At 50.1% G+C, this 284935-nt stretch overlaps 4 protein-coding genes and 1 non-coding gene across 9 annotated transcripts; 2 read left to right on the top strand and 3 right to left on the bottom strand.

Annotated features, from left to right (window-relative positions):
- Positions 1 to 65803: 65803 nt before the first annotated feature.
- Positions 65804 to 81913, bottom strand: TMEM130 (transmembrane protein 130). Of its 2 annotated transcripts, none has more exons than XM_027961578.3 (8): positions 81681 to 81913; positions 74913 to 75218; positions 72938 to 73097; positions 71764 to 71930; positions 70973 to 71057; positions 69723 to 69925; positions 67661 to 67773; positions 65804 to 67189 (listed from the first exon to the last, which is right to left on the bottom strand). In XM_027961578.3, exons 1-8 carry the CDS (start codon positions 81763 to 81765, stop codon positions 67001 to 67003), a joined length of 1308 nt encoding a protein of 435 aa, XP_027817379.1. In that variant the 5' UTR covers positions 81766 to 81913; the 3' UTR covers positions 65804 to 67000. The 2 variants fall into 2 exon arrangements, with proteins under 2 accessions (XP_027817379.1, XP_027817380.1); XM_027961579.3 differs by having other exon boundaries at positions 65804 to 67153.
- A 6484-nt stretch (positions 81914 to 88397) lies between these two features.
- Positions 88398 to 89641, bottom strand: LOC106991895 (collagen alpha-2(I) chain-like). Its single transcript, XM_027961546.2, has 2 exons — positions 89407 to 89641; positions 88398 to 89227 (listed from the first exon to the last, which is right to left on the bottom strand). The coding sequence occupies exons 1-2, from the start codon at positions 89639 to 89641 to the stop codon at positions 88398 to 88400; spliced, it is 1065 nt and encodes a 354-aa protein (XP_027817347.2).
- TRRAP (transformation/transcription domain associated protein) lies at positions 88429 to 178175 on the top strand. The gene is given in 74 exon segments (XM_060405713.1): positions 88429 to 88530; positions 90688 to 90848; positions 91254 to 91303; positions 95747 to 95857; positions 96897 to 97001; positions 97921 to 98004; positions 98755 to 98811; positions 100409 to 100534; positions 102070 to 102147; positions 102345 to 102433; positions 103255 to 103351; positions 104133 to 104271; positions 105516 to 105594; positions 106168 to 106402; positions 106990 to 107163; positions 107165 to 107357; positions 107444 to 107541; positions 107956 to 108150; positions 109000 to 109191; positions 111132 to 111297; positions 113278 to 113534; positions 115534 to 115734; positions 118110 to 118261; positions 118720 to 118919; positions 120153 to 120370; positions 120473 to 120670; positions 121474 to 121734; positions 122215 to 122376; positions 123840 to 123936; positions 125234 to 125355; positions 125674 to 125844; positions 127235 to 127303; positions 129644 to 129697; positions 129829 to 129849; positions 131449 to 131568; positions 131805 to 131924; positions 132277 to 132441; positions 132538 to 132719; positions 132873 to 133071; positions 133505 to 133633; positions 136228 to 136494; positions 137642 to 137848; positions 139060 to 139218; positions 139316 to 139450; positions 139710 to 139820; positions 140772 to 140918; positions 142260 to 142473; positions 143038 to 143163; positions 143828 to 143974; positions 144544 to 144743; positions 145257 to 145378; positions 145551 to 145764; positions 146893 to 147072; positions 149402 to 149548; positions 150663 to 150782; positions 151003 to 151290; positions 151428 to 151565; positions 152164 to 152276; positions 152669 to 152804; positions 155624 to 155815; positions 158244 to 158439; positions 159082 to 159347; positions 159899 to 159999; positions 162953 to 163154; positions 164316 to 164487; positions 165824 to 165907; positions 167403 to 167602; positions 168321 to 168582; positions 170500 to 170725; positions 171490 to 171707; positions 172570 to 172754; positions 175441 to 175644; positions 175735 to 175929; positions 177185 to 178175. Coding segments are annotated over 73 exon segments (11625 nt in total). The 5' UTR covers positions 88429 to 88530; positions 90688 to 90748; the 3' UTR covers positions 177470 to 178175.
- Positions 90977 to 91170, top strand: LOC132658613 (small nucleolar RNA ZL1). Its single transcript, XR_009598471.1, has one exon. It is a non-coding gene; the product is annotated as a small nucleolar RNA ZL1 (small nucleolar RNA).
- A 3704-nt stretch (positions 178176 to 181879) lies between the features above and the next one.
- SMURF1 (SMAD specific E3 ubiquitin protein ligase 1) lies at positions 181880 to 273934 on the bottom strand. Of its 4 annotated transcripts, none has more exons than XM_027961798.3 (18): positions 273619 to 273934; positions 207188 to 207226; positions 205952 to 206060; positions 204323 to 204456; positions 204102 to 204167; positions 202620 to 202695; positions 200939 to 201186; positions 200151 to 200235; positions 198372 to 198518; positions 197091 to 197289; positions 195594 to 195697; positions 191601 to 191715; positions 190278 to 190456; positions 189139 to 189276; positions 188360 to 188480; positions 187345 to 187546; positions 186016 to 186100; positions 181880 to 184765 (listed from the first exon to the last, which is right to left on the bottom strand). In XM_027961798.3, exons 1-18 carry the CDS (start codon positions 273671 to 273673, stop codon positions 184666 to 184668), a joined length of 2202 nt encoding a protein of 733 aa, XP_027817599.1. In that variant the 5' UTR covers positions 273674 to 273934; the 3' UTR covers positions 181880 to 184665. The 4 variants fall into 4 exon arrangements, with proteins under 4 accessions (XP_027817599.1, XP_027817601.1, XP_027817600.1 ...); XM_027961800.3 differs by having other exon boundaries at positions 186016 to 186091; XM_027961799.3 differs by having other exon boundaries at positions 200945 to 201186.
- Between the last annotated feature and the right edge of the window lie 11001 nt (positions 273935 to 284935).

The following is a 284935-nucleotide window of genomic DNA, read 5'->3' as shown; positions in this document are numbered from 1 at the left end:
GCAGCAGGCGGGGGCTACTCTCTAGTTGCAGCAGCGGGCTGCTCACTGCGGTGGCTTTTCTCGCTGTGGAGCAGAAGCTCTAGAACTCAGCAGTTGTGGCTCTTGGGCTTAGTTGCTCCGAGGCACATGCGATCTCCCTAGACCAGGGATCGAACCTGTGTCCCCTGCGTTGGTAGGCAGATTCTTAACAACTGGGCCACCAGGGAAATCCAGTGCGAGTTTTGGGACACAGCTTCAACTTGCCCGGTAATTCCTCACTGTGGTGTTTCTTTTCCTTCTAACCCTGCCCGGACAAGCACGTCTCTGTATTTATTCATCAAAACCAGAAGCCTCCCACCCCAAGAACTAATCATCTAAAATCACAATGATGACCTCCCCCCCAAAAAAGAGAAGAGACTAAAAGCAAGAAAAATACGCATTTTGGTTTCTCTTCACCCTTTCCCTTTTTTATTAAAATACTTGTCCATCACGATTATGAATCTTGAACTCTAATGAGCCACCGGTATTACCATTGTTTATTACTTTTATGTGAGATCTTTTTTTATTATTTGTTTGGGCTGAAGCCCAGTCATAGATGTACTGCTTTCCTCATGACTGGTCTTAAAATATTTGATTTCAGCTGTCAGAATGCAAATAACTCCAGATATCCTCATTAAATGGAGACGCTGAGGAGGGTTTTATTGTTGGGAGGAAAATGGTGAATAAAAAATGATGCTGATAACATTAAAATGGTCTCAGTATTAACAAAAGAAAAGAGAAGAAGAAAAGGAAGAGGCTGGAAAAGGAGGAGCAGCGAGGGGGAAGTGGTTGTAGCTAAAAGCCTGATCCATTTCATCTTAAAATCTAGAGAGCCTCCTCCGTTTAGCCCCCTTTTCATCTGTCCTTGAAGTTTAATTCCTACCTTTCTGGTCTGTCTCTAAAATGTCTTCCCCACAATAATTTTACTTGGAGAGGGAGGACCCACCTGACCCCACAGTGCATTCAATCAACAGACTCTCTGACAATTTCCAGTGATTCTCGATGCCCAGCAGCCATGGCTCTGGCTGCCCCTTCACTCATCCCGCCCCCCCCCCCAGCCCCCGCCCACAGCCTGGAAGGATTTCATAGGCTGTAGTTGCTACACAAAGGTTTGCCAAGTAACAAGTCAGTGACAGATGTGTTCTATGCAGTTCATCAGCATGTCACCAACACAACCACATTGGAGTCCTGCAAGGGAGATCTTACGCCCATTTCACAGATGAGGTTATTGAGGTTCCCTAAATCTCCCAGCATCACAGGGCTGGTCATTAAGGATCAAAAGCCAGGTGTTCTTGCTCCAAGTCCCAGCACTTTCTCCTGTATCACAACAAAACCGGAAAAGGGAGGATGGAGTTGAAAATAAGGTGCGTTTGACATTGAGAAAGTCACAGAGAGGAAGAGAAGCAGGCACAGTCCACCCTGTGACTGGTTGGTACAGCCTGGAATCTATGGACATCCTGCAGAAACGCTCCCGACGGCAGCATAACGTATCTTCCAGAAGCCTGCCTGCTGTGACGTCAGGGTACGCTGCTGGCTTCCTCTGATGGCAGCATCTTCGATGCTGACTGCTGGGGAGGCAGGGAGGAGGCAGCAGAGCCCTCTTCCAAAGGGTCAGCCCAGTCGCCCACTGCTTCCTACCTGGACGTCTTCCCCGCTCAGCACCCCTAGCAGAGTTGCTCCCAACCTGGAAGCACGCTGGGCTTACCTGGGCAGCTTTAACCGAATACTGATCCCCAGGCCCTGCCCCAGAGAGTCTGGGATTCAAACACACAGCAGGAGCGAGAAGGTCTGCCCCAGGGAGAGGTGGCCACCCCTAGGAAGAACGTTCCAGCTTCATGACCCCTGGGAATCCTCATCTCCTGTGTGTCCTGCACTGGCAGGCGGATCCTTTACCACCGAGCCACCTCTGAGTTTTACCATATTTCAGTAATTTTCACATTCTCACATTAGTCAGGATAGGAAAGGCTTTGCACATTAAAAAACTAACCCTCACGTCTCTGACTGAATTAAGACTGAATTAAGATTTTGCTCAGTCGTGTCCAACTCTCTACAACTCCATGGACTATACAGTCCATGGAATTCTCCAGGCCAGAATACTGGAGTGGGTAGCCTTTCCCTTCTCCAGGGGATCTTCCGAACCCAGAGACTGAACCCAGGTCTCCCGCATTGCAGGCAGATTCTTTACCAGCTGAGCCACAAGGGAAGCCCAAGAATACTGGAGTGGGTAGCCTATCCCTTCTCCAGCGGATCTTCCCAACCCAGGAATCGAACCGGGGGTCTACTGCGTTGCAAGGGGATTCTTTACCAACTGAGCTACTAGGGAAGCCCAGGCAGGCAGGGCCAGAGGAGGGGCCGGATGTGCTTTGCTCCACGCAGTCGCGCAGGGAGCCTGGCTGATGGAGGCCTCCCAGTTACTGAGATGGGGAAGAAGGCAGACTGGAGAGTCCCCCCATCTTTTCAGGGCCTCACCTTGGAAGTGACACTTGCCACTTCCATCATTGGTCAGATCTGATCCTACAGCCCGGACTCACTGCCAGAGTGCAACTTCCGAGAGCTGGGATGAAAAGAGCAGAAGACTGGTGACCCCGCATGACGTCCGCCCCACTTCCTCACCCCCTTTTCCTTTCGAGCTAGAACATGGACCCAGCCAGTGCACCTCACTCAAAGCACCTGCTGCAGCCAGGTGGGCCAGGTTGGCAGAGATCCAATTTGAACCTTTCTGCTCCTCATTTCTTCCAGGGGGAACTGACTTTTGCCTGAATGAACTATTTCTGTAGCTTATTATAGTGTTGCTGGCAACAAATGTTACAGATTTCTGTGGACTTTGCCACACTCTTTATGCTCGGATTTTATGTCCAGACTCATGTTCATTTTAAGGTTCTTTATTTAACCAACTTTATGGCTACACCTACAAGTTTGAATGGGGATGGGGGCTGGAGAGGGGGCAATAAGCTGATCTGATGACAGTATCTTTGTTTGATAGTATACTGGCGCTTATACCATCAGTTGAGCTGATTTAACAGAATTTATAATGTATTCAGCAGTTGATGGCTTGAGCCTAATTGAACACAAATTTATAATGCCATCCACTGTTGTAATTAAAATGTAAAATTAGCTCATCAGATACTGTGTACACACACTCTCTCACAAGGCCATCAGCGGCCTTCATTTTGTCTATGGTCAATTACATTTTCAAAGTGGAATCCTCAGAAGACTCCACCAAATGAATGAATGGACAGGAAAAGAGATCAACCAAGGACTTGAGCTGGCTCTAAACTGACCGGAAAACACTCAGAAAATTGTTTTCAAACAAGGAAAGACATTAATTTTCTGAGATGCTGATTGTGGAGTGTGATTAATCTTCCATGTTATTTGGGTTATCACAGAATTATGGGAGCTGGCCACAAGGGGTGGGGCAGGGGTGGGGGGGGGGGATTGAATGCATTAAAATAGAATTGTCCTTGTATCTCTGTCCAGAGTCCAGGTCATGCATGAAAGAGAAAATAGGACCTTCCCCACTCCACCCCTCAAAGAAAACAAGTCCTTAATGATGGTCTGCAGACATAGATAATCGTTAATTCCAATTGGTCTTCTTGCTGCATGGTGACTTACCTGTGTGAGGGCATCTTCAGGCTTAAAATTACATTTTGAGCTTAGAAACACTCCTTCTGCAAATATTGTTAAAGAATAATTGGAGATAGAAGGGATCGATGCTGGTAATGGGGAAACCGTTCTCACCACGGGGCTCGTGTTTGCCTTCTGCCATGGTAGAATAGAGGAGCCCTTTCTTCAACTCGGGAAACACACAGGAAGGGATAAACTAGCTGTGGGACTTCTTGAATGTTTCCTTTTATTTGGGGGCGTGAACACCTGTCTGTTTCGGGAAGGGGCTCTTCCACACCAGCCCGTCCCCTCCTCTCTCCCCACTGCCCCTGGTGGTATTGGGTTGTACCTGGAATTAGCCCGGCTTAAGGATAAGACTCCCAACTTCAAGTTCAGGGCATTCCCTCAAATCTCTCCCAGGTTCTATGATTCACTAGAACAAGTCACAAGCCGCGGGAAAGCACTGTACTCACAATTACAGCCTTATTGGAGCAGAAGAATGCGCTTGAGAACCAGCCAAACGAAGGGTTTGGCTTTGGCCAGGTCTGGGAGGTGTCCAACTGTGAAGCTTCCGCCATCCTCTCCCCAGAGTCCCGACACTGTTAACCCTCCCAGCCATGCTATTTGACACACTCTAAGTATACTGCCAACCAGGGACGCTCATCCAAACTTCCATGTCCAGAGTTCTTACTGGGGCTTCATTGCGTAGGCATGATTGAATCCCTGGCCACGTGATTGAATTTCCAGCCCCCTCCTCCATCCTCCGAGGTCAAGCCGATTTTCATGGTTCAGAGCTCCAAGCTTCTAATCACGTGGTTGGTCTTTCCATTTGGCCAGCCCCCACTCAGAGTCATCTCCATATAACTTAAACTATCCTAGGGTCCCCCACACTTCACCTCATTAGTATAAACGATTGTCAGGTGTGGTCTGAGGTCCCCAGCTTGAATCCCAAAGACCCTTCTCTCACTTGGGAAGCTCCAGATGCTAAGACATTACCTCCCGGAAGTCAGGACAAAAGCGGATTTCTCTTTAGGGGAGACAGAATTTCTTACTACACAAAGTGGCATCCCACACAGAAGGAAGAATCAGTTCAGTTCAGTTCAGTTCAGTCACTCAGTCGTGTCTGATTCTTTGCAGCCCCATGAATCGCAGCATGCCAGGCCTCCCTGTCCATCACCAACTCCCAGAGTCTACTCAAACTCATGTCCATCAAGTCGGTGATGCCATCCAGCCATCTCATCCTCTGTTGTCCCCCTTCTCCTCCTGCCCCCAATCCCTCCCAGCACCAGGGTCTTTTCCAATGAGTCAACTTTTTGCATGAGGTGGCCAAAGTATTGGAGTTCCAGCTTTAGCATCAGTCCTTCCAATGAATACCTGGGACTGATCTCCTTTAGATTAAAAGACTCCTTACTTCTTGGCAGGAAAGTTACGACCAACCTAGACAGCATATTAAAAAGCAGAGACATTACTTTGCCAACAAAGGTCCATCTAGTCAAGGCTATGGTTTTTCCTGTGGTCATGTATGGATGTGAGAGTTGGACTGTGAAGAAAGCTGAGCGACGAATTGATGCTTTTGAACTGTGGTGTTGGAGAAGACTCTCGAGAGTCCCTTGGACTGCCAGGAGATCCAACCAGTCCATTCTGAAGAAGGAAGAATAGCTGTGTCTTATCTGGGGTCACCTTTGAGCAGGCCCAGTCAGAGCTGCCCAGAGAGCCCAAGCCCGTCTCCCCAGGACCCGGATTGGTCCACATACTTACCGGCGAGGACCTGCTCCATGACAGGTGACAAAGAGGAGCCCCCAACTCTTCACTCGGGGGCTCCTGAGCTGCCCGTGCTTCCACTGAGAGCATCTACTCCCTGGAAGGGTTGGGCTGGATGGGAATGGGGTCTCCAGTCTGCAGTGGGGGCTTTCTATTGGGGAGCCAGGCAGGGCATCGGGGTTAGTGCCCAAGCCGGAAGCCCCGTTACGCTTCAGTGGGCATCAGCGTGGTGTGGGGTATCACTTGTCACTTTTGCAGTTGATACAGGTTTCAAGCCTCCATAGTGAGGGTAACTGTTCCAACAGGAACCTCACCAGGGGTGTTCACGGTAAAGGGGCAGCCCAGGTGGGCTGGGGGCTCCCTCCAGGTGGCACAGGCTTGGAGAGGGGACACCCCATCCAGGCTGGCTCACACAGAACCTGAGGAAAGCCAGACCTCAACAAGGAGAACAGCTCCACGTACCTGGGGAGACTGGTTCTTGGTTCTCTTCACCATTCTCTCAGCTTTTCATAGCTTTTATTTCACACAAGCACATCAACTCCCCGGCGTGCGCGCCAGGAGAGGCGAGGGCCCCTGTCAAACAGACCTCATCCCCGAGGCTGACGTCACAGTCCACTAGGACTCACATCCCCTCACCAACGCCCCACCAGGCCCCCGGCAAGCCTTCGTCTCTTACAGATCCATACCAAGGTCGCGCAGACTCCAGCTGCTTAAACAACAGGAACTCACTGTCTTAACGCTGTAGAGGTCTAGGTGTCAGCAGGGTTGGGTCTTAGGGCCGTGAGGGAAGGGTCTGTTCCAGGCCTCTCTCCTAGCCTCTGGCAGTGCCAGCTTATGGTGATGTAACGCTACAGTTCCCACGCTGTTCTGTGTGAGTGTGAGTGTGTGTTGGGGTGTGTTGCGTACGCCTGTGTCTCCATTTCCCCCTTTTGATGAGGCTTCCCATCACACTGGATTAGAGCCTACCCTAATGACCCTTATTTTAACTCTGTGAAGGCCCTAACGATCTCGAAGGTCACATTCTGAGGCGGGGGCCTTAAGAACAGCAACATATGGGTGGAGGAGGGGAGCCTAAATTGAATCCATAGCACAGTGGCCCCCAGCCTACATCGCAGCCTCCCCTGGTGGTGACCAGAGCCCTTCTTCTGTGGAATTGCCTCTCCTATGAGGCTCCTACGCGCCTTCAGACAGTTCCGACCTGCCCCGTGGAGAGGCGGGCGACATCAGACATCAGAGCTTTTATCCAGGCCATTGTTACAGATGGCGTGTCTGATAGCTGCGTTTTAATACCTTCTAAGCAACATCTCCCCCACACTCCCCACATCTCTCTGACCAGAAGCTTTGTGTAATCAGGGGCCCCACCAGCTGCCAACCGTGAGGGAAGGCGGGTATCTATGATCAGCTGAGCTGCTGGGAATGGGTGGTATTAATGGAGGAGGGCATACTGGCAGAGCAGGGGAAGGCACCAGGTGGCCAGCCAGTCTGCATCCAGCCTCAGAAGTGCCTGCAGACACGGCAGCAGTTTCGATTTAACCAGAAATCAGGTCCCTACTCTCGATTCTTAAGAGCCCCCTGGACTGCAAGGAGATCAATCCAGTCAATCCTAAAGAAAATCAACCCTGAATATTCATTGGAAGGACTGGTGCTGAAGCTGAAGCTGAAGCTCCAATCCTTTGGCCACCTGATGCAAAGAGCAACTCCCTGGAAAATACCCTAATGCTGGGAAAGATTGAGGGCAGGAGGAGAAGAGGGTGATAGAGGATGAGGTGCTTGGTTGGTATCACCAACTCAATGGACATGAGTTTGAGTAAACTCTGGGAGACAGTGAAGGACAGGGAGGCCTGGCGTGCTACAATCTATGGGGTGGCAAGGTGTCGGACATGACTTAGCGAGTGAACAACAACAAAAAAGCCCTCGACAACACAGTTATTCTCTTTCCTGGCCTTTTTCACAGGTGATGGAGAAGGTTCCCATGGATGCATCCTGTGGGCACATCAAATGAGTGTGTCCCGCCCTGATTCCTTCTTGGTTTGCAAACACACACACAGCTAACCCTAGCTTCTGTGGACCACAGCTTGGAAGGGCCAGGAACTGTACATTTGTTCCCAGTACTCACTTCAAGAGTATGTAACTGTGTTCTTTCAATGCCCATGTTCATTTCTCGCTCCTCAAATCGTGGGCTGAGGATAAACTAGACGACTCATATTTTCCAGCAAACACGAGTACCTCGTGCCTTTGAGCCCAGCTCCTTGGTGCCTCTGAAGGGCTCTGAAGGTCGTGGGCCCTGAGGACTTGCTGTGACGTGGCAGCCAGTCGTATAGCATGTCCCCAAATCTGGCTGGGATAAAGCCACCCCCCCAAGGTATGAGGATCAGCTGAAAGACAATGTTTCCTGGCTGCTGCCGGCGCTGGGTCAAGGGTAGCCCTGGGCGCGAGGAGCCCCAGCCCAGCAGCTGTCCAGCACGTGGGTTGGGGTGGACGGAGCAGGGGACGGACGGTGTGAGTACAACGGCAGCTGTAGGAATATCACCGCCGTGCCTCACGGAGGGTCTGGACCAGGCTGAGCTCTCCATCCTCATCACCTCCTTCACTTTGCACAAAATCCCTGTGACGTCTGTGTCATCAGCACCACCTTATAGATGAGGAAGCTGGCTGGGAGAAGTGAAGTAACCAGCTTAAGGGCAAGGTCAAAGCTGCCATTCACACTTGGTCCCGCCTGTTCCCAGCCTGGACTCCATCCCCCATTGTGCTCACAGCCTCCCGCTGGGAGTCTAGGAAGAGCTGAGCCTGTGACCAGCTTCCTAATTACTTTTCTCCCACCCCCCGCCCCCATGCGCTGTAGCACCATGCACGAGACCCCATCTGCGGCGATGTCTCTCAGCTCCCAGCACGCCCTGCACCACATGCCTTCATTAAGCAAGCTAATTACTTGCCAACTTGAGAGCCCGATCAGGCCTACTGTGGGAGATGCCTCTGGTATGCTCTGACCCCAGAAGCCCCAGGGCACCCCTGGCTCCCATGTGGGGCCCAGCCTGTGGCTGTCTGAACAACCCATAACCCCCCGTTCCTCATCTGGCTGCAGACCAGCAGGCAGAAGGAGCCTTAGTCTGGGCAGGGATGTCCATAGAGCCCAAGGGATGTCCAAGAGGGAAGGAGTGAACATGTCTGAAAACGCTTTCAACAATAGACATGCCTCCTTTGCCATGGAAATAGCTCTTCTCGTTTGCTTTGTACCTACTGTGTGCAGGCCGGGGTTGGAGGCAGGGGTCTCTGAAGTACCCACATAAGAGCACTTGGGTTTGGCTCTAGACCCCAGACAATGCCTTTGTCCATTCCTTGTAATTCCACCTCCCACCCCGGCAGGCTCAACCCTGCTTCACTTGTCCAGACCCCCAAAGTGCCTTCTGTAATAAGGATGTATGTGATGTCTGCCCACAACAGTCACTCAACACTTCACAATTTACAAACTCTTTTATATCCTAACTTACAAGAATCCTCTCGGAACAAGCTTGTACCCACTTTACAGATGAATACACTCAAGTGGAGAAGGAGGAAATACATTAGAACTATTCTGGTAGCAAGTAACAAAGAAACTGCTAGATCAATTAGATTCAGAGGAAGTGTTAGGGTAAGATGGCTTCAGGTACAGTTAGATCCAGGTGCTTAAATGAGTCATCAGTAATCTCTCTGCCCTCAGTTCTTGACTCTAGGCCCCTCTGGGCTGGCTTTAGTCTCAGACAGGCTCTGTCCTGACAGTGCAGAAGGACCAGTGGCCACTCCTGGCTTCTGTCCCATCAGTGCGTCACCACACCGAGCAGCTCAGAGTGAGGCAGAGACTGGCCCCTGCTTTCCTGCCTTCAACACCTTGTTTGAGGACTCACAGAGACCACCCCACCCCTACTGCTGACCTGGCCTGGCCGAGCTTGCTGGCCCAGGCTCCCTTAGACCACCCTGCCCGACGGGGCAAGACCTGAGACTCTCTAGTCCCCTAGGATCCCTCCCTCCCACCGCCCACTCTGTCCATACCACTGACACTTTTGTTCCATGCCCAGCCACTGTGCTCTGCTCTGAGTCCTGCAAAGAAGCTCCACATGGAACCCTCCCTCACTGCGGCCGAGGCCTGCTTCCTTTCCAGCGATGTCACAACAAGCACCACACAGCTTGCCGCCCTCTGTGCATGAGTCTGTGCTCCCCACCAGGGCCCAAGAACTCTGTAGAACATGCCTGTTTTCAGCTCAGCTCCTGCACCCCCTCAAAGGCACTGGCACACAGCCTTCTGAATGAAAGGGCTCGTGGTTGATAAGCGTGCCGATGGAGGCAGCCTTGTGCACACGCTGGAGGCCATGGGCACCGGACTTCAGTGGGTGCCAGCCAGCTGGGGCTCTGCATGGCTCCATCTCAGTGGGGGTGGGGGGTGGGGACCTTCCAGCTCACATGTGTGCTCAAGAGGCACCTCCATTCTCAATGGCTCCCCAAACCCTCCAGCCAGGAGCCCAGGAGTGCATGGTGAGTCCTAGTCTACAGGTGGTCTCCTAGCACGGAGCTCCATGCAGAACGGAGGGTAACCAGCAGCCTCGGCAACCCGGCACAGGAGCCACGCGTAGGCTGAGGGCCGCACTCAAGGGAGTGGGGACCCCCCCCCCAAGAAGGCTGTGAGCTGCCCAACCACCCCTCACCCCCAACCCCCTCCCCAACCCCCAGCCCCCTCCACAGGCGGACCCTCCCTGAGGCTGGAAGGTCTGGCAGACAGCAGCTAACACAACAGTTTCTGAACTCATTTGAATTTAACTGTCCCTCACCTGACCCTCCGGCCAATGCAGGAGACATAGGGGAAGCAGGTGGGTGGGGAAGATCCCCTGGAGGAGGGCATGTCAACCCACTCCAGTATTCCTGCCTGGAGAATCCCGTGATCAGAGGAACCTGACCGGTTATAACCCATGGGGTCTCAAAGAGTTGGACACGACTGAACCCACCCAGCACACATGCACACACACACACCTGACCCAGAAGGTGGAAGAACTTGGGGACCCAACTGGGCTCCCAGCAGAAACCCGACAGATGTTCGTGGAAGCCAAGGGCCCTCGATGTATCGGCCTTGGCCCCCTCTGTAACACCCACTTCTTCCCCTCCCTTGCGGTTTCCCCGGCACCGTCACGAGGCCAGCGGCCGCAGAACAGGCGGGCGTGGCTGCCATGGCGTGGGAAGCAGGCAGGCTTTCCCACTGGCTGCCCCGCTGAGATTCGATGGTGGAGACAGAAGTGGACATTAGGAAATAGTACCGCCGCGACCTAGGGCACCGGGGTGCGCGCAGAGGAGGTGGGATTCTGGACGTGCTCTGAAGGGGGCGCCCTTGAGACTTGCGGAGGAATTCAGGGACGTCAGTTGCCCTGAACTCCACCACGCGGGCCTTTGGGAGGGCTTGAGGCCGCGGAGGAGGTATTGGAAATTCAGTCGAGAGGCTGAAATCTAAGCAGGCATCCAGGGGAAGGAGCCAAAAAGGCAGTAGTACCCGACAGCTTGCAGTTTCAGGGGAGGTGTGGTCCGGCCTGTGACAGTCGCTCAGTCGTGTCTGACTCTGCGACCTCTTGGACTGTAGCCCGCCAGGCTCCTCTGTCCGAGAATTCTCCAGACAAAGACGACTGGGATGGGTTGCCCTGCCCTCCTGCAGGGGATCCTCCCAACCCAGGGATCAAACCCGGGTCTCCTGCTTTGCAGGTAGATTCTTTACCGTCTGAGCCACCAGCGAAGCCCCAGCGGGGGTGGGGGTGGGGCGGGCGGAATACACTTAGAGGTCGTGGATGAATTTATGGCTTTGAGACTCGCTGTGGTCGGAGATCCTATCCCTGGGGCTCAGTTAGGGGGTCGGTGGGTGAGGAGGGAGGTGGGGTCAAGAGAGAAACCAACCTGCATGGTGTGCTTAGCCTCTCAGTCGTGTCTGACTCTTTGCAACCCCATGGACTGTAGCCCACCAGGCTCCTCTGTCCGAGAATTCTCCAGGCAAGAGTACTGGAGTGGGTTGTCATTTCCTTCTCCAGCGGATTTTCCTGACCCAGGGATCGAACCGGGATCTGCTGCATGGCAGGCAGGTTCTTTACCAACTGAGCTCCGAGGGAAGCCCCAACCTGCCTGGTGGGAGGCACGCCGAAGAATGTTTTCCCAGGAGGCAGAAGTAAGTGACTGTGCGGCTTCAGAGTGGAAGTTGGGGGTGGGGGGAAGGCAGGAGTTGGGGTGGGGAGGGCGGATGGGGATGAACACATTGCATTTAGCAGCGGGGAGGTCCCGGGGCTTCGGGGAGCTGCTCCCGAGGGTCAGCGTGGGCCAAACCTACCTGGAATGGGCTTACGAGACGGGAGGGGCGGGGGTTGGTGGGGAGAACACGCGCCTGGGGGAATTTTGTTGCAAAGCGAAGCCGGAAGAAGGGCCGGAGCTGGAGCAGGAAGCGGGCCGGGAGGAGAGGCTTTTCACACGGCAGGAATCCCGCGCCCCCTACTCCCCTGCGCATCCACAGCGCGGAGTGCGAAGTCGTGCTTTTACCAGACTCAGAAGGACTCCAGGCGGCCCACGAGCCGCACCAACGGCCACCCCCGAACAGATGCCGCCGCTGGCCCGCCCGCCCGTGACTCCCTGGCGCCGATGCAGGGCCTCCTGGCAAACCCGCTTGGGCCCCCGCCTCCCCCGCCCTACCTAACTGAATAATTTAGGCGCTATTCTGAGTTAAAACCAAAGAAAGCAATTTGGAGTGACTAACTCCTCGAGAAATTTATGTTCCTCCAAATGTCTTGCTGGTAACAATGCTGGAAACCATTTATCCCCTTAATTTCAGAGGCGCTGCTTCTGGAAGGAGCTCTGGGGCTGAGATGGTCTCTTTTTTTTTTCTCCAGGCAGGCCCCCCTGGGGGGTTGGGGGGGGGGTCAGGGTGGGCTACATGACTCCTGGAGGGATGGTGAGACCAGTCTCGGGGACGGGCTGGTTCGTGAGAGAGGGCAGCATCACCCACAAAGCCATTCACAAGGTTGCCTCAGAGCTTCACAGTTGGAAAGGCTGGAGGGAGGGTGCTGAGCTCAGCTGGACTGAAGCAGTATGATATATGAGCAGGTCCCCATGGACCAGGGGCTTCAGAAAGGTGACAAGAAACTGCAGGGACTCGAGGTGAGCATGAAGGATGGTCTGGAAGAACGTTAAGTGTGGCAGGGAGAAGAGATGGAGGGGTCAAAGGTTGAGAAAGCTCCCCCAAGCCCCATCTCTGCAACGGCAAACCTGCCCCAGCTCCCCAGAGAGAGCCCTCACCCACTCTGGGCCCCCAGCCCCTCATCCTCCCTGACCCCAGCCCTGTCCCAACTGGACTGGGAGCATCTGGGTCTAGATTGGCCTTTCCCTGGCCTGGACACTCTTGCCAAGTGGGAGTCTGGGGGGAGAGGTATCCAGCAGAGGAACAACCGGTACAAAGGCCCCGAGGCCCCACATTCCTCCGTGTGTTCCGACAGCGAGGAGACCAGCAGAAGTGGCAGGACCTGGGTCTGATCCTTGTCGTGCTCAGCACTGGCCTGGCACACAGTAGGAGCCTTAAGGATGGCAGGTAAGTGAATGGGGAGGGGGTAGATAAAGAGGTGCATACGTGTGGGGAGATGGCCCCTGCCCATCACAGTGGCGCTACGATGCTCTGGACCTGAAATGTGCCCCCTGCCCTGCTCTGAGCACCGGGCAGGCATGGAGTCTGGCCTTCATCCTGCTGACTCCCTCCAGGACTGTCGGGAGATGGGCGTCAGGACCCTGATGATGAACCCAGGCTGGTGGCCCCTGCCTGCCTGGCACACAGGCACCACTCCCACCCAACACGGGGCCCTCAGTCTCCTCCTTTTAAGATGGGGAAGCAGGGGGCATTCCAAAGTGGAGACTGAGGTGAGGAGAGGGTAGGTCTCAGAGAATCTGGCTCTTGTGATAGCCCTGTGGAGCAGGGCATGTTTCCTTCCAGAAGAGACTGGGGGTGGCAGGGACCTCCCTGGGGACTTCAGGACATCTTGGGGTCACCCTAGGGAAGGCACTAGAGACAGAGACAGGAGCCTGGGAACCCCACAGTCCCCAGCCGCAGGCTCTGAGCTGGGGCAGGAGGCAGAAGATGGACCCGCCTCCATCCTGTGGGAGAAGCAACAGCTGCAGAGATGGACCGTGAAGGCTTCCACTCAGCTGATGTATGGGGCTGCTTCATTCTCTCCAAGAACGACATCCTCATCAGCCAGGGGCCCATCAGGGAGGGAGGCTTTGATTCCTCAGCAAACCAACCATCTCACTGTACGGAGCATCGTTGCATGCTGGGCACACCCCCACAAGCCTCTTCATTAACTCCCACAATCCTGAGGTAGGCAATCTGTCTCTATCTTTAAAAAGTGGGAAATAAGCTCAGAGAGGTAGTGAGACTACCCAAAGGCCACACAGCACGGGAATGACTGAGTTGATATTCAAACGCAGCTTTCTCTGGCTCTTAGTGGATTCTACCAACCCACTGTTTGATATCTGCTCCTGAATCCTGATCTCAAGAAATAAAAAGTTTTGAGGTTGGAGAAAATATTCAATTTTCACCTTGAAAGGATGAGTCTCCCATCCCCAGAGTTCAAAAGGGCTTCAGTTACTCTTTCTACTTGTCGTATTTCCCAGGAGGAATCAAAGGTGCTAAATTTATGGTGTCTGAAGTGAAATTTATGGTGTTTAAAGCGACTTCTCGAGCGTCCCAATAAAGGCTCTGATTTATAACTAACGCATTGTTTTAAACGCATTACAAATGATAAAAATCGGGCCTGCCAATGCACCTCATGAGAAGTCATATTAAGGGAGGAAAAGGAACGGTGAGATTAGATGTTGCATTAAAAGATAGAGTGATGGATTAAGGCCCAGAGTGTGAATTTAGTGTGACTCGCCAGAAAAAGTTGGGAGGCAGTAAATTTAAAGTGACAGTCTGTGTACAGTGGACCAGTATTTGTCACTTTTATTATAGTTTGTTCAGAATTGGTGATGGGTCATTATTTAGATTCACACACACACCAACAATGCTCACTAAAGCTCAGAAGTGGAAGCTTCTTCTGGTAAGGATATAGGCTAACGGACTTCCCTGGCAGTCCAGAGGTTAAAACTCCATGCTTCCACTGCAGGGGGCACAGGTTCAACCCCTGATCAGGAAACTAAGATCCCACATGCCCTGCAGTACAGCTCCGCCCCGCGGCCCTGCAAAAAAGGGGAAGGGGATACAGGGTAAAACCTCAACTCCGAACCACCATGTCAGCTCAGAGGCCATTGCATAATAGAAGATTCTCCCTGTCGTATTCAGAAAACATTTCAAACCCAGAAAATGTGGGAAAGGCTCTCAGAGGGTCCCCAGCCGTTCTCAGGAAGCGAGGGGAGGGTGACACCCACATCTTCCGAGTGGCGGAGCCCCACCCCCGCCCATGTCAGCATCCTCATCAATAGCAATAGCAGTGACGATGATCGGAGGGCCTGACATTTCTCCTGGTCACTTGTTCAAAGAGCTTCTGAGAGCAAAGGTGGCTGGAACCCAGGGCATGCTGGCTCTTCTTCACCTTGGGAGGTCACAAGTCCCTGTCTCGATCAGAAATGCTGGGCTAGATCGGATTGTTGTTCTCAACTCTTTCCTCTCTGTACCTGGATAACAGAGTCATGCTCTCTGCTCTGTGACTTGCAGTATTTCTCACTGTGGGAGGGATACACGTCCCTGCCAGAAAGAGCACCGCCTCAGTCCCAGCCCCAGCCCCAGCCCCTAATCATATATGTCATGTAGGTAGCACCCCACTCTACTTTCTATTTTAAGGTAACTCCAATCACCTCCTAATCCACCCCAGGCCTGGACCTCCCAAGAGGCTCACAGGAAACCTCCTTCCCCCAGGGATGTCACTTTGATTGACTATATTTCTGTTCCCCCAGATTCAAGCTTTTGTCAGCTCTGTCAAGCAAGTTTCTTTGTCATAGTACTTTTAAAGAACCCTAGAATTTCTCTACCAAGGTTCCCCATGGAGCCCCAGACCCAGACCTTCTGATGAGATGTTTTTAGAACCCACAGAGACCCGTGGAAGCGGGCCCGGGGAGGGGAGACAGAACTGGACACCTAGCCAAGACGCTATTCCTTCCCTTCATTCCATCCACTCTAGACTGGCATGTGGCTAATGAGAAGACTATTCCATGGGGGCTCCTTGTGGACCCTGCCCCCAGCATGCTCGTTTTTTTGTGTGGCCGCTTCTCTTGGTCATGTGACCAAGCAGAGTCTTGCAGATCAGGGCTTGCCCTCTTGGAAGATTCCCTCTTGAAACCCTAACCTACCCTGCAGGCAAGAGAGAACTGCCCGGCCAGCCCTCAGCTGTTCCAGACATCCCAACCGAAGTGCCAAGCATGCGGGTAAAGCCGCCTGGAAATCTTCAAGCCCAGCCAAGCAGCTGCATGAGGAATCCCAGATGAGATCAGCGGAAGAACCATGCAGCTGAGCCCAACCCAGATAACAGAATAAATAAATGATGGTGTGGGGTGGCGTGTCACACAGTGTGACGGATTGAAGGAGACCTGTGAATTTTTTGACATCCCCTTGTCCCACTCATCCTTGGGCTTAGCAGAGGGTCCTCACAGGTCCTCTTGAGGGTCCCTTCTTACAGGAGACCCATGGTCTCCTTTCCATCCCTGTCCTCTTAGGGGGGACAACGGATAGGGTGGTTTGCAGGGAGGATGTTTCTCCAGATATTCCTCTAGTCAACAGGATCTCTTGGGAACTAGAGGGCTCTTTGATCCCACCTTTCCTGGAGCACCCCCCTACCCTGCCTACTCATAAGCAGACAAGATCTCACAGACAAATGCATGTACACCCATTTTCTTTTCATCCCCCGCTTTGAAGGATTTATTCCCCTACTGGCAGAGGGATGTCCATCAGGGCATCACAGAAATGGGCTCGGTGTTGACCCATCTCCCACCCCCCGCCCCAATCAGCCACTTTCATCTGTTGCCAACTGGAAGGTTTTCATACAAACCTTCCAGGGAAGGCATTTTGATCACAGTTCACAAAACTTCAGTCATTTTCCCTGAACCCAGTCATCCCACTTCCAGGAACCAACCCTGAAGATACACCTCAAACCGTATGACAGAGAAATTCTGGGAATTGTAGCAGTATCTGTAGAAACACTCATGGAACAGAGAGCTGTTGAGAAACCTATGGTCTGTTCACATACTGGACGCTATGTAGTTGTCAAAAAGAAAATTAAGATCTCTATGTCTCGATGTGGAGAGAGTCCCAGAATGCATTGTTAAGTTAAAAAAAAAAAAAGATAAGAAAACAGTATTTACTGTGGAGTTATTTTTTGTGTAAGAAAGAAAAGGAAAAGAAATACATGTACACACGTATCTGCTCATTTTTGCAAATGGAAACACTGGAGGATATCCTCAAAACTAATGAAATTGGTTACCAACAGGGGGTGGGTGTAGATCGGGTACTTCTCTGACTGAAGCTTTTAAATAGTTTTCACTTTTGCGTCAAAAGTTAACAAGGTCGGGGGGATGGGAAATGCCTAAAAATAACTAGGAACATAAATGAACCACACTGTATATCAAACTGAAAACATAACTGTACAGTAGAGATTTTTTGAAAAAAAATTGAATAGTTAATAGTTACTCTATGTTTTAAAAAATTCCTCAGCAGCTTCTTTAATGGACCAGGCAAGCCTTGTCCATCACGGGCATCCAGTAAAAGCTTTCCGGAGTAAATGAATGAATGAACAGCTCAAGGACAAAGACAGGAAGCTGAGAGTCCTGCTCTCCCCAGAGCTGTCTCTGCTCTTCACAATTTATAGAGCACGGCTTCCCAGGCGGCACAAGCGATAAAGAACCCGCCTGTCAATACAGGAGACTCGGGTTCGATCCCTGGATCAGGAAGATCCCCTGGAGGAGGGCGCCACAACCCACTCCGGTATTGTAGCCTTGAGCATCCCATGGACAGAGGAGCCTGGGAGCTACAGTCTGTAGGGTCACAGAATCTGACGCGATTTCGCATGCACCCAAGGTCTGTTGAAAGCAATTTCACATCGCAAAAACGAGCCGCAGGTGGTATCTGTGGCCCACACTCCTGCTCACCCTGCCCCCAGCAAGATTTTAACCACCCCCCACCCTCCGCTGACTTCTTCCTGTTCTCTGTTCTGGTTCCCCTCCTGCCTCACCCGCCTCCCGTGGAAGACTTTCCTTAATAAAACACTTGCCGTTTTATGTGTTTGCTGGGGCTGCGGTTACAAAGCACCACAGGCTGGCAGCTTCCACAACAGAAATGTAAGTCGGCTGTGGAGGCTGAAAGTGTGAGGTCAAGGTGTTGGGGGGGGGGGGTCCTTCTGCAGCCGCTCTCCTTGGCTTGTCGTTGGCCATCCTCTCCCCGGGTCCACGTGTGGTCTTTCCTCTGCGGGCCTCTGTGCCCAGATGTCCCCTTTTTGGAAGGACACCAGTCGTCCTGGACGAGGGCCCACGATTATGCCTGCATCTCAATCATCTGCAAAGACCCTATTTCCAAATTCACAGGGACTGGGGGTCAGAACCTCGACATCTTTCGGGGACACAATTCAACCCCTAACACTTGCATATGACCCTGACTTAGACCAGTGCATTGCTGGTTGCTGGCAGGACTGTTGCAAGGATTAATTATCAATACACATCAAGCATGAACCACAATGTTGGGGACAAAGCAAGTAAGTATATGATTGTTTTTATTACGATGATTGTTATATATTGAGGCATGGTTTCCACTCTCATGAACACCCTACTGCTGTATGGCTGAGCCCCCTTCACTGTTCACCTGAAACTTCCGCGACATTGTTAACCGTCTATGCCCCAATACAAAAAAAAAAAAAAATACCCTACTGCTGGCCACTGAGTTGGTGCCATCCCACCTACCAGTCAGTTTTCATCCTGTCCTCCATTGTGAGTGCTTACCAGGCTCACCAGTCCCATAAAACAAAGTGAAGGTCTAGTTCTGTGTCTCGGAGCTTGGAAGAGGCAAAAATCACTTAGGAAGAGATTAAAGCCAAGGAAGAGAACGACCCACGCCACAAGGACAAAGGTTACCTCGTCCTCAGCATGCCAGCAGCCTCACTGCTCTGTCATAGATGCGATCATAAAAAGTTAGGACCCTCCAGAGCCTCCTCGTCTATTTACAACTGTGCGTGGGATCGAGCACCGAGGAATGCCGAGGGAGGAGGCGCACGCACTGAGTTAGCAGGTATCAGGGTCTTAAGGGATGGAAGCGGCGAGCTGGCGTTTTCTACGCTGCTCTGAAGTCAGCAGGGTGGGGGGAAGGGGGTGCAGCTTAGGAGGAGGGATGGGGGCAGGGAGGACTCCTCTTTGAGCGCAGGCAACACAGGGACTCGCGGCCACTTTTGCAGGACGCCCAGGCGAGTGTCCACACGGGTCCACCCAGCAGGCACGCGTCCTGGCCCCAGCATTCAGTCGCGGTTTGAGCACCGTGGTGGAGACCGCTCCACTTTCCCCCTTGTCAAATATTATTTTAAAGCGGCTGGAGAGGCGGCGGGGCGGGCGGGCGGAGGGGCGGGGGGGGGGGGAGTTGGGGAGGGGTAGGGTGGGGGTGTGGGGGGCAGCTCTGAGCGTGCGGTAGGCGGGGCCGCAGCTCTCGGCTTAGTTCAAGGTGCAGAGGTCCCCCGCGCCCGACGCCAAAACGAAATAATGCATTTGTGCATGAAAAGAGAATCTCGGAACAAAAGACCGAGAGCGCTGCGTGTCCCACTCTTGGCCTTGGTGATGCTTGACATTTCTGGGAAATGAATTTAGCGCAACAACCAACAATTCAAAACGTTGCGCTAAACAACCGATGCGAATAGAAGCGGTGGGAGAAGAAACAACGGTGAAGACGAAGCGCGTCCTAAAATAGTCCGCGTTGGCTGCTGTGTCCACGCGAGCGGGGGGAGGCAAGTTGTCAAGGGAGCTTTATTAAAGCAGAGACAGAGGCAGGCGCGAGGGCTGGCTATTGAGAGAAGCGTATGCGTGCGGGGGCGGTGGGGGAGGAGGATTCGTTCTGATTAATTCAGATTTATCATGCGTAAACTCCCGGAGAACGGTCCAGATTCCACTTCCGATCCCCCAGGGCCTGGACGCTGGCCAAGCCGTGACCACCGTGTCCCATGGCCGGTCCCACGGGCCCCACCTGCTCAACCTGTCCAAAATGGAAGCAATTCCCCAGCACAGCCGATCTCACTGCCTTCACCATTCCCCACCTCCCCTTTTCCCACCTCCATCCAGCCTGTTTCCACCTAGAGGCAGCCTTGGGCCGGGAGGATGGGTACAGGCTTGGAAGCACCTCTACCAGGGGTCTGGGTTCACATCCTGACTCTGACACTTACTGGGCTTCCAGGTGGCCCTAGTGGTAAAGAACCCGCCTGCCAATGGGGGAGACGTAAGGGACACAGGTTCCATCCCTCGGGGCGGGAAGATCCCCTGGAGGAGGGCATGACAATCCACTCCGTTATTATTGCCTGGAGAATCCCATGGACAGAGGAGCCTGGCGGGTTAAGTTCTAGTCACATCTCCTTGAGCAGGTTCTTTTCTCTGAGCCTCAATATCCCCTTCTGTAAAATGGGTGTAAGAGCCGCACCTTCTTCCAGTGGCTTCAAACTTGTCACAGTGGAGAGCTGCACCTGCTCAACACAAACTGCTCAAAAATCGTTATGCAAAGATGGGCTCGATAAAGGACAGAAATGGTCTGGACCTAACAGAAGCAGAAGATATTAAGAAGAGGTGGCAAGAATACATGGAAGAACTGTACAAAAAAGATCTTCACGACCCAGATAATCACGATGGTGTGATCACTCACCTAGAGCCAGACATCCCGGAATGTGAAGTCAAGTGGGCCTTAGAAAGCATCACCACGAACAAAGCTAGTGGAGGTGATGGAATTCCAGTTGAGCTATTTCAAATCCTGAAAGATGATGCTGTGAAAGTGCTGCACTCAATATGCCAACAAATTTGGAAAACTCAGCAGTAGCCACAGGACTGGAAAAGGTCAGTTTTCATTCCAATCCCAAAGAAAGGCAATGCAAAAGGATGCTCAAACTACCACACAATTGCACTCATCTCACATGCTAATAAAGTAATGCTCAAAATTCTCCAAGCCAGGCTTCAGCAATACGTGAACCGTGAACTCCCTGACGTTCAAGCTGGTTTTAGAAAAGGCAGAGGAACCAGAGATCAAATTGCCAACCTCTGCTGGATCATGGAAAAAGCAAGAGAGTTCCAGAAAAACATCTGTTTCTGCTTTATTGACTATGCCAAAGCCTTTGACTGTGTGGATCACAATAAACTGTGGAAAATTCTGAAAGAGATGGGAATACCAGACCATCTGACCTGCCTCTTGAGAAACCTGTATGCAGGTCAGGAAGCAACAGTTAGAACTGGACATGGAACAACAGACTGGTTCCAAATAGGAAAAGGAGTACGTCAAGGCTGTATATTGTCACCCTGCTTATTTAACTTATGTGCAGAGTACATCATGAGAAACGCTGGACTGGAAGAAGTGCAGGCTGGAATCAAGATTGCTGGGAGAAATATCAATAACCTCAGATATGCAGATGACACCACCCTTATGGCAGAAAGTGAAGAGGAACTAAAGAGCCTCTTGATGAAAGTGAAAGAGGAGAGTGAAAAAGTTGGCTTAAAGCTCAACGTTCAGAAAACGAAGATCATGGCATCCGGTCCCATCACTTCATAGGAAATAGATGGGAAACAGTGGAAACAGTGTCAGACTTTATTTTGGGGGGCTCCAAAATCACTGCAGATGCTGATTGCAGCCATGAAATTAAAAGACGCTTACTCCTTGGAAGGAAAGTTATGAGCAACCTAGATAGCATATTCAAAAGCAGAGACATTACTTTGCCGACTAAGGTCCGTCTCGTCAAGGCTACGGTTTTTCCAGTAGTCATGTATGGATGTGAGAGTTGGACTGTGAAGAAGGCTGAGTGCCCAAGAATTGATGCTTTTGAACTGTGGTGTTGGAGAAGACTCTTGAGAGTCCCTTGGACTGCAAGGAGATCCAACCAATCCATTCTGAAGGAGATCAGCCCTGGGATTTCTTTGGAGGGAATGATGCTAAAGCTGAAACTCCAGTACTTTGGCCACCTCATGTGAAGAGTTGACTCATTGGAAAAGACTCTGATGCTGGGAGGGATTGGGGGCAGGAGGAGGAGGGGACGACAGAGGATGAAATGGCTGGATGGCATCACTGACTCAATGGACGTGAGTCTGAGTGAACTCCGGGAGTTGGTGATGGACAGGGAGGCCTGGCGTGCTGCAATTCATGGGGTCGCAAAGAGTCGAACACGACTGAGCGACTGGACTGAACTGACTGACTGTTATTATTAGTACCTCATTGCTCTCAAATAAGCCCTGTTTCTCTGTCCCTGCTGTGCCTTCCTGCAGAACTGCTTAGACCACCTCCGTTCATTCATGCATCCCTCCCCTCCCCTCCCAGCAGCCAGGGAAGAGGCCAGCAGGTGGGGTCCAATCCTAGCCAGGGCCATCCCTACCCCCCATCTCAGAGGGCTGAGGGACGGCCCATGCCCTCCTCTTGAGACCTTTCCAATCCTTCCCAGTCCCTACATACTCTCACCTAGGAGGCTGTAGTTTATTGAATGTGTCCCTCCAAAATTCATGTTTACCCCAAACCTCAGACTGCGACCTTACTCAAAAATAGGGTTTTGCCAGACATCATCAAGTTAAATTCAGCTCACACTGGATTCGTGCTCAGTTGCTCAGTCGTGTCCAACTCTTTTGCAACCCCATGGACTGCAGCCTGCCAGGCTCCTCTGTCCATGGGATTTCCCAGGCAAGAGTACTGGAGTAGATTACCATTCCCTTCTCCAGAGGATCTTCCCAACTCAGGAATTGAACTCTCATCTCGTGCACTGGCAGCAGATACTTTACCACTGAGCCACCTGGGAAGCCCATTAGGATGGGTCCTAAATCCAAGGACAGGCATCCTTATAAGATGAGGAGAGGACACAGAGAGATACAGTCAGAGAAGCAGCCGTGCATGGACACAAAGGCGGGAGTGATGCCGCCACCGGAAGCTGGAAGGGGCTAGGAAGCGTCCTCCCCTAGAGCTTTTGGAGGGAGTGCCGCCCACCCACGCCTTGACTTCAGACCCTGGGCCTCCAGAACCCTGAGAGAATGAATGCCTGTTATTTGAGGCCAATTGGTTTGTGCTTGTTTGTTCAGCAGCCCCAGGAAACTAAGACAAGGCCATCGCACTTCGTGAGCACCTGTGTCCCTCATTAAATACCGTTTACAGCCAATAACATAGAAGTGAAGCCACGTTCCTGCCGACCAGCAGCCCTCTGTGACGTTTTGTAGATGTTTCATTAAATTTGTATTGATTATGATTTTGCAATTTCTTTTCCGTATTTCACAGCCAATGATGGCTTTCGCCAGGTTTCAAATGTTTTCTCAGCCTTTGAAAAGCCTACCGCCTGAGGGCCCTGTGCCCCTGAGGCCTGGTCGATGGATCACCCCACCCACCTCACTGCCCTCCCTCCAGCGGGTGCCCTGAGGACCACACTCAGGTTCCCCGGGGCCTGGCCAAAGGACCCCTGCAGAGCCCTGTAGAAGTTTGGCTGAGGGGCATGGGCTGCAGGTTAGCAGAGACCCTCTCTAGCACCACCCCCCGCTCCCCCCCCCCCCCCGCCCCGGCCTCCTCCAAGCCTCTGGAGTATGGTGGAGATGGAGACCCTGGGAGAACAAAGGTCAATGCCTGACCCTGGGGGCAGCCCCCAGTCTGTCCTGCCTTCCCTGTGTTGATTTCCCTCCCCAACTCTTGGCTCAACAGCCCCCTCTTTGCAGCTCTCCCATGCCCCCCGCGTTGCTGCCCAGTCACCACGTGGAGGGCCCCTCCAACCCATCACCCCGCTCGACACTGACTATGTTCACGAGATCCTCGGGGAATCTCCAGCCACATCCCTGCAGGCCAGGGTGGAGGTGCACGGTCTGGCCGCACAGGGTGCTTCCTTCCCCGCTGGCAGCCGGGAGCCCGGATCCACTCTGCAAGAATGGGCTCAGTGTGGTGCACATCCCACTTCCTGCTGCAGTGGAAGGACCCCAACCTCTCCCCTGTGAGGTCAGGAAACAAAGCTGGGGGTACTCCTGGGGCCATGAACACACCTGCTGAGGCAGAACAAAGGTGCACCTTCGCTTCCGAACCAAGGCAAGCGACGGCAGCACGGGCGATGAGCCCAGCGCGGCTCCATGGGCTCCCTGTCTCTTCATAATGAAGTGTTCTGGCCAGTCCTGCTTCATAGGTGGCTGAGCAGGGATCAAATAGCACCTGGAGTTACTATTATTTGGCTCCCAAGCATTCTCCCCTTTCTCCCTCCTGCGGCCATAACTCTCCTAAGCATTATCTCACAGTCTGTGTATCCTGGGTGTGCTCCACACACCCAAGCAGTGATAGAGTCAGGGTGTCCTGGTAAAGCGGAAGCTGCGGGTGAAAGGCGAGCCAGCTGGGTTTGCCTGGCCCTGCTCTTCTTATCCTTGCATCCTGGGCAGCTTTCATCTCCCTTCATCCTCCATCCTTCCTTGGGCATCTCATCTGCCTTCTCCATGGACCCTGGAAACTTCCCCAGCACCCCCAACACATCTCCCAAGGGACACCTGTCTGCCCATCAGCGAGCCAGGGCCTGGCATGTGGCTGGATGGGGCAGGTGCCCTTAGATACCTGCAGAGGGCATGAATGAGGAGGGTCCCCACCCCTAGGAGGAGGCCCAAGCTACACCCAGCAAGTGAGCCAGTTTGCTTTCTTCATTGCTGACTTGGAGCCATCACTGGTGACCTGCGACCTCCCAGGGGGAGACCCAGAACCCCAGATCGCATCGACCTCGGGACTTAACCATCCAGTCTTTCAGGGCATCCACCTGTGTGAGGGCACCTGCATCACCCTTGCAGCCCTGCACTGCGGCCATGGCACAAGAGTTACTCCTCTCACCTGGGGTGCCACCCCCTCCACCCCCTACCCGGGCCATTTTGACAGATTCCACTTGTAAGCATGGAGACAAACAGCACCTAGATATCCAATCTCTACAGCTCTTTCCGTTGTAAAGCCCCAAGACCTCAATATCTATGCTAACTTTTAACTTTCTTTTAACCAAGAATTAGCTCAGAGGTAATTTCTTCCATCACATTGATGCAAATCAAGGCAGAGTAAATGAAATGTAAAGCAAAATTAGCCCCAAAACCTCTTCCTTGTCGCCTTTGAATAATAGGATGACAAAGCAACTATTTGATCTCTCGGGCTTAGAGTTTTTATTGCTGGACGTCCCGAAAGGAGATGTGATTATAGGGCCTATTTATCAAAAAGATTAAGGAAATCGAGGGATGGGAATTGGTTTGCAAGAGTTCTGGAAATTCTATCAACGTGACCCTCTAGGTCTGCATTTTTCATGCTGTGTCCAGCAAGTTTCTCGCATCCTGCTGTTTTCCCTCCTCCCTCCCAGCTCCCCAGATCAATGCTCATGAATAAGGTTAATCCAGAGGGACTGTAAGAGCAAGAGGCCACAGAGAACCCCTGCCTCCCATCCCAGGACGGAAGGATGGAAGCCTGGCCGACCCGACGCAAGGCTGGCTGGAGGGAGAAAGACTTGTTTTCCTCAAACTGTGTTACCAAGGATACGGCATCCAGTCCTCCGAATCTGAATGAAAGAGCCTGGTTTCCGGTTTTTTTTGTGTGTGCATTTCATAATTTAGAATATGTTTGGTTTTCATTTGCAACCCGGCCTGCCGGCCCATCCTCCCCACAGCTCTGCAAACTCACCCATAATGAACACGAATAAATCAAACCTTCTCAGCTCCAGCCGCCATACCGGGAGGAGTTTGGGGGTGTTGGGATGATCAAAGTGTTCTCCTGGTTGCGGGCTCTCAAGACTTACCTGGGGACTGTTACTCCAGGGACTTTTACAAAATGCACATGCTTGGTCCCCACTCCCAGGGTAAGGCCCAGTAGGTCTTGTGGAAGTTCCCTGGATGGTTCCGGGGCACACCTCGCTTGAGAACCAATTCTAGTACTCTCACTTCCGGTGAGGCAATGGAGGCCCTATGGGGCTGGGGAGGGGGACGGGGAAGTGTCCAGGAACAGATGGCCATTAACAGCCGCTCCTGGCAGTGCAGGGGAGATGGGAGCAGAGGTGCTGTTCCTGGCTCTGCCTCTTGCCAGCTGTGTGACCTTGGGCAAGTTGCTTGATGTCTCTGTGGTCAACTTCCTTAGCTGAAAAAAATGGGGGCAGCACAGCCTGTCTTTTTGCTGGGCTGGGGAGAGGCTTATGGGAGATCACACCAGTGTATATAGGATCTCCCCGCAGCCCCGCCACCAGTATCCAGTATAACTACGTCCAGCACGTGTCTCTGTTGAGCCTGCACCATAATGAAGTGGGGCCTTGGAGGTGTTGCACCCCAAGTTCCCAGGGCTTCTGCCTTAGCTGGCCACTCTAGACATCTCCAGGGATGGCTGTCTCTGGCCCCATCTGCCCTCCAGGGGGCAGTGAGCCATCCAGGATGCCGGGAGTGCCCTGGCTGCCCAGGCCCCCCTGCTTGATTCTTTTTGAGCCTGGAGACGCACACACAGTTTCCCCACCTTGGCTGCTAGAAGTGACATCTTTGCACCCACAGCCCCTCTGTCAAAGGCTCTGCAAACCCCACGAGTGCCTTTCTGGAAAAGAGCTCCCCACCTTGAAGGCTGAGTTAGTTTCCTAGGCTGTCATGACAAATAGCCACAAACCAGGTGGCTTAAGACAACAGACATTCGTCTTTTCACGGTTCTGGAGGCCGAAAGGCGTCAGCAGGGCTGGTTCTTTCTGGAGCCTCTGAGGAAGAGTCTAGTCCAGGCCTCTCCTCTCTTCTGGGGGCTGCCATTGGTCTTTGGTGTCCCTTCCCCGGCTTGTAGAAGCATCACCCCAGTTCCTGCCTCTCTTGTCACGTGGCTTTCTTCCCCTGTGCGTCTGTCTCCTGTCTCTTATCAGGACACTTGCCATTGGATTTAGGGTCCACCCAGTGAATACAGATGATCGCATCTTGGGATCCTTCACTTAATTATATCTGCAAAGACCCATTTTCCAAACACCCTCACATTCACAAGCACTGGAGTTTAGGACTGAATATAGCTTTGGGGGATCACAATTCAACCCACTTCAGGGGGGATTTCAGGCTTCCCCAGCGGCTCAGTTGTAAAGAAACTGTCTGTCATGCAGGAAATGCGGGTTTGATCCCTGAGTGGGGAAGATCCCCTGGAGGAGGGCATGGCAACCCCCTCTGGTATCTTGCCTGGAGAATCCCATACACAGGAACGTGGAGGCTACAGCCCATGGGGCCGCAAAGAGTCTCACACGACTGGAGAGACTGAGCGTGCATGCACAGGAGATTTTTAATTCCTGTATTTTCTCAATTCTTAGAGCTTTCTTTCCTTCCAAATTTTAATGTTTACATCCACATGTATCTTACAAACAATGCAGTATTCCTGCCTCCCCCCGAGCTGCTGTTAAATCAGTGGTGTTGTGTCTTCTCGCCTATCATGAGCTGACATAGTGCTGGTCAAAGGAAGCTCTTGGGCCTCCAGGTTGGGGACCCCTTTTGCTGGAGGCTGGAGATGGGAGGGCCTGAGACCAGCCAGGCCTCTCATCCTCTGCCTTGGCATGGCCACTTGCCAGCCAAGGTGGGCCACCCCAGACTGAGACTCCGAGGGCTCTGGACCAGGTCTCCCCTCAGGGTGGGGGCAGCTTTGCTCTCTCACCACCACTCCTGTTGGCGGTTGGTTCTGGGGCCAGCGACCCACAGCCTACAGCCCTCCAGGGAGGTGGGGGAAGCAGGGGAGGGCCCTGCAGCAAACCCCGCAGCGATTATTTTCCATTAATTCTCTCATCTGTTCCCATCGCCCTTCTCACCCCAAGGGGCTCACTCATGACCCTTTGAACCCCAGTGGTTAGAAATGTCATGACCTCAGAGAGAACCCCACCGTCCCAAGCCACGTCCCTCCCTTCTCATCCCATCATGTACACACACAGCTAGTCCTTCTTGACCCTGACAATTGTAATCATTTTGCTAATTTTTTGTTATTGTATTTTTGTGGTTCTTGCCAATCAGGCTCTAGCTTCATGAGTGCAGTGGGCCCAATCCACTCACTCATCTCAATTTCAAGCATAACCTTGACTCTAGAAAGCACCCGGCAAATGACTGAATGAACGAAGGAGCAAACGGATAAGTGACTTCAATCCACAAGACAGCCCCAGAAGAGATTTCACAGCCCAGGACGCTGAGCTCAGGAAGGTATACCAGATGGGGAGACCACACAGGTCTTGAATGGGACTCCAAAGTCTGCCTAGCAACAACCACACAAGCTCATTAGACACGGCCGACCATGCTGTCAGAGCTGATCCACAGAGGGTCCCCATCAGGAGAGCAGGCTCAGTGTGGTGACACAGCCCCGCTCCTCAGGGTCCAGCCTGGGGGTCCTGGACAGGAGACCCCAGTGTGACAGTCTCCTTGCAGATTCCCCACACACATACCCCCACAAGAAAGACCAACCCAGCACCCCCACACCAATGTTCTGGGACTCCTGCTCCCGGCTGGTGACTGAGGGTGACAGGGTGGGAGATGGGGGCTCCAGGCCCGCCCACAACAACCTCACAAGCCTCCCTTTAAACCTGCATGGAGTCTAGGACAGCTCCACCCAACTTGCTCTCCTGCCCTCCCACCTGCCCTCAGAGTCCACCTTACACTGTGGGCTTACTGCCCTCCAGTCCTTCCTGACACCCTTCCCAATTTTTTCCCCTGGGCATTTTTCCAATAAAATTCTATCAGGGTATCCACTTTTCAAGGGATCTGGTGTGTATGTGGGGGGATGTCCCATCTGTTTCTGAGGGGATCTCTAGGGCCAGGGCTCCAACTGTCATTCTCTGGGGGAGCTGGGGCTGGAGACAGGAAGCCCTGGCTGAGCCCCTCGAAGCTGGCAATGTGCTGGCAACTGGGCCTGCTGGTTGTGGATGCTGAGAAGGGAGAAGCTTGCAGAATTAGAGGCTTTCAAATTGCAAGTGCTAGCATTGGATTCAAACGGCCTGCAGCATTATAAAAAATGAAAGGTTCATGTATTAAAACTGAAACTGGAAAACCCAGGGAGGTTACACTCCTCTTCCGGCTGATGCAGGACTCGAGCCTGCACCGGTGCCTGGTGCAGGGCCGAGCATCCACAGGGAGGCGCTACCTTCCAGCAGCAAAGATTGCCGCTTCCAGCTCAACCACTTGGGAGAAAAGCCCATGTGACACTGCTATGCTTCTGATTGGCCTGACCTGGGTCACATGCCCACCGCTGACCAATCACTGGGGTTAGGGGGAATGAAGTGATGTGATTGGCCAGGCCAGGATCACGTGTCCATCATTGTGCCCGCCAGGCGGAGTTTACCTGCTGCAGTCCACGTGGAACACGAGTGGAGTGCAACTACCTATGGGGAAAGTCAGGATGCTGGTGCCACAAGAGGACTTGAAAGGTGGCAGTACTGTTAGCCCCGCTGGGGGAGCCCCAGGCCCCACAGGCACCCATTACATAGAGTCAGGGCTCAGGAGCAAGGACCTGACACGTCCTGGTATGTTCCAGAACTTTCCGGAGCCTCACCTACTTCCCAGATCAGTGGAAAACTGGGATCGTGAGGAGAATTGGGGTAGGAGAGGCTGTGGCAGAGACGGGATTGGTCCTGAGGATACAGAACAGATATGCAGAGTCAGCATTAAGAAGGAAGAGAGAGGGCTTGGAGAGGAAGGGAATCCGAGTGGGACCCAGCGAAGAATCCCCAGAGTGGATAGTGTATACACATCTGTTAAGACTCTGTGAAGCAAATAAATAAAGAGGACCCCTAGTCTAGCCAGCCATGTTAATCTTGATAAATGAGTCTACACCCCGGGGCCCCTCATCTGCTCAGAATCCACAGCCACCTGATATTAATGTCCCTTTGATGCCTTTCACAGCTGGGCCCTGATATTTCCTGGTTTGGGACAACGGGGCATTTGGATTTTTTTTTTTTTAATGGCAGAATCTAGCAGCTAATTAGGCCATTACTCTTCAAAGATTTAATTTGCTTTGATGGGCCAATCTATAATTATATTTCCAAACAGCTTCTATTTAATTACTGCACAAAATGAATGAGGTCCTTGAGCAATTTGCGTCTGATAAACTTACCTCCTGTTTTAGTTCCTGAGACAAAGAAAGACAGAGGGTGGGGGGCTGGGGGGGAGAAGACAGATGGATGGGGTTGGGGATGGGGGCTGACACCTCTGGAGGCAAGTATCCCCCCCCCCCCCCCAGGAAAAGTGTTGCTGGGATCATGTGGCTGAAACCACAGAAAGGACCGTAGTGGGAAAGATGAGGCCCTACCTCCCTCTGGAGGGAATCAACAGATGGTCGGGGTGTTAGGGAGGGCGGTTGTCACTAGAATGGAAGCCCCGGAGGGCAGAGATTTTTATCTGTCTTTACGTCTGTGGTCCAGGTGCCTTGAGCAGAGCTCAGGCAACACCTGTTTAGCAGGTGCCTTGTGTAGACCTGATGGAAGTCAAGGTTCTGTTGCGGAGGTGACTTGTTAATTTACACCCTGGCCCTCTGACAGCTCATCACCTAGTGAATCTCACAGCCCCCAGGGAAACTATGGTCAAACAGTTCAGCATCTATTCCCCCCTTTTCTGGGGATGTCTCTCTCGTTTCATCTTGAGGGGCCACCTTGCCTCCTGAACTCTGTCTTGGTGGGTGTCATGAGTTGAATGATGTCTCCCTTCCCCAGGGTCACGTGTTGACATTGTAACCCCGAGTTCTTCTGTGTGTGACCTTACTGGGAAGGAGGGTCATTGCAGCCGTCATTAATGAAGATGAGGTCACGCTGGACGAGGGTGGGTGGGCTGCAATCCAGTATGACCAGCGTCCCTGTAAAAAGGGGAAAATTTGATCAAGGACACAGACACAGAGAGAATGCAGAATGAAGACTAGAATGGTGCTGCCACAAGCCAAGAAGCTATCTGAAGCTGGGAGAGAAGCCTGGAACGGGTCCTCTGCTAATGCCCACAGGGAGGAGCACAGCGCTGCCGACCACCTTGATCTTGGACGTCCAACCTCCAGAACTGAGGAACGGTGCATTTCTGGTGGTTAAGCCTCCCAGTTTGCAGTGTTTTTTAAATTTACTTTTTATTAGACTATACTTGCTTTACAGTGTTCATTTCTGCTGCACAACAGCGCGAATCAGCGATACACATACAAATATCCCCTTTATCCTGAGCCTCTCTCCCGCGCCCTGTCCTACCCCTCCAGGTCATCGCAGAGCATGAGCTGAGCTCCCTGAGTTTGCGGGACTTTTCATGGCAGGCCTAGCAAACTCTTACAGTAGGAGCATCGACCCCAACACCCTCACCTGCTGTAGCCAAGATGCTGGTCAGGTGACCCCCCCACACTCCCCGAAAGGTGACCCCCGTGACCATCAGTGAGCCCTGGCATTCTCCACCAGCTGTCAGTCTTCTGTGGGGAATTTCTTTCCAACCTCCCCTTCAACTCTCTGGCTTATCTCCCCAGAACCTCCTGAGAACTTTGAGGGGCTTTCTGAACGCAGAATGTTTTTTTATCTTGCTGTCAGTCAGATGTGCCTGACTGACGTCAGAACCAAGAGCTGTCCCTGGAAGCCGGGTCTCTAGGCAGGGAGGGGGCGAAATCTCCCTGCCTCCCTGCGCAGCGGGCTTGCTCACGATGGAGTCATCGGCTCCCTCCTGCTCCAACCACACGTGTTATTGTGCTCATACAGATCATGTGACTGGACCAGGGGATGCTGCAGTGAATAAGGCAGCAGGAAGGGAGATGATTAAGTGAGCAATTTCAGTACAGCGGGGTGGGCGTTGTGACGAGAAGAGAGGGCGTGGGCACACAGATGAGGGCACCTCACTCAGGGTGGGTGGATCGGGTGGTCAGAAACGCCAAGAGAGCAAGGCTGCCAAAGTCAGGAGAGGACGGAGCTGGGGGGACCCACTGTCCTGTTTGCCTGGGACTGTCCTGGTGGTAACGTTGAAAGTCCCGGGTGCTGGGAAGACCCCGGCAATGAGGGGAGTCGGTGCTGGGACAGCGCAACCAGGAAATACTTTGTGACTGGAGTGGAGAGAAGGGGTTAGGCCCTGAGTGGCCAGGGAGGGGGTTCAAGCAGTGATTCTGAGCCTTTCTGGGGTTGGGAGTGACAGACCTGCTCCGAGACCCTGATGAGTACCACGGACGCGCGCCTCCGACAGATGTACACGGCTGCTTGCTCGCGGCACTTTTCTCAGGCACACGGATGCTGTTGCTAGCAGCTTCACGGTTTTTGCAGATCCTGAGGTCCAGTGCTCCTCGCCTCCTGTCTATCAACAGCCCAGCTCCTCAGGCCACCTGTCCCTCCAAGAAACCCGCCCCTGTGCTCAAGGTAATTCCCAGGTCAGCTGCATTCAAGTCAGTTTATACCTATGGCAAGTAGGTAGTGGACCCAGGGCTCAAGCTTGGGGAGATCTGATGCCCAGAACTTTGCATTCTCTACTGTCTCGATGCCTGATGTGTGTGTGTGAGAAAGAGAGTAAGAGAAAGGTATTCATCACACCTCTTTTTATTTGAAGACAATATTAATAGATGAAGGAACAGCCTGCATTTGCTTGAAATACGAACGTGTAAGCAACTGTGTTTTATTCCAAAAGCTCCACCGAGGAAGTGGAGCCTGATGTGCTGTGATGGATTCTCAGGGCAGCTGGACAGCTGTGCTCTCTCTTCTCTAAGGGGAGGGAGGTTACCAGTCTCTGGCTTTACCAGCAGCATCCAGAGCCCAGGAAAGAAGCTGCGTTATTAATCGTGTCCATCATGACACTGGGGCTTCCCAGGTGGCTCAGTGATAAAGAATCCACCTGCCAATGCAGGAACCCCCAGAAGATTCCCCTGGGTCAGGAAGAGCCCTTGGAGAAGGAAATAGCAACCCACTCCAGGATTCTTGCCTGGGTAATCCCGTGGACAGAGGAGCCTGGAGGGCTGCAGTGGGGTTGCAAAGAGTCCGACACGACTTAGCAACTAAACAACAACAAGAACAAATCATGACACTGAATCCAGGAAGCAGACAGGTTGGAACAACTAGGAAAACACACAGTAAATAACAACCCAAGAAGGGAGGGACTTTCCTGCTCTGTCTTCAGTGTGACTGGGGCAGGGAGTGGCGGGGGGTGGGGGGGTGGCGCATTGATTATTGATGGAGTTTCAAGGTCTCTGGAAAAAGAGACAGAAACATCTGGGGCTCCCGGGGAGGTGGATGTCACAGGCTGAAGATGCTGGAGGCTGGTCTGGAGTGATTTCTGGAGGTCCTAAAACTGATGTGACCTATAAATTACACCAATAGAAAACCCCTAAGGTCGGGCTTTAAAGCACTCGGAGTTTTCGCAGCCAGCAGCCAGAGGCCTGGCATTCATCAGCGGGGGCTTGGCCTGGACAGCAGATGGGCCCTCTCTGTGCCAAAATAGTGTCACTGCCTGCAGTGCAAACCCACATGCTGGGATGAGACAGAGCTGGTCTGGCCCCGGCCCCCAGCCTTCGAGCCAAGCCTCTGGCTGCCATCCTGTGTCCCGGACTCTCCAGGGACCCCCCCTGGCTGGTGCTTCCCTGCCCCGAGCAGGGCCGCTTGGCTCGGACACCAGCCTGGCTGCCCAGCCATCATTCTCACTGCCTGCGATGGATGAACTGGGAGGCGAAGGCATCGATCCAGCCCAAATGGTAACCAGGACCACAGGCGGTGCTTTCAGGGGGTGACCGGAAAAGAAACTTTAGCCACAGGTCAAAGTGGAGGGAGACCCAAGCAGACTCAGCTGCAGCCTCGCCAGCCTGGAACAAGCCTGGGAAAGGAATGGACCCCGCTGGAGGCCACAGGGAGGAGGCAGCAGACGCTGGCTCCCGCTGGTGCTGCCAGACCATCTTGGGCAAGAGCCTGGCCTCGTCCTCCCCATTCTGAACGTCACCCACCTCCCTGGGCTGTTCGAGGGACTAAATGACGGACAATGGATTATTTTGCTTGGCCCACCATAACACACTAATGCAGACCGAGTGGCTTACACAGCAAAACTCTATGTTTTCCCGGGCTGGACGTCTGAGATCAAGGTGTCAGCAGGGTCAGTCTCCCCTGAGGCCTCTGTCCTTGGCTTGTGGACGTCTGTCTTCTGTGTCCTCATGTGGTCCTCCCTCTGTGAGTCTGTGTCCTCATCTGTTCTTCTAAGGACACCAGTCATCTGGATTAGAGCCCACTCCAGTGACCTCATTTTAACTTAATCTCCTCCTGTCTCCAGATACAGTCACATCCTGAGATACTAGAGAGATGGGACCTCACTGTGCAAATTTTTAAGAGGACATAATTCAGCCCGTAACAAATGAGATGCTGCATAGAGATGCCAGACGCAGTGAAGGGGGTTAATAAACTGAGGCGAATGTGATTCGGGGTGACTGAGAAGGCAAGAGGAATTCAGAGGGTAGAAAACTCTGCCAAGGTCCAGCAACTTAAGCCCTTCTCTCCACAGGGAAGCCATCCTGGTTTTCTGCCATCAGTCCTTCCAAAATCATAGGCAGGTTGGTGACAATTCTCTGCAGTGAAAACACCACCAAGGCTTTTGGGGTAATGTTTCAAAGCTGGATTTCAGTCGATGTGCCCCCCACCCCCACCCCAGGGGCCCGGGTGAAGGAGAGCAGGCGTTTTTGAGTCCAGACAGTTTGATGCATTTTACTGGGTGCTGCTCGTGTGTCCTGCTGTAAGCGATGTTGTCACCAGCATTTGTCCACTGTGCACAGAACAGGGCTCTTGCCCCGACTAAGCCACACTGTTGAATAATGGAATTACTTCTCCCCTGTCCTGCCTGGAGGCTCTCAGTAGCTGCAGGATCTGGATTCTTCAGAATGGAGCAGAGGCTCCCCGCTCCAGCTCTTTGCCTCTCCAGGCATGAGATTTCTCCCGAGGAGCCTTCGGGTCACGTTGCTACTCATCAGCGCTCCTTTTTTCTTTCCCTTGGAAATCTGATGAGATCAAAGGGTCAGCTTTCGCCAGCAATGCCTGAAGACAGTGAGAAGGCAGACAGGCCTCAGCCAGCTCCACGCCCCCGCGCCACACTGCTGCTGATTCCTCCCGGAGGAAAGGCTGAGCTTCTCCTGTGTGGGAGACGCTCCGGCCCCCGTGCAGGTTCATAAGTGGCAGTCCAGGTAAGAGGTGGATGAATGCCTCCAAAATGAACGCAGAACTGCCGTACGACCCAATACTTCTGCTTCTGGAGCTATAGCCCGAGTAACTGAACAGTTAATTGCACACACGTGTTCACAGCAGCATCGTTCACTGTAGCCAAAAGATGGAGGCAACACACGTGTCCGTGGACAGATGATTCAAGTGTGATCTGTCCACACAAGGGAGGATCACTCAGCCTTAAACAGGAAGGGAATTCTGTCGCAAGATAGATGCACCCTGAGGACCTTATACTCAGTGAAATAAGCCCGTCACAGAAAGGTAAATACGGTAGGATTCCACTTGCGTGAGCTCCTTGAAGAAGTCAGTTTCATAGAGACAGCAAGTAGCAGGTGGATCCCAGAAGCCAGGGAGGGGAGATGGAGGGTTCGTGTTTAAAGGGGACAGAGGGTCACTTTCACAAGATGAAAAAGCTCCGGAAATGGATGGTGGTGGGGGCCGTACAACAGGGTCAGTGTTCTTAGTGCCGCTGAGCTGCTTACCTAAAAATGGCCCAAACAGTACATATTCTGTGTATTTCACTAATGGTACAAATGAAGTGGCTTGGAAGTGGTCAAGAGGCGTTACTCTCCCTGGAGCAGGTAGGATGGCCCAGTGGGCACCCTCTCTGTGTCTGGGCAACCCCAGAGTGGGATCCCAGGTGTCCTGGTGCTGAGCCGCCCACGCTGGAATCTAGAAGAAGACCCCACCCCCACCCCATCTCAATAAACCCCCAGGCCCAGAGCGCTCTGGGCCCCTGTAACAGTGAGATTAAATTCAGAGATCGGGGCCCCAGGGAGGTATCGAGGCTAGTGCCCACAGGGAGGCCCGGCTGCTGTGTCTGGTCTTTGTGTCCAGCTGTGATGGAGGCCAGTGGAGGGTGTGAGCGGTCCAGACTAGCCGCTGCATGTGGGGACCGAGGCGGGCAGGGCAGAGGACGCGGGGTCTGGGTGGAGGCTCCGAGGACTGGATGTGGCCGTGGGGAAGGTCAAAGCAGCTCTGCGTCCGTGGGGTCCTTTTAAGGCCGTGAGTTGCGGCTCAGAGAGACCTCAGGCCTGTCCCTCCCCGTCCCCGGGTTTCATCCTCTGTCACACGAGGGCAGGTGGTCGCTAAGGACTGTCCTGCGAAGACGAACGTTTGCGGGTCTGTGTGGAAACCGAGTGTGTCCTGAAGGTGTGGAACCTCAGAGCCGGAGCAGGGTGGGAGACGCCTGGGTGGCCACCTGGCCAGCGCTGCCCAGTGACCTGGAGAGCTTGTCACAGGGACTGTGGGCCCCGCTGCCCTCGAGTTGGCTCTGGGGGCTTTGTGGGGGCCCTGCTCCCAGCTTGAATGTCCCTCGTGACACTGCTGAGCCTGGCGTCTCCCCACCTCTCATTTCCCAGGTGATGCCCAGTTAAGATGAGGGGCCCTCAGGAAAGGTTTCCTGAAAATGAGTCCACTGGAGGCGGCAGGTCCTGTTCCTTTCATTTCCTGGGATCCGAGCCTGGGCAGGAGGTTGGGAGGGGCACACGGCAGGTCTGGGAGTCATCTGTCTTCTGTAGCATCTTCATCGCCATGACAACACTAGCCACCAGCTCAGGAGGTGCTCCAGGCACCACTGCTTTACATGTGACTTCTGATCCTCCGGGCTTCTCTGGTGGCTCTGGTAAAGAATCTGCCTGCAACGTGGGAGACCTGGGTTCGATCCCTGGGTGGGGAAGATCCCCTGGAGAAGGAAACAGCAACCCACTCCAGTATTCTGGCCTGGAGAATCCCATGAACAGAGGGGCCTGGCGGGCTACAGTCCGTGAGGCTACAGTCCGTGCGGTTGTAAAGAGGCAGACATGACTGAGCGACAAAGCCCGTAAGACAGGCTTTCAAGGAAATTGCTACTATCTCCATTTTATGGATGAGAACATCGAGGCTCAGAGGTGACCCAGCAGGGATGAGATGGGGCCGGGAGGTGAGCCTGGGTTAAGGCCACACATTGCGTAGCCCTGCAGTCCGGAAGTGAGCATGGTGCGTGGATGCAGGGAGCCCTGGATCATGGTGGAGGGTCAGCCACCGGGCTCAGCAAACACTGCAGGGTGAGAAGCCCAGGAGCCGCCCATGCCCCCAAAGTGGGGAACATGGCCACCAGCACCTGGATCCAGCAGCCAGCAAGGGTGCCATCTCCAAGGCTGGCACTTTCCCTCATGGTGAGCCGCAGGGGGCCACTCCAAGGGGCTGCACACTGGTACATTCCCTCAGCCACCCCCGTCCGTCCCTGCTCCCCATTGCTCTAGGCTGGGGGTCTGTTCTTACCCCCAACACACACCCCTGCCCCCGGAGCTGCTCAGTTCTGCCCACAGGGCTCGGCCCAGTTTCCAGACCTCCCAGGGAAGCACAGAAGGCTCTCAGCGGGCCCAGGCTGGGTCTGAATTAGGTTGCTGTTGATGTTATTATTTGGGGAGAAATGTTCATTTCCAGCCCCCACACCATGCCCACAGACCAGGCTCCCTCCTATCCAGAGCCCATGTGACTGATTCCAAGGGGAGGGGGTGGAAACTCGATTTGATTCCTGTTCCAGTAGGGAGGGGTTGGGCTCCAGCCTGGCTGGCGGGCTCCAGGGGCTCTGGCATGTTGGGTGGGCTGCTGGGAGCTGGGGAGGAGAGAGTTGGAGGGGAGATGACAGACGGGCTTGCCCAGGGTGGAGATTTGGAAACCACAGCAGGGGGTCTGGGGGGCCCACCCCTCACGTGTGCCTCCCCCGAGCCCTGGGCCCAGTGTCAGAGTCCCAGCCCTGGAACAGGTGGTGGGTGTGGAAAGTGGGCCTGACCTGAGCCCCAGCCACAGGCGTGGGAGGCCAAGGACCTCGGGCCCCTTGCCTAAGAAAGCAGGCAAGGTCTTTTGGTTCCTCCTTCAAGGATAGCTTCTCCCCTCCAGCTCCCCTCCAGGAGAGACCCTGGGTCTGTGCAGGTCTGTGCCCTGGATGCAGAAATCCCCACCCTTCAGCGGTGTCTGTGGTTGGGGGTCCTGGCGCCTGCCTCCCAGACACACAGCTGAACCGCACGGCCCCCGCAGGCAGGTTCATGGGCTGGGTGGGCAGCGAAATACACACCCCCTGGCAGGCCTGGCCCATCACACCCTCCTCCACGCTGCCTCCTTCCCTGGCTTCCGGGGCTCTAGGCGAAGATGTGACATCCGATGGGAAGGAGCCTGGGCCCCTGCATGACCACGTGGAGCGGAGCATCCACAAAGCCTACTTCTGGCTGAGCCAAGAGTGAGAAGGAAGCCTTTCCTGTGGGGAGTCACTGAAGATGGGGGCTGGCCTGGGAGCTCCTTGGTGCCTCTTGAGGGGCCTGGAGGAGGCAGCCGAACGGAGGCCTTCCCATAGCTCCACGAGCAGCAGAGGCTTCAGATGAAGGAGAAGCAGGAGAAGGTCTTACGGGGGGCACCCGAGGACCCCAGACCTACTGGGGGGCTGACCAGGGGTGAGGTCCCCCAGGACAAGTGAGGCCGGTGCCTGCAAATGGGAGGCCATCGCGGGGACCAGAGTGGGCCTGGGACACTTTGGCCTCCAGCAGAGGGGAGGGGCCTTGGGAAAAGAAGATGGGAGGGGCCCCCGATCCTGCAAAGGTTTGTGGGTCCAGAGCCTTCCCCAGGTGTGGTGGGTGGGCTGGAACACCTGGAGACCCCCGCCCTCAGTCCCTGCTGTTCTAAACATGGGCGGAGGACAGAGGAGGGGTCCTGCCAGTTACAGGTAGCAGGGCCAAGCCCACAGCTGGTCCAGAAATGCTCTTCTCTTCAAGAGCACACATGGGGACTTCCCTAGTGGTCCAGTGGCTGTTCGTGCTCCCAATGCAGGGGGCCCGGGTTCGATCCCTGGTCAGGGAACTAGATTCCACATGCCAAAACTAAGAGTTTGCCTGCCGCAGCGAAAGCTCCCACGTGCCGCAACTAAGACCTGGTCCCGCCAAATTAATTTATTATTTTTTAAAAATAGAGCACATGTGGGCCTGTCCTCTCCGGGGCTTCCTCTTCTGAATCAGGGTCCCTGCCCCACCTTGGGTTAGAAGGGAGGGTCTTCTTATGCTGCCAGGGAACTGAGCTCCTTGGCTCTTCCACCCCACAGCCAACCTGCCTCACCCAGCATCAGCCTTCACTGCTCTCTGCCCAGTCCTGACTGAGCGTGGAGAAGCTGGGTGCACTGGGGGTGTGGGGTGTGGAGTGGGGATGGTACCCAGGTTGGAGGAACAGAGAGCCCTTCCAGATAAACTGGGTGCCAGAAAATTAATGTGCCCTCCTGGGAAAGCCATGGTTACAGCAAGACAGCCCATCACAGAACGAGATGTTTGAAAGTTTGAAAGGCGGTCTGCTTCCTAGATCTGTCACTCAATCATCTCTCCAAGCCCAGGGTAACACAAACCTTGAAACTTACTGCTTACATGCTCCTAGTGCTGAAGAACTCACTACCTCAAAAGGAAGATGTTTTAGTCGAAGAGACAAGACCAAGTGTTTGTCCTTTCTGAAGGCAAATGCTTCTTGCCAAGCAGAGCAGGGGAAGTCTCTCTTGGTTCTGGTGAAGAATAAAGGCTTGGACTGAGACCAGACAAGTCCCAGCTCCACTTCTCATCAGCTACGAGTTGTTGGACAAGCGCTTGGTGTCTCTGGACCTGTTTTGTCATCTCCTCTTTTTCAATGGATGTAATAATCGTACCTTCTTCACAAGGCTATTGAGAGGATAAAATCAAATAACCCATCTAAAATACGAGGCACAGTTTCTGCCACTTGACAGGTGCTTGATAAATGTTAGAGTTTATCACCTGACTCTATGAAATATAAATTCCTTAAGCCTGAAAATAGGGATCTAAATCAAATTGGAACTTGGCCTCGTGGATTCTACAGACAAGAGTTTCTGCATTTACTCAGGTAATGAAGGATTCTTGGGATTCCCCCAGAGGAGGTTTCCTGGAAAGGTATGGGGTGAAGCTTTTCAAGTCTTTATTTTGAGTCACAAGAGCGACCATTACTGAGCGTTCATCTCCTGCAGGTCAGTGCTCAGCAAGCATTTTCAGAATCCTATTCCATCCTCCATGGGCTGCGTGAGGCTCCAAGGCTATCCTAGCCCAGGTTTGCTAGATAACAGAACCTGAGGCAAGACTTCAGTGCTAACAGGTTACTGGAAGGTGCAGTCCCAGGGTGATGAGAGTGAGGTTGGGCAGAGGAGAGACGATGCAGGAGACATCACATAATGATAGACTTCTGGGCCAGCCACTGCTTCACCTATTGCAAGAAGGGCCCCAGGGAGGTCTCCCAGCAGGTTTACAGCAAGAAAGCCAAGCCTCAGAATGACATCTCCAAAGGAGGAAAGAAGAATCTATCCCCCAGCTTCATCCCATCTTTCATCTCCTTTAGCCTAAGTTGGCCCTAGCAGGACTGAAGTTCCCCCCAACCAAGTGCATCACCAGGTACCTTTAGGTGACTGTAGAGGGAAGCCTGGGCCATGCTCTCCCCTGCACGGGGTCAGGACTGGTGCTGGAAGAGGTTACAAGGGCTGCAGCAAGGTTACAAGATTACAGCAGCTGCAGCCGCAACCTGGGCTCCCTGTAAACAAACAGCGCAGTCCCAGGAGAGCAAGAGGCAGTGGAGACCCCAAGCTGCATGCCCGGTGTCCTTCCCAGTGCCTGCTCCACCCCTGCCCCCAATTTTGCCCTTCCTTTCTTCAAAAGTGCTGCTTCCCGGTGGTCCAGTGGTTGCGACTTTGCCTTCCAGCGTGTATTCCTTCCTTGGTCGGGGAGCTAAGATCTCACATGCCTCCTGGCCAAAAAAACAAAACACACAGAAAAACAGAAGCAATATTGCAACAAATTCAATAAAGACTTTAAAAGTGGCCCACGGTGGGGGGCGGGGAATCATTTTTTAAAAAGCTGCCAATTATATTCCAATAAAGAAATGTTAAAAAGAAGGGGAAAAAAAGCTGCAGAGAACAGCTGCCTCAGGGTCCTTTGAAATTCGCTGTGAAGAAGATGCGGCAGCCTCCTGGGTTGGGAGGCTGAGCAGTCTGGATGGGAATACCCGCTGCACAAGGAACTCACTCTAGACACCTCACCCTTAACTTCTGCCTTCACATGGTCTTACTTGTGTGTGTGTGTGCATGAGCAGGCATGCATGTGCACATATGCACACACCCATGTGCATCTGGTCTGTTCCTCTCCCACAAGGACACCAGTGGCTGAGTCAGGAGTGAAGTCACGCAACCATCTGCACCCCGCTCTCTCATCCGCAGTCTGGGTGCTGGGCAGTCTCCTGAGATGGCCGGGATGAACCACACCCCCGCCTCCCCCAGTGTTTACTCCCTCCAGCGGGTCCTTCCCGAGGTGGGATGGCAGCAGTGTGCCGATTCCAGGTCTGGCCTGCCCCCCTTTCCGCTTCTTCCCTCTTGGATCCTGCGCTTTGGGGAGCTCTGGGCCACCACCCGAAAGTCCAGGCCCCTCTCCCCAGGAGGACGACGTGGAGAGAGGCCAGACTGTTCTACCACATGGAGCAGAGAGGCGCCTAGCCTGGGTCCGGTCTCACCTGCGGATGACTCTAGCCCAGCCACGACCTGGTGACACCATGGGAGACTTGAAGTGAGATCAGAAGAGGCACTGCCCTGCGGAGCCCAGCCGGCCCATGGCCCCGGGAGAGAGAACAGGAGGGCAGCTTGGGGTGGCTCCTCCTGAGGCAGCAGCCAAGGACACAGCGGGTGTGCACTCTGCCTCTGCCGGCCTGAAATCGGCAAAAAAAAGCTCCCGTGAAATGTCAATGGGAGGTCAGTTCAAGAAGCATGTGTTTGAGGGTCCACAGCAAGGCACGGGGTGGGGGACGAGGGGTTTGAGGGGGGCTTGGTTGCTCTCATTTCCCGCTCAGATCCGCTGTCCCCTCTGCGATACTCAGAGCTAAGGACTGTGGGCTTGTTGGAAGCAGCAGGATCCAAAGAGATTGCAAACTTGAGGGCACCTGTGCGACCCCAAAGGTGGCACTTATGAGCGCCTGTAGGGACACAGGGCTGGGCCGGAAAAATAAAGAAGGACAGCCCCCGCCCACTGGGTCCAGCAGTGTCAAAGACAGGCCACTCAGTCCAGCCACCCGGGCCCTGGGCCTGGCAGGGCCACAGGGAGCGGCCACAGCCCACACACGGCCCTGGAGGTCACGGATCCAGCCCAGCTCTCTGCATAGCCAGGGCCCAGAGAGGACACAGTCCTGCCCAAGCTTGCGCAGAGAGACAGTGGCAAGCATCTGGCCTGCTCCTAGGTCCTGGTCCCCATCCGGGGCTCCTCCTGCACCCTGACTTCCCGGCTGAGGTTGTCCAGGCAAGAGGAGTGGCCGCCAGGCTGGACCCAGGCAGCGAGAGAGAGGCAGGAGGGCCGCCCTCACTCAGCATCCCGTCCCCTCGGGCTGTGAGCGCAGCTGGACGCGGTCTGACTTGCTGTCGTGGTTGTCATCTGCCCTGGCAACAAGCCAAGGCTGTTACATGAGTGCCGTTGCCATGGAAACCATGAATCAGGGCCACACTTTGCACAGCCAGACATGTGAGGGGCTCTCGAGGGCTTCTCTGCCAACGGGAAAGGCGATGCCTCTCATTACTGGGGTGGAGGGAGAGGGAGGGTAGAGGGAAGGGGAGGGGCCTGGGGTGGAGGGGCGGGGCCGAGTGAGGGGCGGGGCCTGGGAGGGCCAGGGAGGGCCACGGTGGGGAGGAAAGGGGATCGTCTTGGGGGCTTCCACACTCAGACCACGGTGCAGAGGGGTGTCTCCCACCATGCACCAAATCTGCCACTTACTGTACCCAAGAAGTCAAACTCCCACAGACCAGAATCCGCGGTTGCACCCACAGATGCAGCCTTTTAGCAACAGTGGGGAATTGGGATTGGGGGGCTCTGGATTGTGGGGTTCCACCTGAGAGGCCAGCCAGCACATCTGTTTTTCCCCCAAGGTGCACAGAGGTTTGGGGAACCTGCCCAGGGTCACGTGGTGGGGCTGCATGGAGCCAGGCAGCCTCTCCCAGGCCCTCACCATTGTCCGGCAGGCAGGCGGGTGCAGGCCTGCCAGCTCTGGAGGAGCCCGGGTCCATACAGGGTCCCCCCACGTGGCCTGGGCCCAGCAGAGAGCAACCCAACCCCCACATCTGCCCAGGGCACCCGCCCTGTGTTGGTGAGTGCACAGCCAGGGCCCCAGGTAAGCCCATGCTGACCTTGCCACCATGCCCTGTGGTGTGCCCCCTGGCCCGGAACCTCACCCTTCCTGGAAACAGGGCAGACCCCACCCCAGGGAGGACCCGCCGCCTGCAGACACCCTATTTCCCAGGTGAGCTGGAGGTGAGCGCGGTGGTCCCTGCTCCTCCTGGGCCACCATTCTCTGGGGTCTTTACCAAGGCCTCCTGCCAAAGGCCACAGAGCTCACAGAAGGGACAACTGGGCTTTGATTGCTTGGTGATGACAGTTGTCACAGCGGTGAGCCACCGAGCCACTGAGCACAGGCCCGGTGGCTGACCACCCGAGGGAAGCGTGACACCCGTCCTCCCACGTCCAGTGCTGGAAGGCTGCTGCAGACTGCTTGGCTGCCCCTGGGACAGGCCTGTGGGCTCCCCTCGAGGACTGGAGAGATGCAGGATGCCCAAGGGTCGGGGGTTGGCCACCAGCCCCTTCTCTGACCACGCAGCTCCTCGGCTCCAGAGGTGGGAGGGGGTAGGGGGTAGGGGGGTAGGTGTCCCTGCTTTGGGCTGCAGCCACTTAGCCGGAGGGAGGTGCTCCGGGTCTTTCTGCTGGTTTGCTGAGTGAGCAACCAGGAGTTAGATGAAAGCTTCAGGCTGCCAGGAAAGAAAGCTGAGCGTCGCAGGCTGGCTTCCTGGGACCAGTCGTTATCGCTGGTCTTCTAGCCTCAGGGACGAGAAGAACCTGCCCGCCCTGGTGGCCTGGGGCTGAGACCTTCCATCGAGGGATGAATAAAGCCAGCGCGTGTCCATCGGGTACGGGTAGCCCGTCAGCCCCGGAGCTGGGCGGGCTTGGAGCTGAGGGACCTACCCCCTTCTAGTGCCGGAGGCCTGGGATTGGCAAGCCCCTTCCTTGTCTCAGTAACCGACAACCCACCTGGTCCAGCCCTCGCTGTTCTCCAAAGTCAGGTAAGTACCACCGGTGCTTCGGGATGGACAGAGATGGTGAACTGGTACCACGCACCCTGCCATCAAGCCCAGGGTTTCTCAACGTATTTTCCTTTATCACCTTCGTAAAGGAGACCTTTTAGACCCCTTTTTATCTAGTCGTCTCCTTCCCTGTGAAACTAAATATTAAGAAATATGATTTTGTCAGATAGCAGGTAGCACTGAGCTTTGGATGGACACAAATCATTATAATAGCTAAGATTGTCATATTTTGTCATATTGTAATATTAATATTGTAATATTTTTGCACCCTCCTCCCAGAACTGATTTTAGCCCTGTGGGGTGCTGACACCCCACTGAGTACAAATGGTCTTGGCAATGTGTCCGTGTTGCCCACTGGGGGGTGGCGCCCTTTGTCCATTTGACGCTCCATGATGGGCCCCTGGACTGGGCACCATGGCCAGAATGTCTTCCAGCTAGTCTGTGCCCTGAGGTGCTCATTCCAGGGGGGGACAACAGACAGAGGAGGGGGTACTTAGAAGATGGGGTGCTGGGGAGATTTGAGCCTGGGAGGGAGTAGAGGAGTACTTTCAGGAAGCAGGTGGACTGGTCCCCACAGTGTGGCCCAGGTACTGGGAACCGTCAGGGTGCACAGGGGGCCCATCTCTCAGAAGCACGCTCATGGGAGGGGATGGAGAAATCGTTTCCAGATAGTTTGCTGATGTGGTCGTATTGCTCATGGCCACTGCCCAGGACCGCTTCCCAGTGTGGGCTCTGGGCAGGGCGCAGTGGGAGCTGGCATCGGAAGGGGAGAAGTGAGCTGTCCTGGCCCGTGTGCTGGGCCAGAGGCCCAGCGGAGGAGAGTGGGTGGTGCCCAAGCCACAGACGGGGCAGGATGGCGCTGGGCTCGTGCCTCCAGCTTGTGTCTCTTTGCGTGTGCGCATGCTCAGTCGTGTTCAACCCTTTGCAACCCCGTGAACTGTAGCCCGCCAGGCTCCTCTGTCCACGGGATTCTCCAGGCAAGAATACTGGAGTGGGCTGCCATTTCCGCTTTTGGGAATCTTCCTGATCTAGGGATCGAACCTGTGTCTCCTGCGTTGGCAAGAGGATTCTTTTCCATAGCACCACCTGCGAAGCCCATGTCTTTCTGAGGTTTCAGCTTTCTGGCCACACACCTGTACTTCCTGGAGAATTCCATGGACAGAGGAGACTGGTGGGCGACGTCCATGGGGTCGCCAAAGAGTCAGACACGACTGAGCGACTAACGCTTTCACTATTTTTTTGTTTTTAAGAAGAGAAGGAATGGTACTCATCAGGAAGGCCACAGCCGTTCCACGTGCTTTTTAATTACGTGAAAGATGAGGATCTGACTGCCTTAAAGAGGAGCCCCTCCCTGCTTCTTCCCCCAAATGTCGCATCCTCAGGGGTGTGGATGGCAAGGGTGGGGGAGGGGACACACTGAGAGTTGGTTGGGGGGTACACCTGCAGCCTCAGTGGCTGGGGCTGGAGCTGATCCATTCCCCCCAACCTCCTGTCAATGAGCCTAAAGCTCAGATGGGAAGTTTTGACATATTCCTTAATTAGGATCCGACTTTGTTCTCAGCTGCCCACCCGTGCGGGCCCCAACAAGACCAGGCAACATTGTTGTCTGTATGCTTATGAGACGGATCCACTGGAAGGGCGCATTCCAAATGAGATTACATCTCATACATGTTTAATGTACTGTTCTCGCCATTTAGAATGCGGGTCTATTAAAATAGTGGGGAGGGAAAATTGACTCTCAGAGCTGGGTGCGGGGAGGATAGATCACTGGTGAAATGAATAATATATTAACAGAATAATGATGTTGCTCCTCATATTAATCGTATAAATCACAGGATTCTCGGGCTGTTGGCAGAATTTTTTTTTTTTTTTAAAAAGCCGATTTCTAGTTTTCTAGAAGACGGAGGCCCGTGGGGGTGTGTGTGGGAGCTGGCTGCCTTGTGGCCACATCGGATATGAAATTGAGGTTTTCTGGACGCTCTGACAAAGCTGCCAAGGACCTGGGACTTCCCCCTGAAGGAGTGGGAAGGATGTAACTCAGTTCCAGTCTGCATCCCTTAGCAATGCCAAGGGTGCACAGAAACATGAATGAGACGTGGTCCCCTGCCCACTGGGGCCAGAGGGACAGGAATGTACACAGAGGGCTCAGAAGTGGGCCAAACCCACCCACCACTGACTCACGTGCTTCCGTGCGTAGTCGCTCAGTCACGTCCGACTCTTTGCGACCCCGTGAACCAGATTCCTCTGTCCAAGGGATTCTCCAGGCGAGACTACTAGAGTGGGTTGCCACGTCCTCCTCCAGGGGATCTTCCCCACCCAGGGGTTGAACCCGGGTCTCCTGCATTGGCAGGTGGATTCTTTACCATCTGAGCCACCAGGGAAGCCCCACCGTTGACCCACATAGCTGTTCTAACAACTGCCAGGACCACATCTCACCTGGGCAGTCAGCAGCCGGGTTCGGTGCTGGGTCACTGAATGTGCTCGGGGCAGTGACCCCCAGGTGCCCATGGCGGGTGCTGGCCAGTGTCTGTGGCTGCAGCCTTGCCCCGCTCCTGCCCCCGCTGTGTTCCTGGCAGGGACCATGTCTGAGTGTGGAACTCTGCCCAGCACAGCAAGCCCCATCCTGGGAAGATGCAAGGGGCAGGACTCAGGCATCAGTGGCCGGTGAGGCAAAAAGGTCTCCATGGCAACCAAACCCTGCCCCCAGAGTGGGGGTCACTGGCTTTGGTTTTCCAGGCCCTGGGAGGGCAGCTGGAACCCACAAGCTGGAGAAACTGGGGTGCAGACCAAAGGCTCACTGCCCTGGATCACAGGCTCCCCAGGCCCCACCCGGGAAGCTGTGGAAAGGAGGTCAGAGCCTGGGAGCCCATCTCCGCCTTCCTGGGGCGCTAGGATGGCTCTTAAAGCCTGGAGCCCTGATGAGGTCTCAGCCCTGTGTCCGGAGGGCAGTGAGCTGTGGCGTGGCGGAGGGGCGAGACTCAGGCAGTGGGAGCAGGATGCAGGCTAGGAATCCTGAGAGGTGTGTCCCCAGGTGGAGGAAAGAGGACAGAAACCCTGAGCTCCTGTAGTTCTCCCCCGGGGAGGCTTCGAATGCCCATCCCTGCTAGCCGGGGGGTGCCTGACTGTCAGCATCCCCAGAGATGTAGAACAGATCCCAGTGCGTGAAGTTCTGTCTCCATGTGGGGAAAATTAGGGGAACAGGGGCTCAGAACGGACACCAGCTGTCCCCCGGTGAGGCCAGGGCAGAGCAGGAGGCAGAACACAGCTGTCCTGGTTTCCAGACCAGCCTCGTTCTGCTTCACCAATCATCCTGGGAGATTTAAAAACTACCAACGCCCAGGCTCTTCCCCGGGCCAGTGAAGTCAGGGTCTCCTAAGTTTCCCCGGTGGCTCAGCAGTAAAGAATCTTCCTGCCAATGCGGGAGACATGGGTTCGATCCCTGGGCCAGGAAGATCTCCCAGAGGAGGAAATGGCAACCCGCTCCAGTATTCTTGCCTGGAGAATCCCTTGGACGAAGGAGCCTGGCAGACCCCAGCCTATGGGGTTGCAAAGAGGCAGACGTGACAACACAGACGCGCAGGCAGCGGCGCTGGGCTTCCGTCAGCGTCACATCACCGGCCAGCAGGGGGCTCTGCTGCTCGGTCACCAGCCTGCCCCCTCCTGGCCTGATCCCTGGGCTGCAGAGTTCTCAACAGCATTTGAAAACGCTGCCTCAGACGGAGCAGCTTATGAGCCCTCTCCTTGCAGTTTTGTCTACACCAGTCACCTGCATGGCAGACTGCCTCTCCACTGATGGCTCCAAGGTCACATCTAAATAATCGGAAGTTCTCAACTAGTGGAGAAACATTCAACTTCCGCTTTTTCTGGGAAGAGTTACCCCTCCCCTAACACACGTTCCCCTCATCCCCCTCGTGGGGGGGGGGGGGTTAGTCTCTCTCCTCCCCTCTTCCCCAGGGTCCCTCCTGGCTGCCCTTCATCCAGGGCACTGGGCCCCTGCGTCCACATCACCTCCTCCTCCCACCCCCGGCCATGAACTCCACTCCTAACTCCTTCTCCCACCCCCCGACCCAGAAGTTCCTGACCAAATGATGCCCATCAGTTGAACTTGAGAAAGAAAGATGAAATGCTGAGACTTCTCCACTGAGGGCTTTGGTGGCCTCTGACCTGCCCACCTTGATGTCATTGTCAAAGACGGAGCTTTGAAATCTTCCTCTTTGGGGAGCTGAAGCCCTGTGAACGTCTGTGTTCTGAGAAGTTGCACGTAGCTACCTTTGGGTCATTTTAAGAAATGTCTCGGGGACTTCCCTGGTGGTCCAGCGTTGAGACTCCACACCTCCAGTGCAGGAGGTTCCATCCCTGGTCCTGCCACGTGCCACACACACAAAAAGAAAAGACTCCGATTTCCTTCATCCTAATTTACACAAAGTGCTTTAGGGGTGCTGGGGACTTAATGTTTGTGTCTCCCTACCAAATTCATATGTTGAAATCCTAACCCTCAAGAGGACGGTGTTTGAAGGTGGGGCTTTGGGAGGTGTTTAGGTCATGGGGGTGGAGCCCTCATGAATGGACTAGTGCTCTTTTAAAAGAGACCCCAGGGAGACTTCCCTGGCGGTCCATTGGTTAAGATTCCGAGATTCCACTGCAGGGGGCGTGGGTTCAATCCCTGGTCAGGGAACTGAGATCCCGCATGCTTTGTGGCACAGGCAAAAAGAAAATATTAATCAAAAATAAATAAAAGACACCCCGGAAGCTCCCTGACCCCTGCACCCACATGAGACAGCAGGCTGTGACCCAGGAAGCAGTTCCTCACCAGACACCAAATCTGCCAACCTGCCTTGATCTTGGACTGCCCGGCTTCGGAACTGTGAGAAAGGAACTCACATTGTGTCTAAGCCTCCAGTCTCTGGGAGTTTGTTAGAGCCGCCTGAGTGGACCACAGTGGTGGGTCTACAAAAGACAGCAAGCAGCCGCGATGCCCTGCCAGACCGCAGACGCTTGTGTAAAGTCCTCATCGGAAATGTCAACTGGCCGAGGCTTTGAATGGTCGTCGGAAACTTACTACCGGGCGAGCAGTGACGCCGAGGGGCAAGGAGAGCTGAAAGGCAAGGTCGTTTTTTTAATCCAGTTCTTATTGCATCTATTTATTTTTGGCTGAGCTGGGTCTTCATGCTGCCCGCGGGCTTTCTCGAGTTGTGGCGAGCGGGGCTGCTCTTCGTCGCGTTGCGCGGTTTCTCATTTCAGTGGCTTCTCTTGCTGCAGAGCACGGCCTCCAGGCTCCGGGCTTCCGTAGCTGCCCCTCACGGGCTCTGGAGCGCGAGTTCAGTGGGCGTGGCTCGCAGGCTTAGTCGCTCCACGGCATGTGGGGGGTCTTAGCTGCCCAGTCGGAGACCTAACCAGTGCCCCTTGAATTGGCAGGTGGATTCTTAACCACGGGACCGCCAGGGAAGTCCAAGGGTGAGGTTTTGATTCTGGTTGTGCAGCTTCCCGGCTCCACAGACCTGGGCTCTGCATCTGCCTCGGCACTCACACACCTTCCTCCAGAGGCTGCCCGGGATGCCTGGGAGTCGGGGGGCATGGGGTGGGCGGGGATGGTCTGCGTGTGCGATGACTCCACAGGCTGTAGGGGGCTCTACCAGCCAGGATATTTGCAAACACTATGCACAGGCCGGCCGGCTTTCTGGGGAAGAATGAGAAGTGGAGAAGGAAGAGGAGGGTGGCCTTGGGGGCCTGGGCTGTATATGGAGAGCCCAGCTGGGATCCAGGTGGCATCTGAAAGTGTTTTGAAGGTAGACAGCAATGGCAACCCACTCCAGTATTCTTGCCTGGGAAATCCCACGGACAGAGGAGCCTGGGGCCGGGGCGGCGCCGGGGCTGGAGGTTTGGGGAGTTACAGTCCATAGGGTCGCAAAGAGTGGAACACGGCTAAAGTGACTTAGCATGCACACATGCAATGGAACATTCTGGGTCTGTCTGAACACTTCCTGCAGGCTGGAATTGAAGGAATGAAGAAGGAGGGGCATGCTGTCCCCGTCTCATAAAAAAGCAGCGCGAGCCATCCTCAACTACTCCTGGACCCATGAAAGGCCTAATTTCCATCCACCTATAACTTTATTAGGCTCCTCCGAGCTATTCATCAGACAAGCCTGTCTTGAAAAACGGTGTGTAGTGGCTTTTATTAAAATCTCTTCCCCGTGGCTCACACATTAGGTTTTATGGTCCCGCACACAGATCAGATCAGCCTTCACAATGGTAAAGAGCCAGCTTCCTTGCGCTGGGACCCACAGAGGTTACAGCGAGACCCTGGGAGACCAGATGTCCGGTTGCACTGTTTCCCGGAACATGAGCTTCAGCATCTGGAGTGGGTCCTTGCTGAAACTCTAGGAGTTTGGGTAAAATTTTCCATCGAAGCACGGCCAGCTGACTCTTATGCAGCACCAACCCCAGCCCTCAACTCCCAGCTGCCCTGCCCTTCAGACACATGCTGGAGCCAGTGTGTATTTTTGGAAACTGGTCCCTGGGTGGAGCCTGGAGAGTCTGGATAAGGGGTGGCCAGGCTGCTAAAAGGCTGTGATGGGCAGCCCTGTGAGAGCACAGGGCTTGGCCAGCTGTGAAAAATCTGGAGGGGGAGGGACTAGACCGATTGAGAGGTCAGCGGTGGAGCGCGGGGGCGCCTAGCACCAACCCCCTGCGTTGGAGGACCAAGGGGCCTTTGGACATGTATGGAGGTCTCTGTCTCCAAAAAAAAAAAAAAAAGTCCTGAGGGAGCGGGTGGGAATTGGCCAGCTCCAAGGCTTTGCCACTGATGGAGCAAATGACTGAGGCTCTCCGTCTCAGTCTCTTTACCTGCAAAATGGGGCTCTCCATCCCACCCACCCCTCACCCCCGCCCCAGCCATGCTGCTGGGTCATTGGCAGGGTTAAAGCAGACAGATCTCAAAAAGCATTTAGTGACAGGCTTGGCACATCAGAAGCCTGGGGCTCAACTGGAATGTGTTGACAAATGGATATGGTGTGTTTGAAAGAGAGAGAGAGGTTGGTCTGGGGTCACCTGAAGGATTGGCCTGAGACCCCAGGATGACGGAGCAGCCATCAGCTGAGACAGGAAAGAGGGGGAGGAGCAAGTCGCAGGGGACTGAAGCTGAAAGGAGGCCCCGGGCTTGCCCTGAGTCTGTTGGGAGCCCATCTCCTGTTGGGAGACAGGAAGGGGGTGGAGGGCAGGCAAGTGGGAGATCCAAGGACCACCCCCATGCCCACTGCCACCACCCATCTGCCTTCCAAGCACTTGTCTTCAGGGAAGGGTGCCCAGTGGAAGCCTCTCCTCAGAAAGCCAGGAACTCCCACTACTGCCCAGGCCCGTGCTTGTCAGCGCATGTCCCAGGAGAGAGGTAACACCTTCAGAGAGGGGATCGCCATGACCCCCTCTCATGACGGGCAGATACCACAGCCTGAGCCTCTCACACAGCCAAGAACCCGCTAAGAGGCAGTTGCCTCTTGGTCCTGCCTGGTCCTGCCGCCCACCTTCTCCTCGATGGGGCTCCCCGTCTCCTGACTCAGCCCGGAGCCTGCTTGGTCATTCTGCAACAAAGGCCCAGCTCTCCCAGTAAAGAACCGAACTCCTCTCGCTCCAGAAATAAACTGTATACGTCTGCCTGCCTGTGGCCTCACATCTCTTTCTCTCCCTTCTCAGCACGAGGCTCGGGCTCTTTATAATTCATCAAAAAGGCCACACGTAATGAGCTCCACTCTTAACTGCAGCCAGGGCTGACGGCTTACTTTTTAAGAACCCTTACATCTGTGCCATCCAGAGTCAGGTATGGGGGTGAGTTGGCACCACCCTCTTCCTGAGGACCAGTCATGTATAAGGGGCTCGGCTGGGGGCTTCCCTAGAAGCAGTCTCACAGAATCCTCTTGACAACACTGGAAGGAAGGTGCCTGCCTGCCCGTTCTGCAGGTGTGAAAACTGAGGCACCATGAGGTTTAGTGTCTCATCTGAGGGCTCTTGGCAGATGTCCAGTAAAGAGTCAGCCTCATCCGAAGAGATGTCTGGACTTTGCTCTCAGCTCCTAGAAGGTGATCTCTAAACCCTTGGAATGTCCTGCCCAATAATAAGTTTGTCTTTCTGGGGGGTCTTAGACCGTGTCAGAAAGTCCAACAGCAAGATTTAGGGTGGGGGCTTTGAGCCTTCAATATCAGTTTGACCTCCAGAGGGGCTGGCAACCATGCCCAGCCATGTCAGAAGTCAGCCACATCTAAGTGATGGAGCCCCAGTAGAGACTGGACACCAAGCCAGGGAGCATCTCTGATGGCGTGTCTCTGTGTGTTGTCATGTCACTGCCTGGAGATGTTAGTGTGTCCCCAGCCTTCCTGGGATGGGGCAGCCGCCTGCCCTCCTGGACTCTGCCCCAGGTGTCTCTGCCCTTGGCTGAGCTTAATCTGAACCTCTTGCTGTAATAAACCCTAACCACCAGCACAAGCACCTGGGGCTTCCCAGGTGGCGCTAGTGGTGAAGAACTCGCCTTCCAATGCAAGAGACTGTAAGAGACGTGGGTTCGATCCCTGGGTTGGGAAGATTCCCTGGAAGAGGGCATGACAACCCACTCCAGTATTCTTGCCTGGAGAATCCCACGGACAGAGGAGCCTGGCGGGCTACAGTCCACGGGGTCACAAAGAGTCAGACACGACAGAGTGACTTAGCGCACACGCTGTGTTCAGGATGCTTTTATCTTGAGGACCTTAACTAATGATGTCTGCACAGGCTCTGTTTCCAAGTAAGGTCATGCTCTGAGGTCTGAGTGGACATGAATTTTTTCTTTTTTTTTGGCAGGAGGACACTATTCAACCCACTACCCTGGCATCTCCCCTAATAAGATGCGATCTTGACATCTGATTGCCGGTGGACCTGCACTCACACATGCTCTGTGGGCTGGGCATCATGCTAGATGCTAGAACTACAAAGGTGGCCCCTGGCCTCACGGGACAGAAGATTTAGGAAGCGGGCAGGTGGGGAGGAAGTGTGTCAGGGGCACTGGGACCCCTCCCTCCATCCCACTTCCTTGCTCCCGGGGCGAGGGGTACGGGGGGATCTAGCCCAGAGGAAGAAAGACCCGGTTCAGCAGCACCCAGTTCGGCAACCTTGGCTTCCAGGGTGCACGTGTCCAGGAGGCGGTCTCGTGCATGAAAACGCCAGGGAGCCTCTTCCTCTCTCTGCCTCTCCGGCGCCCGAAATAAATGAAAAAAGAGACATTCCTGGCAGGGTCTGCGGAGGAACTCCACGGCAGGAATGAGAATTGGCTGCAGCCTCCGAGAAATCCTCGCCTGGGAAGGGATTTCTAGGACAGCACACCTCGAGGAACGGAAAATGCCGGCAGTGAGGCTGGGGTGGGGGTGAGGCTGCCGCCCAGCCTGTCTGCATGTGGCTGCTCCCTGCCCACCGCGTGCACACCTTCGCAGGTGCGTGCGCACCTGTGGCTGGGCGTGAGCGTGCAGGCGAGCATGGGGGGCCAGCCCAGAGCACAGCACATTCGCTGCTATCTGCCCGCCGGCCAGCCTCTCCCATCACCCCCAGGCCCGGCGGCCAGCTGAGGTCACCTTGTCCTGCTATGTTCCCATGAAACTGGCCCTGGCCCCCGTCCAGGACCTGGGAGGACCGCCAGCCTCGCGCTGCTCCCCGGGGATTCTCCTCAGGCTGACATGGCTGCGGGCCCGCCTGGCACCGAGTCCCGGCTCTCTCTCCATCCTCCATCTGCCCTGTGCCAGCCGTCCTCCTCTAGGTGCCGCGTTCGCACAGGTTCAGGGGCTCACCACCACAGGGGGCTTTTTTCCAGGTTCCATCACAGCCTCAGTTACTTAACATTTTAAAGCAGATCTATAATTCAGTCCCTGGAAGACTTTTCATTGTATTTGGAAGGACTCGGGGATGTGAATCTACTTTCCCAGTTCTTCAGTCTCTAAGTCGTGTCCGACTCTTTGCGACCCCATGGACTGCTGCACGCCAGGCTTCCCTGTCCTCACCATCTCCTGGAGCTTGCTCAAACTCATGTCCACTAGGGCAGTGATGCTATCTAACCATCTCGTCCTCTGTCGTCCCCTTCTCCTCCTGCCCTTGCGCTTTCCCAGCATCGGCCTCTTTTCCAATGAGTCGGCTACACTTTGTGAAATCTAAGGTCAAGGCGGTAGATGCTGTTAGAGGAAGGTACACACACCAATTAGTGAAAACATAGGACAAAACCAAGAAGGTAAACCAGCTCCCTAACAGACGGTATGAATTACATGCTGGGATGATAATCCTGTGGGAACAGCGTGTTAAAGAAAGCAGATGAGTGAAATCATCCTGCCTGCTTATTTTCACTTTTTTAGTGTGGACATTGGAACATTTACAGTTACACAACCCTGGCTTCTCTGGTGGCTCAGTGGATGAGTCCGCCTGCCAGTGCAAGAGGCATGGGTTCGATTCCTGGTCCAGGAAGATCCCACGTGCTGTGGAGCTGCTGATTCCATGCGCCGCAACCGCGGAGCCTGCCTTCTAGAGCCCAGGAGCCACAGCTACTGAGTTCACACATACAGCCTGTGCTCCGCAATGAGAGAAGCCTCCAGGGTCTTTTCCAATGAGTCGGCTACACTTGATGAAATCTAAGGTCAAGGAAAAACACTCCAACTGCAACTAGAGAATAGCCCCCGCTCTCCACAACTAGCAGAGCACTGAAGACCCAGCACAGGTTAAATAAATAATTGTAAAAAAAAAGAAACAAAATAAAATGACACAGGACCCCCCAGATGGTTCACTGGTTTGGACTCCACGCTTCCACTGCAGGGGATGGAGTGGAGTCTTTGATTCCTAGTCAGGGAACGAAGATCCCACATGCCACTCAGTGTGGCCAGAAAATAGGAAAAAAGAAAAGCCAAAATAAAATCAGTATGTGCCTTGAGTGTATTTCTAGGGCTTGGACGGATAGATAGTGAGCCAAAGGGTCGGCACTGGGTATGGAGATCTTGTTGGCTCAATACTGAAATTTTTTTTAAAAAAAATTACTTTTAAGGCAAAACAAGAAAATTTTAAACATGAAATTCTCTCTCTGCCCCTTTGAGCCCCTGCCCTCTCCCCTTTAGTGAGCATCGTGCACCTGCATTACATATTAACTAGGTCTCCTTAGAAGACATGGGAATGCCTACTGACCAAAAAAAAAAAAAAAAGAAAGAAAAGAAAAAGAAGAAAAGCAATTTCCTCCTAACACCAGCAAGATAACTCCTTAGGAGATAACAATCCTTTCTCAATTCTGTAAGGGGTCACAGCAACCCACGACTCACCTTGTTGGACTATATAAGCTGTCAATATGTTACTTTGATGCATAACCCTTTGTCTCAAACACTTAGATAACTGTGCCTTGACCTCTAACCATCCTAGGAGCGTTCTGAAAGACTGGCCCCCCAGGTTATAATCCTCAGGTTAGCTCAAATAAAATTTTCCACTTCTTTCTTAGATTGACTATTGATTAATTTTCGTGGATGACACAGTTGGAACATCTACCTGGGTAGTGGGGAGCCACAGCAGGTGTTGGAGCAGAGTAGAGACATCGGGGCCCAGGAAGATCCCTCTGACCGTCACTTTGGGGGAAGTCATTGTCACCGAGGTCAGCAGACATGACCGTGGCTTGCATTAGGATGGTGGCTACAGAGATGGAGAAACACTGCTTGTCTCCCATGTAAGGGGACTTTGCAGACATTTCATGAAAAACTTCTGCCCTTTATTTTTTTGCATATTTCCTAAAGATATTTATAACCATCCAAAGGTATTTTCAACAGGAAATGGCAAGATTTCTAATTTCCCCTGGTGGCTCAGTGGTAAAGAATTGGCCTACAGTCTAGGAAACACCAGAGACATGGGTTCGGTCCCTGGCTTGAGAAGATCTTTTGGAGAAGAGCATGGCAACCCACTCCCGTATTCCTGCCTGGAGAATTCCCATGGACAGAGGAGCCTGGTGGGCTACAGTCTATGGGCTCACAGAATCAGACATGACTGAGCGACTTAGCAGAGCACACAATTTCCCCAAGACCCGCATTTTCAATGTCTCCCAGGGAACTCATCTATCATGGAGCCCTCTGGAGACTCAGTCTCTACAAAGTGTGAGCTAACTCACTAGGACTCCAGTTCCCCTCTGCCAGTTCCTGGGCTGACCTGCAAATTCCATCTCACTGTTTCCGTTAGGTCTCTGGTTTCTTTTTGCCAAAACATCTGCTTTTATCTCATCAGCCATCCCCCAGAATGTACAGAGGACTGGAAAAGTTGCTTGGGTGGGTTCGTGTCTGTTCCAAACAAAACTGGGGCCCTCGTCCTAAGGAAAATGGGAAGAATGGTAGGTGGGCAGACAACTGGTCACCTCCACTGAGAAAGTCCAGGGAACAGAGGGAGAGAAGGGACCACCAGCGGGGTAGGAGGGGACCAAGGAGAGCTTAGGGCTTGTAGGTTTCAGGGAGGACCGGCCGCTGCCCAGGACCCAACGCTGCTGAGCGCCAAGCGGGATGAGGGCAGAGCACTGGGGGCATAACGCCTGGGTCTCAAAGATGCTCTATAAGTGTCTGGTGAATAACGTGGGTTTAGCCATGTGGACGTTACTGATAACCTTGGGAAGACCAGTTTCAGAGGGGAGGGGAGTGGGAATTCTTGCCGGAAGTTTGGCTAGGAGGGTGGGGCGGGGGCAAAGCCAGAGAGAGAAAGGTGGAGAGAAAGAGCACGTTGTGTTTGGCTCTGAATCCCTGCACCTGGCATCACTATAATCACACCAGCATGCGCATGAGAAGGCTAAGGCTCGGAACTGAGGCTAAGACCAAGATGGGGGCATTCCAGGTTTCCAGGAGGGACCGAGATTTCACCCCGAGTGGCCACCGCCCAGTGGGCCTCCCACCCCCAAACTCTCTCCCTCTCCCACTCCTTCCCTGCACCCTCTTTTTCTTTAAGGAGCAGGCACTTTGATAATCTGGCCTTTTAGGAGCTAAACAAACCAAAGCTGCAGACTTTTATTTTGTTTTGTTTTTAACAAAAGAACTCATTGAATAAGCAATGGGCTTTTCTGCAGCTATTTTTAAAGATGGAGCTGCAGGCAAGGCTGTGAGGAAGATCACAGAGGGAGACCTTCTGAAGGTCACCCAGCACTGCGTGGGGTTGGGGGTGGGGGTGGGGAAGCCAGAGCTGGCGGGGCACCTCCCGGACCCCACAGGTTGGAGCCCATCAGAAGGCGGAGGTCCTGGGTGCCGCTCCTAGAACGCACCTCCACACCGCGTGGCCACCCCCCCGCCGCCCCGTCCTTGGCAGTGTCAGCCTGCTCCTTTGGCCGAGGGACTTTGTGATCTTTGACATCGCTGACCTAGCAACGACCAGCACCCTGGGCTGCACGAGATCCCGAAGGAGGGGCTGTAACTGCCCCACTCCCTCCACTGTCTCCACACCTTCCTTCCTCCTCCGGGCTCCCACCTCTGACCCCATGGATGACTCTTTTTTTGTTGTTGTTATCAATTTGCCCCTCACCTGTGTCCTCCCCCCTATGGACATTGCTGCAAGTCCTGGTACCTGGTCACCGCACGCACACACATCGGATGCCCTGTCCCACCCTGGGAACCAAGACCTCTGACCTGGTCCCTCCCCTCCTGCAGTTCCAAGGTCAGGGTCAACGTTCCTGGGAACAAAGCACTCTCACACACATCCCCGCAACTAATTCCCGGCCACTTCCAAGGAAGGCATCATCTCCGGGGAAACTGAGGCTCAGAGAGGTCGGCGGCTGCACGTGCCCTGGTGGGACGCACACTAGAGCTCTTTCCATCTCCGTGGTTCCTTACAAAATGCACGGTGCGCCTTCTCCCTCCATAGAGCTCTGGTCCAGGGGACTTGGAAGGTTCTGGAACTCCTTGTGAGCTTATGTCTGGGAGGTGCTGCCAATGGTGTATTTAATCACATCCAGGTGGGGAAGCATCACTCCAGCTTTTGTGTGCCCATGACCCTGGGCCTCAGTTTCCTCGGCTGTAGATTGGGTTGATAATATGCTAGTAGTAGCAGCAATTACTATATATTTTTTAAAGTTTATTTTACACTGGAGCATGGGTTTCCCAGATGGCACTGGTGGTGAAGAATCTGCCTGTCGATGCAAGAGAGGCAAGAGACTCGGGCTCAATCCCTAAGTTGAGAAGATTCCCTGGAGTAGGAAATGGCAACCTGCTCCAATATTCTTGCCTGGAGAATGCCATGGACGGAGGAGCCTGCTGGGCTACAGCCATGGGGTCACAAAGAGTCGGACACGACTGAGCGACTGAGCACAGCACACAGTTGATTTAGAATGTGCTTTAATTTCAGGAGAACAGCAAAACGACTCAGTTATGTTGAATAAGTATTTGTTGCTGTTTACTTGCTAAGCCATGTCTGATTATTTGTGACCCATGGGACTGTAGCCCGCCAGGCTCCTCTGTCCATGGGATTTTCCAGGCAAGATTACTGGAGTGAGTTGCTATTTCCTTCTCCAGGGGATTGAATACGTGTCGCAGTTACTTTTCCTGGGTCCTAACCATGGGGCACAGGGCACGGGGCACAGAGTCCCCTAGGTTGGCACCATTATTTCCCCCAAAGGAGACAGGGAAACCAAGACTCAGAAGAGCAAAATGACAAAACCAAGGTCACACATTTGCAAAGATTTGAACCCAGGCAGCCCTACTTGGATGGTCTTGCAGGGCTGTTGGGAGAATGTAAGAACCTGGTACCGGGACCTTGAACCCTCTTGTTCTGCTCTCGACCCAACTGCAGGGCCTTCCCCTCCCCCTCTTTGGAGCCCTGGCGCCCCCTGGTGGTCAGAGAAGCCATTGCGGCCCCCCTCCGTCACGGCCATACCTGGGACAGGTGGGTCCCTCTGAAAGCCAGAGGACCAGCCGCTGGGGAGCCCACCAGGACAGGTGGCAGCCAGCGAGTCAGGAAGTCAAATCCTAGCCCTGCTGCCTCACCCTGGCTCTCTGCTACCTTGGGCAGAGATATCACTCAGGCGGGAGATGCCGCTGACATTTACCCGTCCTTTTTGTTGAATTTCCCCCTGCCTGGTTCCCAGAAAGGAGCAGGCCTCCGAGTTCCTCTGCCTCCAGGCCTTTGCATCAGCTAATCCTGCCTTCTGGCTTGTACGGTGAATGTTGACCTAGAGGCTATCACTCAGGGCCAACCATTGGGGCAGCCGGGGTGGGAGAGGGTGGATACTGTCCAGCGGCGCCGTGTTCCCAAGAATCCAGCCTGTCTGAACACAGAAGCACTTTTCCCAACAACGTAAGCTCCCGTTTAGAACCGAAGGTGGGCGGGCAGGCTTCTGACATCACCTGCTCAAGACCTCCTGAAACCTTCATTGAGTCATCAGCAACCATCTCCCAAGAGTGTTAAATAAAGATAAATCCGGACTCAGGAAGACAGACTCTATTCAAAACCATCAGCCAGTGGAGAGGAGCAGTTCAGGTCATCATTACGAGGCAAAGAAAAGGATTTTGAGCATCTGTATCTGGCCTTGGGTTGTCATGGGCAAAAATGAGGGGAGGGCGAAGAAGGGTAACCCTTTGCAATAAGCCATCTTCCTGAGTGCAAAGGAGGTGGTGGGTGGGAGGTGGGGGGCCTCCCATTAACCTCTGTTGTTTCTTGGGCGCTCAAGCCTCAGGTTAAAAAATCCAACGTTGTCAAGAGTGAGGGCACTGTTGTCATTTGTGGGTTGAACCTGAAGGTAGGAAGAATGTTAATTGTGTCCAAGGTGAAATACAAGAATAAATGGATCACAGGCAAGAACCTTTTTTCCTAACACATGTTAAAAGCTGGCAGAAGCATGTAGGTCACCCTGGGTAGAAGGTGGTGATGCTATCAAAAGGCACTCCAGGCTGTTTGTGGCTCCCCTCTGCCTCTCCCGCCTTGAGCTCAGAATCCCAGAGCATCTCCCAGGGAAGCCTGGTGGTGATCTTCTGCCAGAAGAGCCACACGTGGCCAGGACCCTCACGGCTGTGGCCTGGGATGCTGAGCACCGGCCAGGTCTCAGGCATGTTCCCCAGGCAGAACGTGAAGAAGAGGCACCAGCTCCTGACAGCCCGTGGCTCTCTCTGTGTTTCCCTGGGGGCCCTTCAGCGTTTTAGAACTGATCCCAACCTGTTTGGGGCCAGAAGGCTGTGGTTTCTGTTTGAGAGAAGACGCATCACTTGCTCCACCCTCCTGGGGGTGGGGGTGTGTGGCTAGGAGTGGCCTGGCTCCCATCAAACGCTCGTTGGGAGTCTTGGGGTCTGGGGGTATTGGAGGTCAGTTGGAAACGACAGCCGACAGCCGGAGCTGGAGCCGCAGAGCCTTCGGGAGGCCCGGGCGTCCATCCCCTGCTCTGCAGCTAGCTTATAGCACCCCCTGCTGCCGGTTCCTGGAAGCACACTGGACTTTGGGGAAGAAAATGAAAAGACCGCAAAGATGGCATCCAACCCATCGGCCTGCAAGGGAGGCAGGGAGGCTGCTTGCTGCCCGGGGCCTCCACAATCCTAACTCACTACTAACTCGGACTCTGATATGTGCCCAACCTGCTAGGAAAAAAGGACACGTGTTTCCTGGTTCTTCTGGGCCCCAATGCTTGTCAATGCTGCCCGAACAGTCTCTGAATGACTGCTTGGAAAATGCACCCACTTGCTTTTATTTTGTTGGGGGGAAAAATGCATGAAATCCACATAACATTCAATGGGTCCCTTTAAAGTGAACCATTCAGTAGCATTCAATGCATTCGGAATGTTGTACAACCACCTTTCTGTGGTTTCAAAACTTTGTTCACCATCCCCAACAATGCCCACTACCCATTAAACCAGGGATTCCCCAACCTCCAAATTCTAATGTTTGATGATCTGAGGTGGAACTGATGTAATAATAATAGAAATAAAGTGCACAAAAATGTAATGTGCTTGAATTAGCCCAAAACCATCCACCTCCCCCCGCACCAACCCTGGTCCCTGGAAAAATTGTCTTCCTCAAAACCAGTATTGTGCCAAAAAGGTGTGGACAGTTGGATTAAATAATCCCAGCCAAAAAAAAAAAAAAGAGTTTACCCCAGTATTTGTCCCAGAATGTGGTGTCTCACCTAATGGAGCTCCCAGCAGAAGCCCCTGTGATATTCATGTATTAAATCATGTTTTACCATTAAGTCAGAAACATGTCCCCTAACCCTAACTAAACAGTCCTCTAACCCTGTTGCCAGTTGTATGTGTACAGTATAAATATAATAAATGTTATTCCCCATATTTTGAAAAAAAAATCCCTTCCCATTCCTCCTCCTTCCTCCAACAGCCACCAATCTGCTTTCTTTCTCTATGAATTTGCCTGTTCTGGACACAATACAAATGGAATCATGACGCATGTGTAGCCTTTCACGGCAGACTTCTTTCACTGAGCATATTTTTGCGGTTTATTCTTATTGTAGCAGCATTTCATTAGTTTTTAAGGTCGAATAATATTCCACTGAGGGCCTCCCAGATGGCGCAGTGGAAAAGAATCTGCCTACCAATGCAGGAGACTCAGGAGATACAGGTTCAGTCCCTGGATCAGGTCGAGAAGATCCCCTGGAGCAGGAAATGGCAACCCACTCCAGTACCCTTGCCTGGAAAATTCCACGGCCAGAGGAGCCTGGCGGGCTATAAGGAGGTTGCACGGGGTTGCAAAGAGTTGGACATGACTGAGTGAGCACACACGCAGTATTCCATATTCCACGCAGTGTGTGCCGTCGTTAGCTTGTTCATTCTTCTGTTGATACATATGTGAGCTCCTTCCACCTTCGGGCTCCTGTGAATAGCGCTGCTGTGAACGTTCATGAACAAGTATTGGGGTCTCTGTTTTCAGTTCTTTTAGGCATATATCTAGGGGTTCAGTCCCTGGGTCAGGAAGATCCCCTGGAGGAGGGTATGGCAATCCACTCTAGTATTCTTGCCTGGAGAATCCCATGGACAGAGGAGCCTGTCGGGCCACAGTCCATGGGGTCGCAAAGGGTCAGATACAACTGAGCACATGTGCATATGTGGTAATTCTACTGAACTTAGAATTAAGTGGTTCTAATTGAACCTTTTGAGGAACTGCAAAAACTGTCTAGCAGTTTACATTCTCACCAGCAACGTACGAGGGTTCCTGTGCGTCCCCATCCTTGCCAATACTTACCGTTTCCTGTTTCGGTTTGATTGTGTTTCGTTTTCTCTGTTAGAGCCATCCCAGTGGGCATGAAGTGGTTTCTCAGTGAGGTTTCGTGTCTCCCCAGTGACTAACGGTACTGAGCGTCTTTTCATGTGTCTATTAGCCATTTGTATGTCTTCTTTAGAGAACTGTCTATTCAAGTCCTTGGCTCGTTTTCATTTGCATGATTTGCCTTATAGACATTGAGCTGTAAGAGTTCAGACTTTATACAAATTGTGCAACACAAAGAAACTAGAGCTTGGACAGGTTAAGTCGCTTGCCCAAGGTCGGGGAGCCAGGCCAGGACTCCAGGCTACACTTCACCCCACTTCCCGTGTGCTAAGTCGCTCAGTCGTGTCTGACTTTTTGCGACCCTATGGACTGCAGCCTGCCAGGCTCCTCTGTCCATGGGATTCGCCAGGCAAGAATACTAGAGTGGGTTGCCATTTCCTTCTCCAGGGGATCTTCTCGACCCAGGGATCAAACCCACATTTCATTCTATCTTCTGCCTTGGCAGGCAGGTTCTTCACCACTAGGGCCACGGGAAGCCCACCTCAGCTGCAATTAGATTATTTCTGTGGCCGGAGCTATTGGCTTGTGCTGACCTGCGGACACCTCAGAAAAGCTATTAGGGAAGGAAGAGATGAGAAATAACAACGCAGGTTCCTCTCCTGCAAGGACTTCCCAAGGGCAAGGGTCCTGGGGATGCCTTCAGTCCTGGAAGGGATAGGATGTTCTGGAACCTGATTCCCAAGTAGGCTCCTTCAGATGTCAGTGTGAACGTGCATATGCATGCGGCGTGTGCCTGTGTATTCACGCGTGTGCACAGGTGCGTGCATCTGTGAGCGCCACAGCTGCCAGGACCCACGCCCTCTGCGGCCCTTGTATTTCTCTGGCGCCCACAGGCTGCCCTGGAAGGAGGAAACTGCAGAGCAGGCTGAGAAGGGCTGCCACCTGCTGGTCACTCTGGGCACTGCAGGCAGGTGGCCCGTGGGGACCTGACACCTGGTCTCCTGGGTCAGACGCCCAGGGTAGGATTCTTCTCTCTGGGACAAAGAAAGCAGAGTCACCCCTGTGCCCCCCAAGGACCGCCCCAGGGTACAGCTACAGGGGTCTGATAGCCTTCTTGACACTCTGAGCTTCTCTGCAGTCAGCCCCAGTCATCAGAATAAATCAGAATGTTTTGAAAGCATGATAGTAAATAATAGGAATCCAAAGGCAACCAGTTATCAAAATGGCAATTGTAATATATGTGCTCAGTGAAATAAGATCCAGCAGCAAGTCTAATAACAACTGTGATTCTGAAGGCATGATCAGCATAAATGTCGTTTTGAGAGATTCACAATTGGAATGTGATGTGAACGCATTTGTGATTGTTACTGATGGCAAAGCCATAGAAACTGCTGACAACAGTTTCGGGCCTAAATTTATGACCTCAATTTGATTAAAGGTTTCTAACAGCAGAGATGTCATTTCTCCCATCCAAGCTGGTGAATTCTCTCCATAGGTCCCTTGGGAGTCAGGCATCCTCACGTTAAAAGCCCCACACCCAGATCCTGCCTGGTGGTCCCAGCTCCTCCTCAGCCCCTTAGCCAGGCTCCAGCCCAGCTGTGGCCCCTGCCGTACCTTCCAGAGCCTGGCTGCCTCCCTCCCACACTCTGATCCCCAACCCCTGATCCCCACCCCCAACACAGAACAAGGCATCATCCTCAGAAGACAGCCATGGCTTTCCCACTCTGATGATGAACAAGACCTCGTCTTAACTTGATCACATCTGTAGAGACTGTTTCCACAGAAGGGCCCATTCACCAATCCAGAGTGGATATGAATTTAAGGAGAGTCACTATCCAATACTTTGGCCACTTGATGCCAAGAGCCGACTCACTGGAAAACACCCTGATGCTGGGGAAGATTGAGGGCAGGAGGAGAAGGGGGCGACAGAGGATGAGATGGTTGGGTGGCATCACCGAGGCAATGGACATGAGTTTGAGCAAGGTCTGGGAGATGGTGAAGGATAGGGAAGCCCGGCATGCTACAATCCATGAGGTTGCGAAGAGTCAGATACAACTTAGCAACGGAACAACAATAACAACAGCTATTCAACCCAGAATAGATGAATTCATCTACCTTGCCTTGGAAGCCTGCTTTAATCCTATCATGCTTAAACTCTCCAAAATCTTCCGAGACACCCGGGCATGTCTGGGGTGATGGGCTTCTTCAAGGAAAACGTGGCTCTTAACAGGTACCGGCAAAAATACATTCAGTTGCTTCTGCTCGTGACATCCTGTGGTCATTAGAACCCGCAGCCTCTCGTTAGCCAAGGTGAAGTGCCTCCTAGAACTGCAGGCTGCTGGGAATGGCTGCCTAGCCCTTTTGCCATCTGGGGCTGGGATGCAGGTGTAGGGTGAACTAATACAGAATCCTGACAGTTCTCAGACAGAGGAGAAATATCATAAGACATCCCTTATATGTAGAATCTAAAAAGAAGCAATACAAAAGAACTTAAAAAACAGACTCACAGACCTAGAGAACCAACTTACGGTTGCCAGGGGAAAGGGATGGTTAGGGAGTTTGGGATGGACGCGTACACACTGCTATGTTTAAAATGGATAACCAACAAGGCCCCACTGTATAGCGCATGGAACCCTGCTCAAAGTCATGTGACAGCCTGGCTGGGAGAAGAATTTGGGGGAGAGCGGATGCATGTATATATATATGGCTAAGTCCCTACGCTAGTCACCTAAAACTATCACAACACTGTTAATTGGCTATGCTGCTGCTGCTGCTAAGTCACTTCAGTCATCTCTGACTCTGTGCGACCCCATAGATGGCAGCCTACTAAGCTCCTCTGTTCCTGGGATTCTCCAGGCAAGAACGCTGGAGTGGGTTGCCATTTCCTTCTCCAGTTGGCTACATCCAGGTGCTTATTCGCTCATTTGTGTCCGACTCTTTGAAACCCTAAGGACTGCAGCCCACTAAGCTCCTCTGTCCATGGGATTTTTCAGGCAGGAATACTGGAGTGGGTTGCCATTTCCTCCTCCAGGGGATCTTCCCAACCCAGGGACCTAACCCGCATCTCCTGTGTTCCCTGCATTGCAAGGAGACTCTTTATCCGCTGAGCCATCAGGGAAGCCAGGTGGTACTAGTGATAAAGAACTCGCCCGCCAGTGCAGGAGACATAAGAGACACGGGTTCAATCCCTGGGTGGGGAAGAGCCCCTGGCATGTATGGCAACTCATTCCAGTGTTCTTGCCTGGAGAATCCCATGCACAGAGGAGCCTGGTGGGCTACAGTTCAAAGGGTTGCAAAGAGTCGGACACGACTGAACGACTAAGCATGCAAACGGAATCTCTTTTCTCAAACCTACCCCTAAGTCCTAGTGTTTGAACAAAGTTCAAGAGGGCCTGCTGGAGACAGGAAGCTCTCACGCTTGAGGCTGCACTGGGGCTGCCCTGCCCCCAGGAGCTGTTTCAGGTGTGGCATGGGGCCCAGGGATCAGCATTTCCAAGTTCCTAGGTGTGGCCTATGTCCTACCCTGACCAAGAGTCACCCCCAGAGTCTCAGACTTAAGAGTCACCTGGGGGCGCCTGGAGCCACCCCTGGGGGACCCTCAGGAGCCCAACCATCTGTGAGGCAGCCTAAGCGGCAGTTTGAGAACCACTGGTCCAAACCGAGACTGGAGCCCGGGACAGCGGCCCCATCCCGTGCACCTGCCCGAGAACGTGATGGGCGTCCTGCTACATCCAAGAACCTCTCCTGCTGCTTGCAAGGCGCAAACGTCCAGGCACAGAAAAGAAAGAGACTTGGCCACCCTCTCTAGACTTGGCTGTCATCGGAGCACACAAGCTTTATTCAGCAATAACGGCAGTATTTATGAGTATGAGCTGTACAACAGTGGGGACGCTGTCTTCAGCACAAAGTCTGAGAGCAAAAAATTACGGCGACAGAGCTTGGCCTCCGTGGCCCTGCCCCCTCTCCAGACAGGCCCAGGTTGCTCCCCACTTCTGCACGGTTGGATGGGGTCCCAACCGTGGGCTCCCTCTGTTCCCACACTCTCTGCACCTGACCTGCCTCCCCCAGGCCACTGGGCCAAAGGGAGAGGGGTGGACTGGTCCCCCACCCTGGGCTCCATCCAGTCCTCTTCCCTCTCAAGGCCACCCTGGGAGCAGATAAGGGGGCGAGAACTCTGTCCCCCACACAGGGTACCCAAGTTTCCCCCCAGCCTGTCTCTTTCTTTTGCCACACAGCCTCTTCCTCAATGCAAGTTGAAACGGACTCAGTAAAAGAAAGTGCTGTCTACAAAGCACTTGACGCTCACCAAGCATTAGCCCTGCCCCCAACCTGACCCCCAGCAAGCAGACAGGGAACAGGGTGTCCTTAGAAGGGGATCCAGAAGCCCCTGGGACAGCACGCAGAGGCAGGAACCAGGCCCCGGAGCTGTCAGGCCACGTGGGAAAGGTCAGGTTTCCTTTTAGCTCTGATCGAGGGGACATCTCAGCAACCAGCTGAGAGAGAGGAAGTCATCTGAAACGTCTGGGTGATGTCGTGCACGCTTGTCCCTGTATGTAAGACCTTTCATGATGTAGCCTTGAATTAACCATTTGTGAGCTTCCTCCTAGTTCACTGACCTGGGCAGGGCCGCTTGGAGGAAGGAAGTGTGAACCCCAGGTGGACGGCAAATGTGCCAAATAGGGGAGGAATCGGTGAGAAGCAACGGGCACACCTGGTAGAGAACAGGGACCACGTCCAGTGTCGGAGTCCTGCTTGGGGGCCTCCTCAAAGGCAAGGGGTGGAGCGGGGCTGACCGAGAGGGGCTTCCGGCCGTATAGATGGATGGATGGCTGGGAGGTGGGACTGAGCGGGGCTTGTGGAGGTGGCTAGACTGTACAGATGGATGACTGGTCAGGGCAGATGGCCCCACACTCATGGTGTGCACCAGCCTTCCCCCGACACTGCCCAAAATTCCCGGTCAGCAGTCAGTTAACACTGAAACTGGGTTGGGGGTGGGCGGCACTCAGACAGTGTAAGTTTTGACAGACTTGTAGAGGGGAGGCAGCAGCCTGTGGTTCTCGCGGACGACCTCCAGGTACTCAGACGGCGTCTCCAGTAAGAAGGGCCCACAGCACATCTGGCAGCAGCACCTGACCCCCGTGGGCGGCTCCGGGTTCTTGTCAGACATGGGGGAAAAGTCAAAATCAGCCACCTATGGTGAACAAAATCCCATGGGTCAATCACCCTCCCGCCCACCGGGAGCCCTGTGAGGTGGCCTTACGAGCTCAGCAACCTGGCTGGGCAGCTTCTTACAAGCGCAGCTGTCTGGTTGCTGCACGCACAGAAACACCTTTCGGACACTACACGGGGCTTCCCTGTGCCCTTGGCTTTTCTGCTTTCTGGGTTTCCCCTGCTTTTGGGTGCCCTCTCCTTTACCAGTTCATGGGCACGGCGGGCAGGCCAAGGGCAAGTGGAGTAGGAGGTAAGTGGCATGAGAAGCAACCAAGTTGATCAATGGGGCCCCAGTTATGGATGCTTCATGGGTATGTCAGCCCCAGCCCCGGGGTCTTGCTCTGACATCCAGAGCACCTCCTAGAGCCCCTGGTCTGGCCCCTTCCTCGCCCTCTCCATAGATCTTCTCCTGTCAAGGCCAGGGGTCCATCTCTCCCCACTGAGCACCCACCTCCACCATGTCCTTCTGGTGAGTAGCATTCCTCAGGGTCATGTACATGATGAAGGCCAGCATCATGGTGATGAGCGTGGCACACGGGAAAGCAAAGACAGCCGGCTGGATGCCTGGGAGGAAGAGAGGGTGAAGCCATGAGCCTGGGCGGTCAGTGCTGAATACCAGCTCTCAGGGTGCAGCACAGGGGAGAGAACAGAGCCAACCAGAGCCTCTTCCCTCTTTGTGTGCGTGGATCCCAATCAGGCAACTCCGATGGGCAAATCCAGGATTTCACAAAACCCAAGGTAGGGTCTGTTGGGGTTTTAAAGTGATACTTGATAGTAACTTCCAGAGGGTGCAACTAAATTTCCCACCAGAGTGTGGGCTGGACTCATAGCAACTTGCTTCTAAACAGCGGCAGAGGACAGAGGGATGATGTACAACTTCCAAGCCTAGACCATGAAAGACCCAGCAGCTCCCTTCTTTCTCTCTCGGGTGACTTGCGTTGGGAAAGGAGACCAGCGTGTGAGGACACCCAAGCATCCCTGTGACCTCCAGCAGCTCTGGGCTTGCTCGCTTAGATCCTGTTGTGGAGAAGCCACAGGGCAGAGCAAGAAGAGCCGGGAGGGTCCTGGGGGCAAATCCTGGCTCTGCCCAGGTGACCCGACAGTCATGCTGACCCACAAGGCAGCTGTGGAGATGCAACCAGGTGAGGCAGGTGCAAGGCAGGTGATCGGCAAGTGTGGGTTCCTTCTCACCCTTCCCTTGCTCTCCTCCTGGTAGAGACACCACCATACACCAAAAGGATCTGTCTCCGAGGAAAGGCAGCATGGATTACCTGCAGTGCCACCTTCTCCACAGGATTCAGGGGACCCCAGGTGCTCAGTGCCCAGGAGGTGCTGGGGGAGTCAGGGCCCAAGGCCGCCAGGGATGCCTGCAGGTCAGAGAGTCTGCCTGGCACAGAGGGTCAGCCAGGGCCCAGGGCAGAGCATGGAGTCGTCTCAAGGAGGAAGGGCTGGGAGACTAAACGGGGCAGTGGGCACATCTGGTGCATCGATGGGGCCAACCTTGGGGCAAGTGCAGCTGGCAGGGGGTCCCCTTTAATTCCGCACAGGGTGGGACCTGGCTGGGCATCTGAAAGACCATCCCTAGGGTCTGGGATCCTTTCTACTCCACAGAAAAAAGCCCCCTTATGGGGGAGGACATCCAGAGGACTGCCTGGAAGTGAAGGGGAGAACCCGATGCTGTCATCAGCCAATCCCACGGCTGTAAGCCAGCAGCTGGGCCTTGTCACTGTTTGGAGAAGAGTATGCCGGGGGGACGGCTGGGCACCCATGTGAATGGGGGAGACTGCACTGCACACTTTCCGAGCTGCCTGCACTCCCTGGGAGACTGAAAGCCCAGTGAGGCCAGCACAGTCGCCATGGAGATGCTTGTTTTGCTGGAAGCAAAAACACTGAGACGCAGGTGATGGGGCGGGTGTGACGGCAGTGAAGGATGGAGGGCTCGTGCTGGGGGCACGGGAGGCAGAGGTCACATGTGGGAGGGGCGTTGCCCACCGGCAGCAGTGGTGGCAACGCAAGAGCTGAAGTTGGGATGATCCCGGGGCAGCACGGTGTGGATGGCGCTGGCCCAAATGGTGGGCGCCGGGGCTGGGAGCAGGGGCATCGACAGCGGTGCTGATGGTGGCCAGGGCGGTTGCTGCGGCAACGCTGACTCTGGCTCGTGAAGATGCTGGAAGAACGGCCAGGAGTGTGTGGTGGTGGTGGCTGTGGTTTTGGACAAGTCACCGGGCAACGGCTGAGTTTGCTGTTGTTACAGCTAGTGGTGCTGGTGTTGAGGGTGGTGTTGGTGGGACTAAAGGGCTGGTATCGGGGGGCTGGAGCAGTGGCCGATGGCACAAGAGGTTAGTGGTGGCGCTATGGGTGGTCAGCACTGGTGTTGACTGGGGCCGGCAGGGCTACCGAGGATTCCAGTAACTGGGATAGGCTGCTGATGGCCACCGGGGGACCAAGGGTGACTGGTGGAGGTGGCAGGGTCGGCCGGTTTCTGCCGGGAGCAGAGGCAAAGAGTCACTTACTGGAGGGCCACACCTGGACCTTGTGGTACTGGTGCGCCCTGCTGATGGCGTTCTCAGCCTGGACGCTGAAGCAGTAGTCCCCGGGGTCCCGGAAGATGTGCGTCAGGTTGTAAGCCGTGCTGTCCACGGACACCGGGTGGCATTCCCCTTCCTCCAGCGGGAGGCACTCGGGCTTAAGACGCCAGCACACGTTCAGAGGGGGGCTGCAGGGAAATGGGGGGGGGGGTGATTTTCAGCAATGGCTTGCCAAGGGGTGTGAGCACAGAGCAAGTCCAAGAAAGGTCAGGCAGTCATGAACTTCAGCGTTCTTTGCAGGAAAGAACACCCCGGTGCCCAGGCCTCCAGGGAACATGACAGTACATAAGAGATGGCCCGAGATTCCAAGGGGAGGCCAGGGCAGTGACACATACAGGGACACGCACAGACTGCTGGGCGAGGCAGAATGCATGCTCCAGTGATGCCCTCAGTGTGTCACAGGGACGGAGAAGCACGCTCTCAATGAGGAAGTCAGGGAAGGCTTCCTGGAGGAAGTGACATTTGAGTAGGATCTGAAAGGATAAGTGGGCTTTCTATAGATTTGAAGGGGTGAGGGCATTCCCACGTTGCAGACAGCCCCACAAGGCCAGTGCTCCCTCCCCTGGACCCTGAGAATGGAGTCATGCTGTGGCTCTCCCACGGCCCACTGAAGGGTGGGCTCATCACCCCATGTGTTCCCTAACTTGGGTCCCCACAGGGATGAAATCCAGTGGTCATGTATGGAAGTGACAGTTGGACCATAAAGAAAGTTGAGCGCTGAAGAACTGATGCTTTTGAACTGCGGTGCTCGAGAAGAGTCTTGAGAGTCCCTTGGATTGCAAGGAGGATCCAACCAGTCCCTCCTAAAGCAAATCAGTCCTGAACATTCATTGGAAGGACTGATGCTGAAGCTGAAACTCAATATTTTGGCCACCCGATGCAAAGAACTGACTCATTTGAAGAGACCCTAATGCTGGGAAAGATTGAGGGCAGGAGGAGAAAGGGACAACAGAGGATGAGATGGTTGGATGGCATCACCGACTCGATGGACATGAGTTTGAGCAAGCTCTGGGAGTTGGTGATGGACAGGGAAGCCTGGCGCGCTGCAGTCCATGGGGTCGCAGAGTCAGACACGACTGAACGACTGAACTGAACTGAAACAAAGTCAGGAGCCTCTCAGTGGGAGTGTGGACAGGACCACAGCTCAAGCACAGTGTGCTCCAGGCTTCACTCACCTCCCCATGAAGTTCAAGGTCACTACCATCTTTTGGAAGGTCTGAATTAGGGTTGGCCCCAAGACTTGGATGCCTCGAAGGGTTTCTGAAAGGCAAAGAGGAAGACCTCATTATGTCTGGTGGCTGACGACAGCTGTCTCGGGGCTCCCGGGGCTCCCAGGCTGTGCGACCACCACCCTGTCCACTTGACCCCCCAGAAGGGAGGGTCACAGGTCACATCCAGAGTCCTGTTTCTGCATCAGGAGCAGATGCTGGAGCCGCTTAGACTGAGACCGCTGGGGGAAGCCAGCGGGACTATGGTAAGCAGGACCTGGGGCTGGCTTGGGATAACCACCTCCCTCCCCACCATCTGTGCTGTGTGGGGGGCAGGGGAGCAGCGCCCTGTTCGCATGACTGAGAAATCGGCTGCAGCTGCCCCAGTGCCCCGTCTTGACAGAGCCAGGAGCAGCGGGTCTGGAGGCTCCCTCCCGGTGCAGCCGACTGGGGCCATCGCTTCCCCGACAGGACGCTCCTTAACTGGGGGCAGATGTAGCCAGAAACAGAGAGTGACCGGGATGCGTCCTATCACGGCACAGGGTCTGGGCTCGGCCACTCAGTGCCCCCTGACCTCCTCCGGGGCCTTCAGTGCCCTCTTAGAAGTGGGGAATGACAGCCTCACAGGGCTGCCAAGGGAGCTGAAGAGAGGCTGTGCAAGCCGCTCTGATCTGTATGTGATCCAGCCCTGGAAGGAGTGGTACCCAGGGCTCCTCGACGAGCCAACGCTCAACGCACACCAGCCCCCCGAGACTCACCCTGCAGCTTCAGTGAGGCGGAGAAGTCACCCGTCTTCTGCAGAATGCCCTTCCCGGCGTCCGGCATGACCTGCTCCCACCCTGCCACCACCTTGACCTTCACGGTGAAGGATCCGATGATGGAATAGTTATAATAGACGGTACCATCTCTGGTCACCATCTGGGTGCTGTAAGGTGTTGGGGAGGGGAGAGATGACAGGAGTGATCCACGTGACTTTTTAGGGTCAGCGGTTGGGTGTCCAGTGACACATTCAGACCAATGTCATTTTGCGAGCCAAAATGTCACCTCAGCAGCAGTCCCCAGGGCCAGCCAGGCCGTGAGGTCAGCTGACCTGCATGGGTGGAGTGGCTGCTGGTCATCCTTGGACTTGTAAGTTACAGTTAGAAGAACTCTTAGCAACAGGTGCCTGTCGCCTGCCAGGAAGAGCTCTGCAACCCCATCCAGACCAAGGAAGGACCATGTGTTAGATAGACGTGATCTGGGAAGGGGAGAAATACGAACTTTGGAGTTAAGACGAATCTGGCTTTGAATCTCAGCTCCAAATTTCCTATCTACATAACTCTCAGCCTTATTTTTCTCATCTGTAAAACAGGAAGAACCATACCTCCATCTTAGGTTATGACTTTTTCCTCTACAATTACCTGAATCACTTCAAAAGGAACTTGAGTAACAATAAAGAAAATATTTTTGTTGATTTGTTGATGCTCTTTATATATGAAGTTTATCAAACCTTTACCTATTATTTATCTTCCAAATATTTTCTTCCAGTTTAACCATTATCTTTTGGCTCAACTTGCTTCTTTCATTTCAAATTCTAAATCTGATGATGCCAAACGTAGCATTTTTTTTTTCCTTTACAGTTTCTACCTTTTATTTGTATTCTTAGAAATGCCTTCCCCACTGCCAAACTATTCAATTGCAGGGGATCATCGCCTACATTCCAATCTAGTCTGGGTTTATTATGTTTACTGTTTACTATTTTAAATCTGTAAATTTGGAACAGGTTTTGTTAGGGATTAGACTGGCTCACACTGGTCCCCAGGGACCCCGAGTTTGGCACAGAGCGGGTGTGCAAGGCATGTTCGGAGTGAGAGAGAGCAGGCGAAGATAGCAGAGTACAGAGCGCTCCGCACAGGCCAGGCCTCAGGGGCATCAAAGGGGGTCAGAACATACCCGTCTCCGAAGTCCCAGCTGTAGAGGAACGAGGCGTTCTTGAAGAAGTTGCTGGGGTCGTGGAGGAGGAAGGAGACTTTAAGGATTGTCTTGGTGAGGTAGGAGCTGGGCCAGGGCAAGGAGGTGTTCTGGGTGACCACAAGGTTCCCCACAAGGAACTCTGGGAGGGAGAAACCAGGGAGGGTGAGTCCCCCGCCCCCAGGGTGGAGGAGGGCGGAGACATGTGCCAGCTGGCAGAGCCGCCTCTCCCCGACCCGAACTCCTGACTGTCACCATCATGGTAGCAAGAGGGGACCCTGCAGGTCTCCGAACACAGAGGTATATGGCCCCCTCCTAGGCACTGCCCTGGGCCAGCGGATGCTGGTGAAGACTCACTGCCTGTCTTACATGTACGGTTCGCTCCTGTACCCCTTTCAGCAGGACCCTGAACTTTCTGGCACAAAAGATGCCCAGGACCAGAAGGAAATGCGCAGGCTTTTAAATAGACTCTTGGGAAATATTTTGAAGTATTAGATGAGCCTAGAAAAAACAAGATCTCTACTGACCACGTTTGCTGTTGTTTAGTCATTAAGTCGTGTCTGACTCTTTTGCAACCGCGTGGACTGTAGCCCAAGGCTCCTCTGTCTGCGGGATTCTCCAGGCAAGAATACTGGAGTGGGTTGCCATTTCCTTCTCCTGGGGATCTTCCCAACCCAGGGATGCAACCACATCTCACGCACTGCAGGTGGATTCTTTATCACTGAGCCACGTGAGAAGCCCATTGCCAAGTATACGTATGTACGTATTTAACGTATACATACATTAAACACAGTTGCTCAAATTGGTCATAGAATTTCATTTTGATCTTTAAAAATTTACAAGCATGAGTACTCTCTCAGGCTAAAACACACTCATTGTAAAGATCATTATTATTATAAATTATATCAGTATTCTTATGGTTGCATACTTAGCTTGTTGCTATTTTCCTGTTATTATAGAAACTGTAATGAACGCTTTTGTGCATAAACCATTACCCAAATGGAGGTTTATTACCTGAAGATAAGTTCTTTAATAGATTGTAGGGATTTCTCTGAGGCTTCTTCCCTGGTAGCTCAGCTGGTAAAGAATCTGCCTGCAATGCAGGAGATGCCGGTTTGATTCCTGGGTCAGGAAGATCCCCTGGAGAAGGGATAGGAAACCCACTGCCATATTCTTGGGCTTCCCTGATGGCTCAGAGGGTAAAGAATCCGCCTGGAGTGCGAGAGACCTGGGTTCGATCCTTGGGTTGGGAAGATCCCCTGGAGGAGGGCATGGCAACCAACTCCAGTATTCTTGCCTGGAGAATCCCCATGGACAGAAGAGCCTAGCGGGCTACAGTCCACGGGATGCAAAGCAGTGATTCAACACAGCATAGCACAGGGACTTCCCTGGTGGTCCAGTGGCTAAGACTCCACACTTCCAAGGCAGGGGGCCTGGGAGCTAGACTCCACATGCTACCATTAAGAGCTCCCATGCCAGAACTAAGGATCCTGCCTGAGATAAGACCCAGCGCAGCCAAAGAAATGAGAAAAAAATTGATTGTAAACTCCAAGAAAGCAGGGAGTTCTTGGAAATAGAGAGAAGGGAGGGAGGGTGTGAGGGAGGAAGAAGGGGAAAGAGAGGGGGTGGGGGGATAGGGAAAGAGAAAGAGAAAGAAGGAGCGGAAGACTGAAATAACTTACAGCCATTGATACATATGGATCAGCTCCTCTCCCAAAGCAGTGTATCAGTTCACACCCCAGTAGCAAATACCCACTTTGTGTCCCTTTCAGCACAGCCCTGCCAGCAATGGGCATTACCATTTTCTGATCCTTTGTTAACTGACAGCAACTGAGAACCACGGGTCTGATCTACCTGTGTGTGATGGGTGTGATGCCTGTGATGCAGGTTTGATGCCTGGTTGTTTTCTCTGCCCCAAGAGCCCGAAGGCAAATCAGCTAGGAGGGAAGGTCCTCACCGGTGATGGGCAGGACGAGGAGGCTCCTGGCCACAGGCTGGCACATCCCACAGTCGGCGGCGGTGACCCAGACGGAGACCGGGAAGTCCCCGGGCACGCTCCCCACGACGCGGATGGTGGAACTGAAAGCCTCGTCTGCCTTCCCCGTGAGCAGCAGCGGGGTGTGGATCCAGTGGAAGTGGTAGAGGTGGGTGCTGGCGGGCAGGGCCAGGCTGCCGTTGTCGTCGGCCACCAGGCTGGCCATGATGGTCACCTCTGACCCCGTGGTGGCAGGGCCATCGGTGGTGAGCTGAAGCTCATACAAGCCTAGGAACCCAGAAACGAAGGCTGTGTTTCAGGAGAGGGCATGGCCAGGAGTGCCACTGCCCCAGGCTGCGTGGGCGTCTCTTCATCTTATGGGTGGAGAAACTGAGTCAGGTCAAGGGACAAGCCCAAGGATCACATAATTAGCACACTGCCAGGCCCGGCTGACTCCAAACCCACACTCTTTCCAGTGTCTCAACGTATTTTCTTTTTTCATGCCAGCCATGCAGGGCCTTATAGAGCCTGCATCTGCTGACCTGGCCAGGCTTCTCAGCTACAAAAATGACCATCAGCTCATGTCACAGGAGGGCCCACTGCAGCTGCTTCCCAGAAAGGGCCCCCCATCACCCACCCTTCAGGCCCAAGCTTTACATGTGAAACAAAATTCCAAGTTGAAACACAGAGCTGAATTTGGACCCCCTTAGAGGCCTCACGCCTTGACATGGCAGAACAAGCCTTGGGAGGAAGGGTCACTGTGATCCAAGACTAGGCCCCTTCTCTTTGGTCTCAGACTGCAAATCCATAAACTGAGAGCTTCTAGATCTGAGCCACCCGATACGGTTGGTTCCACTAGCCATGTGGGGCTCCCGAAGCTTCAGTCAAACGGAAACAAACTTCAAACCCACTTTCTCGGTCCCACTGGCCACGTTCCAAGGGCTCGACAGCCGCATGTGGCCAAGGGTCACGAGAGTGGACACTGTGGATACAGATCTTCGTTATCACAGAAAGCTCCACAGGACCACACGTTCTCAGGGACCCCCAGGGTCTCGGCTGGGGTCAGCACTGGAGCGCTCTGATTCCAGCTGGGTCTGCTCCTTGAGGAACTTGAACTGACATATTGGGGATACAGCTCTTACAGGGAACCTGGGAATTTAGACTTGCAGGTTGCAAGCAGAGAACAGGGCCTCGGGACTTCCTTGGTGGTCCAATGGCTAAGACTCTGCACTCCCAACGCAGGGGGCCTGGGTTCAATCCCTAGTCAGGGAGCTAGAGCCCTCATGTCATAACTGAAAAAAAAAAAAAGATTCCTCATGCTGCAACTGAAAAAAAGATCCTGCATGCTGCAACAAACAAGAAAGATCCCACATGCCTCACTGAAGACATGGCATGGCCAAATAATATAAATAAATAATTTTTTTTTAATAAACAAATATTTTTTTCAAAAGAGAGAGAGAACAGGGCCTGGTGGACATGGAATGGAGACCATGTAAGAGACCTTTTAAATGATACTCCCCACCCGACCAAGATCATTCAGTCTTACGCTGAATGTAAGACTAATTATCATCTGAAAATACAGAAAGGTATAAAATTTTTTTAAAAAGAAAACTTTTAAAATAATCAGCAACAATCCCTCTTACTATATTTGGACATTTCCTACTATTTTTAACAAATGATGCTTACTCTGAGATTATTCCACTGTTGTTGCTGGTTTTGCATATCAAGCATCTTCCTAAGTTATTATGCTTCACCTGCTTTAGATAGCTGCAAACTTTTATCATAGTCACGGGTAAGATTTTAAAAATCAGGTTTGTTTCCATCATAAAAGTTAAGTCAGGGTCTTCAGTGGTTCAGATTCCACGCTCCCAATGCAGGGGGCACGGGTTAGATCTCTGGCTGGGGAACTAAAATCTCGCATGCCACACAGCACAGCACAGCCACACACAAGATAATACATGCGCATAAAGAGTATTAGAAGCGTCCTGTTACCCTACACCTCCCCCCCAAAAAAACAGCTGCTAACAGATTAAGGTCCCCTGGCTCTTTTTCATGCACCAAAGCTTCAATTTCGTCAGAATCACCCTCTGCACACAACTCTGCATGATTTTATTTCCACACAACAACACATCAGAAGGATGTCCGCGGGGGCCCTAACATGAACTTCAGTGGTTGCAAGATAATCCCTCAAGCAGGTGTATCTGAATTCCCAGAACCCTTCCCTCTCGTCAATAGCACTACTGCGTGTTTCAGTAACTCTTTTCCTGCAATTTGGGTTTTCCTCTTCAGGTGCGATGTCTGAAGGGCTGGCGAGGTTAGACTGTCCAGCCTGTGGCAGGGCACACCTGGGCAGATGAGGTGACACAGAAGGAAGGGAGGAGGGGCCGCAACACCCACCCCCATCATTTCAGCCCCTCCCACCTCTCCCTTTCCGGGCATAGGCACCCCCTCCCTTGGCTTCTGGTACCTCCTAAGTGCTGATGGAACCCAGGAACAGTGACTTCAATTCTACTAAGCAGTAATGTAGTAGTAGCTACTAACCACATGCCATTACGTTTAATCACTTAAATGTAATTAATACTGAAAAATTCAGTTCCTCCATTGCACCAGAGCCACATTTCAAGTGCTCAAGAGCCATAGCTCTCCCGGACAGCACAGATGGAAAATATATCCCTCATCATCCAAAATTCTGAAGGCCAGGAGTGCAGCAGCAGTCCCCAGCCTTTTCGGCACCTGGGGCTGGTTTCGTGGAAGACAATTTTCCCACTGAGTTGGGTAGGGAGTGGGGTAGGGATGGTTTCAGGATGGTTCAAATGCATCACATTTATCGCGCACTTCATTTCTATCATTACTACATCAGCTCCACTTCAGATCACCAGGCATTAATCCCAGAGGTTGGGGTCCCCTGCTCTAGGCCCCCTAGCTCTCTCCCCTCCCAAACCTATCATTCTCATTACCTGTCATTCCCTGCCTGGTTAAACGGTCCAGCTGTTCCAAGACCCAGTCCCTGGGCCTCTGCCACTCTTGCTGCTCCTCACCATCACTACGAACACCACTTGTGTGTGTGTGTGTGTGTGCATGTGTGTGTGTGTGTGTGTGTGTGTGTGTGTGGGCTCAGTCACTCAGTAGTGTCTGACTCTTTGCGACCCCATGGACTGTAGCCCACCAGGCTCCCCTGTCCATGGGATTCTCCAGGCAAGAATACTGAAGTTGGTTGCCATGCCCTCCTCCAGGGGATCTTCCCATCCCAGGGATCGAACCCACGTCTCTTGTGTCTCCTGCACTTCCAGGCAGATTCTTTACCACTAGCGCCACCTGGGAAGCCCCCATCCAGTAGACGACTGCTCCATCCTACCCGCTGACCCTTGGCCTCCAGTCCTGCCCTACTCTCAGCCACCCCAGCAAGCAGCTTCCTGCACAGTTCATCTGATCACAGGCCAGCCTCTGGGTAGAAGGAATCCACACTCTTGTCTTGGCACATCCATGCTGTAGCTTTAACACTGGCTCTGTCCTTCATAGCCTCAAGGCCTTTGCACATGCTGTCACCACTGCTCTTCACCTAGCTGTCTGTGGAGATAACTTCTTCCAGGAAGCCCTCCCTGACTCCCACCCCCCCCCGGGCCCCCGCCCCCACCTCTTCAGCAGTCTCCCAACAGCTTGGCACACAGCTCACCCTGGGTTGGGATAGACATTTCCTCACCTCCCCTAACTGCACTGCAAGCTCCCTGAGGGCAGGACAGGGGTCATCCCCATCTCCTCCGAGCCTAGTCAAGCACTCGGCACCAAGTAGGTGTTGGACACTGCGCTGTGGAGTGGCACCTGGAGAGAAGGGTGTGGCAGAGGGACCAGGCCACCTGGCGCTGCCCTAGGAAACTCTTCATCCAGGTTCTGCAGACTGCGCCCCTTCCTTGGGCCCCACCCCACAGCTCTGAGGGGATCCAGAAGTACAGGACATGCCCCTGCCCTTGTGGGGTTCACGAGAGACCTGTTCATTTAGCCAAACTGGGAGGTGGGCGAGTGGGTCCTCAGCTGGATCCCATTCACCCCGCGACACCACGTTGCCTGCCCCCACTGGGGACTCTGTCTCCAGCCTTCTGGTCACTCACGTTACACATCGTTTCCAAATCCCTTTCCTTGATGCCATATTTTGAATTATAAAGTCATCTGGGCCCGCACTGCAAAAGGGACCGGCAGTGTCTTAACCTCAAGGAGAGAATTCCAGACATAGAAGTCTCTCCAAGAAAACACAGTGTATGGCTGAGTCCCTTTGCTGTCCACCTGAAATTACCACCATATTATTAATCTGCTGCTACTGCTGCTGCTAAGTCACTTCAGTCGAGTCCAACTCTGTGTGACCCCATAGACGGCAGCCCACCAGGCTCCCCCGTCCCTGGGATTCTCCAGGCAAGAGTACTGGAGTGGGGTGCCATTGCCTTCTCCAATTAATCTGCTATACTCCAACATAAAATAAAAGCTAAAAAAAATAAACTTTCAAAGATTCTTTAAATTGAAAAAAAAAAAAAAACCAGTATAGATTTTACACTGGGGAACCTGAGTCCCCAAGGGCTCCCAGGGGATAACGCTACTGCCTGGCGTCAGAGTAAATCTGCATTGCCCCAGGCCAAGCCTCTGGCAGGGGAAGGGGGCCCAGCCTTTCGCCAGGCTGCAGCAAAAGGAGGCGCTGAGATGAGAGGCCATTTCCACCCTTCCCCCTCTTGCTCTTGCCCACCGTCTCCGCCCCGCCCCCGACAAGGAGAGGCTCGTGGGCCAGAGCGAGGCTGGCAGGTGGCAGGGACATTCGGCTGCATGCTAATGGCCAGCTAGAATCTGCAGCAAGATGGGGCGCATGTCAGCACGATGGTGAGTACGAGACGACGCAGATCGGTTGCCAGGGGAATGGAATATGGGGGGCAGCCGGCTCAGCTGGGAGGAGGGACGGGGTGGGGGAGGGCAGGGGATGTGGCTACAGCAGACAAGCGGCCCAGCTCCTGGGAGCCATCCCCTCCACCACCTATCCAGACGCTGAGACTCCAAGGGCACTTTTCTCAGGCTTGTGTTTTTGTTTTTTAAAGCAGGTATTTCACAGCCCCTGGGTGATGCTGCCCCTCGTCTTCAGGGTCTCAGAATTGTCCAGAATCTGGAATAGACCATGAAGGCTTTGCCACCTGTGGCTGAAGGGACCAAGCCCCGGTCAGGTAACCTACCCGTGGAAATCCATGTTTCCGGTTCGGGAGCCCAGGTTGCCCTGGCCTTGGAGTACAGAGCAGCCCACGCCAGGGTTGAGGGACCCCACAGGCACCCCAGTGGCCCAGAGCTGAGAGGGCCACAGTAAGACGTGAAGTGGTAAGAGCCGTGAAGCTTGACCCGTGGAAGAACGCCCACCAGCAGGCTCCCTTGGATTCCACCTGGAGCATGTACATACTCCCTGACCACACAGCCTGCAGGGGCCCTAGAACCTTCTAGAAAAGGGCTACATCGGCCTTTGCACCTTGCACATGTTGTCAGCCCAAAACACTTCCCAAAGTATCTCTGAAGTGTGAACAACACAACCTGGAATTAATAAATGGTCCAGGACACTGACTTCTGACTTCAACCCTTGGTACAGGAAGCATGCCTGAGTCTGACCCAGACCTGGGGAGGCTGCAAAAGGGCTTCTGAATCTTTCTCTCCTGTGGGTTTTCCCCAACCGCATCTCAGCTGTTTTGACTGTATCATGGGTGCAGTAGGCCAGGCTGGGAACCACATATGATTTCCAAAGAATTAATCCCCTCCTCCTTTTTTTCCCAGCAATTTAGGCCACATTGATCATTTCTGGACACCTGCAAACCTAACAGACAAGAGGCCTCGTTTCTCCGTGAATATCCAGGGAGAAGCGTTATCCTGATGAGCACAAAATTCTCTTAACATTCACTCCTAAGATGCAGGGTTTTTACTTTCCCTTGTGGCTTTCATTTCACAAGTTAGGATTCGATCTCTTCTTCTCTCTACCATTCTTTGAAGGGTGGACAGGGCATGATGAACATATTGGATAATATTGAATAGCTGCGTTCAATAATACTGAACGCACTCAATAGCTGCCAACAGTCTCCTCCAAACTCTCCAACCTGGGTCCCCTTTATTTTCTCGCCAAAATGGGCCAGAAAAATGGGGTGCTGGCCTTCGGGCGGTGAGGAGGTGGGGATGCTAGAAGCACAGCCCCGGGGGACACGGAGTGGTACCCAGCGGATCCAGCTCGGGGTCCATTTTGGAAACCATTCCCAGAGAGGAAATGGCAGGCTGGCTTCCCGGGCTCTGAAAATCGCATCCCCCCGCCCCCAACCACCACCCCGAAGGCGACACGAGCTGGGTGGCACGCCTCTCCCAATAAGGCAACATTTGGAGGCAATCTGGCCGCGCTCCCTGGGGTCTGTGGCGTGACGACCGACCCCAGCATCCCCGGTCCCCCCGCAGCATCCTCCCCCACCTCCAGCGGCTTCGAGGTTCCCAGGCTCCGGGATGGAGGCCCCGGCCACCGCGCTGTTCCTAGGGCAGGGCCGATCAGGAGGGGGCTGCAGAAGCGAGGCGCGCGGGGAGCCCCCCAAGTGCCGGCGACTTCAGGGGACAGGGGTGAAGGGACAGGCCGTGCTCCCCTCCACAGTGCGCGGCCTCGGGAGAGGAGGGAGGTGAGCGCAGGGCGCCACCTCCGCAGCCCCGGCTCCCGGCGCGCAGCCGACCGGGGAGGGCGACCGGCCGATCCGCGCGGCGCCTTACCTGCGGCCACCCTAGCCGGGGCCAAGGGCAGGAGGCAGGCTAGCCAGAGGATGCGGCCGAGGCGCGGCCAGAGCGCCCGGGCCATGGCGGCGCCGGGAGCCGCTGGAACGCCGAGGGGACGCGGCTGGACGCGACTGCGGCGGCGGCCGCCGGGGGGGCGCGCGGCGAGGGCGGCGCGGGGAGGTGCGGGCGCGGCGCCGGCTCGTCCTCGCCTCGGGTCGCCGAGTCTCTGCGCGTCGCCGCCGCCCACGGCCCGCCGCGCCGACCCCGGCCCACGTCAGCCGCGTCGCGCCCGCTCCCCGGCCCCCGCTGCTCCCGCCTGTCTCCGCGATCCTCCCGGCTCCCCGCGGGCCCCAGCGCCCCCAGTCTGCGCGCCCTCCTCCCTCGCGTCGCCGCGCCCCTCCTCTCCCCTCGATCCCTCCCCTCCCCGGTGCCCGCTCCTCCAGTCGGCGCCCCCTCCCCTCCCCGCGTCCGTGCCCGCGCCCGGCGACTCTGACTCAGCGTCCCCAGAGGCGCGCGCGACGCTGCGACGCCTCGAGAAGGGCCCTTTGGGCTCTTTCTGCAGGTGCCTTCGCTCATGACGCACACGGCTTGGAGATGCTGCCCTCCGTTCAAGAAACGCTGAGGAGCCACCGTGTGCCCGGCGCTGGGCGGTGGACCGGGAACTCCTGTGTCCCTCCAGAGAGAGGGACCCCGAGCGTAGGCGTTGGCACCGAGGCCCTTCCTCTGGTTACTGTCTCTGCTCCTGCTGCGAAATGAGGCTTGTGTCCCTGGCCCACAGCGCTGTCAGAGGCCTTGCGACACTCAAGACAACCGCGACGAGAAGACACCAGGTCGCTCCTTGGACACTCCTTGGCCCAAGCAGGCGCTTCCATCTGCCTTAACAGGAACAGAGCGTGCCTTTTCTGCTAGAAGGCAGCCAGTCTGGCTGACCTCAAAGGCTGGGCACCCGCAGCCTGAATCCTGGTCCCAGTTGGGCCTCTCCCTCATCCGTGGCAAAAGAGCCCACCCAGAGAGAGGGAGTTGGGTGGGACCAGGGGAGTAGCTGTGGGGTCCCCAGGGGGTGGGGGGACAGATTTGAGTGAGTCCCCTTAGGAAAGTTAAAAGTGCTAGACAGATGCCACTCACTGATGGCACCAGCCACCATCGTGGGGACCAATACCAGCAGACTTTGCGTTCTCCCTGAGAGCTCTGTGACCTTGAGAAAGTCACATAACTGTCATGGTGCCTCAGTTCAGTTTTCTTTAAAATAAGAAAAATGACACCCCATGAGACTGCAGTAAGGGTAAAATGAGTGAACACATAGAACAGTGCTTGGACTTGTTGTTCAGTCGCCAAGTCACACGTGACTCTTTGCAGCCCCACGGACTATAGCCCACCTGGCTCCTCTGTCCATGGGATTCCCCAGGCAAAAATACTGGAGTGGGTTGCGGTTTCCCAGGCAAAAATACTGGACCGGGTTGCCATTTCCTTCTCCAGACGATCGTCCCGTCCCAGAGATCTAACCTTCCTCTCCTGCGCTGGCAGGTGGATTCTTTACCACTGAGCCACAGAGGAAGTCTGTACTTGGACACAGTTAAGTGTTCAGTCAGTGCTGGCTGTCATCATGAGAACTGCTTAAGGAATTGGGAGAATTTTGCTTGTCCATCAGGAATTGAGAAGAACATTGTGCTTGAGAAGAAAATATGTTAAAGTTATAAATTGTTTCAAATATTTAACTATTTCACTGGCTGTTCAGTCAGTTCAGTTCAGTCGCTCAGTCGCGTCTGACTCTTTGCGACCCAGTGAATTGCAGCATGCCAGGCCTCCCTGTCCATCACGAACTCCCAGAGTTCACTCAGACTCACGTCCATCAAGTCCGTGATGCCATCCAGCCATCTCATCCTCTGTTGTCCCTTTCTCCTCCTGCCCCCAATCCCTCCCAGCATCAGAGTCTTTTCCAATGAGTCAACCCCCGGAGCACTCTCTGTGGCTCCCCCCAGAGCACTCTCTGTGGCTCCCCCCGGAGTAATTTTGGTTACTCCCCCAGTGTTGAGTTTTCGGGACGGATAGGACCCCACTTAGGGTGCTGCAGACCCCCCTGTAGGATAGACAGGGTGAGTAGGAGTGGGAAGTGTTGAAGGTTTAAGAGAAACCTGGTTTTGTAGAGGTTGAAAGAAACCTGCTTTCTTCGGGTTGAAAAGAAAACCCCGCTTGCAAAGGTAAAACCTTTGTTGAGGCAGACTTTTCTATAAATCTTAATTTTCTGACATGGGTAACAGTGAGTCAAAAGAAAGACAGCTTTTTATGAGTAATTTTGCAGTCATTAAGTAAGAGAGAAATTAAAATTAAGAAATCCAATATTCAGTCATTTTTTCATTTGTATAAGATCAGTGTCCTTGGTTTCCGGACAAGGACACTGTGAACTTAGATACTTGGGTGAAGCTAAGGAAACAGCTAAAAACTTATTATACTTTACATGGGCCTGTAAATGCTTTTGCTCTGTGGAATATGCTTAGAAATGTTCTGGATCCCCGTCATGAGGCTGTTAGATAGACTATGAAGAGGCTATAGCGGTGGATGGCAGTGGGTCTCCACCTTCTACGCAGATCATATTTTCTGCCATTGGCGATCAAAAGGAGGGACACTATACCTCCCGAGGAAGGAGAGGACTTACAGGACGCTGCGGCCGGGCGCCCTGGTGAGCCCCCGGCAAGTCGACTCTTCGGATGAGGAGGCCAAAGTACTGGAGTTTCAGCTTTAGCATCATTCCTTCCAAAGAACACCCAGGGCTGATCTTTAGAATGGACTGGCTGGATCTCCTTGCAGTCCAAGGGACTCTCAAGAGTCTGGCTGTTAGTGCCTTTTAAAAGGTACTAACTGTAGAACTTCCTTGGTGGTCCAATGGCTAAAACTCCAAGCTCCAGAGGCCTGGGTTTGACCGCTGGTCAGGGAACTAGATTCCACATGCCTCAACTAAGGGTTTGCATGCTGCAACTAAAGAACCCACATGCCGTGGTGTAGCCAAATAAATGTTGTTTTTTTTTTAATTAAAAAAATTAAACTGACAAATATGTTCTTTAAAAAAATAAAATTTACCAACTATATAAAAAGAATAATAACATTTATTACTTTAAAAAATGTGTAACGTTACACTGGGTAACTTCAGAGCAGCCAGAGTCGCAGAAGGCACCTGGGAAAGCCACCCTGAAGCTGATGTTGATCTGAGTCTTCTTTGTCTAATTTCTCACACGTATCACCTCTGCCGGAAAGCTTCCTTCTTCTGGGCTCTCAGAGCACCTGTCTTTTTTGAAGTGTTAGTTTGATACTTATTTCTTTATTTTTGGCTGTGCTGGGGCTTCTCTGCTGCGCGGCCTTCTCTCCAGGTGTGGCGAGCGGGAGCGTGCGGTGCACAGGCTTGCCACTGCAGCGCGTCTCTTGCTGCATAGCATGCGCTCTAGGTGCACAGGCTTCCGTGGTGACAGCAGGCAGGCTCAGAAGTTGTGGCGCGTGGGCTTAGTCGCCCCAGGCATGTGGGATCTTCCTGGACCAGGGATGGAACCCACGTCCCCTGCATTGCAAGGCAGATTCTTAACCATTGGACCACCAGCGACGCCCCCCCGCACCTGTCTTGAGGCACATTCTTGTTGCTGAAAATTCTTCGAAAGCAGGTGTTTTGGTCTGTGGGCCCTAGCAAAATAGTATAGTTAGACTTCCCTTTGGTAACAGAAGGACAGCAGCCATAGAGTTCAACTTCCTGCCGCAAATCCTCATTGTCCTTCATTGGAAATGTAACTGTGGGAAGTGGGGGCCCCTGATCTGATAACAGTCACCCCAGATCGGCTCTGGAGAGGCTTTTGGGGTTAAATCCTATGGTAGTGTGGAGGGGGCAAAAGAGAGTTCAGGGTGATCTCTTTGTTGAATTCACCATGATTCCAGGCCTAGACCTCCACTCTGCCAGATTTTCTGTTGGAATTTTTTGACCTCAGGACACCCAGTCACCCTGTTGAAACTCACATGAGACCTAGGGAGGATTTATTGATTCATCAGGGGGAAAGATTATTCATAGGGGTGGGACCCTTAGGGCCAGCCCAACAGGTGAGGCAAAGGTAATCAGGGAGGGAGAGAGAGGAAGAGTGGGTTCTTGATGACTCTCAAAAAGTCAGGCTGAGGCCCTGACCCACTCCATGCAGGGACCACTGCTGCAGACTGCTCGCGCCCACCTGACTGAATATTTTGGGGCTCCCTGTATTCTTGGTAGTGTCCCAGCTGATCCTGCCCTAGGGGTTCATACAGGGTACAAATTTATACATTTTATTATGCACTGAATTGTATCTCTTGAGAAATTCATGTGTCAAGGCATAACCCCCAAAGTGACTGTATTTGGAGACAGCACCTCTAAAGAAGCAATTAAGGCTAAATGCGCTCATAAGGGTGGGGGCCTAATCCAATACGATTAGTATCCGTATAAGAAGGGGAACAAACACCAGAGATTGATCTCTTGAGAGAGCACACAGTGAGATGATACCACCACAAGCCAAGAGAAGAGGCCTCAGAATGAAATCTACCTTGGTGGCACCTTGATCTTGAACTTCCCAGTTGCCAGAACTATGAGAAATAAAGTTCTGTTGGGTAAGCCACCCAGTCTGTGATAGTTTGTAGTGGCAGCTTAAGGAGACTAAGACAACATCCAATGCGCAACAGGAATACGTTGGTAAAGAAAGACAGGAAGGGAGCTTTCCGTTTAGGAGGGGAAAACAGGTGATAAACGAGTAGATAAGAAATTTCAGATTCTAAGGAAAATTCCAATATAATGAGAGACTGGGGGGTGGTGGTGATGGTTTTCTTATTGGCCCTTAAAAAAGGCCTCTCTGAGGAGATGACATTTGAGCTCATCAAGGATGACAAGCAGCCTGCTTTATGTCTTTGAGGGAAGAATATTCCAGGCAGAAGAATCAGCTACCAAGGTCCTAGGTGGGCAGGATGCACAGCAAGGCCATTGTGGCTGGAACATGAATAAGGTTGGAAGGCGCACAGGGCCAGGGGCTGAGGATAAGCTGAAACGGTTATCCTTTGGAGGGTTTTAAGCAGAGGAGGGCTATGAGATATAATTTATGATGAAGTTGACACTGTCCCCAACTGCTAATTCAGGAGACAGACAAGAAAACAGGCAAAAATCATAGCAGCATGATGGGTACTTTTAAAGGAGAAGCTAAGGCCATGGGAAAGTGTAGGAATCTTGCCAGCTTCCCTGGTGGCTCAGAGGTTAAAGCGTCTGCCTCCAATGCGGCAGACCTGGCTTCTCTTGCTGGGTCAGGAAGATCCCCTGGAGAGGGACATGGTAACCCACTCCAGTATTCTTGCCTGGAGAATCCCATGGACAAAGGAGCCTGGTAGGCTATAGTCCATGCGCTCGCAAAGAGTCGGACACCACTGAGCGACTTCACTATCACTGACCTAACTCTAGGTCTTTATCACATGCAATTAAACCGAAACTTATCAAAGGATTTGTCTGCAGCTGCTTCTTTCTTGATTTACCCCACCCCCACCCCCTGCAAACAATATTAAATGACCTTGGTTAGCACACTGGTTCTAGCCCTTAGATTTTTTGACTTTCCTCAACTTTAGACCTCCTACCTTTTGGGGGTGGTAGTAGTAGGAGCAGAGAGGATTTTGCTTGCAAGTGGGCAACTTCTTTCATGGGGGAAGGAGTGTTCTAACTCACTTTATATCTCCTGGGGCAGAAATAATTGGCACTAAGTACCAATGCATCTATTTACAATCCCAGGCGCTTCAGCTGAGGCTTTTTCTTGAGAGGCAACATTAAACAAAAGCAAGAAGCATGCCTCTGAACAGGATATCTTGCAGGAATTGCATGCTGTTTATTACCAGGTGTGAAATGAGAAGGGAACACAAAGATTTTGGTGAGTTAATGATGATGGGGGGTTTGGGGGTCACGGGGAAGTACTGTCAAAAAAAGGAGGTGGAGCCAGGTCATGGAGCAGGTGGAGGTCGGTCAGGTCATCACTTGGCGCTCTGTCCATCTAACACGCTAACCACACGTTTCCAGGAATAGCTCATCATTCAACCACTCTCAAAGATGGGAGTCTATAGGTGAGATCCGATGGTACCTTTCTCTTCCAGGACCTTTAGGTCCAGCCCACGCCAGGACGGCCAGGGCCTTCACCCCCTGTGATCATTGCTCTGGTCCAAGGCCTCCGCCTCGTCTGAGGTCTAGCCTCAGGGTGATGGAGCTGCAGCAACCGACCAGGCCAGCCACCTCCAGGCAGAACACCTGGGCTGCCCTATGCTTCCAGGGTTTCCGTCCGTCTGCAACCTTCGTCCTTCCCAAAGACCCTCCTTACCTCCTCCCCCTCCCCGGACTCAGAAGGACCCCCAGGACGCCGGCGAAGGAGAAAACCCCGCCCATCCTGCCACGTTGGGGGTGGCCTCTTCCCGGGCCCGTCCGCCGCCTGCTAAGGGTGCCCCCACCGCCCCCGCTGCAGCGCCCCCCGAAGCGTCCCTCCTCCCCAGCTGCCTGGCTCCGGAGAAGGCATTCAGGGCAGAAAGAGGCCAGAGACGCCGGTCACCTGCCTGCCCCTCCCTCCCGGGCCGGCAACCCTCACCCCAGCGGACAGAGGCTTAAAAGCGCGGGGCCGAGCCCACCCGGGCGTGACGCCCCTCCCCGCTCCCGCCGCCCGCCCAGGCCGCACCCACTGGAGGGCGGTGCGCCCGGGCCTAGTCCTCGGGCGGCCGGCGCGGCGGCTTTAAGCGGGGGCGGGACTGCGCGCCGCGCGGCGCGACGGAGACGGGGACTCGGCCGGGGGCCTCTGCGGGCCGGGGCTGCGGGCGGCCGGCCGCCGAGGTCGGGGTAAGTGCGGGGACCAGGGCGAGGCTGCGCCAGAGGGCGGCGGAACTGCCCCGGGAGGCGCGCGCGCGGCGGCGGCGGCGGCGCCGGCGGGGCCCGGGCGTGAGGAGGCCTCTGCGGGCGCGGCGGCCCGCGGAGCGACGGAGACAGGCTCCGAGCGCCCTTGGAGCGCCCCCGCAGCCCCTACCCCCCACGCCGGGGCTCCGGCCGGGCGGCGCGGCCGGCGGGGGAGCAGGCCGGGCAGAGCGCGGGACGGCGGAGGGCGAGCGGCGCGGGGATTGGCCCTCGGCGCCCGCCGTAGCCCGGCGCTGGGAGGCGGGCACCGGGCGTCCGGGGACGGCGACCCACGGAGCGGAGCCGCGGGCCGTTTGAGGCCGGGGCGATAGGAGGGCTGGCTTGGGGGGGTCCCCGTGTCCCCCCTGCACCCCCGGGCCGGCCGGGCCGCCCTCGGCCTGCGCGCAGGCGCCTGGCTCGCCCCGGCCGGGCGCACGGAGCGAAGGTAGCGGCGTCCACAGCGCCCCTTCTGGCCCGGCGGGGCGGGGCCGTTTGTCGCGAGCCGGCGCGGCGGCGGCGGCGGCTCGGGGGGGCTGCCCCCCACACCCCGAAACGCCCCCACTCCGACCCGCAGCCCCGAACGTGGGCCGGGACGCGGCGGCGGGACCCAAGCCAGGCTCGGACCCTCGGCCTCCGGCTCTTGGAGCTGCTCTCCGACCCTCAAGGCGGGGATGGGAGGTTTTCCCCTCAGGGGCGCCCCCCAACTCCGGGCCCGGGCAGAGAGCGAGCCTGGCCCCTCAGGGTCCCGGGAAGTGGCAGAGTTTGATGCCTTCGGTGAAGAGGGTGGGGGGGGATTCGAGCCTTTTAAAAAGTTTGGGCACGCACCCCCCCTCCGCTCCCCGAAGTTTCTTGGGCAAGGGGAGGCCGTGACCCCGAGTCTCGGGTCCCCCTGGGGTGGGGTTCGGGGTGGGGAGGTGAGGAGGGAGCCCGAAGTCGGGTCTCGGCTAGCGCGGCGGCGGGATCCCCTCCAGCTGGTTCCGTTTGGTGCCTTCTCCTGCCTGGAGCCGCGGGCCGGAAGGGGCTCTCTCTTGGTCTCTGGGGGCGGGGGGATGGTCCCCATCGCTTGTGGGGCGCAGAAGTGGGAGCTGCAGGGGAGCGTAAGCCGGGAGGCAGGGCGGTGGAAGGGCCTGCAGAGGAGTTCGTGGTGTGTTTGTTGAAGGAAGAAAGAAAACCGAGTCCTGAAAGTGCGCCTTCGTGCAGAGGGAAACGAGCCGGGTGTTCAGGCAGGGAGGATGGATAAAAGCAGGTGGACCAGGTTCTCTCGCTAGGGCTCTTAGTACAGGAACCAGGTCTCCTGTTTTTCCACCTGGAGTTGCAGTGCTCCAAGTGTGGTCATCCACGCCTGTTTCCAACTCACTGAGATGCTTTTTGGAAGCACCTGTGCATTCATCCCAGGAGTGTTTCCTGAGTGCCTGACATGTGCCCGGGTGGGAACAAAATTGACAGCTTCCCAGGGCTCCTCTCTGCCTGGTGCTTGCTAGACCACCTTTGGTACCTGCTGATATTACTGCACAGTGAAGTTGGGGTCACCCAATGCAGAGAGGGTCCAACCACAGTCAGCCGACCACATCCAGCCTAGTGGCTACTTTTATACAGCACAGAAACTGAAAATGGTTTTTACAGTTTTTTTTTTTTTTTTTTTAATAGTTGGAGGGGCATCAAAAGAGGAATAATGTTTCATGGTCCAATTTTCAAGTGAAATTCAAGTTTCAATGTCCAGAAGTCAAAGGTTTATGAATTACATGCTCATTTATTTGCAAGTTGTTTATGGCTGTTTTGTGGCTATAGCAGAGCTCAGGAGTTGTGACAGACCACAGAATCCAAAATATTTACTATCTGGCTCTTTACAGAGAATTTGCTGACCCCTCGCCTAGGAAAAGATGGACATACTCTAGGAAACAAAAGCATCTGTGTATAAAAGTCATGTTTAGAAATGAATAGAATGGACTTAGTAACTTTTACTTTCCAAAAAAAGCAGAGGGAGTCATGTTGTTTTCTGAATTAATGGCAAAGTATTTAGATTAACACAGGCATTTAGATAAGATTTTCCTAGAGACTGAATCTATGCTCTCAATAAGTTAGCTAATCATGTGCTTCTTTTCCTAGGCTGGGTGAGCTCATGGACATGATACTTTTCTCTTGAGAAACAAACTAACTCAAAAGAAAAATGGCATTTGTTGCAACACAAGGGGCCACGGTGGTTGACCAAACCACTCTGATGAAAAAATATCTTCAGTTTGTGGCAGCTCTCACGGATGTCAACACACGTGAGTTGATCCTTTTTGTCATTAAGAAATGTGTTGATGTGACCCCGTCATCTCTGTTTAGATGGTGTCCACACTGAGATAAGTAGTAACGTCAACATTTATCCTAACTTCCCCATTCTCTGCCTTGTAAAGAAGCAAAGTGATGAGCATTACTGGCTGGAGCTCCAAAGAGGCGCGTGTGTGTGTGTGTGTGTTTGTGTATCCTTGTCTGTGCATGCACACGTGTGTCTGGGAGTACGAATGCGTGCGACTGGTTGTAGGGAACTAGTTATCTGCCTGCTTTTGGACCATGACAGTCAAACTGATAAGATCTGATTGCTTCTCTCATATTATTAAACCCAGTATCTTTTAGGAACACCCTTAACATAATTTCCATTACCTGACCATTTGTTTTGTTATTTACAGCTGATGAAACAAAGTTAAAAATGATGCAGGAAGTTAGTGAAAATTTCGAGGTATGAGCTTTATATTTTTATACCTTTTCATTTTGAGATAAATACATGTGCTTTGCTACAGTTGCCTTGTTAGTCTCTTCACTAGTCACCTAAGAGTTCTACTCTTTGTTCATGTAATGTGTTGTATTTCAAGATTGAAATTTGAAAATCTGTACAGCATTGTCCACTGTCTTCACACTAGTGATAGTGAGCCCCGAAGAGTGTTGAGGATTGTTATTTTGTTTAGCTATTTGGCCTTTCTTTCACTTTTCAAATACCGTGTACCTCTCCTAGGCGTGTGCTTTCAGAATACACTCAGGCCTCTGTTGTAGATTCGCCGCGTTAGGTACGTTGCTGTGTGGGATGAGTGCTGGTTCTCGGTTTTGACTCTGCTGCCTATAACTCCTCTGAGACTCGGTTTCCCTCTTCTGGGTCTTATATCCTGCAGTTTTATATCTTATACTGGTCGCCCAGATTCTATTCATTTTTCTTCCGTCTTTTCCCTCTTTGTTCTCTGATCTGTCCTCAGATTCAACGGCTGTGTTTCTGTCATCTCCAATCTCTGTGATGCTATTTTAAAATTTCAGTTTATTTGTATTTTTTAATTTTAAAATTTTAGTCACTGTACTTTCTGTAATTTCCATTTGGTTCTTCTTTAGATGTCACTTCTCTGCAGAGATTCCTCATTTTCATTTATTGAGACCATATTTTCCTTTTATACTTTGAACGTATTTATTATAGTAACTGCTTTGAAGTCTCTGCTAAATATAAAATTTGGGCTGTATCAAGATTGATTTCTGTTGACTCTGGGTCACGTTACCTTGCTTCCTTGCATGTCTGGTAGGTTTGATTGTAAACCAGACGTTGTGTGTGAAATGTAGGGGCCCTTGGTTCTCTCACCTCCCTTGGAAGAGTTGATATTTGTCCTGTAGTCAGCAGTGCAGGTGCTGGCCGATCTCAGTGAACTTGTGGAGGTGTGGTTTTACACTGTGCTCGAGAGGGTCTGTGGAAAGCCCAAGGGGTTTCCCAAGTCCCTCTGACTTGGTAGGCTTCAACCTCTGAACCCCATCTCGGCGTGGCTCTCGCTGGAGATTGATTTTAGACTCTGTGGGTTGGGGCTAAACTAGGCCTTCCTCGGGGGCGTGGTCCTTCATCAGCTGAGTGTCTGAAGTGTCTCCAGGTGTTAAGGTCTTTGCACTGTGTCGAGGCTGGACCCCCAGTACCCTCTAACATTGCTAGACCTCTGACGTTTCTTTATTTCTCAGTTCTCAAGCCTCTACTCCCTGGCAAGCCTCAGGCAGTCTTACCTTCCCTCACCAGAAGTACAGCCCAATACTCGTTCTGTGGTTCCTTCTCTGGGGCTTTGCCCTGCAGATTCCAGCCACTTTGGCTGCTGCAAACTCAGTGTGTGCTCCTGAACTCAGCAGGACCACGGTGCTTACCCTGAGCTCCAGCCTCCTGAGCCCACTCAGGAAATGGGACCCAGGCAGAGAGTCGAGGTGGGGTGCAGCGGGTGAGTTCCCCCTCTTCTGGAGATCACGGCCTTGCTCCGCCTCTGGTCCAGCGCCCAAAACTGTTACCTATATTTTGTCCAGCTTGACGGCTAGTCTGGTGCCAGTCAGTCTCATAGGCCAAAGAGAAAGTCACTTTCTTGGTTTTAATGTGGGGATGGTAAAACCTTTCTCACAGAGCTAATATGATTATTAAGAACAAAATGTTTCCTAGCCTCTGTCATTTGAATCACTAAACATGAGATGAATGTTAGTGGGATTGACTCCGATACCTTACTATCTATAGTAATGGATGGTATTTTTGTTTGGTTAGGGGAATTGTTTGGTTTTGTTCTGTGTTAAATAGATGTTTTTAAGAACGTGTTGCCTTGTACTGAGGTGGAAAAAAGAAAAAATCCTGAGATATTTAGAGATTGAATGAAAGGGCTTTCTCTTCCATTATTAGTGCAAATTGTTAAAAAAACAACACCACCACTGAAAAAAGAGGTGGGAGCAGAACAGGAAAGGCCTGCATTCTGCATCCTATGGACAGAACCACAGCCCTCAGAGGTTTACCTGAGAGGCTGAGATCATGCCGCTGCCTGCGATGCTGCAGGAGTGGCAGGTGGGCCGGGCCTCATGGGCGCAGGGGGCTCTTCCAGTGAAGTGTCTTATCCCTTCCTCTCCTGTTGGCAAGAGTCTGGCAGTTAGCAAGTCAGTTCCCGCTTTGGGGTCTCAGATGCATCAATTAAATTAGCAGAATGAACAGCACTTGGGGCTTTTCCAAATAATACCTTTTGAAATCTATCTGATAGACATTTAGCTTAAATGAAATTCAGATGACCGAGTCCTTCAAAGAATGAAACACTTGGAATGACCCTCAGAAAGTAATTCTAAATTACCACCACTCCTATCCCAGAACTAAATACTTAAATGAAATGAGTGAAATGAAGACTTCGCAAGAGTTTGAGGAATCTTAGAAATTCATTTCATTAACCACTTAGGGATAAGATTCCAAGCAAAGGAAGTATCATAGGGGCTGTCTCTCCTAACAGAGAATAGAGGAACGTTCAAGTTAGAAATCGTGGAGGACATTCCTGTGGATTGGAAAGCTGTGGGCTGAGTTGAAATCCTGGCATAACTGAGCAACCTGTTGCATCTGTCCTGTGGGAGAAATTTGACTCTCAAGATGCTTTGAAGGCTGTGGAATCTGAATGCTGTGGGCTGACGAGTAGATGACCTGGCTTTCTTGATAACCTCGATACTGTTCCAACTTGACTCTCACCCTCTTTTCCTTGCATCCTTGAATGGGTGTGTTTCATAAAAGTTGGATGTTGGGGGTGGAAAGTGACAAGCACAGTTCCTGTCCCCCATTCCAGCCATTCGCAGACTGCTGGCGGAGGGGCTGCCAGCTCCTGGGGGTGCCCCCCTGCCCAGCGTGCTGCAGGCTCAGAGCCCCTGGAGTTGCACTTGGTCCTGGGAGACCAGTGCTCGGGTGTGTATTCCAGGAACGGTGGCTCTGTCCTGGTTCCTATGGCGAAACACAGTTTTCTGTGTTTTGCCTGTATTTCCTCCTTCATAGATTCCTCAGGCAGCAGACAACCCTGGACCTGTGTCCTCTCCCATATCAGTGTCTGCAGCGCCAGACACATTTAGTTGCAACCCGTGGGCTTCTCACTCACGATAGTAAAAGTTCAGTGCCTCCCTCTTGTATGGCCATCCCTGCCACGTGGAAGCTTCAAAAAGTTCTCATCAATTCGTGCCTTTGCGTGTGTTTTCCTTAGAACCTTTCCCACTTTGTCCCGTGGTTGACCCCTGCTGACCTCTTAGGGTTTCATAGCCACATCCCTTCTTTGGGGGTGTTCTCTGCCGTTGGTTCCATCCAGTTAGTTAGGCCTCACTGGTTAGGTTCCCTTAGTTGCCAGCCCAGCGCTTCCCCCATCATAATTCCGTGTTATCAGATCGTTTCTTGATTACCTGTCCTCTCCACCACACTGCTGCCTCCCCCGACTCCAAGGACGTGAACTCTACCTACCTTCTTCCTCATTTTATCCCCGTTGAGCACGTGATAGGAGCGTGTGTTGAATGTGCAGGTGAGGCCTTCAAGGGGAAGAGAGATGAGCACTTGGGTGTTAGATACTCGTAAGTGGAATCCACTTTCCAAAGCTTTGTGACTCTGACAGTCAGCAACGTCTGAGCTTCGTTTTTTTTTTTTAATTGGTGAAATGGACAAAATACTTGGAGAGTCATGGTGAGGACTGAGTGAGAAAGAGTAAAAGGCACAGGGCGCAGTGTTTGTGAAGCACAGGGGAGCTGTAAATAATAACGAAGGGACATTGAGCATTTACCGTAAGCAGCGTGGGAAGCTTCACTTGTACCAGCTCGTGCACTCTTCACGTGGTTTCGTAAGGCAGGAGATGGTAGCCTCTTCGCAGGTGGGGACCCTGAGGCCCAGGAGGTCAGGTGCTTGTCCCAGGTTTATACTTGCTGAGTGGGGCCGGACCCTGCCCTGGTCGCCATCTTACTTCTCTGTCTCCAGACCGCAGTTTCATTTCCTAGTTTGCTTTTAACACCCGTGATGTTCATCTAACTCATATCAACCTACCTGATCAGCTAGAGTTTTAGATTTTAGTGTGGTCAGGCCCCTCATTCTCCAGATGAAGAGACTCAGATCAAACAAGTCTCCGCAGAGGGTGGCAAAGCCAGCCCCGGCAGGCTCCGAAGTGAGCCTTCTGCACAGCGTCCGCTTTTCTAGGCTGAGCAGTAAACGCTGGCATTTAGTTCTCTTGAAGTGGATTTCAGAAGCAGCAGTCAACTTATTTCAAATGATATTATCATTAAAGCATCTGAAAGTTTTAAAAATTGCTAGCAGCTCTCCCAGCATGTTTCTCGAGATGATGGTGACATGTGAATTTGCAACGGAACTATACGTACACAGACCTTAACGGGGGTTTTCTTTTCTTTCTGTGATTAGAATGTGACCTCCTCTCCTCAGTACTCCACCTTCCTGGAACATATCATCCCTCGGTTCCTTACGTTTCTTCAGGATGGAGAAGTTCAGTTTCTTCAGGAGAAACCAGCCCAGGTAAGCTGTTCCGGAGAAGAATGTCCTGCTGCAGGAGCCCCAGCCCTTGTGAATGAAAACAACTCGGACACCTACGGCTGCCCTTAGAAGTGACAGCGGTGCTGTCAGATAAGGGTCCCTTTGCCCAAGGCCATCGCCGCCTCAGGTAGATGTCTTGGTTTTATTTCCTCGAGGCCATCTGCCTGTTTACCCTCTCCACACTTGCTGGCCCGCGCGCATGCGTGGGCTGCGTGTTGTAGCCGGGTTCACCCATATATGCAAGTGGGGGGAGAATTTCACGACCCCCCGCACGCCTGGTGCCCAGCTCTAGCCTCACACTATCTTCAGTTCCTGTGACTCTGCCCGGTTTTATCTGTACCCCCGCCTCCTCTTTGCACCTCCCCCGCACACTTTGACCTTGATCATTTTAAAACAGCGGCGTCATCTTTTCTTTTTTCTTTTTTTCTATAAATGTTTCAGCTTGTATCTCTTAAAAAAAAAAAATTTAAAAATTACCGCAGCACCAGTGAAGGTGAATTGCGGAGTGAAACATTCTTGTGTGGTGACAGCTCGAGATGTCCCTCTGAGCTGCGTTCAGGTTCTTAGCTCTGTAGACAAAATCACGAAAGCTTGGCACAGCCTGCGATGCGATTAGCGGTTGGGTCCGAGGTAACTGGACAGCTCGTCCCAGGAGCTGAACCGAGATCATGCAGGGAGATGGCCAGTGAAGTTTCGTTGGTGTTCTGCTCTTTTTGTCTTAAATTCACACCCGCTGCGCTCACTCGTGTCCTTCTGCTGGCAGTGGTGACGAGGTATGAAAGAAACTTTGGCTTACTTGGCTTGGTACACAGCTGCAGAAATACAGAAAATGCCAGTTTGTAGTGCGTGCTTTGGATTACATGTAAATGGTTTGCCGGACTGTTTGTAGGATGGGTTCCATCTCGTAGCTTGGCGGCCCCCAGTGCTGGGTGCAGGCGCGTGGGACGCTTGTGGGATGCAAAACATGATCGTGGAACTCTTGGAAGGGTTTCGTATTTACACCTTTGTTTCTCTTCAACAGCAACTGCGGAAGCTTGTTCTTGAAATAATTCATAGAATACCAACCAACGAGCATCTTCGACCTCACACAAAAAACGTTTTGTCTGTGATGTTTCGCTTTTTAGAGGTAACATTTGAGAGTTCTTTTTATTTAGCCACTTTGAAAGCTTTTTTCTTACAGTAAAATCCTGTCTGTAAACAACGGTTTCTCTTTCAGTAAAATTCTGTTTCACAAATAGAAATTTTCTTAACTGCCTGTGTTCTCCCACTTTGCCAGCCAGATTACTAAGAAGGATTATTAAGTGAAGATCTTCCTTGGAGTCACTGGGGGCTTGACTCGACACAGTGGGTGGTAGCTGGCAGACTCTGAGCTCTGGGGCCACTGGCCTTGTGCCTCTGTGTGTGTGTGTCAGGCACGGTCGTCATGAAGAGTTGCTCAGATTCTTGGGTTAATCCACGTGGTACCTGCTCAGCCAGCTTCTGGAACCGTTTTCTTGCTGTCCTCAGTCTTGACGTGTTTAGCATTCTGTCGCGCTTCTGGGCCCCTTGGGAAGCTGAGCTCGGGAGGGCGTAGCGTTGGTCTCAGGTCTTGGCTCTGCCACGTCAGCCTCATTCCTCTTGCCCTGAGCCTTAGCTGCCTCTGTTACGATGTGGATGACACCCCAACTCTCATGATGCGTGTTGTGTTAGCACAGGGTCCAGTGCACGTGGGGTGCTCAGCTGTTATTCTTCTGGCAATCCTTGCAAGCAGGGAGACATGTCTGTTGTTAAGACCTTGGTTTGTAGTGTGACTTGCTGGTTACTCATCTGCTGACTCTGGCAGAACCTGCCGGTCAGGTACCTTCAGGTGGTCACCAGAGGCCATGGACAAGTCCTGTGTCTGGGTCAGCTGTGTTCTGTGGGTTTATCAGCTTTCTGCAAATCACATCTAAGTGGGGTTGATGAAGGGTGTATATGCAAAAAATGCTGAGGAAATACTCTTTAATCTTCTTAGTAAGTTAAGTTTTCAGTAATATAACTCTTCTAAATGCTTTTTTTTTTTTAAGACGGAAAATGAAGAAAACGTTCTTATTTGTCTAAGAATAATTATTGAACTACACAAACAGTTCAGGCCACCCATCACCCAGGAGGTAAGTGGTTATCCTGATGGCATTTATGAAGTGTGCTGGCAGATTCCTTCTGCTGTGAGAATTTTTCACTCTGAATTTCCTTTCTTCTTTTTCCCACCTTACGTGTCTGTCTGTTTTGTAATTCTACTGTGGATAACATAGCACATCCTGATTGTTTCCCTTCGCTTTATATGTATGTGTTTTCCCAATCATAAAGAATGTTTTGTAAAGTTAATTTATAATGGGTATTTAATAATCTTTTACAGTTTTCGATATTTAGGGCATTTCAAAATTTTTATTTCATAACCGTAACCTAGTATTTGTGTACAGATTAAATTACTTTGTAGACTGAGTTTGCAGCAGTAGGACCCCCAGGTCACAGGTGTCACGTCCTGATGCCTCTGAGCTGGGTTGCCCCACTGGTGTCCAGAGGGCTTCAGCAGCCTGTGAACCTCGGTGCAAGGGAGTCTCCCCGGCTCACTCCCTCCAGCTCGTGCTGTTACTAGTTTTTGAAAGACAGGAGGTGGCATTTATTATCATTTTCATTCCTTTGCTCTCCCTGAATTAGAAAGCTTGTTTTCTGTTTATCAGTCTTTGCTTCTTTTTCTTTTTTTGGTCTGTGTGTTCACATTCATTGCCTATTTGTGTCTTGAGTCTGGTATTTTTCTTGCCTGTTTCATGAGATCTTATATATGGAGACTATTGATATTTTTCTTACTGTAAGCATTTTCTGTTTACAAATATCTTTATATTGTCCTTTTTTTTTTTTAGATTCATCATTTTTTGGATTTTGTGAAACAGATTTACAAGGAGCTTCCAAAAGTAGTGGTATGCTGTTTTTTATATTATTTTGAATTTATCATTTATATTTATGCCTGCCTTATTCCAAAGGGTTGAAAGAATAATTGGAGGGGTGCTAATTTTACAATGAGAAACGTTTTGTTTAGTCAAAATCTAGGATGATAAATTGTTGCTGTTCAGTTGCTAAGTTGTGTCCAATGCTTGTGGCCCCATGGATTGCAGCATGCCTGGCTCCCCCGTCCTTCACCATCTCCCAGATAGCTGTTGATAAATTAGCCACTTCAAAAAAAGAGTCCTTTTGGTTTCATTGTTTAAATACTGCATTTTTACATAAAGCAGTGTATTCTCCTAGAAGTTTTGTATCACAAAAAGGAAAACAAATTTTCCATAATTATCCTTTTACTTGTAAGCAACCATCGACATTGCTGTTTGGAGTTTCACTTTGTGCTTTGTAGAGATGGTTTGCACTCAGCCTTGAAGCTTTTGAGGGAGGGGTGCATACTTGCAGCGTTTTTCTGTGTCATTAAAATTTTTCCGTATCTTGAAAGAACTGTTTCTGAGCAGGGCCACCCGTGTTCAAGTGTGTGGAGTGGAAGAGGAGCACCCCTCGCTCCCCGTCCCCCCCCACTCCCCACTGCAAGGACTCGCTGTCACAGTGGGGTGCGTCCTCCAGGGCTCTCCCTTCGGCAGTCAGTCGTCGTTCTGAGCGACCGATAATTCTGCCGTATTGGTGTACTCTGACCTTCTCCCTGGTTCCCCCCATTTTTCAATTCCTTGCTGCCACCAGTAATGCTGTAGTATAAGATCATTGTGCACAAATGTGTTTGTTTCAGAGTTTCTACTGTAAAGGGTTTTTTAAGCTTGAATTTTTAAAAAATTAACAGATGGTAAAATTGTTTTTTGTTTTCTAAGGATTTTAATCTGCTGCTGCTGCTGCAGTTCAGTTGCTAAGTCATGTCTGACTCTTTGACCCCATGAACTGTAGCCCACGAGGCTCCTCTGTCCTCTGTCTCTTGGAGTTTGCTCAAATTCATGTCCATTGAGTCGGTGACGCTAGTAGTGTATAAAACTTACATTGCCTTCTAAGTTATCGAGTTATCATTGTGTCAGCTACTGTTTTGATCAAAGAGCTATTTTTCATACGAAGCTGTCTTTTTTTAACATGAAGCCCAAATTCCACTGAGGACTAAGGATGCAAGTGAGGTCCTTCCTGGCTTTTTAAAATGTCTCCTGGACTTTGCTTCTGTTGCATATCTGACCTTATTTAGGAGACTGGGAAGTTAATTCAGTAGGGACCAGCTCCTGGTTTCTTATCACTAGAGAGCTGGGTTGCATCCTGCTTCACTGAGGTAACAGTGTAACGTGGCACGCCTTTCCTCTTCCATCAGCCAGGAAACACTAGTAGAGGGTGCTGTGGGCAAGTCTGTTCTCTGTTGTCGGAGATGGAGAATGTGTTGTGTATCTTCATGGCCTTGAAGGAAGGGGCCTCCTAGGACTGTGGGGTTGGTGTTGCATACGTGGGCAGGACATTGGGCATCCCTCGCGCCCCACGTCAGGCGTGTTTTATTAAGAGGAATGTTTGTGTTTGACTTTAGAAAAAATGACTTCTCTTCTTTTTCTGTAGAACCGTTACTTTGAGAACCCTCAGGTGATCCCTGAGAACACCGTCCCTCCCCCAGAGATGGTCGGAATGATCACGACGATCGCTGTGAAGGTGAACCCTGAGCGTGAGGACAGCGAGACAAGAACAGTACGTGTCTCGGTTGTTTTGCTCCTAGCTTTGCTTTTATCCACATCTTCTCCCCCGGTGGAGGAAGCCTGAGGTCTTGACTTTTTAGACCCCTAAGCTTTTTAAATTTTTTTTCGTAAAAATTAAACACGTGGAGGCGTTTAAAGTAAGCAAATAAATGTGTGTGCACACAGAAGAGCCTCCCTGATTCTGCTCTGTAGGTGTGCACGGGAATTGTCGCTCACCATTGATGCAGAGACACTCAAAATCATGGTGGAGTCAGAGCAGCTGACCCTGCAGGGGGCCCTGGTCTGCCCTTAGCTTCCACAGAAGTGAAGTCCCTTTAAACTACAGATAAACCTGTAGTTCAGTGCCTGCCCGTGTGGGCTCTGGGGACAGAAGTTCTAGAATGTAACAGCTCCACCACTTGCATTTTCCCATTGTAGGAAAGTTCATGAACCATGAGTTTTGTGATGGTAACACTGTTGTTTTCTGCAGCCCGTGTGTGAAATCTGTAGCACTGGCCACACAGGGAACATGGGTTGAGTGTGTGCTACAATTGTGTTTTATGATGAAGTCAAGAGAATCATCTGTGTGTGTTCCACTGCAGTGTTTTGCAGACTGTTTCAATGTGAGCTGGGATAAATAGGAGACTGCATTTTAGTTTACAAGGAACAAAGCTTTCATTTCTTTGCTCGTCCTGAATTAGAGGCCTCCGTTTGTCAGTCTTTGTGTTTCTTTTCCCACATCCGTTTTCCTATCCATTCATTGTCCATTTGTGTTTTTGAGTCTGATATTTTCCTCACCTATTTGAGATTTCATGTATTAAAAGACTGTTTTTTTCTTATATTTATTATAGTTTTCCTGTTTATAAGTACCTTTGAATAAAACTAGGCACGCACGTACTTCTTACTGTTTTTCTTTTGAAAGTGAGGTGAAAGTGAAAGTCACTCAGTCATGTCCCACTCTTTGCGACCCCATGGCCTATACAGTCCATGGGATTCTTCAGGCCAGAATACTGGAGTGGGTAGCCTTTCCATTCTCCAGGGGATCTTCCCAACCCAGGGATCGAACCCAGGTCTCCCGCATTGCGGACAGGTTCTTTACCAGCTGAGCCACAGGGGAAGCCCAAGAATCCTGGCATGGGTAGCCTATCCCTTCTCCAGCAGATCTTCCCGACCCAGTAATTGAACTGGGGTTGCCTGCATTGCAGGCGGATTCTTAACTGAACTATCAGGGAAGCCCATAACAGATTAAAAAAAAAATTTTTTTTTTTTTTTTAAATTTCTCCAGTGAGTTGAATCTCTGACACATTTTCTTGAGGATTTTACTACACGTGATGACATTGTAAAATATAAAACCCTTTACATCGAATTATAATTCTTGTGCTTTGTTTTCAAAATAGTTTGCTTCTTTCACCATAGATAATTACAGAGACGAGTCACTGTTTTCCCTTCCCTTTATTTCAACCCGGTGGTGCTCAGCCGTGGGACACATGGGGGCTATATTAGGTGCCAAGGTGGTGACCACAGTCCTCTGTATTCCTCTCTTCCCAGCATTCCATCATTCCCAGAGGATCGCTGTCTTTGAAAGTGTTGGCAGAATTGCCCATCATTGTTGTGTTAATGTATCAGGTATGTGTATTTTCAGTAGCTTCCCGGGTTTAAGGCTTCTCATTTTACGACACTTTACACACCTGCTTTTCTGTGGCGAATAGATGTGTGTGTTACACGTGTGCCGAGCAATGAATCTCACAGTGTCTTTGCTATGCCAAATTAGTTAGCTATAAGCGGAGTGAAAAAGCATGAGAATCTGATGTGTTTGCTTTTAGCTCTACAAACTGAACATCCACAATGTCGTTGCGGAATTTGTGCCCCTGATCATGAATACCATTGCAATTCAGGTATCTGCACAAGCCAGGTGAGATTTCTTGGCCAGTGACGTAGCCGACCACCATAGCTCTTTAACCCAAGTGGCACTGTGCTTGCTGTCGTCATCTGTGAAACAGGAAACTTAGATAAAAGTTTGGTTTAGCTTGTATGCGTTTGTGGCTTTCTGAACTTACATTTTGATGCTGATAGTAATGGTTTTCTTATCCCTTGTTTCGGAAAGGTGATGTGCCCCCTCTGTCCTTGGTGTCCTGTAAATTTGAAACAATCGTTAGGGCTTCCTGTCCTGATTTCAGCTCTGAGATGCTCCAGGCTGCCTCACCGTCAAGCCTGTTTTCTTGCTGCTCCTCTTAGCATGAGGGCTAGGAGGCCCTCTTACCCCATTACCCTTAATCGCTGACTGGGCCAGACCCCACGAAGCCTCTCAGCAAGGCGTGTTCTCCGACTTCGCAGCGTTCCTTCTCAGACCCTTGCCACTTGTCTCTTGACCTGCGGCCTGTCTGGCTCTGAGTCACTCGAGGGCAGGATCTAAGGGTGGACCCGCTCTGAGAACCCCTGTGGCAGAGGTCTTTCACTGCTCAAATAGGCGCCCGCCTTGGGGAGCAGGCAGGTCGGGCTCCCGTTGACTGTTGGGGTTCAGGTTGTGGCTGCTGCCCAAGGGCCTGGCAGAAACGCCTGCTTTATGTCTTTAAGGCCTCTTTATGTTACTCAGAACTGCATAAAAGTGTGGGCACGTTGACTGTTGCTGCTGTGTAGAAAGCAACCTTTTGGGCTTGGTAATTACTGTAGGTGATACAATATCACCTAAAGAACTGACAGCTAATGTTGTTAATTTTATCACTTCTCACTTAGGCAACATAAACTTTACAACAAGGAGCTGTATGCTGATTTCATTGCTGCTCAAATTAAAACGTTGTCATTTTTAGCTTACATCATCAGAATTTACCAGGTAAGTTCACTGACCTCTGTTTTAAATCAGGTTTACATAATTTACAAGGGGACATAATTTACAAGGAGTAAAAGTCACCTTTTGTGGGTGTAAAGTTCGCTGAATCAACAGATGCATACCTAACCACCAACCAGAAGATCAAAATACAGAACATTTCCATCTTCCGAAAAATTCCTCTTACACATAGTCAGTCTCGTCCTCCTGTCCCCTGTCCCTGGCAAACACTGGTTTGTCTTCTGTCCCCATAGTTTTTTGACTTTTCCAGAATGTCAAAGAGATGACATTTTTATAGTAGTAAAAAAATCTGAATTAGATGCCCTTTGATATTTTGGTCAGCTTGAGTTATCGTGAATACCTTCCTGAGACGCCTCAGAAAGCAGATGTGACTTGAACTCATTCTGAGCTGATTAAAGGTGTCATTTGTGACTCACGTCGATGGGATGACTGAGTGAAGAATTTTGTTTAACTTCGATGTTTATTTCTCCCTCCTTCCCTGTAACAGGGACCTTGTTGAAAGTTGGAAAGACGCAGAAAATAAAAAGGGCCTCCATGATCCCATTGAACTCCTCCTGTGTCGCCGCCTCTCCCAGCAGGGTGGCAGCGCACAGACTGACCCGACAAGGCAAATGCTTGTTTGTTAGGCCTGTTACTTTCTGAGGGTCCTCTGAGCCAAATTTAGTCCTAACTGAAATTTTTTTTTGTTTAAAAATTTATAAAACTTGGATTTTTCTCAGCAGCTGCCCACCAGTGTAACTGCGTTGCTTTCCTCTCCCTGGTGCAGGAGTTGGTGACTAAGTACTCTCAGCAAATGGTCAAAGGAATGTTACAGCTGCTTTCAAATTGTCCGGCGGAGACCGCGCACCTCCGGAAGGAGCTGCTGATCGCCGCCAAGCACATCCTCACCACGGAGCTGAGAAACCGTACGTCCCCCCGGCCCCTGCGAGCGAGCGAGCGAGCGAGGGCTGGGCCGTCCCCCCGGGGTTTCTGGCTCCGTGGGCCTTTCCCTGGTTTATTGCTGCTCTGGCTGTGTTTTCTCTCCTGGGCCTGTGTCTGCCTTCTTCCCTCCCCTCTTTCTGTCTCCCCCTCGTTCCTCTCTCTGACTGCCTCCCTGTTTCACCTGCCGCCAGGGTTCTTGTTTTAGCTCGTCAACAATTTCATAATTAATGTGACAATCTCTTTAGCCCAGTTTACCGTCTGAGTAGCTCTCAGTATGTCTCTGCCTTCTGACTGCCTATCTTTTGACACTGCAGATAGCCATTTGCTTTTTCTGACTCAGAGCCAGCGAGCTTTAAAAGATGAGAGGAAGACTTTTCTTTCTCCATGCTGTGAAATGATGAACAGTTTTACATGGAATGTCTTAAAAATCTGTTTGCTGAAGTGACTGAGTCGCGTCTGGAGTGACTAGCTTTCGGTTTTCCTGCCAGCTGAGTAATAGTGACTTTGGAGGTGTGGTGGGGAGCCGCTCAGCGGGAGGCTTGTCCTTGCTGAAGTGCTGACGGATTAGAAATCTTTCTCATCTGTGTTCGGTCACCTCCGATCCAGCAGGCAGGGTAGATCTTTCCCAGGCACTCTTCTAGGGCCGGGAAGCTTGGTTTCAGTCTTGTTAACTCTACAAAGAACAACAGGTTTCTAAGACACTACTCTCCGAAGTTAGGTTAAATGTTAGACTGGTTGAATTCAGCTTTTAGAGGCTGCTGTGTTTTTTCCTTCCAAACAAGATTTCTGATACTTATTTTGAAGCCCATTGTTAATTTACATAGAGAAGCATCCTTATTTCTCCATGATGACCAACCTTAAGATCTTTAAGAAGGACAACTTAAGGGCAGTGGATAAAGGGACATTTAGAGACTACCACCCCCTTGGGAGGTTGGTGCCAGCTTTTAAGGACCCTGGACTGACCTGAGCGAAGCACTGGGGCAGGTTCCACGCCAGGGACGTGAGGCGCATGGTTCATCTCTGACGCTGATGTGTGTGAGGTGCGTGGCTGGCGTGACCCAGCAAAACCAACATCTCAGGCTAAAGCATTGTGGGTGCCTCCTCCTCCCCACTTTGCCAAATCTGGGTGGCTCGCTGGTGCAGAGCAGCGCCTGTGAAAGTACTGTTAAGGGACTTGCTGGCCACCTGGCTTGTTTGGTGATGGAGGCAATGGATGTTTGTGTTCCAGAGTTCATTCCTTGCATGGACAAGCTGTTTGACGAATCCATTCTGATTGGCTCAGGATACACGGCTCGGGAGACTCTCAGGTATGATGGTAAAGCCGGCGCTGGGGCTGGAGATCTGGCACTGTGTCAGGAGCGTCTCCACGAGTGTGGGCTATGGGCCTTTCCCCTCCCGTTTGATTGAGAGTTGCAGGAAGTTTCGGAAACGCCTTGGTTTGCTTTATGTGCCTTGGCTGAATCCGAGTCGCTGTCTTGATTTGCACTGTAGGTAGAACTGTGTGACTAGTGTTAAGTGTTTTGTTTTGCACGTAGGAAATGTGACGCATGGCCTGTGAGTCACCAATTGACAGGCTGTGTTTGAGCAGCAGAGCGCATTCAGGGCAGGGCCCAGCTGTGGGTGGTTCTGCTCAGGCTAACCAGGCGTGGCGGTGTAAACATGGAGGTGCGCTTAGGTGCATGACAGCAACCATCTGTTTCAACTTAGGAAGTTAAGATTTAAGCAGTTAAGACTGGAGCCTCTCAATCCTATAGCTGGGAGGAGGTAACGGGGAACCCGAGACCATGTGCAGTGTGCCCAGGCCAGCCGTTCTGCCGCCGGGGTCCCTGGGGGCGGTGCAGGTGGCCGGGAGACACGCTAGCGGAGGTCTCTGCCCGCAGGCCCCTCGCCTACAGCACGCTGGCCGACCTCGTGCACCACGTCCGCCAGCACCTGCCCCTCAGCGACCTCTCCCTCGCTGTCCAGCTGTTCGCCAAGAACATTGACGACGAGTCCCTGCCCAGTAGCATCCAGACCATGTCCTGCAAGCTCCTGCTGAACCTGGTGGACTGCATCCGCTCCAAGAGCGAGCAGGAGAGCGGCAACGGGCGGGACGTGCTGATGCGGATGCTGGAGGTGCGGCGCCCGGCACCCCCGCACGACGTGCGCCTTCACCCCGCCTGGCGCTGTGTGCTCGCCTGAGCGCTCTGCCAGCGGTTCAGGGGCCGCCTGGTCACCAAGCTGGGGCCCAGGTGTTTAGACTCCCTGGGTGCAAGGCCCCGCTCCCTCATCAACTAGGCCAGGGTCCTGGGGCGGGATGTTGGACCTTCTCTGCTGGCCTGCTCGTCCCCTGCCCCGGACAGCTGCGGGCCGCCTCCTAGGACTGTCAGGGCTGAGGGAGGCAACCACAGGCGCGCTCAGCACTCTGCTGGCGGGCAGTCTGGAGCGGTGTTTCCTGTGATGCTGTGTAGCCCCGCGCTCCCTTGTCCGTGAACATCTCTAGGGAGGTGTCTGGTGCCGGGTCAGGGGTGGATCATGGAGCGGTCCCAGGGCATCCGGCCGATCACCCCTTGCTTCTCCCCCGGGGAAGTTCATCTAGTAACTCTGGAGGGGAAACAGCGACTCCAGCAGGTGGCTTGAGAGTGTGTTCTGTCCTCTGGACAGGTGCTGGGCCTGGTGAAGAGAGTGACTTGCGCCTGCTTTGCACTTTCCCTTCCTGACAGGTGTTTGTTCTCAAGTTCCACACCATCGCGCGGTACCAGCTCTCTGCCATCTTTAAGAAGTGCAAGCCTCAGTCTGAGCTCGGGGCCGTGGAGGCGGCCCTGCCCGGGGTGCCCGCGGCCCCTGCAGCCCCAGGCCCGGCCCCATCCCCAGCCCCTGTCCCCGCCCCTGCCCCGCCCCCCACCCCCGCCGCCCACCCCCGCCACCCCCGTGACCCCGGCCCCCGTGCCGCCCTTTGAGAAGCAAGGCGAGAAGGACAAGGAGGACAAGCAGACGTTCCAGGTCACGGACTGCCGGAGTCTGGTCAAAACCCTGGTCTGCGGCGTCAAGACCATCACGTGGGGCATCACGTCGTGTAAAGCTCCTGGTGGTAATCCCGCTCCTGAGTCGCTTAGACCATGTTCTTCCCAGAGTCGGTGTTGCTCCCAGTAACTTACCGTGCCCTCTCTCTTCCAGAAGCTCAGTTCATTCCCAACAAGCAGTTACAGCCCAAAGAGAGCCAGATTTACATCAAGCTTGTCAAGTACGCAATGCAGGCTTTAGACATTTATCAGGTAGGCAGCGCCCTCAGGCCAGGCTCCTCTTAGGATTAAGACGCTAGTGCCGGAAGGGGCCTCTCAGTCTGTTGCCGTTTGGGTGGTCTGGAGTATTGACAGCCCGGATTGCGTTTGTTCTCCAGCACAGGGTTGCGTCGATGGTGAGAATTCTCATGTCAGTGTATTCTGTAGAAATAAGATTTAATTTTACTGGATTTGTTACTGGTAACAAAGGTTTTGGGGTTTGTGTTTTTTTTTTGTTTTTTTTTTTTTTTTCAAATTTTAGGTGAGAATAGAGAATTTAGAAGATGGGGGTGGGCGGTAGACATTTGATTTCTGATTCTCTTACGTGCACCCCACTCATCTGGTGGTGTAATGGAATACGTTCAGAGACTCAATTTTGATTCCCGTGGTGGTGTTCCCCTGTGCAAGGTTCAGATAGCAGGAAATGGACAGACATATATCCGAGTAGCAAACTGCCAAACCGTGAGGATGAAGGAAGAGAAGGAGGTGCTGGAGCACTTTGCCGGTGTCTTCACAATGATGAACCCGCTGACATTTAAAGAAATCTTTCAAACTACAGTCCCTTATATGGTGGAAAGAATCTCAAAAAACTACGCTCTTCAGGTATGACACTCCTTTCTTACGTTCTTTCAACATGTGTCGAATACTCGGTGTTTCTTTTATTTCTAAGTAACGTGCCTAAGGATAGTGCTCGTAGAGCAAAATTTATAGAGAACTGTTCATTTCAGTTGCTCAGTTGTGTCCGATTCTTTGAGATTCCATGGACTGCAGCATACGAAGCTTCCCTGCCCCTCACCAGCTCCCTGAGCTTGTGCAAACTCATGTCCATTGAATCAGTGATGCCATCCCATCAACTCATCCTCTGTCACCCCTTTCCCTCCTGCCTTCAGCCTTTTCCAGCATCAGGGTCTTTTCCAGTGAGTTGGCTCTTGGCATCAGGTGGCCAAAGTATTGGAGCTTCAGCGTCAGTCCTTCAGTGAATATTCAGGACTGATTTTCTTTAGGATTGACTGGTTTGATCTTGCAGTCCAAGGAACCCTCAAGAGTCTTCTCCAACACAGTTCAAATGCATCAGTTCTTTGGCACTCATCTTTATGGTCCATAAAGAGAACTGTTAGGCCATAGTGAGAAAAAAAAAATTGTTTTCAAAAGCTCAGGGTATTTTGGACCAGTTCCCTTCATAGTAGAAATTAAGTATGTATTAGACATAGGCTCTTGGTACTTGAGAGTGGGGAGGAAATGACAGATTTGAGTTCTTAAAGTGAACTGTTTGTTCCAGGCAACACTCAATAAATCGATTTTGATGGCTTTTTTTTTCTTTTGGTGGATAATTCAGGTCTGGGAGTGTCTGATACAGATTTGATTTTGTGATTCTGAAATGTCGATTGCTTTTTCTTGGAGCCGCTTCGTGGGCGGGGCGCTGTTTGTCACGTGCGTCTCTCGTTCTGACAGATTGTCGCCAATTCCTTCCTGGCAAACCCTACTACCTCTGCTCTGTTTGCTACGATCCTGGTGGAGTACCTCCTGGACCGCCTGCCGGAGATGGGCTCGAACGTCGAGCTCTCCAACCTGTATCTCAAGCTGTTCAAGTTGGTCTTCGGCTCTGTCTCCCTCTTCGCAGCTGAGAATGAACAGATGCTGAAGGTAGAGTCAGACCCAGCCCGCACGTTGTGTTTGGGGTTGTTTTTTTGTCGTCATTGTTTCTCAATACTTTTCATCTTGAGCAGAAACCGGAGTGGCTGTTTATGTTTTCAAACGCAATAATATTAAATTAATAAATGCTTACAACCAGTTGGAGCCAAGTGTGGAAAATCCTGCAGGTGTTTTAAAGCAGAGCTGCTCCTGGTCACCTGCCGACCCAGGATGAACACGTGAGAACTCTCAACTTGCAGGGCTTGTCAGTAGTCTCGGCACCACTGAATTTTCATTTTTGAAGTCATTTCTTACACGAACCACACAAGTAGGGTAGGAGCACATCGTGTTCTTTTTAGAAAGAAAAAAATCAGGTGACACGAAAAAATAGAAGAGGGAGGAACATCTGGCCTCCCAGACCCGACGAGGAGCGGCTGGCTGTTGAGCAGCTCCCGGCGCACCCGCTTCCTGCCCGGCGTGTCGTGTCTGTGTTTGTACCTTCTTGCGTTCGGCGCACAGACGCCCCGTCTCAGGCCTGTTTGCTCATTTCCCTCTGAATCAAGGACTGCAGCCAGCTTGTGTCCCCATGTTAAGGCCGTCCGGGAGGGGTGTGTTTCCTGACGCACCCCGCTGCGCGACTGATCCTGTGCGTGCTGGGATGTCTCACCAGCTAGTTGATTCCAGCAAACGGCAGAAGCCAGCACGTGCTTATGGCAGCCACCGAAGGCAGCACGTGGAGCAAAAACCTTCTCAAAATTCTCTTGCCCGACAGCAGGGTATTTTAGCTTCTGCAGAAGGCTGAGTATTGCAGCTCCGTCTGAAGAGAGATGTTTTCCTTTGGGGGGAAGTTTGAGAATGTAAAGGAGGTCCATTTTCTTCTGAAGTAAATGCGACATAAAGCACCAGTAATTTGTGCTTGTGTGAGACAGTTTCCTCCACTTTTTCAGTTACGTAGTGTTCAGTTACCAACAACCTTGACATTACTTTTGAGTTAGTATAAAAAGACAAACTTTCAGAAAGATGTAAAATATTTGTGTTCTTTGTCCACATAATTTAATATCTTCAAATAATACAATTTTTGCCAACCTCGGGGACAACTATATAAACCAGCAACCAACAAAAAAGAGAATAAAACTTAACAGACAAGTCTAATGATGAGGTGTCTGAATATTGTTGGAGAGGTGTTCAAAGAATAATTTGATAGAATGCTTTGTCTTGAGACTAATAGGGATGACTTCTCTGTAAAAGAAATTATGCCATATGCAGTTATGAATGGCTGTGCTGATGGTTTGCAGTTTCCAGTTCACTTTAAATGCGCCTGCAGAAAAACTCACGTCAAACTTAGCCTGTCGCGTGTCAAAACTGGGATTTGAAGTACAAGATAAAAAGCTAACTTGTTTTAAGCTATTCACTAAACTTTAAGCTAATAAAGTGCTTTTTTGAAGAAAATACTCATGAACAGATTTTCTGATCAAGTCTTCTAAAACGTTCCGATCTCGAACGTCTTTTGAGGCTCTTCCCAACTTGGCGTGTGTAGTATGTGATTGGTAGTGAAGTTTCGGTGCCTTTGGGTTGCTTTTTGTATTTCGATAGTTATTAGGAGACCAGCTTCTTTCGTCTCGTTTGATTATTTAGTCTTGGGGAGGGACTGTTCCCAAGAACTGCAGAGCCAGCAGGCCCTCCAGGTCCTGCTGCAAAGTGTCTGTGCAGCATCGCTTACCTACATATTAGTGGTGAGATAGGAACCTAGTAAATGCTTTTTTCACAGCCAAACTGGGTGGAAAGCTACCTGTATTTTAAGAGAAATTAATTTGAGTCAAATAAAAGTTAGAATGGTTCTGTTTGGTTTTTCTTTTTGGAAAATTCATCAAAATGACCTTCTCTTCCTCCCTTTGTGCAGTGAACCCTCCTCCCTTTGGAGCCTGTTAACCTGGTTTTCCTCCATCCCGCAGCCTCACCTGCACAAGATTGTCAACAGCTCCATGGAGCTCGCCCAGACAGCCAAAGAGCCCTACAACTACTTCCTGCTGCTGCGGGCCTTGTTCCGCTCCATTGGGGGCGGGAGCCACGACCTCCTGTATCAGGAATTCCTGCCTCTCCTGCCCAACCTCCTGCAAGGTCAGAACAGTGATCCCGGCCGCCGTTGAGTCTTGTGTGCACGCGTGGGTTCTGGCTGACCGTGTTTGCTTGGGTTCCTCCCCTGCACCCGGTCATGGTGAGGGGACGTGTGTGCGTGTGTGTGTGTGTGTCTGTCCCTGTGTCTTGAGCTTTAAAGGGGTGGGTACGTCTCCCTGCTCAGAATTGGTTGCGAGTGGGAAGGTCTTCGTTGACCCGAGTTAGGATGTTTTTGTAGCATTTGCGAAGCAGTTTTAGAGAGGAGAGTAGTGAGGTCAGAGATCTCTAGACTGAAAGAGAACAAAAAGGCAAAAAAACAAGTTATAAAGCTAATATAAGCCCTATATACAATACATAGAAATACAGTAAAATATGTGCTTTTATTTAGTTGCTACGATGCACAGACAGGATTCTTTCATTCCTGTGCATTAGGAATGCTTTCAAGGCTTACAGCCAAAGGGCAGCTCGAGTCCAATGAATATTCACAGATATGAACTGAGTGGACACACTGTCCTAGGAATGTCTTTTTTTGTTTATTTTTTTGGTAATGGTGAGCTCTTGGCAAGGGATTGAATCTTCTTCTGTATTTTCTTTATAAATTCTTCTGAGAGAAGCCATTTATAGCATAATGTGCCCAGAAGGTACCTGGGAAAGCCTCAAGCATGTTGAAGGCAGTGTTAGTTGCTCAGTCGTGTCTGACTGTGTGACCCCACGGGATGTCGCCCACCAGGCTCCTCTGTCCTTGGGATTCTCCAGGCGAGAATACTGGAGTGGGTTGCCATGCCCTTCTCCATGTTGAAGGTAACGTGGCCCTAAGTCCCCCGGCAGGTGCTTAAGGAGGCCCGTAGGCGGGCTGTGTTGTCTGTATTTGACCCTGACTCCAGGCCTCTCCTGGACTGCAGGGGCTTGCTTTGTAGCTCAGTCGGTAAAGAATCTGCCTACAATGGAGGAGACCCGGCTTCGATCCCTGGGTTGGGAAGATCCGCTGGAGAAGGAAATGGCAACCCACTCCAGTATCTTTGCCTGGAAAACCTCATGGACAGAGGAAGCTGGTGGATTGCAGTCCATGGGTGGCAAAGAGTCGGGCACGACTGAGCGACTAACACACACACACACCAGGCCTCCCCAGCCTGCGCCCTCTGCTCTGATTGGTCTCACAGCCCCGCCTGCAGTCTTCCCAGCCTCCCTTCTCTGCCCACCTGTTTTGTTCAAGCACATCCCCTCCTGGGAGCTGGGCCTGGGCCCTCTCCTTGTCTCCCTTCTCCTTTGGGTTCTGAGTCTGGTGTGACTGCTGTGTATTGCCTCGCCTCGCAGTCCCTCTTTCTTTAGCCTCAGCTGGCTGGGATGCACCTTGTTTGGGGGGCGCTGTTCCCTGCTTTTCTCTTCCCAGCTGTCTCTCAGGTTCTGTGGGCAGGTCCACATCTGACGTTTTTTAGGAGTGGGGCTCGGTAAATACTCGGTTACCCTCCTTAAGAGTGTATGGGGCCGTGAGTTTATAAGAAGGAAGCTCCTCTCATTTACAAAATCAAATGGATTTTTTTTTTTAAGTTTATTTTAAAGCATAAACATCAACTGTGGTTTACTGGAAACCTGAAATGACATGCAAGCTTGTAAGCCTCAGACTTGAGGTGAACACGTCACGATGGAGTCTGTTTCTTTCTAGATTGTGCTTATTCACTGGAGAACATGATGTTAAATACCTTGTGTAGCATTAATTAGTCCTTAACGTTAGTTCAGTCCACGTTTAATAACTCATCACAAACTAACCTGATTGCACGCAGCCTGCTGTTGCCGCGTGGTAGACGGACGAGGCCTCGGGTGCAGGTACAGGACAGGTGCAGCAGACGTGACTCCGAGGCGTGATTCTGTCTTGAGGCGGGTGTTCACAGAAAGAGTGGCCGGTTATTCTCTGCGTTACCGGGGTGCACCGGGGCGGCACCGTCCCCCGCGCGCAGGGCTCAGCGTGCTGATGTCCCCACGCAGGGCTCAACATGCTGCAGAGCGGCCTGCACAAGCAGCACATGAAGGACCTGTTCGTGGAGCTGTGCCTGACGGTCCCGGTGCGGCTGAGCTCGCTCCTGCCCTACCTGCCCATGCTCATGGACCCCCTGGTGTCGGCGCTCAACGGCTCTCAGACGCTGGTCAGCCAAGGCCTGCGGACGCTGGAGCTGTGTGTGGACAACCTGCAGCCCGACTTCCTGTACGACCACATCCAGCCAGTGCGCGCTGAGCTCATGCAGGTGAGCGCGCGTCCCCGTGCTGCCGACAGAGGGCACCGCGGCCCCGGGACCCGCCTCCTTCCCGGGAGCTCGCCTCGCCGTGCGCTGGCTGGCACCCTGCTGCGCTGCCGATGGGGCCTTCGCCTGGCCGCGTGAGGCTGCTGGCCTACCAAGTGATGTGGAGAAACACCACGTGCGTCGAGCGGATACTTGTTTCGCAGCGTCGCTCCCCTCTGGGAGGGCTCCCGCAGTGTCGCGTTCTCGTGAGGTTGAGCTTGGGAAGGCAGCGCTACCTGGCTACTGCTGTTTCCAGGGAGACGCGCTCTCTCTCTGGGGGTTCCCGAGTTACACAGTGCAGAGGTGCATGCTTGTTGCAGAGAGAGAGAGCCGTCTGGCCGCCCCTGGAGGAAACAGAAAGAAAGGCGGCTTGGAACCCGTGTTGTGTCTCGTGGTTGTTCAAGCTCTGTGTCAGGTGTGGGGTTGTCCCCTCGTGTTTTGCTGACGGTGACGGTTTGTACTGTGGTTGGTGAATGTTAAAGGTCAGGGCTGACTGTTGCTTGCTCACCCACCCCTTTAGCAGAGAGTATTTGGCCCCAGGTCGGGGTCCGAGTGCCAGCTTCTGTGATGGGCATGCAGTCACTCCTGAGATGCAGGATCTCTGGACAGTGGACACAAGATAGTGACCTGCACGCGCACCTCAGGCTCCATTTAGAAAGGAGAAGATGGCCGAGAGCCTGGGTGGGAGCTGCCAAGGCCAGTCATGTGGAGGCCTGGCCAGCGATCAGGACTGTTGGTTCTGGAAGGCCGACCATGGGCCCAACCTGAGCCTGGGTGAGCACCGAGTGGGGAGAGGAGGCAGGACTGGGCTCGGGGCCTCCTGCCCTTCTGTGAGCAGAACAGGCCGAGGGAGAGACCACTCAGGGCCCCTGCTTGCTTCCCACCTGGCAGAGGCCCGTCAGCCTGCTGAGTCCCTGTGCAAGGGTGGGAAACTGGACCCCCATTCCCAGGCTGCCTCCTCCCAGGGAGATGAGCAGACGTCCCTCTACTGCGGTGCTCAGGCTTTGGGTAGGCCAACAGGAACAGAAGAGAAACTGGAATTTTGCTTACAGAAGAGTTCAAAGATTTTATATTGATGATCACTAGACGCTAATACCTGGCCTTGTTACAGAGGATGTGTCAGAAAATAGATTTAAATAGTGAGCTGTGGCCGTTTTCAGGATTTATGATGATGTCAGTGAAAAAGTTGGGGAAATCGCAGAGTTTTTTGAAACCGTCGAGGGCCTCTCTGTTCTTTATACTGACTGTGAGTACGAGGTACCCAGTAACTCGTTTTTCCTGTAATGCCGGTCCCTTCACAATCCCAGTGTTCCCTCTTCACCATCTTTTCTCATATCAGGATTGAAATGTAGAAGAAATTTGTGTATCGTGTTTATAAGTTATAAAGCCTAGTAGCAGTAAAAACCTGAGGACACCCCATCTAATCCAGGGTTAAGGACTTTACGGCAAATGTGTTTCCTGTCTGCTCCCCCAGCCCGTTGTGAGTATCCATCCAAGCGGTGTGTTCGGTCTCTTGCCTTTGAGCTCTATGCTGTTGACGACTCGCTACCGTTTGTGTTCCAAGAACACGGAAGAACATTTACGTGTGTGTTTTCTGTAAAGGCGTTCAGTTTCTCGGAAGGACACACACAAGACTTAACACCGGTCCCCCGGGCAGAGCGCTGTGTGTAGGGGGCCGAGGGGAGGGGTGTCCTCGCCGCATCGTCCCCCGGAACTTTTGGGGAGGGGCATCTTTGCCGCGTCTTCCTCCAGAGCTTTTCAGGAGGGGCGTCTTCCTCCAGAGCTTTTCAGGAGGGGCGTCTTCCTCCAGAGCTTTTGGGGAGGGGCGTTCTCGCCACGTGGTCCCCCAGGGCTTTTGGGGTGGGGTGTCTTCGCCGCATCGTCCCCCAGAGCTTGTGAGTGGGGCTGGGGGGCCGTGGGCGCACGTTGGCTCGGAGGCTGACAGGCGCGCACTGGCTTGCAGGCCCTGTGGCGTACCCTGCGTAACCCCGCGGACAGCATCTCGCACGTGGCCTACCGCGTCCTTGGGAAGTTCGGCGGCAGCAACAGGAAGATGCTCAAGGAGTCCCAGAAGTTGCTCTATGTTGTGACCGAAGTTCAGGGCCCCAGCGTCACCGTGGAGTTTTCTGACTGTAAAGCGTCCCTTCAGCTCCCGATGGAGAAGGTAACTGCGCGCCTCTCTGGGAGCGTCTTAAAAAAGAGGCTGCAGGTTCCACTTTAAGACGTTTAATTTCTGTTCAGAAACATGCAAATAGAACCAGTCCCTTTGGGCGGGAGTTTCTTAACCCAAAGCGCAGCAAGGCTTGCTAGGGCTCAGCTCGGCTGGCGAGGGGCTCCGTGACGCCAGGAGGCCAGTGGTGGGGGGCGCTGCCCCGTGCCGTCCTTCCTGATGGCAGGGAGTGCCGCCCCGCCCGCCTCAGCCTTGCCCTTCGTCCGCTCTGATGCCCAGTGGGTGTCTCATCAAGGGTGATGTAGGACCAGGCTGATCATGTCCCTGTCTCACCCCTCGCCCCTCCCGGGCTCCCGCTTTCCTCCTGGGCTCCCTCCAGGGGCGGCTCTGTCAAAACCAGCAGACGGTGCCCAGCGTGTTGCAGTCACTCAGCTGCTTCTGCCTGACCCTTACTGAGATCTGGCCTCCTCACCTCACTGACCCCCCTCACCTCACTGACCCCTCTGGGCCTCCCACACTCAAGGTCGTACTTGTTATGGTCCGTGTGGTCGCATCCGACTTTCCCCTTTTTATTATAGAATCCGCCCTCGCTGCCTGCATTGCCGCTTTTGATACCTCATCGTTTCAGGGTACTTATCCAGCCGTTACCGTAGCGAGCATTTTCGGGAAGGGTTTTACTGCACCCTTCGGCGTGTGTCCGAGTGACGGCTGCTTCAGTGAACCGCACGCCAGCCGGACGCTGAGCTCCATGCAGGCCTGGGCCTGGCCGTGCCCTGTGGCCGGGACCACTCAGCCCTGCCTGAGCGCGGGCTCGCCTCGCCCTGTCCTATGTATTAGAACTCCGCTGTCCATGTGGGAAGTGGACACAGCAGGAGTGTCTGTGATTTGTTTTTTTTTGAGCCAGACATTGCTGACCATTTTTGAGGATGGGTGCCCTCTGGGTAGCGTCTCTCTGGAGCCGTTTCTGGGGTCCTCTCTCCGTCCACCTGTCCCCCACCTTCTCAAGCACACCCATTATCGCTCCCCTCCCCCAGCCCTGCCCCACAGACGTGTTGCCCTTTTTAGTCTCAGCTCCTCATTTCAACCTTTATCGAAGCACTTGCCAAATAAACACTAGTTTCCTTGTAAGAAAATGCAGCTACAGTTCTTTCGTTACCTTGAAAATGACCGTAGCGAGCGCTCTGTGAACCTGGCCAGTCCACACGTCTTAGGGTCATTCCCTTCAGCTGGGGTTCTGTCTGCTTGGCCCTGTCAGTGCAGGGTCGGCATTAGAATGCAAGCAGTGACTTTCACTTGATCTCTGCATAGACTGAGCAGAGCAAGAAGATCCCTTTAGGAGTTTTTCCCCCCAAGCAGCTAAAGCAGGGAAGAAACCGGATAGTGAAGACATGCCTCCCTGGTCCTTCCAGGGATTCTGTACTGCTCCTGGGACCCCTCCCAGCGGGTGGCACATGGGGGCACGTGCAGAAGCGGCAGGGAAGGGCCAGGCCCAGCGCTGCAGGTTTACATGACAGCAGTTGCTTTTGGCATAAGACAGTCCGTCCCTCAGTGGGGAGGGGACGGTGATTGGCTTGGAGGTTATGCTGCTCCTCTGAGTTCCCTCTCCAGTTTCTGCAGAGAGGGGTGAGGTAGGGAGAGGCCTGCGTCTGGAGGGCAGGCCCCATCCCGTCGGTCCCTCCCTGGCTCCTCACACTGGAGGAGACTTCAGTACAGATTAGGCCTTTGATTTCTAAGGACATGGCAACCCACTCCAGTGTTCTTGCCTGGAGAATCCCAGGGACGGGGGAGCCTGGTGGGCTGCCATCTATGGGGTTGCAGAGAGTCAGACATGACTTAGCAGTAGCAGCAAGCGGTAGCAGCAGTAAGTACCTTTAACATTAGCACCTGAGCCGTTAAAGACTTGGAGTGTTTTTGTGTGTGATCCTGCCTTCCCTGCCTTCTGGTCCACCTGCAGGCTAGGATAAGACATGTATGAAGCTGGGTAGGTTTTCTGAAAAAATGAAGTAAACCCTTTTGGAAGAAATTAGTCAAACCTTAACTGAGACGACTCAGGTTCTAGTTTAATCCAGCAAATTTGCCACAGGAGTCCTGAGCTCACTTAATTTCTGTAATTTCCCATCGGCCTTTGAAGCACAAAATCGGTAAACCCCGCTTCACATTTCAGTTTGAGCCGCATCCGTTGCCTCCTCCAGAGGCATTTGGTGAAATGTTTCATTTGGTGAAACCTGCTCGCCTCTCTGCAGACCCACTGCTGTCTTTAAGGGTAGACGTGCATCGAGCTGCTTCTGGGTGCTGCTCGTGCCTCCAGCAAAGGCTTTTCAGAATCACGATTTCAGCACAAACCCAGTTGCTGTGCTGCTTCGCCACAGGCCATTGAAACGGCTCTAGACTGCCTGAAGAGCGCCAACACCGAGCCCTACTACCGCAGGCAGGCGTGGGAAGTGATCAAGTGCTTCCTGGTGGCGATGATGAGTCTGGAGGACAACAAGCACGCGCTCTACCAGCTCCTGGCCCACCCCAAGTATGCTCTTCGCGGGGACGGGCCGTGGGCCTTGTTTCAGAGCTTTAGGGGTGGGGGTGCCTCCCAGATCTCCCAGTGTCGGAGGTGTGTTCCGTCAGGTCAGGTCAGGAAAAGGACACGCTGTCTGCCCAGCCCTGCTTCTCTTTTAGAGAAAATGGGAAGATCTTGGGTGCTTGAGGGTTGGTCTCTCTCAGCTGCTGAATGTGCTGCCATTCATTCTGTGATGTCCCTCTGAGTCGTTGACCCGTGCTCACATTAGGGGACAGCACATTTGGTGTCTCTTGACCCGTTGGCTGGAGACGTGCATCGTGAAACTTGTCACGTTAGATTCCACGTGTTGCTGAAATTAAAGCAGAGAAGTCACTCAGGCCCGTGCAGCTGCACATAAGTCCCTTGTGATAGGATCGTCAGCTCTGGACTCGAGTGTGGTGACGGTGAATTTAATTGTTGTCGCACAGCTTTACAGAAAAGACCATCCCCAACGTCATCATATCACATCGCTACAAAGCGCAGGACACCCCAGCCCGGAAGACGTTTGAGCAAGCCCTGACCGGGGCGTTCATGTCCGCGGTCATTAAAGATCTGCGGCCCAGCGCCCTGCCCTTCGTGGCCAGCTTGATCCGCCACTACACGATGGTGGCGGTCGCCCAGCAGTGCGGTGAGTGACCCCAGACCAGCCGGGTTGAGGTCTTCAGGGACATCGTGTTTCACAGAAGCTGAGTTTGGCTGGTTGGTTTTGGACTGTTGTTTGCTGGTCGTCCACTCATTCCGTTGACACACAGAGTTGGTGTTCCAGCAGTAGGTGCTGTATTCGCTTGAAAATTGTCACCTGGTTTTACGTATAAAATATTAACACGGTAGGTTTAACGTTGTGGCCCTTTGTTTTTTGTTTCGGGGGCTGAGTACTTTTGGACCCTCTGCGTGTAGAGGGGTGACTGTGTGTGGTCCTGCCCCCTGCTGGCCCCCTGTCCCCGGTGGGGTTTGCCAGGCCCAGCCTCCATCACCGCTCGCCTGGGTCCCCCAGCCCCTCAGTCTGCTCCTGGACCCTCATCTGTGCCTTTCCCCTGCCTGGCCGCTCCCTACCTCTGCTCCAGGTGTTCCCGGGCTCTGGGTGCCAAAGGACCTATTCTGTTAGTGGTTCCAGTCCATTGCAGACTGGTGGTTTTGTAGAAGGCAGTGGAGATGTCACGGCACCCCCCGCTGCTGTTCCTGAACACTCAGCCTCAGTTTTGCAGCTGCTCCCAGACCGGCGCCGGTCGTGGGCATGACCTCTTGAGTAGCACTTTGTGTCCTCGAAACCTCTCACCCTGGTGGACAAGCAGTTTTCTCCCAACACTGCAGGACGCAGGACTCCCCCCCTTTTAAAATTCTTCCTGTCCAAACAGTCAACGCCGTACAGTTGGACACTTAGCTTGTCTCCCAGTGTTTCCCGTCTCAGTCACTCCCACCTCGCCTCGGGCCGGTGCCTGCCAGGTGTGAGTTGTTAGTGGTTGCCAGACTCTCCTGTGCGGATTGGATGCTCTTGCTTTTTCCTCTTGTGTGTCAGGAATGTCCAAAGCATAACCCACAGTCACTCCCACGTTGTGCCTCTTGTCCTGGGTAATGAGTTTTTTCAACGAAGAGACGTGATTACGGTCCTCACTTAAAACAAGTCTGTCTCTGAGCTGTGATTGAGAAACTCTGAAAGTTAACACAGTGTGATGGAGTCGGTTACATTATGCCTACTTAGTTTATAAATAATTGCGGTTTAACAGAAGTTGGTCAGGTACCAGGGTTGGCTTTTATTAAATTCCTAATCTCCAGGGCAGTGGGTAGTTTTGCAGTTGGAGGGCCGAGTGTGTCTGTGGCACTAAGTCCAGCTTTCCCGCCTGCTGCCCGCCTCTCCTCCCAGGCCCCTTCCTGCTCCCTTGCTACCAGGTGGGCAGCCAGCCCAGCACCGCCATGTTCCACAGTGAGGAGAACGGCTCCAAAGGGATGGACCCCCTGGTCCTCATCGACGCCATCGCCATCTGCATGGCATACGAGGAGAAGGAGCTCTGCAAGATTGGGGAGGTGGCCCTCGCCGTGATCTTCGACGTGGCGAGCATCATCCTGGGCTCGAAGGAGCGGGTGAGCAGTGCGGTCTGGCTGGGGCTGTCTGTGCCCGCGGGTGGCCGCGCTCCGCCGAGTCCTGGGACCTGGGAGCACACCGAGCGTGCGCGTCTCTTCCAGGCATGCCAGCTGCCCCTCTTCTCCTACATCGTGGAGCGCCTGTGCGCCTGCTGCTACGAGCAGGCCTGGTACGCGAAGCTGGGCGGCGTGGTGTCCATCAAGTTCCTCATGGAGCGCCTGCCCCTCACGTGGGTGCTGCAGAACCAGCAGACCTTCCTCAAAGCGCTGCTCTTCGTCATGATGGACCTGACGGGCGAGGTAGGCGGGGAGGGCGCGGCGGGGCGGGGGGTGGCCCCGGACCCCACCACGGGCACAGGACGGTCGTCCGCCTGGGCAGCGGTGAGTTTCAGGCGGTTCTGCAAGCGTGCTCTCCGGGAAGCTTAGATTTCGCTGCTGCTGTTGTTCCGTCACTAAGTCGTGTCTGACTCTTTGTGACCCCCATGGACTGCAGCAGGCCAGGCCTCCCTGTCCTCGACTGTCTCGTGGAGTTTGCTCAGATTCACGTCCATTGAGTTGGTGTTGCTAGCTAACCATCTCATCCTCTGATCTTGCTACAGCATCGTAAATGAAAGGACAGATCACAGCCCTCAGGTTCTCTTTCTCTGAGACTCTAAATATGGGTCAGTCTTGATAACAGTCACTTGGCAAAAGACTTTACCCAGTGGTCCGTGAAGGGAGAACTACTTCTCAGTCCTGCCACAGATTAAACAGTTCACGTGCTGCAGAAGTTCCTGTAGGAGCCGTGTTCTTCATGAACCTTTGTATGCGTGTAGCACAGACAAGTAGAAGATGGTGGGCGTCGCCTGCTTAAATCTGTTTGGTAAACACAAGGACCAAGTCTAGATCCATATTTTCTTCCTGAATGACAAACGATGTCTAAGCAGCAGGGCTAGCTACCAGAGTACCTTGAGGACAACACGAAGCAGTCTTAACGCCTTAGCTGGTGTGTGAGGGGCGTGGGCCCCCAGCGACAGCGTTTGGGGAGGGCAGGCAGGCATGCAGACGTGGGTGCTGTGGGCATCAGCGCCCGTCATTGGTGCTGAGGAGTCCCTGGCCTGCAGGTTTCCAACGGGGCGGTCGCCATGGCCAAGACCACCCTGGAGCAGCTTCTGATGAGGTGCGCGACGCCCCTCAAGGACGAGGAGAGGGTGGAGGAGATCGTGGCGGCCCAGGAGAAGTCCTTCCACCACGTGACCCACGACCTGGTTCGGGAGGTCACGTCCCCGAACTCCACCGTGAGGAAGCAGGCCATGCACTCGCTGCAGGTGCTGGCCCAGGTCACCGGGAAGAGCGTGACCGTGATCATGGAGCCGCACAAGGAGGTGAGGCCTCGGCCACCGGGCGGAACCTCCGCAGACTCTTTCTTCCTTCAGGTTTGAGTGTTGATGGTACGGAATCTGGCGTTTTGTGTCCAGTGAGCTAAGTGCTGTTACCCGTGCTCGTTCTGACCTCAGGCTTGCAGACGGCAACGTGCTTATGTTAATATCTGTTTCAGTGACCGTCAAGGGTAGGGGCTAGTTTTTGGGCCTGATGAGCACAACCTGGTCTCATCTTTGTTTTGGTTTTTGCTGTTGTAAGAGCGGCTGCTCTGGACCCCAAGGAGTGGAATGTGTCTGAGTGCATCTCTCCACGATCCAGCATTGGCATTTGAAGCAGCTCCTCCCTTTCCTAACTGAGGGCTGTCTGGGATAGCTTGATCTCAGTTACGGTTTTCAGGTTGCTAACTGGCTTAGGATCTTGCGCTGAGGTGTTTGCCTTTTAAGGGGCGGCAATCAGGGGTGCCTCCTCCGTGTCTCCCCCAGGTCCTCCAGGACATGGTCCCCCCGAAGAAGCACCTGCTGCGACACCAGCCCGCCAACGCCCAGATCGGGCTGATGGAGGGGAACACGTTCTGCACCACGCTGCAGCCCCGGCTCTTCACCATGGACCTCAACGTGGTGGAGCACAAAGTGTTCTACACCGAGGTAGGGACGCGGCGTGGCTGGGGTCACCCGCGGAGCCTGCAGGGAGCCTGGGGCGGGGGAGGAGGCAGGCGTGTGTCTGAGATGGCCAGTGAGGTGGGGGGTTGCTGAGTCCTTGGAGCTCCGTTAGCCTTCTCGGGGAGCCTTGCTCTTCAGGATCGTGAAGTGCATTTCAGAGCCGAGACTGCACCTCCTCCTCTATCACTCATGTCAGCGGGCTCCCCGTTTATGAGGTTTATCAGACTTGAGTGTGCCCTGCCCTGTTAAGACCTCACTTCACGTGAGCGCCCTTACCTGGTTCCAGCAGTACCACATGAAGTACAGAGCCTGCGCACTCTCTTTCTGAAGGTGCCGGACCTGAGCTTTAGGGTTGGTTAAGCACCCGGAGCCCCAGAGCAGGCTAGCTGGAGAGCCTAGGCTGGAGCCGCCGCGGTTGTATTAGAACCTGGCCTCTCATCACTGCACTGCCTTGCTGGGCTCTCATTTTGTTTGGTGGACTTGACTTGCCCCTTGACCCCAAGATAACAGGCGGTGGAAGATGGCCCCTTCCGCGTGCTTGTCACCATCAGTATTACAGTGTGGCATGGTACTAGACAGTGCAAAATAGGAACGCAACTATAGATGCAGTCAAATCAGAGACAGCAGCTTAGACTCAATAATGGGCTGTGGATTAGCCCAATCTGAAGTGGTTTCAAGATGTGACTTATTCTGGAGGCATTGTCAGACTAAACTGAGCTAGAAGTCATAAGGAAGCGAGTTCTTCCTTGTCCACACCAAGTCTGCATTTCCAGCTATGAAAAACTTGCCTCTAGATTCTTTAAGTCCCTTGTTTTTACTTGGACATGAGGTCATTGATTGTGTGCTCTAGCTTTTAGTTATTTTTTAATACCTTGGCTATGGCCCTTAGGTAAGTTGTCCAGGATGTCAGTAGAAGGGGAGAGTAGTAATAGAGCGCCATATGCAGTATTTTAGGCGGCAGGTATATAAACATGTCCTGGTTTGGTGAAATGTCTGCAAGGCTAGCTGCTGGAGTGTCTGCATTATATAGTGTTTCCAACAAAATACTTCCTTCTTAGGCTTCTGTGTGCTTGAAAAGAAAGAAAAAGTATTACTGCTCAAACGCTTGAATTACAGCGTGTTTATTTCTTGGGCCTTGGCCCACGGCATTGGGAAACAGCTCTGAACAAGGCATTGTCCCCCAATTGTGGAATTTGCGTTTAGAGAGAGTGATCCTCTGCGTAAAGAAAAAGCATGATGGTATCAGAGCCGATGAGAGTGCCAAAGAACTTATTTCACAGAGGTTGACTGAGTTTTGCTTTAGAATAAGGAAGCCCAGTGACGTTGTGATACTTAAGTGCTTCAGGATTTGGGTTTGGTTTGTTAATTGTGTTGTATGGTCACGTCCTCTTACTTGCAAGGTCTTCACAGTGCGAGCAGGCCGAATTATGTCATTCTGTCTCTTGCAGCTCCTGAACTTGTGTGAGGCTGAAGATTCGGCTTTAACAAAGCTACCCTGTTACAAAAGCCTTCCGTCACTTGTCCCTTTACGGATTGCAGCCTTAAGTAAGTTCACGTAAATCTGAAACAGGTCACTGGGCGCAGAAGTGGAGGGGGACCGATGGCCCTTTTTTGGTTGTCTGATTTTTCTGACTCTCTGTGGCCTCTAAGGGGGAATAAAAAAAAAATGTTGGTGTATTTATCAGGCTGCATAATGAGATGTCATTGGACTGTGTAGATTTCTAGGATTTAAGTAATTATTCTACTCTCTAATAAACTGGATTTTACTGTGTTGTAAACTCTTTGTAGCTCTCTTATGGGAACTGAACATTTCTCTAAGGTGTGTCTCTAATTTCCTGGTTTAAGAGTGTTGCCACACCATTCACATCTTGCCTTTTCATCTGAATCAAAGTGTTTAGGTCTTTTTAGACTTTTTAATGATTTAGGAGCATTTGAGACTCCTGCTGTCTCTGGGCTTTCGTTAAGAATGTCAGTCTTCGTTGTTTAGCACAAGAATTGTACATAATTTAGGAAAATACACTACTTGCCTTCATACTTAGAAACAGTCATTTCCTTCTTTTTGATAAATACCTAGTGGTTATCTTTGTCTCTTGTTGACTTTTACACACTTAATGACTTGATGAAATATTGCCAGAATCCTCCTTGAATTAGAGGTAGAGGAGCAGAGAGGCAGAACTTGAGGATGGAGCCCAAGACATGGCAGGCCAGAGTCGGGGGGGATGCAGGGGGCCTTCTCGCCCCTCCTGTTGGGGCTCCTTTCCTTGGGGCACCCCTCACGCCTTTCACACGAGCTAGAACATTACTGCTTAACTAACCTGTAACATACAGGCTCAAGTTACGTCCTCTGTCCTGAGAATGTTTGCATTTCAAAGCCTTTGACCCCCCTGCAGGTTGGGGCGTAGATAATGGGGAGACACTGAGCTGCGTGTCTGTCTCCTCGGTCGCCAGAGCCTGCGGCTCCGCCCTCAGTGTTAGCGCAGTGCACGTGCCCACGGGTCTGCCGTGCCCTTGCCTGCGACGACATCTTGGGGGCAGGGTGTCGCTGGGGACCCCTTCACCCTTGTTTTCACATTGTTTTTCTTTGCACCCCTCCATTTATCTGGACAATAAGGTTGATCGTGGGCTTTCTGGCAGGCTGTTACCTTCTTAGATGATAGCCACCCATAGATAATAGCGGCCCTGTGAGTAGAAGGCCACGCGTTCTTTTGTCTTGCATGAAGCTGGGTCATTAGGAGAGTTTGGTGACCCACGTGTCTGTTGGTTGGTAAAGCCTTTAGATGAGGATGTTGCTGTACGCTTTTCAGGTGAATGATGAAAATCATGTTGATTTCTCTCCTTAAAGATGCGCTTGCAGCCTGCAATTATCTTCCTCAGTCCAGAGAGAAGATCATTGCTGCGCTCTTCAAAGCCCTGAATTCAACCAATAGCGAGCTCCAGGAGGCCGGAGAAGCCTGCATGAGAAAGGTGAGTGGGGCTGGGTGGATGGGAGGTCCACACTGAGCTCGTCTTGCTGACCTCGTCTGTATCTCGGGAGTCTGCCTGTGGGTCATCCCTCCCCGGAGTGTAATAGCATCTCTTCCTATTCCAGAGCCAATCTGAACCCTTGAAAAATTAAACAGGAATGCCCAGCCCTCCTCATTTCCTCATAAACTTGTGGGATATGTTTGGTTAATACTGTGTTTTCCCAAGCAAAGCAGAGACTTGCTGCTAGATTCAACTGTGAGTTCTGGTCAGTATGAGCTGTACTCCGGCATCTTCCCCCCGGCCTTTCTCTGTTAACAGTTTCTGGAAGGCGCCACCATAGAAGTTGACCAGATCCACACCCACATGCGCCCGCTGTTGATGATGCTGGGCGACTATCGGAGCCTGACACTCAACGTCGTCAATCGTCTAACCTCGGTGACCAGGCTCTTCCCAAACTCCTTCAATGACAAATTCTGTGATCAGATGATGGTAAGCCCGACATGTATGATGAAACTGAAAGGTTAAACTTGTTTAAAAAGTGAATTACACACTTAAATGACTTACAGCTCCGAAGGTGTGGAGGGTGTACTATGAACAGCCTCCCTCCCATCCCCACCCTCCAGCCTCCCAGCTCCTCTTCCGGGAGACAGCCAGCGGGAACAGTCTCCCGTGCGTCCTTCTAGAGGCGGTTCCCGTTTGTCATGGGACATACGTCTCTTCAGTTACTTCCCACAAAGGGAAGTGGGATCCATCCGTCCTTTCTTTTTATATTTACCGTCCCGTCATTCAGATGGGTATGTGAAGCGCCTCTTCACCCTTGTCTTACGGCCGCATAGTGTTTCGTGGCGGGGACGTGCCAGACTCTCCCGCGTCTTTCCCTGCTGGTGACCGTCTGGGTTGTTCCCAGTGTTTGGCCTTTGTCGACAGTGATGCAGTGAAGAACCTGTAAGGGCTTTAGAAACCCTTTTGAGTTTTTACAGTTAGCAAGGAAATAGCTATGCAAATAAAAGATCTGTTTGAAGAGTGTGTAAACCCGAGGAGTAAACAGATGAAGGAGTTTCAGCTATTAACTTCATTTTGCATTCTGTAAATAAACATTTATATATAATTTGTTAACTTTACGATTTTGCAGTACGTTACTGCAAACATGCATGTTTTTTATGCAGCTTCCAAGCTTCACATGCTGGTTTCTTTGTGTCTGTAGATACCAAAGAAATGAACCATGGCCCAAATACCTAACTGGGAATTGATTGGTCCTAAAATTTTTAAGTGATGCCCTAATAGTAGAGTGTAATGTAAGTGAATTCTCCAAATTGCAAGGCCCCTTCCCTTTAAGCTTCCATATATGATACAGATATGTACCTACCGGTCTACACGCATACGACCTGGAATGCTCTTCCCTCTGCCTCCGGCCTGGCCGCCTCTGCGGGGCCCTCCTGTAGCTGCTCTTGGCGCCTGGCAGATGCCTGAGTTTTACCTCGTTTCCCCTGCTGTACACCGGAGCTCCACAGGCTAGGGGTGCCGTGTGCTTGCTCGCGTCTCTGCCCCGACGCCGAGCCTGGCTGCTGGCTCCGGGTAGACTCGGGGGACCGCCACGGCACAGAGTAACAGGAATACAGGTCCTCTTGTTGGAATGCCCGGTTGCAAGACATCTCCTGTGGTATCAGGGCAAATTCAGCCTTCGTGTTTATAGAACATGAGCAAACATCAGTTACTCTCATCACTCATTTGGCTGCTCTATGTCAATAATTAGAAACACTGCCGTTCTCATGTTGAGTAGGTTGGGAATTGATCACATATAGGTTTTCTCCTGTTTTGGAATTGAGATGCTCCCGTTGTCAAGAAGAAAATGCCTAAGGTTGTATTTTTTTTTCAACAGCAACATCTGCGAAAGTGGATGGAAGTGGTGGTCCTCACCCACAAAGGGGGCCAGAGGAGTGACGGAAATGTGAGTGACTCGTTTGTTTCCGGGGGCAGCCCCGCCGCCGGGCACTGCCGTTAGTGATGCGAATGCCGGAGCCATGCTCTTAATTAAATCCCGGTCAGAAGTTTAGTTGTGTGTGACTCTAGTCCATGTAACCTGTTACACATATTTTGTTAGCATTACATTTTCGCTTTTATTTCTCTTACATTGAACGTTCCTTTTTGTGTTCCTTTAAAAAAATCTCCCTTTTGTGCACTTTAACACGATGTTTTTGTTGACGAGAATCCTGGGAAGCTTGACGTGTTAGTCTTTCACTTTTACTAGCTTTTCTTTAAAGTGAATAGAGCGTGCTTTCTGGACGGTTCTTGGCAGCTGTCGTTTGCACGGGGTGTAGTGCTCAGCTGTTTCCACTGCTTTCTGCCCTCATTGCCTGACAAGCTGAGCAGAGGTCTTAGGCCTTCACACAGCACCGAGGAGAACGTGATGAAGCGTCACGTGAATCCTGGCACGGGTGTTCTTGAGGTCTGAATCCCCCACCCCCGTTGTTTGCCCAAAGGCCAGATGGCCCGTACTTCAAGACGTAATTTTTTTACAGTTTTGAGGGCAAACCACTCTAGTTAAATCTTTTAAAGGATCCGATGTGGGTCGCTAAAGACTTACTTTGTTACAAATGAATGCTTCTTGCTGTTTTTGACTCTAATCTTATTCACAGATGTTAATACTCTTTTAAAATATCTTTTAAAAGTTGATGGCCGTCCTCTCAGTGGGCTGTGTTTCCACAAGCTCCTGTTCCGCCCCGTGGAACTGCAGCAGTACCCTGATGAGGGGTTCCCGAGCTCTGCAGAGGCATCATTAGCGTGGTGTTCCGTGCTCCTGTGCTGCCCGTTGGATGCCGTGTTTCATCTCAGCTTGCGTTTTGTTTATTTTGGCTTTATTATGCTTTGTGTTAACCATTCTACGTCAAGGTGTTCTTTTTACGTGAGTCTTGTTTCTTGCTGCTTCTAAACAGCCAACAAGCAAAACTGAACCCGGATTGTAAACTTTCTTTAGGAGTGTTAAACCATCCATAACCTCTTTTGAAGGTTTGTTATTTGTGTATATAGGGGGAAAAGCCCCAGGAAATCCTCATGGGGGAGTCGCGGAGTGTGTTTGAAAACCTTAAGCTCTTGGGAGTAGGCATGAGTGCCTCTATACTTCTCTTCCCCAGCTCTCATCTGTTAGGTGTTTTTGCTCTAAATTTTATATTTGCTTTTACAGTTAGCTGTTAATACTCTGAAACTTACAGCCAATGTTACAATAAACGTTAAAGCCCTAGCAGGTAGATGAACGACTTCCGTTAGACCAAAAAGATCCCAGAAACTTTCCCTGAAGCTTACATGCGATGGGGGCCAGTTGCACAAGGGCTGGGGCCATGGGTCCTGGGAGTTGGTTAAGCTCCTGCTGAAGCCTGTCGCTCAGCAGTGAGCGTGTCCCCGAGAGCATCTCACTGCTGAGGGAGTCACGGCTCTGCACTCAGGGGCCACGGTGTTTGGGGTCCAAAGCAGAGAGGCTGTGGTTTCTGGCGTCAGCCCAGAGCGAAGCTTCCTTTCTGCTCTTGAACCCTGATGGTTTTCAGTGGGTGCTCCACAGATTGAGGAGCAGTTTATTTGGTTGGATTCCCAAATATCATTGCCCAGCTGAGAAACTGTAACTGACGATGTGCTAAAAGTTGAATAAAAATAATCATTCCCCATGATATCTTTACCCCTGATGATCCGAGCTTTGCATCATCACCACATTAGGAAGGTTTGCCTGTTTCGCATTGAACTTACAGGGGAGAACTCGTGACCACCTGTTACACACACATGCGCAGGCACACAGACAGCTTCACTTCACAGGATAACCCAGATGTCCATCCAGTGGGTGGTGTCAGGGCCTGTGGCTTCTTCTGAGTGTGCAGGCCTGAAACATGCCTAATTGATGGGGATTAAGCCCCAGCTTGAGCGGGGAAAGAAGTTTTTTTTTAAATGTCTTGGCCCTCACATAAAATCTTGATTGATGCTAAACAGAACAGTTTTTTAAAATGTATTTGCATACAGCAAAGTCTTACAGTTTCTCCCCCGGAACAGGAATTCCAAAACTCTTTGTTTGTTAAATTTAGGGAAGAGCACACTCCCCGTGACACCGCCGGAGGGGCTGTTTTGGCCTCTGAAGGGCGGAGGTGTACGTTTTGCTGTTGCGCGTCTGTTACCTGTTGTGTGCTTTCTTGACAATTGTCTTCCCTGTCTTGTTTCCCCCAATAACCCCGACTGTGTTTTGAGTGTGCGGAAAGTTCTGTGTAAATAACATGAATAGAAAAAAGATGATTTTCCTCCCCATCCTCAGGAGAGCATTTCAGAGTGCGGGAGATGCTCCTTGTCTCCATTCTGTCAGTTTGAGGTGAGAGCAACCTATTAACAGTCAGTTTATGACTTGCACTGTGAAGAACAGTGTATATATTTCCTTTTCTGTTCTGTTCTGTTTACCTTTGCGTTGCCTTTTTTCATGCTGTAATTTTTGTTTTGGTTCAGCCTGCCGTGGAAGGGGTAGAGGTGAGAACCAGTGGAGGTGCAGGAGGGGTTGTCGTCGTCCTTGGTTTTGCCGTGGCTTGTGGTTCTGTGGTGGACGGAGTGTGTCGTGCCTGAGTGCAGTGAGCGTGCTTGTCTGTCTGTGGCGGGCCTGTGTCGGTCCCACCGTTGCCGTGAACTGTCCGGGGGCCACGCATGCTTCCCGTTAGGACCTTTCTGAGCCGGTTTCTAAGTTCTTCTGTTGCCTACACGCTAGAATTGCCACATCTCAATTTTTCTGATTCGCTCGGGTTTTTGCTCTCATTACCGTTTGTATGAACTCACACATCTAACAACCTCTTGAGAGGAGATACGGACCGCAAAGAGTGCAGGAGGCCTGCTAGAAGCTGGGAGGCATTCTCATTCCTTCTTGCACACGTCTGACTGAGCAGCTGCCTCACACGGCCCTGCCCGCGCCCCGTCCCCCACGTGTGTCTGCCGCACACAGCGCCCTCGGGTGGGCCCAGCGCTGTGGCCTGGGACGGGGGGTGCAGCCCCGCGCTGGCCTCTCCTGTAAAGTGGGGGTGGTGACGCCTGTCGTTCCCGCCACCCCTCCCGGTGGTAACGTGAAGGCCAGCAGTGGTTCTGTGACAGGGCTTTGAAAACCAACTCCTTGGAGAGGAAAGTGCCATTATTAGAAGGTTATTCGACCTTGAGGATCGAACTAACTTATTCTGCCCCCAAACTCAGAAACACTGGAGATGGGCACTCCAGGGGAGGCCGGGGGCGACACTGAGCTGACGCTTCTCATTTCTGACCCGTCTCATGTTTGGCCTCTCGGCTTAAAGAGGCGTTCTGAGCGCGCTCTCCACTGCTGCCGGGACCCGGTGCCCCTGACTGGCGCTTACCATCCCCATTTTACTGCAGTGGGGTCTGGGTGCCTGGCGCCCCCCACCCGCGAGGGACATCAGGGCATCTTCTGCCCCCGTGGCCCAAATGGCGGACCCCAAACCGTGGGAACTGACGCCGAGAACACAAAGTCGGGGTGACGGGGATTGGTCACCGAGCAGTCTCCTTTTCACGTGATTCTGGGGAGCAGTTTGTCAGCTTTGTTTTCAGGCCTGCTTGACAAATTCTTAGTGCCACAGTCAGTCATTAATTTCCGCTGATAGTTTATTTCCGGGGTAAAGACTTCCCGTATGTTTTGAGGACTTTGTGGCTGAGTTTTAAGGGCAGAAGAAGTCTGTGCCCTGGAACCTGCTGCACCGGGGAGACCCCGTGAGGTCACGGCCACGTGGGGGACTCTACTGCTCAGGCCACGGGCACGACCCCCTGCCCCCGAGGGGGCTCACCTCGGCGGCCCGAGAGGCCGCGCCCAACGCTGGTCAGTGTACGTGCAAGGGGACGAGGCACTATCGCCAGGTGTGCGGTCCCCTCCCTCCGCTGGCAGAGCCCAGGGCGGGTCGTTTCCTCTGGCCACAGCTGGAAGCTGAGGTTGGTGAGTTGTGGCTTTTTACATGTTAACTCTGCTTCTGTTGGCGAGCCTTGCGAGCGTAGTAGAGCCTAGCAGGGTCTGTATGAGGTTGACACCTCTGGCTGGCACGATTAATTGGCCTGTTTCTAATTTCTGGCTTTCTCCATTAGGAGATGAAAATCTGCTCTGCCATCATAAACCTTTTTCATCTGATCCCAGCTGCGCCCCAGACTCTGGTCAAGCCTTTGCTAGAGGTCGTGATGAAAACCGAACGGGCCATGTTGATCGAGGTAAAGGCCAAGCTCGGGCTCGCCTCGTTCTTGCTGCATCTTTGACGGGGAGTGTTTTCAGTGTCATGCTTCAGCTGGGTTAATCTAGCAGAGGAAGGTGTGGAGTGTTCCTATTGGCTTGTGGTGCGTGCAGTCCACTCACGAGGGGAGAAGGCGCACACGGAGCCACCGGTGGTCGCTGGACCAGAGAGACCTCAGAGCCCCTGACGATGCAGGCTTCACCGCATGTCTTCCAGGCTGGCAGTCCCTTCAGAGAACCTCTGATCAAGTTCCTGACGCGCCACCCCTCGCAGACAGTGGAGCTGTTCATGATGGAGGCGACGTTGAACGACCCGCAGTGGAGCCGGATGTTCATGGTGGGAGCCGGGCTGGGACTGGGTGCTGCACGACAGTCTGAAATTTGTAGTTGACTGTTGAGGTTTTATTTTTCTCTGATATAATTTGAGCATTAGAAACATTGTCGTGTCCTGCTGAGAAAAGCTCAGGTCCTGGAATCCTTTGCAGGACTTCGATCGTAATGGATAATGAGCTGCTCTAATTATGAAAACCAAGTGTCTAAAAAGCACTTTCTAAAGAGAGTGCTTTTGTAGTCTTTTTTTTTTTTTTTTAATTCTACCTCGAGATTTAGGAAGAACCTTAGGGTTCATATCATCTAAAATAGTTTGTGGGATTTGATTAGCTTAAAACAGCTGTTTGTTTTGTTTCCAGAGTTTCTTAAAACACAAAGATGCTAAACCTCTTCGAGACGTGCTGGCGGCCAACCCCAACCGGTTCATCACGCTGCTGCTGCCCGGCGGCACCCAGACCGCAGTGCGCCCCGGCTCGCCGAGCACTAGCACGCTGCGGCTGGACCTGCAGTTCCAGGCCGTCAAGGTAGTGCGGCTGCCCGCCACACGGCTGGTGCCCTGAATGTGCCGTCGGGACACGGGGAGAGCCCCGCTGACGTCCTCACCGTCTCCTCTTTGGCAGATCATCAGTATCATCGTTAAAAATGAGGATTCCTGGCTGGCCAGCCAGCACTCCCTGGTGAGCCAGCTGAGGCGCGTGTGGGTCAGTGAGACCTTCCAAGAAAGACACCGGAAGGAGAACATGGCGGCCACCAACTGGAAGGAGCCCAAGCTGCTGGCCTACTGTCTGCTGAATTACTGCAAGTGGGTGCATCCGGGGTCTGGTGCCCCGTGGGCTCTTCCTGAGCTGTGGGTCGCGGGGGTCCCTATGTGTGTAGGCATGGCCTGTGGCTCTGAGCAGCGGGAGGGCAGGTCAGATGTCCCCGGCAGTTACGGCCCTCTCATTCGAACACGCAGGAAGAATTACGGAGACATCGAGCTGCTGTTCCAGCTGCTCCGGGCCTTCACCGGTCGCTTTCTCTGCAACATGACCTTCCTAAAGGAGTACATGGAGGAGGAGATTCCCCAAAACTACAACATCGCCCAGAAACGGGCCCTGTTCTTTCGCTTTGTGGACTTCAATGACCCCAACTTCGGAGATGAGCTGAAAGCCAAGGTGGGTCCTTCCGTTGCTGCAGGAGAATCCGCGATGCTTGAGCTCGTTTTCCCGGGAGCCAGGGCACTCTGCCCATGGTCTGCTGTGTCTTTCCTGGCATTGGAAGAGCAGTCTGGGCTGTTTAGGAAGGAGGTTTCATTGTTGAGAAACGTGAGGCAGGCCCAGCTGTGAACCAGCGCTGACGAGTGGTGTGTTAGCTCCCTTGTCTCTATAAAGCAGCTTGTCTGAGGTGAGAAGAGCGAGCGAGTCTGCTCTTTGCCTCAGGTTGTTCACCTGCCTCTGCAGGTGCCACCGGCAGGAAAGGCAAGATTGCTAGCTGCGGCTGACTGAGCTCTGCCCGCGCGCTGCCGCGTGCCCGAGCGGGCTCTGCCTAGTGAGAGAGCGCGTGCCTGGCTTTGTTTTCCTTCTCCTTCATTTTAAAATTTTTTTGTAGGTTCTGCAGCATATCTTGAATCCTGCTTTCTTATACAGCTTTGAGAAGGGGGAAGGAGAGCAGCTCCTAGGACCTCCCAATCCAGAAGGCGATAACCCCGAGAGCGTCACCAGTGTGTTCATTACCAAGGTGACGTCACGAAGCACGCACAGCGTGGGAGGGGTGTGTGTGTGTGTGTGAGATGGGTTCATTGCAATAAAGTGATGTCACGGATCACACCAGTGTGGGAGATGTGTGTGTGTGATGTGTTGTTGAAATAAGGTGATGTCATGAACCACACACAGCGTTGGGGGGGGGGTGTGTGTGTGTGTGATGGATTCATCGAAATAAGGTTATTTCCCTGCAGCTTTTATTTTTCATGATTGCATTCATTCTTACTAGTGAACTTAAGGCAGCTTCACTGTGGAATCACTTTGCGACATTAATAGGTTTCAGTGGGAAGCAGAATATATCCCATTGAAAATTCATATGTCGTGGTTGTTTGCAGAAATTCCTGTTGCTGGTCAGCAGTGTTTTCATGATCTATGTACGAAAGAATACTAAGAGCCAGTGAGAATGTGAGACTGGACCCAGGTGCCACCGTGGCCCTTTGCTGCCAAGTTCATGAAACGCTGCGGCAGTGGAACGTCTGGAATTAACTTGGGTCTTGGCTCGTGCACAGTGGTGTTTGCAGGTTGCACGAGTGAGGCTTTGGGAATCAAGTGTTCACTTGAGAATTTCCCGTGGTGCTCTTCACCAGCGGATGCGCAGTTTGCGTTGAGGTGGTTGGGCCGAGTGTCCATCCACGGCTGGCGGTTGAATGCTGAGACCGTGGGCCTTCACTCATCATGGGCCTTCACTTCATTCCTTGTGCGGCCCATGAATTACTGCCCTTGGGAAGAAGATAGTAGGTTCCACACCCCCTGGCCTGGGGTCCAGGTAGAGGGGAGGCTGTTCACAGGATACGTGGCCAGGCTTTCCGTAGTCTTTGCTGCTTAAGACAGGCATCCTGCTGCAGTTTTGACCCTAGCTCCATCCTCCTGGGGGAGTGAGAGCTGAGTCCAAGCAATTGTTTTGGCCCACATACTGATACATGCCCTGTGCTGGGCAGCTGTGGGGAGATGGAGACCCAGACTCGGGCCCTGCCATGGGCTGCCACCAGTGAGGGGTCGGGAGTTCAAGTGTCGATGAGGATCAATGGTGCGGGGCAAGCTGGCACCCCCGGGGAAGGGCCTCTGTGAAGCCGTAGATCCAAGGGAGGGAGTTGGGGCTAAAGGGCCCCCGATGACAATACAGCTGTTGTGGAAGGCTTCCGGCGCAGGTCTTCCGAGAGGCAGAGGGTTGTGAGGGTTTTTACTGGACCCTGTAGTCGGTCTGTGTGACTCCATTGAGGCAGGTAGCATTTTCCTCCGTGTACGTTTTTCTTATACCCGTGAAACACATGTAGGAATTTGTCAGACCCTTGATTGTATGGAAAAGTGTAACTTTTTTAAGAACAGAGAATTGGGGAGTAGGTAATATTTTCTAATAATACTAAAAAACAAGTTAATAATTAAGGATTGACTAGGAAAAAAAATAACTCAGTTACTTGGAAATTGAGAAACGTGATCGTGAATCCCCCTGTGTGGGAATGCTTGGACCCCTCTGTCCCCTGTGTTCCAGGGTCCCTGCTCCCTCTTCAACACTGAAATAAATTCAGCAAGTTTGTAATACGTACATAATAAAGGAAAATTGATGTGATGTCATTGAGTCCATGCCCATAAAGCTTAATGCTATGTGTGTAGAGGGTACACGTGTTATGAGTGAGTGTGTGTGCGTGTGTGCTGAGGCGTAGACTGCCAGCTGCCCCTTGAGGAGGTACAGAGGTAGCAGAATGTTATGTATATAAAGGGTATGTGGGTGTGAGTATGTGCGTGAAGGCATAGACTTGTTGAGTGACCTTTGGAGGTTTATGTATAGTTTGCGTGTGTGTGTGTGAATGTGTAGACTTGTCGAGTGACCCTGGGATGTACAGAGTGATATGTGTATAGAGGGTATGTGCATGTGAGTGTGAGTGCGTGTGTAAAAGCGTAGACTTGTCAAGTGACCCCTGGGAGGTTTTTGTATGGAGTATGTGTATGGGTATGCGTGCATGTGTGAAGGCGTAGGCTTGTGGAGTGCTCCTGGGAGGTACAGAGGTAGCAGAATGTTACATGTATACAGAGTGTGTGTGCATGTATGAGTGTGTTTGTATGTGTGTGAAGGCGTAGACTTGTGGCGTGCCCCTGGGAGGTATGTGTCCAGAGTGTGTGTGTGTGCCTGTGTGAAGGCATAGACTTGTGAGTGCCCCTGGGAGGTGTGTGTCTAGAGTGTGTGTGCCTGTGTGAAGGCGCAGACTCGTGTGCCTTTGGGAGGTGTGTGTGCACGTGCGTGCGTGCGTGCGTGAAGACGCAGACTCGTGAGTGCCCTGCGAGGTATGTGTACAGTGTGTGTGTTGCGTGCATGTGTGAAGGCTTGTGAGTGCCCCTGGGAGGTGTGTGTCTAGAGTGTATGTGTGTGTGTGTATGCGTGTGTGAAGGTGGAGTCGTGAGTGTCCCTGGGAGGTGTGTGTGCGTGTGTGTGAGTGTGTGAAGGTGCAGACTCGTGCGGGCCCCTGGGAGGTGTGTGTCTAGAGCGTGTGTGCATGTGTGAAGGTGCAGACTCGAGCGAGCCCTGCGCGGCAGGCGTGGCAGAACCAGCAGCGGCCCCTGTGCCCGTGCCCTCAGGTCTTGGAGCCCGAGAAGCAGGCAGACATGCTGGACTCTCTGCGCATCTACCTGCTGCAGTTCGCCACGCTGCTGGTGGAGCACGCGCCCCACCACATCCACGACAACAACAAGAACCGCAACAGCAAGCTGCGCCGCCTCATGACCTTCGCGTGGCCCTGCCTGCTGTCCAAGGCCTGCGTGGACCCCGCCTGCAAGTACAGCGGGCACCTGCTGCTGGCCCACATCATCGCCAAGTTCGCCATCCACAAGAAGATCGTCCTGCAGGTACTGGCAGGGCCCCCGTCCCCCTCAGCACGCACAGCCTCCTCCTGGTTCATCGTCTTCCCCGGTGCGTGTACAGATGCTTCTCTTGCCATCGTCTTGGGACAGTGGATCCTCCCCCATGATTTGTTCTCGCCCTTCCTCCCACTCCTGCTCTGTCTGCTCCTTCCTCTCAGCCTTGCTTTTGAAGCAATACGGTGTCTGCTTCATCCACCTCCTGCTCCTCTGCCTGTTGCTGAAAGTGTGTCTGTCCAGGGCCCCAGCCCACTCGTTAGCTATGGCCAGATAGCGGGCACTCATCTCCTGACCCTGTCCGGCTGGACCATCTCGAGCACGTTCCTGGTGTTGCTCAGTGGGTTTGGGCCTTGATGTCACGCAGCCTGGGTTTCTCCTGCTTATGAGTTCCGTGACTCTGACCAAGCTCGTCCCTGTCTCTGTGTCAGAGTTCACTGTGATCCTGCGTGTGAGCACCTGTCTGTCCCACTGAGCCACTGGTCAGGGGTGGCTCTCATCCTATCCTGTGAGTCACCCTTGGTTGTTTCCTCTGACCACGTCCTCCTGGGAACTTCCGTGGGCCAGAGACCTGCCAGGGGCGTCTGTGACACCCTGTCGTTCTCCCAGGCACCCGGGTTCAGCAGGTCCTACTGTTCCCAGCTTGTCCATCATCTGTGTCCCTCGACCAACTCCGTGCTGGTCACACTGGGAAAGCTGGGGCTTGCTTTGTGTGCATGTGTGTGCTTCAGGCATGTCCAACTCCCTGCAACCCCATGAACTGTAACCCGCCAGGCTCCTGTCCACGGGGGTTTCCCAAGCAAGAATACTGGAGTGGGTTGTCAGTCCCTTCTCCAGGGGATTTTCCTGACCCGGGGATCGAACCCAGGTCTCCCACATTGCAGGCAGATTCTTTACCATCTGAGCCTAGTCCAGCACAGGCACACACTAGGTGCTCAGGAAACATTAGAGCAGACATCTTCACAGGTCAAAACTTAATGAAAGACACAGTCACTACTACGTGCTTTCCCAGTAAGAGAGCCTCAAGCAATTGTCTAAAGACTGTTTTTGCAGAAATAATGCCTTGTTTCTGAGTGACCATTTTCATCTCGCTTGTTAAAGCCTCCGTCCTTACGTGAGAATTTCCGTCCTGTCCCAGGTGTTCCACAGTCTTCTCAAGGCGCACGCAATGGAAGCGCGCGCCATTGTCAGGCAGGCGATGGCCATTCTGACCCCGGCGGTGCCGGCCCGGATGGAGGACGGGCACCAGATGCTGACCCACTGGACGAGGAAGATCATCGTGGAGGAGGGCCACACGGTCCCGCAGCTGGTCCACATCCTGCACCTGATCGTGCAGCACTTCAAGGTGGGGACGTGCTGTGGCTGGGCGTGGAGGCCTCAGAGCAGATGCTGATACGTTCTCAGGCATTTGCTTTGAAGTTTCCCTCATCTTTCATTTTTCTGCGAAAATGAGGCTGTCATCTTTCCCTGGGCTTCCCTGGTGGCTCAGAGGGTAAAGCATCTGCCTGCAATGCAGGAGACCTGGGTTCGATCCCTGGGGTGGGAAGATCCCCTGGAGAAGGAAATGGCAACCCACTCCAGTATTCTTACCTGGAGAATCCCATGGACAGAGGAGCCTGCCAGGGCTACAGTCCACGGGGTCGCATAAGAGTTGGACACGACTGAGCGAGACACTCCCCACTCCTCATCTTTCAGAGAAGATATTTCTCTTCTGTAGATTAGCATGAGTATGCGTGTGCCCTCACAACATGGAAAGTGCTGTAGTTTACTGGATGTATCCTAGGTATATGCTTCTTTCTGTCCAAGACAACACTTTTCTTGTAAGTACACTTGATCTTTGAACAACAAGGGTTTTTGGTGTGTGGATCCACTCACATGCAGACGTTTTTCAGTAAATACGTACTGTAATAATATTATATGATCTGTGGTTAGTTGAATCCGTGGAGGTGGAACCATGGATACGAGGACTGACTAAACTCTGTAGTCGCGTTCTTGACTTCATGGAGGGTGGGCACCCCGACCCCTGTGTTGTTCAAGGATCAGCTGTACTCAGTTGCCTGCGAATACAGGCGAGTTGTTACTTTAAGGTGGGAAGTGGTGTCATTAATTCTTGAAGAGCTCACTGGTGTCTCCTTTTCTATAATCAAATCATCTCCTTCTTGTATTTATTTGTATGTAGATTATTTTTTATAGGTTTTTGGGTGGAGGAGAAAGGATTGAAAATTTGTTCTTTCATAGTCAGCTCTTTAGAATTAGGAATTTGCCTCTTGGCGTGGTTAACTTTTATGACAACAGCTGAAGTTTAATACGTGTGACGAGACTTGCCTACCTAACAAAACTTCATTATTCCAGCATTTTTAAAAACACGGTCCTTAAAAGCTAAAACACGCTTTTATATTGGAACTCAGTGGATGAGGGGGAGTGATACTTGTAAACCGTGTTGAGGCATTTCCTAGCGTCAGTTAGGGCTCAGAGCTGTCGGGCAGGAGGCCGGGCCGCGCGCGGGGGCCGAGGCGGGCCGCGCATGCGCCCTGGCGTGACCGGCCGCGTCCGCAGGTGTACTACCCGGTGCGCCACCACCTCGTGCAGCACATGGTGAGCGCCATGCAGCGCCTGGGCTTCACGCCCAGCGTCACCATCGAGCAGCGGCGGCTGGCCGTGGACCTGTCCGAGGTCGTCGTCAAGTGGGAGCTGCAGCGGGTCAAGGACCAGCAGGTAGGGCCGCAGCCCCTCCCGCCGGCCCCGGCCGCGCTCCCCACACCTCTCCCTGGAGAGCGGTCGGCAACGTCACGCGTCGGTGCGTCTCTTTAAGCCCGATTCAGACATGGACCCGAACTCGAGTGGAGAAGGGGTCACCTCCGTCTCGTCTTCCATCAAGAGAGGCCTGTCGGTGGACTCCGCGCAGGAGGTGAAGCGCTTCAGGACGGCCACGGGCGCCATCAGCACGGTGAGAGCGCAGGCCTGGGCCGCCGGCGGTTCGTTCATCCAGGAACTCGGACTGTGGGCCGGGCGCCGCGCCACACCCCACGAGGCCCACACCCCGCTTCCTGGACCTGGTTCCCTTTCGGGGGTGGCCCAGGCCCCGCCCTTCGCTGTGGAGGCTGTGTTTGGGGGCCTGCCGGGGGTGCCCTGGTGCCCAGCACGGGCAGCCCCGGGGCGGGCCGAGGCCAGGCCGCGCTCCTGAGCACGCTCTGCTGCCCCTCCAGGTGTTTGGGCGGAGCCAGTCTCTGCCGGGCGCCGACTCCCTGCTCGCCAAGCCCATTGACAAGCAGCACACGGACACCGTGGTGAACTTCCTCATCCGCGTGGCCTGCCAGGTGCGCTCCCCGCGCGCCCCGGGTTAGGCGTCCTGAACGAAGGCCGCCCGTAGGCTCGGCGAGCTCCGCCGTCTGTTCGGTCAGAAGAGAAAGTCCTTTTGAACGAAGGCTGCCCGTAGGCTCGGCGAGCTCCGCCGTCTGTTCGGTCAGAAGAGAAAGTCCTTCTGAACGAAGGCTGCCCGTAGACTCGGCGAGCTCCGCCGTCTGTTCAGTCAGAAGAGAAATAGACAAACCAGGTCTGAGAGCTTGTCGTTAGGAGCATGTCCCTTTCTTACCAGATTTCATTTGTTTAGTGACGTGCTGATGTTCCTGAAACCTGACAGTGTTTTATAATAGGATTTTTTATAACTTCTTTTTCATTAGTGATGAAATAGTAGCATATCTTAACAATTAACAGCATGTTGGTGGTGTTCAGTGACCCTGGGTTGGACTACTTGACTTTCAGGTGCCCTGTGTCATGAGGGTGTTGGAATGATCCATCCCACACGAGTAGTGGGCAGCGTTCAGTGGTTCAGATGCCTTGTAACTTGCATTCGTTTACCACTCACATCAGTAACATTTTCACACCATCGCTGGCAATCAGTTTCTGAAACTTTGTCTTTATATTTCAAAGAAACCCTTGTAAATGAGATTTCCCTCACAAAGGAGTTTTATAGCTATTAAGAAGTAGTGTATATATACTACTTCGCAACACTATCAAGGATCTCTAAGTGCTAGAAACAAGCTACCCGACTGTCAGCCGATCCTTCCTGAGTGCCGCAGCGTGCTGGGCATAGCTGGGGAGGCCCCGATGCCGCCCCTTCAGTTGCACAAAAGAGTGCAGGTCACCACTGACTGACCCACTGTGAGGGGCCAGGGTCCCGGTGGAGGCCAGGAGGGGTGGGCCGGGGCAGGCAAGCGGGTGGGCCCTATGTGCAGGGTAACTCGGGCCTGAGCTGCGTGAACTTCCAGGTCAATGACAACACCAGTGCGGCGGGCTCTCCTGGGGAGGTGCTGTCCCGCCGGTGTGTGACCCTCCTGAAGACAGCCTTGCGCCCGGACATGTGGGCCAAGTCAGAGCTCAAGCTGCAGTGGTTCGACAAGCTGCTGATGAGTGTGGTAGGTGCGGGGGCCCTCGGGACGGTGGGCCCTGAGCCGCCCCCCTCCGCCAGTCGGGGCTTCTCCCACTGCTGTTCTGGCCACCGGCAGAGGAGGAGAGAGCGCCGTGCTTCCCCCTCTATCCCAGGCAGAACCAGGAGTCTTGGAAGCAGAGTAGTGCCCTTGCCTTTCATGGACTCATTGCTTAAACCGACCTACTGGCTAGCCCGGAATAAGCATATTTAATTGACTTAGTCAACAGTCTTTAAAATGAAGTTGAGATTTTGAATCCAGATGGAATAATAAACATGGCACCGAATAGTCAGGTATTAAGAGAGAGCCCCAAGTGCCCATCTTTTGATGGCTTTTTGGATGTTCTTGGTCCTGTGATTGCCCGGAGGTTGCAGAAGCTGCTCTCTTTCCTTATCCGTCTCGTTACCAGGACGCAGTTGTTTGTCTAGGTCTCTGGTGAAACCCAAAAGCTTTCAGTTCGAAGATTTTAAAACCTGCGGTAAATGTCTGTTACTTTGTGCTGCAAAGATGAGTGTTGCTGCTCAAGTGTATTGAATGGTCCAACAGGTTACCTGTGTCACAGAAGCTCTAGAGCGGTCGGCCCGCTGGGTCTGCAGTGCATGCTCTGATTCTAGCCTTAGGCTTCACTGCTAGATATCTGCAGATTTCTTTCCTCTATTTCTCTTGGAAAGGGAATTATTTTCCTATCAGAATTAGTCACCGTTGACTCAAGCTCAGCCCCTTCACAGGTTTACATTTTCCAAGAGCAGTGGGTGTGCTCACACTGACTTCTGACTTTTCCCCAGAGTCCACCTCAGTGTAGCATCCAGGTAGGGCACGCGTGCGAGCCACAGATACAGTGTCCTGAAGCCAAACTTTAATCCTTACTACGGACCTTGGTGCTCTGTTTTCTACTTTATTCTTTCTTTTTTTTTTTTTTTTAGTGCTGACAGTTTGTGAAGTTGATTTTACAATACACAGTTTCAAGGATATTTCCTTTTGGAAGGATGTATGTAGTTGAACTAAAAACATGAAAGGTGAAAAGCAAAATTCATTGCAGCAGTTGCCTTCTTAAGCCAAATGCTAATGTTCTTCGTGAACTTTTTAAAGGAAGTTTGGCTAAATACTTAAGGCGAATTTATTGAAACGAAGATTGTGAAATCTTACTGTAGTCCCAGAATATGGCGGCCTTTTATACACCTGATGTGTTCACCCCTTGGTGGTTCTGGGTTTTTTTGGTTTCACCTCCCAAGTGCTCAGTGGCACAGGGCTCGGGTTTCGCTTGCCCGCTCCCGTCGCCAGCGTTCACATGCTGTCTCATCCGCGCCTGGCCCGTGTCCCCCGTCGCAGGAGCAGCCGAACCAGGTGAACTACGGGAACATCTGCACCGGCCTGGAAGTGCTGAGCTTCCTGCTCACCGTCCTGCAGCCGCCGGCCATCCTGAGCAGCTTCAAGCCCCTGCAGCGTGGTGTGGCTGCATGCATGACGTGCGGCAACACCAAGGTGCTGCGGGCCGTGCATAGCCTGCTGTCCCGCCTCATGAGCCTCTTCCCCACCGAGCCCAGTACGTAGCCAGTACTCCCCTCTCTCTCTTTTCTTTCCGCCTGGCTGGGTGGGCCCAGAGCTTATTATTGAGAGTGCTCCTCCCTCCTCTGCTTGCCATATAAGCAAGCCATTTTATCATCCAAGCTTTTTTTTTCTTACCATGAGACTTTCTTTTTTTTGAAAAAAAAAAAAAAAAAAAAAGGTTGACATAATTTTACAGTCAAGTCTTGCGTTACATTTTTTGGTCCACTTGGGAAATACACTTTTTCTCCATCAGCTAAACATTACCGTTTCTGTAAGGTTGAAAGAAAGTTCAGTTAAAACATTTTGGTCAAGCGATGAACAGCTGGCAAGATAAGATTTTGGCATGTTTTCCTTGTGTTTAGGGGGTTGAGTCGAGGCTCGAGGACATGAAAGGTGGTCTCTGAGCTCCATTAACTGGGAGCCACGCGTCGTGGGGTGAGGGTCACCATGGGTCCCAGATGATGAAGCTCAGAGCTGGCCTGGGGAGAGTCAGTGTCTCTCAGAGCCGGGCAGGGCCCGCCAACCCGACCGCGGCCCCACAGTCCCACTCCTGTTTCAGGCACTTCCAGCGTGGCCTCCAAGTACGAGGAGCTGGAGTGCCTGTACGCGGCCGTGGGCAAGGTCATCTACGAGGGGCTCACCAACTACGAGAAGGCTGCCAGCGCCAGCCCCTCCCAGCTCTTCGGTGAGTGTGCACCCCTCCTGCACACGTCTCTCTGCTCACTTGGACGGGCTTCCCTTCTGGGAAGGGCCCGGCTTGTCCGGAGGAGCTCTGAGCCAATGTATTATTGAGAGTGTCTGCGAGTGGCTGGGCGCACACAAGGCCACTGTCCTGTGGGGTCTTAAAGATGAAAGACGCCCCGCCCAGCCTCAGAGCTTCTTCCTGCCTCAGACACACGTGCTCCTCCCCACCCCCATCTCCAGGGTTGTTAAAGGTCCGTGATGTAAGCTTTTATGGGACGTTTACAGCTGATTCTTAAACAGTCTGGGGCCTGGGCCGCCAACCCCATGCAGGTGAAAGTCTTCTTGTGAGTGTAGTCGGCCTCAGCGTCTGTACAGGGTCTTCGCTGCGTCCACCATGTCTCGTCTGCAGATCGAGCTGACTGAGGACCGTGTGGCGCTGTCGTGTATACTGCTGGAAAAAAGCCACACACGAGTGGACTTGAGCAGTTCAGACTTGTCTCAGGCTCAACAGCAATGTCAGCATTTCAGATCAATCTGTACTTTTGTCAAAGACGGCCTGTTTTTGTCTAGCGCATTGTTTAAATATTTTTAGGGGTAATTGACATTTTTGTGACTTACTCAGTTTTTAGAGACTCAGAAACCCCCTGGCTCTCCCCCCACTGCAGGGACCCTGATGATCCTCAAATCCGCCTGCAGCAACAACCCGAGCTACATCGACAGGCTGATCTCGGTCTTCATGCGCTCGCTGCAGAAGATGGTGCGCGAGCACCTGAGCCCGCAGGCCGCCTCGGGCAGCACGGAGGCCGCCTCAGGTGACGCGCTGGGCCGGCCGCGCCTCGGGCCACGACGTCATCATCATTTGCTCTTAACAGAGCGATTCCAAACGTTTCATTGACCACCAGAGTCGAGCACTCTTTTAAAGTGAAATGCTTTTTAAGTTTGTGATTGTGAGAAAGAAGAGACTTTGGGGAACCTCTGCCACTAGATGAGAGTTATCTGACAGCTTTGCTGTAAGGAGAGATGGCTAAATCAGAGCCACTGTTTCTAAAGAATGGAGTCTCAGGGTCCAGACCCGAGCTGTGAGCTCCGGAACGCGGGTGACGTGTTGTGGGGAGGGGAGCTGTGGGGGTCGCACCTCTCAGCCCGCCGGGGCCGTGCGCGTGACTCCAGGGCTTAGCCGAGGCCCCGGTCCCGTCAGCTCTGGCATTCCCTGCCCTGTGAGGAGGCTCTTGTTGGGCCGCCCTGGCACAGCGGTGCGGTCAGAGCCAGGAGGCACTTCCCACGCCAGAGCTCTCGTTGCGGGGTGAAAGCGTTGGGGAGGGTGTGGGCGGGATCCAGCCGCTCGGGTGCTGGGGATAGCCGGCGTGTCTCGCGTGCACAGGGACCAGTGAGCTGGTGATGCTGAGTCTGGAGCTGGTGAAGACGCGCCTGGCCGTGATGAGCATGGAGATGAGGAAGAACTTCATTCAGGCCATCCTGACCTCCCTCATCGAGAAGTCCCCCGATGCCAAAATCCTCCGGTCCGTGGTGAAAATCGTGGAAGAGTGGGTTAAGAACAACTCCCCAATGGCAGCCAATCAGGTGAGCTGGGCAGGGGCTGTGCCCTGGCCTGTGGGTCCCGAGAGAGGTTCAGCTGTCGCTTTCTAAGTGCTTCTGCAAGTTCTCAAGCAGAGTATTTTTTCTCTCCAGTAGTTGCCCTCGTGGGATTCTTTTTATAAGTTGGATTTTTCTCACCGTGCTTCACAAATTTTGAACAGAAACTTGAAGTAACTGGTCGCGTAATGTGGTTTTACTTCTGTTAAAATGTTAAATGAGCCAGAAATAACAACGATGAGGGACTATTACTTGGTAACTAAGATGCTTGCAAACTTCCAATTTGTTTTCTAGTTTAGTTGCTTTCTCTCCCAAGTGAGTTGTAGCCCCCCAGGAAAATGATGTTGGCACCTGTCTTGATCTTAAGCATCCAAAGAACCATTTAGAAACAACCTTATTTTACTTGACAAGACTGTAGGAGGTTGAAAATCAGTTGAGCAAGTGGCTGAAATACTTTTGAACATGTCCTTTCTCAAGTAATTGACTCTTAAATTTGTGCAGACACCTACACTCCGGGAGAAGTCCATTTTGCTTGTGAAAATGATGACATACATAGAAAAGCGTTTTCCAGAAGACCTTGAACTAAATGCCCAGTTTTTAGACCTTGTTAACTACGTCTACAGGTAATCACCGCAGCCGAGCACGTCGCGTGTCATCCGTGCTATGCTCTCTGACCCACTGGTGGTGTGACTTTTTAATCTTTTCATATATAATAAGTTTTAAATGTTCACTCACATTGTAAGACACACAGTGTAGGTCGGCGTCATCAGTGAGCCTTTTGTTCAAATGTTCCAGGGATGAGACGCTGTCGGGCAGCGAGCTGACTGCAAAGCTTGAGCCGGCCTTTCTCTCGGGGCTGCGCTGTGCCCAGCCGCTCATCAGGGCCAAGTTTTTCGAGGTTTTCGACAACTCGATGAAGCGTCGCGTCTACGAGCGCCTGCTCTACGTGACCTGCTCCCAGAACTGGGAGGCCATGGGGAACCACTTCTGGATCAAGCAGTGCATTGAGGTAAGCCGGTGTCAACACCGACGCAGAGAGGCAGATGTCTCCACTGCAGAACCGCTGTCCTCTCTGGGAGGAAGGAACTGACCAACAGCCAGGAGGTGGAGCGGCCAGGCCAAGCTGGCCTCATAGCACGTGGGCTCTGACCACTTGGCTCACGGGGCCAGGGAGCTGGAGGTGAGGCCCCTGCAAACAGTCAGGCTGTCTCAGTGGATGGCGAGTCAGATGGCCTCCGTTTCTAACTAGCTTGTGGTCAGGCATCTGTATTCCTCATTATTTGGCTTTATTATCAGCGTGCCACACCAGGCAACCCAGGTCTCCCGTAGAGAACGGGAGGTTACACGTGCCATGCACATAGGCTGCTGACTACATCTGCAGGGAGTCACCGCTAGCTGACGTGCCAGGCTGTGAGACTCTCCTTGAGGGAAAGGAGGGACTCGTGGCCGGGCTTCAGGGAGAGCGTGTGGGAGCGTTCCCACCAGGGCTGAGCGTCCGTTCTTGGCACTGTGAGCAGCAGGGGGTGGGACTCTGTGACGGCGGCACAGTGGGCAGAGGTCCCCGACTTGCTCCTCATTCAGGAGGCTGTCGGTTATATCAGGTGCCAGGCTCTGGGTCAGGAGGTCAGAGAGACCTTGGAGGAGGGGCTGGCCGTTCCTCCTCTGCCCTGTGGTCTGGCCTGTCTCCAGGCGGCACCAGTGTACGGCCCCATGCTCCTCTGCCTTCCCTCTCGTTCCTCACGACGGGGCTGGGAGTGTCTTGCCAGGGCTCGTCCATCCCGTGCTGCCCAGCACAGGCTGCCTCTTCCTGCCAGCCGTGCTCATGACCTTTCTCATGGCAAAGCAGATCGCGTCGCTGCTTGCCTTCGTGCCCAGCACACGGTCTAGCCTCCGGGGCCTGGTCTAGCTGGCCCCTCTGTCCAGCCCGCTGAGACATGGAGTCAGGAGCACCTGAGTGGGGACAGTGGAAGGGAGGTGCAGGCTCCTGTCCAGGTGGGGGCAGCAGGATAGAGTGAGCCAGGCGCTGGGGGGGTCAGTGCACGTGTGTGCCAGTTGAGGTGACTCGGAGGTCACCAGGGTCCCCGTGCCTGAGTGCTAGGCGCAGGTCCCAGGCCTCTCCTCCCCTGCACGCCCCCAGCTCCTCCTGGCCGTGTGTGAGAAGAGCACACCCATCGGGACCAGCTGCCAGGGCGCCATGCTGCCCTCTATCACCAACGTCATCAACCTGGCCGACAGCCACGACCGCGCGGCCTTCGCCATGGTGACACACGTCAAGCAGGAGCCCCGGGAGCGCGAGAACAGCGAGTCCAAGGAGGAGGTAAGGCCCCGCGCCCGCGCTGCCTCTGCAGCCAGCCTCCCGGCTCGCTGGAACGATGCTGTATCAGCCGTGGGGGTTTTAGGGCGAGAGGAACAGATCAGAACCTGTCTCTGCGGAAAGGTCTGAGTGTGGTGCCTGTTCAGTTACTTGCTGTTTCCTGTTTTGTGTTAAGGTATAGTTGACATACATCCTGTTAGTCTCAGCTGTACATGTAACAGTTTGGTATTTGTATGTGTTGTGAAATGATCACAGTAAGTATCACTTCATTTCGGTCGCTCAGTCATGTCCGACTCTTTGCGACCCCATGAATCGCAGCATGCCAGGCCTCCCTGTCCATCACCATCTCCCGGAGTTCACTCAAACTCAGGTCCATCGAGTCGGTGATGCCATCCAGCCATCTCATCCTCTGTCATCCCCTTCTCCTCCTGCCCCCAATCCCTCCCAGCATCACAGTCTTTTCCAATGAGTCAACTCTTCTCATGAGGTGGCCAAAGTACTGGAGTTTCAGCTTTAGCATCAGTCCTCCAAAGAACACCCAGGATTGATCTCCTTCAGAATGGACTGGTTGGATCTCCTTGCAGTCCAAGGGACTCTCAAGAGTCTTCTCCAACACCACAGTTCAAAGCATAATTATAGTTAACATCTATCACCACACATAGTTAAGGATTTTTTTCTTGTGACGAGGGCTTCTAAGATTCACTCTTAGCAACTTTCAGATACACAGTGCAGCATTATTAACTGTGGTCCCCATGCTGTGCATGACACCCCCGTGATGAGTTTATCACCAGAAGTTTGTGCCTTTTGGGTATCTTTGCCCGTATCACCTCCCACCTCCTGCCTTTGGCAGCTGCCTGTCTGTTCTCTGTGTTTATGAGCTTGTGTGGGTCTTTGTCTGGTCTGGCATATTTCGCTGAGCACAGTGCCCTCAGGGTCTGTCCATGGCGCAGATGGCAAGATTTCAGGGTAGAACTGATGAGCAGCTGGCGTTGCCATTCAGTTTTGAGAGCAGTCACTTATCACAAGTTGGTGCTGCTGAGGACAGAGTCTTTAACTGTCTGCTGATGGTCCTCTCCAAGTCAGGAGTTGCCCACGTTGTATCCTAAAGCACCACTCTGGAGAGTGACGCTGTCTTGAAGGAGCCGTGTCTCTAGCTGGTTCCGCAGGCCGCCTACTCTGACCCTCCTAGGTCTTTACCCAGTCTGGCTGGGGTAGCCCAGGAGCCTGTAACTAACCATCAGGGCTGAGCCTCGGTCCCGATGGTTGTCAGGACTCCGTGTGGGAGTGGGGACGCCCCTCAGGGCTGTCGGCCCGTGGAAGCTCAAGCTGGCTGGAGTGTTGGGTGTCCGAACACAGCCAGTTGGTACTGGCGGAGGAAGGCACTCTCTTTGCTCTGAAAGGGGTGGTTTGTACCCCTTCTTGTATGTGAGATCTCTTACTTATTTCATTAACAAATAAGAATTTTAAACTTTTTTCATTTCGCACTTGCTAAGCAGGAGATCATTTGGTGACGGGACCTTCTTTCCTTTCCGTGTCCTCTGTGGAATGAATGTCAGCTTTGACATGACTCAAAGGCAGCTTTGGGCTTCCCTTGTGGCTCAGCTGGTAAAGAATCTGCCTGCCGTGCGGGAGGCCTGGGTTCAGTCCCTGGGTTGGGAAGATCCCCTGGAGAAGGGAAAGGCTACCCGCTCCAGTGTTCTGGCCTGGAGAATCCCATGGACTGCATAGGCCTCGGAGTCGCAAAGAGTCGGACACGACTTCACTTTTACTTTCACTGTTTTGATGTGACTTGTTTTCATTCTCAATGGCGCACACCAAATGTTCTGTAACTGGACTTTGAGCCCAGTCTGGTGATGGGATGTTGACTGTTACTTCCCAGAAGCTTCAGACAGAAATCGGATTCCTTGCTCTTTGGGGACGAGTTGTGTAAAGCCCTGTGCCCACAAGGTGCTGTGCTTTGGCCCCGATGGTAGCCTTGATCCAAGTGAGCAAGTCTGTGCTGCATTCTCAGGAATGGCAGGCGATGATTCCTAGTAGTCTTTATACTGCTTAAGTAGTGCTTTCTTTTTTATTTTCCTTTCTATAATCCAGATATGACAGCAAAGTGCTGACATTTTTATAGCATCATGTAAGAAAGCGCTAGATCTGGTCTAGTTTTATCTGCTTGTCTTTTATTTTAGAACTCAGGATTATTTAAATAATCATAGACTTCCAGGAAACTGAAGTTTTACTTGGCAAAAATGTAACAAAAAGTTTATGAAAGTCATGTGTGTTGATTTTCTTCAACTATTTGACCTTTTGGTTTTGCACTTTTTTTTTTTGTATTCTTTAGGATGTAGAGATAGATATTGAACTGGCTCCTGGAGATCAGACCAGCACACCCAAAACCAAAGAGCTGTCTGAGAAGGACATTGGAAACCAGCTGCACATGTTGACCAACAGACACGACAAATTCCTTGATACGCTCCGGGAAGTGAAGGTCTGTGCGTGATGGTGGCTCTCCCATCTCCCCCCCGCCCCGATATTTTGAACAGTCCGTGAGCCCACGGGCTCCCCCATTCATAGCTCGAGGCGAGCATTTCTGGGGGCAGGTCCGTGGCCACTGAGAGCTTTGGCCTCTGCTATGTTAACGTGGAGCCAGGAGCCGCCTGCCTGGTGGGCGGGGAGCGGCCGTGTGGGGGCAGCTAGGCTGGTTTCATCGCGGCCTTCCCCGCAGGCGGCCTGCGTAGCAGACGGGAGCATTCTTCACTTGACTGTTTTCTCCCCCTTTCTGTGGAATGTTTGTATCCTGGGCTTCTGCGTTTTTGATGGGGACGTGGTCTGGGGTTAGCTCCCTTCCTGGTCTGCTCTTGGGTGAAAGCGACAACATGATCTTGACACACGTGTCTCTGTCTCAGCCGCAGGGCCCACCGTGGGCTGGCAGGCGTGTGCCCAAGCCCCTCTGCGCTGGCTGTATGTTGCTGTGTGGGGAGGTGGGCTTCAAGCTGCCCGAAACCTGACATTCACACCTTAGAGACAGCGGAGCTGTGGGCGGGGGCAGCCACGTTTGTGGATGTGATGTGCCCACTGGGTCCCCGGCTGTGGGGTGTTCTGGTCCCGTTCTGTCCATTCTCCATCTGCCCACTGTTCATTGCAGAGACTCCGACCTCTCATGGTTCCTGATTTCTTCTTCATTATGACACTTGTTGGCAAATAACATAGATCCTATGCGTATATTCCTCTTTCCCCTTGGTATCTGCAGCAGCCTCTCTTTGATGCATCTGTATATCTCTTGCTTGCACTTTCCGGGTCAACGTGGTGTTCGTACCTCTCGGATATGGTGAAATCAGTAATGTTAGGAGGTGCCCTGGGAAATTAGACATGCAGGCATGTCACTGAGCGCCTTTCCCGTGTCTCTGCTAGCTGCTCAGCACAGCAGGAGGGGTCTGTGGTGCCCAGAACTCGGGCTTCACTTCGGCACAGCATCTGTTCAGGCTCTGAACGTCGGGCGGTGAAGCCGCGTCGGGGAGAGTGGGTGGCCCTGTTTCCTGGGCAGGGAGCTCGGGCGGCCCCCGCAGGGCGGGGGCCGGTGCCAGACGGTCTCTGCCCCGCAGACGGGAGCCCTGCTCGGCGCCTTCGTGCAGCTCTGCCACGTCTCCACCGCGCTGGCTGAGAAGGCGTGGGTCCAGCTCTTCCCCAGGCTGTGGAAGATCCTGTCTGACAGGCAGCAGCACGTGAGTCTGTGTTCTTTAAATCCTCTTGCAAAATGCAGTTTTAGCTTTTGAGGAGTGTTCGTGAAAGAAACTCTTGACGAAGTTTCAAAGGCTGAGGAAACTAGCGTTATCCCAGCGTGAGTTATCTATCCCATGCATGCCAGATGCCAGGGGGCAGCACGAAGGCGGGCTGGTTCTCGCACGAGGCCCCGGCCAACCCTAACGCGTGCTTGGGTTTCAGGCTCTGGCGGGCGAGATCAGCCCATTCCTGTGCAGCGGCAGCCACCAGGTGCAGCGGGACTGCCAGCCCAGTGCCCTCAACTGCTTTGTGGAGGCCATGTCCCAGTGCGTCCCGCCCATCCCCATCCGGCCCTGTGTCCTCAAGTACCTGGGCAAGACCCACAACCTCTGGTTCCGCTCCACCTTGATGCTGGAGCACCAGGCCTTCGAGAAGGGGCTGAGCCTGCAGATCAAGCCCAAGCAGACAGCCGAGTTCTACGAGCAGGAGAGCATCACTCCACCCCAGCAGGTGAGGCCTCACCTCCCCCTGTTCACGCGTCCTGAGGAGCCTCTTCCCGGTGGTGGCAGATTAGGGGCCGTGCAGTCACCCTGTTGGGGAAACACGGTGTTCCTCCCCGAGCACTCAGAGACCGCGTTCTGTTCCAGGAGATCTTGGACTCCCTTGCGGAGCTCTACTCTCTGCTGCAAGAGGAGGACATGTGGGCGGGCTTGTGGCAGAAGCGCTGCAAGTACTCGGAGACGGCCACGGCCATCGCCTACGAGCAGCACGGCTTCTTCGAGCAGGTAGCGCCGCCCGGCCTCGTGGGCGGTGGAGGGCGCTCACAGAGGCTCCGGTGTTGTGGCCTCAAGGCAGTTCCTGTCTAAATAAGAAGTCTCCTGATGTCTTGGAAGCATGTATTTATCCAGTACAGACTATGAGGTTGAAGTCTCAGTTTTAGAGACGTGAATGCTGATGCTCAGTCGTAAGTTCTTTACTGTCAGCATAGCTGGTGTGGATGCTTCCTGTCTGCGGTCCTCGGTCCCGTTGGGATTGGTGGAGCGTGAGCGTTTAGTCCCCCTGCCCGTCCTTGCTTGGCAGTGGGGTGGCTGAGCATGGCCGCAGCCCCGGGTAGGATGCCGAGCCACAGAAATTCCAGAAGCAGAGGCACTTCAGTGGCCTAGCTGCCATCACTGATGGGTGGCGACCTGCGCGAAGTCCCGCTGCTTCTGCTCCGGGGCGGGGACTCAGCCGCCAGTTCGTCCACTCTGGTTCTCTGGGTGGAGACGCTGAGATCCCGAAGCGGCCCTGGGTCTGCGATCCGGCTTGCCCTAAGTAATTGAGCTGTGGTTGTGCAGCAGTTGCTAGTTAAGCAGCAGTGTGAAAGCACTGTTAACTTTACAGGCGCAGGAGTCGTACGAAAAGGCGATGGATAAAGCCAAGAAGGAGCACGAGAGGAGCAGCGCTTCCCCTGCCGTTTTCCCAGAGTACCAGCTTTGGGAGGACCACTGGATCCGGTGAGCTGAGCGGGGACGCAGCCAGGGCTCACCAAAGGGAGCCAGCGGAGAGCCTGAAATTTTCCCTGACAAGTATTTTTAGAAAGGGACTTTCCTGCTCTCTTTATGGCCCCACGAAGAAAAGTACGAACAAAAATGGAGAAACAGCTGTTAAAGGCTCGGGTGCTTGAGTGTGTGTTGGAGGAAGTGACTGAGTCCTGCCCTCGCTGGCCCGGAGCTCTGCTCTGCTGTGGGGGTGCTGTTCTTGCTGCTCCAGGGGGCCCCTGCTTCAGTGCCCCGGGTGCTGTGGCACCGCACAGAAGCCCACCCTTCTCTTCTGGGGGAAATTTTTTCCTTTCTGTGTAATGAAGTGTCTTAAAATCACTGAGTTTGGGCCGATCCTTGGTCTCCAGGTGTTCCAAGGAGCTGAACCAGTGGGAAGCCTTGACGGAGTACGGCCAGTCCAAAGGTCACATCAACCCTTACCTGGTCCTGGAGTGTGCTTGGCGGGTGTCCAACTGGACCGCTGTGAAGGAGGCACTGGTGCAGGTGAGGACTGCCCCCCCCCCCGCAGCATGACCTGCCCACACTCAGGGTGCAGTCTCTGCAGGCGTGGGGGACCCTTTCTCCAAAGCCCCGAGTCTCTGGGGGTCTCCCTTCACTTGCATCACGCGGGGCACCTTGGCACATGCAGGACAGCTCCTGGGAAGTAAGAGTTACTTTTGGTTTTCACGAAAATCTTTGCTGAGTCTGAGTTAAATGAAGACTTAGTTTCAGTTCATCCCCCAGTTACAGTAAGCATCAGGTGTGGAAACTGGACTCTGTGAGAAACGGGGAAGGACAGAGGCCGCTTTGCTGGCGGGTTTGGTTGGCAGAGGAGCTGCAGGTGTGTGTGTGGTGCAAGCGCAGGGCCGGGCTGTCAGTGAGATCGCGGCACGAGAAGCAGCATCACGTTCAGCGTATCTTGTATTACGGAAGTGGTAACCGTGTCGTGTAGGTGACATCGAGCCCTTAACTTGGTTGAGCTGCACGTTTTTCAGAAGTTAAACTCCATCCAGAGGAGTTCGGTGTGAGACAGGAGAGTGGGCACCAAGGTGCTGGTCTCTCTCGCCCTGGGAGCCTCTGCGGGGCGTGGGCAGCCGGGGTTGACGGCCCAGCTCTGCCACCCGAGCCCCCGTCCCTGCCAGCGCCTCAGCCTCTGCCGACGCAGCCGAGCCTGTGGCTCGCTCTTTTTCCTCCTGTGTCTCTCTCCCCTGGTGCCCCTTTCCTGCTCAGGTTTTAACCTTTGCCCTGTGGTGTCCGTGTCGCGGGGCTTAGGGGTTTGTACTGCAGTCCTGCTCTCACCTTGCCCCTTTGCCTGGTGAGGGCATGTTTACAGTCACACCAGTGATTTCCCTTAATGTGTAGGCTCAAAGTGCATGGAGGTTACAGGCCACTGTGTTTGAAAGGATTAACTTAAAACTTTACCCGTGTTGTGGCTCCCGTGCTTATTTCGCCGCTGCTGCTGCTGTTGAACAAAATGCGAAAAGTGCAAGAACTGAAATAGTCACAAACCATTAACCACAGGGAGGTTATAGAGCCCGGGGTCTGGACTTTCAGTTGGGATCGGGGAAATGGCTCCTCTGATGCAGAGAGTTCCTCTGAGAAGTAAACCAGTCACTATGTAAGTAAACAAAAATAGTTTACTGACAGGTTGCATTTATCATTGGTGGTTCTCTTTTTTTTTTTTAATGTCCTTTCTTTATTCTGATAATTATTCTGCTTTATTTTATATCAATATAAAAATATTTATAGCTCACTCTAATGTTTCTTTTTCTCCTTTCCGAGGTCTCACTCAGCAGGATGTGTGCAGTATCATACTGACCATAGGTCTGACAGATGAGTTTCTTCTTTTACAAGTTCTTGGTTATTTTCCCCCAGTTTTAAGGCACTTACTGGTTGGGAAAAGCTCAGAGTATATTAATGAGCACTATGGGTAATCTGCAAGAAATTAATTTCAAATGTTTTTGATAGTACTGAATTTTTTACTCATTTACCAGTACTTCAAAAAAAGTCTTTCTCTTATGTCTTACAATTATGGGGCTGCTTGCCCCATAATTTCTTGGTTCGATTTAATAAATGAGGTAATATTTTCCAGCAGAGGAAGAATGAGATGCTGTTGTTCTTAATGTTCCAGAGAGTAGGTGTGATTGAACAAGTCCTGTCTTAACTAGCGTTTAAGTCCGGAAGACGTGAGACGGTAGGTTGTGCTCGTAAAGGACCTTGTAGGAAGCAGTTGTGTTCGCAAGTTTGTCTCCCTGAGTTTCTTCACGATTGGGTTGCTGAGAAGCAGGAGGGGCCGCGGAGGTGACTGTGCTCCAGGGTCAGACGTCAGCAGACAGGGCTGGTGTCAGGACAGCGCGTCACCATCACCATCGCTGCTCTCGCCCCCTCCGGACTGAGAGCCGCGCGGCTCTGATGTGTCGTTTCCGTTGTGACTTCCAGGGGTGCTTCCGAATGAACGTCTTACTGATGTTGTTACAGCAAGTCCTGTAAAATTCTTTCAAGAATATTTCTGTGTCCTTTCATCTTCTTATATACAAAGAGGTTATTTTTGAAAAGACTTTTTTTTTATTTACAGTTTTTAAAATGCTGATAAGACTTTTAAAATGCTGATAAGTCAAAGGCTGATAAGATGCGATGAGTTCTGCTGGGCAAACACGGGGGCTTTCCAGGGCACACCTGGAGCCTCCGCCTGGGCTTAGGGGGCAAATGTGATGCTCTGGGCTCTGTCTGCTTCATCAGTAGAACTGATGACCAAGGATGCGAGAGAGATCTGGGGAACATTTTGCAGTGGGTAATAAATGTGGACTTAAATGACAGTAAGGTTTGTGAATGTTCACTCAGATTCTTAGACGCCTGAATCACTGCCTTCTGCTTCCGTGTATGATGTGCAGCAAGGTAGACTGATTTCTCAGGATAACAGTGTGAGTTGGAGACAATTCAAAATTGTACTGATACTTAGCAGAGTGGAGATGAGCACGTATTTAAGCCTTTTGAAGTTCCCTGGCCGACTTTGTAGGTTTTTCTCCTGGTCTGTCATAACAGAATCTGATCAGTTTCCCCTTTGTGGAACTAAAAGTGATCTTGAAGCGAGGAGCCTGTGGCAAGGCTTCGTAGCCAGAGGGATTGGCCACACTTTGGTGTTTGGAAAAGGAGAGTATTCAGAAAAATATCTAATGCATTATTTCTCCAGAGAAAAGGAGTGTCTGTCTGTAGCTTAATTGCTCTTTACTGCTTTGCATAACTGGCTACCAGAAAGCTTGCTCTGACTCTGCGCTGAGAGGAAGTATACCCACTGCCTCCGTGTGATGCTCTTCCCCACCCAGGTGGAGGTGAGCTGTCCGAAGGAGATGGCCTGGAAGGTCAACATGTACCGCGGGTACCTGGCCATCTGCCACCCCGAGGAGCAGCAGCTGAGCTTCATCGAGCGCCTGGTGGAGATGGCCAGCAGCCTGGCCATCCGCGAGTGGCGGCGGCTGCCGCACGTGGTGTCGCACGTGCACACGCCCCTGCTCCAGGTGGGGCCCGTCCTGGTTGTGTGTGGGGGGTTCTCCGAGGGAGGGGCTTCTCCGGGGGGGGAGGGGGCCCTTCCTGGGGGGAGAGGGACCTTCTCCAGAGGGGAGAGGGGGCTCTTCTGGGGGGGGCCCTTCCCAGGGGGAGGGGGGCTCTTCTCCGGGGGGAGCTTCTCCAGGGGTGGAGGTCCCTTCTCCACGGGGTCCCTCCCGGCAGAGCCCCTCCCGTCCAGGCTGAGGGCTGTGAGTGGAGCTGGACGGCAGAGGAAACTTTCCCCCTGTCCTCCCGCCATCTGCACTCGGGCTCGGTGAGAGGACGGCTAGAGTCAGAAGGGAGAGGACCGAAACGCGGCTTCTGGTGTTCGGGGTGTCCGGGGGTTTCAGTGACGGAAGGCCTCCCTCAGGGGTGACTGCGATGGTTTTCTTCCTTGAGGATTATGCTCTGATGCCCGCCATCCCAGCCTCAGTGTGAGGCCGCTGTTCAGTCTGAGCAGGGGTCTCTCCACCTGAGACTCCAAGGCTGCAGTTAAGTGGCCTGCACCTCGGCTTCTTCCTTTGTGTTTCATCCTGTTTCTGACTCGTTCAGCCACACGGGCCGCCGGTCAGTGACTCCCCACAGCCCCTTGCGCACGCCGCCCCGTGCGTGGAAATTCCTTCTTCCCATCCTCCCGGCCCCTGTGTGTGTGCACGCGCACGTACATATGTGCAGATACGTGCACACACCCTGGGCCGTGCCAGCTCTCCACCTCTTTCATCCGGCGCAGAGCAGCTCCCAGTGTGGCTGAATGAGGGCTAACTATAGGCTGCCGTTTTAACAGTAGTTCAGAATGCTCACACTTTCTTTCCTCTGGAAAGAGTAGTTCTGAGACTTAAAACTGCTACATTGATTTTTATAGTGTACTTTTTTTATAGGTTTTAAAAATTATGTAGTTATTAATATACTTAGATTATCTTGTATTCGTCGTAATGAACCAGAAGTTCATCAAAGCAGTTTTATCTTCTTGGTTTGATATTTTCCCTTTTTGTATCTACTATTTTGGGCCTGAAAGCAGTATATGTTCAGTAGAAACCATACCTCGAGTGCTGGATTTGGATGTTTTTCCAGACCAACGTGCGTGCACGATGCCCCTTGGTGCTGGGCGGTGGCGCCGAGCGTCAGCCCCTGGTCAGCCATGAGATCCTGACAGCGGACAGCTGCCTGCTGATGGCCGTTCTGCTTTTCACTTTCATTATGTGAGAAAATCAGTGCTTCGTTATTAAACAGGCCTTGTGTTAGCTAGTGTTCTTTGCACATTCAGGTCGGCTAAGCTAGGATGTCTGGTAGGTTCGGTGTGTTAAACGCATTCTCAACATAAGATATTTTCAACTTACAATGAGTGTGTTGGGACATGACACCATGGTAAGTTGAAGATCAGTGCTAAAAACTACTGAACCGTACACCTGAAAGGGTGCTTTCAGTGATGTTTACATTATACTTCGGTAAAGCTGTTACAATACAAATACCCTGTAGTTCTATCTTCAGTAAGCTTTTGGTGGGAAAAAAGATTAAGGTTTCAGAAGTCTGAGTGTAGTGAACTAAACTTGAAGTATAGATACAGATGGAAAGTGTGAGTTCTTGTAGACAATTTTTTAAATTAAGAGCAAACACCAGGATACTATGTCCTGAACTCGCTGCTGTGTTTGGGAGTTCAGACGATTCAGAGAGTTTAAAAACATTTCTCCTCGAAGAGTTAGGCTAGAGAGAGAGGACATATCCGTAAGAACCCAAGTTTTACAGGGGCATCTGTGACTCGGAGCCATGTGCAAACACAGATAAACCCAAGATTCAGAGAAGGGAAGAATCGCTGTGGGGAATGGCGGGTGAAATTTAACAGCGTGGGAAAAGGCTCAGAGCTGCGCCCCACCCCCAGCCGAGAGGGGCTCCAGAGAGCACTGCACGTTTGCAGCCAGGGCATGTACAGGAGGGGCCTGGACAGATGGGTAGGTGGGTGGTGAGAATGCACGTATCAGCTGGGAGAGAGCAGCAGAGCTGTGTTCGAGATGATTGACGTGGCCCCAGGGTTCAGATACTGACAGAGGAAAGCATGAAGGCAGGAGGCATTGCTGAAGACCTACTGAGAACCACACCCAGCGTGGGGCAGAGGGAGGGCAAAGGGATAGTTGTGGGGGCGGGAGTGGGGCGGCGAGGACCCTGCTGTTCTCCAGGGTCCAGTGTCACAGCAGCCGGAGGTGGAGGTCTTAAGAGTAGGGGGGTGGTATCCCGAGAGTCGTGTGTGAGGCATGGAATAAGTTAGATGCTGCATCTGAGTAAATCCCAGAGCATCCCCTTGAATCCTGGGCCCTTCACAGGAGACACTCCCAGTCAGCTCTGGTTTGCCTTCCTCATCTACTCGCGCCCTGCTCACCGTGGAATCTCTCACTCTGGTCCCCTTAGGCAGCCCAGCAAATCATCGAGCTTCAGGAGGCTGCTCAGATCAACGCAGGCTTGCAGCCCACCAACCTGGGGAGGAACAACAGCCTGCACGACATGAAGACGGTGGTGAAGACATGGCGGAACCGGCTGCCCATCGTGTCGGACGACCTATCCCACTGGAGCAGCGTGTTCATGTGGCGGCAGCACCATTACCAGGGTAAACCCACCTGGTCCGGCATGCCTCCACCATGTAATTTTCCAGACACCCGCTGTTCTGGTTGCATGTCTTGGTTGTGTTTTTCTGTTTGTTCTTTTTTTGTTTGTTTTTTCTTTCACCGAATCTTCTGTTTCTTGGCAGGTGTGGTAGAGGTGGTTGGTATGACGAGGGTAAAGATGAAGGTGGTGAAAGAGGGGAAGAATTTCCCTCCCTGTTTGTTGCCTTTCTCCACCCAGGACAGCCTTGCTGCCAAACAGCTCCTTGTTGGCACCAGGGGCACGGACCAGTGGGATCAGAGCTCTGGGTCGTGGCCCTTTTGTTCTGAAGGCGCCCCCACTCCTAAGACCTGCTCTCGGGGGGCTGGGTGGAGCCTTGCTCAGCTTCCCTGGGCCCCTCTGCTGCTTCCCCTAGACCTGCCAGGCCTCTTTTTATCCAGAGCAGCCTTAGCCAAGAGGGTGATTCTCCACTGAGGAGTTAGTGCTTCTTAGATCATCCTTCTGATGCAAATGTGAGGGAGAATAACGTGGGCTGATTACAGAGCCTCCCATGTTCATAAGCCACCCTGTTTGTTTTTCATTTTTTATTTAAGCCTTAAACAGAAATGTCTGACGTGGACTGAAATGTCCCTTCTTTCCTCTCCAGCTATTGTAACTGCATATGAAAACAGTTCTCAGCATGACCCAAGTTCAAACAATGCTATGCTTGGGGTTCATGCGTCGGCTTCAGCAATCATCCAGTATGGAAAAATTGCCCGGAAGCAGGGCCTGGTCAATGTGGCTCTGGATATATTAAGTCGTATCCACACCATTCCCACCGTCCCTATTGTGGATTGCTTCCAGAAGATTCGGCAGCAGGTCAAATGCTACCTCCAGCTGGCAGGCGTCATGGGCAAGAACGAGTGTATGCAGGTAGGGTGCCCGGTGGACCCAGTGCCCGCCCTTGCCCTGGCAGTGAGGGTCCCTGGGCCAGCTCCTGGCTCAGACGACAGGGAAAGGGACTGGGCTGCTACAGGACTCCTTGGTCTCAGGGAGCAGTTCTGCCAGAACGAGAAAGGGACAGGAAGCCACTTGAGTATTTGAATTATATGCCACGGTCTCTAATCTGCCATATACTTGGGTAATGTAGTTATAAAACGAAAACTAAAAATTGCAGGACTGTGAGGGTATATGGTAGATTTGGGCTATGTTCAGAGGAAAATTAATCAAAAACAATCAAACTGACAAGCTATCTAAAGCTTTGGAAAAAATAATACCATTAAGGTGTCTGGAACTGAATTTGTGTCTGGTGATTCAGTTTAAATACTCCTTGTCAGTCAACAAATATTCTAGGTAGGCAAGCCTCATCAGTTTAAAATATATTTGTCAGTGACCTTTAGGACTTAACTGCCTGGATCAGTATTTTAATGAGGTTTTCAATGAGTGTCTAGCAAGTTCAAGAACCTTTCTGTTTTTACAAACAGGGCCTTGAAGTTATTGAATCTACAAACTTAAAATACTTCACGAAAGAGATGACGGCTGAATTTTACGCACTGAAGGGGATGTTCTTGGCACAGATTAACAAGTATGTATGTTATACAGGTGGCGGGTGAGAGAAAGACTCATCAGATTATTTAAATAGTTGTTTGTAACAGCAATGTGAAGATGAAGCTAGAAATTGACGTGAGTTGGCATCAGTCGTCAGACATGGTGTTCAGCTTTTGTATCTCTAGGAAAGTAGTAACTGGCAGCGGGATCAGAAGGCTGGCTTGAGTGTGGTAACTTTTTAACTGTGAGTTCCTTGACCATGGAACTGCCAATAACAGCTTCATTGCCCCGTTTTCTCAGTGTGCCGTCTTGGGAATAGAGTTGATCCCTTTTATGGAGATGATTCTTGCTTTAGAGGAGGGGTCAATCAACTGGAAACCAGTGTGGTGGGTCCTCAAAAAACTATAAACGAAGAATTATGTCCCAGCAATTCCATTCCTAGGTATTTATGGAAAAGAGTTGAAAACAGGAGCTCAAGCAGGTAGTCATTCATGAAGGTTCAGAGTTCTGTTAACAGTAGCAGAATATTCAAACTCCTCAATGACTGGATAAGCAAAATGTGGTGTGTACAAACAGTAGAATATTATCCAGCATGAAAAAAGATGAAGTGGTATTTTCTTTAACATGTTGCTGTGCTTAGTCGCTCAGTCGTGTCCGACTCTTTGAGACCCCATGGACTGTAGCCCGCCAGGCTCCTCTGTCCATGAGGATTCTCCAGGCAAGAACACTGGAATGGATTGCCATGCCCTCCTCCAGGGGATCTTCTGTCTCTGGCATTGCAGGCGGATTCTTTATCGTCTGAGCCACTAGAAAAGAAGTAACTTTTATTTACTAGTAAGAATTAAAAGCCTTTTTTAACAGAAAGTGACTCCTTGAATGACCTGAAAATTCCATGCTCCATCACGGGCAGGGGGGCCAGGCTTTCTGTGATGAGTAGATTGTGTGATGAAGAACGTTGCTGAAATCTGTTCTGAAATCTTTGACCCAGGAATTCAGCCATGGCTTATATGTGGACAAACGTGAGTTTTATAATGAAAGCTCAAGCACAGAATAAATACAACCATGATTTTTAAAACTGTAGGATATTCCATTTCGAAGATGCTATAGCTATGGTAGTCTGAATTTTTTATCTGTTGAAACTTGTTATATGAAAATTACTACAAATAAGGCTGGTAAATGTGAATTCAAACAGCAGATCTATGATAGTCAATGATTTATTTCATGCTTTGAAAATATTACCTTCATTAGAAGTGTGTTTAATATTTTTTCTCTCCACGTTTATAAATTCCCTATTAAGTTTTACCTAAGCCACTCTGATGCTTAAATGATTTTAAATGTCAACAATATTAAAAATACAGCTAAACATTTTTCTAAATGATTAAAGCTTTGCACCCCTTCAGTTTGGGTTTCACTGGTGGCTCAGATGGTAAAGAATCTGCCTGCAATGCAGGAGACCCAGGCTTGATCCCTGGGTCGTGAAGATCCCCTTGAGGAGGAAATGGCAGCCCACTCCAGTATTCTTGCCCAGAGAATTCCATGGACAGAGGAGCCTGGCCGACTGCAGTCCACGGGGCTGCAGAGAGTTGGCCACGACTGAGTGACTGACACACACACACATTCTCTTTCACCTAATTATGAAGTCAGGTCCGTGCCGTTCTCCAGCATATACCTCTCAAACAAACCCACCCCACATGCGTTTGCGCCTGCCTCAGTTCCAGCCTCCTAGCTGCCTCCAGCTGCTTCACTCTCCCACACACTCTCAACACGGTCGCAGAGTGGTCAGATTTGTGTCTCAGAAGGATCACCCCACTGTTCTGCTCAAAACCCTGCCCTGCAATGTATCACTAACGGACACTCCGACATTCTAACATGTATACTCGGTGGCCCTCGGTGATCTGGCGCACACCCACCTCTCCTGCCCGTCTCCCATCAGAGTGCTGCACGCTAGACTAACCGGCTGTGAGAACTCTCTGCAGGACTCTCCACGGCCCCCCTTTCTTCATTACCATCCTTTCATCCTGAGTTCTGGTGAACTCCATCATCCTTCACAACCCAGCTCAAACATGACTTCTTCCCTAAGGCCTTCTTAAGCCCATCCAACTCCAAAATTAATCAGTCCCTCTTCTAAATCTTGTAGCATACCTTTTACTTACCACTTGTATTATAACTACTCGTTTCTATGCTTGCCTTTTCTATATCACTGTAAACCTTTTGAGACCATAAAAGCAGTTTTGTGTTCATTAAACCAAATTGTCTTTGCTTCAACAATCTAAGTAATTGGGAGCAGAGATGGGATGTTTCCAGGGCGATCCACAGTGGCCGAGATGCTGCTGCTTCTCCACAGCAGACATAAACCTCGTGTTTCTTTAATCACAGGAGTCACCAGACCCTCTTGGATTAGCATACATAACACAGCTCTCAAATATGGGTTGAGTATTTCTGACTTTGTGCAAGATATGTATATTATGTTTTACTTTAAACCTTTTGGCAGGGGTGGTTGTTGTTTAGTTGAGAAATCATGTCTGACTCTCTTATGACCTCATGGACCGTAGCTTGCTAGGCTCCTCTGTCCGTGGGATTTCCCAGGCAAGGATACTGGAGTGGGCTGCCATCTCCTTCTCCAGGGAGTGAAGTGTTGACATGAACGTCAGCGTGGATGAACCTCAAAAACACTTGAGGCTGATTGAAAGAGTCTAGACACACAAAGTCGCCGTCCGTGGGTCCGTTAATGTGAGATGTGTGGTGGTCAGTCCACCGAGACACAGCAGCAGAAGCTCCATGGGCGGCCACCGGGGCTGGGGATTGGGGGCAGTGGGGAGTGGTGCTTCATGGGTCGGGGTCTCCTTGGGGGTGATGACAAGGTTCGCAGCCTCCGTAGAGGTGGTGGGCACACGGCATTTTAACTGTACCAACTGCCACCGAGCTAGTCACTTCACAGCAGTTGGTGTTCTGTTCCGTGGTGATCACAGTCTCAATTTGTGTCCTCCCAGGTCTGAGGAAGCGAACAAAGCGTTCTCTGCGGCTGTGCAGATGCACGACGTGCTGGTGAAAGCCTGGGCCATGTGGGGCGACTACCTGGAGAGCATCTTCGTCAAGGAGCGGCAGCTGCATCTCGGGGTGTCCGCCATCACCTGCTACCTGCACGCGTGCCGGCACCAGAATGAGAGCAAGTCGAGGAAGTACCTGGCCAAGGTGAGGCCGGAGGCGCTCGCTTCGGCCAGAGACCTTCCTGGGAACCTTCAGTTGGGATGGAAGCTCAGTGACCTCCTGGTCCGTGCTGGGCCTGAGGCAGCACAGACTCCATAGGTTCTATTTAAAGCTGGAAAGTGGAGGCCTGGACGTTCTTGGGGTCAGAGGACTTCTCAGCGGCACAACCGAACCTGGAGTGTGGGTGGGTCTTAGAGCTCAGGTCCAGTGTGGCTGACCTGGACGGGGCCCACTGGACAGGGCTTCCTGCAGACTGCAAGGGCTCTGCCAGGAGCGCGCCCTGCCACGCACCTCAGCCTCTGACCTCTCACTCCCAGGACCGTGCACACAGGCTGGAGCTGGTTGGCTCTGGTCACAGGTGACGCTGAGTCCCTGGGTTCCTACAGGGTGAGGTTGTCCTGTGGTACCCCACTGCAGCGCTGGGCACAGGTCTGTATCCACGTGTGCCCAGTGGGTGGCTGCCTGAGCCCGAGCACCCTCCCAGCTTGCACCCTCTTGGCTTCTCCGGGAAACACATCTGTACAACCCAGAATCCATTCTTGCAGATAACTTAAGAATAGGTTGTTCTGCTTACTTTGTCCAATAAAGGTTAGGAGTTTTTAGAATTCCTTGATTTACCATTAGAGTTTGACTTGAGCATCCCTGTAGCAAAAGCTGACTGTAGACACAGCCTGACCGCAGTAATGCCGAGAAGCCGCCTCACCACCCACGTCCAGATGTGCTTTCTTGCAGATGAAATAGTTCCAGATGTCTCTTGGCAGCAGACTGCCAGCAGGGGTTGACCTCGCGCTAGGGTGGTGGTGGTTGTCTGAGATCTGAGCAGAAGCCCATTTTGTTCTGGGGAGATCGCAAGTGTGGATAACAGGCTGGAGCCCCTTGGGGTCCACATGACCACCGCTAGCCAGCTGACGAGATCAGTTAATAGTTGGCATTAAAGCTAAACCTTCATAAAAACTGTATTTAAATTCTCAACCTCATTTGTCTGTGAGCTTTATAGCGAAGCTTTATCATACACTTGGGCCTTCTGTCCATGTTTTCCCGTGATTCCAGGAGAGGTGCCCTGGGTGGCAGTTTAATGTTGGGGGAACGCCCCCTGACTGGAACCGGAGACTTTGGTTCAGCTCTCTGACTTCCCTTCGGTCTTAGGTGCTGTGGCTTCTGAGTTTTGACGATGACAAGAACACCCTGGCAGATGCCGTGGATAAGTACTGCATCGGCGTGCCACCCATCCAGTGGCTGGCCTGGATCCCGCAGCTGCTCACCTGTCTGGTCGGCTCCGAGGGAAAGCTGCTTTTGAACCTGATCAGCCAGGTGGGACCTGCAAGGCCGCTTCGGTCACAAAGTGTCTTCCTTTCACATCCTTGTTTCCAAGAAAGAAAACGTGCGTGCTCAGAGTTTTGGAACTAGGATGGATGGGCGGGGACACGCAGTTAGCTGCCGCGTGGTGTCACGCCGAAGTGGCAGTAGAGAGCTCAGTGGGGCTGGCAGGCAGTGAGCTGCTGGACTCACAGCGTCAGGGCGCTAACTTCTCTCTCACAGACGTAAAGCACGGCTTCTGTTAAAACGCAGGGTCCCTGGCGAGCACTCAGGTTACTGCCCGAGCACGGTGTCTGGTCAGTGCTCACGGCTGACTCCCCGTCATGGGCTGGACCGGGCGCTCTGAGCCCTAGCAGAAAGCTCAGTGGGCTGTGGGGTCTGTTGCTCTTGGTCCAGCTGTCCGGCTGCGGCTGTTGGGGGCTGACGGTCGTGTGCACTGCGGCAGGCTGGGGGCTTGGGCCTGTAGAAGGGCTGTCGTGACCCGTGTTTGAGGTCTGCTCCAGACTGTCGTCCTCCTGCGCAAAGGCCAAGAGGTAGGGGAGGGCCTAAACAGGGGACACGTGCATACCGTTTGGTCTGGGATTGGTGCCTTTGATGGCGCTTTGTTTTATCGAGTTATAGAGTCCTGTATGCAACCTCTCACACGTGAACCTGTAACCAGGCACCTGGGGGCACGCTGCTCACTCCCCGTTCACGTACAGCATCTACAGGGCACCCAGAAGTGGTTTCATTCTCCCCTGAGCGCTTGCGGCTGTGTTCCTGGTACCGGTGCTTCACTCGGAGTTGATCTGTCAAAGACGTAGATTCTGTTTGGTATCATCATTCACTGGACATCTCTTAACATACGTTAGCCAGCCTCCCTGCAGCCAGTGGCCAAGCTGGGTAATGTCTGCTCAGCCCTTCTGAAGAAGCCGTGGAACTCTAGTTGACCAAAACTGGCGTTCCTTACCTGAAAGAAAAAGGCCGGTCCCCTGCGTCCTACAGTTACCCAGAGTGAAGTGACTCGCTAGGGAGCCCCGCTGTCAGCCTGCTCTCAGTTCTGGTGAATGAAGACGGCTGTCATTCTGTGTTCTCTGTCATTGGCCTGAGAGGCAGGCACTCGGGTGTCTGTAACCCTTGGGTTAGACCAGATGACAGTAAGGTTGCTCTGCCAGGAGGAGTCTTGGGTGGGTGAGACTGATGGAATCCACTGGGCTGGGCTTGCCTGGGTCTTTTCCCGCTGAACTGGACGTTGGGCCTGCTGTTCAGTCCGGCCTCCTGTCTGTGCGACGTCAGTGGTGTCGGCCAGGTGCGGGCCCCTTCCCACTCATGACTGACTCTCTCTGAGCAGGTGGGACGCGTGTATCCCCAGGCTGTGTACTTCCCCATCCGGACCCTGTACCTGACGCTGAAGATAGAGCAGCGGGAGCGCTACAAGAGCGGTACGTCTCCTGGGGCCGCGGCCAGGCCACGGGGCGGGTCACCGGGGCGTCCAGGTTCCCGCTGTCCCAGCATAGGCCCACCAGCAGCTCCCCTCTAGCCCGTGGGCCCGTCTGTGTTCAGACGCTGCGAGGACACCGGGGTGGGAAGACGAAACCTGACCTCCTAGGGGTTACTGGCTCTCCTTCACCATAGTGTGACAAGGTGTTCATCCGCTCCAGTGATTCCATCTATACGTAGGAAAAAATGTGTGAAACCCAGGGGGCTCAGCGGTAAAGAGTCTGCCTGCCAAGACAGGAGCCGTGGGTTTGATCCCTGGGTCAGGAAGATGCCCTGGAGGAGGAAATGGCAACCCACTCCAGGGTCCTTGTCTGGGAAATCTTACAGACAGAGGAACCTGGCTACAGTCCATGGGGGTTGCAAAGAGTGGGCACAACCGCACGACTAAACAAAAAGCGAGAGTTGAACCTACCTCGTTAGTTATCAGTGCATTCGGATACACAGTTCAGATGCCCCCTGCTGTGTTACAAGGAACCGTGCCTCCAGCTGTCAGAAGAATCCGCAGAGAGATCAGTCTTACCTGGGACTTCTCAGGTGGTCCAGAGGTTAGGACTTCGAGCTCCCAATGCAGGGGTCACGGGTTCGATCCCTGGCCAGGGAACTAAGATCCCATTTCCACATGGTACAGCCTAAAGAAAAAGAAAGCAATCTTAACCAAATGTAAAAACTTATTCAAAATAGAAGTTTTTAATCTGTAATGATTACTGTGGTATGTAGAGAAATAACCTACTTAATGGTTTCAGTTACCCACTAAGCATGCTGCTCTGTAAACAGTTAAAGCACCGCTTGCTTCCTGTGTCTTTAATACGTAGACACGCTCACTGCGAGGCCAGAGCCTTTCCAGGAAGGTGCCTCCCTCCTCCCGACAGTGGTGGCAGCTCCCAGTCCTGCGTGGGGTGGGACTTTGTGCCAACCTCCTGGCTGGCTAGGTAGATTGGAGTTTGGGTCAGTTGAAAGTTAAGGGTTTTTGTTCTAAGTGACCTAAAGCTTTAAAAAAATGAGCATCAGGGGTTCTGTAACATTTCCTACATAGCAGCTAGCTTTGTTTCTAATGTCTTTTTATACCTGTGGTTTGACTTTCCTTGATGAAAGCACACTTCTAGATTCTCGGAGCTGTAATACAAAGACTGAATTGTGAAATATTTTGCCAGACCTTTGAAAAAAAAGCTCAGACTCCCACTGCAGTCAGAGGGAGCCCAGGGAGCCCGCGCCCCCTACCTGGACCGCAGTCGCACGCCCACCTCGCGCCCTCCCCCGTGCGCCTTCTGCTGGCACTGCACCCCGGGACAGGGCGCCTGCCTCGCAGCCCCGGGAGGCCCCCGGGGTGTGTCCCGCGCCGGCAGGAACCCGCGTTCCTCCGGCCGGGGGTCCTCGGAGCGCCGGCTCTCCCGTCGGTCAGCTCGGCGCTGACGTTGGCGTTGTGTGTGTTGCTCTCAGATTCTGGACAGCAGCAGCCAAGCTCAGTGGGTAACCAGTCCCATTCTGCATCAGATCCAGGGCCCATCCGAGCCACGGCCCCCATGTGGCGCTGCAGCCGCATCATGCACATGCAGCGGGAGCTGCACCCGACGCTGCTGTCCTCCCTGGAAGGCATCGTCGACCAGATGGTCTGGTTCCGGGAGAACTGGCACGAGGAGGTACGCGGCGGGGCTGTGTGCGCGGAGGGCGTGGGTCCGGGGGCCCTCTCGGGCGTGGCCTGTGCACACGAGCTCCCCGCTCGTGCGTGTCTGTGGGTGGGCTCGCTGACGGAGCCGCAGAGGCTCCATGTCTGCATGCTGGTGCCGTCATCACTGCCGAAGCAGAAGACTTCAAACGAAGGTGACATCAAGAAAGCCGTTGCTGCCTTTAAAATGCTGCTTTTGTTCACTTGTCTGAACCTAACCGCTGAAATCCCATCACTAGCCAAGGAGCAGCGGGATGTGGGCTGAGGTCATCTCAGGGGTCATCATCTCCAGGGCCCAGAGCTGGTTCTCGGGCCGCCGCCTCAGTGGTGGTGATAAATAATCGGCGTTTGTTGTCTGGTTGGCTATGCTGTGTTACTCTGTGTGTGCGCAGTACACAGACGCGATCTGAAATAGGCTTTTCCCTGAACAACAGAGGGGCATGTGCTCGATGCTGAGGGTGGGGTTGAGGGTCTTTTTCTTTTGTTAACGTTCGGGACGGCTGTTCCTTGCTGTTGAGAACGCAGCTCGTGGCGTGAGCATCCGGGGCGCCCCCCCGCCCTGGTTCTGCACACCGGCGCCCCGAGAGCTTTGTCCGTGGTGGGGCCAGCTGGGCGGGTGCCCAGTGGGTGGGGGGCAGCTTGCTCGAGCGCAGAACTCTGTTGTGCGAGCCCACTGTGTCTCTGTCCCCCAGGTCCTCAGGCAGCTCCAGCAGGGCCTGGCCAAGTGCTATTCCGTGGCGTTTGAGAAGAGCGGAGCGGTGTCGGACGCCAAGATCACGCCGCACACCCTCAACTTCGTCAAGAAGCTGGTGAGCACATTCGGGGTGGGCCTGGAGAACGTGTCCAACGTGTCCACCATGTTCTCCAGCGCCGCCTCCGAGTCCCTGGCCCGGCGCGCCCAGGCCACCGCCCAGGACCCCGTCTTCCAGAAGCTGAAGGGCCAGTTCACCACCGGTGAGTCCCGACCCGGAGAAGCGGCCCCTCACGCTGCTCCTCGGTCCTGCCCGTCCCGGTTAACCGCCTCCGTTGCTTTTCTGGAACGCAGCACCAGGTGGGCGGGTTAGACTGTAAGGAAACGGGACACTCCCTGCCGCGAGATCACACAGCCTTCCCTCCAGGGAAAAGTCAAAGAATCAGAGCCGGGGTAGACACAGGGTTTTAGGACGCAGTCCCACCGCCTGCCAGGTTTCTGTGGAAGACCGGACAGGGTCAGGTGAGGCAGTAAGACCCGAAGGTGCCAGCCCCGCAGTAACAGGCAGGGAACCCCCTGGTGGTGGCTCTGGCGTCAGGAGGATGAGGAGGGGGCTCTCGCGTTTCCTAGACCCGCGGGAGCACGGATCCGGCCCCACCTCTCTGTGTGACCTCTCGGTGCCCCTCAGCCTGAGTCCCCGTCGGGGACCCCTGTCCCCCGGGCACACGCAGGCCAGGCCTCGCCCCCCGGAGCTGGAGCATGTGTGGTCTGTCCCTCACGGCAAACGGAGGCGTCTGACATGGAAGTCTTGTGGACGCCGTCCTAAACTACCGAAAAGAAGTGATGCTTAGACTGCGTACGCAGTCTGAAATAGAGCGTTAGAGGTGGAACGCATCTGGATTCTGATGTGAGAAAATGACAGGCGCTGAAACCTGGAGGAGGGCCGGCCTCGAGGCGCTGACCCACCACCAGCTGCAGTGAGCGCCAGACGCCCGTAGTGAGCCCCTCTGGCCACGCGCCCCGGGGGCTGACCCTGGGTCCGCCCTGGGTTCTGGTCTGGAGAGCGCAGGAGGGTCGCCCCTCCACCCACAGCAGCATCGCAGCCCTGGCTCAACGTCTGTGAGCAGGGGGGGAAGGCAGCTCCGGAGAGTTGGCCCCGAGAGGGAAGACTGACCCATGTGCAAACACTGTGCCCGAGCGCTGACGGCCGCTTTGTGGCGACAGCCCCAAACGCGAGTCCCCCAGAGGCCCCTCCAAGGAGAAGGGATCCACACAGTGTGGCTCTTCCACACTCAAAGCAGATGAAGAGGCGTTAACGGACACACACGGCAACTTGGATGAACTTCAGAGAAATTATGCTGAATGCAGAAAGCCGCTCTCTGAAGGATTCCTGCCATGCACTTCTAAATTCTGACGCCTTTGTGAGGTCACAATGGAGAACAGACCAGCAGTGGCCAGGCGTCGGGTGTGGGAGAGGCGGGCATGGCTCAGAGCTGGTGGACGGGGGCCTCCTGGATACACAGTGCCCCCGACACATCTCAAGGATGCACACGTGCACACAGAACACGCACAGGTCGCGTGTCTGATTCAGCCCCGTGGGTGTGCCAGGGCCTTGGTTTTGGGAAGGAGTGTGTGGCCCTCCCTGTATGTTTCTTGGCGCTCCTGTGAATATCTATTTCAAAATAAGAGTTAACAACAGAAACCCATTCCATGAAGATCCGGCCTCGCCTTGATAACAGCTTCCTGCCCCCAAGTTGAGACAGTGCAGCCCTGTGTCCTGGCGGATGGAGACCTGCCTCCCCCGTGCTCACCTCACGAGTCACGGGACCGCCCGTGAGATGGTAAAGGAAAGCCGGAGAAATGCCGTGAGGAAAACCCCACGAGAGAAGTGCGTCGACTGTCGTGAAACTGACGACGCGTTTACACAATTAAACTCGCACGTGGGCATGACGAGTGGCATTGTAGGAGCAGCCGTGTGTCATGCCCAGAGCTCCACACCAGTTATTCCCGTCGCATTTTTATGTGCTGTTTATTGGAGTCCTGCCCCTCACAGCACTATTACAGACTAGATAGAAAACATGCCTGTTTCCTCCCTGGGCCATGCCAGAGTCGTCATGGTGCAGTGAATTGAAAATCACCCAGGTGACCGAACATGTTTCTAATCATATTCTGTTTTGCAGATTTTGACTTCAGTGTTCCAGGATCCATGAAGCTTCATAATCTGATTTCCAAACTGAAAAAGTGGATTAAAATCCTGGAGGCTAAAACCAAGCAGCTTCCAAAATTCTTCCTCATTGAAGAGAAGTGCCGGTTTCTGAGCAACTTCTCAGCACAGACGGCCGAGGTGGAAATTCCCGGGGAGTTTCTGATGCCGAAGCCGACACATTACTACATCAAGATCGCTCGGTGAGTGCGCCTGGCCAGCCCAGGGTCACCGACACCTTCTCCCAGCAGATGCCCGGGAGATGCTCCAGGGAGACCAGTCAGCGGGTCGCACTGTGATTCCCTCCCCTCTGCGCCTGGGAGAGGACACGGAACTGCCCTCGGATTGGAGTCATGGGCACCTTTCGCAGGCCTGGGCGAACCCATGGGTTCCCGGTCTTGTCTGAGTCAAGCTCGTGCTTGCTCTCAAAAGAATCCTTTCTGAATGCTTGTAGAACTTGACGAAGCAGGGTTTTGCAGTGTTTTGTATACTCTGAAGGCACAGTATTCAAAACAGAATCAGACGGCGGTGAAATTTTTTAGAGCAAAGCAAGTTGCATCTCATTTAAAATGTAAAGTCAGCTGGGAAGTGGCGACCCTTAACAGGGTCCTCCAGATAGGACCCTGCTGCTCCCCTCCACTGTCGGCCTGAGGGTGTGCAGGCCCCACGCCGCCCCTCTGCTGTGAGCCCCGAGGGTGCACAGGCCCCATGCTGGCTCATCGGTAGCAGCTCCTCTGTCCCAGGGGCCCAGGCCCTCCCACTTCTAGGGTCCCTGGTGTCCTCTGACTGCTGAGGCCTAGCCTTCGGCGCAACTGTGTGAAACCCCAGCTTCGCCACTCTTCCTCCCCTGTTGTCCTTCCCACGCCGAGGCGCTCCCATCCCCCATCCCCGCGAGGCAGGGCGTACTCTCAAAGTAGAGGGGCGGAGTGGGCGCGGGGCGTGGCGTCAGCGCACGGGCTCTCGGCAGGTTCATGCCCCGGGTGGAGATTGTGCAGAAGCACAACACGGCCGCCAGGAGGCTCTACATCCGCGGGCACAACGGCAAGATCTACCCGTACCTGGTCATGAACGATGCCTGCCTGACCGAGTCCCGGCGGGAGGAGCGCGTGCTGCAGCTGCTGCGCCTGCTCAACCCCTGCCTGGAGAAGCGGAAGGAGACCACCAAGAGGCACCTGTTCTTCACAGGTACGCGCGCAGCTGCCTCCGGGTACGCCCTGCTGGCGCACAGCCCCTGCAGAGCACGCGCCTGACCAGCGCCTGCCTGGAGAAGCAGGCCCCGACCGGGCGCACAGCCATCTCCACTCGCCCGGGAGCCTGCCCAGGCTCCGGTGACGCCGGCTAAGCAGGGCTTGCTGATGGCGTGCTCCACACAGTTTTTAAGCACAATCTGAACTCTTGGGCTTCCCTGGTGGCTCAGCTGGTAAAGAATCCGCCTGCAATGCAGGAGACCCTGATTCAGTCCCTGGGTTGGGAAGATTCCCTGGAGAAGGGAACGGCCACCCACTCCAGTGTTCTGGCCTGGAGAATTTTACGGACTGTATAATCCATGGGGTCACAAAGAGTCGGACACGACTGAGCGACTTTCACTTTCACTTCTTGATCTGCTCTGGGCACCACCTGCCTTGTGGGCACCACCTGAGGCGCCTGCCTGGGAGTCGAGGAGCCCCAAGAAGGCCCCTGACATCTTGTTCAGGCGGCACCCAGCAACCTCAGGTGAGGTCTTTACAGAACCAAGTGGTGGTGGGTGAATCGTGAACCTGTCACGTGGGGCGGGGCTGGGCTGCCTGTGACTCCCCAGCCCCGGAGAGAACGGCAGTCACCCCTCACATTGCCGTGCATGGTGTCTGGTCCTGTTCGGAGCTCTCTGCTGGTCGCGCTGTGATCCAGCCTTTTCTGACCTAAAGTCTCTCACCCTTAAGTTCATAATCCCCCAAGATAAGTGAATTGAGAAATCCGCTCTGCAGCACGCTGTGGGTGTTCCAGCGCACGCGTGACGTGCTCTGCCGGTCGGTCCCCGCCTCAACCGCCGTCTCCTCTCTCTCCTCAGTCCCCCGCGTGGTGGCCGTGTCCCCACAGATGCGCCTGGTGGAGGACAACCCCTCTTCGCTGTCGCTGGTGGAGATCTATAAGCAGCGCTGCGCCAAGAAGGGCATCGAGCACGACAACCCCATCTCCCGCTACTACGACCGCCTGGCCACGGTGCAGGCACGCGGGACGCAGGCCAGCCACCAGGTGCGGGCGGGCGGGGGCGGGGCGGAGCCGTGGGCCTCAGCCAAGGGCCATTCGTTGCAACAGGACAGAGATACGTTTTCATACAGCCTTGTAGAAGCTCAGAGTCCTTCCCGCAAAGCAGCTCAGAAATGTGAATTTTAAAGGAACTTCCTGGCAGGTTCGTTTGGTTGACAGCAGGGCGTAGCGGGTATGAGGCTGTCTGCCCTCCTCCTGGGCACGTTCACAGGTGTGCTGCCCGGCCTCCAGGCCGCGCGCAGGCTCTGTGCAGTGTGTCCTTGCTGAAGTGCGCAACGTGGGGAAGCAGAAACCTGCCGGGCCAGCTGTTTCTGTGGCCTCGGGTGTTTCTGTGGCATCCGGGACTGCTGGACGCCCCAGCTGCGCCTGCTGGCGGGCCTGGGTCTCTCTGCACCTGCTGGCGGGCCTGGGTCTCTCTGCGCCTGCTGGCGGGCCGAGGGTCTCTCTGCACCTGCGGGTCCCGCCCGGGGCAGCGGGGATCTGGGAGTCCCGGATGCCCCCGCTGCGCCTGCTGACGGGCCTGGGTCTCTCTGCGCCTGTGGGTCCCGCCCAGGGCAGCAGGGATCTGGGAGTCCCGGATGCCCCCGCTGCGCCTGCTGGCAGGCCTGGGTCTCTCTCCGCCTGCTGGCGTGCCGAGGGTCTCTCTGCACCTGCGGGTCCTGCCCGGGGCAGTGGGGATCCGGGAGTCCCGGATGCACCTGCGGTCCCCGCCTGGGGCAGCGGGGATCCGGGAGTCCCGGATGCCCCCGCTGCACCTGCTGGCAGGCCTGGGTCTCTCTCCGCCTGCTGGCAGGCCTGGGTCTCTCTGCGCCTGCGGTCCCCGCCTGGGGCAGCGGGGCAGGGGGGGCGTGGGTGAGAAGGCTTTGTCCAGGGCTCTCTGGGTCACCAAGAGGCAGCTCTGTGGCCAGTTCTCCTGATGCCTCCGTGGTCCTACCTGCGCTCCCCACAGGCGCCTCCCGGACCTGGGGAGAGACCCCCAGGGCCAGAAGCTGCCTCTGTTGTCCAGGGACTGGTCTCCATTAATCTGGGTCCTGAAGGGCTTGGTTCAGGAGGACAGAGCCCAGGGGTGCCCGTCTCAGCCCCGTGCCGTGGGCTGAGGGTCTGGAGTCGGCCCCCACAGTCGCGTGGGCAAAGCAGGTGGGGTTCTGTGCTCAGCGGTCTCCGTGGACTGTGGCAGTTTTGAGGTGTTGGTGGGAGGTGAATGGATTGGATTCTCAAGGCTCTATGTTCCTTGGACTGTGGGAGCCAGTGACCCTTGTCTGCAAATATGTGGCTACATCAGAAGCCCCCTCCCGCTTTGTGAAGATGGAGCTGAGCGCGGGTCTGGCACAGGGACGGCGCGGACGTCTCTTCTTAGTCTTCCTGCCCTAGTTTGCTTTGTTACTAACTCAGCTCCTTTACCCTCTGCGTTTCTTACCACACTGCCTGTAAGTGTGCTTATTCTGGGCGCATCATGTGAGCAGAACCACACAGCATGCAGTCTTTCGTGCCCGGCGCCCTCCGCAGCGTGTTCTCAAGGCCATCCGCTTGGCGGCATGTGTTGGCACTGTTTCTCGCTGATGATTCTCTTGGGTGAAGGGACCACGTTTAAGTTACCACTTACTAGTTGGTGGACGTTTATACCTTTTGCCTGTTAGTACTGCTGTGAACACGCATGTACAGGTTTTTATGAGGACTTGTGTTCTCACTTCACCTGGCATCTACATACCAGGAGTAGAATCGCTGGTAACTCTTAGGTTTAATATTTTGACGGAGCCGCAGACTTTTCCAAAGTGACCGCAGTGTACGCAAGTTCTGATTTCCCCGCGTTCTTGGCAGCACTTGGTTCTGCCTGTGTGTCTGTCTGACTACAGCCGCCCGAGTGGGTGTGGCGTGCTGGCTTATTTTGGTCGCCAGCAGGCGACACTGAGTGGTTTTCGTTTGCTAGTTGGCTGTTTGCATATTTTCTTTGGAGGAAAGTCAGTTCAAGTCCTTCGCTCATTTTTTTAAATAATTTTTCTTTATTTTGTGCTGCCCTGGGTCGTTGCTGCTCCTCAGGCTTTCTCCAGCTGTGGTGAGCGGGGTCAGCTCTCGTCGCCGTGCTCCGGCTTCTCGCTATGGACCCCCGGCTCGAGGGGTGGCTGCAGTAGTTGAGACGCATAGGCTCCGTGCCCCCTGGCGTGTGGAATCTTCCCGGATCAGGGATTGACCCCCTGTCCCCTCCATTGGCAGCCAGATTCTTAACTAGTGGACCACCAGGGAAACCCCCATTTGCCCTTTTTTTATGTTGGGTGATTTGTAAAAAGACTTGTCTTTCCATTGATTCTGAGAATTCTTTCTATGGTCTGGATGTGAGTGGTGACACAGGTGACTTTCTTTCTGTGCTGTGTACATCGTCCTCTCTTCCATGTGCCTCATAACCTTCTGTTGAAAACAGAAGGATGTTTTGGATAATACAGTGTGGCCACACTCACCGTCAGGCCCTTCCCCACGCGGTGTGTTGCTGTGTGTGTGGTGACTTTGCTGGGCTCAGTCAGCCCAGGAGGCCGTTGAGGAATACCCAGAGCCAACGCTGGGACCTTCCCAGCGGCCCTGAGCACCTCACACACCCACACCCACACCCCCGCCCCCGCCCGAGCTGTCTGTTCAGCCAGCCCGCGCCTGACCTGCTTGCTGAACTCCTGTCCCCCAGGTCCTTCGCGACATCCTCAAGGAGGTTCAGAGCAACATGGTCCCCCGCAGCATGCTCAAGGAGTGGGCCCTGCACACCTTCCCCAACGCCACCGACTACTGGACCTTCCGCAAGATGTTCACCATCCAGCTGGCGCTCATCGGCTTCGCGGAGTTCGTCCTGCACCTCAACAGACTCAATCCCGAGATGCTGCAGATCGCGCAGGTAACGTGGAGGCCGCGGCCGCCCGCCCCCCACCCCCGTTCAGTCTGCGCCTGCCGCTCCCGCCACTGAGTGCCTGCCTCCGACCTTTAGGACACAGGCAAGCTGAACGTGGCTTACTTCCGCTTTGACATAAACGACGCCACCGGGGACTTGGATGCCAACCGCCCTGTCCCTTTCCGCCTCACACCCAACATCTCTGAGTTTCTGACCACCATCGGCGTCTCCGGCCCCTTGACCGCGTCCATGATTGCCGTCGCCCGCTGCTTCGCCCAGCCCAACTTCAAGGTGGGTCAGGGTGGTCCCAGAAGGAGCGCGTGGTGAACCCCCGGGGGATGAGATACGGCCGGACGCCCATGGCCACGCCGGGGCTCTGACAGCGCTGTGCTGCACGCCGTGCTTGGGAGGACAGACGGGGTGTGGTCCAGTCCATCTGACCCCCAGCCTGTCTCTTCGCAGTTGGGGGCCAAACACACAGTCTACTCTCTTTTCTTCTGACTTCTGGGACCGTCTGTACTGATTGCTCTTTTCCCAGATAAGCAGTTTGTGTCTAGAGAAGGCTTCAGATACCAGTTGCTTTTGCAAAACGTTTACTCAGAACAGGTTTTAAGTCGAGTCACCTCCTGACTGCAGTCAGACTTTGAGTTGATGTCCGACTGCTCTCCTGCCCCCGTCCCCCTTCCCGGTTTCGGCGCTGCTCCAGGGCCCGTGACGGCCTCTGTGAAACGGGTCAGAACATGGAGCCCACTCTCAGGCAGTGATGCTCGTCCACTTAGGGTGAAGACCTGAAATACAGCACGAAGTTCTCGTTATGTAGAAATACTCACTTCTGGAGACAGGGTTATCCAAGAGCGGCCCGTGATTGGAAACCCCCTTTTAAAAACCTGTTACGACCTGGAAGAATTGCCGGCATCACTGTGTGGGGCCTCAGCGGCTGTGGACGGGAGGAAGCTGGGCTTCTCCACACTCGGGCCAGGCTCCTTCCAGCCCCAGTGGGGTGATTGCCTTTGCATTCGGTCAACATAGAGACCACCCAGCACACTGCGCTGGGGCCAGACCCTCAGCGTGTCAGTCCAGGTTACATTTAAGCAGCCCCAGCGCCTCTGATGTGGCAGTGGGCCGCGGCCGGGCATCCAGTTCAGGAGGATTTGCACATGGTCTTTCCGTCTTGCCATCACACTGTCCTGTCATCCCAGTGCTGCTGTCAGAGGCCGATGGGCCTGGACCCCGGCCCTCCTCTGTCCCCTCCCTCCGGCACTCCTGGCCGTCCTCCCGTGGGCCCCCCCTCCAGCCCCCACCACCTTCCCTCAGGACTCCGTTCCACGGTGCCTTGACCCGGGGGTGCGGCAGCCGTTGGTCCCCTGCCTCTTTCTTAGAACCCCAGGGGTCATCACGCGTGTCTGGCTGCAGCGTCCCCACCAGAGTGACCATAGTGCGGGCCCTGGCCACCGAGGCCCTGATGGCCGCCGCAACAGAGCAGCTCACCGGGACGCTGCCCTCTGGGCCGGTAGTTAAAGGCGAACCTTCCGTTCTCGCCCCGCAGGTGGACGGCATCCTGAAAACCGTGCTGCGGGACGAGATCATTGCCTGGCACAAGAAGACGCAGGAAGACACGTCGTCCCCGCTGTCGGCTGCCGGGCAGCCCGAGAACATGGACAGCCAGCAGCTGGTCTCCCTGGTTCAGAAGGCCGTCACAGCCATCATGACCCGCCTGCACAACCTCGCCCAGTTTGAGGGCGGGGAGAGCAAAGTCAACACCCTGGTGGCCGCCGCCAACAGCCTGGACAACCTGTGCCGCATGGACCCCGCCTGGCACCCTTGGCTGTGAGCTCGGCCACGTCGGCGGGGTGGGGCGGTTCCCGACGGTTGGGGGCTGAGCATCAGGAAGGCCAGGCAAGTCCAGGCAGGAGCAGAGACCAACCCACAGCTTTTAAAGCAGCCTTCAGAGAAGCCAGGATTCCCTGGCCTGGAATCTCTTTGTGAATTCTCTTTTATTGACTTCCTCCCTCGTGTGAATGTACAGATCAAACTGTAGGAAACGCTTTCTTGTCGTTTTTAACTTTCAGAGGTTACACCTCCCAGGAGCTTCAAGCTTTTGTACAGAGCTTTGTAACAAGTGTACAGAAGGCCCGCTTTGTTAGAGAAACAGGAAATTATGAAGACAGCATGCTGGATTTTCTCTAAGCACAAACTTCCAGGCTGTGGGGAAGCAGCCTCAGAACCTCCCAGTGCGGCTGGCGTGGATGGAGAGGCTGGGGCTGCCCGCCCCTGCGTTTGGAGTCAGATTCCTCGGGGGCCGCAGAGCCGGGGAGCAAGCGCGACCCTCGCCGTTCCGCTGCTTTTTGGCTGTCTTCTCAATACTTACTATCACTGTACCTGGAAAAACCATTTTCCCCTCGTAATTTAAAAAGAAGCAACTAAGGTTTGTTCATTACCTCCAATCTGTTCTGTTCACATTTTTATAAGTATGAGCCTTGAGAACGTTCTAAATTTGTACAGTGTGATTTTTTTAGAATAAATATTTTATCAAAGGATGTGTTGTTTCTGCGAAGTGTGCCTCCCGCCCCTCGGGCCAGCGGGGCCTGGGCCCCAGGGTGGCCCCACGGCGACCGTGACATGCGCTGGGCTGGGACCTCAGCTAGGGCTCCCCTCAGCATGAAGTCCTGGTCCCGACCAAAGGCAGGTGCCGGGAGCCAGCATGAGGAGTCCCGCCCGTGGCAAAGGTCATGGAGGTTAAGGGGCCCGACAGGCAAAGGCGAGTCGGGCCTTAGCAGGAAAGCACGCACAGGGGGCTGGTCCGTCTTGGCGCCATTCCCGAGTTTCAGGGCTGCAGCCCAGTGGCTGCGTCCCCGGCTGCAGCCCGTCCTATCAGCGGGACAGACAGACTGAACCTCATCCCCTGGACTCCAGCCCCTACACGGACGGAGCCTGAGGGACTGGGCTTGGTCCATCTGACTGGACTGTCCATCCTTTATTTGGAACTGATTGTAAGTTATTTTACTAATACTTGGCTGTTTTTGTGAGCAAGTGTCTTGGGTTCTGGAATGACAGGAGCCTGTATTTCAAATGACAGGTGTCACCACACAGCCAGCAGGCTGGAAGGGGAAGGCGCCCATCTGTCTGACAGCCCTCACTGTGCAGCAGGGTCTCCAGAGCCGGGGTCAGGATGTAGCTGAAACCAGACGCTGAGTTACCTCGGTCCTCTTTGAGCGGGTGTGGAGCCTGGTGGTCGCAGAGATGCATGGACAGCATTCAGGTGGAGGGAGCATTTGCTTCTCAGCTTTGCTGCTTGGAGTCTGGAGTCAGCGTCCAGGTGTTAGAAGGGCCCAGGTTCAAGGCCAGGCTTGCCCACACCATGCCCCAGGCACTGACCCTTGTTCCTGGGAAAGCCAGCCTCTCCCCAGTAGAGACCCAGTCCCGCCCGTGCGCCATCGGTTCTTCCCGGAGTCGGCAGCCCTGAGCCAGCACCTCCGTGACCAGAAGCCTCTGCTCTCTCTCCCAAAAGAATGTGGGTTTGCTGGGACCTGGGTACCCAGGAGCGAGGAAGGTCAGACAGAGGGCTTGTGTGGGGAGCCAACCCCAGTGTGTGCCCAGTTTTCTTAACGCGGTTTCCAGGTAAGCATGATCATTAAGACTTTCTTAAGCTGTAAACTACATGTGACAGAATTTGCCTTTTCCGCCGTTTCTGTGTGTGCACTTCAGCGGCCTTGAGTACCTTCCCATCGTTATGCAGCCCTCGCCACCGTCACCTGCAGGACTTTTTCTTCGTCCCAAGGAGAAACTCCATGAACCCCCGAGTCCCATGCTTCTCCTCCGGCCCTTCTATGGTTTTGACTCCTCCAGGAATCTCGTAAGTAGAAGCATATGCTCTTTGTTCTTTTGTGACCAACTTAGCTCACTTAGCACGGCAGTGCAGCACGCGACCGAACGGCCTTCCTTTTCAAGGCCGGATAAGGTTATACGCTGCACGTGTGGACGTTTTTGGACCCTTGGCTTTCTTTCGTCTTTCTGCTACTGTGAAAAACGCTGGAATGAACATGGCTGTTTTGAGGGAAGTCAGAATACCCATTCGACTTCCAACTTTCAATTCCTTGGGGAATATATACAAAACTGAAATTTCTGGATTATATGGCAGTTCTATTTTTAATTTTTTGAAGAACCTCCATACAGTTTTCTAGTGACTTCACTGTTTTACATCCCCATCAGCACTGCACAAGGGTTCCACTTTCTCCACATCCCTGTCAATACTTATTTTCTGATCAGAAAAAAATAGATGTATATATATTTTTTAACTGTGGGACCTGAGTTCCCTAACCAGGGATCCGACCAGCACCCACTCCAATGAAAACGTGGATCTGAACCACTGGACTGCCAGGCCAGTCCCCAACACATTTATTTTTTGATAAGAACCATCCTAAGGGGTGTAAAGTACCATTCATCCTCATTGTAGGTTTGGTTTGCGTTTCTCTCGTTGGTGAGGTTGAGCATATTTTCATGAGCTTGCTGACCATTTGAATTTTATTTGAAGAAATGTAAATTCAAAACCATTGTTTCTGTTAAGTTGTAGGATTCTGGATCTTAAACCCTTATCAGATACGTGACTTCGATATTTCCTCCACATCTTCAGGCTGCCTTTTCATTCTGTTGCTAGTGTCCTATCTTGCACAGGTTTTAAATTTTGATTTAGTTCAATTTGTCTAGTTTTTCTGTTGCTGCCTGTGCTTTTTGGTTTCACATCTAAGGAATCATTGCCAAATCCAGTGTCAGCTATGAAACCTGCTAGTGAATTTCCCACTTCATGTATTTTTCAGCTCCAGAATTTTTATTTGGTTCATTTTTCCTTTCAGGTTAATCGTTTCTCTCTTTTCAAAGTTACTATTTTTTATGTACTTGAAGTATAGATAATGTACAGTGTAAATTAGAGGTGTATGGTAATGATTCACAATCTTCCAGGTTATTATATTCCATTTATAGTTATTACAAGATACTGGCTATATTCCCTGTATTGTGCACTACATCCTCGTAGCTTAGTTTATACCTAGTTTTTGTTTTTATTTGAGGCTGTGCTGGGTCTTCGCTGTTGCCGCGGGCTCTTCGCTGTTGCCGCGGGCTCTTCGCTGTTGCCGCGGGCTCTTCGCTGTTGCCGCGGGCTCTTCGCTGTTGCTGCGGGCTCTTCTCTAGCTGCAGCGAGCGGGGGCTGCTCTCTGGCTGCGGTGCACAGGCTTCTCCCTGCAGTGGTTCCTCTCTGCGGAGGACGGGCACGTGGGCTCTAAGGCACCAGCTCCGTGGTTGCGGCGCACAGGCTGAGTTGCTCCTTCACGACGTGGAATCTTCCCGAGTCAGGGCCCACGTCTGCTGCACCGGCAGGTGGATTCCTGACCTGAGCCACCAGGGAAGCCGCAGTGCCTAGTCCTTTGTTCCTCTTCATCCCCAGCTCCTACGCTCTACCCCGCCTGCCGTCCCCTCCACTGGTTTCCCTGTGAATCTGTTCCCCTTCTGTTACATTCACTAGTTAAGATTCTACCTATAAGTGATACCAAAGTATTTGTCTCTTGGGCTTGTTTCACTTAGGATAACACCCTCCAAGGCCATCTGTGTTGTCACGAACTTCAGAATACTTATGGCCTGGTATTCCACGGTGCGTGTACACGTGTCTATGTGTGCGTGTACACGTGTGTATGTGTGCGTGTACGCGTGTATATGTGCGTGTGCGCGTGTATGTGTGCGTGTGCGCGTGTATGCGTGTACGCGTATGTGTGCGTGTGCGTATGTGTGCATGTGTGCGTGTGCGCGTGTGTATATGTGCGTGTACACACGCACGCCTGTGCATGTGTGTATATGCATGCGCGCGTGCACACACACACACACACACACACACACACTGCATGTCCTTTATCCATTCATCTGTTGATGGGTGCTTTGCTGGCCTCTGTGTCTCAGCTATTGAGAATAACGCTGCTGTGCACACTGAGGGGCGCATCTTTCGGAACCAGTGCTCCTGCTTGCTTTCAGGTGTAAACCCAGGAGTGGAATTGCTGGCTCACGTGGTAGCTCTATTTTCAGTCTCTTGAGAAACCTCCATACTGTTTTCCAAACGTGCTGCCGTCACTTCCTCCTGCCGTTGGAGTGGTAAGTTTGCCCCTTTCTTTGGAAGGCCCTTGCCATTGACTTCCTGTCATGTTAAAAAAAAAAAAAAAGCTGGAAACTCTTTCACACACCAAACAACAGACGGCAAAAATGTAGAGTCGTGAGTTTATTGCAAATGTAACAAAATGAACCTGACCGCCGGGGTCCAGCCTGCTGTCCAACCACTGTTTTTTGTTTCCAGCTGGTTCTATAACCACATTAAATAGAACTAGTATTCTTTAAATACTTTTGATTTTGACATAAAACAACATTAGTGTACAACTTTCACAAAATAAATCAGCAATAAAAACCGTGGGAAGGATAACAAGGATAGCAGCAGTACTTAAAATAAATAAAAATACATTATAAAGTGGTTGAGAGACAAAAATAAACAAATTTTTAAAATTCATACTATGTGTTGGGAAGGCTGCCGTGCGGCAACACCTGGCTGCAGCCGGGGGCGTCTTCTCGGATAGCTTGGCCTGGAGGACCGCCGGACCTGGACTTGGACCCTGGGCTGGGCGAGCCCCGGGCCTCATTCCCAGGCGCTTCTCCCGGGAGGAGTCGGCAGATGGCTGGCGGCCGCCCCGCAGCCCCTCCGGTCTTTCTAAAGCACTGAAGAGCGGTGGTTTGCTACATCCCTGAGGGTCGGCTGATGACCGCTGGTGAGGCAAGCCTGGAGGTTGGGCCCTGAAGCTTCCAGGCAGAGGCGGGGGGACGGGGGAGTGTCTGCGGCTCCCGGGAAGGGCAGGGGTCGAGGGGCTCACCTGGGACCACCCAGGGCTAGACACAATTCTTTGGTGGGGGTGGGGGGTCAAAAGGCCCACTCCCCACGGACACTGAGGTTCGAGGGGCAGTGCCACCGACAAGCCTGCTTGGCAAGAGTGACCTGGAGCTCTGGAAGGTTCTGCCAGGCTCCCCGACACCAGCTGTGGGGGCTGAGGCGTCCACGTGCCAGCAGGGAAGCACAGAGCCGGGCCCTGGGGGGAGGTAAAGCTCACTGTCGCTAGCAGCCCACCCCCCATCAGCAGGGAGGTCACTGGAAAGGAGGCGAATGCCTCATTCCTGCTTCCAGGTCTTTTCAGCCACGAGACCCTCGTTTCCTCCCTAAATACGGCAGGTTCTGGCCGACACCCAGGAAAACCAGGTGTCTTAACCCCTCGGTCCCCTCCTCTAGGTTTAGGTCCGGGTTACAGGGCGGGTGTGTCTGTCTGTACCCTCACACTGCCAGAGGACACCCCCGAGGAGCTAGCTCCCAGCACACCCGGAAAGCATGACGGTAACCCAGGCACGGCTCAGCACCCAGCCTGGCCAGCACATTCTGAGGGGGTGCTTTTCCTTTTACAGCCAACGGCATCCTTCCTATTCTAGAACCCCAGCGAGTCGCCCAGCAGTACAGCTCTCTCTCCTTGAACCCCCCAGCTGCAGTCTGCCCCCCAACCCTAGGCCACTGACTGCTTCTGGGTCAAGAGAAGAACCACAGCAAGACGCAGAGGGTCAACGCTGTCCACAGGCGTCGGGAACGAAAAAGGACAGGTCAGAAAGCGCCTTCCAGACCCACAGCCGGATCCCAGCACGGACCTCGGGAACGTCCATGACAGAAGTTCAACAGGGACACGTCCTGCTAGTGAGTTACCCTGCACTTGGCCCCTAAACAAAAACAACGGCCGTCCACACGGAGAGGCTGCTGCCACTGCTTTTTTTCCACTGAAGTTTAGCTATCTGAAACCGAACTACTCTAAAAATTATTTGAACTTTTGTGCAAATTGGGGAACGGTGTTAGAAATTTAGGGTCGAGGCTTTCTCTGGCCTTGCTCATCGCCTGGATGGGTGAGCCGCGCCGCGGTGTTTGGTTAGTGTTGCCGTCAGATGGGGACGTGGGCCAGTGGCTCCGGGGGCCCCTCTGCCTTCGGTTTCCATCCACGACCCGCTTTTTGTAAAAAAGTGACTTGGGGTGAACGTAGGTCATGAGGGTTAGACATTCTCTCTCTCCTTTTCAAGCTGGTTCGCACCAAGCCAGCAGCTATGAAGACAGAATTCTGTCCTGTCAGTTTAGTTCTTAAGCACTTTCCACAAAATGGTTTGTTAGTATCCAGGTGCAGGTGTGGGTGCGGGCCGGGGCTGGTTTTGGTCTGTTTTATAAGCTCTGTTATGTGGTGGTTTCGCTGGAAAAATATTTTGAATTGGATAGACAATGTGGCTAAAGGGACTCTGAAAAGGAAAGATCATTTTTCTCTCTGCAGAACAAAGTTTTCAGCCAGGAAACCCTGAAAAGAAACACCCAGGCCTCCAGCGCAAGCCGCTCCAACTTGTGTCCCCTTCCAAACCGGAAGCACAGTCTTGACGCCAGCTTCCTGCAGTGGCGGAACTCCAGCAAGCATCTATTTTACGGTTACTGTCAGTTAGAACTTAACCTGCTACCCAGAGCAGGCCGCTGGACGGGGGGTGTGGAATCCGAGCTGCTGAACTCAAAAAGGGGCCTTAGGTCGGCTTTGAGACAGAGCAGCAGGTCCAGCTGTGGGGTGTGCCCCGGGCCGCCCCACGCAGCTCCCTCCCTGGGGGTCGAGACTCCTATGGAGCCCACGGGCACTGAGCTGCCACTGCGAGTGCTGCGGCCTTAGTGGAGGGTCCCGTGTGACCGAAGCCGTGCTGACCTGGCTGCGTTTATTGGATGGGGTGGATGTGGGGGGGGTTCCTGCCAGGAGGGGGAGAATGTGGGAGGAGCCACCAGCCGCAGTCTGCCCGCCCCCTCGCTCCCCCAGCGAAAAGCAGGGGAGACCAGCCTTTCCCTCGGGTTTCTAGGATTCCAGGGCCTCAGCCGGCTTTACAGAGGCATCCAGAGAGCTGCCGCTCGGGGTCTGGTGGCCGTGAGCTTGTGTCTGCTCCTCGGGGTGCACCTCACTCCACGGCAAAGCCACAGGTCTCCTCCACCGCCGTCAGCAGCTTCTCATAGAGCTTCTCATACGACTCGTAGGGCGGGATGTCGATCCGGTTAAAGCTGGAAACAGACAGAGGTGAGACACACCGCCGAGCTGGCCTGGCCGAGGGCCTGCTCCCGGGAGAGGGGCGAGGGCGGGCGGCTGAGCACTTGTGTGTACACCTGGGGCTTCTTGGGCAAAGATTTTCAAACCAGTGAAACCAGGTGAGTGCATCCTGGGCAGATTAGGACAAAGCTGTCACCTCGTTTGGTTTCTTGTTTGGGGAGAAGTCACTTCTCAGACCAGGATCACAGCTGCAGAGCACCGTGGTCTAAACCCCACTCTTGGCTCACTGCCCGGCACCAAACTCTCCAGGACCCGGGCTAACCACAGCTGGCCAGTCCGGAGTATTTCCGGCAGAGATAGACTGTCTCTCAAAACCAACAAGATGGCAGATCCCCAACGGGATTAGATGAACGGGCCAGCATTTCCTCAGGGATGTTCATTCCCAAGGCTGTGTCCAAAAGCCCTAAGAATCTATTTACCTCACAATGAATCCAAAACTACAGAATTCTGACTGAGAGGACACACAGAGGCCTCTTGCACTACTAGGGGTTAAGCCATTAGGACAGTTTCTGAGGAGGCGTCAGGCTACAGGGTGTGGAGTCTTTTTCAGGGGTCCTTGACCCCAAGGACATAAGCCTGCTGGGGTGGGAGAGGTGGCCCTGGGGGTCGACCCCGCTGGACACAGACTCACGTGGGCCAGGGGGCTGTCCTCTGTCTCACAGACATGGAGGCCCACCCACTTGGATGTCGTGGTCAGCGTGGGACCCCCAGCCCCGGTTCCCAGCCAGGAACCTCCCGCAACGTCACCATGCGTCCCGGCAGCGTCTAGAACCGGTTCTGGTCAACTGGAGGGACACTCACGACGTGGTTCACAAGGGTGAATGAGTGAATAGATTTTTAAACCACAAAGGGACTAACCCCACTACAAGTATTGTTTAAGTGAAGACTGAGGGAGGAAACATTTTTCAGTACACAAGGACGTCTGGCACAGGCAGAGGTCCAAGAAGGAAGAGACCAGGAACCCCAGACTTAAACCTGCAGTGCCCCCTCCTGACGGCACCGGTACGCGCACGCACAGGGAAACACGCACACAGGGACACACACGCACACACGGACACGCACACACACGCAGCAGGGGTCGGGGAGTAGCTCCAAGGTCAGCCACGTCTTGGGACTTAACTGCGCTCCTGAAAGAGCCTCGTGCTGACCCTGACGTGTGGGCTGCCCCGCAGACGGACCCCCAGGGTGGGGCGCCGGTCCTTACCAGGTGTGGGCTTTGGGCAGGTTGTCCGTGTTGGCGTCGATCAGGTGGATGGTGAAGAGCCGGGGCCCTGCGGCGCCTGTAGAGCCTTACGAGACCACAGTCTAGTTAACACGCTTCAGAGGTGGGGCCCAGGCCCCCTGCCACCACCCGGGGCCCCCTGCCCGTCCTGCCAGACGGTGTCGGGTGCACATAACCCTGGGAGCTCTGCGCAGTCTCGGGATATGCACATGGTGGCCACAGAGTGACTAACATCAGACATTCTAGGAAATTCACGGGCGCAGAAGAGCACAGACAGCTGTCCTCTCACAGCCGACCGTGAGCCTGCCCCAGGGCAGGCGTCTGAAAGAATCCTTAAGTCACCAGGAATTTGTTTTTAAAACCAGGAATGTCTAGCAAGCAGACCCCCTGCTGGCAGCGGATGGCAAGCGGGTTCTGGAGTCAGGAAACCCCCTGTGCAGAGGCCGGTGGGAAGACAGACAGACACAAACACCAGGACCAAAGCCCCAGGACAGGAGGGAACGTCTCAGTCCAGGAGGGCCTCAGGCTAAGGACAAGGCTACAGGGAACGTTTGCGTGAAACCTGCCCGCTCTCACTAGGAACACGTGAAGTCCACTTACTAAGTTTTAAGATACTAGTATTCTCAACCTTCTGCCAGGGTTATCAAGTGACAAAACCCCCAGATTTAGCATCAGCGCGCAGGAGAGGCCCTTCCCGGGTGGAGGAGCCACCACAAGCCCCACAGCCCCTTCTGAGCTCAGCTGCAATACTGTGCACGGCCGCCCCCAGCCCCCTTCCCGGGGACCCAGTCTGAGCCGAAAGGGACACCTGGGAGGACGGCTCCCTGCTGGACAAGGCAGCCGACCAGGCGGGCCAACGGATGAGGGGACCGAGGGCCCAGCCTGCACAGCGTGCTTATGCGCTCGCTCGGGAGAACTCTGAAGTTGACCCGAGCGCTTTATAGCTGCTTTCCTCCCCCAACGCCATCTGTTCTATTGGGCGCGGGGAACCCACCCACTATCCCGGCCCCCCTGGCCTTGCTGGTGGGGTCGTTCCTGGTCCAGCCCCGTGGGGACACCAGTCCAGCCAGCCAGCATCCGCCGCTGCGGGCCCATGGGCTGAGACACCCCAAGCAGGCAGTGTGGAAGACTCGTGTGGCTGACACGGGCTCCCAGTTTACAGATGTTTCTTTCATGCTGGGAGAGGCAGTGGAGAGAGAAGAGGCCTCTGGACGAGTGACACTGCCGTGCCCTGCGTGCGTCATGGAAGACCCGATGCCAGGAGACGTCCCAGGCCCCCACCCGGCCTGGCCCGGCCGCCACTGCAGTCACCTTGCAGTGCCTTGAAGCCCTGGAGGGGGACCCGCGTGGAGCCCGTCACGAACTGCAGCAGCCGGGCCCGCCGCTCCTCGTCAAAGGTCTCCACCGCCTGCCAGAACCACCGGACCACGTTGCTGTCGGCCCCGCAGTGCTTCAGCCGCGTGTTGGACTTCCAGTCGTCCAGGTCGATCTTGTCCAGGCCACCGATGATCAGCTGCGGGGTGTGAAGGCGGGTCACTTCCCAGACACGCAACGCGACAGGCCGGCCGGGCTCCCGGGCCGTGGAGAGACCGACCAACCATGCCCCAGTCAATCGAGCAATGTTCAGACAAGGGGACACCGCCCCCCCCCAGCACACAGAGCCAGCCCGAGGCCCCTGTCTGTGTCTGCACTTCCAGGCTGGCTGCCACCCCCGGGGCGCGGGGCGGCCCCTGACGTGACGTTTCCCCACATGTGCACTGAGGAGCCAGAACGGCGGCACAGGGCCACCTACCCAGCGGGGCCGCCTCGTTGGGCCCTCGCAGGCACACTTGGGGACGTGTGGGGTGTAAAGTGTGACTCCCCACCGGGGGGTCACGTGCACTCCGGCACACCAAGGCAGAAGGTTGGGGACACTTTAAAAGGCCCGAGCTACGCGGCGCCAGAGGTGGACAAGAAAGGACAGTAACACCCCGTCCTGGGCCTGATAACAGCTGGAATCAAGGCTGAGCAGCTGGCTAGGATGGGGGCGGCCGGTTACAGTCACATCCTCTCTATGCTGGAGGTCTCTAAGTCAGGGGAAGCCATGGAACACCCTGACTGATGGGCCACGGCTGAACTGGACTCCCTGCCACCACATGGACGACGGGTCTCGTCAGCCCTGCTCGGGGCTTCCCAACGCCCCTGTCCCCCAACCCTGTCCCCGCTCCTGCAGCCACGGCGGCCCCCATGCCTGCGGGGACTGTGCGGCCTCATCCGCAGCCTGGCCGGGAGGCAGGGACCACCCCGCACACAACAGCCCCTCGCACCCCAGCCCTGCATGGCCCACCTCCAGCTCCTTCTGGTCAAAAGGCTTCAGTAAGTGTTGAGGGATGAGCTCGTTAAACCCCTTCTGAAGAGCCAGGAACTGGGCCTCGATTCCCCTCATGAACCTCCAATTTACATACAACCTGAGAGCAAAAGTCACACGTTGGCAGCAATAGGGCAGCAGTTCTTTCCTCCGTTAGTCGGGGCTGACATCTGCTAAGCCCTGCCCGCCCGCCCCGCTGACGGGGAGGAACGCCCCCTGCTGGTTGGTGACCAGCCTAAGACTCAGAGGAAAGGAAGCCAGCCCCTCCCTTAGATGTGCTGATTCTCTGCTTGAAATCGGTCGGATCTGACCTGACCTGTTAGGGATGCCATAGTTGGAAAAAAAAAATGTTTGAAAGTAAAATATAGGACCCTGAGAACGACACCCCCACATGTGTCTGAATACCCCATGGAGAAGGGGGAGGACAGACCGGAGGGAAGATGCCGAGACTGAGCTCAGGAAGCTTCCAGGCTCCTCCTCCTCCCCCTCCTGTGGTCTCCACCGTCACAGCCAGAACCAAGTGCTCCCTTGCCAGTCCCCCTTGGGCTCTGGGGTCACAAATCCCCCTTTAACAGGTCAGCCCTCCACTCAGAGCTCCCACTGCTGACGCCACGGCTTTCTGGAAGTCTCTACTGTGACTCTGGTCCAAGTACGGGAAGGGAGGCTCACGCAGCAGAGGAGCCTCGGCCATCTCAATGTGACCTCTGCCCGCCGTCCCAAGGCGACCCCCCTCCCCGGATGCCCAGAACCCTGCCTACCGGACATATTCCTTCTTATTCTCCTCTGTGACGGGGACGTTCCTGCCGTTGGGTTTCAGTTCGTGCTGAAGAATCCGCCCGAAAGCGTTGTGCTCCACGCAGAACGTGTGATCGAGCACGGGGGTGATGTCGTTCTCTCTGGGGGGGAGCACAGAGGCGGGGGTCAGGGCGGCCCGGCTTCCTCCCTCGCAAGAGGAGGGTGATGGGAGCAACGCTGCTGAGGCTCCTGGAGACAGGGTGCCCGAGTCTCCGAGCAGACAGGAGGGAAGCGTGACGGGGATACGGAGTCAAGGGGCAGCCACACCAAGAAGACGGCGCCGCCCTGCCTCCAGGCAGCCTTTCCAAGGCTCCAGTGCAGAGAAGCCCTTGAAAGCTGGGGCTGGCTCCTTTGCCACGTTTCTGGGAACACAGCTGGGGTGGTTCACAGGATGCAGATCTGACCCCTGCACCCCAGCCTTAGCAGCTGGGACGTGTGGAAGGAGCTAGACCTCCCATTCCTGTGAAATCAGCCCATTCAAGAGGACCCCCGACATCCACAGTGACCGTGTAGTTGTGCCTGTTGCTTCTAAGAGTTTTAGGATAATCTTAAAACAAAGGCGACTGAATATCAGGACTTTTTTGATAACTTCCTGGTCCCTCTAGGGGCTTCCCTGGTGGCTCAGCTGGTAAAGAATCCACCTGCAATGCAGGAGACCTGGGTTCGATCTCTGGATTGGGAAGATCCCCCGGAGAAGGGAAAGGATACCCCATCCAGTATTCTGGACTGGAGAATTCCATGGTCTATACAGCCCATGGGGTCGCAAAAAGTCAAATAAGACTGAGTGACTTTCACTTCATTTCACTTGGTCACTCTAGAGACCATGAGACACCTCAGAGTGTTAAAAAAAACAAACCACCAGGCCTGGGGATTAACAGCCACAATTGTAACCTAATAATTCAAGGAAACAACAAAAGAAACTGGTCCCTGAAGAGTAGCTGGTCAAACAGTGTAGGAGGTCGTAAGTCAATTAGATATTTTCCTCAGACCAGCTTCTCTGTCTCTGGGGGTTTGCTTCTCTCCTGCAGTCTCACAGCCATGGGTCTGGTGCACCCTAAGACAGGTGACGCGTGAATTTTCAGTTCCCTGAGTCGGTACTTACAGAATCCACACTAAGCTCTTATGGAGTTCAGGGTCCACCGATTCCAAATCAGAAAGCTGGATGGGCTTCCCCAGTAGCTGCTTGTAGAAAGGAACCGTGAAACCCCCATTGATGTAGTGTCCGTGGAACACAGCCAGACCCATGATCCGACCCACAAAATGGAAGTAAGACAAGTGGTCCTGCAGGGGGCAGCAGAGAACACTAAGTGTTAGGAAGCTGACCGGCCGGGTGGACAGGGGTGTTTCTCCAGGCTTCTCAGGAGACCCGTCCCACAGGCAGGAAGCTGAATCAGTGATTCACAGGCTGCGCTCAGGACCCACCTGGTCAAAGGTCACATGAGAGCAGGACTCTGGAGAGGTCATCTGAATGACACTTCATGTGCCCTTGGTTCAAATACCTTCTCCAAACTGCTATTGAATTTATGGGGCCCAGTGCAAAATGAAAATGCAGAACCTCTTATTCAGAAACGGAGAATTTCAACATGACGAAGGCAAAGCGTCAACCACGAGCTGCCCCTTCTCAGCGCAGCGCCTGGTGCTGGCACACCCAGGAGGCCGCCGGCCTCTCCTCCCGGCGTGCCACGAGCAAATAAAGGCGAAAGGCAGCCCCCTTCTTCCTCTGCCATCCCTCCCCCATCCCACAGGAAAGCAGAAGAGAGAAAAATCCAGAGAAGGGACTGAGCGGGGCACACAACCCAAAACCAGTGCTGTTGTGGTTTGTAACCAGGGAACCCCCGTTTCTACTCTTAGGTTGGAATTACAGAGTGTCCACACTGGTGAAAGTCGCACTGACTGCCCCTCAGAGCCACGTGCACGGTGGGGACCACAGGACGTGACCCCGCAGCAGAGCCCTCCGCTCGCTGTGGGCCACCCCTCGGCCACATTCTGCTCCTATTTCCTCATTGCTATGACGAGCAGCTAAGAGTATCAGCACGCTGGCCAAAAAGGCCAGTTACAGAAGGGAATATTCCAGTTCTGGCTGGGCGGAGGACGGACCTCGTACCCCACTTCTCAGAATGACACTATCAACAAATACAGCCATCAAGCCAGAGTTCCCTCAAATGGCAGTAAAATGCTTTGAGTCCACGAGCAGCTCAGTTTCACTCGTTGTCTTTGAAACAACATACTCAGTGACCCCAGTCACTGAAGAGAAGGGGTGGAAACCATCCATCCCTGATCCCGCTGTCAGTCTACCTTTCCATATTTTATTTGCCACAGACTTTGAGTAGGTCTACAATGAATAAACCAAGAATTGAGGTTGAAACTGGAAAGCCACTTAAATTCTCCAACTTAATTTCTGACCTCCATATTCATTAATACTTACAGGGTTGATTGAAGAATCTGGGTTGATTTGCAACATGTAAATGTTGTCTGTGGAGTACTGGAAGAGTCCATAGTACGGATTCAACATTTCATGGCACAGTAAATAAAGCCACTCCCTAGAAAGCACAACAACAAGAAGACATGTTAAAACCCCCTAGTTTTAGATCTTCATCACGGGACTGATGGACCATGCCCTTGGAAGCCAAACTCATAAGGCTGCCTGGCTCTGAGAAAAGGTGATTGGTACGGACTGGGCAAATAGGCTTCAAGAAGGAAACAACTGCTTCTAGCGGTACCAGAAAATCAAAATTTCAGCAACTCCGAAGTTGAGAACTATCTCTGGCTGCTGGGAATCATCACCAGCTCAGAGGCACGGTGTCTGTCAGCCTGCCTTTCCCCAGGGAAGGTTTTCTCTGCTACTTTGTAGAGGCAAAATCTCAGGTGACAATGGAACTTCCCTGGTGGTCCAATGGCTAAGAATCCGTACTCCCGATGCAGGGGCCCGGGCTCAGTCCCTGGTCAGGAGACTATATCCCACGTGATGAAACTCAGAGTTCACATGCCATGATGAAAGATCACAGACCCCCATGTGCAGAAACCAAGACCCACAGAGCCAAATAAATATTTTAATTTTTAAAAGGCCCAAATTAAAACCAAACAAAAAAAAAGCACTCTAAACAGAAAACGTGACTCAGTTGCTGTGGTCAGGTTTGGTAAACCCAGGTATGCAGTCTTATATAAACACGTGTGTAACCCTGTCTTCTTTCTACTCAAAACTTCTTTAAATAGACGAATCTTATTAAGTTCTAAAATTTCTTACTCTTTGAAATAGAAAAACACAGAAGTGAGAAAATATGGAAGGATAAGCCCAAATGCAGATAATCTGTCGGAGAAGCGCGTGGAAATACCCACAAAATGATCACACCAACACAAAGTGACATATCGAACTCCAACAGGAAGGAACTGTCAGAAACGAGACGCCGAGCCTTAGGAAGCCTCTTTATTAGGAAGGCAGGACTTCCCAACTCGAGCTTCGTTCAGCCCCAAGTTTCAGAGTTTGGATTTACAAAGAATTATTTTCATAAACGCCAAGGACCTGCAACTGTCTAGACAGGAAGTGATTAAAATACAAGCAAACATTCCGACTGAGCTGTGGACGAGGTATAGAGCACGAGAAAAGTTCCAGAAGTGGTCAAGGAAGCGCTATCCCCAGAGTCAGAAGAGAGAGAGAGAGGATAAAGGTTCAGACCCAGAGGCAGGGCAAAGAAGCAGACATACACGCACGTGTAACACACAGGTAACTGACATCTCAGCCCTCCGCGACAGGTATGGACCATTCAGACACGGGGAAGACTCGAGAGCTGAAAAAGTGGGAGATCAGACTAGCGGCAGAAAAGCAGGGCTTCTCAGCTCTTTCCCTGCAGCACCATGTTCATCAAGGCAGCTACACCAACACTCATCTCCACCTGCAAGACTTCATAACCATGGAAAACAGTAGAGAAAGCGAACTCCTTCCAAATCAAACTTCACCCAGCTATACACGGAACAATGTAAAGTGAAACCATTCAAGATACTGACTCTTGAGACATCCCGAGACTAGAAAGAAAAAGGCAGAGGAGAGAGAATGGAAGTAGTGTGGCATGAATTTCGGACAAACATGAACGAGGAAACAGAAGTCTCCCTGAAGAGAGGGACGGAAAGCCTAGAGCCCTTGTCTTGTTAGGAATGGGACTCATGTTTTCAGGGCAGACGAAAGTTACATTTGCCAGAAGAAAGATGCTTTCTAGAATCAATATGGAGAAGATCAAAGAAGAAACCTGGGACGATCGGGAAAGAAAAAGCACCTCCCGAGGAGAGGCAGTTGCAGTGTGAGCATGTGGTCAGGAAGGCCCGGGCTCAACCTGTATCCCAGACGGAGGGGCAGGAGGGGAGAGAGGCGGACACGATGGGAAGAGGCTGGAGGACCAATTCTGTTCCCGGCCCCATTTACTTACTTTTGGCAGCTGGAAAAGATCCCAACTTCACCCAGAGACGTAGTGAGACCCCCATATCACTTCTCAGAACCTAATTTTGCTGGTGCTGACTGCTGCAGGGGTGAGAATCTGCTTGTGTATTCTAAACTGTGAGGGTGGGAGGCTCTCCCGTCCCATGACCCCCAAGATGGGACCACTGTCACACACGACTGCATGTTAACCAGGCCCCTTGCAGCACCTACCAGAGTTGAGGTTCGCAGTCACTGGTGATTCTCTGACTCGTAACCTTGTCAGAGAGGGGATGGGATGCTTCAGAACTGGGGTTCTGCCAGTGAGTGACAGCAAGCCGAAAGAGGAGCAAGGAAGTGAGGAGGGGGTGGGAGGAGTGAGCAGGACGGTGGATACGGGCAAGGAGGCCTTGAAGACAGGAGTGGGAGAGAAAAACGGGAAAAAGGTACAGCATCTATGGATGACGGGTGTTCCCGGATGGGGACAAACGGCACAAAAGTGACTGAAACCAGACTCGCATCAGACAGTGACCCGGGAGAGCAAATTCAGAGTTCTGACTGAAAATGATTTTCTTTCTAGAAGTCTATAAGAAGCCAAGCTATCAAAGCAAAGATTATAAGACATTTTCAGACCTAAGATCTTGGAAAATTAACCCCACACACACCCTTTCTAAGAAACCTACTTGAGGATATACCCCAATAACACAAGGGAGTAAGCCAAGGAATAAGTAGCCGTGAGACCCACACAACAATGGCTCCAACCCAAGAAAGCAGTGATGTCCCACGAAGACAGCTATGCAGAAGGTCTGAAGAAACCGTGTCAGGGGACAGGGCCTCCACAAGAGAGGATGGGAGGGGGGAATTGGCCAAAGGCGATATTCAATGGAGCAACAAAGACAAGACCTGGTTTAAAAGAAGAAATTCTTAGAAAAATTAAAATTTGCTCAAAAGGATAAAATAAATGATAGCATACCACTTAATCCCTCAGGAAACAATATTTACACTTTCATAATAATATAAAACAATGTATTGACTTTCGACTCTTACAAATAATACATAGGCACAGGAGACTGACTTAATTTTGGTTACAGAACAAAATGTAAATCTTTGGCCTTGACTCTGTAAAAGTTATACTACAGATACTGGAATGCAAGAGGTAACAAGTGGAAGGAAGGGAAAGTCAGGAGCATCGATATCCTTCTCTTATGAAAAAGAGAGGCCAAGAGACAGTGTCTCTCGTGGACAACAGAAAAATAAAGGCGGAAACACATCGTGCACAGTTGCAAAGCCAACGACAGAAGAACTGAAGACACTGAGACTCCAAAGCAGGAAAGGATTAAATTTGATCCTCGCCACAGCCATGACCTAGTCTATGTGCCTACAAACACACCTCACAGGGTCAGCAGATAATAAATGAACTTGAGCAAGTTCACGATCTAGATGACTCGTTCTATTAAAACAGACAGTTAAAAGAGCCAAAGAACTGTCGTCGCAAAGGTGAAGAGAGGGAAGATAGGACACATAACATAATCATGAGAAACTACTGCCTTTAAAATCATCGGCATGAATCATTTTGACCCAAACCTCACTTTATAAAACCCCTTTGACACAAAGGCAATGTACATGCCTTCCTCCCTCCCACCCCTGAAAGTCCTCTTAGGACAAAAGCCAGGCTGGAGACATCCACATTAACTTCCAGTTCAGGAGGTTCAGTGAGGGTACTGTCTTCCCAGGCCAGATGGAGAAGGGAGTAATTGTTAAAAGTTTAATTCAAACTTCGTAAGAAGTGGAAGCGATGATTGGGTCAAGAGCTGGGTCTTGATGGGTCATAGCGAGATGCTAGCAAGCACACGCTTTTAGGAATTCTTTTCCTAAGAATGCTCTCTGATGGCAAGACCCGAGTTCTGACTGCCCTGAAATCAGCACCAGGAAGGGGCAGAGGGCTGCTCGGCAAACATCTGCTCACAGGTGCGCTGACATCCACGCAGGAGCGGGGACACACGAGCCTCTCACCTCGCCACCCCGCCATAGTCCAAGCCTTCTTCTCCTCGGAATTTCACCATGAGGCGCTTTTTCAAGTCTTTTGGTCGCATCTTCATTATCTGGCGATAAGACTCCTGCACGTCAAAATTACAGTTTCAGAGAGAAGAACTTGTCTTATTTTTAAAGTCATAACATGATGAAAGGTTATTTATAATGCAGCCCGACTATAAATGAGATCCGAGCTTATTTTTAAGAATTCCATTGAGTCCTGTCTGGTTCCTGTTCAGGATGTTACTCTGAGCTCTGGCTCACTGCTCCTTCTTCACCTTTCTCCCACCATCACTCCCTCAGAAACAACAAAGCTCATGGCAGCTAACACTGTACCCCAGGATACACACAGTTACCCTCAGCACAATCACAACTTAAGGATTAAACGTCCTCTCTAGGGTTGATTTTCTCCACACAAATGAATTCCAATGTGTCCTATAAGTTTATATGCTTTAGCCAAATGAAGACCTCATAAGAGAGTAAAATAATAAGAAAGAAACAGTAAAAGAATCTTGAGCCTGGTTTTACATCTGAAGTCAAAAAGCACATTTTCCCACTGAGTCAAAAAGCCACGCAGGCGTTCAGTGGAACATAAAGCAGCTTATCAGACACAGGAAACATGTGGTCAGCCTAACAGGGCCTCAGAGTCAGCCTCTGGAGTGGAACCAGCTCAGTGTCTGTGGGTATTTTCAGTGAAAAGGCACTTAAGAACCTTTTCTTGCTTTACATTTAACGGGATTCAAAAGCGACCATCCCAAGAGGCGAGGGGATGTTGAATGGAAAAGATCTGGCAGCAGCGTGTCCAAAATTCAGCTTCCCCGTCCTGACAGCCGCTTAAGACGCTCAGTGGGCAAAACCGGGCACTTGGGCTGCTCCACTCATGCGGCTCCGGGCACTTTGGAGAAGGCGCTGAGCGGCCCCCCGGCTGCTGTGGGCCAGGAGAGCCTACGCCTCAGCGAGGCTTCCACAGAGGCCCGTACACGGCTGAGACTCTACCGATGATGGTGGTCCTGAGAAAAGGACCCTGCCTGCCAGAGGTCCCCTATTTAGGGAGCCCAATGCCGCAGGGCAGCTGGACAGAGGTCAGCACGCCACCCAGAGCCAGAAGGGAGAGGGAGGCCACTGGCTCCTCCAGGGAGACAGTGCCCTACGGGGAGGTGGCGGGCCAGGCCCCGCACAGGGATGCTCAGTTCTGAGGATGCCGTGCCAACGGCAGGAAATACCATCCGTACAATGCAGGTGCGGGATTTACAGTACCACTTCGTACTAGCTGTATACAGATCGCTAGATCTTCACTCAGAAGTCACTGACTTTTAAACCTTGACCACAGGAGGAAATACTGACCCCTCTCTTGCCTGGGGCTTCAGCCTGATAAAGCGCTGCATTTCACCCCCGACACACCAGACAGGAAGCAGAACTCACTGTCCCACTGGCGGGGGACAGAGTCCGCCTGACGGCCAGCTGCCCCGAACCCCGTACCTCAAATATCTCCTCTCTGGACACCTCGATGCGGCAGTGGCCAGCCTGGGGCTGCTGCAGGGAGAGCTCGTGTCTGAGGACCTTCAGTTTCTGGACCAGATCTCTCTCGTACCTCTGGGCGGGCAGCTCCTCGTCCTCCACGGAGCCCTCGCTGGGTGGTGGTGGCGGCTGGCTGGGCTCCTTCAGTTGGCACTGGTGACTTGAGGAGAGCAGAAGCGCTGCGGTCACCCCAAGGGCAGCGGCCAGTGGGGTCCCCCCACACACACCAAGGGACCGAGAAGAGAGGTCAGGACACCCACTTCCAGTCAAGAGTGCTTCCCCGGTGACAAAACTGTGTACGCAGATACGTGAAAATCCAGGAGGCCACCCTCAGACCATCCTTTTCATCAGATGTTACCGGAAACCCCAAACGAACTTCCTGGCCAACCCAACAGGTGTCCAGGATATAACAAAGGAGACCCCCATCTCCGCCTCTCATACATACTCTCACTGCCATGAGTAAACACAGACGCCTCTAGCATTCATCGGCTTCTAGCGCCGACGCGCTCTCAGCGGGGCCTCGGGGCTGAGAACTACACGGAGGTGACCGGAACACTGAAATCAGATGAGAGTGGAGGAGGCGACACGCAGAAGAGCGAGCCAGGGAAACGTGGCGGGGCCGCTCCTCCTCCTCTCATCCGGGGCATCTCCAGGGCTCCTCCCGGAGGCGCAAGTCCAGGGACGGAGGCGGCCCAGGACCACTATCTGTTCTGCTCCAGTTTTGATGACTTACGTCAGCTCTCAGTGACAAGCACCTCTGGGCTCTCATGTTTGAGGACACACGTCCCTTATCCTGGGACATGGAGCGTGGGATCCAAGGTCATCTCCAGACCCAACTGCCCCGGGAATGATGGTCTGGGAAGCCAACCGGTACTCTGGACCCGCCCTCCCCCGTGGTGGTGAGCAGGCCCCAAGGGAAACCTCACTCCGCTGCTTCCCACTCTGAGGCCGCCCGTCTCATCAGATACGCGTGTGGAAGCTCCGAGAATGAAGCTGCGGCAGCTCGGGGGTTTGATTTAGGCTGCAGCTCAGCTATAGGCTGGCTGTGACACAGGCCTTCAGGACTGCACCCAGCTGGCTTGAGAGCTTAAAACACATGACTGTCCACTCAGTAATTAGCGTATTTTGCTCACGCTTACTCTCTGCTAACCAACAAGGCAGTCGACAGATGAAGGGAAATACCAGTAGGAAACACGGCACTGTAACGGTACAGAGGCCACAAAGAGCCGGTAAGAGTCTTACGTCATGATGTGGTGTAACCGTGGGTCTGTAAACTGGGTTGTTCGGTTATTATGATCTACAAAATATATTCTCCCGGAAACCGTGCTGCGGACTTCCCAACCGGGCGGCAGTGGTCCGAGTTCCTCGCAGTCCACACTGTTAAGGTCTCTGCCAGAAAGGAAGACACACAGCGGTTTGCCCCTCTGAGCGTGGCGGCCTGACACCAATCTGCAGTGAGAGGAGCAGGGGTGCCCCCTTACCCAGGGGCTACGCAGGCCAATCGAGGTGCTACCTACACCAAACACCCACCGAGGCCCAGCCCCCGTGGTGCACGTGGCAGCAAAATCCCACGGATAAAACCGCAACTCTCACAGCCTGTGGTCAGGACAGGGAGCACGGTCTGCCTGGGAATTCCATTCCTTCCACCAAAGAGGAGTGAAACATTGCCTATGCAATGGGAACCTCGACCAAACCTTTGGCCAGCCCAGCAGCGGGGGGACCTGAATGCTGCTGGAAGGCCTCTCTGGGTTCACAAGTTAATGAGATGCTCAAGGTTAGAAGGGTCTCTCCGTGGGAAAGCTCCCAGGAAACACGTTTTCTCCAGCAGACAGGGGTATAAGAACATGCACTGGAAATCTTCCCATTCTAGGGAGCTGCGCCAGGACAAGGCCGTCTCATTTTTGAGTCACTTTTGTTAATAAGCAAGTAGCTCTAAGTCTAACCTCTTGATTAATTATTTCAACCCAATCCACAGTCACCTGGGAGCAAGCATTACTGACCAAGATGCTTTTCTAATGAGCACAAAAGCCTGAACTTCCTTCCCGAGAGTACCAAGGAGATAGCTCATTCATTTGCAGGTAATACTTCCATTCTAATTATAGACACTGAATTCTAAGTTCAACATAGATTTGGAAAATCAAAGGCAAGAAGCTTGTTCTCAGATGAAACAAATTATGAACAAAAAGGAAATGAGCATTACTAAAATGTTATTAGGCAGTAATGCTGTTCTGAAACCAAAAAAAATTCCTAAGAAAAAAAAGAAAGCAGAGCAAAGAGAAAAAAGAAACTTAACTGCATTACAGGTGGGGGAGGGGCAGGGGTCCCTCTGACCCGGGCTCAGGTGGATGGCCTTGTGGAAGGAGCTCGTATAGAAAAGCTTCAGCTCCCCGGGGAACGGTCCCCAAGGGACTGAGGCAATGGGGGTGGTAAAGTAGGACAGAAAGAGGGTGATAGAGCCTTTACATTTCCTGTGTAACTCTTTATTATGCAGAATTGTAAGCATATAAAAAAAGAGAGAGAGGCCATAGTGAATAACCAGCTTCAACAACTACCAGCTCATCACCAGCCTGCCGCCAGGGCTCCCAATTCACTCCCCCACTCCAATCATTTAAAGCATCAGGTCGGATATCAGATCATTTTATTCAGCAATATGTTTAGTTTAAAATGAGAGCAACCACATCTTGAAGGTTTTTTGAGTAAGTGCATTTGATTTCATCTAAGGGTAAGGGTCTTTTCCAGTTATGGAACCGGATTTCAAGACCCAGGGTCGCTCTCTAAACTTTAGTCTAAAGGACCCAAGTGTGTTACAGCAGCTGCTGACCAGCTGGGGGGAGGGAGGAGCAGAGCTGGGACTGTGGAGCGCCCCCCCCCCCCCCCCCCCCCCCGAGTCTGAGTCAGGACCTCAGGCAGCGCACCCTCTGAGCCCACACCTCCAAGCCCTAAGGGCTGCATCGCCCACAGCCAGAGGGCCCAGGCACTGCTGGAATGCAGCCCTGCTGGTGAGCCACTCAGGAGACCTACCTGGGTATCCTAGGGTCATGCCACGTGCTGACTCCCGTCTGCGTGTGCAGGAAGTACACCTGGCCCTGTACCGTGGTTCTCTGCTCTGCACGACACAGTGGGGACACGGTCAGTGACACTCACTCCAAGGAGTCAATCCTGTAAGCTCGGAGGCCCCGCTTCCTTCCCACAGTCTTTCAAAGGACCGAGAGAAGGGTGTGGAGGGCAGGAGAGAACTTGGGCCTGGCTTGCTGGGGTCAGTGTGTGGACAGATCTCACGTCTGTTCCCACCTGGAGAGGCGGCCACACCCCTCAACCTGCCACCTCCAGACGCATCCTGCCTCCACCTGTCCCCTGCTCATAGTTCCGGTCTCATCTGCCCCATCTATGTGGATCCTCCAACACGGATCTACATGGACACTCCTTCATTTAAGCGCTTCCTCTGTGGTTGTCAAAAGATTCTGTTTTACCTTTCGTGATAGTGGTATGTCTTACCACTCCTACCCAAGGCTGTCCTTCCCACGTTCAAATCCCAGGACGCTACAAAGAGCTTCATCCAGACCCCTGCCCCAGTCCTCTTGGCTCTCTTTGACATTCGTTTGCCTAAATTCTTCACACAATTGCTATCCTAGAAGCTTGAAGCAAGGGCGGATACATTAAGGAGGAGCAGGATTTATCAACCATCACACTGACACAATGGGGCAGAGCTCTGCAAACATCAGCGGTTCTGGCAGGCACGCGGTACCAGAAAAGGTCTGAAACTGGAGAGGGACACGTGGCCGACCGCAGGTGGAATGGCGGGCGCGCACCCTCACCGTAGCCTTCGGGCAGCTCCGGCGACTGGTGGCCGTGAGGCCGGTTCTGTGGCGTCTGGAGCGACCCTCGCACCTCAGGGTTTCGCAGTCGCTGGGCCTGAAGTCTTTGGTCTTGACTCGGGGATTCCACAAACCTGCAGTTGCCCCCGCCGGCCGCAGCCCCGGGGCCATCCGTGTACGGGGCTGGCTCCTCCATGAAGCAGCTGAGGGGCCTTCCAGGCCCGGAGTCTTCATACACGGTTCTGGAAGGGGGAGAGCACAGCCCACGTGACCACACCCGCCGAAGCCGGGGACGCGCCCCCAGTTCCCGCCACACTCTCACGCCTGTTTATTCTGCTTCTCTTAGACAATACAGAATGTCCCCCGGGCTTAGCTTCATAAAATTCATCCTGTCCTTTTTCACTGGGAAGCCGAACTTGTTCACGAAGAATCAGTGGCCTAAGGAAGCCATGTGTTAAATGCCACTGAGGCCAAGGTAGGATTTCAAACTTGGGGATAGCTGAATGGTTGGAAAACACCAACCTTGAATGTAAGAAGTTCAGAAAAGGAGATTTCAACTTTCTTGACTTGGAATCAAATTCAAACATTACATTTGCCTTGTCATTTTATAATAGAACTCCTGGTTACATCAAATATTACAATGACTTTAAAAGTGACTTTTAACATAAATCCTCATCCCCTGAACAACTGTGAAGACAATTTACCTTAATAGGCTATTTTCCCTTTTAAGCAAGTACTTTTGAAAAACATTTTACACTGGAAAATTTCAGAGAAACACAGAGAGGGACTAGCTCAGTGAGCGCCCTGCAGTCTTCACCACCTCCGATACCACCCCGTGGCCGCATGTCCAGCTCCTCCCCCTCCACTGGATTATTCGGAAAACAATCCCCACATTTTACCATCTCATCCTTAGCTATTTCGGCACATAGCTCTGAAAGACAGGCCTTTTACCATTAGCATGATCCCAAAAATGGGTCGTCATAATGCCAGTCTATATTCAAATCTCAACAGTCCACTATCTCATTAATCAGGGTCCAAATAGATCCACACACTGCATCTAGTAGGTGGGTCTCTTAAATCCTGTTTATTAAATTTGCAGGTTCTCTTCCTTCCTTTTTATTCCCTTCTTCTCCTTGCAGCGTATTTGCCGAGGACACTGGCTTAGGTCTGCTCCAGTCTACAGGGAGCCCCACTTTTGGATGGGGTTTGCTATAGTCCCCTGGGGCTGGGCAGCCCATTCCCACCCCTGGGGCCCCCAAGACCTGTGTTCACGCCAGGTTCTTTCCTGATGGTGTCCACAACTATTAACGGCATTAAGAGTTAATTCATCGGGGATCGGAAAATCATGGTAGTGACCAACGAGAGCTCCTGACAGCTTTGGGGGTTTGGTTTTTATAACATTTCTTTCTGTATCGCCATGAACTCCACGGATTGGTGTGATGTGCTGCAGTTATCATTCTTGGCCAATGCTCTCAGGCCAGTGGGAACCTCTGTAAACTGGACCCTGAGTCTTTGGGGCACAAGCCTACTCGTCTTGACAGCTTCCTTTACAGACAAGGCAACTGGGTCGCAGCTGCACCCCGAAGTCCCTCCCTGCACCTCAGGCACTCAAGGCAGTGACAAGGTGTGAGGGGCGCCCTCCGGCAGCGCGAGCGCCGGCGGCCGGGGCACGCACCCGTCACTCTCCAGCAGGCCCCTGCAGTCCACCACAGAGCCGCCGGTGCCGGTCCTGTCTCGTGTCTGTAGGCTGACTGAAAGGAAAGGACACTCGCATTAAAATCCAGGGATACTCTACACGGCTGCAATACAGTGAGCCACTAGAAATGCATCATTCATATACGAGATGATTCTTAAAGGGAGGCGTCTGTCTCCGCACTCACGTTACACATGCCTGTGCTTTCAAGTATGAGACATTTCACTCAGGGGCTCCACACGCCACACACCACCCGGACCCTTCCTCGTGAACGTGGAACAGAAGGAGGTGCTGTGTTTTCCACGATCTTCATAAAAATAACACAATATTCACTTTTTCCAAGTTATTTTGTTTTTTAAAGATTCCAACTTGTGCTGGATAAGGACACAGAGAGCACTCTTTGCACAGTCTACATGCATCTGTGTATCTACTCTCCATCCCTAATACAATCAACAAAGACACTGATGAAGTTGCTTCCAGACACTGGTTTTGCCCTGCACATCCCTCCACAAAGAAAAGGAGACATCACAAACAAGCAGAGAGTGAGAACTCTGTCATCAGGAGAGTCTGCAGGATGGATACTCACTGTTCATTTATCCTGGGTCAGATCTACATAGCTGACTCATTGGAAAAGACCCTGATGCTAGGAAAGATTGAGGACAAGAGGAGAGGGGGCAACAGAGGATGAGATGGTTGGATGGCATCACTGACCTAACAGACATGAGTTTGAGCAAACTCTGGAAGATAGTGAAGGACAAGGAAGCCTGGCGTGCTGTAGTCCTTGAAGTTGCAGTCAGACGCCACTCAGCAACTGAACAACAAGTTCTACACAAGACAAGTCATTCTGTGTGCCACTGAAATACTATGGGGTGGTTTCTGTTTTTTTTTTTTGATTCCCTGCAATGCAGGGTCAATATCTGAGTTACTCTGAAATGTGTGGATAACAGGATGAACTGCTTAACCAGCAAATTAACTTCCAGCAGAGTATGTCTAGTCAACATTTCGGAGCATCAGCATGTTTCGCGCCTTCATTCTAAGTCAGTCAATCTTCTGTAAAATCATAGGACACAGAAGTCTTCAGAAATCCCGCTGCCTCCTACATGTGGACCGGTCTTCCTGTGGAGCTGTCTCAGCTCGTGCATGCGCGGCCACCACGTTTACCATCTGCGCTTGGGTAGCGGGACAAATGTGAGGACTAAAATTACATCAAAAATTACAACCCTACATCTTTGTGTACCTTAGTCACTTTAACTCCACCTAGAACGACTAAATGAAGGGAATCGGATAAAGTAACAAAAACCACACAAGATGAAAGTTTCTAGTACTGGAGAGATGGCCCCCAAATGCGGCTTGTCCTTCGCGTATGTCACCATGGGTCAGTGGCTTTGTGTGTTTTCTCAGTGATGAAGAGCTGGATGTTAAGTTCTGTAAAAGTTATCTCTTTAGAGATGAGAAAGTTCTTACCCACTATTTGGCCACGAACTGCATCAGTATCTGAGGGGTTTAGTTTGCACAGATCCAAACGCTGGTCTGCAAACAAACAATTCAAAACTTAACCTGGGGAATGGTAACTAGGGAGGAGGGCGGGAATTCTGTATTCAGTATTCAAAAATAATAATAAACAAAATGATGGCTCATAAGCCTTCCTCAGTGCATTAAGAGGCAGAAAAGCATTGGGCTCTTACAGCCAGTGTCTTTTAATCTGCTGACGGCATTGGAGAGCAGCCGCACACACCCCAGGAAGCCGGCTCCCTGCTTCTTGTGAACCTTCTTGTGGTTCCACACACTGATGGTTATAGAATCCGTTTTTCCAACATATCTGAAACCAAAGTGCAAATTCATCTTTAATTGCATTTCTATACTACAACAGCCCATTGATTCTATCTGACTGACTTGTTAGTCCAGGAGAATTCTCTGAAAATAATGTTGGCTCTATATGTACAACTACAGGCCCTCGATGAATATCTGTCTACCAACTTCAATCGGTGGCAAAAGGGCTACAGCTGATTATTTGAGCAGCACATGGAGATAACTACATGCTGATGATAACCTTGTAACAGGGATTTACTAGATCTTAATAGTTCCAAAGATAATGGCAGGATTCATAAGCTCCCACCAATTAGGCTGCATAGAGAATAGCCAGTCTGCAACAAAGGACTCCTTACAAACCCTCCATCCACCCAAAGCACACGCAAGAGCAGAGCTTGGACAGGAGACCCCCGCCTCTCAGGGCAGGTCAGCCACAAGGGGGCTTCCAGGACTTGGACTGACAACCGCTTTCCAGACCACTCCTGTGCCACAGTGTAACTGAAAATGGGCCTCAGGATCCAGCTACTAAAAACCCGCTCAAAACCAGCACAGTCTGTGGTGTGGCGGTAAAACAAAGCAGTAATCATTCAGCGTTACCTGACAAAAATTTCTCAGCAAGGACATGAAAACAGAGGTGAAGATAAAATAGTGATTTTCAAAGGGCAATCCAGGTAATGGTTGGATACAAGAAGTTGTCAGATGGCGAGTGGGCTTATATATAGTCACTCATACCAAACTTTCTTTGCTCTTGCAAAAAATATGAGTGTGTTAGTTGTTCAGTCGTGTCCGACTTTTTGTGACCCCATGGACTGTAGTCAGCCAGACTCCTCTGCCCATGGAATTCTTCAGGCAAGAATACTGGAGTGGGTAGCCATTCCCTTCTCCAGAGAATGTTCCTGAGCCAGGGATCAAACCTGGGTCTCCTACATTGCAGGCAGATTCTTTACCATCTAAGCAAAATTTTTAAAATCAGCATATATATGTATGTGCGTGTGTGTGTATAAAATATTCGTATAATATGTGGAGAAGGAAATGGAAACCCACTCCGGTATTGTTGCCTAGGAAATCCCATGGACAGAGGAGCCTGGCAGGCTACATCCATGGGGTCCAGACATGACTTGGAGACTAAACAACAAGAACAACATAATAAATATGTATAATAATGCATTTCAAATGATGCGTTTTACAACTATGCTCATGGTTTTGCTGAAAAAACAGTAGCATATAGAGGACCTGAACTATAGCCCCTTTTTCCTGTTAGAGAGGGCCAGGAGATTGAATGTTTGAAGATCACAGTTACAGAAGCAAACCATGAACAATCTATGGAAACAAATGCAAGAACTCCCAAGTGTATGAATTCCAAAAGTAGGCACTGGGTCTCCGGCCATTCACGTGTGTTACCAGAAAGAAGCTGGTGATCCCTTTCTCAAAAAAAATGCTTCTCTTACAAGCTAGACCCAGCCTCTCCTCTCACTCCCAAGTGCCTTGTAGGATATCCGACTCACAGATCGTAGTGCTGGTTCCACTTTGGGTCCAATGTGCTCTTCACAGTGTCCGTTGAGTGGCACTGCCCAGATCCGTCCACAACAATCTTTGCAAAAGGGTCAGGGAGCCCTGGAGGAGAGGGGACAGCCACACTGGATGAGATGACAGGTCTGTCAATGCGACACAGAACATGGTCCCGCAGGTAAAGGGCGCGTCAAGACCACCCAACTATCCTGGTGTTTTTCATTCTCAAATTTAAGGTCAGTTTCGATCAGCAAAATAAGTTACTTCCATTAAGCTTTCTAAGAAAAGCAGCCCAGAATGACATCCTCCTCAGATTTTTAGACACTAGTAATGAAACTCTAAAAACAGGCTTAAATTCAGATTTCTATTTCTGAAGATCACTGCTAGTTGAATGGAGGAAAAAGTGTCTACAAATAAATGTATTTGTACTTTCTAAAAAATAATACTTAGACATTGTGTTTGCTGGTCTTTGTCTATTTTATCTCTGGAAGCAGTATTCACCAAATTTTCATTAGGTAGGTTCTTAAATGCTGGAGTGTGAATCAGACAGGTTTATAAGATCAGAGAGGTGGCCAGGTCTGAGAGACAGACCTGGATGGGATCCATCCCTCTGCACCTTCTTAGCTCCTTGAATAAAGCCCGTGAACCTCAGTTTCTTCACCTGAGAGTGTGAATAACACACCACTTAGGAACCAAGCAGCATTCTGGTGAGGATCAGAAAGAGTGTGAAAATTTTCCTGCTCCGGGCACCTACTTTATAGTAGGTGAGCTTCTTAAGAGGCGATTCCTTTCATAAGAAAATGACTCTCTATTTATTATTTTTATTTTTACAATTCCTTTCATTACACGACTTTTAAAGTGTGATTTAATTTATCAAATTTGACTATCAGTTTTACTGAAACTCAGATGCTTTATAGAAAAATGTCTCATCTGTATTTGAGTAGAGAACACTTCAGCAGAAAGCGATATATTAATGGATGGAAAGGCAGAGAAAACGGTGTGGCCAGAATAGGGAATGAGAGAGAGTTTTTCTTGATTGAGTTATAAATTCTGTGCCTTGGAGCTAAGGAGCCTCTGTGCCGTAGTCAACTGGGAAATGAAGTTTGTCAAACCATGGGCTTCTATTCTTTTCTTTTAGGAGAATACACCCAGTGTTTTTTGAAAAAGTTTTAAATTTCAGAAATATGTGAAGAATATCAATAGTGAAAGAGCAAAAGTGCGTGTTTACTTACTGAAGAAGTCTTTCTTTGCAAGGTTCTTGGCACATAATACTGAAAACAAACAAACAAAAAAGGCAAGAGTTAGCACTTACGGACAAGATTTTCACCATAGTCAGTCGCTATGGACAGAACTGTATCCCACCCAAAACTCGTATGTTGGAGGTCCAGGCCCTGATGTGAAGGTATCCACAGGTGGGGCCCTTGGGAAGTGCTTGGGGTTAGCTGGGGTCATGGGGGTGGGGGCTGTCAGGATGGGGGGTCCCTGTCTCTATGAAGAAGGGCTCATAGCACACGCCCTCACTCGGCTCTCCATGTGAGGATGCACGAGGTGGCCATCTACAAGGCAGCAAGAGGACCCTGGCCCAGAACCAAATCTAGCCCCTCCTCATCTTAGGCTTTTCCAGCCTCCTATGGGAAATAAATGTTTGCTGTGTAAACCACCAGCCGATGGGATTTTGCTAGTGGCCCAAACTGGCTGAGGCGCTAGCCTATATTTGCAACGGGGAAGAAAAAAAAAAAACCTCAAAATTATCTTTGCCATTGATTGTATCTCAAATTAAGTGTTACATTAAACAAAAAACTGACAAGTAACTAGAAAATGTGTTCTCCTTCAGTTAGAAATCAACTGTAACAAATGCAAAATGGTTTAAACTTAAAAATCTTTCTTAAACATACATGGGTGGATTTATCAATGTGTTCTTAAAACTGCCAGAATCACATTGACACCAGTTGAAATGAAGACCTAGAGTCTGTATCTTCAGAGCACCTGCTCATAAGAGGAGCCGTGCATCTTTGGTGTTTGACTAAGTAACCCAATTTTATGAACGTAAGCTCTGGTATGCTGGAGAACAGAACGGAAGAGTGACGGAAAATATGGGGCCATCATTAAATGTTGTGAAAAGCAAATGATGAAATGCATGCTAAGAATTCAGCACAATGTTGGTATACAGAAAGAATGCAGCAAATCCCACTGTTACAGTTTTATTAATGAGGTGCGTAAGAAATTTTGTCACTAGATACATTACATGATTAAAGCTATTATATGAAGGGAAAATATACAATGTATTATACCACCTGCCTCCTGACAAACCTGTATGCAGATCAAGAAGCAACAGTTAGAACCTGACAGGAAACAACAGACTGGTTCCAAATTGGGAAGGAGTACATCAAGGCTGTATACTGTCACCCTGCTTATTTAACTTCTATGCAGAGCACATCATGAGAAATGCCGGGCTGGATGAAGCACAAGCCAGAATCAAGACTGCCGGGAGAAATCTCAATAACCTCAGATATGCAGATGACACCACCCTTATGGCAGAAAGTGAAGAAGGACTAAAGAGCCTCTTCATGAAGGTCAACGAGGAATGTGAAACAGTTGGCTTAAAACTCAACATTCAAAAATCAAAGATCACAGCATCCGATCCCATCACTTCATGGCAAATAGATGGGGAAACAATGGAAACAATAACAGACTTTATTTTCTTGGGCTCCAAAATCACTGCAGATGGCATCTGCAGCCACGAAATTAAAAGACACTTGCTCCTTGGAAGAAAAGCTATGACAAACCCAGACAGCATATTCAAAAGCAGAGACGTTACTTTGCCGACAAAGGTCCATCTAGTCAAAGCTATGGTTTTTCCAATAGTCGTGTATGGCTGTGAGAGTTGGACTATAAAGAAGGCTGAGAGCCAAAAAATTGATGCTTTTGAGCTGTCATGCTGGAAAAGACTCTTGAGAGTCCCTTGGACTGCAAGGAGATCAAACCAGTCAATCCTAAAGGAAATCAGTCCTGAATATTCATTGGCGGGACTGATGCTAAAGTTGAAGCTCCAGTACTTTGGCCACCTGATACGTAGGGCCAGCTCATTAGAAAAGACCCGGATGTTGGGAAAAATTGAAGGCAGGAGGAGAAGAGGACGAGAGAGGATGAGATGGTTGGATGGCATCACCAACTTGATGGACATGAGTTTGAATAAGCTCCGGGAGTTGGTGATGGACAGGGAGGCCTGGTGTGCTGCAGTCCACGGGATTGCAAAGAGTCGGACACGACTGAGCAAAGGAGCAACAACGGTAGTATACAGCTGGTGAGAAATTTTGCCACCAGATCCATTACATGATTAAACTATGCACGAAGGGAAAATACACCGATGTATCGTGCATACATAGCATCCCAATTTTTAAGAATACAGTGTTTTACCGTGACCTTATTTGACAAAAGCATACACAGAGGAGCCTGTCGGGCTGCAGTCCACAGGGTCGCAAAGAGCCAGACACAACTGAAGTGGCAGAGCGCACAGATCACTACTAAGGCAAGTACAGGTGATAGGGCTAGCGGCTGTTTCACTGGCAGGAAATTCATAACATACGGCTCTGCACGCTTTTAGTACACTTTATATAACAACTTTATCAAGATAAAATTCCTATACAATTCATCCAAGTGAAGTGTATAACTTATCGGTTTCTAATACACTCACCGAGCTGTATAACCATCAGCACGTCGATTTAGAACATTTTCATCATCCCATAAAAGAAATCCTGCACCTATTAGCAGTCACTCATTATTAACCGCAAACCCCACCAGTCACAGCCGCCACTAATCTGCTTTACATCTCTGGATGTGCCTAGAATGGATAGTTCACATAAATGGAATCATAGAATATGTGGTATTCCGTGACTGGCTTCTTAGCATTTTTTTTTTTTTTTTTTACTTTTTTAATTGAAGGCTAATTGCTTTACGGTGTTATACTGGTTTCTGCCATACATCAACATGATTCAGCCACAGGTACACATACGTCCCCTCCCTCGCGACGCTCCCTCCCACCCCTCTAGGTGGAGCTCCCTGAGTCACGCAGAAAATTCCCACTGGGCATCCGTTTTACACACGGTAACGTGTCTGTTTCCATGCGACTCTCTCCATTCGGCCCACCCTCTCCTTCCCACTGTGTCCACAAATCTGTTCTCTAGGTCTGCGTCTTTTTCTGTACCTACTGGGATGACCGACTGCTATTTGTCCTGCACCTACTGATAATGCTGTTTCACATGAATGGACTTCCAGCGTGAAACCAACCCTGCATTCTGAGCTAAAGGCCACCTGGTTATGGTGCAAAACAGAACCTTTCAATGTGTGCTGTGAGCCAGCCAGGCCAGGGCTTTTCTTTGTAGAAAGTGTTTCCAGTCACTAATCCATACTCTCTTCACAAGTCTAGTAACATTTTTCACTTCTCAAATCAGCCTTGGTAGTTTGTGTCTTTCTAGAAATTTGTCTATTTTACTTAAGTTACTGATTTATTGGCATACAGTTGTTTACAGTATCTCCTGATAATACGAAAATACTACCAACTATACAGAAATTTACATTTCCTCTTCAGTATAATCTTTACACCCTTTCTTTCAATGGAGATACACACACACATACACAACACTCTTCAGCCTTTTTTGTGGCTGGACCATAATTTATTACAGCTCTGGTTAGTGCTTTATTACTTGTCTCTCTAATTTAAAATTAAGGACAAAAGTACTTATAAAAAATGAAAACTTGCAAATGTGTAAATAGGAAATGCATGCCTCCAAAATCTCATCGTTATCCTTTGTTTTTTAATAGCATTTTCCTGGCTGGTCTCACATACTTCCTTTTTTCCCATTTAACTTTAAAATTACTTTGAGCAAGTTTTCAAAACATTCATAAATAAATTTGAGGGGAATTTACTGCTTTACAGTATTAGGTATTCCCATTCTTGAGAGCAGCATATATATCCAGTTATTAAATTCTTCTTTAAATGCCTTTAAGTAACATTTTCACCTACTCACGTTTTCCACATTTCTAATAGGGGTTACTCTTACGTGTCTTCGGTTTTGTTATTGTGATGAATGGGAGAGTGCCTTTCATTGCATTTTTGAAAACAATCATCCAAGATACCTGTTCTTTTATGGTTTTTCAGTGCACTTTCTAATAGTTATTTGGGTATAGGTGATTACTTGTCTCATAATAATTGTAAACCTGCCATCTTTTTCACTGCTCTTCAAATGAGCCTATGAGGTACTGTTCCCTTCCACTTCCTTGTTTTCCCAAGGTGCTGTTGCTGGACAGCTTCTGACTGGAAGAATTCTGGTAACATCTCAAAAAGATTAATCCTTGTTCTTTTCCACAAGACTAGTAATTTTTTAAAAAAAGTATTTATTTATTTCCTTGGCTGTGCTAGTTCTTAGCTGTGGCATGTAGGCTCTTGTTCGCTGACCAGGGATTGAACCCAGGCTCCTGGCATTGGGAGCATGGAAGACCAACAGTGTTTTCATTTAAGGCTCATTCCAGTGGAATTTGGTTACCTCAAGAAGTGGCGAGGGTTTCAATATCGTCAGCACAGAGAATTTTGCCTCGATTTTGTGCAAAGATCATTTACGGTCACTATGAATCTAGTTTAGTTAAGGGCATTTGATTGACGGCTGGGCTGGAAGAAGCACAAGCTGGAATCAAGATTGCCGGGACAAATATCAATAACCTCAGATATACAGATGACACCACCTTTATGGCAGAAAGTGAAGAGGAACTAAAAAGCCTCTTGATGAAAGTGAAAGAGGAGAGTGAAAAAGTTGGCTTAAAGCTCAACATTCAGAAAACAAAGATCATGGCATCTGGTCCCATCACTTCATGGGAAATAGATGGGGAAACAGTGGAAACAGTGTCAGACTTTATTTTTGGGGGCTCCAAAATCACTGCAGATGGTGACTGCAGCCATGAAATTAAAAGGCACTTACTCCTTGGAAGAATAGTTATGACCAACCTAGATTTAAAAGCAGAGACATTACTTTGCCAACAAAGATCCGTCTAGTCAAGACTATGGTTTTTCCAGTGGTCATGTATGGATGTGAGAGTTGGACTGTGAAGAAAGCTGAGTGCCAAAGAATTAATGCTTTTGAACTGTGGTGTTGGAGAAGACTCTTGAGATTCCCTTGGACTGCAAGGAGATCCAACCAGTCCATTCTGAAGGAGATCAGCCCTGGGATTTCTTTGGAAGGAATGATGCTAAAGCTGAAACTCCAGTACTTTGGCCACCTCATGAGAAGAGTTGACTGATTGGAAAAGACTCTGATGCTGGGGGGTATTGGGAGCAGGAGGAGAAGGAGACGACAGAGGATGAGATGGCTGGACGGCATCACTGACTCAATGGACGTGAGTCTGAGTGAACTCTGGGAGTTGGTGACGGACAGGGAGGCCTGGCATGCTGCGATTCATGGGGTCGCAAAGAGTCAGACACGGCTGAGTGACTGAACAGAACTGAGCAGAAAAATTTTGTGATCCTGTGGTAGAATTCTGTTTGTCTACTCTATGAGATAAGAGATAACTTATTGCACTTAAAATCCCACTCTGTCTGAATCTACCACTCATTGTAAAGACATATACCAATTTTAAGTAAGATTCTGGAAGTACAACAATGAACAAAAGCGACAATTGCTCTTTCGCGAAAAAGCAGCTGATTTTTTCAGAGTATACTGCCGTGCGTTCTCTTCAACTCCGAGGTGCTCTCTACTGCGGACAATCATGTCTAAATCCAGTAATTTCCTAATCATATGCCACAGTTTCCTAATTTGGGGGGTAAAGAAAGAACAAACTACATAATGTTCACTTAGCTTCTGAAAGTACACGGAAAGGCGTGTTTTGCTAACATTCAGTTAGTGAGTCAAGCTTCTCTACCAGCTCCCTAACGGATGTGTAGCGTCCCGAAAATACTATTTGTGGATTTCCCCCGCTATTTGTGGGATTCACCCACTCTCTGAAAGATCATGTTCTTCAGAAGGAGTCTATGCTATTCCTTACGGTTTCATTAGTGTCTACTGGTTGGCACTATGGATAAAAATGTTTGCCTGCAGTTCCAAGCCAGAGATTGTATGACAGTGAGGGAGAAACATCGTTCATGTTAAAAAAACAAGTAACAAAGTCCAGGGGTCACACAAGAGTCAGACATGATTTAGCAACTAAACAACAACAAAAAGTCCAGAGCGCATTTGGGACTTTTATTGTGTTTGGGCTTCTCTGGGGGCTCAGGCTGTAAAGAATCCAGCTGCGATGCAGGAGACCCCAGTTCGATTCCTGGGTTGAGAAGCTCCCCTGGAGAAGGGATGGGCTACCCACTCTAGCATTCTGGCCGAAAGAATCCCCATGGACAGAGGAGCACGGCAGGCTACAGCCCATGGGGTCCCAAAGAGTCGGACTCGACTAAGTAACCAAGCACAACACAGAACACTGGGAGTGTAAACCCGATTGTCTCTTGGGCTGCCCTTGTGGCTCAGCTGGTAAAGAATCCGCCTGCAACGTGGCAGACCTGGGTTCAATCCCTGGGTCGGGACGATCCCCTTGAGAAGGGAATGGCAACCCACTCCAGTATTCTGGCCTGGAAAATTCCATGGACTGTATAGTCCATAGGGTCACAAAGAGTCAGACACATCTAAGTGACTTTCACTATATTTGCACAAAGCCCTCCTTCATGAACAGTCACTTTTTAATATCTTAAGGGATGATTTCCATGGACCAGTGAAGCCATTGCATTCAAAGAAAATCTATAACTGAGGGGCACTTTTCAATTTTTTTAAATTTAAAATTTTAAGACATTTTTAAATTTTAATCTTAAAACGTTGCTTTCCTTGACACCTGGATTTCCCCACAGAACCTACAGGAGGATGACTTCCTGGGTGGAGGAGAAAGGCTTCACGGGAAGCAGTTTCCAAAGCTATGGTTGGTTTGACCTTTTTTCTCCCTCGAATATTACAGGGCTATGCACCTTTGCCTTGGAAGATAAGAAAAATAGTTCATTAAGGGTCTCTGTCACTTAGAATAATTTCTATCTCCAGATCATATTTCTGTCTTAAATAAAGTAAATGAGATGTTTTTCAACCTTGTTTGAGTGGGACTAAGACAGCAGGAAGAATCAGGGGAATTTTCTAGGTAGAAGCATTTTCCCTTGTGAAGAGCTGAGGAAAATTTAAGTTTTCATTAGAGAATGTTTTATCTAAATAATTAAAGTTACACTCCAAAATTAATCACCTCATTGATCAGTTGATCATTAGTATCAATGTTGTCTCCCTACATGTTTCTTTCTGTTTTCAAGCGTCCTTATTCAAGAGTCATAACGTGGTGACGTTTACTCAACTCCAAAACTTAAAAAAATGAAACTCCCAAACTTCAACCCTGATGTCTAGTATCTCATCTCCTCAAAAGCTCCTAGTGATTTTATAACCAGGAACTAACTACTGGTGCTTCCAAAAACCACCCTGTGAAGCAGACTGTCTCCCCAGCAACCATCTGACCAGTGCCTCTGCCAAAAACACTCGACGAAATCTATCAATGGAATCACAGTGGGAGGTTTGGAAACTTTGTCATTGTTTTGTGAAACGTTCCAAATACAATCTAATTCCCTTTCACAGACCTAACAACAGAAGCTAAAATGTATCAGATGCTTACAAGGTATGAGGCACTACCCTAAGGGTCTGACATGCCTGGCCAGGTTTATCCAACACCATAATCCCATGAGACAGTTACTATCATGTTTATTTTCCTAATGAGAAAATGGGGGCTTAACAAGATCACACAACTTGACCAACAAAAGCCACAGTTAATGCTGCAGCTCTGGGCAGTGCGTCCGTTTATCCATTTAACAATCATCCACTGATGACCCACCAGAGGCCAAGTCCTGTTCCAAGCTCAGAATGCTGTGAAGAACTAAACAAAACCAAACCAAAAAGGTGCTTGTCCTGGGGTGCTTCTCAGGCCTGAGAGTTTGACTTTTAAGGCAAGTCAGGTAAATTATTTTTTCCTTTTAAACGGTTGCTTAAAATTGACTTCCTAAGCTTAGACTATTTTCCTAAGGTTATATGATGTAAAATAAAACTCAACTTTGTCAGGAAGGAAATGAATTTTACCCCCAAAAAGCTTGTCATTAAGTAAATGATATCTGATTGTCACCTTAGAAGGAAAGTGAATGAACTCCACTGACAGGAGATAATCCAGAGTTAACAAGGAGAACCTCCCATAAAGCCAAACATCCCCACCCCGTTGAGTGCTCAAGAACTATTAAGATAAATGCAAACTGTGCTCTGTTGGCTAAGTCATTTTAAACAAGGTGGTAACTGCTGAGGGTGAAAGGGAAATGAAGGAACGTTGTGGGAAGAGAGCTAGAATTAAGCAAGCTCTCCTACAACCTCACAATCAGTCCAGACCTAAAACAAATAGACAAGGAAAAAGTAATAATAGCCTGAGAAAGTTCTGGCTGCATTTTCTTTCAGTTACTGAGTTGACATATGAGGCTTTATTAACTTGATGCATAGAAAGGTCAACAGAAAACTGCAAGGGGAGACCAAAGCTTTAGCAAATATCCCCGCAAACAGCTAAGAAAAAGCCACAGTGCACACTCTTCTCAAACAAAGTCCTGTAACGTTTCTTTCCTATATATCACTTTATAATCATACTTTCTATAGCACTGAAGTGAAGGTATTATTTGGCACCGTTTTATCACAAAATCGTCTATAATTGTGGAGCTAATCACTATTCACATCACAGCATTAGTCGGAGTGAAATTATTATCCTCAGTTTAGTTAAGAAAAATAGAAGAAAAGGAAATTGAACAACTTGTTCAAGGTGACCTTGGTAAGTCAGTGATGGAGATAAGAACTTTATTTATCCATGAATGAAAGGCACAGAGCTCACTGGATTATGCTCCTTCATTAAGACAACTGGGTGTTAGGAATGAAACCATTTGTCACCATATTAAAATTTTTCAGTCTGTGTGGCCAATATTGAATTCATAAGATCATTTTAAATTTAAAAAAAAATCGTGGCCCAGTCATTCCACCCTTAGGCATGTAATTAACAAAAATACACACAAACATAAGTTCACATGGCAGAACAATTACAGATGCAGGGAGTAAGAGCAGATACATTGAGAGGGAGATGAAACAATGATTAACTGTAAACTAATAGTAACAATTGCTAATATTTATGGAGCTTACTCTGTGCCAAACACTATCAATAGCACTTTACAGATTATATCTTATTTAACACAACAAAGGAGGAGGCCAAGACAGGTGAGATTCAATCCCTTGCCCAAGCCCATGGAACCTGTAAATTTCTCCCTTGCGTCTGACCGGCTCCAGAGCCCAAGCTCTACTACACGCATCCTGATACAGTTTCCAAAAGGTATAATTACGGTGACAAGTTGACATAAACATAAGGAAGCCAGAATACTCTAGAGAAACACATATTTTTGTAAAAGCAAACAAATATGACTTAAAAAAAATAAAAAGGGAACTAACTGCTAAATCCTACTTCTAACTAGAAAATGAAAAAAAAAATTGTAGAGCAGTGATATCTCATTAAGCATACATTTTAAAATATAACAACTTGCTGAGATATAATTGACAAACCATAAAACTCATGCTTTTAAAGTATGAATACATTTCAGTGGTTTTTAATATATTCAGAGTTGTACAACCATCACCACCATTTAATTTCGCAACATTTTCGTAATCTCCCAAAGAGATTGTACCATTAGTGGTTACACACCCCTTCACCCCTGTCCTAGCCTCTGGCAACCACTAATCTGCTTTCTGCCTCTGTTTATATTTGTATTGATGTTTGCCTACAGCGGACAACCTCACCCACAAGGTCATGCAGTATGTGGCCTTATATGACTGGTTTCTTTCATTTAGCATAAGGATTTCAAGGTTCGTTCACATTGTAGCAAGTGTCAATACTTTATTCCTTTTTGTTGCCAGATAATACTCAGTTGTATGAATATATCATACTTCATTTGATCCGCTCACCAGAAAATAGACATTTCAGTTGTTCCCACATCTGGGCTACTGTGCATGATGTATGAATATTCATGCAATGAGGCTTTACGTAGAAACACTCTTTCAGTTCTCTTAGGTATCCACCTAGGAGTGGAATTATTGGATCATATGGTAACTCTATGTTTAACATTTGGAGGAACTGCCAACTTGTCTTCCAAAGTGGCTGCACAGTTTTACATTCCCAAGGCAATGTGTAAAAGTCCCAATTTCTCTGCATCCTCGCCTCCGAGTATTTTTATCTGTACCAGCACCATGAGACACAAAGACCTCTCTTTCCCTCTTCTGGTTGTCTCGACATCACTGCTGAAAACCAACTGAATGAAGACATGAGGATTTATTCTTGACTCTCAATTCTGTTCCACTGATCTACATACTTCTACCCTTACATACCTCTATCCCTGACAGTCTGTAATGACTACCATGGCTTGGCATAATAGTAAGTTTTGAAACCGGGAAGCACGAATCTCCAACTTTGTCGTTTTTTTAAGATTGTTTTGGTTATTCTAGATCTCTTGCATTTCCATATGAATCTGAAGACCAATCTCTGTAAATTCCCCAAATGAAGCCTGCTGAGATGCTGATTGGCTCTGTGCTACAGGGAAGCCTGGCGTGCTGCAGTCCGTGGGGTTGCAGAGTCGGACACGACTGAGCGACTGAACTGAACTGCTACAGGTGCAGACGCATCCAGTTTGTAAGCATGGATGTCTTTCCATTTACTCAGGTCTTCAGCTTCTTTCAATGTTTTCTGGTTTTCAAATATTTATTTTTCTGTTTTTGATGCTATTTTAGAAGGAATTGTTTTCAATTCTCATTTCAGTAGATTAATGGCTATAAAGGAAGTTAAAATGAGAGGACCCAGGATGACAGCTAAGGGATACAGGGTTTATTTTGGAGGTGATAAAACTTCTGTGATTGTGGTGGTGGTTATACAGCGCTGCGAACATACTAAAAACCACTGAATGATACACTAAAAATGAGTGGATTTTATAATATGTGAATTCTACTTCAATAAAGGTGTTACTAAACAGAAAGAGAGAGAGAACCCCATTGCGTAGATAAATGAAAAAGATCAAGATGAAAGGAATTTATCTCTATAGGAAAGACTATAGGGTTCATTTCCCCAGACCAATGTCAAAAAGACTCTGTTTAAGACTGATGATTTATTTACAAATTAGTTAAATCATCTGAAGCAAAGTTTGAATGCCAGGATATTAAACTAAGGAAAGAAAAAAACTTGTTTACTTTTATAATGTTGATCAAGTCCATTTTAGATGGACAAATGACCTGCCCATTAAACAAACCAGCTAAAGACTGCGACAATGATTTCAAAATTATTGGAAGAGTCACAGCTGAAATCCCTGCTTCCTATATTGATTTAAACTCTAATTATTCTTAAAACATTATCAAAATCATTTTTGATAATATCTCAAGGATCTCCACTGTCTACAGACTGCTCCCTTTGGAGTTCAAAACACAAAATAAAATTTCTCTTGATCTACTTAACCAGCTTTATCACCCAAGTATGGTTTACTTAACTGTTCCCAGACCACAACATAGCAATTTTTACCACTGGGCCTTTCTTCCTGTTGCATGCTGGCCTCTTTCTGTGATAGTTAAGCAGGCGGTTTCTTTTTTTTTTTTTTGAGCTAGAGCGTGAGTCCAACAACCGTGCATGATTTACAATAGCCAAGAAATGGAAGCAACCTAAATGTCCACAACAGATAAATGGATAACGATGTGGTGTGTTTGCGTATACATGTATATTACATATACATACGTATATTGTGTGTGTGTGTGTTAGTCGCTCAGTCGTGTCTGACTCTTTGCTACCCCATGGACTGGAGCCCACAAGGCTCCTCTGTGCACAGGATTCTCCAGGTAAGAATACTGGAGTGGGTTGCCATGCCCTTCCCCAGGGGATCTTCCCAACCTAGGGATCAAACCCAGGTCTCCCGCATTGCGGACGGATTCTTTACTGTCTGAGCCACCAGGGAAGCCCTTTGTATACTATATATACACCTATATACACACACACACACACATACATATAGGCACAGTGGAATAGTACTCAGCCATAAAAATAAAATGAGGCCATCTGCAGCAACCTGGATAATGAATCTAGAGATTAACATACTAAGTGAAGTCAGACAAATGTCATATGATGTCACTTACATGTGAAATCTTAAAAAGGGATACAAACAGACTTACTTATAAAACAGAAACAGACTCACAGACATAGAAAACAAACCTATGGTTACCAAAAGGGAATTGGGGAGAGGGATTAATTTGGGATTAACAGCTAAACAGTACTACATATATGGAGAACTATATAGTCAATATCTGGTAATAACCTATAATGTAAAAGAATCTGAATCACTCTGCTATATACCTGAAACACTGTAAATCAACTATACTTCAATAAAAAAATTTCTTTAACCCATAGAGCAGGTATTCAGTCAGTATCTGTTGAGAGCTCTACTTGTCTCCTGCTCAACTCTGTCCCAAGCACTTCACCTCTGCAACCTCCAGGAACCCCTCCACAAACCCCAGGAAGAACCCAAGGGTCTGAGGACAAAGTCAGCCAAGGTTGCACATGTGGAAACACCATTCAGTCACTGCGGTTCTACTCATTCTTTCAGTCACAGCTCAAATCTTAACTTTTTCCCTGTTAGGCCAACAGCGATTTCTCCTTTCTCTGAACTTCTAAAGGACTTCCTGCCTTTGACATGTACCGCCCTGAATCGTATTGTCAAAGCAGACTTTATTTTTTAGTGCAGTTTCAGGTTCACAGCATGATCAAGTGGGAAGAAGGGCGATCTCCCTTATGCTCCCCGACCACGTGCACAGCCGCCCCAGCCCCCAGCAGCCCCCAGCAGCCCTCAGCAGCGTGCCATCTTTGTGGCAGTCAGTGAAGCCAGGCTGGTGCAGCTGCGCCCCAAGGCCACAGCTGACCGGACGGTGCGCTGCGAGTGCTGCGCAGCCTGCAGAGACAGATCCACACACACAGGATCACACAGAAGAGTCTCACCGCCCCGAAGGTTGTTTTGCTTATTCATCCTTTCCTCCAAATTCCTGGCAATCACTGATCTTTTAAACAACCTCCATAGTTTCGTCTTTTTCAGAATATCATATGGTTGGAATTACACAGTATGTAGCCTATTCAGATTGAGTTCCTTCACTTAGTAATATGCAGTTAAAGCTCCTCCTTGTCTTTTCATGACCTGGCAATTCATTTCCTTTCATTTTTTTAAATTAACTTATTTATTTTCATTGGAGGCTAATTACTTTATAATATTGTAGTGGTTTTCATTTCCTTTTAGTACTGAAGAATATTCCACTGTCTGGATGGACTAGAGTTGCTTTCTCAAGTTTTGGCAATTATGAATAAAACTTCAATAAACATCTACCAACAAAAGAATTAATCAACACATCAATCTAACGAAGAAATGGACAATTTTGAGCCAACCTGAGGATTATAACCCCAGGAGACAGTCTTTCAGAAAGCTATAAGGACCGTTCCACCTTTTAGAGGTCAAGGCACAGTAATGCAAGTTTTGGGCAGTAACATATTGATAGTGTCCTTGTCCCACAAAGCCAGTAGTGGGTTCCTGTGGCCCCTTGCAGGGTTGGGGAAGGAATGTTATCTCCTAAGGAGTTACCTTGCTGGCGCCAGAGGGAAATTGCCTTTTATTCTGGCAAGGAGGCATTCCTGTATCTTCTAGGGGGATCTAGTTAATATGTAATGCAAATACACCATGCTCACTAAAGGTGAGAGGGAAAGGGGCTCAAACAGGCAAAGAGAATTTCATGTTTAAAAATTTTATTGTCCTGTCTCGAAAATAATTTTATTTCATATCCATGTGTAGGTTTTTCTTGTGGACTAAGTTTTCATCCCCTTTGGTTAAATACCAAAGAGCACAACGCCTGGATTATGCAGCAAGGATATGTTTAGTGTTGAAAAAAACTGCCATACTCCAATGGGTCTGTACCATTTCGCACTCCTACCAGCAGTGAACGAGAGTTCCTATTTCTCTGCATTCTCACCAGCATTTGATGGTGTCAGTATTTTGGACTTTGGCCCTTCTAATAGGTGTGCAGCAGTATCTCATCGTTGTTTTAATTTGCATTGCCCTGATGACGTATGGTGTGGAGCATCGTTTCATATACTTTTGGCCATCTGTATATCTTCTCTGGTGAGATGTCTGTTCAGGTCGTCTGCCTATTTTTTAATTGAGTGGGTGGGCTGTTTTCTTACTGTTGAGTTTTAAGCATCCTATGTACACCTGGAACTACTATTATAAGTAACTATACCTCGATTTATTTTTAAGTTATTATTTTGGATTAACAGTCCTTTATCAGATATATCCTTTGTAAATATTTTATCCCTGGCTGTGGCCTCTGCATTAATTTTTTTCACATTTTTATGTACAAAATTGAGCTTCAATGTATCAAAGGTATTTTGAGTAGCCATACTGCTTTCCCTGGGAAGTAGTAGCACCTAATGTTTACAGTAACTTTGATGAAAATTCACGTCATCCATATAGAAGACAATATGTGGCCTCTCTGTCTACTGGCAGCTGTCATCCAGATGGGTGATGCGAGCACACGGGAGCCACGGAGGATGACACGGCTTCCTGGGGCACAGCAGCTCCTAAGCCTCTGTAACCCCAACCTCTCCCTGGAAAGCACACAATGTGGGTACGAGCATAGCCCAGGCTATGGATTTACCGGATTCGTGTCTGATGTGGTGGATCCAAGTGCCCAGTAAGTGTGAAACTCACGACAAATCTAGCCATCACGGTGCCAACCACCTGCAGGACGCACAGAGCTGGAACCAGGTGCCATCAGCACCTTGCTTGTTGTTTAGTCACTACATCAGGTCCAACTCTTTGCAGCCCTCTGCACTGCAGAACACCAGACCAGGACCGTAACCACGAGCATCAGGGAGACACATAGAAACTGCAAAGAACGGGAGACCCAGCCCGCCAGGCTCCTCTGTCCATGGAATTTCCCAGGCAAGCATACTAGAGTGGGTTGCCACTGCCTTCTCCAGAGGATCTTTCCGACCCAGGGATCAAACCCACATCTCCTACATTGGCAAGCAGATTCTTTACCACTGAGTCAGCAGGGAAACCCATTAGCACCCTCAGAGTCCTGAATTCTTAATAGGCTGGTTAAAATTCCAAACTCATATTCTTTGAAGTTATCCTCTTTGAAGCAATCCATAAAATTATCAGAAGAAATCAGTGGTAACAGCAAGCCAACCCATAAACACAGGGAGCTTTGTGCCATGACAGCTCCTGACTACAATCCTGTGGTTTTGGAAAGGACCACGAGTTTCATGGCATTAACAGTGGTTTTCATGCTGTTGCTTCAAAAAGTCTTAGAAATACTCTCCAGATCCACAATCACCACTAACTGAAGCAAGCTCTGTAAAATTCAAACCCAATAAAGTCAGTATGTTAGAACAATAGATGTCTGGACCTTATTTCATGAATGTATTGTCAAACTTATGAAAATGCAAATTTAATAGTGGTGCCAAACCACTTCAATGGGAAGACAGCAGTCTTTTCAATAAATGGTGCTGGGACAACTGAGCAGCCACATGCAAAAGAATGAAGTTGGACCCCTAATCTCACTCAGATACAAAAGTCAGAAGAAATCATAGGCCCGATTAAATAAATCTACATCTGGGACAAAGCAGTGGTTGCTTAAATGTAGCACCAAAATCGCCACCAACAGGGGCGTCCCTGGTGGCTCAGTGGTAAAGAAGCCACCTGCCAATGCAGCCGACATGGGTTCGATCCCTGGTCCGGGAAGATCCCCACGGCCCAGAGCAGCCAAGACCATGAGCTGCAACTACTGAAGCGTGGGAGCCTAGAGCCTGTGCCCCACGAGAGAAGTCGCTGGAATGGGAAGCCCCCACTCGCTGCAACTGGAGAAGGCCTGCCCACAGCCACAAAGACCCCAAAGCACAGCCATAAACATAAAAAGTAAACCATCTTTTACAACTCACAAGCAACAAAAGAAAAAATAGGTGAGTTGGACTTCACTGAAATTTAAAACTTTTCTGCTTCAACAGATATTATCAAGAAAGTGAAAAGATGACGTGCTAAAAGAATGGGAGAAGATACACATAAATTTTTATAAAATCAGGTGAGGGGTTGAATTCAGAGTATTTAAAGAACTCTTAGAAAGCAACAATAAAAAGACATCCCAGTTAAAATATATAGGCAAAGGATCTAAACCAACATGTCTCCAAAGAAGATATACAAATGGCCAACAAGCCCATAAAAGATGCTCAACACCGCTAACCATCCGGGAAATACACATAAAAACTACAATGAAATACCACTTCACACCCACTAAGATGGCTAAAATAAAAAAGATAGACAAATGCAAGAGTTGGCAAGGATATAGAGAAATTGAAACATTCATACACTGATGGTGGGAATGTAAAATGGTACAGTCACTTTGGAATAGCCTGGAAGTTCCTCAAAACATCAAGCAGAGAGTTGCCCCATGAATTAGCAATTCTACTACTAGTTATGCTCAGGAGACTTGAAAATATATGGCCACACAGAATCTTGTACATGAATGTCCGTGGCAGCATTATTCTCAACAGCCGGAAAGTAGAAACAACTCAAATGTCCATAATCTGATGAGCGGATAAACAAATGCGGTGCAGCCATTGCGTGAAATATTACTCGGCCATAAAAAGGAAGCGCTGATCCGTGACACGCGCTACAGCGTGGATGCACCCTGAATGTTTTATGCTTAGTCAAAGAAGCCAGACACTTATGGACCACATACTGCATGATCCCATTTATATGATATGTTCAGAATAAGCAAATCCACCGCTATAACCTGAATGTTTGTGTCCCCTCAAAATTCATATGCTAAATCTTAACACCCAGTGTGACGGTACTTCGAGGCGAGGGCTTTGAGGGGCAATTAGGGCATGGGTGGAGTCCTCACCAATGGATTAGCACCCTTACAAAAGAAAGCGCCCTTGCCCTGGTGGCCACAGAGAGACAGTGAGAAGAAAGCCACGTATGAACCAGGAACTGGGGCTTCACCAGACATTAAGTCAGCTGGTGCCACTTCCAAGCCTCCAGAATTACAAGAAATTGATTTCTGTTGCTTATAAACCAGGCTGCCTGTGGCATTTTGTTACAGCAGTCTGAACGGACATCTATAGAGACAGAAAACAGGTTCGTGGTGGCCAGAGGCAGGGGATAAGGAGGAATAGAGGGTGCCTGCTCAAGTAGGTGGGGGTTCCTTTAGGAGGTAACGAAAATATCCTGAAATCAGCTGGTAAGTGGTTAAACTCCATGACATACCGAAAACACTGAATTGTAACTTGAAAGTGTACAGTTTATGACATGATAATCATATCTCAGTTAAAAACTAAATGCAATAGTGATTCAAAGACTGATGAAAGTGGTGTTTGCTTCTCATAAGACACACCCTTCAGTCTCAGCTTTCTCTTATTAGGGAGTTATAGGACACTGTCTGAAATGTCACGTCGTGTGGAATAAGAAGTGTCAATACATTCTTTAAACTGGAATAAAAAGACAATGGGCACCTACAGCAAAAGAGGGTAAAATGTAGTGTATCTCCCGAAGAGCTTACAGCTTGGCTCAACAGACACCATAAATCAAGAAACACAATAGTGCAAAGCAGATCCCTTTTGTTCATGACTCATCAAGTCATATCAATTCATCCTTTGTTGTATCTTTGAAATCTATTCTTTCCAGGCCCACTATGGTTGCTCAATCTCCAGCCACTCTCGTCTCCTGAGTTATGACAACAGGCTCTGGCATTTCTTTTCTCGAATTCATTTTAATCATGAAATAATTATTTGTTGGCTAAATGAATAAAACACTATTATGTAACCCCCTTCACATAATAAAAACCTCTGAGTTCAGCACCACTTACAAAATAAAATATAAAGTCATCCCTGGACACCACCCTCCCTCTCCAAGAGAGAGAGAGAGAGAGAAAGTGTAAACTCTTGGCATCTAGCACATAACTTCTATAATTCTGTCCCACTCGCTTTCTGGCCTTACCACCCGCCTGGGCCCCAAAAGTGCTGCCCCTCCAGTCAGACTACTGTACTGTCTTCCAGATCTTTCTCATGCTTCTCTGAAAATTTTATTGAAGGATAATTGACTTACAATGTTGTGTTAGTTTCTGCTGTACAGCAAAGTGATTCAGTTAAACATATGTATACATTCTTTTTCATACTCTTTTCCATTGTGGTTTATCACAGGATATTGAATACAGTTCCCTGTGCCATATACAGTAGGATCTTGTTGTTTATCTATTCTCCATAAAATACTAATTTTCTGCTAATCACAACCTCCCAATATCCCTCCCCGCTCATGAATTAATTCTCTCCCTTGCTCGAGAGCCCCCACCCACTGCCCTCCTCTACATCATCATCCTTCCAGATTTCTGATTCCAGACCAAGCTCAGGACTCCCCTCTCCTATCATCTGTCCCCTATCCTTCAGTGCCCTGTTGAGTTACTTACATTTTTTACTACTTACATTTTTTACTAGTTACTTATATACCCCTCCAAACAGATTTTAAACTGAAAGTAGGATCCATGGCAGAAATGGACCTAAGATTAACATCTTGCTCAATAACCACCACCACATGGAATCAAATTTCAAAATGAGCTGTACAGGCAGATCAGAAGAATTCAGAGAAACAAAATATTACTGTGGGAGTGCTTAGAAAGGTTGTTTTGGTTTGTTTTTGTGTAAATGAGACAAGTTGGGTTCAAAGGCTGGGTAGGTTTTGGATTCATGGAGAGGAAATACTGTCAGAAATCAGAGGAGGCAGGCAGGGGAGGGAGGTAAAGCCCAGGATCCATGTGTTAATTGACTGCATTTTACCGGGAGGACTGAGACAAAGATAGGAATTAAATGTTTAAAATACTGTTGATTAGTTTATCTTCAAGCCTTTAAATTTTTATGCTATTTGTCAAAATAATGTTGGAAAGTAAACTAGCATTGATCCACACAGTATTGAGGTTCCTCAAAAAACTAAAAATAGAGCTACCATATGATCCAGCCAACCCACTCCTGGGCATATATCCAGACAAAACTAAAACTGGGAAAGATACATGCACCCCTCTGTTCATAGCAGCACTATTCACAATAGTCAAGACATGGAAACGACCTAAAGCTCCATCAAGAGAGGACTGGGTAAAGACACAGTGCGTATATACAGGGGACTACTACTAGGCTATGAAAAAGAACGGAATCCTACCATGCGCAGCAACATAGATGGGCCTAGAGATTATCATACTCAGTGAAGTCAGAGAGAAAAAGACAAATGCCACGTGACACCACTTACATGTGGGATCTAAAATACAACAAGAGCTTGCTGGTAAGACAGAGACAGACTCAGACACAGAGCAGACGTGTGGCTGGCAAGACGGAGAAGGGGTTGGGCGGGGATGGTCTGGAAAGTTGGGATTAGCAGACACAAACCCCTAGTCTTTGAAGCAGAGCTAATCCTTGTTACTCATGAATTCGGTATTCACAAACAGGCCTACTTGTTAAAATGTGCTTGTAACTCCAAAATCCATACGTGTGGCACTTTTCCTGTCATTCGTAGACGCATGCAGAGCGGTGTGAGCACTAGCTCGTCACCCAGCATACACACTCCCAGCTGTGGTTGAGCAGGTGATATTCTGCCTTCTTGTTTCAAGTGTCATACCACAGGAAATGTCCTTTTTATGGTCCATTTAGTGCCACATTTTCCACATTTCTGTGCTTTTGTTGGTGGTTCTGCTATTTAAAATAGGCCCAAAGTACAGTGTTGAAGTGTGACCTACTGCTCCTAAACCAAAGAAGGATTCGATGCGCCTTCCAGAAAATTCATGTGTGTTAGGTGAGCTTCATCCAGGATGACTCACAGCGGGGGCTGGCCATGCTTTAAGTGTTAATGAATTGGCAATATATATTAAATACGGTGTCTTTCAACAGAAGCATGAAACAAGCTTATGTGTTGATCAGGTGACAAAAAGGGGAGGCTCATGGGAACAGAATCCTGTATTCCTTTAGAAGCCATGGTTCTGTGTCCACTGATTTAGTTTGAGGGACTTTAGAACATAGTTACCATGGATAACAAGGATCAATTGTAGAGTCTGCTTTCTACTGACAGTCAGATCTGGTGTTATCCACACCTCAGGCATTATACAGACTCACACCCGAAGTTTCTAGGCCACCGCCAATTCGCACCATCCATCAGGCACTGATTTGAGCCAGGCAGAGTATTGGCAAAAGAAGGAACAAGAGCAGAATGAAGACAGGCAAACACGGTATTCCAATAATCACACTGCTCAAACGAGGACAGGAGAAAATGCAAGCTTTACACTAAAAACATATTCTGTTCCTCTCTGCTCCTCCCTACTTTCAGAATGATAAGCAGCTTTGGTAGTAATCTCCAAAATCCCTATATTCAGAAAATGTTTCCAAAATTGAATTACAAATTAATTAATCAAATTGAAAGCTGCCTTCAGTCTGGCATTCTTGATAATTTATCAAATTTATCAATGAATTTACAACTTTTCTTTCCTCTCATCTCAAAGCCACTGTTTTCAGTTCTAGCCATAAAAATTAGGTGAGAATGTAGACAGAATTATCTCCACAAAGATTTAGTGTGTTTTGTCCTGGAAAATAGAGATTCTCTTGGAATTTACTGCCAAAAATGCAGTCAAATGTAACATAGCAACCACGCCATGATATTAATTATTACCAAATTGCCAGAGCCCTACAGAAATGGTGCCCCAATCCTAAGGAGGTTTGCAGTTTCATTGCTAAAATTCCTATGCAAAAGTTATTTTATGCCAAGCTAAATATAGCTTATGATTTCTTTTCTCCTCATATATAGGGTTGTTCTTTAAGACATTCTCTTTATTTAGAAAAATATCAGTGTGATCCAAATTACATCATCCTACATGTACAGTCTTGTGTGTGTGTGTGTGTGTGTGTGTGTGTGTGTGTGTGTGACAATTTAAAATAAAAGCTAAGTATAAATCCCCAGGTTGAATTAAGGTAAGTCAATTTTTCAGTTATGAGTTGATTATAAATAATTTGCTAAAATAAAAGCTTTTCAGTCTAAATAAATAACTGGGCTTTCTATGTTATAATACATTAATGTGAATTTTAAAAAATAACAGACAACAAAAGTCAAGTTGTAAGTTTCATTAGTATTAACTCAGTTGACATTCATAGACAAGATTTTAAAATAAATGATAGAAGTTATTTGAAACCCAAGTATGTAATATCTCAAAATTAAAATCTAATCATTATTACCTGAAAGTAACTTTAGATATTACAGGGCAGAAAACTAAAATACTAGAAATAAAAACAGGATCAAAATAAAAATTCATAAATAATCCCTCTTATAAGGAAGGAAATCAACTGGAAAAATGAATAGCCTTATATTAAACAGATCATAAACAGCATCATCTCCTACTAACTGAAAATGTCAAAACTGACCATGTTTAGGGAAATAGTTAATCAACTTACTTTTTAAATAGCTGCACAACTGATTTTTAAAATACAACTCTGGCTAAACCAACATCTTGTAAGTCACTTAAACTCTCAGTTTGGGCTAGTCCCAGGAGGCAGCATGCTGGGGGTAGGAATTCAGGCAGCAGCCCACCTTTGTATCAGTTGGTACCCAAGAAAATCTCAAGTCTTAGTTCTGGATTACTACAAACGACTTGCAAACACAAATGTCCAGCACCTCTCACCTATGGGGTAAACTACCAACCGAGCGTCAGGTGACTACTAGCAGCACACAAGTCAGATACAGACAGCTCTGAACAGGTTTTGAAACAGAACTGACCTTGAACCACAATGCCCAGAGGGCTGCTTAGAACACACACTCTGAACCCAACTAGGTCAATGACAGTGAAACAAACACAGCTGGACCTTGAACAACCTGGGCCTAAGGGACACTGATCCCCACCCCCTGCAACTGGTCACCTCTCAGTATCTGCAATTCCACATCCACAGACTCCGTCAACCACAGTTCAAGTAGTACTGCAATACACATTTATTGAAAAATAAATTTAAGTGGACCTGTGCCATTCAAACCTGTGTTGTTCAAGGGTCAACTGTACATCGACATTCTCCATAAGATTTAAACAAGATGCAATCTCATGACATAACACTCAAGATGTCCAGGATATAAACCTAAATTACTCAGCATACAAAGAACCAGGAAAATTGCAACTTGTGTGAGGATACGCCATGCAAACACTAATCAAAAGAAAGCTGGAGTCACTGTATCAGTATGAAACAAAGCAAACTTTAGAGCAAAGAATACTGTAAGGGATAATGAGGAACATTAACTAATGATAAAAGTGTTAATTTGCCAAGAAGACATAACAACCATAAACACGTGGGCGCCTAACAGAGCTTCAGAATACCTGAATCAAAGGGGGCCAGGACTGGGGACAGAACCGGGGGCTTCCTCGGCTCTGTGGTGAAGAATCTGCCTACCAGCGCAGGAGATTCAACTTCGATCCCCAATCTAGGAAAATCCCACATGCCTTAGAGCAACTAAGCCCATGCGTCACAACTACTGAGCTCGTGCTCTAGAGCCCGGGAACCACAACTATTGAGCCCACGTGTCGCAACTGCTGAACTCAGTGCCCTTGAGCCTCATTGCTCCGCAACAGAAGCCACTGCGATAACAGGCCTGCACAGCGCACTGCAGAGCAGCCCCTGCTCGCGGCAGCCAGAGAGAAGCCCGCACAGCGACAAGGACCCGCACGGCCAGAGAAAAAGACAGAACCGAAAAGACAAAACTACAGCTCCAGACTTCAACACTGCCTTCAGCAGCTGATAAAAGTAGCAGACAGACGGCCAGGAGGATAGAGAAGGACAGAAGGCCATCAACTGGACCAAACTGACATTTACTTTACACTCGCTTCTTAATTACCCACAGAATGCGCGAAAAACAAATGAACAAACCTATAAGGATTGAAACTGTACAATCTATGTTCTCTGATCAAACTGGAATTCAACTATGAAGCAAAACAAACAAATCTTCAGACACGTGGATAGTAAATACCATACTTCTAAATAATCAGTGGATAGAAGGGAAGGTCTAAAGGGAAATTAAAGAATATTTTATTACACTGAAAGAAAAATTTTTTAAAAACATACCAAAATTTGTGGAATTCAGCTAAAGTAAGGCTCAGAAGGGAACTTATGAGATTAAAATTTTTTAGAAAAGTTACAAATGGACAATCTTTTATACCTTAAAAAATTAGGAAAAGGTCAAAACAAACTTATAGTGAGAAACCCTAATTGTAAGTTTAACTGAAGTCCCAGAAAGAGAAGAAAAAGAGAGTGGGCAAAAGCAACAGTGAAAGAGATCCTGGCTGGGAATGTAAGAAGTAATAAGAAACATCATCCACAAATTCAAAAAGCCCAAGCAGAATAAATAAAAAGAAGCATATTTGGTTATATCAGAGCAAAACTGTATAAAACGAAAGACAAAGAAAAATCCTAAAAATCGCCATAGAAAAAGGAAAGACTACTGGGGTTCCCTGGTGGCTCAGTGGCAAAGAATCCGCCTGCCCGTACAGAAAACACTGGAGAAGCAGGTTCGATCCCTGGGTTGGGAAGATCCCCTGGAGAAGGAAATGGCAACCCACTCCAGTATTCTTGCCTGCAAAGTTCCATGAACACAGGAGCCTGGCAGGCTACACCCATGAGGTTGCAGAGTCAGACATGACCGAGCAACTGACACATTTCACTTTCTAGAATTCTCTACCCAGTAAAAACAGCTTTCAAGAAGCAAGATGAAATGTCCATCAATAGATGAAAGGACAAAGATGTGATATATATATAATCGTGTGTGCACACACACATATACAGACATACACAGTGGAGTATTACTCAACCATACAAAAGAATGAAATCGTGTCATTTGAAACAACATGGATGAACCTAGGACTATCATATTAAGTGAAGTCAGTCAGGCACAGAAGGGCAGATATTACATGATCTCACTTATATGTGGAGTCTAAAACAAACGAACTCATTTACAAAACAGAAAAACTCATCAACACAGAATACAAAGTAATGGTTACCAAAGGGAAAGGGGAGACGGAGGGAATACATTAGGAGTATGGATTGACAGGTATGCATCAAACAAGGATTTACTGTATGGCACGTGGAGCTATATTCAGTATCTTATAATAACCCATAATGGAAAAGAATCTGGAGCTGGATACCTGAAACTAACACAATACTATAGGTCAACTATAGTTTAATTTAAAATTTTAAAATAAAAATTTTTATTTTAAAAATGTTTTAAAAGATGAAATAAAGATCTCTTCAGAACAAAACCTGAATTAGCTACCAGTGAAACTTTCATTGTCGCCGTCAAAAAATGCTTTTATTTAAAACATTCATGAAACAAAAGACGCAAGTTCTCAACAGTGAACTTTAAAATTATACGGTAAATTTACTACAGTTTTGTAGTGGCTCAGTCATGTCCAACTCTTTGTGACTCCATCGACTGTAGCCCACCAGGCTCCTCTCTGTCCATGGAATTCTCCAGGAAGAATACTGGAGTGGGTTGCCTTTCTGTCCTCCAGGGAATCTTTCCGACCCAGGGATTGAACCCAAATCTCCTGCAATGCAGGCAGATTCTTTACCATCTGAGCCACCAGGGAAGCAAGATACAGTACCTTCATTTATATAATTAAAAGTTATACGGCCAATATCATTCTTGCTACTTTACTGGCTTCCCCATTTATGAATTAAATAAGTCTTTGACACATGCTGACTCTAAATTAACAGTTTGAGATGGGCTATGTTTAGAACTGCAAAGTCCTACTGTGCAGCACGTTCTGTGGCAGCCTGGATGGGAGGGAAGGGTGAGGGAGAAGGGGTACGTGCATATGTCTGACTGAGTCCCTTTGCTGTCCACCGGAAACTATTAAAACACGGCTAACCAGCTATACTCCGATATAAAAGTTCAAATAAAATAAGAGTGAGGAAATGCTCCGCCAGGCCCTGTGCCACTGCAGAAACAGATGGCCAAGTCTCTGCCTCTTAGCAGCAGCAAAGACAAGGAAAAGAATAATCTGAGTAAGGTTCTGAAGACACCGCTGCAGGAAGATGAGAAGGGGACTGGCCTCTGTCTAGCAGGACGGGGCTGGAGCAGGCGATTCTACAGAGAAGGAACACACAGGAAGGCATGTTTGAGAGGTATCATGCATTCAGGAAAAACTGTGCTTCTGCGGGTTGCCTGGTTCCGGAACGAGAAAAGGCTACAGCCAGACTGGAAGAGGTCTTATCTGCAAGGCTCAGGAATTTGGACTTTACCCCCAACCCGGGCAACCAGGAGCCAGATGACTTGGTTAAGAAGCTAGGAACTCTTGTCGCTGGAGGAGAAAATGAGAAGGAATGGGGAGAGGCTGGAGGCAAGAAGACTGACATTATCTGGAAGCTGTTTCAAAAATCAAAGGACGTCTCCTTTCTTCTCCCCCTGCAGCAGCTAGCACAGTGCCTTAGGTGTGACAAGAGAAGGCAATGCTCAACGAAACTGACTCCAACAGAAAAAGACCTAAACTTACAAAGTGCTTTCTTGCTTTCTAAGGCAATTTCTTTCTCAAGATAGGGGGATGGAAAAAAAAAGCCACACCATGTATACTCTGATAAGACCACCAATTTCTTTCATACCATTCTATAATATACAGCTAAAACCTTGAGGGACCCTGGTTCTCCGAATTTTGTCTCTCCTTGTCTTTATCACAATTTCACTGATCTCAAAACATTGGTGGGGGACCTCCCTGGTGGTCCAGTGGTAAGGAATCCACCTGCCAATATAAGGGACACAGGTTCAACTCCTAGTCTGGGAAGATCCCACGTGCTATGGGGCAACTAAGCCCGTGTACCATAGCTGCCGAGGCCCGTGTGCCCTAGAGCCTGCGCTCCACAACCAGCCTTGTGCTCCACACGCCGCTGCAATGAGAAGCCCGCACACACAACCCTGGAGTAGCCCCCCGCTCACCACAACTCGAGAAAGGCTGCTCACAGCAAAGATCCAGCTCAGCCAACAACAAACAAACCAATAAATATACACATTTTTTTTAATGCTAAGTGAAAACTTTAAAAAATGGGAAGAGTAAAAAGCCTGCAAAACAAATACTCCGACCAAAGGATGCCACATCTATATTTTTAATAATGAAACCAAGGAAAGAGTTTAATACAAAGATAATGCCAGTTGACTGTTTCTTCAAAAAACTTAGTTTTGGACTTGCATTGTTATCCACCAAGACAAAAATCTCCTATGCACAGCTGAAATAACTGAGACCTGTTTCAAAGCTGAATGCAACCTACTATTGATTGCATTCCTATTAAAATTCCAGCTGTTTTTTTAAATAAATTGACAGTCTGATCTCAAAACTCCTACGGGAATTCACTGGACTCAGAAGCCAAAGCAACCTGAACAAAGGTGGAGACTCACACCAGTATCAAAACTTATGACTAAGCTCTAAAAATAACAAGTGCAGAGGGGGTGTGGAAAAAAGGGAGCCCTCCTACACAGTTGGTGGGAATGTAAATTGGTGTAGCCACTATGGAAAACAGTATGGAGGCTCCTCAGAAAGCCAAAAGAGAACTGCCATACGATCCAGTAATCCCACTCCTGGACATATGTCCAGACAAAACTACAACTCGAAAACGCAGGCACCCCTATGCTCACAGCAGCCAAGACACGGGAACAACCTAAATTTCCATCAACAGAAGCATGGACACAGAAGATACAGTGTGTGCATCTATAAATGGAATTCTACTCAGCTAAAAAAAGAATGAAATAATGCCATCTGCAGCAACATGGAGGGCCCTAGGGATTACCATGCTAGGCGAAATGACTTAGCAAGAGAAAGACAAATACCATATGATATTACTTATAGGTGGAATCTAAAATATGACACAGATTAACATATCTATGAAACCGGAACAGACTCACAGATATAGAGAACAGATATGTGGTTCCCAAGGAGGGTGGGGGAGGGACGGACTGAGAGTCTGGGATTAGGAGACGCAAACTATCACATACACAACGGATAAACAACCAGGTCCTACTGCACAGCACAGGGCACTGTACAAATTCAGACTGGCATTCAAATCCTTAACGAAGCCTAAAATATGAAAAAGAAATATATATATATCGGAGTCACTTTGCTGTACAGCAGAAATTAACACAACATTGTAAATCAACTACACTTTGGTAAACACAAATTTTAAAAACCTTTTGACTAAGCTATGGTAATCAGAATGGCATGGTATTGGCATAAGGTAGACATATAAATATAGATCAATGGACTACAATTGGGAGTCCACAAATACACCCGTACATTTACGTCAATTGATTTTGGACAAGTGCCAACATAATTCAATGGGGAGACAACAGTTTTTTCAACAAACAGTGCTAGAATACCTGCATATCTACATGTAAAAGAATGAGGCTGGAGCCTTAGCTCACATCATACACAAAAATGAACTCAAAATGGATCATGGACCCAAATGCAAGAGTTAAATTATAAAACTCTTAAGAAGAAACTATAGTAGCGAATCTTTGTGACCTTAGGTTTTGGCAGTGCTTATCTAGATATGGTGCCAAAAGCAGAAGCGATAAAGGATATATAAACTGTACTGGATCAAAATTAAAAACTGTAAGCAAAAAGACAATCCACAGAATACTTCAAAACTACATGAAAATATACAAGGAGACCTGTATGCAGAATGTAGAACTCTTATAAATGAACAATAAAAAGACAACCAATTAAAAATGGGCAAAGGATATGAAGAGACATTTCTCAAAAGAAAATATACAAGTGGTCACTAAGTACAGGAAAAGATGCTTATCAGAGAAATGCAAATCAAAACTACAGTTAGATCCTACGTCACAGTCATTAAGACAGGCAAAATAAATATAACATTAACAAGTTCTGGTGAGAATGCGGAGAAATTGGAATACTTAAAACATGACTGGTGGGACTGTAAAATGATTCAGTCACTTTGGGAAAGTTTGGCAGGTCATTAAAATGTTGAACGCAGAACTGCATACGACCCAGCAATTCCACACGTAAGGTATGTACCCAAGAGAATCGAAAATGTATGTGTACATAAAAACTTGTGCATAAATTTTCATTAGCAGCATATTTATAATAGCCCCAAAGCAAAAACAGTTCAAACGATGAATGAGTAAAATATGGCATACCCGTACAGTGAAATATTATTCTATTATTCAGCAAAGAAAGGAATGGACTGCGGATACAAACCACATGAATGAACCCTGAAAACAGGCTAAATGAAAGAAAAGATAACATCTTGTATGATTCCCTTGATATGAAATGTCCAGAACAGACACATCCATCAGTTCAGTCGCTCAGTCGTGTCCGACTCTTTGCAACCCCGTGGACCGCAGCACGCCAGGCTTCCCTGTCCAGCACCAACTCCTGGAGCTTACTCAAACTCATGTCCATTGAGTCGGTGATGCCGAACAAACCCACAGAGACAGAAAATAGTAGATTTCATGAAATGAAGGGAGGGGATATAGGGATTGACTGTTACTGGGCACAGAGTTTCTTTTTAGAGTGATGGAAATGTTCTAAAATAAGACAGTGGTGCGGAATTCCCTGGTGATCCAGTGGCAAAGACTCCGCACTCCGCATGCAGAGGACCCAAGCCTGATCCCTGATCAGGGCACTAGATCCCACATGCCGCAAATAGGAGTTCAAAGATCCCAATAACCGCAACTGAAGGCCCAGCAGAGCCAAATAAATAGGTAAAGAAATAAAGACAGTGGTGATGGTTGTATATAACACCATGAAACACCAAAGGCCACTGAATTGTTATGCTTTTTATTTCTGGACTTTAAGTTCATAAAGGTGGACTTTATGTTACTGAATCATATCTCAATAAAGTTGTTATATATATATATGATTGTTTATGAACCAAATTGGCACTGGTGTTGATGGGTTATTTTCTCTTCTATAAACAATCAGTTTAAGATTTATTCGGAAAATATTGAACCAAAAAAATCATCACAAAGGTGAGGTAAACAGCATAAAGATATGACTCTGAAAGATTTTTATCCTTAAATAATGCCAAATGTTATATGCTTTCTAAATATGTAGGGTAAGATCTACTTATAAACTGTCAAGCTAATCTCTTCAGTTAAATGAATAGTCCCTGTTTTTACAAAGTCCAGAGCTATTCAGGCATGCGGGCTAAATAGCAACAAAGCAGGGGAAAGTACAGGGAAAGACATGGGCTGTAACAAGTTAATCGGTTTGGACAGAATGGAGGTCCAGGCGTTTATTTCCTGTGAGCAGAAGGTTTGAAGCAAATTACGCTCAAAACTCAGAGTCTCTGCCTGTTATTTTAAACAGCTGACCCAGGATCATTATTAATAACCGAGGCTTACAAATATCACACATTCACTTAAATACACTGAGGTTAGCAATAGACCAGACAACAGGAAACCTATGACTTTAGTCCTGGAAAGATGTTGCACTTTAGTTTAAATAAAAAAAGGAAGAGAGCAACCGGAGCCTCAATTACAAAAAGCAAATTGCAAGTTCTGAGCCCAACTGTCTATAGAAATATAGATCCTGTCTTCCCAGGTGATGTGTATAAAGAAGCACATTCAGTTGAATAAGTTCTGTATCTTTGTTGGAACAACAATCACTAACTCATAGCCACGTTTAGAAGTTAATATCAGAAACATTCTATCAATGATCAAACTGAGGCTGAAACGGAGACTAGAGAAGCGAGATTTCCTGATGTGCTATGGAGAAGAGCATGTGGGATGCCTCACACTGTGAAGCAACAAGAATTTTCAGAGTTAGCTAGAGAGAAGATAATCCCCATCAAATTTTAAACCCATATCCAAAAAACAATGGCCAGAGATAAACCTGGTAGGAGAAAGAACTCTTTACTTAGTAAAGTGATTTAAAGACTTCAAAAAAAATAATAATTGGGCCTTCCCTGGTGGCTCAGATGGTAAAGAATCCTCCTGCAACTCGGGAGCAACCTAGGTTCGATCCCTTGGTTGGGAAGATCCCCTGGAGGAGGGCATGGCAACCCATTTCAGTATTCATGCCTGGAGAATCCCCATGGACAGAGGAGCGTGGCGGGTTACACTCCATGGGCCGCAACAGTCAGACACAACCGAGAGACTAAGCGCACACACACACAAATAATGAGAGGAAGAGGTAACCAATTTCTAATCTCAATCAATTTTCCAACTGTTTATTTCCATTTGAGAACTCAATCTTCTAAAAAGTTACCAGTGAATTTGACTCCTGTTCAGGAGCAATGCTATTGCTATGTCCTAAAGAAATCTGGGGTCTGAGCTGGGGGATATTGATAAGAATGTCCCATCAATGTAACATGCAGTTTCTACAAATTTAAAAACTAAGATACTGTGTTCTTGGCTCATGTTTGGACTGGAGGTTAGACATACAAATAAATACACTACGGGAGACATGCACAATTAAATTTCAAACTGAAACACAACACATATGTGTAATCTGTTGGATGATGTGCAATCGATTTCTGTAAATGGGGGTAGCAATTGCACTTTTGAAGACTCAGATTTTAATCTCACACTGAAGGGGATAAAAATGATATATACAAAAACAGAATAATTTAGTTTTTCTTATTTTGCATTTCCATATCTAGTCAAACTCAAAGACTTTTAACATGATATTATGGGGGGGTTAAATTATGATATTATGATGTACATTTGAAAATTTTTAATAAGGCATCATAAATTGCTTTTTACAGGCACAAACTAGAATTCTTGTTTTTTTAATCCCATTTAAATCTACATTCTTTTTAGAGTGATGAAAATGTTCTAAAATAAGATCCTGGTGATGGCTGTACAATTTTTATTTGCACAAAATTTAGGCGAAATAAGATCTTCTATAGACAGTAACTTGAAATTTTTATATCTAATTCTAAAATCTCGCTAATGTTTTAATGGATTCATCTCAGCATTTTTCGGTTCTTTGTATATATTACTACCATCCTATACATCTGTCTCTAAAGAGTTTTGAAAGAGAAATTATCTACTCTATAGTCATGTCAATATTACAAGAAAGGCATGCCATATGATGGGAATGGTGTTACATTCCTGGATTCACTGGTGAAAGAAACCCGGTCTTAAAGGTTGCCAGAAATTCAGTAATGAAGCAGGGACTATACTCTGGTCTTAGGAGCAGAGGTGATATTTTTAAATAAAAGTGGGTGGAGAACAGTCATGCTGTCTTCAAACAGAATCTATAAAAACCTGAAAAGTTCTTACATAGTAAATACACTGTTCTGCAAAAGTAAGTAGACACTGAGAAGTATATTTGTATTATCTGGAGTAACCAAAGGAACCAAACATAGCAGCTCTGGGGAGTGGAGAAAGGAAGGCAGAGATATTGTCAGTTTTTCAGCCTAATCTCTTTGGTGCTCCTTCTCCAATTTATTTATTATCATAGGCAGAGTATTAAATTTTTTAAATAGAAATTTTAACGGAGAATAAAATAAAATGAAGTTGCTACATCTCCTTCCAAATAGATGTTTCTAAACAAATTAGAAACATTAGTATGATCCCACAACAATGGAATATGAGGAAGATAAAATGATGGCAATAAATGTGGCCACAGGCCTAGAATGAAACCTGCAGGCTCACGCTCCTAACTCTGGAATCAACAGCTATCTTATCAGTTAACAGCAGGGGAAGGCGGGGAGGGCTATAGGATAGGCAGACAGCTTCCACTGTCTATAGCAAACAATTATCCTATTTAAAAATTTGCCCGGCACAACACGGTAAATCAGTGCTATTTCAAACAGACAGAAAGAGTGGACCACTCTTCCAAAACAGTTGCATTGCCAGCTCTCGTTATGGCCTAGTGTAGAAAGACACAAATATTGTTGATTCTGGGTCAGCTGACTCAGAATCAACCTGAATGTGAGGTTGTTTTAGGGATTCTTTCATCCAGTTTACTTATACTTTTTAATTATGACTCAGAAGAATACTACATGATTAAAAAAAAACCCTATACTTAAACAAGTCTCTCCTCCAATAGTATAAATAAATAATATAAATAAGGCACAACATTTTCTTTCTAGTACTGCATATAATGACCTCTCACAATCAGTGTGCTTTGATATTTGAGTTGAGACTTGCTGAAAAGGATGAGGAAACAGGAAATGTTTTGTTTTTAATTTTCTAACAACCATGAACATACCACCCAGCACTATATATGTATGTATATATATATATATATATGTATTATATATATATGCCTTTGTGCATATACCCATGGGCTCCTTCCCTCACTTCCTGTGAAACAGAATATCAACTTTCATTCCAACAAATTTTTGGAAAGTAATAAAAAACACAGGGAAGAATACTTAAAATTAATCTCATTTTTGCCAATTCAATGTTTGCTAGTCCAAGTACCAAAATAAATGCATGGCCTTCAAGTTAAGGTATGACAGAGCAGAAATCTGATATGGATATAGTGTCTATTACTCATTTGAATCCATGACTCAGAGTATTTTAAATATACATATGGAAACCAGAGTCTTTTCGTAACTAGACTACAAACGAGAAACTCATGCCGAGACACGACAAACATAAATCTTAAAAAGCTTCACAGATTTAAATCTTCCATTTAAAACACAAGCTGTGTTATCAGTGCTTTGATACAGTCCTGAAAATGCAGCAACACTGAGTTTAAAATCCCAGTAACATTTTCTGGTTGTGATGATGGTAATCACTTGTTCCATTAATGGTAAACACATACTGTATGACACGTACAAGTTCAAGAAGGGAATCCATATACTGATGGAGATAACTTTTGAGATTTCTTGTTACATACTTAGCATATTTGCAGTGGCCATCTCTGGACATGTAACTGGAAGAGAAATCTAAACCTTTACATTTTTACAGTAACCTCAGAGCCAATTTGGTCACTGCAGAAGGAACATATGCTCATCCAGAAGTCAGAGCAAGCAATAAAACCACCCATAACCTCACCACCTGGCCATAACCCCGTGACGGCTTTCCATCAGAGTGCGTCTTTGTCAGAGCATGCGATAAAAGTGGCTAAGTGCCTGGTTCTGAACTCCCAGGTTTGAATCCTGCCTCTTCCCTTTATCAGCCCCATGACCTTGAGCAAACTCAGGAACTCAGTATCTGTGTGTCAAACAGGAATAATAAGAGCAGCTACTTCACTGAATTTTTAAATGTAATTATCCTACCTATAGAGTTTTGCTACCTGCCATCTTCACTTATTAGAATCTGTGAGCAGTTTCCATGCCATTAAATATTCTACTATGAAATGTTTAAGGGCTGCAGGGCATCCCATTACATGGCTGTTCTAGAATGGATCCTGACCCTCATCGCCAGGCATGTAAACTGTCTTCAGCCTTTTGCTATCATAACGGGGCACGAGGAGATGTTGGGGCTGGAAGGAGGATGTTCTAAATCAGACAGACACTGACCCGTGGCTACACCGAACAGGCTGTTAGCCTGCGAAATGGACACCCAGGCCACTCAGTTCTGCCTTCTCTCAAGTTAGGTGCCAGCCTTCCAGCCATTCTGGGCGTTCTCAGCAGCCTTCGCATAAATTATCTGATGCTCAAATTAGCCCAAGTCAGCTTCTGTTACTTGTAACCACAACACTGTACAGATACACACGATGTCATTCTCTTATAATTCCACTGCACACACACAAATGACAAGCTACACAACCAACTGACCCTCACACAATCAGCTCCATCCCAGGAAGCAGTCAGTAGCTAGACAACTGCAGTGCACGGGGCTCAGGTTCTCAAGACAGACGTTTTTTCTTTCAGCGAATACAAAAGCCACAAGGAGCCTTCACGCACTTAGAGGCCGAGGTGCTACAATTTCACCAACGCAAAACCACACAGACGGCCATCCGCAGAAAGGCCAGGCTAACCCCCTTCTCAGAGGAAGAAGTCAGACTGCACGTCAGACCCAAATGCTAACCACGACTGCTGCCACCGCCCACTGCAGCTATAGTCGCTGAGCCTGCGCGCCATTCTGCTGCCAAGGCCGGGCCCTGCCACAAACGGCTTGCCGTGCACTAGTCACCCAGTCGCGTCTGACTCTGTGACCCCACGGCCTGCAGCCCGCCAGGCTCCTCTGTCCATGGAGTTTTCCAGGCTGAGTGAGTTGCCATTTCCTTTTCCAAAAACTTGCAATAAACTTTTAAGTAGGTACTATTATCCCCATGTTATATGTGAGGAAACTGAAGCCTCACAGAGACTGAGTAACTTGCCAAAGGTCACACAGCAATTCAGGATTCAGATCCAGGCAACCCAGCTTCAAAATCCTGTGGCCTTAACTACCCTATATACTGCGTCTTGATTTTTGTTTTATAATGACAGACATTTGAGTTCTGCTCAAAACATGACATTGTCGGTACCCACCGGGCAGGACAGTACTGACCACATGCGTGGACTCTGATAAAGACCCCATTTCTGTTGCAGCTTTTCCCCCTAAGACTATGGCCCCCCACACAGCACATCTCATCACACTCCTTCCCCCAGCAAATGCCAATTGCTTTTTCACTTCTAAGCCTTCACTCAAGCTATTTCCACAATTTAATTGTTTTGTTAGGTGACTTTATTGTTTTGGCTGCAGCACATGGGGTCTCAGTTCCCCGACCAGGGATCAAACTTGTGCCCCCTGCACCGGAAGCTTGAAGTCTCACCCACTGGACTGCCAGTAAAGTCCCAATCTCCATCACTTTAAATGCCCTTCCAAACCTTTACCCTTCTTCCTCTTTTCATCCAATAACACAACACCAAGTTCAAATGCCACATCCTCCACAAACCTCCCCCAAGCCCACCCAGATGGAGTGAGTTTGCTGGCCCCTATATCCTTGTGATTCTGTTCACCTCCAGTGGAGTGCATACTACACTCTGCCATCCTACTCTCCCAATGTAAGAGTCTAGAAAGCAGCGACTCAGTTCAGTTCAGTTCAGTCGCTCAGTCGTGTCCGACTCTTTGCGACCCCATGAATCGCAGCACGCCAGGCCTCCCTGTCCATCACCATCTCCCGGAGTTCACTCAGACTCACGTCCATCGAGTCCGTGATGCCATCCAGCCATCTCATCCTCGGTCGTCCCCTTCTCCTCCTGCCCCCAATCCCTCCCAGCATCAGGGTCTTTTCCAATCAGTCAACTCTTCGCATGAGTCTGATCAATTCCCTTCTCTTATTTGGTATCCTTCACTGCATAGAAAAAGGTCATTGCAAGAAATAGTTGCTTGATTAATAACCACTGAGGTTAAGGAAATAAATCCAGGCTGTAAAGACTTCTCCATCAAGATGGATTATCAAAGGAAGCAACTGGAAAATATCAAAGATTTAGAAAACCTTAGGCTATCATTAAACTACTCGAAGCCCCAGTAAATCTAAGTCTAAAAACCTATCATTAAGAGACACTATCATTTGTGAAATTTTAACATTTATCTCAAAAGAGCCTTTTATGGTCTGAATGTGCGCCCTGGGGGAAATGAAGGAGGAAATTTTGGGGAAAACTATTTCAAATATTTGGTAAATATTGGGAACACAAGGTCACATGAACCGCAAGGGAAAAGCCTAAACTCGGGCTGCTTCTGGAGCCACCAGCAGAGGGTCACAGCCGCAGGCGGGGCAGGCGGGGCACGGGGGCAGCCCGCCTCCGGGAGTCCACTGCCCTCCGAGAGCCCTTCTTCCTCCAGGTGGTTTTCCTTGAGTGATTTATGGGCTCAATCAAAGCTAAGAAGCTGTCTGCATTTTTCTGAGTTACCTGCTCATCACTGCGGAGACAAGAAAATATTATTCCCTTTGCATTTTTCTCAGATCGGATACGTAATTATGGAAAATGGGAGGGCGAAACCCAAATGGAGTTACGGTTATTAACCAGGTGGTAACACTACGATTCTGTGATCCGTTTACAGGAAAGGTGCGATCCTGGGCCACCAACAGGAACAAGAACGAACAAAAAGACTCACTGCCCTCTCCACCTGCAGATCCAACGCAGAGTGGGCTCTCCTGGCTAGAGCCCCTGCACCAAGGGGGACCAGCACAGTGAGAAGCCCGAGCACCGCGACAGAGAGCAGCCTCTGCTCCCAGCACCGAGAGAGAGCAACCAAGAGCCAGCGCAACCGAAACAAGACAGAAACTCTAAAAAGAAAGCGCTCCCCCACCCTCCCTGGGTGACCCACTAAAGCCCTTGTCATGCGCAGCCCTTGGTGGGAGCATCTCAAAGCATGCATCCTTCCTGAACACTATAAAGCCTCACTTAAACCGTATGGAACCTCAGGGCTTCCCTGGTGGTTGAAGGCTAGGGCTCTGCGCTCCCAGTGCAGGGGGCCTGGGCTCAATCCCCGGCCAGGGAGCTGGAGTCCACAGGCCTCCACTAAGAGTCTGCACAGCGCAACTAAAGATCCTGCCTCTCACAACGCAACCACGTCCCAGCACAGCCATGCAAATAAATAAAAATAAATATTTTTAAAAGGATATGAAACCTGTATTGTGATCGTTCTGATTGTGTTTGCTTGCTTTCCTCTTGGTCCAGACTCAATAGGAGCTCTTGGAAATCCCTGGAACTGAACACAACAGGAAAACAACTGTTCTCAGACACAGAGAGGTGGGTAACTGCCCTCAGCAGTCCCCGGTGGAAATGATCTTTCTGTTAATTGCAGTACTGCCCTGTGCCAAGCAGCTTACAGTCACAGCAAGGAAGCAATGTTAAATGGTCCCAGCCTCCCCTAAGCCTAGTCCTCAGTTCAGTTCAGTTGCTCAGTCATGTCCGACTCTTTGCGACCCCATGAATCGTAGCACGCCAGGCCTCCCTGTCCGTCACCAACTCCCGGAGTTCACTCAGACTCACGTCCATCAAGTCAGTGATGCCATCCAGCCATCTCATCCTCTGTCATCCCCTTCTCCTCCTGCCCCCAATCCCTCCCAGCATCAGTCTTTTCCAATGAGTCAACTCTTCTCATGAGGTGGCCAAAGTACTGGAGTTTCAGCTTTAGCATCATTCCTTCCAAAGAAATTCCAGGGCTGATCTCCTTCAGAATGGATTGGCTGGATCTCCTTGCAGTCCAAGGGACTCTTAAGAGTCTTCTCCAACACCACAGTTCAAAAGCATCAATTCTTCGGCGCTCAGCCTTCTTCACAGTCCAACTCTCACATCCATACATGACCACTGGAAAAACCATAGCCTTGACTAGACGGACCTTAGCCGGCAAAGTAATTTCTCTGCTTTTGAATATGCTATCTAGGTTGGTCATAACTTTTCTTCCCAGGAGTAAGTGTCTTTTAATTTCATGGCTGCAGTCACCATCTCCAGTGATTTTGGAGCCCCAAAAAATAAAGTCTGACACTGTTTCCCCATCTATTTGCCATGAAGTGATGGGACCAGATGCCATGATCTTTGTTTTCTGAATGTTGAGCTTTAAGCCAACTTTTTCACTCTCCACTTTCACTTTCATGAAGAGGCTTTTAGTTCCTCTTCACTTTCTGCCATAAGGGTGGTGTCATCTGCATATCTGAGCTTATTGATATTTCACCCAGCAATCTTGATTCCAGCTTGTGTTTCTTCCAGTCCAGCGTTTCTCATGATGTACTCTGCATAGAAGTTAAATAAGCAGGGTGACAATATACAGCCTTGACATATTCCGTTTCCTATTTGAAATCAGTCTGTTGTTCCCAGTCCTAAGTGGCACCAAATGGCCTTCCCAGAGAAAAGGGTATCCTCAATGGAATCTCACTTCTTCTCTTGACAGTTAGAAACCACACCAGGGGAGAGAAACATCCTATAGTTCACGTCAACAGCAAATTCATCTGCATTTATCCACATGTGACCCAGAAAACAGATGACAAACATCCATCCCAACCCTGTGAAAAGGAGCAAAAGCCAGGTTGCTAATCTTATTTGCCTACATGAGAACACTTTCCAAAGTCATTTTTCTTGTGGCAGGGGAGGATAAATTAGGAGCTTGGGATTAACGTATACACACTACTATATGTAAAATAGTAAATAACAAGAAAACAAGGACCTACTGGATAGCACGGGGAACTTTATTATATCCTGTAATAAGCTATAATGGAAAGGAATCTGAAAAAGAGCGTGTGTGTGTGTGTGTGTGTGTGTGTAATCTGAAAAAGAGTGTGTGTCTCTGTGTGAGAGAGAGAGAGAGAGGGAATGGGGCTTCTCTGATGGCTCAGCACCACCTGCCAACGCAGGAGACACAGGAGACGCAGGTTGCATCTCTGGCCCGGGAAGATCCCCTGGAGAAGGCAATGGCAACCCACTCCACTGTTCTTGCCTGGAGAAATCCATGGACAGAGGAGCCTGGCGGGCTGCAGTCTCTGGGGTCGCAAAAAGTCGGACATGACTGGGCGACTAAGCACATAGGTGAATGAATCACTTTGCTGAACACTTGAAACTAAAACATTGTAAATTATAATAACTATGCTTCATTTTTTTTTAAGTTATTCCTCTCTCTAAAAAAATCATTGAGAACAGACATCTCCAAACTCACTGCAAGGTTTAAGAGAAACCCTTGAAACCGTGCGAAAGGCACCAGCAGAACAGACCTAGGCGAACCATAACGGGAGCCACAGCCCGCTCACACCTGAAGAATCCTGGCCACTGTTGCTGCAGAGTCTCCACAGCTGGCCCATACCACGCATCCCCTGTCACTCCCCTGCACTCGACTTTCGCTTTTTAAAAGAGTAATAGGATTGTTTATCTTGAAAAGAACCATTCCTTTAATAAGGAACTGACACGGGACAATCTCGTTAGAGATGAGCATGTATTTGGATGTGCGGATGTGTGCTTGGGTGCAGTCGCCCAGTCATGTCCGACTCTTTGAAACCCCACAGACTGGAGCCCGCCAGGCTCCTCTGTCCATGGGGATTCTCCAGGCAAGAATCCTAGAGTGGGTTGCCATGCCCTCCTCCAGGGGATCTTCCCAACCCAGGGGTCTCCCACATTCCAGGCAGATTCTTTACTGTCTGAGCCACCAGGGAAGCCCAAGAATACTGGAGTGGGTAGCCTATCCCTTCTCCAGGGGATCTTTCTGACTCAGGAATCGAACTGGGGTCTCCTACATTGCAGGTGGATTCTTTATCTCCTGCCAAATCACGTATGTTGAAGACCTTGTACATGTTATGTCTACGGATCTACAGTCTTCGGTCTCAGGCCTTATGTTAACCCCAGACTTTAGCCTCTCTCTCTGTCAGTCTTCTTCACATGGTGACCTATGACACAGCTGGACATCTGAGCAGCTAAGTTTCAGAATTTCTAAAGATAGAATAATACCAGAGAAACTGGCTTGAATAATAGTTAAGTTTTATATCAAGTGACCAAATCAACCAAATGTGAGCCCTTTTTAGAAAAAGAGAAGGTCCTCTTATTAACTATGCCAGGACAAAAGGGTCAAACAAAAGGTTAAACAGAACTGTTCCAGGCAAAAGCTGAGAGTATGATTACTCTAGAATATTCGTTATTTATACTGTTCTACAGAGGCCAAAACGCTGGGTAGGCCACCTCCTCTCAGGCACGCTGCGGCCATACCTTATTCTACTGTGCTTCGCTTTATGGAACTTCAGATTCTGCAGTTTTTACAGATTGAAGGCTTACGGTAACCCCGTGTCAAGCAAGTCTACAGGCACCATTTGTCCAACAGCCTCTGCACACTTTGTGTGTCTGTCACATTCTGGTAATTCTCACAATATTACAAACTTTTTCATTGTTATTACATACGTTATGGTGATCTGTAATCAGTGATCTTTGACGTTACTATGATTCACTGAAGGCTCAGATGCTGGTTAACATTTTTTAGCAATAGAGTCGGACATGACTTAGTGACTAAACAACAACATCATGACATTATTTAGACAGAATGCCACAGTAGAGCATAAACATGATTTTTATATGCACTGGGGAACCAGAAAGTCCATTGACTCACTTTATTCAACATTCACTTTAGTGCAGTGATCTAGAACCAAACTCACAATGTCTCTGAGGTAGACCTGTATTTGATAATGGCAGAATAATAGGAACTGGGGGGCGGGGGAGGAAGGTAAAATACGGCTGAGACTTGAAACGCATTGTTTGTCCAGTAAACTAACGCAGGAACTGACAGCATCTTGCGCATCCCTGATGTGAAAAAGGACATAGCAACCGCAGCAACCGCAGCTGCACGGCACTTCCCAGAGTCCCTTTTTCAAAAGACACAACTGCAAGCCTAACGCAATAGTCACACCCTGGATCACAGGAGAAGGTGCGTAAGAACCATGCACAGGATTCTGAATCACAAGATTAACAAATCTGCGCTGTGAACTGTAAGTCACAAGAGATTGATCTCTCCCGATATGATATTAAGAAACTGACTGAATTTTAAGACGTTGGAAATAAGATGTTAAGAGAGTACGATGATTTCTTGCGGGCCATTGTTCATGCATCTTCTATCCTCTCTGAGCTCGCTCTGGGAAGCTGGGGCTACAGCTCTACAACCTACATTTCTAGGACCCAGTGCTGCCTGGCTCCCTGTTCCTTTCTGCCAAAGGGAAATCCTAGAGAGAGGCTAAGAGAGGAGAGAAAGAACAAAGGGCTTCTTCCTTGTGTTTCCATTTCTGCCAGCACCACTCCTGCAGAAACTGGACCTCCAGCCGTTGAGATGGGCACCATGAGACACACTCGAGCACACGCGGGGCGGAGTCTTGGGTAAAACCCTAGAACTAGAGACCCCTGCATGTCCATCAGAGAAGTCCAACTGATTTACCACAGACAAGGCAGCGGAGGAAAAGAGTAACCCCAAAAGCATGTAAGACATACAGATAACAAATATCAAGATGGAAGAAAGCTGTATCAGCAGGTACATAAATGTATAAGTGTTTAACTCTCCAATTAAAAGGCAAAGATGGACAGAGTGGACACCAGAACGTGACCCAACTATATGCTGTCCACAAAAGACTTGTTTTTCTGGCCATGTCACATGTTCCCCGCCCTAGATTGAGCCCGGGCCACGGCAGTGAAAGCACTGAGTTCTAATCACTGAACTGCCAGGGAATTCCCACAAGAGACTCATACACAATTAAGAGGAAAGTGAAAAAACAGGAAAAGGCATTCCATGCTAACAGTAACCAAAGACACCTACCTTAGTAGCTACGGCAATACCAGACAATACAGACTTCAAGACAAAAAGTTGGTAGACTGGACAAAGAGAGACTTTATATAATGATGAGTCAATTCATCAAGAAGATGTAAAAATTATATATGCACCTAACAACGGAGCCACAAATATAAGAAGGAAGAACTGAGAGAGTAGAGGAGAGAAATAGTTCTCCAGTGACAGCTGGAGGCCTCAATACCCCACTTCCAATGATGGAAAGAACAGAAAGACAGATCAACAAGGAAATGAAAGACCCAGCACCATACACCAACTAGACCAAACAGACATATATCAGATATTCCACCCAAGAATGGCAGAAAACACATTCTCCTCAAGTGCATGTGGGACATTCTCCAGGACAATCCATATATTAGGACAAAAAACAAGTCTCAATGAGTTTTAAAAGACTGAAATAATTCAAAGTATCTTCTACAATCACAGTGGAATGAAACTGGAAGTCAGTAACAGAAGGAAACCTGGAATTCACAAATATGTTGAAACTACACAACACACTTTAAAAAAAACAGTACACCAAAAAAAATCGCAAGATAAATTAGAAAACACTTTGAAATGAATGAAAATGAAAATCCAACATATTAAAATGCATGAGATGCAGCGAAAGCACTGCAAAGTGGGAAATGCAGTTTTGAATGCCTACAATGAAAAAGGAGGATCTCAAATAACCTAACCTTCCATCTAAAGGAATCAGGAAAAGAACAAATTAAACCCAAAGCAGGCAGAAGATCAGAGCAGAGACAAGCAAAATACAGAGTAAAACAGTAGAGAGAATCAACAAAACCAAAAGTTTGTTCTTTGAAAAAATCAACAAAACCCAACAAATCTCTATCTAGACTGGCCATGGAAAAGAGAGAGATGACTCAAATCGCTAATACAAGCAGTGAACCTGGGGTTCACTAAGAAATAAGATTTTAAGAGAATATGCCCTGTTGCTCACCAGGCTCCTCTGTCCATGGGATTTCCCAGGCAAGAATACTGGAGTGGGTTGCCGTTTCCTTCTCCAGGGGATCTTCCCAGACCAGGGATCGAACTCAGGTCTCCTACACTGCAGATGGATCCTTCACCACTGAGCCACTGGGGAAGACGTCAAAGACTGAATGATTTCCCCTAATAGCAGGAATAAGACTAGAACAGCTGCTTTTGCCAGATGAAGGGCATCTAGATCGGAAAGGAAGAAGTGAAACTCTCTATTCACAAATGGCATAAACCTCACGTACAGAAAACTCTAACGAATCCATATAAAAACTATTAGAGCTAATAAATGAGCTCTGCAAAACTGCAGAATACACGGTCAGCAGTCTAATATCAGTTGTATTTCTATACACTAGCAATGAATATCCAAAAATAAAATTAAGGAGACAATTGCATTTACATTAACATTAGAGAATAAAATAGTTTGCAATAAATTTAGCCAAAGAAGTACAAGACTCATACACTGAAAACTATAATACACGGTTGTAAGAAATTTTAAGAGACCTAAATAAATAGAAAAATAAAATCCCATGTTTATGGATTGTAATATTTAATAATGTTAAGATGACAACAACCCCAAAATAGATCTACAGGTTTAAAGCCATTCCTATCAAAACCTTAAATGCTTTTTTTTTTTAATGGAAATGGACAAGCTCATTCTAAAATTCATATGAAACTGCAAGGGACCCTGAAGAGTCAAAACAATTTCGAAAAAGAACAAAGGCAAAAGATTAACACTTTCTATTTCAACTCACTACAAAGTGATAATTATCAAAATAGTGTGGTACTGACGTAAGGAGAGACAAAGACAATATACAACTGAGTCTAGAAATAAAGTAACACATTTACGGTAAAATGATTTCAACAGGTGCCAAGTCCAATCAATGGGGAGTAAAGTCTTTTTCAATAAATACAGTTAAACTTTGAATAACGTGGGGGTTAGGGACCTGACCACCCAGGCAGCTGAAAATGTGCTTTTGCATCTGTGGAGTCAACCAACAAAGCATCGAGTAACACTAGAGTATTTACTACTGAAAAAAACCTCTGCATAAGTGACCCTGTGCAGTTCAAACCCATGTTGTTCACGGGTCCACTGCAGTCTTAACAAATGATGCTGGGACAACTGGATATCCATTCACAAAAAGGGTATGTTTGGATCCCTACTTTGCAGCATATACAAAATTAATTCAAAATGGGCTAAAGACCTATAGGTAAGAGCTAAAACGATAAAACTCTTAGGAGGAAACACAGGGGTAGATTCATTACTTTTGGATTAGGTAATGGCTTCATATGACACCAAAAGCACAAACAAAATTTAAAAACAAATGACTTCATCAAAATGAAGAACTTTTGTGCAAAGGAAGAGAGTGATAAAAACAAGTGATAAAAACAAGAGAGTGATAAAAACAACCTAACCATGGAGAGGAAATACTTGGAAATCACGTACCTGATAAGGATCCGGTACCCAGAATATATAAAGAACTCTATCAATTCAACAACAAAAACACAAACCAATTAATAGGTATTTTTCTAAAGAGGATACACAAATGGCCAATAAGCACATGAAAAGATCCTCAACATCCTTAGGGAAACGCAAATCAGAATCACAATAAGATATCACCTCACTGTCATTAGGACAGCCGCAGTAGTAACTTTTTAAAAAATGCAAAGTAACAAATGTTCACTAGGATATGGAGAAATTGGAGCCCTCAGACACTGCTGGTGAGATGGTAAAATGATGCAGTCTCTGTGGAAAACAGTTTACTCAGTTCAGTTCAGTCGCTCAGTCGTGTCCGACTCTTTGCGACCCCATGGATCACAGCACGCCAGGCCTCCCTGTCCATCAATGATGCAATCACTGCGGAAAACAGTTTACTAGTTCCTTATAATTTAAACAGAATTCCATGTGACGCCACCATTTCTACCCTTAGGGATAACCCAAGAGAACAAAACATGCGGTTCCACAAAAACATGGACACACATGTTCACAGCAGTGTTGGTCATACTAGCCAAAAAATGGAAATCATCCCGATGCTTATCAACTAACGAGTGGACCGACAAAATGTCTATATCCATACAATGAAATATTATTCTGCTATAAAAAATAAGTATTGACACATACTGCAACAAGAATAAACCCTGAAAACATTATGCCAAGTCAAAGAAGCCAGACACAGAAGGCCACATGTCGTATGAGTCTGTGAAATGCCCAGAACAGGCAAAGTTCTAGACAAAAGCAGATGTCGGGGCTAGTGTGGGGACAGTGCAGGACTGTTTAGCAGGTGCTCAGTTTCTTATCAGAGAAGGCACTGGCACCCACTCCAGTACTCTTGCCTGGAAAATCCCATGGACGGAGGAGCCCGGTAGGCTGCAGTCCATGGGATCGCGAAGAGTCGGACACGACTGAAGCGACTTAGCTGCAGCAGCAGCAGCAGCAGCTTCTTATGGGGGCAAGGAAAACGTTCCACAGCTTGATAGTGGTGATGGTTGCACAACACCAGGAGTGCACGGAAAGTCACTGGATCACACGGCGAATTTTACTTCAATTTACAAGAAAAAAAAAAAAAAGAGGCAGCCCTCTCTATACTAATATTGGAAGCACTCCAAGATGCATTATTTAGTGAAAAAAGCAACGCATGGGATTGTGAATGATATGATCTCCCTTAAAGGGGGGAACAGGTCAAGGAAGGCTATACACACAAGCATTTTTATCTAACATTTCAACAAACTCGTAAGAAACTGTCTCTGGTAAACTGTCTCTGGGGAAGAGAATCTGATGACCAGGTAGGTATAAAGAGACTTCCTTTTCAAAATAAGCCCTCTTGAACAATCTAAATGTATGTGTATATTACTTGCCCCGACCCTGTCAAAATATATATATATATAACCTTTTCAAGAGAATAAATAAAGAGATGCTTATATAATGGAAACATGTTTACAGGAAGGTATGTTAAGTATGCGGATCCATACTGGGTATGGAAAAGCACTGGGAATGAGATTCTACGACAATGTCAGATATTGGAATACTTTTAAGAGCGTAATTACACATTTCCCAACTAGAAGACTGTATAAACAATGGGATGCTTACGTAAGAAATTGAAAGGCTATTTGAGTCAGTGACAACAAGCAAGCCATCCTTAGGACCCTTGACCCCTTGGGCAGGAAACCTGGGCTCCTTTTTCCTCCCAGTTAAGATCTCAGCCTGGGGCCTTCAGGCACTAACAGGTAAGGGCGTTCCCCACACTGAAAAGGGGAGCTTGACTTAAAACATCTGTAATCCTACAAGACAGAGACTGTACAAACACCTATGACCACCATTATAGTCCAAAGGCCTATTTTCAACACTTTCTCGTGACTCTGAAGATCTTCCAACTGTATCACTAACTGCCCAAAATAACTATACTGCTTTAATTCATGGCTAGTGAGTCGGGCACACTGACAGGTGTCAGGAAAATAAAGAAGTCCTTTCGGTGTCCGCTGCTCTCTTTTGTTGGTGTTCGGTTGCTAAGTCAGCTCTGACTCTGCAACCCCATGGACTGCGGCATCCCAGACTTCCGTGTCCTCCACTATCTCTCAGTTGCTGTGGTTTAATCACTAAATCATGTCCAACTCTTTGTGATCCCATGGACTACAGCCTGCCAGGCTTCTCTGTCCATGGGATTCTCCAGGCAAGAATACTGGAGTGGGGTAGCCATTTCCTCCTCCAGGGAATCTTCCCAACCCAGGGATCAAACCCAAGTCTCCTGTGTTGCAGGCAGATTCTTTACCGCTGAGCCACCAGAGTTTGCTCAAATTCATGTCCATTGAGTTAGTGATGCTATCTAACCATCTCATCCTCTGCCACCCCCTTCTTCTTTTGCCTTCAACCTTTCCCAGCATCAGGGTCTTTTCCAATAAGTCAGGTCTTCGCATCAGGTGGCCAAAGTACTGAATCTTCAGCATCTGTCCTCCTATGAATATTCAGGACTGATCTCCTTTAGGATTGACTGGTTGGATCTCCTTGCTGTCCAAGGGGCTCTCAAGAGTCCTCTCCAACACCACAGTTCAAAAGCATCAATTCTTCAGCTTCTTTATGGTCCAACTCTTACATCTGTACATGACTGCTGGAAAAGCCCATAGATTCGACTAGAGAGACCTTTGTCAGTATAGTGATGTCTTTGCTTTTTAATATGCTGCCTCAGTTTGTCACAGCTTTCCTTCCAAGGAGCAAGCGTCTTTTAAATTCATGGCTACCTACAACCTGCAATATGACCGAGTCAAAGTGTTTGTCTCACCCACGCTCTCTCAGGCTCGCGACTGTTTCCCGTTTCTGCCACATTTACCACCAAATCTTCTCTCCTCATCTTCAAGTTCATTACAAAGGCTGCTAGTTGGTTCTGGCTAAAACAGGAGAACCTCCTGGAGCAGCTGGGAATAAGAGTCTGTCCTTCCTCCTGGTTTCATTTGGAGCAGAAAAAAATAACAAACCTGGAAGCCCCATGCAGCAGGAGCTTTTGTAGCCTGTGACTTCATTTAAGGAAGTATTCTATGAAACCTCTGAAAAGCAGCTAAATTTAGATTGAAGTCTTTCACCATGGATGCCAGCCTCTTCAGCTAGAGAACCCACATGCCCACCAGCACAGCGGGGGTGGGGGCGAAACCAACAACTTTAAAAAGTACATATAAATGTGTCATCATTGAGGGAAGTGAAGCTGGCACGATTCAGCCCAAAGAAATTTTCTTCTGGTCCCACCAACATCTTAATTCTCGATAAAGGAAGAGTGACTACAAGAACTTTCAGGGAAAGAAACAGTGAACTAAGGGAGACAGGTTTTCGAGCAAGGAATTACTCTGTATACCAGGATGTCTGCCTTGACATCATCTGGCATCAAGGTACTGAAATCAGCATACTGTCTGAAAATGAGCTCTCTACACTGAGTCAGACAAGAAGGAAAAGCCATCTACTTTCTTACGGGTACTATTTCCCCAACACCTTACTCTTCCCAAATGTGTTGATTTAGACCTTCAACTCTAAAATGAGACACACAAAAAAAGAAAACAATCCCCACACACACAAACACAAAAACCTGGTATGACTTGAGATCAACAACAATTAACAGGGAGATAGGGGCTTCCTCGGTGGCTCAGCAGTAAAGAATCTGCCTGCAATGCAGGAGATGTAGGTTTGATCCCTGGGTTGGGCAGATCCCCTAGAGAAGGAAATGGCTACCCAACTCCAGTATTCTAGCCTGGGAAATCCCATGGACAGAGGAACCTGGCAGGCAACAATCCACGGGGTCTCAAAGAGTCGGACGTGACTTAGTAACTAAACACTGACAACAACAGAGAGATAATGCTCTTTTCTGTGCATTTTTTTAACCTTTAAGAGTGAGCCATTTAAAAGCTAATCTTTGCCAATGTTCCAGTCCCAAAATAAAGTTAAAATATTATATATAATTTTAAAATTAACATTTAACAGCCTCATCCAACTTCATGTTCCAAAACTGCTTCTATTCTGCAAGCCTTCTCTAGACAGATTTTAGCAGATGACTGTGTAAGAGACAAATAGTGAGTTTCCTCATTCCTGAAGACTTGTCTCTTCTTCTCCCTGCCCCCCAGCAGCTGGGAAACAGTCCCAGATTCTTCCCGAGCTTAGTTTGGAAGTAAAGCTCAGCCTCGATAAACACTCAACCCAGGAAATGCTTTGGATCGTAGACCACTTAAAATACTCAGTCTGTCCTTTCCCAGGAGGTCTCTCTGCAAACTCTGTTTGATAGACGGTTTGGCAGTTTTGTATTTTCACTAAAACCTCCTGGAACATTGCTGAGAGATAAAATCACAGCAAGCTGGAAACTATACAAATGGTGGAGGGGAGCACCACACCCAAGGAAAACTCCTCACACATCAAGGGAAAAGCATTGTTCAAAAGAGCTTCCACAAGAAAAAAAAAAGGGGGGGGGAATTCCCTAGTGGCCCAGTGACTAGGACTCTGAGTGCCCAGCGCAGGGGGCCCAGGTTCGATCCCTGGTCACAGAACTAGATCCCGAATGCCACGCTCAAGATGCTGCATGCCGCAAGTCAGTGGTAAAGAATCCTCCTGCCAAAGCAGGAGACATGAGAGATGCGGGTTTGACCCCTGGGTTGCGAAGATCCCCTGGAGTAGGAAATGGCGATCCGCTCCAGTATTCTTGCCTGGAAAATTACATGGACAGAGGAGCCTGGACCCTACAGTCCAATAAGGTCGCCAACGGTCGGACATGACTGAGTGATTAAGCAGCTGCCTGCCACAATTAATGATCCCACACACCAGCCCAGCCAAAATCGGTCAATCAATTGCGATCCCAACAGACCTACTCCCTGGGGAAAGGGAGAGCAGAAGGGGGAGGGAAGAGGAGAAGGAGGTGAGGTGAACCAAGTCTCCACTCTGTGCCACTGGGCATGTTTCTTTTCTCGTGTAACCTCAGAAGCTGCTTGATATTGTTAGGCCAAAATGAAAACAACTAGAAAGACCTGTTTTTAGTATTTCTAAAATGTTCTGGTCCTTGCACTACTGAAAAGGCTGACAGTCACACTGACATTCCACATCCACCTTTTTTACACAATCACCATTTCACATCCCTTTTCTTGTGTCTTTTGGACCACGTTTCACGCTGTGTTTGGGCACTGTTCAAACCGTCTCCCAAATCACACAATTATCTGTACTAGCAAATTCTCTCCTAAACTTGGTTCCTGAGTTCACAGGTTACATAGAGCCACAGAACACTCCAGCTCACAGCAACAGTCGGCTTCATTACGCTGAACAGAATGTCCAGCTCTTTCCCAGCGTGGTGGCTGGGAGGCCTGGTATGGTGGGCTATGTGGCTGTCACTCAGTCATGTCTGACTCTTTGCAACCCCGTGGACTGTAACCGGCCGGCTCTTCTGTCCATGGGATTGCCCAGGCAAAAAGACTGGAGTGGAGAATGCTAGAGAATACATGTCCTCCCCCAGGGGATCTTCCCAACCCAGGGATCAAACCTGCGTCTCCTGCATTGCAGGCAGATTCTCTACCGCCGAGTCACTGGGTGAGCCCGTGGGGAGACCCAGGGGCCAAACCAAATGGAAAAGCAGCACAGGGCCAACTTGCACCAAGAATGTGAGAGCGTCTGAAAGTCACCAAGGCTTTATTGTTTCTGTGGAAGCGTAACAACAGAGCAACATTTCAGTAATACATATATGATAATAAGGCACAGTCAAATCTGATTTTTAGTAAATAATCAATAGGGGTATAGGCCAAGTAGGAAATAGCTAATACAAAAAAAAAAAAAAAAAAAAACCTGAGGTTGGTTAAGAGATGGTGGAAATTTGGGGAAAACAAATATTCTCTTTCCTATTTGTATTGTGACCCATCTGTGTCAGGCTCACTTCCCTCTCCATATAACAACCCTTACAATGCTCACTCTCTGGGAAGGCCGGTTGAACCTGGGAGTTCCTCACAGAATGATGTTTAACGAAGGCTTTAATTCAGAGACAAAAAGGAAAAGAACCAGATTCAGAAACAACTCTGACATCAACTTATAAAGTAAGATGCAAAGTTAACAAAGGAATTCAACGTTAGTCCATTTACAAGATCTTCAGTGAAGTCTTGAGCAAGGTAGCCCCTACTATATGCTGCTTGGCGTCTGGTTACTTCATTTATTCCTGGCAACAGCCTTAGGAGGAGGGTACTATTTCTGGCAACAACCTTAGCAGGTGGGTACCTTCTGCTGCTTAAAGATGAAATACTCGATTTGCTCAAGGTCACTGGTATGTAGTCAAACTGGGTTGCCGACTCCACTGCGCTCCACGGTCTCCAGGCTGGGGACAAGATTAGAGCTTCCCTGGTAAGTTTACTGAGAGGAGGAAACAGACCTCAGGGAAACTGCTTAGCCTAGCGTCTGTCTGGCAAGTAGTAAAGAGTCAATAACTGCCAGATACCTTGTTACGACTACCTAGGCCACCCAGCTCCTGAGCAGCACAGCTGGAACTGAAGCCCAGGTCAGCTGTGCTCCAAAGCCCACACTCTGCACACAGGGATGGCCCTGGATCCACTGCTCAAAGTTGCGTATAAAGGGCTACAGGACAGAAGGGGCGCACCAATGAATGACTTCCCAACACGGAAGCTCGCAAGCCGGCACTCGGCAGACTCCCATTCTAGAGTATCTGGGGAGAGATCCCACACTTTGGGAACGAAGGCTGCCAGCCCCAGCCTGTGTGATGTGGGGCAGGGTGAAGGGAAGGGAAACAGGGCAGGGCCTTCCACCACCGAGTCTGCCTCCCCCACCGCACCAGGCAATGCCCTTCCATGCACTTAGGGGTGACCTCTTTTGCACGAAAAAGGATTTTAAACAGCACCTGACTGTAAATGAAAGGAGACCTGGTGTCCAAAAAAAAAAACACCTTAAAAAAAAAAACCCACCACACAAACACCAGCCTACAATCAAGACTGGAAGAGCCCCCTGAGGCTCCAATTACAACTTGTAAGACAATTTGAAATAAGCATGTGGCTGGTTTATCCAACACAGGCTGGGTCTGGGGCTTGGGCTGGGGCAGAAGGGGACCCCCCGCTCCACATAATCATTCAGGGACCCAGGCTGATGGAGGTTCCCCCACGTGCTACACAGTTCTGGGTGCTCCACGGCAGAGTGGGAGGCGCTTATAGCAGCAGCCTTAGGGTGGGCGAGATCACTGCTCCTCACGGTTGACCAGCCTGAACCAACCACGCGGTCCCAGCCAACTGAAGGGCACAAGGACCGTCACTGAGCTGTTTGCGCCACCGCAGAGGCAGCTCTGGAGTGCTGGGGGGTGGGGCATGAAAGAAGTAAGAGCGCATGGAGTAGGCTATCCTCTGTGTTAACAGGAGGGAGAAACGGAGAAAAGGGGACAGAAAACCTCTGCGCAAATACTACGGGAGAAACTAGTATTACCGTGGTAAAAAGTTACCTCTCTGGAAACGCAAATCAAAACTACAATGAGGTACCACCCCACACCAGGCAGAATGGCTGTCCTTATAGAGTCTACAAATACCAAATGCTCGAGAGAGGCGGTGGAGAAAAGGGAAGCCTCCTACACTGGCGGTGGGAATGTAGGTTGGGATAGCCCCTGTGGAAAACAGTATGACGCGTCCTCAGAAAACTCAAACGAGAGCTACCATACGATCCAGCCAGGCCACCCGCCCCTGGGCGCATGTCCGGACAAAACTATCCTTCAAAAAGACACACGCATCCCGATGTCTGTAAGAGCGCTGTTCACAACTGCCAAGGCGTGGAAAAAACCTAGACGTCCATAGACAGATGACTGCATGAAGACACGATCCATTCGTACAGTGCGATAGTGCTCAGCCATAAAAAGGGACAGAGCGACATGGATGGACCTAGAGATTATCATATACGTGAAGGACGTCAAAGACAAATACTATATGATATCCTTATATGTGGAATATAAAACATGACACCATGAACCTACAGCTTAAACAGAATCACCAACAGAGAACAGACTGGGGAGTGCCAAGAGGGAGGGGGCGAGGGAAGGGATGGAGGGGGAGGGGGTTATCAGCTGCAAACTATTACATATAGCACAGGAAAACATGTCCAATGTCCTGTGATAAACTATAATGGAAAAGAATATTAAAAAGGTACAAATAAATAAGCAGAATTTTTAATGTCACATTAAAACAAACAGCGTTAAAAACCAATAAAAAATTCTAAAATATGTAAAGCATTTTGAAAAATAGCTAACATCTCTGGAGGCAAGCTGGTTGGCAAAGGACAGGGAGGAGGACAACGCATTTTTAATGGGTACCCTTTTATATCACACACACGTGTAATCTATTTTAAAACTAAAATAAATTTTAGGCTGTGATTTATACACTTCAAATTAATAGGTTGTTTGGAGGGTTTTTTCCTGAATCAAGTCCAATCTATTCTAATATAAGAAACACCAAGTTCTTGACTCATACAGCCTGAAATTAAACACCTGGAGTAACACTGACATAATCACATCCCTTTGTAAAGCCTCGCTGACAGATTTTGGACTGACTTCCCTCTGTTCCAAATATAAACATCACTACGATTGTAGGTGATGAGAAAAGTACTGAAGCCGATCAAATGTCTGCGCTTTGAAATAATTTTCCCTGTTACTTCAACTTCAATACCATTTATTCTCTAAAGAAAATGTCCTTTTCTAAAATAAAAGTGTACTTCTGGCACTGTTAAGCTTAATCTTTTGCAAAATCTCAAAAAAAAACCCAATAACCCAGCAAAGTCTCCTGGGTTCTCCCCAGAAGTGTTTCAGAATGCATTAAAATATGGCCTGCACTGAGATATAGCCTTTGCCGAAATCATGATCAACATCCCTAAACAACACCTAAATACTTCAGGACCAGATGTGCCAGGGGCCTGCCTCCAGGCTTGTGACAAGGCAACCCAACAATGCGTCTGCTCCGCTCACGCAGCTGCCAACAGAAGCAGAATCCTGCTGACACTCAGCTGATGAAGGGAGCCATGATAACGCAGTAAGCGAACTGTTAGGTCACGTCCCCAAAACTTCCATCATCATTTCAATTTTAATATCAAAACAGGCCTAAAAAAAAATAAAACAGGCTTATACTATCCCATTCTCAGCACTCAAAATACCAGAAAATTTCCAAGAGAAATAGCACTCTATCGAGTTATGTGATATCCTTATGGGTTTTCCTTCTAAATTTATGCTAAGCACATTACATAGCCACTTTTTACTATACCAAGTTAGTACTTAAATAGCCTGTGACTATCTCTCAAGTTCTACAATATACTGTCCGCATTTATATTTTAGGGGAAAATCAACTGCCATGCATTTCATTCAAATGGCAATACTACGCTTTCCAAACAGAACGCGTTTGGGTGTATCAAAGGCACTTTCCTAAGTGGGCTCTCTGCCAACAACTTGTGCTTTTCTTAAAGGTTATGTGCACTATCATTTAACCTGCTGGGAGCCTCCAAATAGGTTTATTCAACTAATATTAATGAATTCCTTAAATGTATCTCAAGTTTCTTTCTAGATCAGTGAAGAAACGCAAAGAACCCAAGTGTGCCAAGCCTTTCATGGGTCTTACAGGATCCACTACTCAACGTACACAATGAATTAGTAATTATGAAATTGCCAATATTGCGACACATGAGGCCAAATCCAATATAAGTTCAGGACAAAAACACAAAGGAAAGGAAACTGCAGATCCCACCGTGTTATGTTTAAACTGAAGACAGGTGGCATTAATTTGTGGGTATGCAAACAATTTCTAGGACTTTAGAGTCAGAGACAGCCATAATACCACGTGTCATTGATGCTAAGACACAGTTCTTCATATTTTAACATCTCTGAAATTGTCAAGTGAATCACACTGTAGTGTAATTACTGATGTTTCTTTTTTATTGGTCCATAAAACAATGGTGTGACTTTCAACTCAGTCACCGAAATATGACAATGTTAATATCAGCTGACAAGTACTGAACATTTCCTGTATACCAGACATTGCACGTGGATCATTTTATCTAATACCCGTGATACTCTGAAGTGGCTCCAATTATTTACCGCATTTTTATAGCTGGGAAAAATTGAGAGATGAGGTCACTTGTCTAAAGGCACAGGCTGGCTCCAGCTCAGCCCTTCATCCTACCCTTCACCCCCGCCACTGACTCCACAGAGGAAGAGCCTGCTGGGGGTCTGAGAGAACCAACTGTTCCTTGAGGCATGAGTTCAGGGCTCAGCCAAGCATCTTCTAAGCACTTTTTTTTTTTTAAGGAATATAGAAGTAAAAATATAGAGTTCCAAATATCAAGAACAGATATTAATTCATAGCCTTTACTTAAAGGAAGGGTTGGTAAGAGTTTGCTAAGAGTTTGCACACCGAAACCAAAATCCTGCATGCTACAACCAAGACCTACTACAGCCAAATAAATATTCAAAAAAGGTTTTTTGATTCTATTATTGCTAGAGGAATGATGTAAGAATGTATTCCTTTACTCTGTAGCTAAATTTTGTTTAAATCAGTGTTGAAACAGCCCCAAATAAAACAACTTATACATCAACAATGAAATTTATTAGCGTGCTTGCTGCTCAGTTGCTAAGTCATGTCCAGCTCTTTGGACCCCATGGACTGCAGCACCCAGACCCCTGTCCTCTACTATCTCTCGGAGTTTGCTCAAATTCATGCCCATTGAGTTGGTTGTTGGGGTAAGTTCACATAAAAAACTACCATTCCTAACACTTGGCAAAAATGTTTGGGACTTTTACAAAAACACATTTTTTAATCCACACTAGTACAGAGGCTATTTTTTTTTCTTCAAAAGTTCTTTAAATAGTATCATCTACTTATTTGTTGGCTGCCTTCCTCGTATTTAGTTTCCAGCTCCCTCAAATGCCCCTGTTGTATATGTTGGGAGACTAGTACCAGTACTAGATTCCAAGATGGACCCTAATCCCCATCATCCTAGTCAGAGATGGACACGCGGACCCAAAAAGGCCAATCAGACAAGAAGATTCAGCTCTAGGACTTCTACTCCAGGAAGAAGCCGTTGGGGAAGTGCTTTCTTAACATCTCTGCTGATTAAAGCTAGACGCAGACAGCCATGGGAGCTGCTGGTGGCCACCTCCTGCCTTTCGAACACAAGTGGAGGCAGCCAAGAATGGTCTGAGGTCACAACACTGAGAAATGGGAAAACCAGGTCCTTGCCATGCTGCTGGAATGACTTTTGGACTTTTCAGTAAATTTACGGAACAAAATTCTTTCTATTGAGCCAATTTAAGCTAGGTTTTCTGCTACTTCCATCTGAAAGCATTCTTTTTTTTAAGCTAATAAAAAAATCGGAATCAGGAAGTGTGGTATTGTAAATACAAGACAGAAGTTAAAATGTGAAATTGGTTGAAGAAAGGAAACAGGATAAAATTCAATGAACACCTTAGGATCTCAGCCTGAGCCTTTAACTGTCTTTACTCTCTAAGAAAAAACAGATTGTGGCCTCATGTGCCTGCCAAGATGACAATACAAGGAGCATGAAGGCACTTAACAGGAAGATTCAAGACAAGGAAAAGGTTCTGACTCCTGCTCACAGGATTTTTTAAGGCTCCACGAGGAGATAAAATGAAAAGGGAGAAAAATATGCCTTTGCTAAAAGAAGGCCTTTCTGCTTCAAACTGCAATCCAAGGGGACCAGTAGGTGTGAAGAGAGGACACAGGATAAAGAAAGAGAGGGGAATGGTACCCTGGGCAGGAAATAAGACTTCAGGGTAGGGGTGGGCAAAAGAATCCTGACCCCCAGGACACCCTCAAACATGCTTGTTAGGTATTCTCAGCCTGAAAACAGGAAACATCGTTCAAGATGTACATGCAAAGGACCCCTTAGGCAAGGGACAAATTAATGACTACTTTCATCCAACTACTTTTTTTTCCAACAGCCCTGAGGGAGAAGCTGAGGAGATAACCGGGAAACCAAAGGTTACGAAGATAGGCCAAATTCTAGACTTGAGAGTATTTGAGGCTTTGGTTCAAACCTGTGGAACTGCCCAAAGTCCAGGAGCAGACTAGCTCTGGGGTGTCATATGGCCACAGACATCCTAAGCCTAGCCAACCACAGGCTGTGACTGCCCAGTTCCCAGCCCCAGTCTCTCACCCTGTGGCCCACAAGAAGTGGCAAACACCACCTCCAAGAGGGGTGTCCTCCAGTGCCCTACTCACATGCAGCCATAGAACACGATCAATGAGAAGGTCATTAGCTCCCTCAACCAACGGATATGTGTGAGCACCACTGTGAGCCAAGCCACCTTCAGTGGGACAACCGACGTAAACAGGACAGCAAGGCCAAAGGCTTCCTGTTGGCAACAGGCTCTCCAGCTCCGCCACTGGACACCATTCAGCTTGTCACTGGCCACCCCTAACTCATCAGACAGAGGGGAGCCCCATGTCACCCTGACAAGGGCAGCTGGCCACCTCAGCAAGGCCCCTGGAACGGGAGCTGCAGGCAGTGGGCACAGAGGCAGGAGGGAAGGCGCTGCAGGAGTGAAAGCAGCTTTCCCGGTTTCCACTTAGCCTCCCCCTCAAGGCAGTGGGAAATGAGTGGCTGGATGGAGGAACGGATGGAGCCAGTTTCTTTCCACCCTACTTGAGGATCTGCCCACGTGAGGACTTTTTTCATGAATCCTTTACCATCACTGAAAGACAGAAATAACTAACACTGCAGCCGGATGGTTCTGGTTGTAAGTAACACTGAAATACAAAAGGGCAAGCGGCAGCTGTCCAAGCAAGAGCTGATGATGGCAGCTGGAACCAGGATGGGGTCAGCGGACACGAAGAGAAGACACACTCCCGACAAAATGTGCTGACAGAAATGAGGACTTAAGGCTGAATCACATACGAAGAACGACAATGAGGCTTGTTTTTCGTTTTGATTTTTTCTTTTTTTTTTCGGTTTGGGCAACTGGGTAGATTCAGTGAAGTGGGAATGACTGTAGAGAGCAAGGTTTCCTGGGAAGGGGATCAGAAAAGCTTAGTCTCCGGGGCATGTTGTAGAGGAGAAGAACGTCATGTTTCCAACCTCGAAAAAAACTGCTACCTTATCTCCACCCAAAAAAACTTGTCTAATTTTGTGAGTGTAGATTATCCTCAGTGTAGCCTAAGTTAACGTCCCATGAAGACATGCAGGCCTTCTCCTGCACGTGACTATTGATTATTGCAAAGCATGCGTGTGTGTTAGTTGCTCATTCCTGCCAACTCATGTCCATGGAATTCTCCAGGCAAGAATACTGGAGGGGGCTGCCATTCCTTTCTTCAAGGGATCTCTTTCTGACCCAGGGATCAAACCTTGGTCTCCTGCATTGCAGGTAGATTCTTTACCATCTAAGCCACCAGGGAACGCATCTATCATAGCTGCTTCTGAGAATTTTTCTATCAGCCCATGAAATGATTATCCATTTAGGAGAAAAGAAACTATCTTTTCTCTCCCATTAAATGTGTTTTTAAAGAATAAAACAAATTTCATGCCTTTTTTTTTTTTAACCTAGAAACAAAAACACAATTAAAAACAAAAATCAAAAAAAGCTTCTTGGGGCTGGCTTGCATCTTGCCTCCAGTGAGGAAATGCTTATGAGAACTCTGGAAACTATGAGACACTGTACAGATATAAAGGCATCACTATTAGTATTATTGATATGGACAAACTCCCATCAAGCAATTCTCAAATCTATGATCTGTAGGTAATATATGTAGAAATACAATATGGTAAAACTTAAGATTTTTATCCTAAAGCTCTAAGAGAACAAAAAAGCAACACATTACATGTGGTGATGACTTTTTCTACATTTACAGAGTCAGCTATCAATATTTCTTTTTTGGGTACCAGAAGGCAATGGCACCCCAGTCCAGCACTCTTGCCTGGAAAACCCCATGGACGGAGGAGCCTGGTGGGCCGCAGTCCATGGGGTCACTAAGAGTCGGACACGACTGAGCGACTTCACTTTCACTTTTCAGTTTCATGCATTGGAGAAGGAAATGGCAACCCACTCCAGTGTTCTTGCCTGAAGAATCCCAGGGACGGGGGGAGCCTGGTGGGCTGCCGTCTATGGGGCACAGAGTCGGACACGACTGAAGCGACTTAGCAGCAGCAGCGACAACATTAACAAGCAGGCCTTTTTAGAGGTTCAAAATAAAATTATTGATTAGAAATATGTGGGAAAAATATCAAATTTACCCAATTATTACAGCTGGTTTACGCAAGCTAGCATTTTTACCCCACTTCAGGGAGGTTATTTTATAAAAATAGGTCAGGCAGTGATAACCCCAAACGACACTCCAAATAAAAGATGTGAACCAGCACTGTTATTCAGAATCGAGACTCCAGTCTTTCAAAGGACTGTCCATAAAAAAGTAGGTCTAAGGAGGATTAGATTCCTGAATCTGCAAAGAATCATCTGGGTTGGAATAACTTTTAATATTATGCTAGAACAAGGGCTTTTGAGCTTCTGCTTGTTTTGTTTTGTTTTTGTTTGCTTTTGGGTTTTTTGGGGGACTGGGGGAATGGGTTCTCAGTATCAGAATGAACATATTCTCTGGGGGGAAAATAATCTATTCAGACTTACAAAGTATGCAATGCATTTTACTCTCTAGGACCCAGGAATCTTCCTAGTAGTGAAATACACATGACATGGATATATACACTTAGATGCTACTTCAGCCCTTTAAAATGCATTTGGCACAATTACTTTGAATGTCCAGAACACCTATATTTGAAATAATTACTATCAGCAATTAATGTACTAGTTGCTCTAAGAAATTTTTGCTAAAGAGTTGTAGATTCTTTTGTTGTTTGTTTTTACCATTTTTAATTGTTGAAAAGCAATATATGCTCAAAGCAGGGACAAGAACTGGGTGGGGAGGAGATGAAATAGTAAAAGGAACACAGTGAAACAAAGTCTCTCCTTCCCGCTCTGATCTGTACCCTCGAGCCCCAGTTTGCCTCCCCAGAGGTCATCACAATCAATATTTCAACAGAACTCTTCCAGTGATGTCTATACACATAAACCATAAATTTCCATTTTATTTATTACTCAAACAGTATATACAATTGCCACTCTTCTGAATCATGCTTCCGCCTCCCCCCCCCCCCCCCCCGCCAAATAACAGACCTTGGAAAATATTCCATCTCAGAATATAAAGCACTAGCTTATTCTTTTAAACAGCTATGCATCCCTGGGGATATGTCATAATTTATTTAGTTCTCTATTAATGCAGATTTGTTTCTAGTCTTTTATAATTTTAAGCAATGCTGCAACAATTTTGCACACAGGCTTTACATAAATGTGTGAATATAGTATCTGTAAGAAAAATTCCTAAGGGCAAAATTGTCAGGTACAAGGCTATCTACATCCTTGCATGTGCTCGGTCACTTCAGTCGAATCCGACTCTTTGGGACCCCATGGACTGTAGCCCACCAGACTCCTCTGTCCATGGGGTTTTCCAGGCAAGAATACTGGATGGGTTGCCAAGCTCCCCTCCCCCTGGAGGAGGGATCGAGCCCACGTCTCCTGAGTCTCCTTCATCGCAAGTGGATTCTTTACCTCTGAACCATCAGAGACACCCCATATACTTTTCTTATCTGATATCAAACTGCCCTTCCTACTCGATTGTACCAATTTATATTCTCAACCACACACAGTGTAAAACAGTTTCTGCTTGTCCACACCCTTGTCATCATGACATACTGTTAAACTCTGGTCACTGCCAATCTGCTAGACGAAAAACCATTTCCCCCTTAGTTTTAATGGGTAAATTTTGTTTGGCATGAACAGGACTGCATGTTTTTTCACATGTTTGAAATCCATTTTCATCCTTTTCTGTGAAAATTGTCCATATCCTTTGCCAAATAGGTTACTGGCCTTTTTCTAACTGATTTTGAAAGCTCTTTATATATTAAGCAAGCTAGAATTTCATAACATACAGATTACCAAGTGTTTTTCCTAGCCTGTCAATTTTTATCCATTTTATTTTCCATGGAAAGAAAAATTTTCTATCCAACTACTAAAGTTTTGCTTGTAACTGTTTTTCAGCTGATTCTTTTGGACTTTCAAAGATATAAAATCACAACCACCTGCAAACAGGGATTTTGCTTTCTGATGTCTTTCTCTAGCTGACACAACTGTGACAGTGGGCATCCCTGCGTTGGTCCTGATTTTGACGGGAATGCTTCCAAGGTTTCACAGTTTAAAATAATGCTGTGATACCACTTGGCTTATGATACTATTTTTCTAAGGAATTTTCTGAATTCATAGAGAATTTAGCAATTCATTCTCGAGCATAATTTCTCCATGTTTATCTGTAGATTCCATAATTTCCTTCAGTACATTATTAGCTTGAGCACTTACATGATTATTTAAGCATAAGAAATAACAGGAAAAACAAACAAACAAAAAAAGAAATAACAGGAATCTATGACTTTGTATTTACACTGAGCTCATCTAGGAATAATTCACAACTACTCGTCCAAATATTGAATCCATATCAAGTCCTCGCCTGACAGAAAAAGGCAGGTGCCTCCATTACTGACTGGAAAACTGAGTCACAAATGGATGATAATTCCACCGCCCCCTTTCTTCACCAAGGCACTTCTGTGAGTTAGAAAGAAAAGTCAGACCTTCTGACCGCCAGTCGGGTAGTTAAGCCACAAGGAAGCACCAAAGCCTTTAGAGAATTTAGCCCAACAACACGAGGAAAGCAAACCAGGCTGCTGTCTGCAAGCCCCACTTCACAACATGCTCTTCCAGACTCCCTGCAAGCAACCTTCAAGTTGGACTCAGGAGCCTAAACCATCTGAAATGCATCACCCGGCAGCGAGCATAACAGGTCCGCGTTCTGTGATACACGATGCTGCCAACATTCCTCAGCCAATTAGAATTCCTTTCAGCTGCAATGGAGGTGAACACAGCTGGAATTACAGAGTGGGGCCATCACCAGACGCACTGATTGTACATTATTTAAGCCTTGTTTTAAAACAATGAGAGGATTTTTTTTCCCCCTTTAATCTAGAAATATGGAAACAACATTTCCCTCAGTTTAAGTATCTAAATGGATTCAATTTCATCTATAGACACAACAGGAATTCTAACGTTTTAAAAAGAAGACATGCCTGATCCACAAGGCTATGAGCTTTTTTTTTTTTTTCCACGAGAGAGCTCGGCAGCTCTTAACTAGAATGGCCTTAGGGGCTGCGGGCAGCTAGATGTGGCTGACAACAAGACAATTTAAGTGAGGGGCGTGTTCTTGATAAAATTCATTGACAAAACAAGCAAACTAGTCATTTAGGTCATTCAGTGACCCCCGCCCCCCCAAAAAAACCCACAACAAACCCACATATTTTTTACATGCTCTTTGTTTAAAGACATTTAACCTCTGAAATGGTTCTTAAGTAACAAAACATTGATTTGAGAATCCTAAAAGTTAGGGTTTCTCACCCAGAAAATCAGAGCATGGTATGAACGCCCAATTATTTCATCCATCTCAGAAGGTTTTTTGAACTTCCTTTTTGCTCTTAGCACTCAAGAAAATGCACCATTCAGCTATTTTAACTTTTAACCAGTGCCCACAAGCATGTTACAAAATAGCCAGACTAGTGAACTGGATCAGTGAGCTGATGTTGAAATATTAAGGGTCAGTCTTTGTTTCTTTTTTAAATTCATTAGGAAATACTTCTTCACAAGTGACTCAGTCCCCAGGACCTCCCCCTCACCCAATGTTCCACATTAGAACCAGCCAATGTGACCGAACACAGAAAAGGAAAATTTGGAGAAGAGAAAGAAAAACTGAAGTTCAGACACGGCTTTCATGGTTCCAAAAATAGGAGTTCTGAACTGACAAAGAAACAGGCTTGAAGTAAAAAATTGTAGTTTGATAAATCACAACTACAATCAAAATACAGAAAGAAATAGGGCGTATGGACTGGTTCATTTCTCAAGTCACTTAGGTGGTCACAGTTTTGTTTTTTTAATGGATTTGAGGGAAAAGATTTTTCTTAACACAGCATGGATATAACCAAATCAAAAATAAAGTCTATACGAGAACATGTATTTGGCAGAAGGTGATTGCTTTTAAAGTGTAACTGCAGTTAAAGTTTTGAATAAGCATTTGATCTAAGCCCACCACTCATCCTTGGATAATTCAATTCAAAAAAGTGCTTGGACTGTACCTTCACGAACCTGAAACACGGTTAGGTAAACTCAGGTGGAGGGTAAATACTGACGACTCAGTCCCCCATCACAGTTTTGGCTGATAAACAAGAGTTCTGCCTGCCTTAGGTAAGTCAGGTTCTTTGCTGGTACAAACTGACACAGGCTACGTCTTCAGATTTTCTCCATCTTTAAGAAAAACAACTATTTCGAATCACTCAGGTCACCTGTGGTTGATCAATTAAGGTTATTAACAGCTAGTGACTACAACTGCTTTTCTCCAAGCTGCATCATCCAAGATACCAAAAAAGTCAGCCCTACATTACACATGCTACAACTCCAAAAACAGCTTCTACATCCACAGGCTATCAAGGAAGGTCTCTTTCCCCTTTTCTACTTGGAATTAGAATCTTTCTCCCTTTCCAGTACACAGTCACGCTCCGAAAGATATAAAAACACGAGGAGATCTGAGAGTGTTTCAAGACATAAAAGCACCAAAAAAAAAAAAAGTTTGGGCATTTGTTTTTTTAACTAACTGGGTTTTCCAGGTGGCGCAGGGGTAGACTCTGCCTGCCAATGCAGGAGACACAGGAGACTCAAATTCAATCCCTGGGTGGGGAAGATCCCCAGGAGTAGGAAATGGCAACCCACTCCAGTATTCGTGCCTGGAAAATTTCATGGACAGAGGAGCCTGGCGGCCTACGGTCCATGGGCTCACAAAGAGTCAGACGCGACTGAGCGCATACACACCACGTTTTAACTCACAAGACAACAGCAGAATAAAGCTGAATTTGTTTGAAGAGCACTGTGGAACCCTAAGAACTCAAATTTTCCATTCTTTTACCAAAGTGGCCTAAATAGCGTATCGAGGATTCATTTGTGTACCATGTAAGAACAAAGTTCTTGCAAATTCTGCTTGAATTTAAGATAAAAAGTGTTTCCAAAGTATTTGATTTGTCAGAGGACTCTAAACTATCTCCAAAATAAAGCTCTTCAACCAAGATCACTCAGTCTGGTACATATTATGCTCCAAGCCTACTGAAACCATTTAAGAATGATTTTCCTGTTAAGATATCACAAAGACATTCATTAAAACCATATTCTTTTCAGTATTAAAACATACGTTCTTCTACTAGTTTGGGCCTGCTTTCCAAAGCAGGCCAACCTGCGACACAATAGTTTTCACAAACAAAAAGGGCTCCAGAGAAAGGGGAGACAGAAATCATAAATGCAACCATTGCACAAAGTACTGCTTGGCATAAATCAAACAGGCGCTGTGTTTTAACATAAATTCTAAATATCAGGACTGAGATTTAACAAAAGCAAGTATAAGCAAACAGTAATTTGGAACAAGTAGGCAGTCAAACTGATATATCCTCAAGAAGGAAAAGAAAACTATAATGGAATTGAAATCTTACTATATGTATTAGGAAACAGAGAACCCAGAAAGGTTAAACGATTTGCTCCATATCATAGTTAATGGTAGATCTTACCGGAACTGAGTTTTTAAATTCTAAACCCAATGTTCTACTCAACCACCAAATATAACTGTGGGCCCCAAAGTTCTAAATGCTCTTTTATTCACGCTTTTCATTTTACTGTGCCCTGTGTGGCATTCCCTGACTGGTTAGAATAACCCTCATTCTAAAAAAAAAAAATCCCTTTTTTCAAATATCACATAGGGAAGTAAATTCTGAAACAGGTAACAAAAGTACACACCTTTTGAAAGATGGCTTCCCAAGTTTCCAGAAGAGAGTTTAACCTCCCCCTGACAAGTTCAAAGTTGGGGCCAGAAACCTATCCCCCCACTGCCCCGGCTCATTCCTACATAAGTTACGTAGTTTCCACATAATTCACGTAGTTTCCAGGTAGATTAACATTCATCAGACTACTGGCATCATGTGCATCTACAATCAACACTAAATTCTCAACCTCTCTGCAGGAAGGACCACAAAGTCCCTTAGATCATCCCTCAGTCCCTCAGGAATAACATCAGCAGGCGGAAAGGGCAAAACCGTTTTGGAAAGAACATTCATAACTTGATCCTTCAATAGCAAACATGTCCAAAAACTCTTTGCAGTATTTCTGCGTCAGTGGCATCTAAATTCCTGAAAACTGGCTTCCCTGGTGGCTCAGCGGCCCTAGCCCATGTGCCCTAGAACCCTTCCTCCTGGGCTAGAAGAGAAGCCATAGCAATGAGGAGCCAGCACGCCGTCACAACTAGAGAAAAGCCTGCACAGCAACCGGGACCCAGCACAGCTGAAAACTAACTAAAGATCATAAATTCCTGGAACTGAAAATAATTTGGGAAGAACCAACCCCTACTCCAGGTGGAAAAGGCTCAGGTCCAGACCTGCTAACTAGGCTTGATTAATAATATACACCTGACACAAACGTTGTAATTAAAACCTAGTCCTTCTAAAACATTAATCACACTTTTATCTAACTCACAAAATCAGTTACTTCTGCTCTTAACAAGAAACCTGAAACCAATCTCATGTCAACTATAGATTACGCTGCAAATGAGAACCAAATGAAAGGTGTCAGTCATTAAAGTTTTATAAGTATTAGAAAGTAAAAAACGTGGCTTTTACATAACCATAAAACAATGTATACACTGCATCTACACAGAGTTTCATACCAGCCCTGGAATAAAGAACTATATTTCTCCAGAAACAAAAATCCCTGGGACATATTTGCTATTGACAAAACCAGGGTCTGGATTTGGGTCCAAATCATTGTGATCTGATTGTGTTATCTAATCATAACCTGATCTGACATCGTTCTACAAAAAAAACTATCTCCCTTTCCTTGAAACAAAAAATGGATCATGCAACAACTAAGAACTCTCAGAAGAAATTTTAGTTTGAAAAAAAATCACTCTCTGTTGTTTTCAGGGATTTCACCAATAATTGAGGGCCATCCCAAATGCTCATTCTCTTTTTTAAAGAATCTGACCAGACCGACTCTGAAGTCATCATCAGACCAGTCACTGAACAGAAAAATCCAGGGGAAAACCCCTAACAGGGATTAGCCTGAACTTTATATTTCCTTTCCAGAGCTGGAAATATTTGCGTTTGGAAAGTCCCCCAGCAGAACCGTATTTGCAACACTACAATCCAGCCTCAGGTGTGAATTTAAACCGGGAGACGGGGCAGTAGTAGTGGGGAGAGCGACGAAAAGACAGAAGCGGGTGCACACTGGTCCAGGATCTCTGGAGCCCGCCAGCCAGGGGCACGGCCGGCAGACACGTCTGGCACACACCAGAACCACCACGTCGCAGGCCGAGAACAGAGCTTCGCGCTCACCCTTGAAGGTGGCACTACAGAGCCACCTAGGAGACACGGGCATTTCATTGAAGACTCAATGAGAGTGAATCAAGAAAGCCTGCGCTAATGCAGCTGCCAAAGCCTCCAGAGTGTGCGTGTGTGCGCGCGTGCGTGCGAGTGTTGCGGGGGCGGGGAGGGGGGTGAGGTGGGTGGGACAGGGGTGACGGTAACGCAAAGAACTGAAGCAGCAGAGTCAAGAGAAGATAGTGGCCTGGCCTGAGAGAGGAAGTGGCCCAGACTGAAGAGGTCTGGACCAGAGGGGAAGTGAGGGGACCGGGACCGGCAGAAGCTACGAGACTGGATGGAGGAATTAGAGGCTGAAGGAAAGGGTGGAGGCCGCCAGACAGAGGCAAGGGGGCGGGGCTGGGAGATAAGCGAGGGCGGGACAAGGTAGAAAACGGGGGGCGGGATGCGGGGGGAAACCAGTGAGGGGGCGGGGCTCAAGAGAAAGGGGCGGGGCGCGGAGGGGAGAAGCAAGGGGGCAAGTGGGGGGCGGGGGGAGAGAGGAAGAGCACGGATGGGGGAAGGGGGAGACATAGGTGGCGGGGGGGGTACCAGGAGCGAGAAGCCAGGGGGCAGGTGGGGGCGGGGGAAGACAGGGAAACGCCAGAGGATGGGAAAAGCTGGCGAGAAGAGAGGGGCGGGACCGAGAAGGAAAAAGAGAGGGGGCAGGTGAGGGGGGAGGGAAGAAATCGAGGGGGACGAAGGGGGTGAGGGGCGGGGCAGGAGGGGAGAAGCGAGGGGCAAGGGGGCGAGAGGAGCGAGGAGGCTGGCGGGGGACGGAAGAGGTCCAGGAGGGGAGAAGTGAGGGGGAGTGGGGAGGATGAGGGGAGATCGGAAGGGGTCCAGGAGGGTAAAGTGAGGGGCAAGGGGGGAGGAGCACGGAGGGAGGAGAGAAACGGAGGGGCAAGGAGGAGAGGGGAGCGTGGAGGATGAAATGGGGGGGACGGAGGGGGTCCAGGAGGGGAGACGCGAGGGGGCGGGGCCGGGAGGGGCGAGCGAGAGGCCCAAGTAGGGGGACGAGGAGGGGAGAAGGATGGAGGGAGTGAGACCGAGGGAGGCCAGGAGGGGAGACGCGAGGGGACAGGTCGTGGGGGGAAGCAGGGAAGCCGGGGGGCGGGTGGGGGCGAGAAGCGAGGGGGCGGGGCCGGAGGCGGGGGCGGGGCCGGGAGGGAGTCGTGAGGGGCGCCCGCCGAGGGGGGCGAGCCGGTCCCGGGACGGCGGCCGGCAAGGGGGAGGGCCGCCTCCCCGGGGCGCCCTGCGGGAAATTCCGGGGCTGCTGGAGGGGCCGTGCGGGCTGCGAGCGGGCGCCGGCGGGGGCCTCCTGCCGGCCGTACCTGTCAGACGGATCTTGATGCTGGAGCCGTTCCTCCGCGTCCCGGGGTTCGACATCTCCCGCCAACGATCGGGCAGCCGCGGATCCAGCGCCGCCGCCGCCCCCCGGCCCGGCCCGGCCCGGCCCCGCCGCCGCCGCCGCCTCAAGGTTACGGCTCCGGGCTGGGCGCCGGGGTCCGAGCCGGGACACAAACTCCGCGGCCCAGGCGTCCGGACGGCCGGCAGATGGTCGAGCCGGGGGATCGGCGCTCGACCCGGCGCCCCCGACCCTCGCTCACTCCCAGCCGAGCCCAGTCCGGAGCCGCCGCCGCTACCGCCGCCGCCACCACCTCAGAGCCGGACGCCCGCCGCCCTCGCCGCTTCCGCCGCCGCCGCCTCCCGGAGCCGCGCGCGCGCCCGCCGCCGTGCCGGCCCGGCCCTGCGCGCGCCCGCGCCGTGCGGCCCCGCGCCTGCGTGCGTGCGCGCGCCCGCGGGGACGGCGGGGCGGGGCTCGGAGCACGCCCGCGTCGCCGGCCCAGCCCCCGGGCGCACAGGGTCCCAAAGCCGGTGGTTGGGGCGTCCCGCACCGGGGCGGAGGAGGGGGATCGGAGGCCCTGGGGACCCGGCGCGACGTGCAGAGCCTCGGCGGCCGGGAGCGAGCGCCGGGCACGCCCCAGGGCGGGCGGGACGGCGAGGCCCGCGTGCGGGCTTTCTCGTTCTCCGCCACATTCTCCCACGGAGCCGGTTTGCATGCGGACGTTGAGGTTCAGAGAACGGCATCGATTTTCCAGGCCTCTCACTTAAGGCTCTGAGCTCGTGAGAGCTGTTGAAAGCGGGCTTACAGCAAACCGAGGTCTGTGACTACACCAACGACTTTGCACGAATAGGCGTGCAATTCCAGTTTGTTTATTTACTTTGAGTAAAGAGTGTCTTAAAAAATGCAATTCAAGGGAGGGACTTCTCAAAGAGACAAAGTCCCCTAGGTGTGTTCTGGGCAACTAGTGCTGTCTCTTGACCCGTAACAAAGTTGCCAGAATCGCAGGAAGTGCCATATATGGGCAAGGTAAATAAGATGCGAGAGGCGGATAAAGAGGTAGATGTTTTCACCATCCAGTCAACAGACACTTGAGCCAAACAGAAAGGTAGCTTTAAGGCCTGCGTTTCCCTGCCTTCTGCTAACACTTCTGCCAGAGTTTCAGGGTGGAACTAAAGCTCATTATGCTTTCTTCAGCAAACAAACCCCTCGTTAACCTGTTATAAAGAGGAAAAACGTTGATAGGGAAAGCTGGGTTTGTTTATCAGACTTGTCTTTGACCAACTACCTGGTTCTCTGGATGCCTTCTTTGGTTTGTGTCTTAAGGAAACCAGGCTCTGATCCCTTGCAGCCATCCCCTGCAGCCGGGGACCTTCCTTGTGGTCACAGTCTTCAGAATAGAGCCCTCTTCCTAGAGCCCCTTGACATGCCCACCTGCCCTTGCTGAGCTCAAGACTCGTGAGTTGGATTCAAGGCTGCCTCTCCCAGCCTCCATCGGTGACTTAAAAGGACAGACCTAGATCATTTCTGTGGCCCCTTGCAGCTCAGACTTTGAATGAGTCTAGTGAAATATCCAAGAATACAAGCTATGTTGAAGCAACAGAGCAGTGGATCCAATATACAGCTCTGTTCCTCTTTGAGACGATTGTCACCGAGTCCCTGGATCTAAATAAGTCCATTTAGAGTCTGCAGTGCCTCAAGTAATCCCCATTCTGCTTTCAGTGCAGTCAGTATTTCTCCCTTCGCTCGGTTCCCATATTCGAGGAGCCTCTTCTCTGTAAACTACACTAAATGTCTTCCTTTCTCTGCTTACCTGGGTGCTGGACCCTGTTCTTACGCCAGCTGTTTCTGACCTAAAAACCTTTCATTTCTTAACCTCATTGTTGTCTTACCTTCCTGGATGTCTGGGCCTTTTCTTAATTGTTTCCTCAACTCCTGAGTCAGAAGGCTACTTCTGGAGGTTACTGAATTGCATTTTATTTACTCATTAGCAAGTAATACATGACTAGGGACAAGAAACATAAATAAGTCAGAGCTACTACAGTCCATGGGGTCGCTAGGAGTCAGACACGACTGAGTGACTTCCCTTTCACTTTTCACTTTCATGCATTGGAGAAGGAAATGGCAACCCACTCCAGTGTTCTTGCCTGGAGAATCCCAGGGACAGGGGAGCCTGGTGGGCTGCTGTCTCTGGGGTCGCAGAGAGTCGGACACAACTGAAGCGACTTAGCAACAGCAGCACAGCACTTGCAAGGCTCTGCTGAATGGCTGAAACAGACAAGAACGGACAAAGTGTCTGAGGCTAGAAAGTAGATTACAGTACCACTCTGCTTGGAAGGAGAGAGATGGAGAGCTCAGAAGAGTCACAGAAGATCTTGATCTAGGGATTTAGAGGCAAGTTGAAGTCTTTTGAGCCAAGAAGTGGGGAAGGGCACTATAGACAGAGGGAACAGCTTGTGCAAAGTGAATGCATTTTCTAGCGCAGGGTTCAGTGGCAGTGCAGTCACATAGCTGCTGCATTTCTCTCCTTACACCAACTCCATTAAAAGTTGATAAAGATGATAAAAAGATGTTTGCCCACTTAAAAATCATCCCCACAATTTTGTGCTGAGGCTGTAGGCCAGCCTTATATCAAACTTAAGATGTACCTTGAAGAACTTCCCCCGTGGTCCAGTGGTTAAGACCTCATGTTTCCAATGTAGGGGGCATGGGTTTGATCCTTGGTTGGGGAACTAAGATTCCCACATGCTGAGTGGCAAAAAAAAAAAAAAAATCATTTCACTATACAAATATCCTCAATGTGTTCAATGTGCTTCTCAGCTCCAAATTAAACCTTTTTAAAAAAATGTACCCTGATACCCAATCTCTGATAAAAATATTCAGAAAATTCCAGAAATTTCCCAAAAGCAGAATTTGATGCCCTCTGTACCAGCAGCTATTTACATAGCATCTACATCTAGAGATGATTTCAAGTCTCTAGGAATGTTAGGTAGTTAGAATAGGGAAACAGGTTCCAAGATGGCAGTCAGAGGAAGTGGTAAGAAGCATGCAGAGACCAGACAAAGGAAAGGAAAAAGCCTGAGAAAAGGAAAACCACAGCTGGGGGTGAGAACCTATTGGGGAAAAGATGCCTAACATGCCCCTTTCCCTGAATGGCCTTGAGCATACACTCTATCTGCATTCCCTTCCCTGATTGGTCTTAGGTGCAAACCCCATTTTACATGGGGAATAGCCTCAGGAACCTCCAAAGTATAACCTCCAAAAAGTATAAAAAGGGAAGCCTGAATGAGTTGAGGCCATTCCTACCAGGGTTGGTCTGCTCTAACATCTCAAGCGTGTACTGCATGCCACTTGCTTAATAAATCCTGCCTGTTTGAGCTGTCCTGGTCTGTCGTTTCAATTCTTTGCTACAAGACAAGAACTGAGCAGAAAAAACTGACCCAACAGGAAGATACGCTTAGGTTATATGCAAATACTATGCCATCTTATATAGTATAAGGGACTTGAGCATCCCAAAATTTTGCTATCTTCAGGAGGTCCTGGACCAGTCTACCCAGATAGGAAGGGATGTCTACTCTCTCCTAAAGCTATCTTGACAAATAGGAAATGCCAAACAGAGAGACAAAGTTCAGTGAGTATCCTTTTTGCAATGACTTTACAGAAAGCAGTCTTGATCCAGCTTTCTGTGTAGGATTTGGCAGCTGATTTTATTGCCCCCAGATGTATCACTTCCCTGACTCAGTGTTATTGGGCATTTGAAAGGTTTTCCAGTGGAAGAAAAAAAATCTCTCTGGGTCTGACTACAGTACTTCTTTTTGTGTGTCCCAAACTCTTTGAGAATCTGATAGCAACAGTGGAGAGTTTCACCAGAAAAATTGATCTATGCAAACACACACCGAATTTTGCATCCCATTTCCGTGGGTTCATGAACACCTGAAACCAATTTATGGATCCTGTAAGGTCCCGTTACTCCTAATCTAAAGGCAACGATCAAATGAACAGCACTGGGGATATCCCATATGTATGTGTTCAAGAGGACTTCTCTGGTGGTTCAGTGGTAAAGAATCCCTGCCCTCATGCAGGAGATGCAGGTTTGATCCTTGGGTTGGAAAGATCCCCTGGAGGAGGAAACGTCAACTTGTTCTAGTATTCTTGCCTGGGAAATCCAATGGTCAGAGAAGAGCTTGGCAGGCCACATTCCACGTGGTCATAAAGAGTCAGACACGACTTAGTGGCTAAACAACAAAAAAAAAATTAGTATGTGTAAAAGGCATGTGCTAGTCTTTGCTCTGAAACCAGCAAGTTCTATGGCCCTAGGGAAATCTGTTTGGAATATCGTGCAGAGAATCCTTGGTGGGAGTAGACAGCTCTAAAACATGCCTCTTGAGAAGGCACGTCTAGACCTGAGCTGGTGCCTCTGAGACCAGCAGTTACATCAAACTAACCTTTACAGTCTTTTGTAGATCTAGGATCTAGGATTCTTTTACTTTTCACCTAAAAATCAAGTTTTAACAAATAATTGTGAGACTTCCCTGGTGGTCCAGTGGTTGAGAGTCCACCTGCCAATGCAGGAAACACAGGTTCAGTCCCTGGTACGAGAAGATTCCACGTGCGAAGGGCAACTAATCCCATGTGCCACAACTATTGAAGCCTGCGTGTCCTAGAGCCGGTGCTCGGCAATGAGAGAAGCCGCCACAATGAGAAGCACGTCCCCCAGCTCACCCCAGCAAGAGGAAGCCTGCTCACAGCAACGAAGAGCCGGCACAACCAATAAACAAATAAAAATTTTAAAAACCAATTATGATTAATGAGCACATTCGTCTATTCTTCTATGCCCAGAAGGCTTTAGGATCTTTCTCTAAATTACAACCTAAACTTAATGCAAGTCTTAGTATGTTATTATCACTGGTAAGGTTTTTCTACGTTTTTTCCTCATTGAAATTTTTATTGAGATAATGCTTTTAAACATGAAGTTGTAAAAAATAATACAGAGAGCTTCTAGATACTTTGCTAGTTTCCCGTAATGGTAACATTTTGCAAAACCGTAATATAATATCACAACCAGGGTATTGACATTGATGCAATCCAATCACGTTCACATTTTCCCAGTTTTACTTATACTGGGGTGTCTGCTAAGTTCTATACGGTTTTAACATTTGGTAGGTTCAAGTATCCATCACCATGGTCAAAACACTGAACACTTCCCATGCCACATGGATCCCTCATGTTGCCCTTTTATACCCACACCTTTTGTCCCACTCAACACCTGGCAACCACTAATCTGACCTCCATTTTAAATATTGTTCATTCTAAATGTTACATAAATGGAATCGAATAGAATGTAATCCTTGGGGATAGATTTTTTTCATGCAGCATCATTCCCTGGAGAGCCATCTAAGTGGTTACAAGTATCAGTAGTTCTTTCCTGTTTATTACTAAGTAGTCTTCCCCAGTATGGATGTATCAGTTTGTCTAACCAGCGGGTCACCCTTTGAAGGGCACCTGCTGCCGCTGCTGCTGCTAAGTCGCGTCAGTCGTGTCCGACTCTGTGCGACCCCATAGACAGCAGCCCACCCTGGGATTCTCCAGGCAAGAACACTGGAGTGGATTGCCATTTCCTTCTCCACCTGGACTAACTCCAATTCTTGGTTATTTCAAATAAACTATTATGAACATTTGTATACAGCTATTGATGTCAACAGAATTTTTCATTTTTCTGGGATAAGCTACCCTAGAGTATAATCGCTGAGTCATAACGAAAGGACAATGTTTAGTTTTATAAGAAACTGCCAAGCTTTTCTAGAGTGGTTATAACGCTTCACTTAACCTACAAGCAAGGCTCCTCAGCCTTTTTGCCAGCATTTCATATTACTATTTTTCCTTTCAGCCATCCTGATAGGTGTGTAGTCACTGTGTTTTATGGCTGTGGAATTATTTGAGATATAGATTATTTCTTCAAATAGATGCAGCCAAGTAATTAGGGAAAATCCCAGAAAAAATAACCCTAAAGTCTTTCTTTAAGGACCATAGCTGAACCTCACAATCTGTGTTCAGAAACCAGTAAGGTCATGAGTGAAAATGAGAAAATAATTGAACTGCTATTATTCATTTAAAAATGTAATTTTGTTTATAGAGTAGCTCTCACTTAGATTAGCAGTGTTCTAAGCAATTAAATTGATTTTCCAAATAAAAGTAAGGCACTACTTAGAATAAAAGCTTGACTTTAAAGAATCTTTGATATTAATTTTTCATTTAAATGCATTATTCTCTGCAATTACCCTCTGTGTTTTTTCAGTCTTTTAACTTTACTGAGGTTTTCAAGGGCTAAGTCAAAGATCTGTCTTAGTAAATGTTACATTGCACTTGAAAATATGCAGGCTATTCTCAAGTATCTTTTGATACTGTTATCTATCATAATTCCACAGAGATAAGGGAATAGACTCAGTAGAATTTCAATACCTTCAGACCATAACATTTTTGCACTTTGTTTCATGTCCCTGGATATGTTCCAGTGTATCCTGGTTTATAGTCTATGGGAACTTGAATAGAGTTTGTATCCTGCTCTTGTGTGAAAGGGCTTCCCTGGTGGCTCGGATGGTAAAGCGTCTGCCTGCAATGTGGGAGACCTGGGTTTGATCCCTTGGTCAAGAATATCTCTTGGAGAAGGAAACGGCAACCCACTTCAGTACTCTTGCCTGGAAAATTCCATGGATGGAGGAGCCTGGTAGGCTACAGTCCATGGGGTTGCAAAGAGTCGGACATGACTGAGCAGCTTCACTGTGTGTGTGTTGTGTAAAAATTGTATAAATCTCAATTATGTTGAAATGGTTCATAGTGCTTTTCAGGTCTTCTATATCCTTATACTTTTCTGTCTATCATTCTATTACTTTATGAGAGTCTGATATTGAAACTCCAACTAAAAATCTTAATTTATTTACTTAAATAATTGTAATATATAGTGGAACCATATGTAACTTTGTTCTGTATTTCCCAAGTTTCCTGTAAATGTGTTATCATACTTTCATAATTTAAAAAGTAAGAAAGAAAAAAAATCAGACACAATGATTTTATTATTAGTAAGCAAAATATATGTCTAAAGTTCTGGTCTATTACTCTCTACAGATTTCATGATTTCTTTGGCCCAGAAAAATAAGACTAGAAATTCTCTAAATTGGTTATATCTCATCTACAATATATAGGCAATAACCAAGGAAATCAACAAACCAAAGGAAATCTTAAGTCCCCAAATCACTTGTCTGTTGGCTAAATATTTTTGCTAGTCTTACAGCAAGCTTGGAGGAAGCACTTATATATTCTAAGACAATGGGTCTCAAAAGTGTAATCACCAGAGCAGCAGCGACACCTGGGGACTGTTAGAAATGCAAATTCTTTGCTGTGTGACCCAAGGAGTTCAAAGGGGTGCTCTCCGATAACCTAGAGGGGTGGGATGGAATGGGAGGTGGGAGGGGGGTTCAAGAGGAGAGGACATGTGCACACCTATGACTGATTCACGCTGAGGTGTGGCAGAAGCTAGCACAAGATTGTTAAGCAACTATCCTCCAATTAAAAATAAATTTTTAAAAAAAACCATCTTTTAGAATAAAAATAAGAAAGGCAAATTCTCTGGCACCACCCGGCTGACTACAGCATCAAACTCAAGAGGCGAGCACAGCAGTCTGGTTTTGAACAAGCCCTCCAGGCGATTCTGACGCCAAGCTCTGGTTTGAGAACCCCTGTGAAAAGCATCCAGTTGCTTTTCTAATGTCTCAACGAAAGGAAGAGAGCAAGGAAATGCAAAAATCCGCAACGAGGTTATGTTGGCCAGAATGTCCAAATCAACGCCAGGTAATCTAAGCAAAAATGAGATCTGTTAGAAAAACTTCAAGGGGTCATAAGATCCTTGCTAGATTTTAAGATAAATCATGGACTGTGATCAATACATCTGATCAGCCAAGGAGCAGATTCTTTGATCAGAAACTGTGGCCAGGATGCCACCCCTGCTCCCCTAGGAATTAACGCCATTTGTCCTTGCACGTCAGGATTATAAACTCTGAGAGAGTCACAGATGTAGAAAACAAACTAGTTTACCAGGGGGAAAGTGGGGGAGGGATAAATTGTGAGACTGGGATTGAATACATACATATACTACATATAAAATAGATAACTAATGAGGACTCCCTGTATAGCAGAGGGAGTACTCTGCTCAGTACTCTGTAATGGCCTATATGGGAAAAATAATCTCAAAAAGAGTGAATATATGCATATGTTTAACTGGTTCATTTTCCTGTACACCTGTACACAACACTGTAAATAAACTATACTCCAATAAAATTTTTTTTTAAGATCATAAGTTCTAGAAGGAGTTCCCAATTTGTTGCATTGAAAGCAAGCCCCCTGTTTTCACTGTCTGGGGACAGTGAGAAGGACAGATAAAGCCCCTTTAACCTGCATAGAGGGAACTGGGGTTCTGACTCCTGCCTAAACCACACACAGTAAGTTCTTTCTCCCTAAGAGGAAGAGAACTGAACAGCCCCTAAAAGGCTAATATCTGTCTCAGAAACAAGGAGAGCCTTGAATTAACATTCCCTATCATTTGATTTAAACAGATACCAATAATTTAAATTAGAGTTTCGTTTTTTACTCCTCAAGCACACACTGACTCATAGGAAGATGGAGACAGCTTAACAGGAAGAAAGGAAGTCTGTGATTTAAAACAAACTGGAAAATTCATGAATCACACACCCTTGTGCTAATTATCAAAGAAGAGCTGGAGCAAGCGCCCGTCTGCGGAGAATATTAACCAAAGTTTCTGACGGCAAGGAGGTGACCCAATTCCCTAGTCCTATAGATACGCTGGACTGGTCACCAAATCAATGCTCTATGTCTTCTGCACCGTGTTGAAATCAAACTCAGTGAGAGATCGGGCGGGGCTCTAATCTTACCGTGATTGGGCAAAAATAGAAACAAGTGCAGATGAATGAGAGACTCCCCTAGTACCAAGAAAGGGGGGTGGGAGCAGCGCCTCATTATTTAAAGGCATTAATAGAAACAAATTAAGTTAATTTGGGGTTCTGGCTTGTGTGAGGGAGGGATGCTACATAATTACTAGCTTCTATTTCTGCTTGGTGAACTTGATAAAGATTTTCAAGGATCGCTTCTTCAAACCCAGGTTCAGCCCTTTCAGGTGCCTGCGGCAGCACTAAAGTATGCCGAAAACCCCCAAGCCTACATCAGCCCTCTACCTGCCAGGACCTCCCTGGATGAACGAGGCCCATAGGAAAGATGCTTAAACTTCCATTTCTCCCCTCTCTTGAGCTCTATTTTAAAAACACAGTCAGTGGCCCAGACGGTAAAGAATTCACCAGCAATGTGGAAGACCTGGGCTCAATCGCTGGGTTGGGAAGATCCCCTGGAGGAGGTCATGGCAACCTACTCTAGTATTCTCGCCCGGAGAATCCCATGGACAGAGGAGCCTGGCGGGCTACAGTCCATGGGGTCGCACGGAGCTGGACACAACTGAGTACGCCCGCTCTATATAATAATTCAAGCAAACATTTATTAAGAACCTCAGTGTACCAGGTTCTTGCGCTGCTGTGCAAGGATTTTTTTTTTTTTTTGCTGTTAGAAACATTTTTATTGTGAAAGATGACACACTTATGGAAAAGTGAAACTCCTGTGTCGCCATCACTAGATGAAGAAATAGAACCCTGCCAGGCCCAGGAAGACATCTGAATTCACCTTCCTGATTCCAACCCCTCCCAGGGCCCCTCCCCAGGTAACCGCTCTCCTGACTCTTGGGGTAATCATTTCCTCCTGGGGTAAAGCATTTCCTGCTTTTATTCACAGTTTGACCTATTAAGTATGAACCCAGCTTTCTTTTGCCTCTTTTTGACCTTTCTAAAAATGGAACCATACAATTTTTGGCATCTTTTGTTTAACTCAGCGTCATGTCTTTGAGATTCATCTATATTTTTGTGTTATGGCTGCAGTTCCTGTATCTTTATTGTCTGTACAGTATTCTATTGTATATTTCAATTTATCCATTTATGGACATTTGGATTGTTCTAATTGGGGGATAATATGAAGATTATGTGTTAAATTGCATTTTGACTAATATGAATATTAAATTGTGGTGCTGCACGAGTGCAGTGCACGAGCGCTGTCGTGTCCAGCTCTTTGCAACCCCGTGGACTGTAGCCCACCAGGCTCCTCTGCCCATGGGATTCTCCAGGCAAGAATACGGGAGCGGGAGCGGGAGCGGTTTGCCATTTCCTCCTCCAGGGGATCTTCCTGACTCAGGGATCGAAACTGCGTCTCCTGCGGATTCTTTACCACTGAGCCACCTGGGAAGCACTTCCTGGTTAATAATAGGTATTGCGTTGGCTGTTAGGAATCCCTTTAGTGATGTGTGTAGTCAAGGTTTTGGGGGCTTGAAGGAGGTTGTCCGTTTTTCTTTGGGATTTTTTTTTCTTTCTTACTGATTTATTTGCATCCTTTATGTTATTTGGATATACATTTTCTGTTGGTTTTCTTTTTTCCAGTCTTTTCGTTGAGGCAAAATACACATAATATAAAATGTACCATGGTCACCCCCTGTTAAGTATAAAATCACAGTGTTGTGTTACATCATCATGCTCTGTCTCTGGAGCTCTTTTCATCTTGTAAAACTGAAACTGTATCCTCTAAAGAATAACACCCTCATTTCCTCCCTTTCCCCCATCCCTGGCAGCCACCCTTCTACTTTCTGTCTCTGCGAATGTGACTGTTTCACCTCATGTAAGTGGAATCACACAATATCTGTCTTTTTGTATTTAGCCGATTTCACTTAATGTCCTCTAGATGGAGAACAGTATGGAAGTTCTGTGAAAAACTAAAAGCAGAGCTACCATATGATCCTGCATTCCGACTCCTGGGCATCAATCTGGAGAAAACCATAATTCAAAGAGATACATGGTGGGGGGGCATCCAGTGGTTAAGACTCTGCGCTTCGAATGCAAGCGGCGTGGGTTCAATCCTTGGGCAGGGAACTAAGATCCCACATGCAGTGAAACCAAAAAAATTAACACTTTTTAAAAATAGAAAGAAAAGATACATGCACCCCAGTGTTCACAGCAGCACTATTTCCAGCAGCCAAGACATGGAAGCCGCCTAAACGTCCATTCACAGATGAATGGATAAAAAAAGATGTGGTGCCATAATCTGAAACTAACAAAACACTGTAAATCAACTATGCATCAATTAGAAAAATAAAAGTCACAAAAAAGACTCATCTTCGTTGTAGAATGTGTCCGAATTTCCTTCCTTTT

Source organism: Ovis aries, chromosome 24 (assembly GCF_016772045.2).
Source record: "Ovis aries strain OAR_USU_Benz2616 breed Rambouillet chromosome 24, ARS-UI_Ramb_v3.0, whole genome shotgun sequence".
NCBI lineage: Eukaryota > Metazoa > Chordata > Mammalia > Artiodactyla > Bovidae > Ovis > Ovis aries.
Note: the sequence above shows the minus strand (reverse complement) of the source record. Positions and strands in the feature narration are given on the sequence as shown.

What these genes read in the sequence shown, in the direction of transcription:
- TMEM130 (XM_027961578.3), bottom strand. Translation starts at nt 81,765, where the DNA reads ATGGCCCGGGCGCTCTGGCCGCGCCTCGGCCGCATCCTCTGGCTAGCC. An exon ending in CCTCGTCCTGCCCATCACCG is followed by an intron (nt 73,098 to 74,912) that starts GTGAGGACCTTC and finishes TCTCCCTCCCAG; the next exon opens with AGTTCCTTGTGGGGAACCTT. An exon ending in GGTCCAGGTGTGGCCCTCCA is followed by an intron (nt 67,774 to 69,722) that starts GTAAGTGACTCT and finishes TCTTCCTCCCAG; the next exon opens with GCATCCAGCCGGCTGTCTTT.
- LOC106991895 (XM_027961546.2), bottom strand. Translation starts at nt 89,641, where the DNA reads ATGGGGACCATCCCCCCGCCCCCAGAGACCAAGAGAGAGCCCCTTCCG. An exon ending in CTTCGGGGAGCGGAGGGGGG is followed by an intron (nt 89,228 to 89,406) that starts GTGCGTGCCCAA and finishes GTCGGAGAGCAG; the next exon opens with CTCCAAGAGCCGGAGGCCGA.
- SMURF1 (XM_027961798.3), bottom strand. Translation starts at nt 273,673, where the DNA reads ATGTCGAACCCCGGGACGCGGAGGAACGGCTCCAGCATCAAGATCCGT. An exon ending in TGGAACCAGCACTACGATCT is followed by an intron (nt 204,457 to 205,951) that starts GTGAGTCGGATA and finishes CTTTGGTTTCAG; the next exon opens with ATATGTTGGAAAAACGGATT. An exon ending in CATGACCCTAGGATACCCAG is followed by an intron (nt 198,519 to 200,150) that starts GTAGGTCTCCTG and finishes CCTTTCTGGCAG; the next exon opens with AGACCTTAACAGTGTGGACT.